The sequence below is a fragment of the Uloborus diversus genome, chromosome 4 (assembly GCF_026930045.1).
Source record: "Uloborus diversus isolate 005 chromosome 4, Udiv.v.3.1, whole genome shotgun sequence".
NCBI classification, from domain to species: Eukaryota; Metazoa; Arthropoda; class Arachnida; order Araneae; family Uloboridae; genus Uloborus; species Uloborus diversus.
This window is the reverse complement of record NC_072734.1, coordinates 191851760-192114400: the sequence shown is the minus strand read 5'-3', so window position 1 is coordinate 192114400 and position 262641 is coordinate 191851760. Positions and strand designations below refer to the sequence as shown.

General features: G+C 35.0%; 3 protein-coding genes across 5 annotated transcripts; 1 reads left to right on the top strand and 2 right to left on the bottom strand.

Moving 5' to 3' along the window:
- Positions 1 to 31896: 31896 nt before the first annotated feature.
- LOC129221318 (biogenesis of lysosome-related organelles complex 1 subunit 2-like) lies at positions 31897 to 56909 on the top strand. Its single transcript, XM_054855785.1, has 5 exons — positions 31897 to 32046; positions 32157 to 32262; positions 35171 to 35290; positions 46404 to 46508; positions 56582 to 56909. The coding sequence occupies exons 2-5, from the start codon at positions 32160 to 32162 to the stop codon at positions 56611 to 56613; spliced, it is 360 nt and encodes a 119-aa protein (XP_054711760.1). The 5' UTR covers positions 31897 to 32046; positions 32157 to 32159; the 3' UTR covers positions 56614 to 56909.
- Positions 56910 to 66133: 9224 nt separating this feature from the next.
- Positions 66134 to 191427, bottom strand: LOC129220468 (pro-neuregulin-2, membrane-bound isoform-like). Of its 3 annotated transcripts, none has more exons than XM_054854888.1 (8): positions 190192 to 191427; positions 97838 to 98000; positions 91635 to 91792; positions 87973 to 88072; positions 83322 to 83386; positions 74832 to 74934; positions 68807 to 68907; positions 66134 to 66706 (listed from the first exon to the last, which is right to left on the bottom strand). In XM_054854888.1, the coding sequence occupies exons 1-8, from the start codon at positions 190697 to 190699 to the stop codon at positions 66591 to 66593; spliced, it is 1314 nt and encodes a 437-aa protein (XP_054710863.1). In that variant the 5' UTR covers positions 190700 to 191427; the 3' UTR covers positions 66134 to 66590. The 3 variants fall into 3 exon arrangements, 2 of the variants coding, with proteins under 2 accessions (XP_054710863.1, XP_054710862.1); XM_054854887.1 differs by having other exon boundaries at positions 66136 to 66706; positions 68811 to 68907; XR_008580471.1 differs by lacking the exon at positions 66134 to 66706 and adding an exon at positions 78036 to 78083 and having other exon boundaries at positions 68877 to 68907; positions 190192 to 191425.
- Positions 191428 to 226689: 35262 nt separating this feature from the next.
- LOC129221072 (transmembrane anterior posterior transformation protein 1 homolog) lies at positions 226690 to 258801 on the bottom strand. Its single transcript, XM_054855510.1, has 13 exons — positions 258591 to 258801; positions 257414 to 257554; positions 252463 to 252593; positions 248876 to 248997; positions 248531 to 248714; positions 244352 to 244487; positions 242329 to 242426; positions 240443 to 240593; positions 237513 to 237622; positions 237313 to 237372; positions 231499 to 231644; positions 230958 to 231098; positions 226690 to 227035 (listed from the first exon to the last, which is right to left on the bottom strand). Exons 1-13 carry the CDS (start codon positions 258799 to 258801, stop codon positions 226690 to 226692), a joined length of 1977 nt encoding a protein of 658 aa, XP_054711485.1.
- Between the last annotated feature and the right edge of the window lie 3840 nt (positions 258802 to 262641).

Here is a 262641-nt window from a genome sequence, read left to right as displayed (position 1 = left end):
AATGTATCTATTGTAACAAAGAGCACGCTTGCTGGTTGTTCGTTAGGTGTATCCTTTGTTTCGCCAACACGAAATACCCCTCCCCTGTTTTTCAATATTAATCATACTTTTTGATGTATTAAACGGGGGGGGGAGGATGTTTGAAATGTCGGCGAGACAGGGGACGAACTGTTTATTTTATTTCATTTTTAAAGAATTTCGGTTAATTTATTGATTGATTGATGTCGTGTTCGCGAATCAAAAGGTTGAGGTTGAATTGCGCCATGGGAAGTAGTGACCGTCTTTTGCCAACTGCAGGATGTTGTTGCTGGTATAGATCCGCTCTCGGGGCCGATGGGGACTCCAGGGCTGCGAAGCGAAACAAATATGTCCAGGACAATCAAAATGCGGGGATTGGTCAGCACGCTGTCAGTACAGCTGCTGCAGTTTCAATAAGTCCTAGTGTCATCAGGGTTTATTGCCATTCCTTAATGAGGTCCTGTGTTGTTGCAGACCAAATCGATGAAGCCGTTGACCCTTATGAAATCTGACACTAGCAGTGCACTGTCGAATATGTCGTTCCAGTCCAATCCCAGGCAGCTCAAGATATGCTGTGGTGATGCCTGGTCTTGTTGGCATTTAGGACAGATGGGGAACCTCTTGGCGCTTCCAGAGAAAGTGAGACTTTTCAGATGTCCACTGGCGAGGTGAGACAGAAGGGTGTTTGTCTGCCTGTCACAGGGAAGGGCAAGAGATTGTCCTGGCCTTTTGCCTTTGTACCAAGTGTGAGATGGAGGTATTAACCATTTTTCTTTATTATTGGGTTTTTGCTTGGAGAACAGTTCTAGATAGGTGAGCTCCGAGGTGAAAGGTGTTGGATGGACAAGACTCTCTGTGGCAAGAGTATCCTGTGTTCTTAATATAACTACTTCCTTATGACACCACAAACGAAGAAAAGTGCGGCTCAAGTCATGAAGAGAATTTCTCATCATTATCTATAGCTTTCAATCATAACTTTGAGTGTTGAAGCATGCATTTTTTTCTTATTGGGAAAGTTTGGTACGAAATGAATAGAATCGCACTTTTCTTCGTTTGTGGTGTCATTTTCTTGGAATTTTCGAAAACTACAGGCATTCTTTAATTGTCCTTTCTGACCCAGAAAAGTTATTTTGTCCTTTTGAGTGCATTATGAAAAGTTGTTGATACTTTTTAAAAAATTCTGTTATTTTATTCTTTTTAGTGTTAATGTATTTCAGAAATAGAATAATTTCACCATCACGAAACTTCCCCTTATTTTTTCATATAAACGCTCGGTACTAAAAGGGAAAAAAACCTATATTGGGCATTTCACAGTATTTGGTTGTTACGGACTCTACACTCCATAAGGATATTTTAGCCTCCTACTTGCAAATAGGGCAAATACCTCCTTAGTGAAAATCGTAAAATTAAACTTCTTGTAAATGATTAGTCCTACATGTACTTATGTCATAGCATTGAAAAACGTTTAAATTTATGTTGAATTTCTAAAGATATAGGAAAATACGTAGCATGTTACGGACTCTACACTCAAAAGACATGGAATTTTTTGCTGAAACTATCTTCAAATTAACTGTGAAAGTAATAACTATTCTTACCTAATGAAGGTTTTCTACTGTCTCAGTTTATCTATAATACATTTAAGCACCAAAATAATTTTTAAAAAGGTAAAAAATATTTTTAACGGAATTATTTACTAAAGAGCTGCACGTTTATGAACATGTTACGGACTCTACATATTTGTCACGTTTGAATATTGTTTGAATTATTGTTTATAGAGTCTAAACAGCAACAATACTGTCTCATTGTTCAATAGTTTCAATGATAGAATCAACTGTTATGGCTATTTCTTCATCATATATGAGACGGGTGCACGCCTGGGGGGGGGGGGGGTCATACTGCAGGACTGTATCATATAAGTTTTTTCAGGGGGTGTTTTGAGAGGCTTTTTTTTTCATTTTTGGGAAGAGGTTCTTGATATTGCGGGGGACAAAGGGGGGGGTGATCTGTGGGATATTTAGGGGAGGTGCATCCAAGCTCTAGGGGGTGGGGGGTACCAGATTGAAGGTGGCCTCCTGTTGGAATAGACTAAGTGATATGTTGAATTCTTCAGTCTTAAATTTGTTATTTGAAATAATAGATTTTGATTCAAATTTTACTAGCAATTTAACTTTTACAGTAGAACCTTGATTATCTGAAGCGATCAATGCCGGACCGTCTTTGGTAAATCGAAATTTCTAGATAAACTTTAAGGGGGACGGGATATGTTAGGGAAAAGATGTTTTTAAGCCAAAACTTTGAAAATTGCATTTTTATAACTTAAATTTTCTGTTAATTTAATTAAAAAATGCAACATTTTTTGCTTAAAAAATCAGATATTTTCGTAAGCAACAAAATTTTGTTAATTTCCTGTTTAAATAATTTCGTTTAATTAATTAGATGTATGATCAGTCATGTATGGCACAAAAGATCTGTTTTTTTTTATTGGCCTTAATATTAATGTGATAAATAACATACCTTCTTTTGTTCCTTTATGTTGTCGTAAAAGTCTTTTTTTTTTTTTTTTTTTTTTTTGTACGATATAATACTGGGAATTTTTCAAATGTCACACTGAAAATATATTGAAATTCGAGACCACCAAATCAATCAACACCCCATAAGCTAATAGGGGAAATTATGGCTTGTTAGACTGGCCTTGATAATTTTAATATCTTTTTTTTTTTTTAATTTACGACCAATGAAAAGTAGCTCCTATAGTTCTGTAATTCCTATAATGAAATCATAAGATACAGTTATTTTGAATAAATTTCAGAAACTGTCATTTTGGCAGAGCTATTTTTGATTGATTAACTTTCATAACTACCAACTTTATTTTTGAAAGTGGTTTTCATGAAGAATAAAGCAATAAATTGAATTCTTGTCCTAAAAAAAATTCTTTTAGTTCTTAAGAATTAGCAGTTTATTTTTTGTTGAAAAGAAAAAAATCAGGACAACTCTTTTTAGGCCAAGAACCTGGGGTATGTTGGTTCACTTTTAGAAAACCCAGAAAAACTTTTAGGACATTCAAAAAAGCAATACTCCAGTATTAGCAATAGTGAAGTTGCTAAAAACACAAATTGTGACTGATTCTTGATAAAATGTCACAGTAGCTGTTAGTCAATTTTAATTATATTGATGTTTAAGGGGGTCCGGGACACATTTTGAAATTTTTTTTATTATATACTTTAGAGTTTTGAAATTTTTTGCACTGATTCACCATTTATTTAATAAGCAAAATCATAATATAAATATGAAAAAAAGAAAAAAATTTATTTAAATTTAATTAGTTTTTTTTATAAAAATGGGGTTGCTTTAAATTGCTATAACTCAAAACATTCTTAAACAATTTTCAATTTTTTTTCAATGAATCACGCACAAATATCTAAGCTTTAATTTTTATTCTGCGATTTTAAAAATATTGATTCAATAAAAAATAAAAAATATTTGAAGAAAAATTTCGAAAAATTCGAAGATACATTTTTTTTAAAAAATCGTAATTTTTGCAGTAAACGTTTTTTTCAAATTCGATGAATAAAATTTAAAGTAAACTGTTTGAAAAAGATATGCTCCAAGTTTCATTACTTTATCTTTATCGGTTCCTGACTTATAAGAGTTTGAATGCAAGAAATCGGGAAAAATTGCATCATGGAGAAAAATGCGTTTAAAGTTAAGTACACATTAGTTAGGTGCATGCAACAAAAATAATTATATCTTTCGTTCTATTTAAGATAGAAACAAGATTCAAACTCCTCTTAAGCAGAAAAACACGGAGTAATTTTTTACATGATAAAAAAAAATTGCAAAATTTGACGATTTTTGTGTCCCGGACCCCCTTAAACTTTGGTTTTTGATTCTAATCACAAAACAACGTTTGGTACAAATGTTGGATAAAATTTATCATTAAAATTGTAACAGAAGTTGTTTTTGTAATGTGAGGACCCCGGGACTGTGGCAGGTTGGTTCATTTGACAAAGTTCCGTTAAAATATTAACGTGAAAAAAGTTAATGGATTGAAAATTCTGTAGTATGATGAGAAATATTTAATGTAACTCATGGTAAAAAATAAAACTACTAATTGAATTTTATGATGAGATAAAAAACAAAAAAAAAGAAGAAAAGTAAAGAGCCAGACCAATGTGCCCTGACTCCCCCTATCATTTGTGCAGTCAAAATTCTTCTGAAAGTCAAAGTTTTTTTTTAAGTATAAGATGTAATTCCCTTTAAAGGACTACTTTTATTCTTCTTTTTTTTTTTTTTTTGTGCAGGCTGTTCAAGCTTTTTGGGAAAGAAAGAGCTGTGCTGAAACAGTTGCCAAATGTAGAGTCCGTAACGTTTTGTAGAATCCGTAATAAAATTTAGAAAATTAATAAAAAATACCGAATTTAAATAATCATGAAACTTATTTTAGAATATTGTAACACCATAGTTGAAATTAGAAAATATTCGATTTAGTGATATAAAATACATAAATGAAAATTTTAACAAAACTTTTCGTCTAATTATTGTTACGGACCTCTACAATCACCATTTTCACAACTTATAATTTTTTAACGAATGCACTTTTTGATTAAAATTATTATATTTATTAGAGATAATTTGTTACTTTATTTGTCCTAAGCATCAGTTTTGGCTTGAAATTCAGTTCAAGTCACTATTGAAGAAAAATTCAATGTAGAGTCCGTAATGATAAAAGTTGTATTTTTGATGTTTTGATTGCAATTACATGGAAAATATGAAGTAAATAAAGAAAACAATATGACATTCATGTCCTTTGGAATGTGCTTTTTCAATATATATATATAAATTTTAACCTTTTAACAAGTTTTGTTACGGACACCCCTATACCGTGAAATGCCCCATATACGTGTCTAAAACTTTAAGCAGTTGGCACTAAAATTTAATTCTTGTTCCTCTCTAGGATTTATGCTTGCTAATTTTATGCCTGCTCCAGAAAAGCCTTGATTCAATATTTTCATTATGATTGCATTTAACATTGCTGTTGCGAGGCAAAAAAATTTGTAACAATAGGTTTTATATTTAAACATTTAATATGGAAATTAAATGAAATTTGCTGTGTTCCATCCTAACCGAAATACTGTTTGACCGCGGATTGTATGTAATTTGGCAATCTGCCAAGTAAAGACAATTCCATCTGAATGAATCTAGCAGGGGAAAAGGGAAAATAAAGATGGGATTTTGATGTGCGCGTTTTATAAAGTCATTAGTGCCTTTTTCATTTATTGCATTCTCTAAAATAAAACAAAAAGAAAAAATTTTCATTTCGTTCAGGAACGTAAAAGCAAAATGGTAAGCTCAAAAACTTGGTTGTGAATAAATAAATGAATTACTTTTTGCCGTGAAAATATAAGTCAAATATACTTTTGATTAAAAAAATGTTGATGAGAGCAAATTTTCATTTTTACAAAACTAAGGCTAAATAATAGAGAGGCAAAAGTGCAAATCTGTAACAAACCAGCTAACAGCCCTATAAACTAATAGATAGGTCCATTTCCGCCTATAAACTGGATATTAGTCTTTCCATGTAATCAATGGTCAAACAGTAATAATTTTATTGTAGAATTTGAATTTTTCAGCGCTAAGCTGTACCTTAAGATTAAGCAAATCATTTAGTGAAATCCCAAAGTCTCTAAGTGATCTAGTTGCAAAGATATAAGCAAAACTAGGCCTCAGAGTTCTCCGTGGCAGTCGGACCAACTACAATAAAAGTGCTTAAAAAAGGCTTACTTATGAAAAATTATTGTAATCAAATATAAAAGGAAAAAATGCTATGAAAAATCAATTACAGCAAAAAACATAATGCATATATTGAATGGTCATTGAGCCTGGTGCAATTGGTATTTTTGTGCACAAATTTCCAGCAGTTTAAGTTTGTGCGCTAAAATGAGTTCCGGGCACCTTTTTCTGTATTCTCGCTGGTCGGTGATACGGTTAATACACTGGCCTCAAAACGTTAAGGTGTAACCGGTCTTTTGCGTCTAATTTGGAAATGAATAAATGTACAAGCAAAAAATTTGGAGGATATGTGCATTAAATAGTTTTTTATTAAATGCGTCATAGAAACTTGTATAAGTGTATTGCAAAAACGATTGATAAAAAAAAAAGAAACAAACTTTGCGGAAAAGTCAATTCTTGAAGAAAACAGATCACAGTGTTATGTAGTAAAATGTCATAGAAGCAGTACAAAAATGGGTTCTAATAAGGAATATGTCCCCCCCCCCTAACTTGAATACATTGGCGGCATTGTTTTTCCATGCTATTTATGAAGTTGTCGGACACCGGAAGAGGAAGCAAAGACCAGACACAAAGAAAGCCTTGTTCCAGCTCATGTAACGACCATTGAGAAGGATTTTAAGCAGTAACCCATCTGCCAAGATAGTCCCAAAGATGTTCTATCGGATTAAGGTCTCGAAATCGAGCTTGGCCATTCCATTCGTTCCAAACCGTGGTTCTCAAGACACTCCTCAACAATCCGAACTCGGTGAGGCCGTTTATTACCATCCATCAGAATGAAGTCATTACCAATAGCACCAGCATATGGGCGGACATATGAATCAAGGATCTCATCCCGATATCTCAGACCAGTCAGAGTTCCTCGATGGAACAGATGCAGGTCACTGTAAACCACCGAGCGAGATCCATGCTCAAACCATGATTCCACCATCTCTATAACCAGGGCCGGTTTTAGGGGAGGGCAGGCGGGGCAACTGCCCCGGGGCCCCCACAATAAAATTTTTACAAAATATCCTAACCTTCAAGGGTCAGCAAATTTTACGTTTTTTCTCCCCTATAAATTATAATAATAATAATGTAAAAAAATAATTAACAGTAACTGCAGGATGTATTTACTATTAAAGTGCTGATCGAAAATATCGGATATATACATATATATCAAAATATTCGGATATATATCAAAGTATCGGATATTTTCGAAAACATGATGATATTTTCGAACCCTGAATAGGGGCCTCCACTCCTTCGTTGACCCGGGGCCTCCACACTTCCAAATCCGGCCCTGTCTATAACTGTGCCGTTCAACAGTAATGGATTGATGGTATCTAGTGCGCTGTTCCCTCAAGATCAGTAGGCGCCCAGAATCACTCTCCAATATAAATCTGGCCTCGTCTGTGAACATCACAGAAGCCCATTGCTGCTGGGTCCAGGAAACATGTTCTCTTGCCCAGCATAAGCGGATCCTTCGCTGTGGACCGTTGAACGGAACACACACAACTGGTCACCTTGCATAGAGATCTGCACTGTGAAGACGATTTCCCACCGTAGTAGCAGAGATTCTTCTTCCTAATGCTACAAAGTTGTCTGCAACGAGCTACAGCACAGTAGTGGTTCTTCTCCTTCGGGCTGAAAAAACTAGAAAACAATCTTCTACACTGGTCGGCCTGTAACAGGTCTTCTGGACACAGAGTCTTCTGAATGGTATTGATCCCAAAGTCGCTGAAACAGCACTACGAGACACATCGAGACTTCTAGCAGCATCAGCCCTGAGACAATCCCCTTCCATTCATCCAACTGCCGGTCGCCTTAACGAATCGGGCAAACGACGTCTCTGAGACATTTTCTAATCTCCATTGACTATTGTCACCGAAACTGCCAACAACAGTTGAAAATCAACACAACTTACACACAAAAGCTTGATATTCGCATATTTTTTTCTCGCTCATAAAGATATGTTCTATTCTAAAAAATAAAAGTGGTAGCAACCTTTTTTTTTACAAATGGTTTTAAAGTTCGTTATGATCGTTCATGCAAACTATGTATTTTATTGTTATTGCCAATTTTTTTAATGGTGAGCTTCGAAAAACATGTTGTACCTTAACGTTTTTAGGCCAGTTTAATACGTGATACACCTTTCCCGTACTTCGAAGCCCTTCAACCTCAAATAATTCCGTTCCTTAGGTGCTGGTTTTTCGTACACACATCATTTTCTGTGTTTCTTTTGCATTATATGTGCAATATTTTTTTTAAATTAATCGCAGGTTTTAATTTTCATTCGCGGGACAATTCTCTTCATCTTCTTCAGCGATTTCTTCTTAATTAGATTTGCGTCTTGATATGGATAATTAAGCATTTTAAAATGAACTGAACGGAGTTTGATCTTTTTTGTTAGTTTATTTTATTTGTTTTCTTTCTCTTTTTAAAACTCCTAGACTTATGTAATTGTCTGAAAATATTTTCCAGTTCACCATGGAATTCCTCTATAAAAAAATTTTAAGCTACTTTTTTTTTCTGCTAAATATTATCCAGCTAAGTACAGACTTAAATAGTGAAACAGGACAGAAGACATATACGGTCACAACAAATTACTATTTATTATGCTAAGAAAAAATGTGTTTCTCAAAATTCGGCGCAGTTTAGACAAATATTTAAAAACATAATACCGCAGCTGCAATTGGTGATCGGAATAAATTAGTCTTAGTACAAATACATTTTCACTATATTTTAAATTAACTTTGACGAAAGAGCAAGTGAGGGATCAAGTGGAACGAACGAAAATGCGATTCATCACAACACCTAGTGATAAAAAAAACTACAATTTTCTATTCTCTCGGTTACTTTTATTTATGGATTTCCTAAATTCGTGTTTTTGAAACCAAATTCTTGCATCAGTAAATTGATTTTTGGTAGCCTCATCGATAAAGAAACTCCCACGAAAAATAACAGCAGGTGTATAATAAGAGTAGTGGAAACTCATTAATTAAAATATATTTATCATCTGCAACTAGTACCGAAAGTATCGGCTATTTACCTATGAAAATACCGGAATTAAGGAATGGGAAAATAGCTACGAATATCTGTATTTGATATGCTGGTATTGCGATCTCTACTCGGTAATGCCAATTATTGCTGTAGCGTATATTAAAGGAAGGCGTATTTAGAAAATATTTTTATAACTTTTATTACATAACTTAAATTTCTTTTAAAATAAAGGAACCCGTAGAAGTTATGTCAAGTAATAGACACTATAGTTCTTATTAGCATGCGTTTCTTTTTTTTTTTTTTTTTTTTTGAGCAATCACGATTGCTTATTTTTCTCACTTGACTGTTTTGATGTGCTATCATTTTATTTTCCCGCCAGCACCCTCCACACCATCACCGTCGACCGGCTCCTCACGATGCTGCTCCTCTAGCGAAAGCCGTCTCCAGGTTGCATCCATGTCCTACACACACGCGCATACATACACAACTACACACATACACAAACACATACACACACAAACACATGCACACACGCATACATACAGACACCTACACATACACACACCAAAACATACACACACATATACACACAACTACCCACACATTCATGCCTGCAACAGACACAAACACATATGCCTACACACACATACACATACCCCCCCCCACACACACACATTCATACACACAACTACCCACACACTTATGCCAGCACACAGACACAAACACACATGCCTACACATACATACAAATACCCCTACACACAAACACACACGCCTACATACACACACTCGTGATTGCGACAAACATAATTGGAATTCAAGATGGCAAAATTCAAATTAACTTTTCTTCTTCTTTTTTTTTTTTTTTTTTTTGAAGTTAGTGGCAAAAGAGAGTCGCCATTGATTCAAATATTACTTGTATAGGTTTGCGCCATGATTTATTCGATAAATGTAATGATTCAAAGCAAAATAATATTGAAACGGGACGCTGATAATAAATTTACTTACGTCATAAAAGAATCTGCCCAAAAATAAGTTATATAGCTCAAAATAGTTGTAAACGGAGTCTTAGTTATTTTGATGATGCTTCAAGTTAAGTGGTTTTGTGTGAAAGGAGGTTCAACAGTGGTTTTGCATTGGTACGTTAACAATGGTTTTTTAATTGTTACTGATAACTGAAATATTTTGCGTTTAAACAATGTATCTATTGTTGCAAAGAACATTCTTGCTGGACGTTTATTTTCACATTTTTATAGAATTTTGGTTTTCAATTGATCCATGTCTTGTCCATGGGAGAAAAGGCGCTAATTGTGCCAGAATACTAATGACTATGTTGGCCAACAAACAAAAAAGAGAGAAACACCGTCTGCTTTATATCTCATCAAAAACAACCCTGTTGTAAAAATTTCCCCGCCAAGAAAACCTTTAACTTTTCCGCACAAAAAAGAAAACCTGCATCCTAAACCCAAAAACCCTCAGCCACAGCAAGTTATGATTCTAGTTTGCCCGCCAAGTATCTGCCAAACTATCATCCTCCCTCTTCTCCTTTTTCATCACAGCTACTTCCATTAGAACCTCCTCCCACCTTCAACCCCTCAGAAATATGGATAGATCTTTTGAATTGTTTATCTAGTTTGGCGGGAAGCTTTTTGCTCACCAAGCAACCACTTCAACTAGAAAAGCTTCCCGCCAAACAAGATAAACAATTTAAAGGATCTATTCATATTTCTGAGGAGTTGAAGGTGGGAGGAGTATCTAACTGAAGTAGGTGTGATGAAAGTGGAGAACAGGGAGGATGATAGTTTGGCAGATACTTGGCGGGCAAACTAGATATCATGACTTTTTAAGCTGAGGTTTTTTTTTTTTTTTTTTTTTGGTTTAGGATGAAGGCTTTCTTTTTTATGGGGAAGAGTTAAAGGTTTTCTTGGCGGGGAAATTTTTACAACAGGGTTGTTTTTGCTGAGTTAGTATATCCGAAGCCGCAACCTCGCTAAGAACCCTCTCGATCAACTCTCCTTTCGAACAAAAAAAAAAAAAGTTTTTCAAAATCGATCCATTCGTTTAAGCGCTGAAGTACCACAGACAGATACAGACGCACACAGACATGTCAAACTTAAAGTCCCCTTCCTTTGTGTGTCGGGGGTTAAAATAGAAATATTCGAATGTAGGTAAGATTTTACGTTTCTGCCTTTGGTTTCTGTCAATTTTCTGCTAAATGGGGAACCTGACCCTAAGTGTCCAATCAGCAAAAATAAATTTAAAACACACACACAAAATTAATTTGAATTCATTTTTTTGTTTTCGCAATCACGAGCTGCAACAGGGCCCTACTCGTTGGAGTTATTATTTCTAGGTGTGTGAGTGTGTATGTGAATGAACGGTTTGGGGTCAAAATGTCGCCACCGAAATGTCGCGGGACAAAATGTCGCGGCCAAAATGTCGCCGTTCCAAAATGTCGCCGGACCAAAATGTCGCCGGACCAAAATGTCGCCTGTCCAAAATGTCGCCGGGCCAAAATGTTGCCGGACCAAAATGTCGCCTGTCCAAAATGTCGCCGGTCCAAAATGTCGCCGGTCCAAAATGTCGCCGGGCCAAAATATTGCCGATCCAAAATGTCGCCGGGACAAAATGTCGCCTGTCCAAAATGTCGTCGGTCCAAAATGTCGTCGGTCCAAAATGTCGCCGGCCCAAAATGTCGCCGGTCCGAAATGTCGCCGGGACAAAATATTGCCGATCCAAAATGTCGCCGGGCTAAAACGTCGCCTGTCCAAAATGTCGTTGGGCCAAAATGTCGCCGGGCCAAAATGTCGCCTGTCCGAAATGTCGTAGATCCAAAATTCGTTTATTCAGTTGGTAAGAAAAATTTAAATGTACAAAAATGATGTTTAACACCAAATTTGCAGAATAAATGGTTACTGCCTTTAATTAATGTCTCCGTTAAAAATGGGACTAGACTAACTGAGTTTCATGATAAATTCTAAAAAGATTATTCCGTTTTGATTCGCAACTCTCGGCGGTTTTTCAGCAAACAAATAGAATACAAGCGTTACGTTATCTTATTTCTTGTGACTCGCTATCTACCAACTGTAAAACGTTCTGACGGCGTTCAGTTCTGACGTTCGCTAAATTATTTTAAACTTTTCTTCAAGAATAGTGTGCGTTTGTATGTGACCGATTTTTTGGGGACATTCTACGTCAAAACCTGTAGCAAGAATTCGAACGATACCCGCAAGTACCCATATAATATTTAGGGCTGCGTGGTTTTTTGCGTCAATTCAGCGATAGTGAAGTAACTGAACGTTTTCATCGATATGCGCGACTGTCATTGCTCAAAAAATGATGAACGGAATCAAATAAAATGTTAGGAAGCAGCAGGGGGACAGATTTTGGGCTCAATAACACCAGAGGGTGGAGCAATCGAATGTTTTTTCCTTTCTTTTTTATTATCTGTGATTGATATATCTCAAAAAGTAATACAGTAGACCCTCGTTTTCAGCGGGTTTATTTTACGCGGTTTCGATTATACGCGGTTGAAGATTTGACACCTTTATTTTATTTACGCAGATGAGTTTCGGTTTTACGCAGATGCGGCAATGCAAACAGGTAACATTTTCCTCTCTTTCAAAACCCAAGCTCCTAAAGATTGCAGATTACACGTAACTAACTGCATTTTGGCGTGCTAATAATCGAACTTGGGTCCTTGGAGACATTTTATGCGATTGGTTCCAGAGCTTTTTCCATCAGAAGTAAAGTGATTAAACTCACACAGTTCAGAACTCACTGGAAGAAGAGCTTTTAGGAGTGACAAAGGAGGTCAAAACCAACGCGGATACCGACTCCGGTGACACACAACCAAAAACGCTCACATTGAAAATTTTCGAACCATCCGTAGACAATAGGAATGATCTTTCTGATTTGTTAGTGAAAGAAGATTCCATCATGGAAATGACGCAAGTGATCATGGATGAGTTAATGCTAAGCAAAGAATTGGAGGAAAAATTCTTAATGACTACCAAACAACTATCATAGTCAGCTCTTCTTCATAAACAGAACACGAAATTAGTTTGTTTTCTTTATGCATATTGTGCATAAAAATTGATATAAGTACACATTAAACTTATTATACAATTAGTCATCTCTAGAATGAAGTATTTTTTTAATCTACGGAACCTAATTCCTATTTTGACACTAATATTAGGTCTCAATTTTCGCGGTTTCGATTTACGCAGCATTTCCGTGGTACATAACCCCCGCGTAAAGCGAGGGTCTACTGTACAAGGGTTAAGACAAAATTTGGTCTACAAGTATATCTTAAAGGGCGAGTTGCTCATTTATTTTTGGCTTCAGTCATCCCAAAAGGATGGATCACAGAATAATTTTTATCGTTTTATGTGACTGCTATATCTCAAGAAGTAATGCGAGGATTCATACAAAAATGTAGTATACAAGTGAAATTAAACGAAAACAAGCCTTATTTTCGTTCTAAGTTGAGTTTCGTAATCGTTTACGTGAGTCAGTGTGATTAAATAAATAATGAAAAATATACTGAATTTATGTATGAGAGGTTGAGCATGATATCAATAAAATCTAAATTAGCCGTGTATTCCTCTCATTTTTGTAGCACTTTAACTAGCGTGAGTGTTAAATAAAAACTGAGTTTGCATTCTTATATAATTTGAGTAGTAAAAATTCACTAATTAAAACAGCAATTTTTTCTGAGAGAGAAAAACTTATTTGTTTATTATTATTATTATCAATATTCTTTTCTTTCTGAATTACCAAGCTATATTGAGCTGGAACTATTACTTTTTGAAACTCATTTTAAAAATAAGTCTAGGTCAAAATTGATCTGAATAATCTCATTGATATCAGTTATTTCACCCTACATTATGAAATTTTTTTCTTTTCTATTTAAAATTGGAAAATGTGATTAGCTGACAAGCACTACTTCGCATGCATGAAAGTATCCTCTTGAAAACCTTCAATAAAATAGCTGTTCTGAAATTGTCCCTTGATGTTCTATCGAATATATAAATTTCATGAATGTTGAGAATTGAAAATATTTGTCATCGCGTAGAGTCGTTTTTCAAATATCTGAGTGAAAGACACCTGTTTTAGCAGTTACGGGTTTCATTGATTTCAAAAGATTTGACGTTGAACATTTCGACGTAATTTCAGAATTTTACTCATAAGAGATGGGAGTTCCCACGGCAGTTTTGATCTTACTTTAACCAACGTATATCTCACTGAAAACGTAGTTTTTTTTTTTTTTTTTTTTTTTACAGTTCTTAGGGTAATGTTAATAAATCTATGAGAAAATTAAATTTCATTAAGATACTTTTCTACTTTATTTCCACCCTGGCCCGTGATTTCGAATTTTTCCAGTGAAAGGGGAGAGGGAGGATAACGGGCGTATGTATAACCAATGCAATTTTCATAGGATTGCTATAAAAACCACTCCCACTTGTATATAAAAAAAAATTCAAAGTCGAGGGCCATTCCGCCTGATCCCCTAAATGGCTGACCTGTCGCTACCGTAATAATATGCTAGAGTGAAGGAGTTATTTGTTTTTACTTCATTACGCCAAAAAGGACAAACCGCCTATTCTCTTGCCATATTCAAATTGCGCCTCACTATTCTTTCATTCGCGCTTAGAACAATTTAGTTTTACTTCCATACCAATTTTTTGTCTGAATCCTTGCGTTACATCTTGATCCTTTGTGTTACATCTTGAGTATTATTATTAATCAGATTAAACGAGAAAGAGAATTCCGTTGCAGCAGCCTTTCACATGTTTACGTTTGTAATAGTATACAGAAAAACGTATGTTTTTCTGAAAACTATTAATTTTCTGGAATTAATCTGATGTTTACGAATTAAGACAAGAGAAAACGTTTGGAATTTTTGAAGGAACTTACTTTGAAAGGCAATTAATATTCTTTCGCAACTTTTATGCTGGAAAGCATCGACGTACATTTAAATTTTTCGTACAAATTGAACTAGCGAATTTTAGGCCGGCGACATTTTGGACCGGCGACATTTTGGGCCGGCGACATTTTGGGCCGGCGACATTTTTGACCGGCGACATTTTGGGACGGCGACATTGTGGGCCGGCGACATTGTGGACCGGCGACATTTTGGACCGGCGACATTTTGGACCGGCGACATTTTGGGACGGCGACATTTTGGGCCGGCGACATTTTGGACTGGCGACATTTTGGACTGGCGACATTTCGGGCCGGCGACATTTTGGGCCGGCGACATTTTGGCCGCGACATTTTGGGCGTATACCGAATGAACGTGCGTGTGTGTAGGATGTGGAAGCCTCCAATCAGGAGAAGCGGATTCCGAGGGACATTGCTCAGGATCGGAAGAGCCGCACCTGCAGAGGACGATGGGGTTGAAAAAGGAACCGGAACGTCAAGGACGGTCAAGTGAAAACAATTAGCGATTGTTATTGCTCAAAAAACATTTAATTTCATTAAAGTTACATTAAAATGGAAAATAATCAGCCAAATTTTTTTTTTTTGCCAATCTTGTGGAAAAACATTACTTGAAGATTTAACTTGAGAAAAGCCTTGAACAGTCAGACGAAAAGCAAAAATAGTCAACAATACAACAATTGTAGCTGTCGCAAGGGAGTTGAGATGATACACTAAATACTGAATTGAGTTGAGGAAAGCCTTCGAACATGGAACTAAAAAGCTTATAACTCGTTTTTTATGTTAGAAATTTCGAACGGGTGCAATCTTCAGCAGAAAAATTAGCTTTCCATGGACATATAATGTTAATATGTGCAAGTATTTTTTCACCCCTATATTAGAGAATTTATATGAAAATTGCTCCCTATGGGGGGATTCTCCCCCCCCCCCCCTTACTGGGCGAAAAGCACCTTATGTGTTATTCTGATGCATAAGCTATCTTATTAGAAAGTTTCATTGAAATCCATTCAGTAGTTTTTGCGTGAAAGACTAACAAACATCCTCACAAACTTTCACATATATAATAGTATTAAGATCAAGGTTGTGTTTTATTGCCCCCTAAGGGGGGTTTTGCCCCCCATAACTACCCTGTGTGCCATTCTGATGCATGACCTGTATTATTGCAAAGTTTCATCAAAATCCATTTAGTAGTTTTTGCGTCAAAGAGTAACAAACATCCATACATCCATCCATCCTCACAAACTTTCGCATATACAATAGTAGTAAGATTAACCCTCCCCTCACCCCCCCCCCCTTTTATGACATAAAAAATTGGAAGTTTTTCATGAGTACATTAAGCAAATGAAAACATGAAATATTTTAAATAGTTATGCTTGATTTAATTGGTCGGAATGAAAATGCTTAAACAGCTTCATCCAAGCTCACTCAGAAATTAGAAACATACGATACAGAAAAATTTAAAATTAACCGATTCGGCAATTTGAGAAAAATAACTCAGCTACAAATGCAAAACAATTAGCGCTAGCCAAGCAAGGCACAGAAGTATCATCTTCTTTTGGTAATAATTCGTAATGTCATGTAATTAAATTATCTAGCATTAATTGTTATTCTTGTCAGACCACAATTATTATTTAGTTTTATCAAGAAATGATAAATATCGAATTCAACATCGTGGAAATGGCTGCTTAGAACTACGAGCTACGTAATTTGCGTTAATTTTTGACGTTTAGTAATGCTTCTTGAATTCTCATTTCTTTCTACGTGGGCCAGAATATCCACAAGAATTTGAAAATTAATTTAAAAAGAATAAAACAAAAAAAAATCATGCATACGAACAAAATTTGCTAGGCTTATGAGCATTTTCTACGCTACGGCATGCGTTTGTTTTACCTTTTTCATCCGCCATTAGACAGTGGTTGCAGTGAGACTCCCCCCCCCCCCCCCCCATAGTTTGTTGGAGTCGCGAATTAGGAAAACAAATCATGGTACTCACTACACTAACCACTGACGTCATCAAATCACCCGGTTGAACGGTTGTTCTATTGGAACCTATCCATAAATCAAATGTTGCAAATATCGACTAGTAGAAAATGTCGCAGTAGTATTATACATAATTATCTCAAGTGTCAGATGAATTCTTTTTCAATCATGAGATTTCCCAAAAAAATGCTTAACTTCTTTTCTTAGCTCAGACGAGATTTTAAAACATTGTTTTTGTTTGATTATAATGAAATATTCAGTAAACAAATTTAAACAGTTTGACCATTAAAACATATAATTTTTAAAGATAATTAAATGTTGATAACATCAAGAATTTTTTTAAAAAAAAAGTATTCGCAACTCCAGAGATCGAATACGCTACCTTGCGGTGATTAACAAAATTAAAGAAAAAGTTAAAACATTCCGTTCCACGTGTTTTCTTTGGAGAAACTTACAGGCTTCTGAGAGTTTGTGGTGTAATGTAATTTCAGAGGAATAGAAAAGAAAATTTCTCACGATCACGATGAAATATTACTGTCATTCACTAAGCTTCAAAGCAAGTTATAAGTTACGGCATCTGTTTTACCTTTTTCATCCGCCATTAGAAAGTGGCTGCAGCGCCCCCTATAGTTTATTGGAGTTGCGAATAAAAAGAAAGAAATTTCTTTTTCTGTTTAACAACACATCGGTCTGAATCGCCTTTAGTTGCCGATCGTCTGCTACTCTAGGATATAAAAACAACTTTTTTTCCGAATTCCCGCCATTCTGAGCTGTGTGCGGGTGAGTACAGACTGCTCAACTGAGCCTGAAGTTTTATTCTTTTACAGTTTAGAATTCTTTCAAATATTTTTGATATTCCATTGCCTTTATAGTTAGTTAATTTACTTTAGTATTTTTTATTGAATTATACGTTTTGTGGAATTTCATTCAGAAAATTTTAAGCAATTTTTTCATCGACTTTTCAAATGGGAAAAAATGTTTTCACTTTCTAGTCTTTTACTGTTCATTCGAACATGGGAAAAATAGAAACATAGTAGCTGGATCATGTTTACTTTATTCACAATAAATTGAATTAAAAATATTTTAAACTAATAACTATTTGATATCTTTTAAAACTTAAGCGCATACTTTAAATGAATGGAATGAAATGTCTAGAATATTTTAGAAATTGAATGAAAATTTGTTATTTTGCTTTTTAATAGTACTAGAAAGTTATGCATCTATTTTAAGTATGCATTAAATATAGTTCTTTTGTTTTTGCAGTTTAAAAATAAATGAATAGCTTTAAGTTTTTTATAGAAAATTTTGAAACAATTTTAATCCACTTTTTCTAAATTCGAACAGGGTTTTTCATTGACAATAACAGATATATGTGTCGGAAGGGATTACTTAATTTTATTAAAAATAAATTTAAAAAACTTAAAGGAAATTACTTTTGAAACATTTTAAAGTGTATTTACGCACAAGCATTGACTACAATTTTTAAAACTCATGTGGGTGGAGGGGGGGGGGGGACAAATAGTGTTGTCAGAAAGTTTTGAAAAGCTGAATTTTTGCCTATTTTTTCCTATTCACAGTTTTGTAAAATTGTGCAGTCAGTGAAATAAAGCATTAATTTCAAAAAAAAAAAAAAAAAAAATAGTGCTGTTACGTGTTTTTGACAGGGCAGCGGAGTCTAAGGAAAAATTGCGCCGACTCTACCCCAAAATCAGTTAGATTCCGACTCCGCAGCTCTGGTTTTGGGTTTGCATGTAATACGTAACACATTTTTATAGTGTAAAAAATGTGCAATTTCTTGCAATTCAAGACTGCTTTAAATAAATAAGAAATCATAGCTAAACTTAACCTATTATAGACAGGGGCGTGCACAGACATTTTGGTGCCATCTTTTTTGATGCCGCCCATCAGAAATAACTTTTCTGAGCCCCCCCCCCCCCCTCCATATTGTTTACCCTTACGTTTCACCCCTAGTTTTAAAAATATTGGGCCCCCTTCAGGCTCGAGCCAGAGTCAACAGGCGCCCCCCCCCCCCCCCGCGGCGCACGCCCCTGATTATAGATGGAGATTACTTTTTTGATAAAGTTTAATACTTGATAATTTTGCCACAAAAAGGACAAATTCAAGATTTCTTTCCCTTACTCAGTTTTTGAAGCTTTTGGAGCCTCCCCGTCGCAAATAACTTTTAAACTTTAATCTTAAATTTTGATCTTTAAATCGCGCTTATAGGAAAAAAATACTAACGATCAACTTATGGTTTTTAAAGCGTTCTATTTTTATGAAACAGTAAAGCATTGAAACTTTCTTTCAATGTAAAAATAAGTTGTTATTTTCATAAGCTTATTCGTCAAAAACTCATACCGATATGATACTATTTTTAGAATCAAGTTTGAATTTTTTTTACGTTCATGCGAAAATAGAATAAAATAATTTTTCAGCATGGAAAAGAATTGCATTATAATTTTTGACTCTGATACGGTCTAATGATAAAAAAATATCTCACTTTGCAAAAGCCACTGTAACAGATGTCGTAGAAATCACATCAACATAAACATACCCATCTGGCCCGCTTAAAAAAAAAAACATTTAGTCTCCGATCAAGTAAAATAAAAACTGCTATTTGAAAATGTGAACATCCGTTGTTGCTTTACACGCTGTCGAAGAAGTTTCACCAATAAAAAGAATGAAAGATAATTTTTAATGTGCTTTGATCATTTACTTTCTGCTACATTTTGGTATTCAAATCGGCGCAGTAAAGAATGACAGCTTTTTTGAAAAAATGGCGTTTAAAAAATATTCTTGTTATTTCATGATGAAGCAGTTCATTTTATTACTAAATGGTGGATTATAGGAACATGCTGGTTTGAAATTCTAATGGTTGTAGCTTAGTGCTTAATTATTTATTTTTTAATCGTTGGATAAAATGTTCGGTTGCTTGAAAAGTAGGAGACTCGTAAAAGTGCATTTAGAGAATGGGGTCGTTTCCAAAATTTTAAAAGTATTTTTTTCTGAAAAAGCATGCTTAAAAATATAGGATCTGACCATTTTTTAAATAATTTGTTCAAGTTTAATATTTTAAAAAAATTACTTAAATCGGTGCGCTTCCATTGTTTACGTTTCTGTCGTGTGACATCATAAATAACGAAATGCCATTCAGTGTTGCCATTAACGGAGAAAAATATTTAATTCGCAACTTTACTCGCGTGTATTGGCCACGATAGGGTTGATAGCAAGCGTAGAGCGCACTATTTGATTCGCTTCTTGATTATCATAAAGTGGAAACGTGGCAGAAAAATGCACCAAATTGCATCATTTGTGACGTCATCAAGACCACGCCTTGTTTGAAAAATCGGACAGTTAAAAAAATTAATTAAAAAATAACTGTTGGGAAAATGAAAGTATTTTCTGGGTCCATGCAATTTTTTTTACTCATTCTATCAACTTCAGTGACTAAAAGTAGTACTTTTGACTGAAGGAAACAACCCCATTCTCGTATTTTTATGGGAAAACTTTTCCTCCAAAAAACGAATTTTTAGCCAAACACATTTCAGCCATTTGAGAGGACCTCTGCCTGAGCCTAGTTGGCCTATTCTTTAATTCGACCCTGCTCATACCACTTACAAGACATTAATTTTCTGAAAAAATGATTTAAAACTAATTAATATTAAAGCATTTACAGTTCAAGAAAGGTACTTATAATAACTTCAAAATTAGCCTTTCAGACAGAAACTTCAGAGCTGTTCAATGATGTGGTTAGCTGTGTGCCCTGCTCCCAAGCACTGAGTCCCCCCCCCCCATTAAATATAATGAAGCATTTGAAATTGCGCAAAGTAAACCGGAATGGCTTTAAGTTGCCTTGAAATACTCACTTTGAAAAGTCCACGCCTAGAGATAGCCATTTCGTTAATTAGTTTCCAAGAACAGTCAACTCCCGAATATCCGCGGGATTGGGTGACACAGTGCCGCGGATAATAAAAAAAATCGCGGATAAACCGCAAAAAGGCTAAAATGAGGGACAATAAAGGTAAAAATTATTCTTTCTTAAAAGCATGACTGTAATTGTACTTTGTACAGTGAAAATACATGCAGTGCATTAAAAATGTTTTGTGCAACAGAACTTAACATAAATAAAGAACAAGGCATTTACGATGAAGAAAGCGCAAAAAAATAAACAAAACCATAAATAAATTAATAAAACAAAAATAGCTAAGTTTAAATTTACAATTTTTTTCTTTAAAAAAACAGCCAGGGTTTTTGCTGCTTGCTGTGAAAATGCATGTCCCTGATTGTTGAATGAGTCGCGCATAATCCGCTAGCGGATAATCGAGAGTTTACTGTAGAAAAGAAGTTTCACGAAAATGTTTCACTTTTTTGCACTAAACTTTATTGATTATTTTACAGGAATCCCACAAGATGCCGTCAGAAACATATTGTGTAGTGAAACGTTTTCTACAAACGGAATCTATAATTTAGTTGTGTGCCTCGTCATCCGGACTCATGGGCCTCGTCATCCGGACTTGTGTGCCTCGTCACCCGAACTAGTGTGCTTCGTCTTCCGGACTTGAGTGCCTCGTCTTACGGACTGGTGTGCCTCGTCTTCCGGACTAGTGTGCCTCGTCACCCGGACTAGTGTGCTTCGTCTTCCGGACTTGAATGCCTCGTCTTACGGACTGGTGTGCCTCGTCTTACGGACTAGTGTGCCTCGTCATCCGGACTGGAGTGCCTCGTCTTCCGGACTAGTGTGCCTCGTCACCCGGACTAGTGTGCTTCGTCTTCCGGACTTGAATGCCTCGTCTTACGGACTGGTGTGCCTCGTCTTCCGGACTAGTGTGCCTCGTCATCCAGACTGGAGTGCCTCGTCATCCGGACTGGCGTGCCTCGTCATCCGGACTTGTGTGCCTCGTCATCCGGACTTGTGTGCCTCGTCATCCGGACTTGTGTGCCTCGTCATCCGGACTTGTGTGCCTCGTCATCCGGATTTGTGTGCCTCGTCTTCCGGACTAGTGTGTCTCGTTATCCGGACTTGTGTGCCTCGTCTTCTGGACTTGTGTGCTTCCTCATCCGGACTTGTATGCCTCGTTATCCAGACGAGTGTGCATCGTCTTCCGGACTACTTCCAACTACGTATTACAAGTGTTTCGTCAGAACTGTAAATTAGATTCCAGATTCATGGGAACCATCATCGTTCAAGGGGTGTCGTGAGTAGTTTTCATTTTATTTAAAGGTCATGGTCTGAAATAATGAGGCAAATGTCGAAAATCTTTGGTTTCGAGTTTTCGAACTGAGTCTCGAAACGGTTCCCAACTTTTAAGGTTTCAGTGTTCTGGGGGGTAACAACCTCCCTGTTCCCTATCACTCTCAAACCCCACGGAATTGCAAACAGTTCCATTCGGAATGAGATTTTTTTCGGTCTTGCGAGATTAAAACGGTTACTTTACAGAATTTGGGGCTATTATGCCTACATTTCAAGTATTGAAAGTTTCCCACGTTAGCTGCCTACTTGAATTTTAAGTTACTTCGCTGGACAGATGCAAAAATATGCCACAAATTTGTATAACAGTGCTGCTTCAGCAATTAAATTTATTGCAAATTATAGCATTCAATCCTATTTTAGCTTTGTTTAAAATTTTACATCGAACAGGAAATTCAACCCCACTCAACGTCATAACGCTTCAATGATTGCGTCGGCAGTTGCAGCAGCGTTATTAGATTTTTATAGCATTGTAAGATTTAGAGGCAATCCCCATTACAAAGGAAAGATACCAACCATTCTCATTTAAGATAAATAAATACCTTTCTGCTGAACAGTAAAGTAAGACAAAAACAACGTTAGAAGAAGCACAAATTTGTAAATTACAGCAGACACGTGTTTCGGCGTTACAGGGAACGCCTTTTTCAATGCAAAAAATAATGAGCTTATGGATGAAAAGCCATCCGACAAAAGCCAAGAGCAGATAAGCATGCAGCTTAAAAGATAAAAACAACGGATTAGCCAAACACCAATGACAAAGTTATAGACCGATCAGGAACCAATAGGAATGCAAGCAAAGGCCAAGAGCTTTCTCTTAGGTACGAACCCAGAAAGAAAGAATTCAATTGGATAAAGATTAAGCCGAAGCTTAAACAAAAAGAAAAGAAATTGTCAGTAACCGTGAACCGCAAGAAAGGAAAAGCTGAATGGAAAACCATGAAATAAAATAAACAGAAACAAAAAATATTCGAAAAAAGGAAAATTAAAGATAAATAGAAGAAAATTGGAGGGGGGGGGGGGGTTCAATCAAGACAAAAAGGTAAAAATAAACAAAGGAAGATTTTAACTCTTATCAGATTATCCAAAAATGCCCCAATTCATCAGATCTTGACTTTTGGGAATTCTTTCATATTTTGAGGAACAGTTCTAACTTAGTTAACGATCTTAGAGCAGTAAAAATAAACAAAGGAAGATTTTAACTCTTATCAGATTATCCAAAAATGCCCCAATTCATCAGATCTTGACTTTTGGGAATTCTTTCATATTTTGAGGAACAGTTCTAACTTGGTTAACGATCTTAGAGCAGTTCCATATTTTTCTAACATTTGGCTCCCATATCTTTAATACTGTCCTCCCCCCCCCCCTTTTTCCCATTCATTTTTATCTATCTTCCTTTGTTTATTTTTACCTTTTTGTCTTGATTGACCCCCCCCCCCCCTCCAATTTTCTTCTATTTATCTTTAATTTTCCTTTTTTCGAATATTTTTTGTTTCTGTTTATTTTATTTCATGGTTTTCCATTCAGCTTTTCCTTTCTTGCGGTTCACGGTTACTGACAATTTCTTTTCTTTTTGTTTAAGCTTCGGCTTAATCTTTATCCAATTGAATTCTTTCTTTCTGGGTTCGTACCTAAGAGAAAGCTCTTGGCCTTTGCTTGCATTCCTATTGGTTCCTGATCGGTCTATAACTTTGTCATTGGTGTTTGGCTAATCCGTGGTTTTTATCTTTTAAGCTGCATGCTTATCTGCTCTTGGCTTTTGTCGGATGGCTTTTCATCCATAAGCTCATTATTTTTTGCATTGAAAAAGGCGTTCCCTGTAACGCCGAAACAGTGTCTGCTGTAATTTACAAATTTGTGCTTCTTCTAACGTTGTTTTTGTCTTACTTTACATTCTCATTTACTTCTCCAAAACTAATATCCTTCAAAAATTAACGCTTTCGCCGAAACAGGATTTTTTTTTTTTTTTTTTTTGAATTGGTTGAATTTTTAAAATACGTAATCCCAATATAATATTTAAAATTTTAACGAAATTTTCCTCTGAGTTGTCTATTTTCACCAACTGGCATTGCATGTGTTTATATTATTTATTTTAAAGATGTAACTTGCCTCACAGTTTTCCACCAAGACCTTTAGCCCACCTCTCGGGCATAAGGCTGTTACCGATAAATTGCATTATTGCTTGTTAATCTTTACTGATGAGTTTAAATTCGCTTTGAACTGAAAAAAAAGGTATTAAATGTCGGCTTGTAACAGTTTTAGTGAAATCTTTTAGACATTGCTATTCATAGGACGCATGATTGGATGTAGTTTAAGAGCGTGAAGTTTTGCAAAGTTTGGTGCAGTTCTATGCTAGCAAAAGTTTAAAAGATTTCACTTTTTGAGATTTGTTTTCTTTGCGTAAATGCTTTGAAATTAATATGTTACTGTGTGTTTCCTTTTCATGTGTTTTGTTACATATTATGCTTTAATTTAATGTTGTGTATTATATATGTGTTTATTTTATGCTCTGTATTTATGCTTGGGCTGTGGTGAAGGTTTACAATCCCTGGTTTTTTACTAAATTTTATTGCTTTGTAAATGTTTCTTCAGAAATTATAATTAGGTAAATTGAATGGTGTACACATTTTTACTTCCTTTTACAAAAAAGGAAGTATTGTATTCGCAGGAAAAAATTTCACTCAAAAAACGATCTTAATTTCCATTTTCCTCACCCCCGAATGAATGTTGAAATTTTTTTTTTTCTCAACTAGACCAGACGTGGATAAGTGCCTAAGAATGTACAGACACGCGAAATATCCATTTTGACGATTCCCGAGTTAGTTACAACGAGTTTTCTCGTGGCGTCTGTATGTATGTGCGTATGTATGTCGCATAACTCAAGAACGGTATGCCCTAGAAAGTTGAAATTTGGTACGTAGACTCCTAGTGAGGTCTAGCTGTGCATCTCCCCTTTTGGTTGCATTCGGGTGTTTCTAAGGGGGTATTTTGCCCCTTTTTGGGTTGGGAATCATTGTTAGTTTCGATGTAAACTGAAGGGGTTTTATAATTTGGCGATATATCACCAGTCTTTTGGTCGCCAAGTTTTGTCACCAAGTTGGCGACAAATTTGACGATTTTTTTTAAAAATCTGGTTTCAATTTGGCCACTGTTGGTGATATTTCGAGAGTAAACTATTGAATCCCATTAAAATTGCCAATAATGGGGAAATGACATTAAATTGGAGTAAAAGGAAGTCATGTGATGCACACATCAGCTCGTTTCATTGTGATTTTTAAAAGTAAAATTGAGAGACTATTTTAATGTGTATTTGGCAGCTGATCTCAATTTTGGAAAAATGTTTCAGTTTTGATATCACGCATGTCATACATGCAACATTAAGTCCAAAGATTATAAATTAAGATGAAAAAAAGATTAAAAATTGATTAATTTGAAGTTATCAATATTAGTTCTTCGACGATATTGTTACAAATTCTGAAAATAGTAATTATTGTAGTAACGTAACCTGTAAATAGTTTCCCGTAATGAATATACAACCCCTATACATATGGCTAAAGTATACGATCCCCCTATTTCTTTTTTGTTCATTGATAAAATTTGATAACGGTCTACTATTTTCCAGAAGCGTTTGGAATCTTGTGGAATATTTGAGAGATTTCTTTCGATGTTTATAAAAGCGTCCCGCGTGATAAAAAGTTTAGTTTCGATTGAGAATTTGTACTGAGAGTATATTAGCTCTGTTTATTGCGAGGCATTTCGCTGTGTTGTTTTTGTATTTGGAAGTAAATACGTGTGTAACCGTTGAGGTTACGGTGTTGAGTGATACTTGTTTAATTGCTGATGATTAATTTAGCAGTTGTTGACGATTTCTCCTGTACATAGTGTAAATAAAGCTCCTGTGTTTTTTTATCAAGAACTGTGTCGTCCTTTCAAGAAAGTTGGAAGCCGCACCCGAATCCGTTACAATATTAATTGTTACTTGTATCATTAGAAGGATGTTAACGTGAAGTTATCAGAAAGTTATATGGGCAGTTAGAATAGAGAAAGTATATTATACGATAGTCAATAATGTTATGTTGCGCATCGAAAAAGTTCTAAGTATCATAGTTTTAGAGTATGTGACGTATTTTATATCTTGAAGCTTGTAGCAAAGTTATGGTAGGAGATAAATTTTTTGTTGTTGTATTTTGTGCATAACGTGTTTTCAGGATTGAAGAGGAGAAGCCATGTGAGCAGTCAAGACTGGAGCTCAGCATCAGGTATGAAAAGGTTTAAATCCACAACACTAGGCAACACACACGATCTCACTCACGCACATATACATGCACAGATGTATGCTATAGGTTTGTTTTACAGGTTGTATGGACTAGCGGTTGTGTCCCGTGGCTTCAATGGTGTGGTAAGATCATTTGTATATCGTGTTTGCTAGATGCGTTTGAAAAAGAAGGAAGTACTTCAAAATTCATAAAAATTTTATATTACAACAAACATTTCGCGTTTTATTTCCTACATTATTTGGGCCTTACGCTAAAATCTAGCAAACACCTCCTTCTGTTATGCAAAGCAATGAAATGTTGGATTCATTTTTAAAAAATGGTTGATTTGAAGGGATTTTAAACCGTCTCATGTCCCGCAAGTTAATGGACTGGCGCGAGATGTCGCGAAGGAAAATTAAGATAATCTTATTTCAAAATTAAAATGCTAAACTATTTCTGTTTTGAACTTTCAGTTTTTCAGAATTTTGAAGGGGCATTCATTTTTGTGTGCAATTATGGTAGATTTGGCCTGTCCACTAACTTGATCTATGTTTTTATCTTTCAGGAAATTTTAAAGTTAGGACCACACACACTTAGGTACACACACTAAACACCCATGCACAAAAAACATGCACAGTTTGTAGTAATTCTAGTTTGTAGCACGTATTTTTATTGCCGTAGACGCTAGTTTGAGTGCCAGCTCACTTCGTCTTGACGCTATTGGGACTTTGTGAGTCTTGGTGGGGGTCACCAAGCACTGTATTGGTTCGTTAAGAGAACTTGCTCTTTCTTGTGGTCGAGTTTAGTTGATTAACGCGTTGTCCTTTTAAAAGTGATGTTCCGTCCGTAGTAGTGATTGAGGTATTGCGGAATGTTGGGTTGTTGAACAAACTATTTTTGGTTCAGTACAATTTAAAACTAAATCCTTCTCGGTCTGATATTTCGATTTGGTTCGGGTTTTCGAAATTTTTATAAGTGCTAATTTGGTTCTTTGCTACCAAAAGGTGAAATATAGGGAATGTTGCTTTATTTATAAAGGTTGTCCCAAAACGACCGCATAAACTCCGCACAGCTACATTCCTCGTTGGGAGTACATAAAAACTGCCCAAAGAAGCGTTTCTATACGATCCATAGTTTACGGAAAAAATACAAAAAACAAAGTATGACGTCACTGCCAGTGCAAGAAAAAACACGTTATTGACCGCATCAACAGCAGTATACGTACATTACGTATAACAACAATTTTTAACGTTATCGTCTGGAAAGGTATGAAAATACTGTTGTTGGTGTGTCTAATAAAGCCCTGGTTTCCTAGAAGCGAGATCTCCGAGCTTTGGCGTCGCTACTCGGCGTGACGCTGATATCAAAGTCAAGTGATTCCAACGTGGCCACTCACGACGTCGATTTAACTCGGGCGCGCATGCGCAGAAGAATCAACTTTTCCTCTCGGCGATAAGCGACGCCGAAGGTCGGCGATTCCCTCCTAGGAAAACAATGCTTTAAGCATTGATAAAGTTGATTCTTCTGCGCATGCGCGCCCGATAAAGCATTGGTTTCCTAGGAGGGAATCGCCGACCTTCGGCGTCGCTTCTCGCCGAGAGGAAAAGTTGATTCTTCTGCGCATGCGCGCCCGAGTTAAATCGACGTCGTGAGTGGCCACGTTGGAATCACTTGACTTTGATATCAGCGTCACGCCGAGTAGCGACGCCAAAGCTCGGAGATCTCGCTTCTAGGAAACCAGGGCTTAAAGTGTTTTTTTCTTGCACCGGCAGTGACGTCATGCTTTGTTTTTCATATTTTTCTCGGTAAACTATGAATCGTACAGGAATGCTTCTTTGGGCAGTTTTTATGTACTCCGAACGAGGAATCTAGCTGCGCAGAGTTTATGCGGTCGTTTTTGGACACCCTGTATATTTTAACGCGTTGGCATTTGTGCTGTGAACTGATTTCGTGCCTGGGTAATGTTTTTCCGATTAAATTTCGCGTTTTTATAAGCTAATCGTCTCAAAGTCTTCTGTTCCAGTTTTCCCTGGCGTACTCTGCCAAACGTTATTTTATGTATCCAGCTTCTGAATAAGTAAGTATGTTTGTTCTCTTTCCATAGCAGACTCCTTGAAAAATAACAAATAAAGCAGAACTTCTTTTTGCAGGTTACTAATGCTTCAGTCGACGGAGATAGAGCAGAATGGCACATTGGATAAAAATCACTGTAGAAGACCCGTAAATAGTATTGATTTGTTCATTTAAAGTTCACTGTTCCATTTTCAGCTTCAGGTTTTTCCCTGATCAACATATTGAGCTAGATGTTAACAAGAACTGCTCTCACGTGGACCCCTGATGGTAAGAGGGAGCGCGAGCGTCCAAAACTAACCTGGCGTCAGATGACCATACACGAAAGAAATACCTTATTCATTTTGTGCTGCAATTTTCGAAACAAATTTCTAACTTGTTCATTTTGAAAAAGCTCAGTCATCTTAACTATTTCACTTTGTCCCACATTCCCCTACCGTGGTGCAAAACGTATATTCATATGACAGTTGGTTGCTTTTCTGTAAATTTCTAGAAATGTGAATGGTGACACTTTTCAGATGCTTGCCCGTCTACTAGAAGCGTACGTTCGCCCATGGAACCGCTTTCTCTTTGTGTATCTAGTTAACTTTACATCAATGTTCTGAAGTCGCACATCAATTGGGCATTATGATGTTGTTATCACTAAAACAAAAGGTTATCACCTCTGATTGCGAAAAAAATGTATAAATGTAAAAATTGCAGAGCTTGAACATATATTCTCAAATATTTTGGAGAAGAATTTATAACGCGAAAAAAGGTGTTGTAGCAAAAGGTTCTTTTTTTTTTCTTTATGGCAGATGTTGCTATTAAATTCTTTATCAAGTAAAATCTGTTGAAAGAAGCTTCATAGATGAATGAAAAGAGAAAGAAAACAAACTTTACTAATTGAGCCAAAATTTTTAATTCTAAAGTTAATCTTGCAGTTTTTTAAATGAGGTAAGAATATAGCATTAGACCTTACAAGAATTATTGATAAGAAAAACCATTGATTTTGATAATGTAAAAACTATTGCTTGCGATGTTTGCAGTGATAATACAAGTTATAATGACGAAAGATAAAAATGTTAAGAAAATCATCTCAGTCATCTTCTGTAGTTCTAGGATAATCTGTCCCTACGAAGACAGTTCCATTTCACAGTCACAATTTTTAATAACGTCAACAGTTGAGTCTCTATCAGAGCGTCCATATCCTACACACACACGCATACACATACATGACTACACACACTGATGCCTGCACACAGACACAAACACATATGCCTACACACACACAGCACCGCATACATAACACGCACACACATGCGCCTACACAAACACACAATCATACACAAACACGCTCGTGATTGCGAAAAACATAATTTGAATTCAAGATGCCAAAAATTCAAATTAATATATATATATATATATATATATATATATATATATATATATATATATATATATATATATATACACATATTTTTGAGCAATCACGATTGCTTATTGTTCTCACTTGACAGTTTTGAATTCCTAAGATTTTATTTTCCCCCCGCCAGTGGCGTAGCTAGACCCGACTTTCGGGGGGGGGGGTTACTTCTTTTATATATATATATATATATATATATATATATATATATATAATCGCTTGGAATTTTTTCCTTTTCTTCTTTTTTTTTCTTTCTTTTTCTTCTCTCTTCTTTTTCTCTTTTTTTTGAGACTAACTTTTCGGGGGGGGGGTTTTGTCCCCAAAACCCCCCCCTTAGCTACGCCCCTGCCCCCCGCCTCCCTCTGCAGCATTACCGTCGACCGGCCGCCTCACGATGTTGCTCCTCTAGTGAAAGCCGTCTCCAGGTTGCGTCACTTACTTGCCTACACTTACACCTATACCTACACATACATACATACAGACACCTACACATACATACATACAGACACCTACACATACACACACACAACCTCCCCACACACAAACAAACATACCCACCCCCACACACATTCGTGATTGCGAAAAACATAATTTGCACTCAAACAGCCCATAATTAAAATTAATTTATTTTTTTATTTCATTTCTCTCTTCTTTTTTCACGAATCGCTAATTGTTTTCACTTAACCGCTGAATGACGTCCTTTGATTTTTGCACCCGGGTCCTCTGCGTGCACCAACCTAGACCGGCTTCTGCAGGTGCTGCTCCTCTATGGCCCCTTGGCCTTCACCAGCAGCACTGTCCACAGGAATCCTATGCTGGCGGTGGCATTCATATCCTATACACACAAGCACGCCTACGAACATGCACACTAACACACACACTCCTTTTGACATCTACACCCCCGCGCACCTACCATCAATAGGGAAGTTGCAACCTATTAAATGTTCATATTTTGGCTATTGGATATTGTTAATTGACCCTCAAAACTAAAAAATTCACCATCGCCGAATTTTAAAACACCGTGGTTGATTTTTAATGATTTTTTTTAAAAATCCACGCGCAAAAGTGCGCTCTTCTGAAACGTCACAGGGCACTAATGGGCAGCCTTCCACCAAAGATCCCTTGTTTTCGCTAGGGACATTTTGAGCGCGCTGATATTTTTATTTTTTAGAAATTCAATAATCCTTTTGAACACACTATGGAGGCCGGATTCGTTAAAGCACAATCTAAATAATCTTTCTCATGTAACATCAATGATGATATTCGAATATTTCCCAGAGGATGAGAGGTTTAATGTTCCAGAAACGCGAGGAGATAAGCCTTTTACGTTTCGTCTTCGAAGTCGAATGCGTGACCTTCGGCTTCTCCCCTATCGGAAGAGGGGATGACGTCACTTCCTATGCCATTTGACGTCACAAGAGCTTGAACTTTAAAAATTAATTTAAAAAAAACTACTTATCGTATCGCAAAAATTTTTCACCTTTGATGTTCATACATGTTACTCTATCATATAAAAATAAAATTGAAAAATCGAAAACTTCCCTATTGCTTTTTGGTTTATCGGATTTAAGTGCGGAGAAAAATCTGAGCAAGCTCCTACACGCACAACGTACACACCTACACCACATGCCTACACAGCACACACACACACGTCCTTGCATACTAAATACACCTATGAGGTCTACACATAGGGACTCTAACATGCACAAGACTTCACGCACACACGCCAGGAGGAAGGGCTGACTTGGGGGAAAGGGGAACATTAGCCGTTTCTAGAACCAATAACCCCAATGAGTAGGGTTCTGTCACATTCTTTATTTTTATTATTATTTTTTTTTGGGGGGTCTCTGTTAAAAGGGCCAGTTATAAATGACAGTTATTAAATGACTGGAATGCCACTCGCGGAGCAAAGAAAAAAATAAACGAAGCTTAATTGATCAGTAAAAGGGCGAAAGAATGAGCAAACTGAACTTTAAAAGGATCTAAGAAAACTTATCCTTCCGACAGACAGGAAAAACAGTCATAAAAACTAGGCGGTAGTTTGCGGAAAAATGAAAAAAAAAAAAAAAAAAAAGAAATCATAGGACTTTACAAGGAATTCGGTGAGCTCATTCGCCAGCTTCCAGTAATCGAAGAGGAGAAGCATACAGCATAGATCTCTCATCTTACAATGCACTGTGGTGTCAAATATAGTGTAGTGTAATGCTGACTTTCTCTGGAAAAGTTGTTCTTTCTTGTTAAATTTGTGAATTCTATTCTATATTCTACTTGCTTTCGAGGAGTATTGGCAAGATTTTGCACGAAAATTGGAAAGAAATTTAATATCTGAAGGGTTTCTTTATTTAATTTCACTGTAAAAAGGTTGAATTTTTTTTTTAATGCTTTTACTTTTACAACAGTATGATGTTTGTACTCAGCTCCATTAAATGCTTTAAATAAAACATTGTAATAAATTGGTGTTATTCTTTCAGAAAATGGAGAATGCAGAGTCTCCTGTGCTCCCTCAGCCAAATTTAAATGAGTTGGCTGTAGACATGTTCCAAAAAAGTGCCGAATATATTGAAGCTGAATTGGCAGGTGAGAATTTGTATTTCGATAACTTCCGTTTTGTACGAGTTGTTTCTTACATTTTATGCTTGTTTTTCTCTGGAAAAAATTATGACTCTTCCATAGTGAAATTTTTACATTAAGTCCATAATGTTCTTAGCAACTAAAGTACATCTAATTGAGAAAACTGGGGGAGGGGGAGAGAAAAATTCGCAAAAGTGCTGAAGAGAGTCAACCATCAAACTACTCCTACCTACTGAAGAGAATTGTTACTTAAGAGAATGTTAAGAAATAATTATTAATGTTTAGTTGTCTTTGGTTGGAACACAGTTAAAATATTATTTTTGTAAATGAATTCATGCATTCGTAAGTGGCGTTCAACTTATTCAAGGTGGTTACACAACCTGGAAATCGGGGGGAATTCTCAGGAAACTTTTAATTTCTGAAAAAATCAGGGAATTATGTCGGGTTTTAAAATTTTTCACCTAATATCAGGGAAAGTAAGCATTTTCAGTTATCAAATCAGCTAATCTTGGTACTTTTCTTCTCTGGAATTTCCTTCCATTGAGCAAAATGAAAGAAGCATTGTTTTTTTCCAAACAAAAGACCTTTGAGGGAAAATACAATTGAGAGAAACAGCGTTGTATTTTTGCATAGTCTGCTTTGCATTGTATAGTACTGATCAGAAAATAGCAGGTTGTATGAGAAACCATTAGCAAGGGTGTCCATATGCAAAATTTTAAGGGGGGCTCAAATATTTTCCCCATGGTTTAGTGATAGGGCCGGATTCAGAAGTGTGGAGTCCCCGGGGCTATGAAGGAGTGGAGGCCCCCAATCAGGGTTCCAAAAGATCATCATATTTTCGAAAATATCCGATGCTTTGATATATATCCGAATATTTTGATATATATGCATATATCTGATATTTTCTACCCGTGAAAGTTAGGATATTTTGTAAAAATGTTATTGTGAGGGCCTCTTTGTTGTGGAGGCCCCGGGGCAGTAGCCCTGCCTGCCCCCCCTTAAATCCGGCCCTGTTTAGCGAGATATTTCCCCCTTAGAAACTGATTTCAATACAGATTAGTGTGATTAAAATTTGACATTTTTAATAACTTATTCATTAATTGCTGGAGAAAAAATGTTTTTACATTTTTGCAAAGAAAAAAGTTCTAAAAGTAAGGAAGTTCTAATTTCAAATGGAAGGGGGGCTTGAGTCCCCACTTGCCCCCCCACACCAACATATGGGTGCCCTTGACCATTAGCAAATGTTGAAAGATTGCCTTCAAATAAAGCATATTTTCTCATAGCTTTGCAAAAATATTGGGTAATGCTAGTGTAAGGGTAACTACAGGGTATTAATTCATATCTAGATGAATTTCATGTTTATTTAAACAGGTTGTAAACAAGTTTTCTATGCAGTTCCACAGCCAGATACTGCCTTCTGAGTTTTGAATTTGTTCATAACTGCCCCTACATGTACACTATATGACCAAAAGTATTGGGACACTTTAAAAAATTTCACAGTTTTACGGATTTCTCGAGAAATAAAAGACCAATTGCTCTGTAATTTTTTTATATAAAAGGTATACTCCAGCCGCCATTTTCCAACAAAAATGAAGTCTACTATTCATTTAGGGGCAGAACAACAAATTGAGGAAACAAAAAAAGGTTTTTGATCATTTTTCATTGTTGACAGCTGGGAAATTAGCTATAAATATCAGAAATAAGTTAAAAACCCATCTATTATTTATATTTATATTTTCATGAAAGTATCTCTTATACCCACAGAGATATAAGCATTTCTTTCAAAATTGCAAAATTGTTTTGAAGGTTTTCGGCTCATATCAGGCAGAGTCTTCCGTCAAACGTTACTAAATTTTCAGAATATTTGACAGCATACTAAAGAAACATAAATAAAAAATTTGAAATTAAAATATTGCAAATGCAATGAGATATAAACGTTTAAAGCAATTAATTTTTCACTGTGCATGCGTGAAAGATAGCAATTTGTAACCTTCATAATTGGAAGCCCAGATATGTCCTACATCTCATAAAAAAATCCACCTTGATATCTTTAAAATCTAAAAAGTTATCAGCAATCTAATGAGCCGAATTTTAATAATTCTTGGCTAGACGACGAATCGTTAGAGATCATTCGCAAATAATCCATTCTTATCAAGAATCACTTTGCAACGATAGCAGGAAAGTGTTGCCAGTTTGCGAACGACCCCTTACCATTTGCCACTTATCCAAGAATTATAGAAATTCAGCTTATTAGAATGCTGATAACTTTTTAAATCACAATCCAAATTTTTACATGCTCCAGACATGTATATCAATATAATTTTCGAGCCCTGAGTATAGAGAGAAATAAGAGTCTGAAAATTTTGTCTTTAATGTTTGTCTTTACTAATAATAAAGCTGAAAGTCTCTCTGTCCAGAGGATGTCTGTAGGATGTCTGGATCTCTGTGACGCGCATAGCGCCTAGACCGTTTGGCCGATTTTCATGAAATTTTGCACAAAGTTAGTTTGTAGCATGGGGGTGTGCACCTCGAAGCGATTTTTCGAAAATTCGATGTGGTTCTTTTTCTATTCCAATTTTAAGAACAAAAATATCATATGATGGACGAGTAAATTACGAAATTATCATAACGTGGAAGGGTAACATGGATACAAGCCAATTGGCGGGAAAATTCACCACACATTATTTGTAAATATACAGGCAAACCAAAAGACCTTTTAATTTTTCTATTACGGGCAAAGCCGTGCGGGGACCACTAGTTATATAAGAAAGTGGAGAAGATGCCATTGTTATCCACTATCTGCGGATAGACATTTTGTACTGTGTGTTTTGAATATTTTTTAGCAACATTCTTCATTGCCATTATAAAACTAATTCTGCACAAAATATCTTCTAATATTTGTATATTCTTACAGTTGCCCAAGATGATTACAAACTTTTAACCGATCTAAACAACGAGTGTAACATGACGTATGCTGGTTTGAGGAAAATTGGTAGCAATCTTAATAAGCAGCTGAAAGAGATGACTGAGAAACGTAAGTTGTATGGTTTCAATCTACTACCCATTTTGTTGTGAAATTTTTCAGTAAACATATTTTTGAAGAGGGGAGGAATATTGTGACGGATGATATATCCCTCCTCTTAAAGACTTTGCTTTTGGCAAACAAGGTTTGCCAATGCATATCAGCTGATATACTGCCGTATGCAGGTAAACGGCAGTAACTGCAGATTTTTCGATTTTCATTTTTTTGCATTTTTGAAATCTTTATTACTATAGTTTTATGGTACAGACAATTTTATTTGGCTGCCGCAGAAAAAAAAGCATTTTTTGTCAGTGGTAATTAGCAGTAACTGCTTTTTTAGCAACATTTTGCGGGAAGTTGGCAGGATGCACTTACTGCTCTTTACCTGCACACGGAAGAACGAAAACTTTCTCCCGTGTTCTGGTAAACGGCAGTAACTGCTTTTGTCGCTACATTTTGCAGGTAATTGGCAGGATGCACTTACTGCTCTTTACCTGCAGACGGAAGTACGAAAACTTTCTCCCGTGGGCAGGCAAACGGCAGTAACTGCAAATGTTTTGATTTTTATGAAATTTTTTGCCCATGATCTTTCTGCCATGGGAGGGTAAATGGCAGAAACTGCAATTTTTTCCATTTTCTTTTCTTTTCTTTTGGAATTTTTCAAATCTATGCTTCTTTAGTTTTATGGTGCAAACATGTTTATTTGGTTAGCGCTAAATAAAAGCATTTTTTTTTATCAGTGGTGATTAGCAGTAACTGATATTATCGCTACATTATGCAGGAAATCAGCAGTATGTACTTACTGCTCTATACCTGCCCATAACCATTGTCTGGAGAATGGAACATAAATGAATCGCCGTCAAAACTTGAACCGAGATGCATAAACGGTTTTCGCGATTTCTTTTTAGCTCAACTAAGGGCAAGCAATAACGCCCCGATGGGAGGTCATTGTGTGACCTCTCAAAAATTTCCTTGATTAGGCAAATTTAGAGAAAATATTGCATTTTTTAAAATGATTCCTAGTCGCATCTCATTAGATGTAGGTATGCGTGCCAGGTCGTATTTTATCTTACGGCAAAATTTGGGAATTACCGTCTCTCGTCCTTGAGCGAAAGAGATACTTAAAAGGGGGAGATACTTGGGGGGAAAATAATCATACTTTATTTCAAATAAAGTCGAAGAAAACGTTTTGTAATTTCACAGCCCTCAAACATTAAAAAAAATCTTTGATTCTTCATATCCATGTTCTAAAAACAATAAAACAAAATTATTTTTTGCTATGTACAGTTATAGAAGATAACATACGAGTAAACACAAGTAATGCTTGGCAGACGATAAATAAACGTGTACCAACAGAATGATTCTGTTCCATTTGTTTTGTTCTGTCGCAGATGATATTTTTCACAATTTATTATATATACTAAGCTGCTGCACTTTTAGTAGTTCGATGAGAGCCATTATTAACACTCGAAGCATTTCTTTTGCCTAAATTTTCATGGATATTTATTGCTTTATTGCAAAGTGCGGAACATTAGGCAATTTGTTATAGTTTTAAAAATGCCTACATAATCTTCCAGTTGCCAAGTGACAACTTATGAACATTAAAGAGTTTTCGACAATGCCGTAAGCAATCAAAACATATGCCTTTTTATTTTATTTTCAAATTACATTTCATTTATTGATATTAAATTTATGTCAAGTGTATACACGGTATTATTTATTTTTTAAAGTAAAATATATTATTCACATTGCAATAAATATACTTCGTAATGACATATCTACTCCGTATTATGTTGAATTTGTAATTATTTGTCATTCAATAGTACATTTTGCAGTTACTGCTGATTACCAGTAAAAGTGCATGAAAATTACTTCTGTGAAGTGCAGGTAAACGGCAGTATCTGCTTTAATAAAAATTTTGATTGTAAAATCGAATTGAAACAAATTGCCCAAAAAATACTTCGATATAAACATATAGAATAGCCTAAAATCAAATTTCAATATTTAATTGATATTTGTGGGAAATCAAAAACGCGTTTCTTCAAATATCTCAGAAACTCATTTTTGTAGATACTGCCGTTTACCTGCACACGGCAGTATATATCTTGATATGCATCTGCTATTTATTTTTAAAGTTTCATGATATCTGATGTTTTTAATATTTGTTTCTGGAACTACAATATTTACGATCTAAAAGATATAGTTATCCAACTTATTAATAATATTCATTTATTATAAAAAGTAAAATTGTTGAAAATAAAATTAATGTATCTACTAAAAATTATTTATAATATATATTTAAATTATCATTTATAATTTCGTTATACATAATACATTTTTATTAATATTTATGAAATTGGTAACGCATGTATATATAATCTCTTTTATACAGCTCATGAATGTAATAGTCAAAAAAGCCATTAGCAAAATTAAATCATATCTTATTTTTAAAGCACCAAATTGTCACATTTCATGCATGATTTAAAATATCATTCATGCATAAATATCATTTCAAAATGTAATTTTTATTTAAATATGTCTTTTTTATTCAAAGATACACATTCTTTTTGTTGAGTCTATAATTATGATAACTATTAAATGAATAAGTAACAGTGGGATTGGAGCATGCAGTTACTATTTAAAGAATATAGTTTGTGTTGGTTGAAAATATGATATATACATCAAAATGTCAAATATTTTCAAATATATGAGGTTTTCAAATACTGTTGGCTATGAAAACAAAAAACAAATTGGGGCACAAAAAATGTGGTTTCCTTAGGCATTCTTAGGAGGTCACTGTGCCCTGCAGGGCTAGAAAAATCTTAAAAATTTGACATGCCCTGCCAAGCATGTTTGTCTAAGAAATACGTGCCCGAATAAAAATTTTACATACTTGATTTTTTTTGTTGTATGATAACAAAAATATTTGAATTTGTCATACAGCATTAATCAGACAAAACATTTAACGGCTTTATTTCTGAATCAATTATTTCAATATAAAACAGAAATAGAAGTTCAAATAAATAGTACTTAACAAGTTGCCATTAAAATTACAAATACTCAATTAAAAAATTATAATAACTACATGCCCAGCCGGGCATGTAAGAGTAAAAAATTCACGCCCAATCGGAATTCTTACATACCACGGGCATGTTGGGCAATATAATTTTCGAGCCCTGGTGCCCTGCCCCTTTAAAGAAACCTTTGATGCATCTTGCCCTCTCCTTTGTATCTTTCAATGGGCCCTTTTTGCCCCTTTGGACTTTCTACAACACTTGATTACAAAATCAAATTTTCTTTACTGGAAGATAGAAATTTTAGCTAGCCTGACATTGAAACGCAACTCTTTCGCTTCCCATGTCCACTAAAATGGAATCATAATAAATTAATTTGAAATTTAATTTCTGATTGGAAATTTTGTTTTAATCATCCCCCTAAAAATTCTAAATTTTGCAGATTCATTATTCTAACATGTTGTTAATGAGTATGAGATACTTAAAGATCAATTGAAAAGAAATTTTGCCACTACAAGATATAGGTTTCCCAGTAGGTAGATTCGAGTGTGATTTGAATATTAATCGAAATTTACTCTATTTCCAGCATAATTTATCAAGTTATGCTGGAAATATATTTATATCTCAGTATTCAGTAAAACCTGTAAAGTTGATCACCTGTCTAAGTTGACCGCCTTTTTCAGGCACAGAATTACCCTTTATCGTATAAATCAACCTCTGTAAGTTGACCACCTGTTTAAGTTGACCACTGAAGTTGTGCACAGGTTTCACTGTAACATTAAAGCATTCAGCTTAGCATTTGGGAAATATTTATCAAGTTTCTAAAATAATTGAAAAGCTTTTGATTATTTTAGAAAATTTTGACTGTTGACAAATACTTAGTGTTTGTTTGCAGTTAGTATACAAAAGAAAATAATAAATAAATATAAATAAATAAATAAATAAATAAAAAAGAATAAAAAATTAGTTAATAAATGTTCATAAATAGTTTTAAAAAATCAGAGCACATTTTCTACAGTGAAATTCTTTTGAGAAAGGGCCTTTTTAATTGAATTGAAGTTTCCGGTTCCCAGGATGTGCCCTGCCTCCCCCACCCTTTTTTTTAATCTGTTGGAACCACTACAACATTTTGACATTGTTATTTCTTACTTCACTACAACTGTATTTGATGTTCGATTATCTATAGATATATTGTACATTGTCTTGAATATTTTGTTTTGTTCTGGGATAAAGTTATCAGAAAACGATAAGATGATAAGATTGCAGAAAAATGACATTTCTCAAAATTTATTAATTTTTTTTTACTAAAATTTTTTGTTGAAATAATCCTATACATTCTTACACTCATTTCATTGTATAATGACTGAAATATTTTTATTTGTTTATTTCATTTTAACATTATCATTTTGCAATAAATGGACAAAAACCTCTTATCATTATGTTAAAACGCATGAAACTTCCGCTATTTTAATCCAGTGAGTGACAAATTAAAATTTGACATTCAAAATGCAAATTTTTAACTCATCACAATTGGACGGTCTAAACAAATTCAGGCAGAATAATAAACTATTGGATTGTTTCCTTCACTTCAGTTACATGTATCAACACTGCTAGTTTGTGAAATTATTTGCAGTTTGAATTAAAAATGTAAGGAATAATAATCAATAAATTTCAAAGATGCTATTGTGGTGTAATTTAATAAAGTTTTCCTGTCTGAACAATATTTGGCTTCTACTTTTTAAGATTTTTTATTGTGTAGTGTATTGTGTACTATATATTTTTAATTCAGTTACATGTATCAACATTACTAGTTTGTGAAATTATTTGCAATCTGAAATAAAAACAAAATGAATAATAATAAATTTCAAAGATACTATTGTGATGTAAATTAATAAATTACGTTTTCCTGTCTAAACAATATTATGTTTCTAGTTTTTAATATTTTTTACTTTGTATTGTATATTATATTTTTTGTTTCACTGAAATTATTGGAAAACACAAAAACTTAATTTTCAATACCCTTGCCCCTTTGAGATAAAAGTTCTACTAGCTGAAACTTTAAAGTATTGTAAGCTATGGATATGAGTTACCAGAAAGCAAATTAAAAAGAAAAAAAGTATAAAATTTAACTTTTTAATACATTCATCTTTTCGTGAAGTGGATTGGTGCCGCATTAAGAAAAAATCGCTTAAAACTTCTTGAGTAGCTCTAAAATATAGTTTTTGCAACATAATTTAAAATATTTTTGATGCAGTGAATAGGGACTGCATAAAAAAAAGTCTCACATAAAAAATAACTGAAAACTAATGACTGGGAATTGCTTTGTTAAACCAGATCTAGACACATCAGCTATTTGGAATCTCGCCAAACCTTTTACAATCTGATTTAGAAAACAAACATGCAAGCATTTTTAAACATTTTGTTTCCATAATTACGTGCTTTTTTTTACATTTGTTTGTGTAACACTTTTCCTAAAACTGTAACCATTTTTCTTTGTAGTCTGTCAAAATGCAAGCTTTTTGTGGTAAGCTGATCAAAAATCGCTTCCGTCAATTGAAAATATCACCTCCCACTCGTTTTATAGATAACTTCAATATAGATTATGTTCCAATTTGATTGAAATTTTCATGTATCAAACAAAACAACCCCCCCCCCAAACATGTTTTGAGTCTATTGTCAGGCATCGCAGCGTTCCTATATTCCTATATTTTCCTATATTTCTGAAAAAGGTTCCTATTTTCCTATAATTCCTATATTTTCCTATATTTTCAGTTTCCGCTTCCTTTTTTTTTACTTTTCCCCCGACTTTTTGCTACTGCATTTCCGCGAGCGACGCGCAGACGCCATTTTATCTAAGCAGGGCTCCCAAATGGTCCGCTTTTCCCGCCAAAGTTCGTTTTTTATGGTAAAGTCCGCTTTAGACCGCTTTTTAACATTTCAGTCTAATTAGTCCGCTTTTACATAGTTTTTACTTAAATATCACATTTTAAAAGTTTTTTCATTTCGTTAAAAGTTACTGTACACCCAAACACGCCGCCGCAGCGCGTGTTAAACCAAGTTCGTACGCCCATTAAAAAAACCTTAAAAGGTTATTGGAAAAAAAAAGGTCTTTTTTTTTTTTTTCAAGTGCTTGAAAACCTTGAAAATGTATGAAAAGTTTCTTTATTACTTGAATTCTTTCAAAAATCATTGGATTGTGTTTCAATAGTGCAATTTTCTGAACATATATATATTCGGTTTGATTTATCGCGAAAAATTGCTTTCGTGTTTAAGGTTTCAATCCCTTTGCATCTTGTTAATATTTTGATGTTTTTACAATCCAAAGTGATTTTGACATTAGCTTAGCTTATTTTTCGTTTAATTTCAATAATTAACGAAGGAATGATTTTGGAAACTATGGCAACATTGAACTTACTCGGATTTCGCGGAAAAATGCTTCTCGCGTTTGAAATTTCAATCCTTTTGCATCTTGTAAATATTTTGATGTGTTCCACAATTGGAAGTTATTTTAACATATGCTACCTTAGTTTAGTTTATTTTTCGTTTAATTTTGGTAATTAAAGAAGGGAAAAATTTTGAAACCATGACAACATTCAACTTATTTGTACTTCGCGGAAAATTGCATCTCGCGTTTGAAATTTCAATCCTTTTGCATCTTGTGAACATTTTGATGTTTTTGACAATTGGAACTTATTTTGACATATGCTGATATAGATTAGCTTATTTTTCATTTAATTTCAATAATTAACGGGGGAATTATTTTGGAAGCCATGGCAACATTGTACTTACTCGGATTTCGCGGAAAAATGCTTCTCGCATTTGAAATTTCAATCCTTTTGCATCCTGTAAATATTTTAATGTGTTCCACAATTGGAAGTTATTTTGACATATGCTACGTTAGTTTAGCGTATTTTTCGTTTAATTTCAATAATTAACGAAGGAATTATTTTAGAAACCACGGTAACATTGAGCTTATTCGGACTTCGCGGAAAATTGCTTCTCGCGTTTGAAATTTCAATCCTTTTGCATCTTGTAAACATTTTGATGTATTTGACAATTGGACGTTATTTTGATATATGCTGCTATAGATTAGCTTATTTTCCATTTAATTCAATAATTAACGAAGGAAATATTTTTAACCCATGGCAACATTGAACTTACTCGGATTTCGCGGAAAAATGCTTCTCGCGTTTGAAATTTCAATCCTTTTGCATCTTGTAAATATTTTGATGTGTTTCACAATTGGAAGTTATTTTGACATATGCTACGATAGTTTAGCGAATTTTTCGTTTAATTTCAATAATTGACGACGGAATTACTTCGGAAACCATGGTAACATTGAGCTTATTCGGACTTCGCAGAAAATTGCTTCTCGCGTTTGAAATTTCTATCCTTTTGCATCTTGTAAATATTTTGATGTGTTTCACAATTGGAAGTTATTTTGACATATGCTACGTTAGTTTAGCGAATTTTTCGTTTAATTTCAATAATTGACGACGGAATTACTTCGGAAACCATGGTAACATTGAGCTTATTCGGACTTCGCAGAAAATTGCTTCTCGCGTTTGAAATTTCAATCCTTTTGCATCTTGTTAATATTTTGATGCTTTTTACAATCCAAAGTGATTTTGACATGACCTTAGCTTAGCTTATTTTTCGTTTAATTTCAATAATTAATGAAGGAATTATTTTTGAAACCATGGCAACATTGAACTTACTCGAATTTCGCGGAAAAATGCTTCTCGCGTTTGAAATTTCAATCCTTTTGCATCTTGTAAATATTTTGATGTGTTCCACAATTGGAAGTTATTTTAACATATGCTACCTTAGTTTAGTTTATTTTTCGTTTAATTTTAATAATTAACGAAGGAATTATTTTGTAAACCACGGTAACATTGAACTTACTCGGACTTCGTGGAAAATTGCTTTTTGTGTTTGAAATTTCAATGTTTTTGAATCATGTAAATGTTGAAATATTTTTCCCAATCGAATGTTATTTTCCCATATGCCACCTTAGATTAGCATGTTTTATGTTTAATTTAGTAGAAAATAAATGTTTTATGGGAAACATGCCAACATTGAACTTGGTTCGTGAAAATATGCTTCTGTGAGCTTTCAATAGTTTTGCATCTTATAAATATTTTTATATTTATGACAATTAGAAGTTATTTTGACATGATACGTTTTAATTTTTATTTAAATAACTAAAAAATTAATAATTTTTGTGTTTAATTCGAGTTTATTTAGTTTTTCAAACTTAATTTTGATTATTCTTTGCTTATTTTCGTTTATTACTTTTTTTTGTGTGTGGGGGGGGGATATTAAATTTAAATAATTTAGTACATAGCATTTTAAAGTAGTATTTGTATATGAAACAAAGTTGAAGTATGTAATTTCATCAAGTTGAATTTGTGTACATCATTTCATTGTCATGATGCCTGCTGTTGTTCTCATGTGCCAGCTAGGCTGGCAATTTGGGGTGCACTGCTTCATTTTTCCAACCGCACTGTCATTTTGTGTGAAGTCCGACTTCCACAGTACACACATGTCATAAGGACCAGTTTATAGGGTAGGCAATTATTCACAGCATAACATTAGATTCACACAAAGAAAGGACAAAAGAAAGTACGTCCATGCCCGAGCCGGGATTCGAACCCGGATCTTCCTGTCGCAGTCAGACTTCTCTGACCACTAGACAAGGCAGGCGGCATGATGCCTGCTAAGGGGGGATTTGTTCCCCCCCATAAAAGTTCAAAGCACTCATGGCTCTGCAATCATGGAGTAATTTTTTAATGTAAGCTTTATGATTCTTGAAAATATACTTTGAATATGAAAATTGCAAAACTAAGCCTCATGTGATCTGCTTCCCTTTGTGATTGAGCATTTCAGACATTTTTAGGAAAACTTTGAATACAGTAGATCTGTTTGGTGTGTGATAGATTCCTATCGGTTTTGAAGGGTATAATGCTATTAAGAAGCATTACAAGACAGAAAAACACAAAAATAATTTTAAACTAAGGAAAGATGAAGCACAACTTCATCTATCCTTCTGTGAGACTACCAGCAACCCCCCCACCTCCCATCCAAATGTTTGTGTAAATAATATTATTATTCAATGGATAAAAAGAACAGTTGTGCAGAAGATAAAGGAATTGTATCATTAAAAATCTCAGTATTATGGTTAATTAACAAATTATCTTCATGGATTTAGCAGCAGGCAGCTAATTTGCCTTTTGGTGCTTCCTTGAAATTAAATGAATGTTCCTCCCAAGGTCATCTTTTTAATCCTAACTGGTCCTCTTTAGTCCTCTTTTTAATTGAAAATGGTCTCCTTCCTTTTCTAAAGCTAAAATGTGTTGAGTGCCCTGTACCATGTTTCTTCCTGAGTGGAGCAGCGTTTGACTTTAGCTCGTCTCTGCCGCTCAATTCTGAGCCCATGAAGCTCCTGCGCAAGTCCTCAAAACTTCACTTTCGAACTCGGCGTCGATGAACTTGGGCGATCGTGATGGGCGCATGGGCTGTGTAGGTTTTGATGATGTCATTCTAGGAAGGGCTCTCCGGCCACTTACCGTTTCAGGTCTCCACACGTACGATTTTTTTTCTTTTTTCGGAACTTTGCGTTTGGCTATGGTTGCAATTATTGCTACTTGCGGGATAGCTCATCTCAACTTCGATTGTTTTGGTTTTAATTGTGTGGAATGTAGGTGCTGCAGTTCGCGTATCAACTAAACGTTCATTTTAATAATAATGCTTCCGAAGAGGCCGCACAGCCAAGTTTTCAAAAAAGAATACGCAAAGCTGTTCGCGATTTTAAAAGAATTGAGGAAGTCGGAAAGACATGCACACTTTGGGGTCGTTCCAGACACAAATTGGGTCCACTTTGCGGCCCCTTCACAAATTTACGCATCGTAAAAGCGGCCCCATTCACAAAATTCCACATTCAAAAGCAGCTCATTCACAAAATAAATATACAAACAACATAATAGGGTAAATCTGGAGCTATCATTTTTTTTCCAACCGGAAAGCTACCGGACCAGCAGCTACGTGTGAAACATAGTCGCCATATTTGGTCATTCACGGGATGGAATCAGACAAGATGCTTAAGTGCTTAAAATTCTAAGTACAAAGCAGAATTGTATTTTTAGACTTATTTATGCGTATGTATTGCACTTATGTCAGGTAGTGTTATTACATGTTTGTAATCAAATAGTAGTGCAGTCGAACCTGTTTATCTCGAACCTGCCTATCTCGAAAACCTCTCTGGGTCGAAGTTTTTCATTTTCCCTGCACATAAAGTATTAATTCAATGTTTTCCCCCATGTTTGTCTTGAATGAAATTTTCTGAAAACCTGCATAACTCGAATTTCGACTTAAGTGTCTTTCTTGAATTCCATCCACAACAATCTTTATTGACTGGAATTTGGAGACAGAAAGCACTTTTCTTAATATTAGCAGTCCCATAATCCTCCAGAATTAAAACTTTATGTACAAAAAGCTAGTTTTCCAGCAATTAAATCCATTCTGAAACTGAAAGGAAGGGGACATTGTTGATTAGTAAAATTGCTCCCAAAGTTTTACTTTCGAGTCATTGCTCCAATCACATATTTTTAGAACTTTTTTCAAAACTTCTGTATCTCGAAGTCTTCATATCTCGAATTTTTCTTATGTGCCGTAAAATTCGAGATAGACAGGTTCGACTGTATTGCATTTTGAAAAAAAAAATGTCCTACTGGCCTGCCTTGTTATAAGAATTCCAGTATGTCCTCTTTTTATTTTCAAAATGTTCCTATATTATTTCGAAAAAATCCTATATTGTTTGCAAAAAGTTCCTATATTTTCCATCAAATTCCTATATTTTTTTCAGAAAATTCCTATATTTTCCTATATTTTTGTTGGCAAATGTCACTTCTATCCCTGTCTATTGTATATTTTGATGTTTCGTTTCTCTTTTTGAGTTTTTAAATTTAAATCCCATTCTTCTCCTCATCTTTATGCATCTTTTTAACAGCAGTTTTTTCCCTTCTTAATCCCTAGTTATTTTTCCCATTAAGAAATAATTTACCTAACATTTCTTTACAAACATAGTCTTTTGATTTTCTGTCTCATTACAGATTCTGCACTGAAACCTTATTTAGAAATGATTGATTCCATAAGTGAAAGTACAAGTAAACTAGAAGCTGTTGCGTATATGATGGATGCTTATTCAAAGCGCTTGGGTGAGTACTACAGCATATATCTGACATTCCATTTTGTGCTATTTTCCTCTAAGCGTTTCAATATCACTCCCCAAAACAATTTTCCAATTGATCACCATATTTGATCTTCGGTAAAATAATTTCACCTATCAACATAAATCAATCTAAAACAAGCATAATGCATTACTACTGCCCAAGGCTGGTAAAATGAAACTTTTAATTTTTTTTTTGTCATTTACCTCACTTTAGTTTTGCTGTACAAACATGCTCATTTGGTTTCCTCTTAAAGTAAAGCTTGAAAACAACTTCAAATTTCAAAATTTTGTTGGTGTTTGTGTGAAAATCAGAAGACTCGGGAAAACTGACACTTCTCTGTAATGACCACCCTTTTTCCATGAAAAATCAGTCTTTGATTGAAGTGGTTGTCGTGTAGTTTCCCCCGAGGCAGGAGACAAATTAGAGGATTGACTACTGAAATGTATAGTGGGTAACCCAATGTTGTGCGAAAACCCAAGTCAGAGTCTTGTAACCACGACAATCACAAGATCTCTTATTTAATGATTGAAAAAAACTCTAGGTGTGAAAATCAAGTGCCTGGGAAATTCAGACTCAAACCACAACATTTCACGAATTATGCACTTTTTAAATAACTGAAATAAGTCGGCACAAGTTAAATTATATGTTTCATGAAACTAAAGAATCTCACCCATCATTGATTTCACATCACACAAGCAAGGATAAGTCTACATGACCACAAAAGAATCTGCACAAGAGTTTAGATGAGTAAATAATGAAGTTTATTTCCCCAAAGCTCATGAATGTCACACTTTTGGCTCATTTGCCGTGCATTGCCTTGGTGGCGATCACAGTGGCGAAACATCACCCGCATTGTATAATTGTACACTTATAAAATTGCCATCAGTTCATAAATACCGAACACACAGCCATCACGCACTTTCACTTTTACGCAGGCATAACCACAGCGTTCAAAGATCACGGCCAAATTCAAAAAGCCCGGCCAGACATTGCTTCGCCGGCAGTGAGAACCAAATCTCTGCTGAAGAAATTTCAACAAGCCCAGCTCGCATCTTTTCAGCATGGAGAAAATGCATCGAATCCTCTCAAAAGTCGAGAAAAATACGTGGCATACAAGAGATCAGTTATGGTTGAAAAATAAACGTTAACCGAATGCACAAATCATAGTTCTTAGACAAGATTGTTCCATATTCGACAGCCAATGATACTGGAGGAAAAAAACAAGGCTCCACGCACATGGTACCGTCTTTTCTGACGTCACTACAATCGCCTTCGCCTCAGACAGAGGTGGTATGAGAAAATAGCTCCAAAGAGAAACGAAACAAAAACACTTGCGCGAGTTCTAAAATGAATGCAAAGAAAGGATTCTAATGTGAATTACACCACAGTGGTCTCTCATAGAAATGTCAGCATTGATAGCTTAAACAACAGAAGAAAAATGTTACTATTATTACCAAACAATTCTTAAAACTGGAGATGTACTGAATATTCAGTTGATTTTCAATATACAGTCAACTCCTGCTAGAACGCGATTTGACTTATGCCAAACGACCATAACGCGAGTTTTTCACCAGAAAAGAATTTTAGAGCTAACGAGAATTCCTCCCCCGCTTTATGAAAATTTTTGGGAAAAAGTATCAGCTTCGTTATTGGCTACTAAGTATTGCTTTTGTGAATGGACACATCCATTTAGCATCCTGACAGCTGAAGTTGCCACGCCATGCTGGTCTACATAGCGCTTTATTAGTGTATCATATAAATACTTAGTATTTTTCATTTATTTCTTTCATCCCAAATATTTAAATTTATAAAATCTAATAATACCTTGTGCCGCTGTTTCATCTAAAGTTTGTGAAGATGGAAAGAAGAAAAAAAAGTTTCTAACAAATAAAGAGAAGCTGAAGTTTTCGATGTGAACAACTAAAAAATGCGTCGGAGGCTGCACGACAATAAATTATAGTGAAACTACGTACAATTTAAAATCAAGAAAAAAGATATCCATGAAAATTCAGAAATTAGTTTCAGTGTTGAAACTCGCAAAGTATCATCATCTTCATTTTAAATTCATAAATATTGTTACTATATCTACTGTACAGTGCCATAAAATGCAGCGTTTTATTATTACTACATACTGTATCTTCCGTGCTGTTTTATTTTATACTAGTGGTACCCGCATGGCTTTGCCCGTAATAGAAAAATTAAAAGGTCTTTTGGTTCGCCTGCATATTTACAAATAATGTATGGTGAATTTTCTCGCCAATTGGCTTGTGCCTATGTTACCGTTCCATGTTATAATAATTTCGTAATTTACTCGTTCATCTTATGATAACTTTGTTCTTAAAATTGGAGTGGAAAAAGAACCACATCGAATTTTCGAAAAATCCGTTCGAGGTGCACACCCCCATGCTACAAACTAACTTTGTGCCAAATTTCATCAAAATCGGCCGAACAGTTTAGGTGCTATGCGCGTCACAGAGATCCTGACAGACAGAGAGACTTTCAGATTTATTATTAGTAAAGATGTTTCTCCCTCCTATTAATCATTCATTTTGTGCATCTTCACAGTATTTTATGTTAAATAAAGTCAGATTTTTTTATTTTTAAATGCAGTAAAACTTCGGTTCTTTATGTAATAAACTATAGTGTATAGTTGAGGAATGGTTTGAAGCAGTTTGAGGGATGATAATAAGTGTCTAAAAGAATTTGGTATGTTTCTAGAAAAAATCGTATTCATACCTTTTTCTATAACGCAAAATTTTGTCTTACACGAGGAATCTTGAACGCATCCGTCTCGTAAGTCGGGACTTGACTGTATACTGCTTCTTTGCCAGACAAACCGAATATTTAGTTCTGCCTCATACTTTAACATTCAACAACCGAACAGTAAACAAAGATATTTAAACTTTTGTTTTTTTGGTAAACAAAAGCATATTTTTTTACTTAATGAATGACTGTCGTAACATAGTACCATAGTTAAAAATTAATTCAAATTACAGTCAGACCTCAATATAAGGTCACCTCTCGGGACTTCGAGAATGTGACCTTATAACCGGTTTATAAACTTTTATAAAAAAAAAAAAACATTCTAAAATATGTTTTCAAAACTATATCACTTGATGAAGTTCTGATGTTTTCATCAAGTTGAGTCAATAAAAATTGATGCAATTAGTTATGTATTAGGAAATTATTTGTTAAAATTTTAATTCAGAAATTAATACAAGTGAAAAAACGGCTGGAATGAGATAATTTCCAGTGTTTGCTGGTCACACACAAAAATGGACATGTACTTACGACGGACATGTGGCACTATGGGAGACTTGCCTTCCAAATTTGTATGAATTGCTAAAATAAAAGCCATTTTTATTGACCTTGACCCTTATCTAGAAGCTGTCACCCTCAATGCACAAAGCATGAATTGGCACCAACAATAAGCAACCAGGGGAAACAAAGCTCTCTCTCTCTTCACCTGCTTTAAGGGGGGTGAATGATCACGCCTTTTTCCTAGAATTTGAGGGGATAAAGGGTTTCTTGAAAAACTTTTCCTTATATTCGTTGGGTAGATGCCATTTTGTCGATAAAAGATCATGTACTAGGGATAATTTGTGGAACTGAATCAGCGAGGCACTGAAAACACTTAAAGAAAGTCAGACAAAAATTACCTTATTAGCAATAGTGGTATTTAAGACCTGACCATATATCCGATGATCCATAACACAGAATCCCTATTCAATGAGTCGGGACTTTAAAGGAAAGTGACCTTATATGCGGGTGACCTTATATCAAGGTCTGACTGTAGTACTTATTAACATTATATGGGCAGTCATTTCAATGTTGAAAACAAAACAGTTTGATTTAACTGAATAGTAAATGAATTTAACTATTTGACTGCTGGTAAGTAAGCACATATTTTTTATACAATGAATGATAGTTGTACCGTAGTACAAAATAATTCAAATTGTTGCTTACAAATATTATCAGATTCAGATTAACTTTAATGTGAGAGAAACCACTTAAATTTAATTTTTATACCTCATTATGAGTAATACATTTAAATATAAAACAGTAGCCAGAAAAGTAAAAACACCCCTCATAAAATAAATTTCATCAATATGTAAAATCAATTAACTTTTTTTTATTTTGTTTACTAAATATGCAGCTAATAAAAAAAAATCATTTTACAATTCAAACTTTTCCAGTATTCCCCAATTTCAATTTTGATAACATTATTTATCAGTTACTGAAAAGGGTAAGAAAGCAGGAAATCACTTGAATAAATTATAATGTGTAATGACATTTTAAGCAACTTGGGTTTGTATTTGTAACATGTTACCGTGATCATCAGAATTATATATGAGGAAAGAAATTAACTATCAATTTTTGCAGAGCTACAGATAAACATAAAACAAATTGGCTATTTAACTATACTAATTGCTTTTAAAATGTTTTAATTTTTTTACTTATTTTAAATCAATTTTTTAGTGTAGATTAATTTAGGTTGTTAAATAGAAATGTATTTTCATTTCATAAAAGCAGTGCTAACCAGCTAAGTTTTTTCAAAAATTACATAAAGAAAAAATCCAATTAGTTGGCTTAATGTTTTTTTTTTTTTTTTTTAATATTTTACTTTTCAAAATTGAGCATATTTCAACCCAAACATAAATTTAACTACTTATTTTGATTGACTACTTAAGATTTATAGATATCCTTCATGTAACATTGAGGTAATCTATAGGCTAGATAAGTCTTACCTATCATGTGATTTAAATATCTTGGAGAGTATTTAAATGACAATCGAAAAAATAATTAAAGAAGTCCAAGAATACTTGGAGCATAGACATAAAATGGCGCTAACATACACTTCTTGGCGTATATGTTTTATCATGAGTACTGTTACGGCAAAACAAAAAAGGTGCATCCAATTTTAAAAATCGAAAATACCCGTGTAACTTATAGTAAGATTCTATACCAAATTTTCACCTTTCAAAGAACTTTTTTTTTATATGATCCTAATGTAACAAAAGAAGTCCCCTTCTATGGTAGAAGAACCATACAAGAAATATGTCAATTTTTAAGTCTTTATTTTAATGTGTTAAAGGAATATTTTTATTCTTTGGATTGGTACTGTCAAAATTTAAAAAAATTAAAAATAAACTTTTATTTAGGATTTTTAATTGAAATTATTTCTTTTTACGTAAAGAAATTTTTTTTCCTAAACGTATTGAACCATCAGAAATAATGTGCAATGAGAAAATATAATGATTTTCTTGAAGCCTATTCATCCCATGTGTATAAGTATTCTTAATGACACATTAGGCACATTTTTACATGATTACGTTTTTCTCTCTTTGAGCTTTAAACAAAATATGTGCTGATCGTTAAGTATTTAATGTGTATCAGACTTGTGATTCATTTGCAGACACTGCAAAATAATTTCTATGTGCACAAATAGGAATACATGATTTTAATTTTACCGTTATTTACTTGTTTATTTATTTATAGTAGAAAGTGATAATTATAAGGAAATTAATTTACATAAGTACAAATGGGAATGTTGAACATTCATTAAAAATTAATTCATAAAATCTTCTTTACTTCAGGAAAATCAAAGTTTTTCTTACGAGTAGTGTTAAAAAAAATTAACTTGGCTAGCTACTTTTACAAAGTGTTATGATTCAGATATAAAAAATATGCATTAGTCGATGCACAGTCATAAGACTTTTTTTTTCCTGACTAACGTTTAATATATTTTTAACTAGGCACTTTTAATATGAATTAAAATTATTGCATAACTAATAATTTTATGAATATAAAATGAAAAGGAATATCATACTACAGTAGAACCTCGATTAATCGAGCTTCGATTAACCGAGGTTTCTCTTAACCGAGCCGATTACTAAGTCTATATTTAAAAAAACTTTTATATTAAATGAAGAGTTTAAAATTAAAAAGTAAGTTTCCAGAAGTTTGTTTCTTTAAACGCATCTTTCAAAATTTAACTTGGCATTGTAAAAAAATTAATATTTTTTAAAAAACTTACTACATTCTGTTTTAGTTTTTTATTTGTAAAACATTGCTTTTTACATGGTCCATTTTTATCTTTTAAAAATATTCTATTGTATTTTAATCAATACTTTTTAGAAGTAAGAGATCCTAACAGGTTTTTATGCAAAGTTTCTATTAACCGAGATTTCAGACATCCGAGGCACTAGCGATCCCAATTAGCTTGGATAATCGAGGTTCTACTGTACTTTGTTATATTAATGATGCATCATAAAAATATAGAGAGGAAGATGGGGCAAATTGAAATATTGGGGCAAAGTGGTGAAATATTTACTCTGCTTTTTGCTCCACTTATCTGGTATTATTTTAACTATGAAGTACTATACATAATCTATTCCAGACAGGAAAAAAATACTGCCGAAGATTAAAATATTTGGTAATGCAGGCAATTTTTAAAAAAATTGATACTCACAGACCCCAAAGAGTTCCTGTTTTTCCTACTTTTTACAGCTTTCTCCTTATTTTCCTACTTTTTCCTTTTTTTTTCCCCTACTTTTTCTTTCTTTAGTATAGCACTTCTAATTGTGCACTGATTCTTATTTTTACAACCGATAATTTTCTGCATGTTTCGATTTTGAAAAGCAAAAGAAACAAGCAGATCCTGAGCTTTCCATTGACTGACTACAGTAATTTCTTTAAGGAGCGCCGCGGCATCTGCGTGTTTAAAAGTTAAATTTTTGTAAGTAATGTTTTTGCCGTTGTGGCGTTTATGATCGACTTTTCTTTTTATTGCTCCGACTTCAGTCCTACTGTTTTAATGAAACTTTAAAAAAAATAGATACTTTCATATTCTGATGCAATTATGTATTATTTACTCGTCTATTAGAAGCTTTAATTAAAGTAAATGGCCGACTGTTCAAAAAGTGCGGGAAAAGCCAAATTTCCTATGCGAAAATTTTTTGTATGATTACAAGTGAAATGGATGGAGCTCTATTTAAGCAAAAAGGCAATGTAAAACCTTAAAAGGAACATGAGGAAGCAAAAAATGAAAAACTTGTACACTGTACATATTTTATTGATGTTAGTACAGTTATAAAATTTCATTTTCTTTCCTTGCAAAGAGTGTATTTGCAAAAAAAAAAAAAAAAAAAAAGCGGCAAAACCTGGGTGGGCAAAACGTTCCCGATTTTTGGGGAAAAATCGGAAATCAATTTAAATGCGAGATTCCGTTTTTATTTCTTTACATTTTTTAAAGTTGGGGGATAGAGTCACAAGCAAATATGTATTTTTTTTTCTTTTTAATGGGTATTTTCTAATTTGATATAGCATCAATATCGAGGAGTTGCTCATCATTTTTATGTGCTGTGTTTATGGAAATGCGGCATTTCTGAACATTTAAAATTTTTTTGACAGCCTCTTACTCTTTTCGGGGTGCGGCGTATCTACTGTAAGTTGTTGTACTTAGTGCGCCTGATCAAAAGAGGGGGGGGAGAGAAAGAGATATATGCAATTCGTGAACAATTTCCAAATGAAAATTTTTGTTTTATGGTGAGGATTGAGAGAAACTACGTGCCTTCCCTTTTATGCACAGAGAAACATTAGCAACTGATCTTTGTCTTTGATAGAAATATTTTGTTTACTATGCATTTACGCTTCCTTTTTTTTTCGTGACAAAAATTTTGCAACAAGGAGGTAAAAATCATTAAACCATCAAAACAATACATGAAATACATCGCCAGCTCAGTCATTCCAGCCAAGGACTGCAGTTTCGTGCTTATTAGCACTCATCTGCCCGGCATAGGAAAGTGACTGAGCTGGAGATGGAAAAACTCTTAAGGAAGTCAAGAGTGTGAAACAAACTGGTAGCTAATATAGAATTAGCACAGACCACCGTTGAATTGAACCGAACCATTGTTTTGGTCACTCGTCTGGTCTGCTAATTCTTATATCAGCTACCAGTTTGTTTGGCACTTTTGGCTTCCTTAAGAGTTTTTCCATCTCCAGCTCAGTCACTTTCCTATGCCGGGCTGATGAGTGCTAATAAGCACGAAACTGCAGTCCTCGGCTGGAATGACTGAGCTGGCGGTGTATTTCATGTATTTCTGCCTTATCCCTTGCTAATGGGTGGTAACTTACTGAACATTAAAACAATATTCGTTTTCATTGCTTGATTAAAATTAAAACTGGCCCGTCACTTTGACCCCCCCCCCCCCCCCCCCCCCCCGGCAGGTGGCTAGCCAAGGATGTATACTGAAAGCAAATTTTATCTGAAAACAAAAACACCGCAAAAACTTGTATAGTTAATCATTAATTTTCCAAAGTCAGGGAGGGGAGAAATTCACCAAACTAAACCCCATAAATGATGTGCCTGAAACAAAATTGTATGTTGAATGTTAAAAATACATAACAGAGTACAAAACCTTTAGTTTACTTATTTGGTTATTTATTTAGTTTAATTATTTTATTATAAATTTTATGTCCCATATTTAAGAACAAATTTATTTTAGTTCTGCATTTTCAGTCTGTTTCCTTTTTATTCAAATTCACACATCTGCCTCTTTTAATGCAAGAATGCATGTCAGCTGCTGATTAATTTTAACTAAATCTAATTTAATGTTTGCTTTGCTTCTGTATCATAGTTTATGATTACAGGAGCTGAAAGTGTTAGTATTTTCAAATGATAAATGGATGCTCTCGAAGGAATATTTTTGCTTTTGACAAAACAAATCTTTAACAAAAATGGTGTTATTACACCAATATAGGAGTTTTATTATTATACCTATTATTGTCTTTTTTTTTTTTTTTTGCGATCGCTATATTGTATTTTATTATTTCACACTTAAAAATTTTACTACTGTATTGTTGAAAGGTGTTTCTTTGTTTGGATTTTATTTTCATATTTTTGTAATTGATATATTTGTTTCCACCAGTTTATTTTTCATACTAAAGATTGTCAGTCGTCTTGACGTGTGTGTAGTCCTATCTCTTCCTATTTTTTCCTACTTTTTTAAGTGATTTTTTTCCTACTTTTCCTACTTTTTAAATTTTTGATTCCTTATTTCCTAATTTTTCCCCTCAAAAAACTACTTCGGGATCAATACTCATATTGTAATATTTTGTTGCAAATCAAAAATTATTTTCATTATTATAAAATGATAAAGTTCTAGTTATTAACATTTTAAATATTAATGAGACCTTCTAATATTCAATGCAGTATTGATTTAGTTAATGTTAAGCTTTTTTGTATTTTAAATAAATTGTATAATTAGTCAAGTACATACGGGGCAAAGTGGATGGGGCAAAGCGAAATAGTTTGTTTAACTTACTCACTCAATCATTTAATACAAATCACTTTCTTTTTCATTTATTAATTAATTCATCTGCATTCCTTCATTTAGTAATTCACTTATATTTATTCATTCATTCACTTATTTTCTTATTCATTCATTCTTTTACTCGCCCTCTTTTTTTCATATATTAATTGGTTTATTCATTTAAGTATTCGTTTATAGTTTCATAATATTTTTATTTATTCATTCAACCTTTTATTTACTAATTCTTTTGATCAAAATATGTTTAATAATCGAATAGAAAATATTTCATTTAGAAAAATATTTTATTTTTCTCTTTGCCTCATAAAAAAATAAGTGAAAATGTTCCACTTTTTTTTGAAGACTCAAATTTACTGCCAAAATATAAAAAATACTGTTTCTACGCCAGTTTTATTACAAAATACAATGTTCCTTCTTTATGTACCGCAATTTTCAAAACAAATTTCCGATTTGTTCATTTTGAAAAAACTCGGTCATCTTAACCATTTCACTTTGTCTCACATTCCCCTACATCACTTTTTGGTTATTTTAAAATATAAGTGAACAATATTACAATGATTAAATAATACTTTTATTGAAAATACCGTTGTTGATAAATATCAAAAATATCAAAATATCATGCTGTTTTAAAAATACATGGGATATCATGATATATATCGGCGAACCCTCTGTACAAACATATTATGTTTGCTAATTGTACTAATATATTATATTTGCTATTTTCAGAAGCAAAATTCAAAAGCTTGGAAAAAAGATGAAATGATTTCTGATGAATTACATCTCATGGTATCTGTTTCACTCTCTTTAAGAAGCACATTTTAATGTAGATGAGCATCTGAAATCAATTTGCATTGCTAAACACTTTGAACATTGTTGATTGTCTTAGAAGAGAAATGAGTTGTGTATGGGATGTACTGTTTATGTGATACACTTCTTTCTAAAATTCTGTAAATTACTTTTCCGTGTCTCAGTGCTCTCTGATTTTAAATGCTACCATGTTTTAAGATGGAAATACAATTTATAATGTTTTTATTAAAATTTTTATTTACTTGCATCATTTTCTTTTCATTTACATAGTCCATAGGCCTTTAAAGAACATTGAAATAGCAAGTTTTATTTTCAAGCGCTAAAGTCTTTGAAAAGCAAAAAAAAAAAAAAAAACTTTAATCCTTAAGTTTTGGAAAAAACTTTTAAAAAGATGCATTAAAACAAATTTGCAGATTTTTTTTTTTTTTTTGCACACTCCGAAAATTGGATTTTTTTTTAAATAGAAAAACCCAAATTGAAATTATGACTGAAAAAGTTTAAATACGATGAAGCATTGTTTATAGGTTTCTGAAGGGACCGAAAAAAGCGTACAAATGAAGCAAACATATATATCAGGATACATTAATATGTATTAAACTCTGCAGGGACCAAATTAAAAAAACGTATAAATGATAAAAACGCATAAAAGAGAAACGTATAAAGGGTGCTTCACTGTATCAGTATTATATAAGATTTGTTTGTTATTTTAGGTCAATGGTAGTCAATCTGATCACCATTATCGATCGATTTTGAAGCTTTTATCATGTGGTGTAGTAAATTTTGTACATTGCTAAAACCTTTGTATGAACTGGAATTGTCTCAAAACTTATTATTTCATTATTACTAAAGGTTTACATTTTCAAATAGTCCTAACTACTCCTTGAAAAATCCTGTTTTATCCCTGAAAAGTCCTTGAATGCTCTATATAAACAATATCCGTTTTATAGTATGAACCATGAGTTATAATTAAAGGTAACAAACCTTATTGAATGCTGCAAAGACTATTCATTATTACCAATGGCACCTACACCTTTTGTGGAATGTTTTTCGCTTTCTCTTATGTTCTAATAACATGATTAGAATGTATTATACTAATAACATAAACTGAAAAAAGAAATAGCAAAAGTTTTAAAATATCAGTGCATATATTTAATTATCAATTTATCAGGGGTCGAAGTGGTCCTATATATCCTATATTTTTGAAAAATGTCCTATATTTCTGTTTATTATTCAATTTTTTTCTTTAAAACAACAATAAGTAAACTATCTGACTTCGAATTTTTTGTGGAAAGTACGTGTGCAAACGAATTTTAAATTAACAAACACAACTGACTAAATCCTGCAACAAGCATCCTCTCTCATTGGCTACAGCATGACGTCACTGTAGTGAGTGTAGTTTTGAGAACAAAGTCTGAGGTCGGTTTTAGAATTTTGTGTTTGGCAACAGCCGTTTGTTTTGTTTTCCAGCGAGTTTTCTTTTTCGTTTTTGCTGGTATGTTTTTGTGTTCAGTGCACTTTCTGATCAGAATGTTCTAATATTCTTTTTGCGATCTTTTCTTTTTGTGGAATTTTATAGCACTTTTTTTTTTTTGCTACAAAGCATTGGTTATTTCCTGTTAGTTCTAACACAAAGACGGTTTTTATTTATTTATTAATATAAACAATGTTTGTGACACTTCTATCCCTGCAAAACTTGTGAATTGCTGTATTAATTATCAATGGATTTCACTTTGTTCAATTTTGTTTGTCTATAAAGTACACTGTGTTTTCAAAAATTATTCTTTCAACTACAGGAAAGTCATTTCAGGTGTAAATTATAATTTTGTTTGAGAGGTTTTTTTTAAAACAAAATCATTGATAAGAATAACTAAATAATATATATGTATTATTTCTTTTTTCATAGCGAAACTATTCATATAATGTGTCCTATATTTGTCCTATATTTCTTGTGGAAAATGTCCTATATGTGACAAGTCGATCACTTCTACCCCTGATTTATTGTTCTTCAATCTATGATTTAAAAAATAATTTTTGTTAAAACATCATGTAAAACTTATTTTCAAAAACTATTAAAAAAATTAAGCTTTTGCACCTGCATATTGCGCATTTAATAACATTCCTTTGAGTTATAAATGGAACTGAAAATAGTTGTCTTGGTAGTGTTGTGAATTTAGGACATAGATATTTTTACATAAGGAAGTTTTTATGTAATAGAGTTATTTGCATTTTTTAAGCAAAATATTTTAAAATAAACATTATGGTGAAAAATATTATCAAATACTCATTATATATACATAATAAATTAAACTTCATTAATATTTCTATTTATGCATTATGAATATTGCTGTAAATACAAATTGATTAGATTACACCTTTTTAGCTTTAGCATTTGGACAGTTTAAGCCACTTTCGGACAGTTTTGGACGGTAAAAACCACCTGTCCTAAACCAGTTTTGGACAGTCCAAAACCCAACCCTGCATGATTTGTTTCTTTACGCTAAATTTGTGCTTATATAACTTTTTCCTGACACAGACCATTACCTGTTCATACTCTGTACATTACTGCACTTCTGTACACTGCATTCTTACTATGAATAGTGTACAAAGTGCTTGTGAACGTGAACCACACAAAATGCTTTTAACGTTTTTTCTATATTTTCTGTGTTACTTTTAATACTATCTGTAAATTTATCATCTGCAATGCTTTAAATTTATTTGCCATTATTCAATTTAATTATTGTCTAAAATTTAAGAAAAGAAAATAATTTTTAATTCGTCTTGCTACTGGGGGACAAAGAAAAAATATCGTTGTAGGCAGTTATCCGTTGTAGACAGCTTGAATAAAAAAATTTCAAATTCAAAAAATATAGTTTTACAGCCTTAGATAGAATTTAAAATGAAAGTTTTGCAAAGTAAAAGGTATAAAACTGTGTATCAAAGATATTATGAACATCATTTTATTTTGTAAGAAATTTAATTTTTTTTTTTTGGAAAAAACATGTTGATTAATCTTTTATGCAAATAACATCAAGCAACGAATTTCGCTTAAAACATAGTCTTTCCAAATTGCATAGAATACATCCTTTACAAATGAAATGGTTTGACACTGGCATAAAAAGAAAACTCCCTCCTTCTTACAGTGGCGTAGCTAGACCCAACTTTCGGGGGGGGGGGGGTTACTTCTTTTATATATATATATATTTATATGTATAATCGCTTGGAATTTTTTCCTTTTCTTTCTTTCTCTTCTCTCTTCTTTTTCTCTTTTTTTTTGAGACTAACTTTTCGGGGGGGGTTTTGTCCCCAACCCCCCCCCCCCTAGCTACGCCCCTGCCTTCTTAGTTAGGCGTCATTTCCAAAAAAAATAAACAGCTGTACACATTTCGTTCTTTCCCGCTCCTTTGCCCTTTCAGCTACAAAATTGTAAACTAGCACAAGAAATAATCTGTTCTCAGAGCCCGATCATTCTGATATTGGACATGGGGCTCATTTGTATTTCAGGGCCCGACTAACATTTTTGAAGACACTGGCCATGAAATCCATTTTGTCCCCCCCCCCCTCCTATATTTCCGCTTATTCCTGAAGCTATAAAATATTTCAATGCTTGCGTATTAACTCAATTATGTTAAAATTTAGTGGTAACCCCATATAACAACGTTTAAAAAGTAAAAGAGATATAGTGTACCATAATTATATAGGATGGGGTTAAACTTTGCCAGTTTGCCATAAATATCAAAGGTATTTATGATATAACTTTTAATAGTAAATACAGACTAAACTTGGAGTGGTTTTGAGATTCCCAAAGAGATCATTTTCAAGGGGAATTTTTATCAACAAATAGATTTTTTCCTTCTCTTTGCTGTTGCAAAAACATCAATGACATCATTGTACTCTAGATTCTGAGTGAAATCATTATTAATTTTTAATTAGCATGATAAATTAAGGAGATTTGGGCCCCCTGAAATCTAAGAGGAGAGGCCTGTGCCCCACATGCCCCTATGGTAATCAGGCTCTGCGTTCTTTTCTTATCTCACATTCCAGACATTATGGAGTCGTTTTTTGAGACAGGTGAAAAAAAATCAGGTTCTTCAACGAGCTTACTAGAGAGAAAAAATATATCGTTGTAGACAGGTTTTGTGTGAAAATGATTATTGTTGTACGCAGGTTTAAAATGCATTGGGTAAATAGGAAATTCGCACGGACCAAACGTATATAACATTGTATGCAGGTTTATCATTATGGACAATATCGTTTCAGGGTTTGAAAATATCATGATATTTTTGCAAAGAAAAAAGTACTAAAAGTAAGGAAGTTCTAATTTCAAGGAGGGGGGGGGGCTTTAGCCCCCACTTGCCCTCCCCCTCCCATATAGGCACCCTTGCGCGGGGGTTACATTCCACGGAAATTCCGGGTAAATAAAAACTGCGTAAAGTAAGACCTGATAGTAGTGTTAAAATATAGTGGTTAGGTTCCGAAGATAATCAAAAAAAAAACTTCATTCTAGTGATGACTAATTGTACAATAAGCTTAATGTATACTTACAGTTAACCCTCGTTTATCGCGGTTAATTCGTTCCAGACTTCGCCGCGATAACTGAATTTCCACAAAGTAGGATTCTGTATTTATAAACCGAATATTTTCCTAATTAGAGTGCATGACACTTACATTACGACAACTTAAATAGGTTCCTAACATAGATTCCCCTAGACATGAAACAGCATCCTTTGCCACCATTACATTTATTTGTATTACTTAATATATTGCACAAAATTAGATGAAATATATATCACATTGTTAATCATTGAGAAATCAACTACACTGTTACATGAAGTTCTTACAATCTATTCATTAATCTAAGAAAATAGCGCATCTTGTTTGATGATGAATTAATTGTCAGTTAGTGACCGTATGAGCCCCCGTTCTTCCTCTCTACATTTATCCTCATTAAAGGTATTAAGTATACACCGTATACAACTTACAAAGCTAGTATATTGTTGAACACTATTTATAGATGCATTTACATCCCCTAGTAATAATATAGTGATTTATACTTTCCATTTAGTGTTTAACGGTTAAAATGAAACAGCGATTCCCTTCACTTTCTTCGGTGATTTTATACCTCCACTCCCTCAACTAGTACAATTACACCCCTCAGAAGAGCTCAGCTTACTTAAAAAGACATGCATTGTTATTCTTTTGTAGGAAAAAGTTTACACGAGCGCATGCAAAAGGCTAGTTACTGAATTAAAAAGAAAAAAACTGTGAAGTAGTGAAGCCGCGAAAGTTGAAGCGTGAAGTAGCGAGGGATGACTGTATATCTATTTCTATGCACAACACGCATAAAGAAAACATAAATAAATTTCGAGTTCTGTTTATAAAAAAGAGCTGGCTGTGATAGTTTTGTGGCAGTCATTAAGAAATTTTCTCTGTAATTTTTTGCATAGCCATCCATGATCACTTAGGTCACTTCCGTGATAGAATCTTTCTTCACTAACAAATCAGAAAAATCACTTCTGCTGTCTTGGAATTTTCAGTGTGAACGTTTTTGGTTGTGTGTCATTGATGACAGTATCTTAGTTGGTTTTGTCCACCTTTGTCACTCCTAAAAGCTCTTCTTCCAGTTAGTTCTGAACTGTGCGAGTTTAATGACTTTGGTTCTAGAGCTGTTTTTCAAGAAGTAATCCCGTATAGTGTCTCCAGTGGCCTAAGCTCGATGATTAGCACGCCAAAGTGCAGTCTATTACGTGCAATCTGCATTCCTTACGAGATTGGATTTTTGAAAGAGGGGGAAATTTTATCTGTTTGCATTGCTGCATCCATGTAAAACCGAAACTCATCTGCGTAAAATAAAATAAAGGCGTCAAACCGTGCATAATCGAAACCGCGTAAAATAAACCCGCGCAAAACGAGGGTCTACTGTACTTGTGGTTGATTTTAGTAAGCTAGGCTTTTAAAGACATTTTAAATTTTTCTTTTTGATTCCACTTTTACCATTAGCCGAACTGAGTAACTGGTTATTCCTTCCCTTTCTGTGTTTTCCCATGTTATCTACAAAAAACTTTAAATGTATTCAAATTTTGTATCTGTTTTGACCTGGGAAATTCATCTGAATATGAAGTTGGCAATCAGGTCGAGTTTTTGAAAATCTTTAATATAATATTAAATCTTGAGCATATTTTGTTTTCTTTCTGTAAGTCGTGAAAACCAGAACGTGAAGTCTAGTTTTCAATGTATGATGTATTTCACACACAAACACAGATTTTTCCAAATAACCTTTTTTAATTATTTCTGTTGAATCAGTTAACGAAAGACATTCTTTCCAAAAATAATGTTTCCAAATACAGTATTACATTTTATATACAAAACATTTTACAAAATTGTACAGAAGAGGCATGACACATTATATCCCATCCATTTCACATCTACTGTACATAGGAAATATAAACACTATAATCTTGCTACAATGATGGCTATGCGTTTATCTTCTGAGGAAAATCCCGAATTGTTCTTGCTGTTTAAGCACGTACACAAAAAATACACGATTAAGTCAATACGAAATGAGACTTCAAGTTCATCAAGCTTCTTGAAACTAACCCCACCCAAGTGTCACTCGCCAATTGGAATAAAAGTTTGCCCCTCAATAGAATTCAATTTTCAACTTTCGGTTATAGGCATATGAGAGGATGCAATATATTCTTTTAGTTTTAATTACAAATATTCAAATAATGTTTTAAAATGCAAAGAAAAAAAAATCAATAAGAAAACAAATTAAAGTTTATGTGTTTAAGATTATTTCTTTTACTTTTTTTTCTTTTTCTTTTTGAAAAATTCTTTTCCATTCACTCAGAGGGATTGATTGCATAAGATGTTATTCCACTGGAAATAGTATTTTCAAAAAAATACTTAATCTTGTCAACTTTTTTTTTCTTATTGTAAAATGCATTTTTTTATTTTCGAATTTTTTATCATTACTTAAAATTTTGTAATTGAAATTCAAAATGAAAGAATATATTACACCCTCTAATCTAACTATAACCCAATATTTAGGGAAGTACTTTGTTTTGTTAAAAAGGTTTATTGCTGATTTATAAAAAAAAAAAGGAGAAAACAAAAAAAGTACATTTTTAATTTAAGTGTTTTTTCAATTCACCAAGTTTTATTCCAATCGGTGGGGAACATTTGGAAAGGATTACTTATTGGCTGAAAGAAAAGCAAAACTTGTGTGCATACTCAGGTGAAATTAGAATGTCAATGTTTGAAACAGTCATTTAAGGGATTATTCTTTTTTAGTAAATTTATTTGGTTTATAGAAGTTTAAAATGGATTACCATGTCCATTTTAAACGACCTGGAATGCGGTGCAATGGAAAAGTGTAAAGTTATCTGTTCACCAGCATTTGATTTGAACTACTATAAATAAATGTATACTATAGTTCAGGTCATTTAAATTGCATTTTATAGTATGATCTAAAACCATTTAAATATTCCTGAAACACACATGAATAAGCTCAGTCAGTCTCGCCGAGTTCTGCAGTTTCGTGCTTATTTGCACTCATCAGCCCGGCATGGGAAGTGACTGAGCTGGAGGTGGAAAACCAAGGAAGCCAAGAGTGCCAAACAAACTGGTAGCTAATATAAAATTAGCTCTGACCAGATGAGTGATCGAAGCAATGGTTTGGTTCAACTCGAAGAGTGTAAGGCATAGCCCTAGCTATAGGGTGGTAACTTGCTGAAAATAATATACCTTGCCTTACAATCTTCGAGTTGAACCGAACCATTGCTTTGGTCACTTGTCTGGTCAAAGCTAATTCTACATTCAGGGCCGGATTTAGGGGAGGGCAGGGAATCTACTGCCCTGGGGCCTCCACAACAAAGGGGCCCCCACAATAAAATTTTTCCAAAATATCCTAACTTTCACGGGTCGAAAATATCGGATATATACATATATATCAAAATATTCGGATATATATCAAAGTATTGGATATTTTCGAAAATATGATGATCTTTTCGAACCCTAATTAGGGGCTTCTACTTCTTTGTTGCCCCGGGGCCTCCACACTTCCAAATTCGGCCCTGTCTACATTAGCTACCAATTTGTTTGGCACTCTTGACTTCCTTAAGAGGTTTTCCACCTCCAGCTCAGTCACTCCTATGCGGGGTGATGAGTGCTAATAAGCACGAAACTGCAGTCCTCGGCTGGAATTGACTGAGCTGGTGGTGTATTTCTGCCTTAGCCTTGGCTATAGGGCGGTAACTTACTGAAAATACATTTAGGTATGCTTCTAAAGTTTAACTATAAGAAGCACATTTTTCCCAATGGGAATGATACTTTGACTAGACATTTTTATCTATAATTCATTTGCTTCAATATTAAAGCCAAAATGATTATTCAGAATGAATACAGGTTGGCCCAATAGAAACTTCGCTTTATATATGTAGCCCTATCCAGACTACCTGCTAATAAACCGATTGTTGCAAAATTGCACACATAATTGTTTGAAATATTTGTTTCAGTTAAAAAACATATATTGTTAAACTTAAATACAAATTTTTATGGCATTGTTTTGCAAACAGTAATCTCTGGTCATTTTTTAAAATAATTTTAAAAATATGCAAATTTTTTTGGCATTGTGAAATTTTTTAGCAATTTTTGAAAATAATAGTAATAAAAACAAGTTATTGCCGCAAAATTTATTTAAAGGGACAAATGTAGAAGAAAGAAATGATGATCAGCACTTCTTAGTCTTTGTGTCAAGTTTAAAAATTAGGGGTGAGAGGGTAAAGGCTCTATGTCTGTACATCCTTGTTAGGAGTACCAACATTAGAGCTACTGATTAAGTTATTTGAATATTTGACTTAGAATCTTTAATATTATTCATTATAATTGTATTCAAGAATACAATTTTTAAGAAAGTACTAGTTGTGTCACCCGGCTTTGCATGGTCTACCTCGAAAATAAAAGTTATGCCAAGTGACGCGTGTTCAACAATCAGGCTTGAATTTAAAAAAAAATCAGTAAAATTTTGCGGCAGAGTGTGGAAAAATATCCGAAAAGGAAACATTTTAAATCCCCCGATTACAGGAAAAGCCTTTAAAACAAAGCATGAATTTTACTTGTTCATATTTTTAAAAAAAAGGCAACAGATCTTTCTCCTAAAAGATTTTCTTCACGCTACAAATTTTAATAAAAGCATTGTTGCGGAAAGTTGAGATGAAGCACTGATTAATAATTTGAATAGAGGAAAGCCTTCGAAAAATAGGGATTTGTTGTCGAAATCTAAGTGTCATAATGAATAGTTTTTAATTGATATCTCCGCTAACTATTATCGGAGGATTATGTGAAATAGCCAAGCATAAAGATGGGAAAATGACGAATCTATTGATATCTGATTTGATGGTCAGTTGACTGGCTCTTGGGAGAAGTAACTTAGACATAGATACATACGTAGATACATATGCTCGGTTTTTAAAAATATAAGATTGCAGAAAAAGTGAAGGCACATTTTATAGAACATGTATTTAAACACTAACAGCGAAAGCAATATGCTGTAGAATAGGATCATGTCTATAGCAGAACTGAGGCAGAGGCAAATATGTGGATCGTGTATGACTGAGCTGTAAATACTATAAAAGTTCAAATATATTTTTCTTTATCTCAAACCAGCACCTCCACCCCCCTCAACATTTCCCCTCAGTTTTGACAGTCCTGTTTGATGTTCCTTTTATATTACTAAAATACATTACTTCATAATTTTTTCAATGAATTTGCTTAAGAAATTTTTATTAAAAATCCACAAAGACAAAATTTTGATTTTCATCAAGCATCAGTTATGTCAATATGTTCTTTGTAAATAAATATGCAGTAGTTTCAACGTGTTTTGGTATTATGAGTACTATTTGGATTCTTTCAAGGTTTATGATTTCTGCCTTCACTCTGTTTTCTTTTGAAGTCCAGTTTGATTTTGCCAGCATTCTCCACGTTCTTTCTCCACTTCGCAGTTTTTTGGTCTGCAGTGTTTTGATCCACTGTTTGCTTCAAGGAATCCTGTGGGGAAAATAGTTCCATTTGTTATTGTCAATTGTTGATTGGGTCAATTTAAAGAACTGTTATAATGGGGTTGTTTCCTTCAGTCAAAAGTTAACTTTTAGTCACTGAAATTGATAGAATAAGCGAAAAAGAAAATACCATGGAGCGAGAAAAAACTTTCAAATTCTCAACAATTCATTTTTAATTAATTCTTTAAAATATCCGATTTTGAAAATAAGGCGTGGTCTTAATGAGGTAACAAATGAGGTAATTTGGCGCAACGGTCAACCGAGTTTCTACGTTATGATAATCAAGAAACCTATCGTTGCCAACACAAGTGAGTAAAGAAGCGAATTAAATATTTTGCTCTGTGAATGGCAACAGTGAATGGCATTTCTTCATTTGTGATGTCATCGGCAGAAGCGTTAAACATGAAAGAGCACCAATTAAAGTAGATTTTTAATAAAAATAAAGGGCCTGCAAATACCTACTTATGCGCGAATATATTAAACAGCTCAATCGACAAACAAACCCATAACTATCTTGAAATTTTATTTACAAATACAATTTTCTATTTCATTATTGTTCGAAACAAAAACTGGTAAAAAGAGATGCCGTCTTGGTACTGTAACGTTTCTTTTATAAGGAGAAAGTACAATTGAGAGCCTAAATGGCTACTGAAATTATCTCATGAGTCCTCAAACGAATAAAAAGTTGAGGGGTCGAATTTGGATAATGGATCCAAAGTGCTAATAGAAATACAGTAAAACCTGTAAAGTTGACCACCTGTCTATGTTGACCGCTTTTGTCGGGAACGGAATTGGACCTATCTTATATAATGAAGGAAAACCTCTGTAACTTGACCACCTCTCTATCTTGACCACCTGTCTATCTTGACCACTAATGTACACCAAATTTGGTTCGGAGTATTGTAAAAAACCCTTTGTAAGTTGACCACCAATTTTTTTTTTTTTTTTTTTAACTTAATCAAGCAAATTATTTTCTTTTATTATTATTATTTTTTATAGCTTTCCAAGAATAATTTTGATGCTTTAGACCAGCATTTTACCAACTAAATAAAACAACAGCATCAAGTTTATGCTGCTCCTAATTCTCCGAAACTTGTTTTTCTTCTGTTGTTCTATTTGAGATTGCTTTTTGTATTCTCTGTTCAATGAAAATAAAAAACGGGTGTCGGTAGAAAAAGTACAAAGTCTTTTCTTCCAGTAGCAATATTTTGAGGCAACACTGGAATTGTGCTAAAGAGAAAAGTTACTTTTTTCTGGTGCAAGGGATTAAGAGATAGGATATTTTCATTTTCAACTGCCTTTATGAACTAGGAGAGTCCAGCTTGTTGCTCTTTGTGTAAAAGTTTTACATAAAATGGTTTCAAAAAGAAAGTTAGTTGAACTTGAGATTGATAAAAAGTATGAAATATTAAAATTATATGAAAAGGAAGAAAGTTGGCAAAAATTAGCTGACACATACGGGATTTCTAAAACTACAATGTCTAATTTAGTAAAAAACGAGGAAAAAAAGCAAAAATATTTGAATAACTTTTTAAATTATTGTTTCAAAGTAATGTTAAACAATAAAGGTGACTTAAACAGAAAGAGTAAGTGGCAATGATTCCAGAAATGAATACATGGTCCATGGTGCAAGGAAATGACAAAAAAAAAAAAAAAAAAAACCACTACCCCCTTTATAAGTTGACCACCTGTCTAAGTTGACCACCAAAGTACTGCACCGCAAGTGGTCAACTTACACAGGTTTCACTGTACTTCCTTTTTTTTTCAATTTTCGATTTTTTATTCTTCGTACTCGAAACATTTTTAACTACCATTCAAACTCTTTGAATCAATCACATACATAATTCGGAAAAAAAAATGTGTTTCAGTTTTTAATTTTTTTAAAATTCAATTTTTATTCGTCCCCCCCCCCCTTTACACGTAATGAATTAGTCATTCGCCCCTCCCAACAGGATCGTCTGGATCCGCCACTGACTCAACAGGATACCTGAAAACCATAGCCATGCAACACAACATATTTTTCAGAATCAATATTGTTTTAAGATTAGTGCTTAAAAAACTTGATTTTCATCGTTCGCATTTACTTTACTTACGTCAGTAGACATTTTATTCTGCACGCTGTTCGACTTCGGAGAAAATGCTCGTCGTGCTGCCATCTCTCGGAATTTTCCCCACTTACAGTTCTGTCCCCTGAAAACAAGGAAAACCCATTAAAAGTTGCGAACAATAAGGGGATTATATGGGTACAGGAGAAAACCCAATCAATAAAAAAAAGCTAATTTGAAAAAAACACATTTGAATGTTTTCATTTCATGTAGGCTTGAGAGCATTTGAGAATTTTGCCATGTTATTGACACCTGGGGGTTCATCAGGGGTGCCCACAGGGGGGGGGGGGATTATGGAGCACGTTGAGCCATCAAAATTTGGGGGGAGGGTTTAATTTTTTTATTTGTCTATTCAAATTTATTTTTATTTTTGATTTCAGTTATTTATTTTATTTTATTCTGTTTATATTTCATTTCATTTATTTATTCGGTTTGTATGCGTGTGTGTATGTTTGTTATTGGCGTAGCATAGAACTTTTCTAATAAAATAATGATAATAATGATTAAAAATAATTAAATAAGCAAATAAATAAAAAAATTGTTAAAATAATAAATTAATTAACATAGTTTTAAAAAATAAAAATATATAAAAGAGAGCTAGATAATAAAAAAGGGGGGGGGGGGAATAGAGGGTTGAGAAAACTTTGGGGGGGGATTTGCGCCATTGAACTTGGGGGGCATGGGCACGCCTGGGGTTCATCTTCCATGTTAATCTACTGAACAAAAGTATTGCAAGTTTGAAAAGCCTAACTTTTTTTTTCAAGCTTAAGCCCCCCCCCCCCCCAAAAAATAATAATATTGATAAATAAATTTTTAAAATCCTATTCAACTGACACCTTTTTGGTTATTTTTTATAATCATCGATTTGATACTGTTCGCGCAACACACGGGATTGACGCTGCCAAATACAGTCGAACCGAGATTCAACGAATTCATCAGGACCGAAACTTTTATACGTTAAATCTGAGTTATTCGTAATATCGGGGTATGAAAATGTTTTTTTAAAAAAACAGCACTTACCTTACCTAAAACCCCTAATAAGCAACTGCGCAAAAATATCCGTAATTAGAAAGTGTATATTTTTTTATTCAGCATTCCACGACTTATTACACGCTAGTTAATTTGAAAATGGGGTTGTTTCTTTCAGTCAAAAGTACTACTTTTAGTCACTGAAATTGATAGAATAGGCAAGAAAAATAACATGGACCCAGAAAATACTTTCATTTTCCCAACAGTTATTATTTAATTATTTTTTTAAATGTCCGATTTTTCAAACAAGGCGTGGTTTTGATGACGTCACAAATGATGCATTTTGGCACATTTTTCTGCCGTGTTTCCACGTTATGATAGTCAAGAAGCGAATTACAATTGCGCTCAACGCTTGCTATCAACCCTATCGTTGCCAATACACGTGAGTAAAGATGCGAATTAAATATTTTGCTCTGTGAATGGCAACACTGAATGGCATTTCATCATTTGTGATGTCATCGGCCGAAGCGTAAACAATGGAAGGGCACCGATTTAAGTATTTTTTTTTAAATCTTACACTTAAACAAATTATTTAAAAAATGGTCAAATCCTATGTTTTTAAACATGCTCTTTCAGAAAAAAAAATATTTATATATTTTTAAAATTTTGGAAACGACCCCATTCAAACTACTGAGTAATATATGTATGTTTGACAATTTCCTTGATACTTGACTCGAAACAGTTATCTTTCGAATTTATGGAGAGAAAAAAATACTGTGTCTTTTGCAGCCTACTTCATGAGATATGTTTTGACAGTTTCCAGGCCATTAGAAAAAGTTTTGATGGGAGTTCCACTATCGCTTTCAGCATCAAAATCACTATTCGTTGGTTGCCCCCTCTTCCGTGAAAAATTTGCTGATTCCAAGAAAAGTCTTTTTCTGCTTTGGACAATATGGGTAACATTTGGAAAACAATATGATATTCACTAACTCAAATGAACAAAAAAAAAAGAAGAAATAATTTGAATTCTGTCATTTTGAATTCAAATTATGTTTTTCGCAATCACGAGTTGCGACAGGACCCTACTCATTGGTTACTACTCTACTCACTTGTTTCTAGACACGGCTCCTGGCCCTCTAAGTCTACCTACCCTCCTGTTGAACGGAGACGTGTGTATTAGTTGTGTATGTGTAGGCTTTTGTGTGTGCGTAGACCTGTGTGTATGCACGTTGGCGTGTGTGTATGTGTGTGAGTGCGTATGTGTATGAGCGTGCGTGTGTCTAGGACATGGACGCCACCGACCAGGAGCGGCTACCGGAGGACGGAGCCGCGCCTGCAGGTGGCGGCGGTGGTTGAAAAAGGCACGGAACATCAAAAACGGTCAAATGAGAACAATAAGCAATCGTGATTGCTCAAAAAAAGAATTTTGACCTCTTGAATTCAAATTATGTTTTTCGCAATCACGATTGTTTGTGTTTATGTGTGTGTGGGGGGGGTATGTGTGTTTGTGTGTAGGGGGTATGTGTATGTGTGTGTAGGCATGTGTGTTTATGTCTGTGTGCAGGTATGAGTGTGTGGGTACTTGTGTGTATGAGTGTTTGTGTGGGAGGGGGATGTGTATGTGTGTGTGTGTGCAGGCATGAGTGTGTGGGTAGTTGTGTGTGTGTATGTGTAGGTAGGCATGTGTGTTTATGTTTGTGTGCAGGTATGAGTGTGTGGGTACTTGTGTGTATGAGTTTGTGTGGGGGGGGGGAATGTGTATGTGTGTGCGTGTGTGTGCGGGCATGAGTGTGTGGGTAGTTGTGTGTAGGTGTGTGTGTATGTGTAGGTGTTTGTATGTGTTTGTGTGTGTATGTGTATGTGTGTGTAGGCGTATGCGTGTATGTATGCATGTAAGTGTAGGATATTGATGTAACCTGGAGATGGTTTTCGCTGTAGGAGCAGCATCGTGAGGCGGCCGGTCGACGGTGATGCTGCAGAGGGTGCTGGCGGGAAAATAAAATCATAAGACCTCAAAACAGTGAAATAAAAGCAATAAGCAATCGTGATTGCTCAAAAAAAAAAAAAAAAAAAAAAAAGCTTTTTTTCGGCTATTGAAATAATTCGTTATTTCGGGGTTTATTATTCGGTAAATAGAGGCTCTTCCCTTCATATTAGTCCGGGAAAAAGAAAAAATCGCTAAATCGCGAAATTCGTTAAATAGAGGTTTGTAAAATCGGGGTCCGACTGTATGTACATCTCGTTTATCTTTCCCGTGAACGCAGTATAGTTGTCGATCGCACCAAAGTATTGTTGCAAACGCAAGCTCTTGTGCATGACCTTGTCAAAGTCGATAAAAGCAGAAAATTTCACACATCCATCCAACTTTATTTTCGCGTCAGCACAACCTCCAACAAGCACTTTTTTTTACTTGTTGCAGGGAATCGCAAATTCGAATTGCCCCAAATATTGTTTATTAGACAGATTCAGCGACTATGCCAAAGAACGATTTGTTTATCACGAACATGACTCTTGATCAATTTTGATGAAGCTGTCAGTGGGAAATAATTGTCTTAAGTACGGCCTGATGAGAAAAAATGGCTACGTCTTTTTATTTATTATGTCGTGGTGATATCTTCGGTTGCTTAGCGATTGAAGCTCGAAGGCCGCGCAGTGATTAAGAAAAAATTACAGCGCAGCTATAAAATTTACAGTAATACAGAATGGCCCCAAAATATTGAGAAAAATCTTTTAAAAAGAACAAATTAAGGCGCGTGCATGTATTTCTTTTTGAGCAATCACGATTGCTTATTGTCCTCACTTGACCGTTCTTTACGTTGTGGTTCCTTTTTCAGTTTGGATCAGGGGCCTCTGCAGCACCACCGCCCACCGTCCTCTGCAGGCGACGCGGCTGCTCCGGTCCGGAGCTATCCGCTTCTCCCGGTCGGAGGCGTCCATGTCCTACACACATGCATGTTCAAACACATACGCACACACGACTTCACAAATGTGTACGTGCATACACACAGGTCTACGCACACACCCAAGCCACTTACACACACAACTATGCTGCTGTGCTAAGCGCAAAAGTGGTATCTGCAGCTGAGTTCAAAATGAGAAATTCCCGTTTAAAGTTGTGTGGCCCCATGTATTTAATTCAGATGAATTTTTTTTAGAATTTTTAAAAAAATACTTCCCATCGACAAATGACCATAAAACATTGTATTTGGATAAAATATGTGACAAAGAACCATTTGGTGACAATAACTCAATTTTGACAAAAAGTGCAGATACCACTTTTGTGCTTAGCACGGCAGTATGCACTGCACATGTAACTGCCCAGGAGGAGAGGCAGGCTTGGGGGGACAGGACCCTACTCATTGGAGGAATAACTCCAATGAGTAGGGTCCTGTCGCAGTTCGTGATTGCGAAAAACATAATTTGAATTCAAAATTTCGGAATTCAAACTAATTTTTTTTTTTTTTTTGGAAAGAGGACATAAAACAGTTTTATTCACCACAATCTTAAACATTATTAAGTTTCAGATGATTTCCGTTAGTGGGGGGGGGGGGGGAGGCACGGCAGCATTTCGGCATGTGTTCCTCCAATGACTTGAATGATTCATTGTTTTAGCTCAGCGAAGTGCTCCGATAGGAGGTCACTGTGACCTCTCAACAATATCCTTATTTGGCGAATTTTGGTGGCGATTCGGCAAAATTTGGAGTTTCATTCGGCAAACTCAGAATTTCGGCCCTCCCAAAAATGTAAGTTCAGGGCGCCCCTGCCATAGCCGGCTGGTGCACCAAAAAAGTGGCCGGGGGGGGGGGGTTCAAAAGAAGCGTGGGGGTTAGGGGGAGGTGTGCTGAAGCTGATTTTTACTTCCTTTTACCAAAAGGAAGTATTGTATTCGCGAAAAAAAAAATTTCACTCAAAAATCGACCTTAATTTCCATTTTGCTCACCCTCGAATTGAATGTTGAGTTTTTTTTTTCGACTCGACCACACTTGGATATATGCCTAAGAAGGTATAGACATGCGAAATATCCATTTTGACGATTACCGAGTTAGTTACAACGAGTTTTCTCGTGACGTCTGTATGTACGTATGTATGCATGTGCGGATGTGCGTATGTATGTCGCATAACTCAAGAACGTTATGTCCTAGAAAGTTGAAATTTGGTACGTAGACTCCTAGTAGGGTCTAGTTGTGCACCTCCCCTTTTGGTTGCATTTGGGTGTTTCTAAAGGGGTCTTTTGCACTTTTTTGAGGGGAAATCATTGTTAATTTCGATGTAAACTCAAGTGGTATTACAATTTGGCGGACACTTGGCGATATATCGCCAGTCTTTTGGTCGCCTTGTCGCCAACTTGGCGACAAATTTGGCGATTTGTTTTTTAAAATCTGGTTTCAATTTGGCCACTGTTGGTGATGTTTAGAGAGTAAACTATTGAATCACATTGAAATTGCCAGTGATGGGGAAATGACATTAAATTGGAGTAAAAGGAAGTCATGTGATGCACACATCAGCTCGTTTCTTTGTAAAACTGGGCTATATTAATGACTTTGACATCATTAAATGACCGCTAAAAATTAAAAATGTCATTAAAAATCGAGACGGATAGCCCTTTTGGTCTTCCCCTTTCCAATTCAAAGTTCCATTCTTTTGAAATAACGTAAGAAAAGTCCATGTATTTGGAATTTTTAGATTTCATATTCGTAAAAATGCTACCAGTACTTTTGGCCTACCCATTATATAATCCAGGTGCATTTTTCACCGCTCACTGAATCCACAGAGCTACTGCGTTTCGGATCACATGAGTGCAGGGGCGGACTGGCCCGCGGGCCGATGCATCCTCAAACCTACACCTTTTTATTTTTTTTAAATATTTTTTATTTTATTTATTTTTTTTAGTTGTTAAATTTTCCCTAGTTTTTAATTTCCCCTTTCGTTTTTTCCTCTTCTTTTCTTTTCTTTTTTTTTTGCACCTTTTTTTTCTCCCAAGGTTGGCGCCCTCTAGAGGGACCTAGTCCGCCCCTGCATGAGTGAAAACTAAAATCTTACCAACATAACCAGCAGACTGCAAAGGTCATCCAATTTAAACAAAAGAAAATCACAAAGAGAATCACAATGCTGATGAAGAGACGATTCTGGCTGAGACGTGAATCTGGAAGAGAAAAGAAGCATTATTAACATTTAAGTGGGGGCAACAAATATCCTTTGTCGGGAGAGACGCTCATAGTTCCGTGATTCGTTTATTTAAGGTTACATGTATTTAGAATCGGCGTGTCAAGGCCAAAAATTTTTCCCAATCTCCTCCCTTTCCCATTTCTAGTTGTCACGGTTTCGGCCGTTTCGGCACTGTGAACCTTTTCTCCCATTGTCCCTTCGTTGTACCGTAACCATGACAATCAGAAGGGGGAAAAGGAGGAGAGGGGAGAAATTATTTGGCCTTGACACGTCGATTCTAAATACATGGACTACAATTTCGTTGAATAGTATGAGAAATGGGAAATTATCAACTCTGCATGTGTGATACTGTTGTGCGTAAATGTATCGCCTGTTGTTCTTCATTTCATATTCTATTAATTTTACAGGGTGATCCGAAAGTCGGTAGACTTTTAAAACCTAGTAATTATTGAACTATATTTACAATTAAACGTTACGATTTGCACATGATTGCATTTAAATAGCAACACAACCAGAAGTCACACGGTGTAAAATCCGTGACCATGAGGAGGTCATTTATACAGAAAAGACTGATTATGGATACGGCAATGTCGACCTCATAAGTGTAGTAACAGGAATACATATGTGCAGAGGTGTTGATAAAATTCATCCAACGTTTATTTTTTACGTTGAATGAAGTGCTTTCCTCTTTTGAAGATCTGAAGAAACTTTTCTTCAGTAGCTCTGCAAAACGCTCGCCTGCGAGGAAAACGGTTTGAAATGGGTCGCCATTCAACTCTTCTAAGCAAAAAGAGCCATTCATTTAACTCCAGTGCTAACTTTGGGTCAAAAAAGAAAAAAGAAGAACTTATATAAAACAATTTTTAGTTTTCTATTATGAACAAAAATCTCCCCTATTTCTGAGCACAAATGTGCAACCGCATCGTTTTATGGTAAAAAAATCAATAATGACGAGGTTTTGAGAAGTCTTCCAACTTTTGGATCACTCTGTACTATCGTCTGCAGTGCTTTACATTTCTTTGTCGTCATTTAATAATCGTCTGCGCTATTTATTTGTTTTTCAGAATGGCAGCTCTAAAAAAAAAAAGGACATGGAAGAGTTAGAATTGTTTTGGTGGAATAAAAATGTTATTTCTCTCGCCTGTTGATGGTGAAAACTGTAATTAAATGTCTTCCTTTTTTTAAATATAAAATTTAAAAAGGAAAGGAATAGTTTTATTATACAATTTCGAAGAAACAATGCGTTTTGAAATATTTTTAACAGCGGTCCATTATAGAGCTCGTATGTTTCTAAATAGGAAATAGTCCAAGTAAGTGTATATTTCTGTTCTGTTTATGATACTTGTTCTGCGTTTTGTAATTAGACAAATATTACCGTTATCAGCAGGTGTTGAAAATTTCTGAAAAATTTGTTCTCTTCTCTATGAATTTCTCTCCCGGATGAAAGCCGTTATCGCTTGCTGAATTATGACCATTGAGATAAGTAAGTGTTATGTAGAAAGCGTTAGATAAGCGGTGCTTAGTCGTAAGTACGCTTCAGATTTTATTGCTTGGAGTTCGAAATACAAAAAAGTTGTTAACATACATAGCAGGTTATTAAGATGTTTGAGAAATGACACACTTTAAAAAGATTACGATGCAAAAGGTAGAACGAGTTTTTTTTTTTTTTTTTTTTTTTTTTAAGTAATATTGCTTCGCGCATTCTTAAGAGAGCAGTAGCTTTAAAAAATATTGATAGAATGTGAATGTTTCGGATTTCAAGCAATTTGTAATATTTCACTTGAAAATATTTCAAAGCTATCCTCAAGGATGGCCCCGCTAGATGGCGCTGGCGCGAAATGGACCTTGACAATTTTGGACTTTTTTGTGTTAAACCGATGCAGCTCATGCATCCACCAATGATTGTCAATGTTTTAGTGCAGCTCATGCATCCACTAATCAATGTCAATGTTTCAAAGTTCGTTTATTTTTGATTGGACGTCGTCCATTTTGACCGCAAGAGGCGCCACCGGGTACCCCTGCATCCACCAATCAATGGCAAAGTAATGGGAAAATGGGTGCCCTGTAGCGCCATCTTTGTTTCTATGAGTTTCAGCGATTGCCACGGCCCGTATGTAATAAATGGGGCCATGTTTCAAGTTTTGTATTGAAGACATGCTTTCAAAGAAATTCTAAACACCAAAAAAAAAAAAGAAATCCATATATCGGGGGACCGGAAAGTAAAATCGATTTTTTTACAAAAAAAAAAAAAAGAAATTTTTAAAACTTTTAATTTGTAATCAAAGATGTAGTTATCCTTATTATCAACAGCTTTTTGCCGTGTAATGCACAAATGTTCAATCCTGGGTAGATAGAAATTAATCATTGCAAATTGTGGACCTCATCGGACCGTTACGAACTTGGTACTGGAGCATTCATGGTCATCACACCAAAGTTAGTTAACTGCATCTATGTTGAATAACGTTTCGACCCCAAGAGAAATCTTTATTTTTATTAAAAATAAAGTGAAAGTCTCTCTGTCTGGATATCTGTGACGCGCATATAGCGCCTATAGTCTTAATCTTCTTTACTAATAATAAAGCTGAAAGTCTTTCTGTCTGGATATCTGGATCTCTGTCTGGATGTCTGTGACACGTATGGCGCCTAGACCGTTCGGCCGATTTTCATGAAATGTGGCACGAAATTAGTTTGTAGCATGGGGGTGTACATCTCGAAGCGATATTTCGAAAATTCAATTTTGTTCTTTTTCTATTCCAATTTTAAGAAATTTTTACCGAGAAAATTATCACAAAGTTGGCCAAGTGTATTACCAAATTATCATAACGTTGAACCCTAGCATGGGCAAGCAAATGAACGTAGCCAATCGGCGAGAAATTTATCATCCATTATTTGTAAATATACAGGCGAACCAATGGACCTTTTAATTTTCTACCACGGGCAAAGCCGTGCGGGTACTACTAGTTTAAAATAATTTTCAAGCTGTATGACTCTCCGACAGGGAAGCCATTCCGTAGGCAGCAGCACATGCAATAAGCTCCATGCTTGGCATGCAACGGAATGAAAATAAAGAACACGTACCACTTTCCTTCGTGATGCGTCATGGAATTGCTCCCCTAGAGCTGTAATCTGTGGGGACAACGCACATTAGTGTCACTGATACTTAAAACTAGGAAAAACAGTACAGTAGAACCCCGTTATATCACGCCCCGGTACATCGCGGAACCGGCTATACCGCAGATGCCATCATGTCCCTTAGGGTGGTTCAAAAAAACTTTTTTTCAGCTAGAGCTCAGGACAATTCCTTTTTTTTTTTTTTTTTTTTAACACTTACTAATAGTATTATGCTGTAAAAGTTTTAGCTTCTTACTCAAATTTTAAGACGGTGCTCAATGGCCCCTTAATTTAACATTAGCCGTATCATATTAGAAAATGCCACAAATTGAGAAATATTTAATTTCCCCCAGCTGTTTTTTTTTTTTTTTTTTTTTTTTGTAAATGATTGTTCTATTGCGATGTGCAGTCTGCAAAACCTGTCTACAACGATTCTGTTGGGACCTAAAAAAATATTGTTGTAGGCAGGTTATCGCTATAGACAGCTGTATTATTTATGCTGACATTTTTGTCAGGACCAAGGAAAACATCGTTATAGACAGGCTAATTGTTATAGACAGTATTGTTGTAGACAGATTTCACTATACTTGCATATTTCTAGTGTATATTATAATATGTAGCATTGTTTTTTCAGTTCGAAGTATTTTTTAGCCCACCTCCCCATACTATTGAAGTTTAGGGGAGAGTGTTGAGCACCCTCTTTCAGTTGAAATAGGAAGCTAAATTCTTCCAGTATATGTCTATCCACAAGTCTAAAAATATGGAGGGGTGTCCTGGTATGTAGGAGAAACTTTTTTTACATGTATTTTTGAACCACCCTATGTCTCTACACTGAGAAAAATGAAGTTTTCAAAAATGAGTACTTCATGCTTTCAAATTTTCTTGAAACCTTTTGTTTCAATTATGAGTACCCATGTTTTCAAGTACTGTGCTGAATTATTTTATACTCAAAAATGAGTATATAATGCTCAGATTTAAAATTATTACACATTTAAAAATGAGGACAACAGCGGCGTAGCTAGGAGGGGGCGATCCGCCCCGGGCGGCACTTGTTTTTTTTTGGGGGGGGGGGGGGCGGCAATTTCACACTTTTGATGCGAAAAAACATAACGCGTTTTCCCAACAAGTAAATCATGCTATTCGTCTTTTTCTGGAGCCAAAAAAATGTCTTTGAATTCTAAGGTTGTGGTACGACTATGATAATAAAATTACTCAAATACAAAACATGGTTTGCTCTTGTGGACATCTCAGCATTATATTATCTGTTTTTCTCTTCTTTCGTCTGAAGCTACAGACTGAAGGTGGTGTCACATTTTTTGGGAAGAGCAACCGAACCTTCTTATCCCTTAACGTCACCAAACAGCCAAAAAGTGCAGTTATGAACTTGAGTCTCGAAACATTTCCTAGGGATAACGCTCACCCCAACCCTTTACATCTCATCTTTTAGCCTTATATTGAATTTTTAAAATTTCAATACCAGCAAATTCCTGAGGGCGGTCAAGCCCTGATCCTTCCTGTAAGGTGATTAAAGATAGTCTAATATGTGTCTGAAGGGCATCAACTTCAAATTTTAAAATCCCCAGCGCATCCAATTTCTCCAAATATAGCTTAAAATTGGGTTTTTGAAACTTAAATTTCAGAAAAGTTCTAAGGTAATTACCCCAAATGTGAACGAAATCACCTAACTTCATCACAGTTGACTCCAAATTTCGTTTTAAGGAATTTCGGAGAGAAGACTGCAAAATTTTCTTTTCTGAGTGATCAAGAGCTTAAAATGAGCAACAGTTTCGAAAAAGATTTCGAGTGGGAAACCCCCCTCCGAACTCTCTCTCTCATGACGTTGTTCGTCAAACAACGGCTACAGTCGCGTTTTTACTTTAAAAAGTGTCATAGGGAGACGGGAAAACCATTTGACTTCCCAACATTTTTGGAAATGGTTGGAAACTTATGCCGTCAAAGATAGCTTACAATTGCGTTTTTGAAACTTTGGCGTCGGAAAATTTCTAGAGAGCTCCCAAACGTTCCTATTTTCTTTAACGTCATCAAAGATAGACTAAAATTGATTTCAAGTTTGAAAATATTTCGGGAGGAAAATCCAGTTTTTGTTGGAGTAAGTGGAGGACTTTACACCACTAGATACAGCCTACATTTACTGGTTTTTCAATTCAGTTGAAAATCTTTCCGGTCAGCGCCGCTGAACCTTCCCCTACCTTCACGTTTCCAAAGATAGCCTAAAATTACTTTTTTAAGACTTCAATTTCGAAAATTTCCTTGAGAAGTCCTAACCATCTAACGTCACCAAAGAAAGCATAAAACTGATTTTAATTTTGAAAAAATAAATAATGAAAAAATATAGAGGGAGTTCAAAGCTTCTATTCTATAAGCGTTACCAAAAATTGCTTAAAATTCCGCATTTTGACTTAAATTTTGCAATTTTTCGGTGGGCTCTAACTTTCTTTTTTTTTCCCCTTCTGCAAAAAAAAAAAAAAGGGGAAATTTTTAAAAAATATTTTCTTCTTTATTAAAGTCTTATTAAAACACTTTTGATTCTTTAATGTATTACCTACTTTCCATCAAAAGGGCGGCATGTTGAGGAATCGCCCCGGGCGGCAGAAAGCGTATGGCCGCTGGAGGACAAATACCTCATTTTATTTCCCTCTTGATTCTACAATTGTGACTCAGTCGGTAGTTTTTAAATTTTTTAATTTTATTAAATTTGAATTTCCCGTAAAATTCAGTTTCGTCTTCCCATTTTTTCTCTGAATTTCTAAATATTTACCTGCTGGAAAAAAAATGTTCATTATCACTAATCAGAGGAAGCAAACTAGCGCCTCTTTAAAAATATTGTTTTAAGCTAACAATTACGGTTTTTTTAACTTCAAAAAAGTAATATTTTAGTGGACTTAATTAGGTATTAATTCTAGTTCTTCTTAATTCGAACACCCTTCCGGTTGTCCAAACGCCGAATTTCGGATCTTGTAGAGGCCTACATTTAGCAATCCCGACAGATAGCTAAAAAAATCCCTGTTAGCCTAGATTTTTGTAAATTTATGCATGCAATGTCTCCCGAATTTTACGAATAAATCTTCCTAAGTTTCAGCTTTCCATGTTGCAGCTGTGATACTTAGTTTGAAGTTCGTTAGGAACTGTATATAATTGTCGTTAATTTACATCGAGTAACAGGGTTCGTACGCTCCTTTAAAACTCCTCCAATTCTCCTTCATTTATGAAATTTTTTTGAAGGACCCTTCAAACTCCTTCACTTTGGTTTTAACTCCTTCAAAACTCCTTCTTTTTTAGTTCAAGACTACATAATCTTCCTCTATAACAGAAACTTAAAATACTTCGATTGACAACTAACTTCGTCACAAAGGCGATTTTAATGTAGTCATTTCGTGCATTTATTTTTTTCGATTTACAAATTGATCATAGTTAATACATAAAAGTTGAAGGTGAGAATTTTATTAGAAGACTAAGACATTTCATAGGTGAAGTAAAACGTGATTAAATGGTGCTTGGCTATTTTTTCAAGTTTTATGATTATTGTTTTTCCCTCCACCACACTCTCAGCAGCAAAAGTCAGGTTGTCTAATTATTATTTAAATATTTAAAAATACATAAGCAGTTGTACTATAATAAGTGATTGCGTTAAAAAAAAACAATTGTTTAGTTAATGGTTGTTATGATATTGTAAAAAGAGTCATCCACAAGTGATGTCATGCTTTGAGGAGGAGACGGGCCAATGAAATTGTGACAAGGGGAAGAAAGAGGGTGACAAAAAGTGACATCACACAGTTATTGTAACAATATGTTCGTAAAAAATATGACGTGATAAGAGGAGGAGTTTGGGGTGAAGTGTGACACTTTGTAATAAAGGGTGCAGATGGTCAAATATATTGAAAAAAAGTGACATCACTTAATGACACTCCATTAGTACTCCTTCAAAATCTCATTTTATTCCTTTCAAAACTCCTTCATTTTATTTCTGAAATTGAGTACGAACCCTGGAGTAAGAAAGGTAAGTTTCATCGTACCGCGGTGATGTTAAAACCGGTGGCAAAACATATCCCCCAACCTCTGTTGTATAATGGGGTTCTACAGTACTCTCAACCTGAATACCAAAAAAATATAGAGATAGTATATGTTCCAAAGCACCCAATGACAGGTTCCTGTGGAAAAAAAGATTTTGCATAAATGTGGAATATGCATATAGTGCCGATGCATAGATGACTTCAACCAAGCTTCAGTCATTCAAGTTAGACTCGAAATGCAGATCATTTTTTTTCTTTTAATTTTGTTTTTATTTCTGGCCGTACTCAGAAATGAAGATAAATGTATATTTGTTTAGACTTCTGAGAATCAGTACTGGTTATTAGAGCAACAATAAACAAGGACACTCGAAGTATAGGTAGAATAAAGATAAAACAAAGCTAAACTTGAAAGGCAAATTTAGTTTCGAAATTGATTGGAACGTATCTTTTATATTGGATGAAAATCTGTCATCGATTTTTATGATCAATCTTTATCTTTACCTTTATCTTTATCTTTACTAATAACAAAGCTGAAAGTTTCTCTCTCTGGATGTCCGGAGGATGCCTGGATGTCTGAATCTCTGTGACGCGCATGGCGCCTAGCCCGTTCGGCCGATTTTCATGAAATTTGGTACAAAGTTAGTTTGTAGCATGGGTTTGTGCACCTCGTAGCGATTTTTCGAAAATTCAATGTGGTTCTTTTTCCAATCCAATTTTAAGAACAAAACTATCATAAGATGGACGAGTAAATTACGAAATTATCATAACGTGGAACCGTAACATGGGTACAAGCCAATTGGCGAGAAAATTCACCATACATTATTTGTAAATATACAGGCGAACCAAAAGACCTTTTAATTTTCTATTACGGGCAAAGCCGTGCGGATACCACTAGTTTATAATAAAAGAATTGTGATAAGCTGTATAAATGTACTAGATATCAGTACATATACCAAATTGTTTGAATTTTTAATGTGCTATTCATTTCCTATTTTGAACGGTAAGATTTCAAGTCGGTACATTTATCAAAGAAACCTAATTACACATCATGTTGCGACTCGTTGAAAAGATAAATGTGCAGGTGGGGAAATAGGTCTTAATGAGTTTCGGAAGCAAAATGTATAAAAATCAGCTCATGTACGTAACTGTAAAGTAACAGATAGTGCAGACAAATGTTTCCATTTCTTTTACTGTAGATAAGCTAAAAATATAATGTACTTACTTTTGATTTCTGCTATCGTGACGTATTTCGACTCGCAACGTAAGCCAACGTACCCTTCAGCACAACTGAAAAATAAAGGACAGGGATCAAATGATAGAAATAATACTTGTGAAAAGGGGAAAAAGGGGAGGCTTCAACAGACCGCTGTTTAAACATCGTTTAGTCACAAAAGCGTTTTCACCAAGTGATTGCTCTACCAATCAATTATTTTAAAAATGGAATGAATAGAACAAAAATTAACATGTGTCGGAGCACGTTCTCCAGTTTTTAAGAGGAAAAATAAACGCTTGCAGTGCGCGCGTAATTAAAGCTTGACCACGGAAAGATATCTGATGACCTTGAAGTAAAAATATCATTTGAACCATTTGTATAGCTTGACCACGAAAAGAAGGCGGATGACCTTGAAGCAAAAACATCATTTGTATTATTTGTAGTAGGTCGTTTGTAGTTATTTTGGTATAGATAGGATTAGCGAGACCACGCCTCTTACTATTCGGTGCTTTCTGGCAGATTCTACCTATTACCTATGATACAAACGACGTTTCGCTTCAAGGTCATCCGCCTTCTTTTCGTGGTCAAACTTTAATAGGTTGCTTGTTGCTATTTTATAATAGATAGGATCAACGAGAGCGCGCCTCCTGCTGCTCGGCACTTTCCGGCTGATTCTACTAATTGCGAATGATGGTAAAGACTTTCTACTTCAAGGTCATCCGCCATCTCTCCGTGGTCAAGCTTAATTGAATGTGAGAGTTCATTAAAATAGTATCGTCGCAACAAAGAAATAAAATCCTTGCTAATAAAAATGCTGAAAATCTGGACCTCTGTCTATTACGCGCATAGCGCCTAGACAGTTCGGCCAATTTTTATGAAATTTGGAGCAAAATTAGTTCGTAGCATAGGAGGGCGAGCACTTCGAAGCGATTTTACGAAAATTCGATTTCGTTCTTTTTCTATTCCAATTTTAAGAACTTTTTACCGAGCAAGTTATCATAACGTGGACGAACGAACTACCATAACGTGGACGAGTAAATTACCGTAACGTGGGCGAGCAAATGAACATAGCAAAATGGCGAGAAATTCACCATCTATTATTTGCAAATATACAAATAAACCAAATGACCTTTTCATTTTCTACTACGGGCAAAGCCGTGCGGGGACCGCTAGTAAATAAATAAAAGGATAGGACAATCGACCATGGGCACCCATATGGGGGGGGGAGGGCAAGAGAAATGAGAATTTCCTTGTTTTTAGTCCTTTTTTCTTTACAAAAATGTAAAAACGTTTCTTTCCCAGCCATTAATGAATAAGTTATTAAAAATCAAAATTTAATAGCTCTCTAAATTGCATCGAAATCGGTTTCTATGGGGAAGGTATCCTGCTAAAGTATGGAGAAACTATCTGAGCCCCCCCCCCCCCACCCCTTTAAAATTTTGCATATGGGCGCCCTTGCAATCGACTATGGTCAAGTGAGAACAATAAGCAATTCGAGATTGCTCAAAAAGAGAGAGAGAGAGAGAAGAAAAGAACGGTATCTTTGTCAAAATATGCACGTGACCAAAGTGTGAACGTCGTGAGCGTTTTCCTAAATACCTCCGAAAAGGATCGGAAAAGGGTTTCTAACCGTAGCAGCGGGAAAACACCACCTTCGACACATCGGCATGAAAATTTATAATTCGAAACACCCGTTTACCACCGCGGAATGCAAGTGGGGGAAACCTTGTTGCGACGCGTTGTTGAAATTCAAAACCGACTTCCGCGTTTGAGCACGTTCTAATTTTAACTCCCCGGGGAACGACATTAGTCATAAACTCTTTTGCACGACAAGGGAAAGTTTTCCTCTTTGTACCGCCCCCCATTCACTATCGAGTGTTGCAGTGAAACCAGGCAACTCTGATTAAATTTCAAACTTTCTTCTTTTAATTATTTCGTTGAAAGAATTATTTGAACCAAAAATTTAAAGTATATAGAGTAGTAAAATAGGGCTTAATGAAAAAGACCCCCCCTCTTCCACCCCTCTTTTTTTTGAGGGGAAAAGAGATACCTATGCTTTGTATTTTCTGGTGGTTGTAGAATCCTCCCAATAATCAACTTATACCTCCAACGTAGAAAGATTTTCTATTTAGTTATAAAATAGATTCACTGTTTCATAATGGTTTAGGACAGAGGTTCCCAAACTTCGGACCTCCGCGGACCCCCTCTGAAAAAAAATTACGAACTTCGCCCCCCCCCCCCGGCCCGGAACGCAAAAAAAAAAAAAAAAAAAAAAAGACACAGTTAAACTTTTTTTTTTTTTTTTTTCTAATGTATTTTTACGCTTTTTTCCCTTCAAATATATTTATTCATTGTTCTGTATATTTTTCAGAGCTCTTGTCTGGTTTTCATTCCTACGTTATTATTTTGAGATATGGAAGTAAAATTCTATTTGAAATTCAGTTAGGAATAAAAATGTTTTTTTGAAGTATAATATCCCAGCTGTAAAAATGAACCTCAATGTTTGCATTTTACTTAATAATAGTTTTGTAACAATACGAACTTTGTCACGTACACAAAATTAGTTAATGTGTAGTGTGTTTTCTTCCGAGAGTTCCGGAGGGGGGGGGGGGGCTGCAGCGTCCTGCATGTACTTAAGCGAGAACTTTTTTATTCCTCATAAATGTGCTTTCTTTTTTACTTAAAATATCGTTCTTCTTTCTTCAATCTCAATTATATTTAACGTTTCAGCTGGATAGCAACGCAGACCCGGATTATTTAAGGCGTGATTTGGAGGGGTCAAATGTACGAAACAGTAAAGACCTATTAGGGATTAATTCCATAAAGCAACTAATTTTTAAGAATGAAATGTCAAACGACAGGAAAAAAGATGTGCAGTATTTATAGTACTTGACACATTGTGTGTCAAAAGACACACTCTGATTTTTTTTATAAGAATAATAATAAACACTCGAATGTTTAATATCATAATAATTACCCCAATTTCGCCCCCATGCACTGCACAGCATAAAAATACACTTGACCAAACTTTTTAATCTTGTTACTGATTCGTGACTGAATCGTGAAATATGCTTGTGCGGCTGACAAAAATTTCTCTGATTAAAGGTTTTAACAAAATGTATTCTGACTATACGATCCCGTGTCACTGATTAAAACCACTGCCACTCTCAATCAGGCCCATAACCAGACTTTTGTTTCGAAGGGGGTTCTACCAAACACATTCTTTGAAGCGTTTATATGGTCTCTCAAATTTGGTTTCATGTGTATTCTATTGATTTTTGTTACAATAAATTATCTAAATGGAAGGAGGGGATGTTCTTACAAGACGCCCTATTGTTACATAATAAATGAATTTCTCAATAACTATCAAAAACTACCATAAACACACAATGAATTTGTACAATTTTTCAGTCATACTCTAAATTTATTACACAAAAAAAATTAAAATAATAGTAATAACAACAATATTATTTTTGTCACAAAAAATAAATAAATACAGTAGACCCTCGTTTTACGCGGGGGTTACGTCCCACGGAAATGCCGCGTAAATTGAGACCTAATACTAGTGTTAAAATAGGGGTTTGGTTCCATAGATAACAAGATATTTCATTCTAGTGATGACTAATTGTATAGTAAGTTTAATGTGTACTTATATCGACTTTTATGCACAACATGCATAAAGAAAACATAAATTGATTTCGTGTTCTGTTTATAAAGAGGAGCTGACTATGATAGTCTTTTGGCGGTCATTAAGAATTTTTCTCTGTCATTCTTTGCAGAGCATTAACGCATCCATGATCACTTGCGTCACATTTCCATGATAGAATCTCCCTTCACTAACAAATCAGAAAGATCATTTCTATGGTCTAGGACTGGCTCAAAATTTTCAATGTGAACGTTTTTGGTTGGGTGTCGCCGATATCGGTATCCTCGTTGGTTTTGACCTCTTTTGTCACTCATAAAAGCTCTTCTTCCAGTGAGTTCTTTAGTGTGTGAGTTTAATAACTTTACTTCTGGAAAGAGCTCTGGAATCAATCGCATAAAATGTCTCCAGAGGTCCAAGTTCGGTTATTAGCACGCCAAAATGCAGTTGATTACGCGTAATCTGCAACCTTTAGGATTTTAGATTTTGAAAGAAGGGGAAAATTTTACCTGCTTGCATTGCCGCATCCGAGTAAAATACAATAAAGGTGCCAAATCTTAAACCGCGTATAATCGCAACCGTGTAAAATAAACCCGCGTAAAACGAGAGTCAAATGTAATGGAACGCATTTCCTTGGATGAAAAATTTCGGAGGGGGATTTGAACCCTATTAACCACCCCCTTGCATACGGCCCTGCTCTCAATTATGAATGCAGTATATAAAACTGTTTACACTGGTTTAGTTTTTGGCAAAGGTTTGGCATTGTGACAGTTATCTCATTTTGATTTGGTTTACTTTTTGTACTAATCAAAATGGCGGTCATTTGCATGATTCGTTCGTTGCAGAGTTTTTATTACAGTGGCCGCCGCTTATATGAATCACGTTTGTTCTGAACAGTTTTGATTCAATCAAGCTGGATTTTATTCTGTTTTTGAGAATCTGATTCATTAAAACGTTTGATTCAACAATTAACCGGCGTCCACTGCACTATATTCAGGAAGGAGCGGGTGAACTCACTGGCAGACGTATTCCATAACATCCTTGTACAAGATGCAGGTTCCGCCATTCAGGCAAAACTCTGAGGTAGAACAGGGCTCCGTTGTCCAAGGACTGGATTCTGTAAGGACAAAGCACAAAATCAGAACACTGCATTATACATACAGGGTGATCCAAAAGTCAGCAAACTTTTTGAAGCCTTCCAATTTTCGGACTATTAGCAATAAAACGATGCAGTTTACACAGAAAGTCGAGACATTTTTGTTCGTAATGTGAGACATTATTTTGTATCGGTCACGTTTTTGACCAAAAAGTGGCACCAGAGCATGGTTGTGTTGCAACCACTAGATGGCACCATCACACAGAGAGTTTACTTTGGCACGGTACTAAGCTGGTGAAGTTTGTTTAACAGCAAAATTACGTTACAATATTTTAAATATCATATTAATAATTTTGAATATTTTGTATAAGAATCATTCTTCGCGACATTGTTTTCAAGAACAACTTTACTAATTTATAAATGTGCTGATATAATTATTTGTATTTATTTTATGTATTTACTGTCCTCAATAATAACTGTAACATTAACTGAGGAGTGGAGGATAAGAAAACGGTTGTAAACAATGTGGGGTCGAAATGCTTAGCTGCTAGTAACTGAAATTAAAAGATTGAGATTCAAAGATTCTAATGTGTTGATTTTTATCTTATATACACGCAACCTACACTTGAAACTTGCCAAATGGTAAGTCAATAATAGTGGCACGGGCACTAATAGAATAGCATGCAATTCAGCTCATTTTATTTATTTAACGTATTTCAATATCACAGTTATTTAATATGTGTTTTCAATCATTGAGAATTATAGCCGTCAGACAATGGATTTAAGAAGGTATGAATGACTTATGGTTTTGCTTCTTTTAACCGAGGCAAAGAAGTACACTGTTAAAAATTCAGGAAGATTTTCTGGTAATTGTTACTGCAAAATGGCAGACTTAACGCATCGCTGATTTTTACGGTAATTTATACCGGAAAAATAAGCGATCCCAGCTCCAATTGATTGCTGCGGCCTACCGAGGAAACCGTAAAATTTTACAGTAACATTTGATTTTTACGATAATAGTTACTGGCAACATATGGATGCCAGTAACAATTACCGTAAATTTTCCGGAAACATTTTAACAGTGTAGGCCGATTTCTATACACACGCGACTTTAGATAACATCACAGCCAGAAAGCATAAGGTGTAAGATCTGGAGACCAGGGGGGGGGGGTGCATTCTTGATGATTCTTCATTTTTTTTGAATCTTTACTTTTAAGATCAATCACTAAAAAAAAAGGATTTCTAAACACAGAAGCTAAAGATAAAGTTTTTCTCGAACTTCGTTTTAAACTGAAATTCTTAAATCTTAGAAAATCGATTGTGCAAAAATGCTTCTTAAAGCAACAGCAAAACAACATCCTGAGAATCTACATAATAAATAAATTTGTTTGCTTCTTCCACGCGTGTTGCACGCTACTTACAACCAGTGGTTGTGATTCATGGGAGGGCCTACTCTTTGTTTACATATGCAAAGGATATAGAGTAAGAGCCCATGAGTGCCAGACCTACATCATAGTGTAAAGGCCTAAAAAATTTTTTTGCGTAAGGACATCACTGCATATAAGAAAGATTCGCTATTATTTAAGTTGAGTCACGCTGGCTTTGGCAGGAAACAGGTATCAAAGGTGCGTCAAAAACGGAGTCATACCATGTCAAGTGACCTCGTCGTCTCCACCCGACCATCTTCGATTTGAACGAAATTTTATGGAGGTGCAGACCAGGGGCGGATCCAGAAATTTTTGTAAGGGGGGGGGGGGTCAAGTTTCAATGGGACTTCCATTGTGAAAAAGTATCAGTTAAGCAGGTGCACCCATCCCTCCAAGGGTTATGGAGCACCCCTTATAATACTACGGAGCACCCCCGCCCCTCCTCAAATGAGACAAAAGCCCTTTCAAATTGCCCCCCCCCCTTTCTCCTAAAAAATCCAATGGCGCAACCTGCACCATGTGGAACATTTTCCCTCATATTTTCATCAAAAGTCACATTTGTTCAGGCAGACAGGTTAGTCATGCGTATTAGAGATAATTATATTTTAGAAAATGAACAAAAAACTCAAAATAGCAATAGCAGAGAAAACGAACCCAGTCAATCCTCTTAATTATGATGCGCTGTGGAAAAAATACTTTGCAGAATCATGTAAAAAAGGTTAACATTGTTTCCACGTAATATTTTTTCGAATCTAAAAGAATTAACTTCAAAAATGATCATAGTAAAATTCTTGTCATAGGGGGGGTCAGCTGACCCTTTGACCCTCCCCTGAATCCGCCCCTGGTGCAGACATGCCTTTGAAACTCACCTGTACAAATTTTCAGCATCCAAGAGCACAATCCTGAGGATCTAGAATCGAAAAAAAAGGGGGCTCCAAAATGGCGGATAAACTTTTGTGAAACGAATTGCCATGTTTGGCACGATTTCCCATTGGAGGCCATTTTGGAACCCACTTCTTTTCTTTTCGAGGTATCCCCGATCCTCATGATTTGCGTCTAGGAAGCTAAAAATTAGCATCGGTTCGTTTCAAAGGCATTTCTGCACCTTTGTAGAACGTCTCCCAAATCGGAGATGACTGGATAGGGACCACTAGGTCACGTGACATGGAATGAATCTATGATGTTTAGCTGTTAGCAGCAATTTTACGCACATTTGCTACCTAATTTCTGCCGAAGCCAGCGCAACTCAGCTTAACTAATATCGAACCTTTCTTACCTGCTGTGATGTAATTACGCAGAAAAATGTTGGACCTTTATACTACGGCGTAGGTTTGGAACTCATGGGCTCTCTTGGACTAATAAAAATCCTCAATGGTGTCAAATTTCTACGTCAGAGGATCAAGATTACCGATATCCCAATGGGGTTGTTTCTTTCAGTCAAAAGTACTACTTTTAGTCATTGAAAGTGATAGAATAATAGAATAAGCAAAAAAAAAAAAAAACCTTGGAGTCAGGCAATACTTCTATTTTTCCCAACAGTTATTTTTTAATTAATTTTTTTAAATGTCCGATTTTTTAAGCAAGGCGTGGTCTTTATGACGTCACAAATGATGCACTTTGCGCACCTTTCTACCACGTTTCCACGTTATGATAATCAAGAAGCGAATGGAAATTGAGCTCTATGCTTGCTATCAACCCTATCGTTGCCAATACACGTGAATAAAGATGCGAATTAAATATTTTGCTCTGTGAAAGGCAACAGTGAATGGCATTTCATCATTTGTGAGATCATCGGCAGAAGCGTAAACAATGAAAGCGCACACATATAATATAAATACATAAATATATATATATATATATATATATATATATATATATATATATATATATATATATATTAAACTTAGTCAAATTGTTTAAAAAATGGTCAGATCCTATGTTTTCAAGCATGCTCTTTCAGAAAAAAATACTTTTAAAATTTTGGAAACAACTCCATTATGTTCTGAAAATTTTGACATTTCTGCTTTTTTTTTTTGTAATTACTAGTTTTGGTTCTTTAATTGGAAAATAAAATAAATTTCCCACAAAAAGTGGGAAGGGGGGGGGGGTTGCGACCACTGGTTTGAAACGGAAGAAGAGAACTGTGTTCTACTCACGCGTCGACGAGGCGGTGGGGAGGGGCTTCTTCTTCCTCGTTACCAGGAGCGTGACTCGGGTGGAGGCGGTGGCTTCTTGGACGGCATTCCCGGCCCGGCACTCGTAACCGCCCCGGTCCGAAGGGTGGACGCGCCGGATCACCAGCCGCGAAATCCTCCTGTGGGGAAAGATAAATGGATCAATCTGTTTGTGCACGATTTGTGTCATAATGAAAAAATAATAATAATCGGCAGCAATCAAAATAGCACATTCAGAAAAAAAAAATAATTTGAATTTTGACATCTTGAATTCAAATTATGTTTTTCACAATCACGAGTGTGTATGTGTATGTAGGCGTGTGTGTGGGGGGGGGGTATGTGTGTTTTTGTGTAGGAGGTATGTGTATGTGTGTGTAGGCATGTGTGTTTGTGTCTGTGTGCAGGCATGAATGTGTGGGTAGTTATGTGTGTGTGTTTATGTGTGTGTAAGTGTCTGTATGTATGCGTGCGTGTATGTGTTTGTGTGTGTAGGTGTATGTGTGTGTGTGTGTGTAGTTGTGTATGTATGCGCGTGTGTGTAGGACATGGATGCAACCTGGAGACGGCTTCCGCTATAGGAGCAGCATCATGAGGCGGCCGGTCGACGGTGATGCTGCAGAGGGTGCTGGTGGGAAAATAAAACCATAGGACATCAAAACAGTCAAATGAAAGCAATAAGCAATCGTGATTGCTCAAAAAAAAAAAAAAAAAAATGACAATAAAATTATCTGCCCTCGTTACCGAGATATATTGTCATAGTTTTGCTTTGATAGTATATCTAAGCAAAACTGAGCGTTAAAAACATTCTAATACATTAATTATTTTCAAAGCTTTCATTCGAGGACTAATTTATCAAAAGGGAACATATCCTTTTTCTAAAAATGTTCAGGTGGTGAGAAAAGAGGTAAGATCAAAATAGTTTTATCAACTTCTCTGGGTACAGAATTGAGCACGAAAGCACAACAAATCATGACCCAGAGTAAGAAGTGCTTGTGTAAAAAAAACAAGGGGCTATCGCCATCTTAATTTTGTATATGAGTCCTTTCGAACGAAAACCTGAACGTTGAGAATTCATATTTCACCGAAACCTTAATATTTCACCTTCTCAAATTCTCTCATCGAAGTACGTGAACCTAAAAGTAGGGGATTAAAATTTGAGGATTTTGGACATGTGTCATGTGCTCCTTTGACTTTAAAAGTCTTCGTACTACAGATTCTGTCAGGTCCGCTTCTGTTCAAAACAAAACGTGCAGAGGATGGATTTGTTACCTTTTATTCAAAAAACCACACTTTACCCTTAAAAATGGCCCAGAGTAAGAAAAGTTTGTGCAAAAAAAAAAAGGAAGGAGATATTGCTATCTTAATTTTGGATATGTCCCCTTTTGAACGAAAACTTGATTGTTGAGAATTCCAATTTCACCAAAACTCTAATATTTCAACTTCTCATATTCTCTTATCGAAGTACGTGAACCTAAAAGTAGCGGATTAAAGTATGAGGGTTTTGGATATGTGTTCCTTTGGATCTAAAAGACTTCGTACTGCAGATTCGATTCTTTCAGGATATGTCACTTTTTGTTCAAAATGAACCTTGCAGAGGATGAATTTGTTCCCTTTTGATCCAAAAGCCACACTTTACCCTTAAATAAAATAGGATTTTCTACGTTTGGACTTCTTGAACGTAAGTGATTTGATAAATGTCCTCTGAATGGTTTTAAAAATGTCATAAAAAATTTTTTTTATTAAAAAGTGGATACGCTCCCTTTTGATAAATGACTCCTCGTTTATGTTCGTTTCTGTAAGCGCACGGCGCACTGTTAATTAATAATAAAAAAAAAAAAAAACAGGGGTGCCCTGATGGGAGGTCCCAAAAAATTTTCTTATGCGACTAATTTTCTCTGACAAATCGGCAAACTACCATAATTCGGCAAAATTTGGGGTTTAATCCGTCAAAATTATCATTATTTGACGAAACTCGGAATTTCATTTGGCAACTTGAGAATTTCCGCCCTCCCAAAAATTTGCGTTTAGGGCGCCCCTATAAAAAAAAAAAGCGCGACTTTTTAAAAAACGCATGCAGTTGCCCAAAAACGTCTCGTTTTGAGAGGGGGGGGGGACCTTAAGTTATGCATCACATTTCAACATTAATCATCGCGTGCACGCCTTACACTACTGCTTGTGAATTTTGATCTAAGATTACGGACTTTCAATGACATCTCCTTTTAAATGTCGACCGAACAGCCGGCGAGGGGAGGAGAGAAAAAAAACAAAAAAAACTTGGCAACACGTTTTTTAATGTTTGCTTCTTTTTTTTGTCCGCCGCACTGTTACTTCTCCAGGTTCGTGCACGCTCTGTTTAATGACATATTTCCGAAAGCTTGACGTCTGGCAACACCAGAGGATTTTTTCTGGCTACATTGTAACCCGTTGAAATATCATCGAGTAAACATTACGGTTTTTTTTTTTTTTTTTTTTGAGAAAAGGTACAACTCATGTTTAATCATTTTTTAAAGAGTTCGTTTGCTTGCGAATATTTTTGCCTTGAATCCCTTTTTTTTTGCCTCGTAAAATCTTGACTTAAGATCTTTGAGTCATCTGAAGCTCTTGGCTGTCAACCTTTTTAGTCTCTGAGGAAATATTAGATGTTTAAGTCACATCTTTTTTTTTTTTTTTTTTTTGATTCATCCTACCACTTAGCTCTAGTTCTAAACAGTCTCTTGTTTCGAATTTGTTTTCTAAGATCACATTTTTTAAAAGTTGATATAACGAGTCCATCTAAATATTTGTCACTTAGGGTAAATGAGCAGTTATGAGATATGTTGAGGGGTGCTGTTGCAGCTCTAGTTCATGGAAAGAACTAGTTCTTACGATGTTAGAACTTAGAAGTTGCACTTTTATGGCTTTGAAATTTTCTTTAACATTCAATAATAATTTATTTAAAAAAATGAAAGAAATTGGATTGCACTGGTTTGAGCAGTTGTGGTCACATCGGCTTGGTAGACCGCTAAAGCACACATAATAAATAATATCGGCACACTAAAGGGAACGAGTTATGGCATACGAAAATCTAGCAATGCTCATGCTAGCTGAATTATGCAAAAAAAAAAAAAAAAAAAGTAATCAACAATATTAAGCCACTTATTTTTCTGACAGTACAATCAAATTTTAACTTACTAATTCGAACAATATTGAAACTAAAAGCTGGATAACTGACAAATTGCTTTCGAAAGGGAAAGGTTCGTCTGGGGGACAACAACAAAAATAAATCTATATAAATAAAACAGAGAATATATTTATGTGTGTGTTTGCATTGTGTATATCATTATTATTTTTAAAAATATTTATAGCTAGTTGTAATTTCTTTCCGATAGTCGATACTTTTCCAATATCATCATTTTTATTTTTTGAGCTGAGGAGGTTTGTGTTTGCTTTTTATTAGCGCTTTGATTTGAAATTTTTGATAGACGGGACTAAATTGATTTATTCGTTTTCGCTTGATTTCCAAAATTCTTTACAATTATAATTATATAAATATCTGAAAATATGTTTCAATTTATTATGCTTTACGTCTGTGCAAACATTCAGGTCTCTATATAATTTCTAAATATTATTTTGCCATGTAAAGTCAAATAGCGAGACAACAAACCAATACTGGTGACTACAAATTGCAATTTGTTATGCAAACAAGAAAAAGTTTTTGTCAAAATTTAGTACAGTTGAAATAAATAATTAAAAAATAAATCTTAAAGCATTACATGGCATTCATGGTTGGAATAAATTATTCATAGGACAAATGCATTCAAAACTACACTCGAAATTAATTTTCACAAAGAGGAAAGTAATCAGGGAAATGAAATATATATATATTGTAACGGATCCGGTGCGACTTCCAACTTTCTTGAAAGGACGACACAGTTCTTGATTAAAAACACAGGAAATTTATTTACACTATGTACAGGAAAGAGCGTCAACAACTGCTAAATTAATCATCAGCAATGAGGCAAATATCACACAACACCGTAAACTCAACGGTTACGCACGTATTTACTTCCAAATACGAAAAACAACACAGCGAAATGCTTCGCAATAAACAGAGCTAATACACTCTCAGTACAAATTCTCAATCGAAACTAAACATTTTATCATGCATAACGGCTTTTTAACCGACTTCAAAAAGGAGGCGGTTATCAGTTCATACCGTATGTATGTTTTTTTTTTTTTTTTGTTTGTCCACTCATAGCGTCTCACCTAGTGAACCGATTTTGATGATTCTTTTTTTAATGGATAGGGGATGGCTCAACTTAGGTCCCATTACTTTGTTTGACCATATTTGTTCTTTAGAAAAAAAGTTATGGGCAAAAAACAGTACATTTTATGCAAATTTCCTATTAAATGATATTGTAGCGAAGTTCGCACTTGTCAACCGTGGATAACGGTGGCTCAGTGGTAGAATTCTCGCCTCCCACACGAGTGACCCGGGTTCAAATCCCGACTAGGACAAAGTGAATTTTACTAAAATTTCGTTTCTACTGTTTCCCGTATTTTCTCGAATGTTCTATTAATTTCTGTATCTTTCCAAGTCTGGAAAGTTCCAGCACTTTCTCAAGTTGTATATAAGGAGATGTAACGTTCATTCGTGGTTCTGAATAAAGATCTCGAGTTGAGACTAACGAGTATTCGCTTCATTAGGCTTTCACATTGTCTTCGCTATCTTCATCTACGCGACAATATGAAACTCATTGTTATAAAAGTTTGGTGCCATATAACATTAATAGTAATTGTAATGATAATTTTGAATAAAGGCTTTTCTAAAGCAATACAGTGATATAGAGCCGAACTTCTTACTAGGTAACTTCTTACTTTTACTGAAATATCTACATTTACACTAAAAATAATGAAATAAAAAAATTTTGAAAAAAAAAAAATAGAACCGACTTCAAAATTGCTCTAAAAAGTGAAAAATAATTTTATTCTTTAAACACCATCGATAATGCTTTTAAACATAATTTTTGAAGTTGGCGCAAAAACGATAGATAAAATCATTCACAGTCATAATTCAGCTACAACTATAAATTCAATCAGGCCCAGTTTCTTCACTATCATATAAATTATGCATTGATGACAACATATTTGAATAACGATATAAATGTTTTGTTCGTAACTTTGGATGCTTTTCTGAAAAAAATATGAACGAAGCATGGTTACACTGGATTTTACGTTTTGTTTTTGCGCCAACTTCAAAAATTATGTTTAAAAGCATTATCGATGGTGTTTAAAGAATAAAATTATTTTTCACTTTTTAGAGCAATTTTGAAGTCGGTTCTTTTTTTTTTTTTTTTTTTCAAAATTTTTTTATACACACCGAAAGAGATCTCTCAACTATTCCAGAAAATGCTACACCGTTCCACACTTTCTTATTTCTTTTCATTCACAAATCTTATCAATGAAAAAAATAAGGGACCATATACTTCAGCCGAATGTATAGGGGCTGTATATTCATTACGGGAAACTATTTACCGGTTACGTTACTACAATAATTACTATTTACAGAATTTAACAATATATATAACATGATGTACAAAAGTGCACGAAAATGCGATTCATCTCACCATATAGTAATGACAATATCATTTTGCAATCCTTCCGCCACTTTTGTTTCACGATATTCTATTAGTTCGTGCCTTTGAAGCCAAATTTTTACATCAATAGATTGATTTTGGTTCTGTACCAATGAAAAAGAAATGTACATTTAAAATACATAAAAATATTTTAAAGTTAAAATAAAGATTCTTTAATTGAACAATTTATTATTTTTAGCTAATACCGAAAATACCGATATTTTACCTCAGCAAATACCGGTATTACGAAATTGCTCGAAATACCGGTGCTCGATATTCCGGTATTGCAATCGCTAAATGCAAGGGAAAATAAGGGTTTTGATAACACTGTCGATGAAAACTGACGTTTGGAAAAAAAGTGGTGGGAGTGTTCTTGAAAGATGCTATTTTGAGAATTCACTGATGGCGTACCCGGTGTATCAATGACAAATTTGATGTTGGCAATACCACACAAATTTTCCCATTACTAGTTGAGTGGCCATTGCTAGTCATTTACTCTATGAACGATCTGAAAATTGGTAGTCTATATATATTCTTCAAGAGTTTTTGCATCAGCAAAGGAATTCTCACCTTTTGGTCTTGACTCGCGTGCGTCCTCTACTGGTGATCCTCTTGCCGTCCTTGTACCACTCCACCCATGGAATGGGATTGCCCGCCAGGTGGCAGCTGAGTCGGGCACGGGCCCCCTCCTCTGCTATCACTTTCTTGAGGCCGGCTACGCGGGCAGGCCTCGCTGAAATGAAAACGGGATTTTGCTATCATGAACGAAGTTGAAATTCTAAAACAAAGCTGCATAATTGCTCACAAAAAGTCAAAAGTATTACTTTTAGTCACTGAAATTGATAGAATGAGCAAAAATAATAACATGGGCTCAGAAACTATTTTGATTTTACCAATAGTTATTTCTTAATTCATTTTTTTAAATGTCCGATTTTTTAAACAAGGCATGGTCTTTATGACGTCACAAATGATGTACTTTTGGCGCATCTGTCTGCCGCGATTCCACATTATGATAATCAAGAAGCGAATTAAATCTTGCTCTCAACGCTGATATCAAACCATATCGTTGCCAGTACAAACAAAGTAAAGAAGCTAATTAAATATTACGCTCTGCGAATGGCAACAATGAATGGCATTTTCATCATTTGTGATGTCATCGGCAGAAGCGTAAACAACGAAAGCCCACCGATTAATGTAATTTTTTAAATATTAAACTTAGTCAAATTATTTATGGTGGTCAGAAAATATTATTATAAAAATGGTCAGATCCTATGTTTTTATGCATGCTCTTTCAGAAAAAAATATTTTTAAAATTTTGGAAACCACCCCATTGTTAAGTGTCCTATTTTGGGAGAAACAATAACTAGCCACCTTTCACTAGCTTAGATTATATTGTTAAAACAGATTTCTTAAAATTGAGACAAAATCGCTTTTTTTTTTGAGAACATCACTTACTCAAAAAGGCTTCGAGACAATTTGGCTAAGAATGGAAAAGCAAGAGTCCTTGCTTTTGAAAGATACCCTCTTTTCAAAAACGTTTCACCATGTTCTCATTTTTGAAATACCGCAATACTCTGTTTCAAAAATAAGAACATTTCGAATTGGCTTGAAAATACTCATATCTCAAAAATAAGCACATGTTGTACCATTTGTGAGTGTGGTATTTTGTTCGCCAGTAACTCTTGCAAAGCTAAGTAGTAGTCCATAGATTAATTTAAGGCTCCTATATATGGGGAGCTGACTTATCCGACATTTTGGTTCCAAAATCGTCGGGCGAAAAAAATAATATTTGTACAAAAGCCTCATTACAGAAAACTGGAGTCCAAGCTTTGGATGTTGTTGCCTGATTGATGTTTGATTATTTTATTCTGTAGATGAAGAAGATTTAATTAATACAAATTAAAAAACTAATAAGGTGTGAAAATGAGATTTATTACAGTAAACATTTCCCGATACATTTTTGTTGAATTTGTGAACTAAGTTATCATTCTAGATTCACCTTTAGTGACATTTTACTCAACTTATCATCCATTATTTTACGACAGAGCAACCAGCGAATATTATGACGCATTTATAAGTACTAGAAACGAAGTTGGATCCAATTCTGTATTGGAAACAAAATGCCGGATAAGTCAGCCTGTCCTTTTCAAGGGGCTCTAGACTAATTTGCTCCCTTTAGGAGCTTAAACAGTCTGGACGGACAGCAATCGAACTGAAGCCGATACACTTCATAAATACGCTCAGTTAATCTTTAAACTGAGAGCTAAAAATATTTTTCACAGCAGTGAGAAGTCTGCAGTGAGAAACATTGAGAAATTCAACTCCCGCTTTCCTTTCTGCGCATGCGTTATTTTTGAGATGGTCTGCTTGCTCGAATTTAAATTTGACAATTACTTATTTCTAAGTCGAAACTGCTTGGAAAAAATGAGAAGATAAATGTTTTCATTTCTAATCAGAAGATTTTTAACAGTGTAGATTAACAAATTTTAAACTTTTGTTTTAACTTCTCAAAAATATTTTCAGTTGAAACATTTTCTCTGGGACAACTCAGCTCAGGGCCGGCTCCAGTAGTTCTGCCGCCCTAGGCAATATTGACAAGCGCCGCCCCCCTCTCATTGAATAATAATGATAATATAAAAATAATTGTAAAGTACTTAAAATTCAAGTGAGTTTCTAGTTAAATTCCGAACTAGGTTTTGCGTATCCATGCAGTGGTACAAATTTGAAATTATCTTTTTAAATATTAAGGTAGTGCAACTTATAGCACTGAAACAAATATTAATATTTTTAAAAAACTTTTAAGTCACCCAATATACCGCCTCTAAAATTAAATTGAATTTCCTGTTAAAATCCGAACTATGTTTTGCATATCCAAGCACTGGTGCACACTTTATATTATTATTTTTCTTTTTTTTAATTTTTTTTTAGCATTGAAACAGTGAATTTTATGACGCTGAAACAGATATTCATATTTTTAAAAAACGTGTTTCAATTTCGAAATTTTCCGCCCCTAAAATCTGACTTCCTAGGCAACCGCCTAGGTCACCTATCCCAAGAGCCGGGCTTGACTCAGCTTTATTTTTAACCCCCGACACACAAAGGAAGGGGGTTATAAGTTTTACGTGCCTGTGTATCTGTGGCATTCTAGCGCCTAAACGAATGAACTGATTTTGAAAAAAAAAAAAAAAAAAAAAAAATTAATTTGAATTTTGACATCTTGAATTCAAATTATGTTTTTCGCAATCACGAGTGTGTGTATGTAGGCGCGTGAGTTTGTGTGTGTAGGCATATGTGTTTGTGTCTGTGTGCAGGCATGAATGTGTGGGTAGTTGTGTGTATGTGTGTGTATGTTTTTGTGTGTGTGTATGTGTAGGTGTCTGTATGTATGCGTGTGTGTATGTGTATGTGTATGTATGTGTTTATGTGTGTGTGCGTGCGTGTGTGTGTAGTTGTGTATGTATGCGCGTGTGTGTAGGACATGGATGCAACCTGGAGACGGCTTTCGCTAGAGGAGCAGCATCGTGAGGAGCCGGTCGACGGTGATGGTGCGGAGGGTGGCGGTGGAAAAATAAAATGATAGTACGCCAAAAACAGTCAAGTGGGAAAATTAAGCAATCGTGTTTGCTCAAAAAAAAAAAAAAAAATCGAAAGGAGAGTTGTTAGAGAGTATTCTTAGCTGAGTTGCATCTTTGGATGACATTAATTAACGAAGATGTTAATTAAAAACCACTAAAAGGTTTTCCGTGATTTTTGCACTGAAAACAGAATCAAAATAAAGATTTTTTTTTTTTTTTCGCGTCTGATGATAGAATGTGTTTGGAACTTCCATATTTCATGTTCAAACTCGGAAGCCGTGGAAACAGGAACACCGCCATAACTCTTCCATTTACTGCTAAAACGAAGATCATTTTGTCTTTCAACCCGCTGCGCAAAAGTGGGCGCCACTTTTCCGCTTCCATGTTTCCGTGTAAATGCCAAACGGTTTTCAACAAGCCAAGTGCCAGAGCTAACAAATAGATGCCAGAACGCCTCAAGTTCATGGTCAAATCGGGGAAAGCCCTGGCGACACCCACTTGGCGGGATCTAAAACACCGACGCAATGGTAGAACAATTGATTTCTTTTCCTACATCCGTTTTGATCATAGAGTAAAGAAATTACATAGAGAATAGAGAGGCTCCGCAATACTAAGAAATTGAAGCCGGAAGTTTCACCGCTGTTTCCCAAGATCCTTAGCTTCTTGCTAAATATCTTGAGATACATTTTAATTACAAAATATTCTATTCGCAACTCCAGAGCTCGAATACGCTACGCTACCTTGCGGTGATTAACAATACTAAAGAAAAAGGTAAAACATTCCATTCCACGTATTTTCTCTGGGGTAAATTACAGGCTTCAGACAGTTTACGGTATAGTGTAATTTCAGAAGAATAGAAAAGAAAGCTTCCCAAAACATGATGAAAAATGACTGTCATTCACTAAGCGTCAAAACAGGTTATAAGTTACGGCGTGTATTTGTTTTACCTTTTTCATCCGCCATTAGGCAGTGGCTGCAGTGCCCCCTATAGTTTATTGGAGTTGCGAATTATTGAAACTCAATTGGTAGCATAGAGTAAAGAAATTTACATAGAGAAGCCCCGTCTGTGGTAAAAAGGAGATTAAATTGAAGCTGAAATTATGGGATACAGCAGTGCAATTATGGGTGGGTTAATGATACCAACCAAATTAATTAGCTGGGTGATTGGTTTACATTTTAATTCATGTTGTAATGCAACTTCAAAAACGTGCCTCATAAACTTGCAACAGTATCTAAGTTTAAATAAAGTACCAATTGAGTTTCAGCAATAGAATGTTTTGTCATCAAAATGAATCTCAAGATATTTCGCAAGAAGCTAAGGATCTTGGGATACAGCGGTGCAACTTCCGGCTTCAATTTCTAGTATAGCGAGGCCTCTCTGTGTAATTTCTTTACTCTATGATTGGTAGTTAATTTAAACGTAGATATTGTTACAAGTTTATGAACCACGTTTTTGAAATTGCAACAAACATGAATTAAAATGTAAACCAATCCGCCAGCTACTTAATTTGATTGTTATCATAGCCCCGCCCATATTTGCACCGCTGTATCCTGTAAGTCCGGCTTCAATTTCATCTCCTTTTTACCATAGAAGGGGCTTCACTGTGTAAATTTCTTTACTCTATGGTTTTGATCCAGGTGCCTGGTTGACCCAAAATCAGGACAGTTAAAGAAAGAACACTTTTCCAGATACAGGCGTCCCTCCTGTTGAATGTTTCCCTGTTTTGATGCAGCACGAAGGTTTATAAAAAAGATGGAATTTCATTTTCTTTAATACATTCTTTTAATGTTTGATTATAACTCTTATAAGGTTTTACTTTGTTTTATGGAACTTGGTTTCGATACAACACGGTACACATCCCTTGATTTACATTATTTCTAAGTCTCGTATAACACGATTTCGATATGACACGGAGCACGGTTTCGATACAACACGAAACATGGTTTCGATACAACACGCTACATATTGACATGATTTTTACGATGTACCTGATTAATTAATGTAAATAAAAAAAATTTGAAAAAAATAAAACCGACTTCAAAATTGCTCTAAATAATTTTATTCTTTAAACACCATCGATAATACTTTTAAACATAATTTTTGAAGTTGGCGAAAAAACAAATAGTAAAATCCAGTGTAACCATGCTTCGTTCATATTTTTTTCAGAAAATCATCCAAAGTTAGGAAAGAAACATTTTTACTCAAATATGCTGTCATCAATGATGTATGTGGTAGTGAAGAAACTAGGCCTGGTTAAATTTATAGTTGTAGTTGAGTTATGGCTGTGAATGATCTTATCTATCGTTTTTGCGCCAACTTCAAAAATTATGTTTAAAAGTATTATCGATGGGGTTTAAAGAATAAAATTATTTTTCACTTTTTAGATCAATTTTGAAGTTGGTTCTATTTTTTTTTTTTTTTTCAAAATTTTTTTATTTCATTCTTTTTAGTGTAAATATAGATATTTCAGTAAAAGTAAGAAGTTACCATCACAAAACTTTACCTTATTTTTTTCATAAAAATGCTCCATACTAAAAAAAAAAACTATAAGCACGCCTTAAACTTTAAGCGACTGGCACTAAAAATGTATCTTTGTTCCTCTCTGGAATTCGTTTGTGTGTTAATTTAGTTATAACCATTTAAATATCCCTAACTAATTTGCAGTTCACAGCATACCAGTTGCTTGCGATGCAAGCCTGTATAGTTGAGGCAAACATAACCTGGTAGTATTGTGAAGGCTAAGCAGATCCTAATCGCTGCATCACCTCGCTTCCATGTTAGCTTTACCACCACTATGGAGCAATGACACTGAAGAAACTTGATGCTTGCTTCAGAGAAGCCTTTATTCAAAATTATCATTACAATTACTATTAATGTTACTGTTGTATGGCTTTATAACAATGGGTTTCATGTCATTTCAATTTAATAGAGAAATTGCATAAAATTTACAGTTTTTTTGCCCATAACTTTTTTCTAAAGAACAAATATGGTCAAACAAAGTAATGGGACCTAAGTTGAGCCATCCCTTATCCATTAAAAAAAGAACCATCAAAATCGGTTCACTAGGTGAGACGCTGTGAGTGGACAAACAAAAAAAAAAAAAAAAATACATACGGTATGAACTGATAACCGCCTCCTTTTTGAAGTCGGTTAAAAATAAGTTTAAAGGTGTTTTTTTTTTTTTTTTTTTTTTTTTTTTTTTGAGCAATCACAAATTGCTTATTGTTCTTACTTGGCGGTTTTGAATTCCTATCATTTTATTTTCCCGCCAGCACCCTCTGCAGCAACACCGTCGACCGGCTCCTCACGATGCTGCTCCTCTTGCGAAAACCGTCTCCAGATTGTGTCCATATCCTACACGCACACGCATACACACACACACATACACACACTCATGCCTGCGCACAGTCACAAACACACACAAATACACACACTCATGTCTGCACATAGACACAAACACATATGCCTACATACACACACACACACACACACGAACGCCTACACACACAGCACTGAATACACACACATGCATACATACACACACACGAGCACCCACACACATGCGCCTACACAAACACAAACGCGCATTCATACACACACACGCTCGTGATTGCGAAAAACATAATTTAAATTCAAGATGCCAAAATTTCAAATTAATAATTTTTTTTTTAAAGTCTCGTATAACACGGTTTCGATACTCACACGGAACGAATTAACCGTGTTATACGAGGGACGCCTGTAAACGTTTAATACTTCAACAAACCTACGAAACATCGATATTTTGAATCGGGCGGTTTCTTATTAAAAAAGCATAGATCAGTTTAACCAAGTATCAACACAACAACAATTTTCAATGTAAAACTGACTTTTTTGCAACACACAAAATATACATTATTAGCTGCGTTGCACGGCTTTGCCCGGTCCACCTTGAAAATTACCATTGTGTCAAGTGAAGTATATTCAATAACCAGGCTTAAATGAACCTTTTAAGAAATTAAAATAAAATGAGAAAGATGGTTTTAAAAAGAGTAAGCATGGAAACACGTAATAAAATAAGTTAAAGGATTAAAAATGAGAAAGATGGAAATAAACAATGGATTAAAAAAGCGTTACCGTGGAAACGCAAAATAAAATGGTTAGAAATTTGAATAGAGAACAGATTTTTGAACTTCATTTAATTCGCTTGTAACCTTTTTTCTAATTGAGATAGAGGGTTAAACTTTCGAGTTAGATCTGGAGTTAAAAAAAGCAGCTCTTTTCAATGGTGTCAAAAAGAAAACTGTGGGACAATTCCTTCACTTTTTATTCATATATTTGATGAAGAAAGTAGTGCCTAAATTTCAGCTAAGTCTAAACAAATTTGAGCTAAAAACGTAAATAACTCCCGTCGTAGTTAAGTTAGAGCATTGAAAGAAATTGCGTAGAAAGCGGGAAATTCTACTCTTTCCAACGATATATAATATTAATATCTGCAAGTAGTTTTTCACCCCATGTTCAGGAATTTATGTGAAAATTGGGCCTGAATTGGAATAAAAATAAAATAATAGTTTAAAAAACTAAAAAAACACGCTTTCGTAGCAAAATGAACTAAAAAGTGAAAAACAATCTTTGGGTGATAGTAGTTGACCAATCACTTAATTTTAATGTAATACAAAAAAGCGTGGGGTGCTGTCTATTTACATTTTTGCTTGGACATTAAATGGAAGAAATTCAAGACAACTGATAAGAAGCCCCCCACGCTTTTTTGTATTCCATTAAAATTAAGTGGTTGGTCAACTACTATCACCCAAAGATTATTTTTCACTTTTTAGTTCATTTTGCTACGAAAGCGTGTTTTTTTAGTTTTTTAAACTATTATTTTATTTTTCTGTTTTTTAGTCTTTTGTTGGAGAATTATCAGGCAAAGTTTTTTTTTTTTTTTTGTGCGGTATATGAAAATTTGAATTAGATTGGGACTTAATTGACGAAATTATTTATGAAACGAGTGCCAGGTAATATCTCAAAGTTAAGACAAGGACACCCCGATGGGAAGCTACTGTGAGTCATTCGATGTATGTTTGCGGAAATCATATTTATATTACTTTGAAAATTTGAGATGCATTTGAATAAAAGTTTTGTTCAACAATGGTCTGATCAGCAATGAATTTCCAATTGAAGGCTCACCTAAATTTTGGCATGAAATTAGTTAAATACAGTTATATTTCATGTTCTAATTACCTTGGAACATTGGAACAAATTTTGTCTGATGCAGAAAAATTAAAGGTTTTTGTAGATATTTTTAAATAATTTTTGCGAGTATTTTTTAATGTATTTTTTTAAATTTTTCTTTTTTCACATTGTTGGATTTATGCCAAAATATTGATTAAAATTGGAGGAAACTCACAATTAAAAGAGTTAATTAATTGATTTGATTATAGAATATTGCATTGTCATCGGGTCTGAGGTCGCGTGCCAAATTTCAAAAGAATCCGATCGCAGGAAGTGGGCGAAATTTGAGCTGCAAGATTCCATTACAAGATACATACATACATACATACACACATACATACATACAGGTGAAGCTAATAAAAGCGTGTTAAAAAGAGTGCGAATTTTGCGAGTTCAAAAACACAGAAGCTTTTTAGAGACTTCATTTTATACTATGTACAGAAGAGATACAAAAACTACCTTTAAAAAGGTGCAATTTATTCTTATTGCAACCGTAGGAGGTGTGGAGATATTTCGTTTCAAAGTGCTTGAATGTTTGAAAAGCGGACTATTTTCCTCCCTTGTTTTGTTTGACAAACAAATCATTCTTCATTTTAACTGGGACTCTGGTTCAAAATTCACGCACTTTGAAAATATATGTCTCTGCACTTCCTACAGCAAGAATTTAAAAAAAAAAAAAACACCTTTATAGGGGTCATTTTATGCGCTTTCGTTTGTCAATGAATGATTTTACTCTTGAGTACAGTGTTTTTGAAGCGAAAACTGAAAAAACGCACCTAAAAAATCCAAGATACTTCCGCCCATGATTTGTAGGGAACGCGGCAAAAACCTAATCCTCCAATCATAATCATGTATAAAAATTTTATTTTAGGGTAGAAATTTGCAGTGGATCTTCGGCTATTTATGCCATCTACATAATTCCACGAAAGAGCACCCAGAGTACCCATGACCCATCTTCGAGGTACAATCCCATATGGCACTGGAGTCCCAATACTAAACTACAGCGCCCACTAATATTTGTTTCATTTTATTTATTTGTGTAACATTATTTATTTATTTATCTGCGCGGAAAGTTGACTTAATAAAATGATTGTGGTATATCTCAACCAGCGATGTTCCCATCTTTCTGATAATTTTTTTGAAGGTATTCTCCTAATAATCCACTACGCACAATGTGTTGTATGCGACCATATACATAATCTTAATATATAAAAATCAATGTCCTGACATAACATATATATATATATATATATATATATATATCAACGCACAGCCAATACCACTGAAGTTTCAGACTTAAAATTTGGCAGGCATGTCCACATGATTACGAAAGTATCCACTACGAAAGGATTTTTCGAAATATCAATTAGTTCAGGAGAAATTAATTAAAACCCCTTAATTTCTGTGAAATTAAAACCTGTCATTGAAATTTAAATCTCTTATTCTCAGAGGCTTTCCTCCATTCAAATCATTATTCAGTACTTCATCTCAACTTTTGGTCGATAGCGAATTTTAAATTCGGAACTCCAGCGCTCGAATACGCTACCTTGCGGTGATTTATAAAACTGCGTCTGCACCTAAAACATTGCCACGTTGCGCATCACGTGTGTCTGTTGACGTAAACACAGGCAGTTTGTTCTGAGTATTTATTAACGCAATCGATGTGTCTTAGTTTGCTTTCAGCTACAGAAATTAATTCGTCCCTTAGTAGTATTCTCGAGCTTCTCAAAATAATGTTAGTTTTTCTTATTTCTTTCAAAAAAGTATTAAATGGTGGAAGCGTAAACAAGAAAAGTCTGGATTAACAAAATTGGATAACGTAATACCAGGTAAAATTTTTTATTGTTTTGTATGAATTTGTAAGAATATGAGTTTTTTTTAAACTTAAATTAATTTAACTAATCATATTTTACAGCAGCATTTAGTTGGAATGGACAGTATGCAAAATATTTTCTTGAATTTATTATCGTAGAACAAAATGAAAAATGTTTAACCGAGAAAGAATTTACTTTATTTCTTTTATTCTCAGCTGAAAGGTTTCGCCAAATTTGTTTAGGGTTATAGTAGTTTTAGTATTGTGCAAGCAAAGTAGCCTTGGCGAGTTTTCGCATTTTTAGTTAAACCATTTTTAATTTTTATCATGAGTGGAATAAAATGATAGTAAGATTACAGAATTCGATAAGCAAAAAGAAATAATGGTCAATCAACTGAAAAGAAAACTACCACCATATATAAACTGTGAGTACACATTTTATTTATTTTGTTCTGAGTGAATTTGAATCAGTTTTTCAATTCGATGGAAAAAAAAACAAACTTAACAACATTGACTGGACACTTTTCCTTAACCTAATTCCACATAAATGATTTAAATAACCTTTGTTACTACAGTATCCTACTGAAATAGACAGTATGCAAATAAATTTTCTTGAAAATATTTATCGCAGAACAGATTGAAAAATCCAGAAAGAACGTTAAGAATTTGAACAATAAAAAATAAAAGTTCGCCAAAAATCTGTTTATAGGCTTATGGTTTTAAAATTATGTGAAAGAATAATGTATCTTGACAAGATTTCGCATATCAGGTAAATCATTTCCATGACGAATGAATTAAATGCATGATTTCTTTGGATATCCAATCATATAATCATAGAAATAAATTATCTAGTTTAAACGTTACTCTTGACAGTCTGCCACGTATGTGCACTATGTGTCAAAAATGTCAACAAATGCCGGAAATGTCACGAAACTGAACTTAATATGTACTAATGTATAGAAAAAACGGTACAAAATGAAAATGCCGTTCGAAGCGAACCAAAAATTTATGAATTCCGAATTCAACATCGTGAAAATGGCTGCTTCAGAACAACTTACTGTGTGTTCTGCATTAATTGTTTACTTTCGTAATACTTTTTGGTTTCTAATCTCTTTCTATATGGGTCAGAATAACCAAAAGACTTTGAAAAATCTTTTCAAATGAATAAAGCGAAAAAATCATACATACGAACAAAAATCACAACACTTTTAGCATTTTCTTCGTTACCACATGCGTTTGTTTTAGTTTTCAATTCCGCCATTAGACAGTGACTGCAGTGCCCCCTATAGTTCGTTGGAGTTGCGAATTTGATACTGTTTTTGTTTCTCACGTGACTCTTCGAGGCTTTTCTCAAGTCAAATAATAATGTTTCTGTCATTTGCTTTCATTTTTTTCAAAACTAGAAACGAAGTTTTTAAGAACATCATCACAGGCGGACTATCCTTTTGAATTTGAAAGAGTGCAGTTTCCTGTTAAAGTTTGCTTTGCAATAACCATTAATAAGTCACAAGGACAGACATTAAAAGTAGCAGGGATCGATTTAAGAGAAGACTTTTTTTCACACAGCCAATGTTATGTAGCTTGCTCCAAAGTCAGTTCATCAAGCAGCTTAATAATTTTAGCACCAGAAAAAAAACTAAAAATGTTGTTATGCAATGAAGTTCTTGCTTAAACATAGGTATAACAGTAAAATGTGGATGGCCTGTGTTTGCAAAGATAATCAATACTTTTAAAGGATCGTTAATAACAGTTAAAGATCGGTTAAGGGCATATATATAAGGAGTCTAGGGGCCCCGGGATCCTCCCCAAATTAGAAAAAGTTATAGGTAATGAGTAATTATAATAGGGGATTTTCGAAACTAGGTGCACCAAGCACTGTTAACCCCTGCTAATTCCATTACCCGAGCAATGCCGGGTACGGGAATGCTAGTATGTTATAATATGAAAATTTTTGAAGCTTGAGGGTATACGCTATGTGTCTAAAAAATGTTTGAGAGTATACGGCGCCCTATGGGAACAGCCTGATCTCAACCACTGGTACCCCGATGGGTAGCAAAAATTTTGTCATTCTGCAAAGTTTGACAATTCGGAAAATTTAGAGGCAGTATTGCAATTTTGAAATGTTTTTTGAATTATTTTTTTTTATGATTAAATATATTTTCCCATAAAATGTAGTTATGTATGCACGCACGTTTTATTTTATTTTGTCTTTATTTATTTATTTATTTTCATTCGGAGTTTCAATCGGTAAATTGTGAACTTTCAACTTCTCTAAAATTTTGGTTCGAGATGCCCTCTGATCTCAATGTGGGTCAACCCTTTTCTATTACAGGAACAGGAGTGCCCACAGAAGGGGATTATGGCGCAAGTTGCGCCATCAAAAACAATTTTTGGGGGGGGGGGATTTTAAAAGTTATTTATTTATTCATTTAAATTTATTTATTGATTTATTTTTTATTTAGATTATTTATTTTATTTTATTTTATTTTATTCTGTTTATATTTTGACTTATTCATTTATTTAGTTTGTGTGCGTACTGTGTATATGTTTTTAGCGTAGCACACAACTTTTCTTTTAAAATAATATGAATAAAAAGTAAATAAACAAATTAAGAAAAAAAATTAATTAACACATTTAAAAAAATAAAAAAAAATTTAAAAAAAAAATAAATTAAGTTGAAAAATAAACTAAAAAATAAAAAAGGGAAAGAGGGTTGAGAAAACTTTTGGGGGGGGGGGATTTGAGCCATTGAATTTTGGGGGGGGGGGGCACTTCTGTACAGGAAGTACCTGGCTAGGGCCGACGAAGGGCGATGCTAGCCTATCAAAAGCTAGGGGCCCTGCTTTTGCTTTATATATTTTATAGGGGGAGGGCATGGGCGTCCATATAGGGGGGCAAGTGGGGGCTGAAGCCCCCCTGAGAAATAAAAACTTCTTTGCTTTTAGTAGTTTTTTTTTTTTTTTCTTTTTTAAAATGTAAGAACATTTCTTCTTCAGCCATTAATGAATGAGTCATTGAAAATGTCAAATTTTAATAAGTCTAATCTGTATTGAAATCGGTTTCTGTTGAGAAAATATCCTGCTAAACCATGGAGAAAATATCTAAGCCCCCAACCCTTAAGATTTTGCATGTGGGCGCCCTTGGGAGGAGGTCCCGACTGCCAAACTCCGGACCTTTGCCCTCGGAAGTCCTATACCTGGCTCCACTTAGGCTGCGGCCGTGATTGTGTGTTGGTAATTTTTTCGTTCGGAACACAGACAATGTTTATTCTCTTTCGAGGTAACTTCTATGCTCTTGGAGGAAAAAAAAAAAGAGATTTTTCTGGAAAGAGCAGTTTTTCCTCACCTGGCGTGTGGCTTGCGTCCTTCACCGAGATGGTTCTTTGGTTGGCTCCTAGATGGCGCCGTCGGAGGGCGCCAGACGGGCTCTGTTTAGAATAGAGAAACTGCTAGAGTTAAATAAAGAATATCGGAGACCCAGTATTTGTTCTAAGGGATGTTCCGGATCCTGATGGACGCGTCTGAACTTCCAACCGAGGTTCTTTCGCACGAATACGCCTCATCATATTTGATGATAAATCGAAAGGAGCATAGCAGAGTAGGCTTCCAGAACAAGGTGGGTGATGCGGAGAAAAGTCAAGTAAAAGAGCACTTGAGGATTTTTTTCAAAAGGGAACATATCCCCTATTGAAAAAAAAACCCTATTTATCAAAAGGGAACATATGCACTTTTTAGAAAAAATCATTTTATGACATTTCCTAAACCTTTCAGATGTCCTTAATCAAATCACGTACTCTCAAGAAGTCCAAGCGTGGAAAATATGGCTTTTCGATCAAAAGGGAACAAATCCGTCCCCTGCAAGTTTTGCTTTGAAATAAAGAAGACATATCCTGAAAGAATCTGTAGTGCGGAGATTTTTAGATCCAAAGGAACACATGTCCAAAATCCTCAAATTTTAATCCACTACTTTTAGGTTCATGTACTCGTACTTCGATTAAGAGAATATGAGAAGGTGAAATATTAGGGTTTTGGTGAAATTGGAATTCTCAACATTCAAGTTTTCGTTCGAAAGGGCACATATCCAAAATTAAGATGGCGATATCAACTTTTTTTTTTTTTAGCACAGACATTGCTTACTCTGGGCCATGATTTTTGTGCTGAATTCTGTACCCAGAGAAGTTGATAAAACTATTTTGCTCTTACCCTAATTCGTTTTTCTCACCTCGTGATCATTTTCGGAAAATGAATATGTTTTCTTTTGATAAATTAGTCCTCACTTATATAAGCACAATTTCAGTTTCAGGAATTAAAATATGGTTTGAACTGTTCACTGTAGCCTTTGCCGCTTTGCTATGAAAAATTGGCATTTGTGCAATTATCAATAAAAAAGTAGAGGAACTTTTATGAATCTATTTCAGCTTTTTTTGGGAGAGGAGGAGATCAAAGAAAAAAAGTGGAGTAACTTGATGTCCTTCTTTTTCAACCGTCCAGTCGTCTAAACGAGGAACAAACATAACATTTTCAGAATTAAAAATACTCTGCTCAAAACAATTAGTGGAGCAAGCAAAAAGTGAAGAAAACCGCGTGAGACAGCCAAGTATTGGCATACAGTGGATAGTACGCGCGTATCAATGCGCAATGCAGAAAAAAGAGAGCAAAGGATTTTGTAAAGTCAAGAAGATTGTTCATAAATAATTCGATGCCGAGTCCCATAGACGCATTATAAGCATCTCTACATAGTATAAAATGAAGTCCCCAAAAAGCGTCTGTGTGTTTGAACTCGCAAAACTCGAGAACTACCCGACCGATTGCGCTGAAATTTTCACAATTTGTTCCTTTAAGTCCTGAAAAGGTTTGCAGACCAGTTCGAATAGAATTCGATGAATAGTTCTTTTTTTATTCCAAGTTACGTACAATTTTCACATAAATTCTCAAATATGGGGGTGAAAAATGACTTGCACATATTAATATTACATATCGTTAGAAAGGGTTGAATTTTCCGCGTTCTACGCAATTTGTTTCAATGTTCTAACTTTCTTACGGCGGGAGTTATTTGCGTTTTTAGTTCGAATTTTTTTTGGGCTTAGCCGAAATTTAGACACTACTTTCTTCATTAAATAAATCAATAAAAAGTGAAGGAATTGTCCCACACTTTTCTTTTTGACGCCATTGGAAAAAGTGACCTTTTTTACTCCAGATCTAACTCGACCTATGGTCGAAAAAATAAGCTTTTATCTCGAAAGGGAAAAAAGTTACATTGTTTGGAAGAGAAATCATGATGTTTTTTTTAATTCATTTTTTACGCCTGATTGTTGAATATACATCACTTGACACAATTTTTATTTTCAAGGTAGACCGGGCAAAGCCGGGCAACGCAGCTAGTCTTATATAATTAAAAACTGAGCGTATCTATGGATGTAACTATGTATGTATTTCCTAGTCACTTCTCCCGAACGCCAATGAACTGAACATCGAACCAGGTATCGATAGATTCCTAATGTTCCCATATTTATGTTTGGCTATTTAACAAAATCCTCCGATAATAATTAGCGGAGATATCAGTTAAAAACTATCAATTATGACACTTAGATTTGGACATAAAATCTTTATTTTTCAAAGGCTATCCTCCATTCAAATTATTATGCAGTGCTTCATCTCCACTTTCCGTAACAATGCTTTTATTGAAATTTGTAGAGTGAAGAAAATCATTGAGATAAAAGATCTGTTGCCATTTTTTTCTCGAATATGAACAAATAAAATTCTCGATTTTGTTTTGAGGCTTTTCCTGTAATCGGGAGATTTAAGAATATTTCCTTTTTGGTTATTTTTCCGGAATCTGCATCAAAATGTTACTGTTTTTTTTTTTTTCTTTTTTTTTTTAAGTTCAAGCTTGATTGTTGAACACGAGTCAGTTGACAAAACTTTTACTTTCGAGATAGACCGTGCAAATCCGGGCAATGCAGCTAGTAGAAATATAAAAATCAAAGGACGCGGTTGTCGCTCAACGGTCAACGGAAAACAATAAGCAATGGAGTTGTTTCCTTCAGTCAAAAGTAGTACTTTCAGTCACTGAAATTGAAAGAATAAGCAAAAAAAAAAAAAAAAAAGAGTAACATGACCCAGAAAATACTTTCATTTTTTCAACAGTTATTTTTTAATTAATGTTTTTAAATGTCCAATTTTGCAAACAAGGCGTGGTCTTGATGACATCATAAATGATGCTATTTGCCGCATCTTTCTTCCGCGTTTCCACGTTATGATAATCAAGAAGCGAATTAAAATTGCGCTCTACGCTTGCTATCAATCCTATCGTTGCCAATACAAGTGAGTAAAGATGCGAATCAAATATTACGTTCAGCGAATGGCATTTCATCATTTGTGATGTCATCGGCAGAAGCGTAAAACAATGAAAGCACACCGATTTAAGTTTTTTTTTTTTTTAAATATTAAACTTAGTCAAATTATTAAAAAATGGTCAGATCCTATGTTTTTAAGTATGCTCTTTCAGGAAAAAATACTTTTAAAATTTTGGAAACGACCCCATTCTTGATTGCTTAGCAACCTGCAACCCGTTGCAGATTGCTTAGCAACCGTTGCAACTGTTTTGTTTTATTGATTTTGAATGTTTAGTATTTATCGAAAATACATTTTACCAATTTAGTTTTTTAACTACGGTTACCTGTAGCCCCGTGGTTACTAAGCGGTCCAAAAAGAAAATGCACTTGTCAACGAACTCTTTAGTTTGGCTTGAAAGCTGACAAGATAATCGTTGAAAAGGAGCCAAATCATTTCATTAGAGTAGAATGTCTGCTTCCTAAAAACACGTCACCGACGAAAGAAAATGAAGAAATGAGTTGAACTCATCTCTAAGGATTAGAAACTCCTCCTTCAAAACTCCTCCAATACTCCTTCTTTTAATCTTCCTCTATGACAGTAACTTAAAATACTTCGATCGACAACTTAACTTCGTCAATCGTCACAAAAGCAAAGGTATAAGGTCGATTTTAATGTAGTAATTTCGTATACAGTGAAACCTGTGTAAGTTGACCACCTGCGGTGCACGACTTTAGTGGTCAACTTTACATGTGGTCAACTTACAGAGGTTGATTTATATGATAAGGGCTAATTCTGTGCCTCAAAAAAGCTGTCAACTTAGACAGGTGGTCAACTTACAAGGGAGGTCAACTTCATGGATTTTACTGTATTTATTTTTTTCATGAAGATGTGATTTACAAATTGATCATAGGAGTCGTAAAAGTTGAATGTGAAAACATTATTACGTATATGATTAAGACATTTCATAAAAGAAGTACACTGTGCTTAAATAAATGGTGCTTGGCTATTTTGTCAAGTTTTAGGATTATTGTGTTTTTCTCCACACACACTCAGCAACAAAAGTCAGGTTGTCTCTAATCATTACTTAAATATTCAAAAATAAAAATACATAAGTAGATGTAAAAATTAAGTGATTGTGCTTAAAAAAAAATTGTTTAGTAAATTGCAGTTATGATATTGTAAAAAGGGTCATCCACAAGTGATGCCATGAGGGGGAGACGGGTTTATGAAATTGACAAGGGGGAGAGAGAGGGTGACGATAAGTGACGTCATACAGTTATTATATTAATATGATTATAAAAAATATGACATGTGACACGAGTAGGAGTAAGGTGGAGTGTGACAAAAGGGGAAGGGGGTCAAATATGTTGAAAAAAAGTGCGACATCATTTAGTAACAGCCCATTAGTACTCCTTCAAAATCTCATTTTGCTCCTTCAAAACTCCTCCAAAACACCTTCATTTTTTTTTTTCTGAAATTGAGTACGAACCCTGAAAACGTTGTCGAAAAGCAAATTATTTTTCTTACAAGAGAAGAAAAAGCTACGATAAAAGTTCATTTTTTACTGTCTTATTAATAGTATAAGATCCCACTGAAAATTTCTTCCCCCGTCGGTTTTTTAAACAAAGCACTATTTTTTTTCATAAAATATGATAAGATGAATATGTTTCGGTCAGGTTGTCTATTAAAATATCCGCGGAGGTATCTTAGATTTGAGATGTGTTTTTTAGTTTTCGGAGTTAGTTTTTTCGAGTAATACTAAAAATTAGTATTACTTGGAATAATATGCTGTAAAGGCGTTCTGCCCCGTAGAAGTAAACCGAACGGCTTGTTGAAATTTAAAACTTTCTCTTCTTACTCTTTCAAATATTTTAAGTATTCAAATATTTGCATTTTATAAATGTTTCAGGTTGCCTAAACGCATTTTGGAAAAAGCATTCTTAACTGATTTGGATTTCTGAAGCGCAAAACCGTGACCAGGGTTCTTGCTAAAAGTTCATCTGTGTGTGACGCATCAACGTCTTCCACATATTGCCTTAACCAGAACTACCGGTGTTGGTTTCGCTGCTTAGCATGTCGCCTCACAACGAAACGCGTTCTACAGTCACGGGAATGGGGGGTGGAAACGCGAAAAGATAAGTATGAAGAGGTGCCTATTGTCCAACCTTTTCCTAACCAAGGGCCGCGCCTCGTATTTAAATGATTCTCGCGGGCCAGAACACATATAAAATGTTAAAATGTATAAAAGAATTCTAAAGAACGTAGAAAAAATACGGTCTTTCGTTAAAATGAATGCTATTAATTCAAATGAAAATGACTTTGAAATAAAATGCACACGCACTCAAACCTGTTTCGTGCAGTCTTTTTTTTTTTTTTTAATGCGATTTTTTTTTTTCTTTTTTGTGCAGTACATCAAAATTTCAACCAAACTATCTGTGACGCCCGGCTTTGCACGATCCAACTCGAAAATAAAAGTTATGTCAAGTGACGCATGTTCAAGAATCACGCTTGAACAAAAAAAAAGTAAAATTTTGCGGCAGATTTCGGAAAAATAACCAAAAAGGAAACATTTTAAATCCCCCGATTACAGGAGAAGCCTTTAAAACGAAACCCAGAATTTTATTTGCTCATATTCGAAAAAAAAAAAAAATAGCAACACATCTTTCGTCTCAATGATTTGCTGCACGCTATAAATTTTAGTAAAAGCATTGTTGCGAAAAAAGGAGATGAAGCACTGAATAATGATTTGAATGGAGGAAAGTCTTCGAAAAATAAGGATTGTATGTCGAAATCTAAGTGTCATAATGAATATAGTTTTTAATTGATATTTCCTCTTATTATTATCGGAGGATCATGTCAAACAGCCAAACATAAAGACGGGAAAATTACAAATCCATCGATACCTGGTTCGATGGTCAGTTCACTGTCGTTTGGAAGAAAGAAACTTGGACATAGATACATAGATGACTACATAGGTACATACATAGATACATACGCTCAGTTTTTAATTATATGATTAAGACTCAAATGACGAAATTATTTATAAAACGAGTGCGAGGTAGTATCTTCAAGTGGTGACAGGGGCACTCCGATGGGAGGTAGGTTACTGTGATTTCCCCAAAATTTCCTTGTTCGGAAAATTTTATCTGACAATTCGGCAAAATTGAATATCACTTGGTTTATTTTGATTTTATTTTTAAAATCCCTAGTTATTTCGTAAGTTTTTGGGAAATTTTCTACGTGAGACTTTTTTTTATGCAGTCCCTATCCACCGTTTAAAAACAGGTTTGGGTGTACTTAAAAACCATTCTGGTCATTTGCCAGTAGCTTATCATCGATTTCGTTAAGTATTTGGGAAGTACAGTTGATGGCATTGCTTCATATGAGGCACTCAGAACTAAAGTGAATCACGTCCAACTCGACTTGATTCACATTAGCTCTGAACGAAGTAGTTTCGACAATGAAATGTTACATTCACAGATGAGGCGTTCAGAGTTAAAGTGACTTAAGTCGAGATGGACTAAATCCGCTTTAGCTCTGAATTCTCATGCATCGGTTATCTGCCACTTCGAAACAGTTTTAGTTCGTTTCGTGATTTGATTTTTGAACACCAACATCAGCTTTAAAAAAAAAAAAACTTATATTAATTTAAAGTTTTTGGCATCTTGAATTCAAATTATGTTTTTCGCAAACACGAGCGTGTGTGTGTATGAATGCGCGTGTGTGTTTGTGTAGGCGCATGTGTGTGAAGTGCGTGTGTATGTATGCAGTGCTGTGTGTGTGTGCGTGTTATGTATGCAGTGCTGTGTGTGTATGCGTTCGTGTGTGTAGGCGTGTGTGTGTGTATGTAGGCATATGTGTTTGTGTCTGTGCAGGCATGAGTGTGTATGTGTGTGTGTGTGTGTAGGAGTGTGTGTTTGTGTCTGTGCGCTAAACATCTTCAAGGACTTTACCTATTCACTTATTGATCAAACTTGAAAAAAAAAAAAGAAAATAGCTGAAATATTTGTATCGCAACCAATGCTTTCGTTTGAAGAAACTAAATGAAATTTTTACGCTGAATCGCGCTTTGTGAAAAGTTTATCAGGATGTTAATTTTATAAATACGTTAAGTTTGGGCTTTAACAGCGAAGATATACTCTATTACGTGAAACATATTTTCTTGATTTGACAACTATGAAAGGGTAGTGGATAGCCTAGTGGTCAGCGCATCGGAATCTCAAATTTCTGTGTTTGAAGCCCATCTTCACTAAATATCCACCGGGAGATCCTGTATATTTGGCCCCTTTAGTTTTAGAGGAGCGAGACAGGGTGAAATGGCTTCTCCTGGATGTCCTGTATCTAACGGTACTCGTACTTAGACAGACGTATAGGTTTTAATAATACAGTGAAACCTGTGTAAGTTGACCACTTGCGGTGCACTATAGTAGTCAACTTAAACAGCTGGTCAACTTACAGAGGTTGATTTATATGATAAGGGCTAATTCTGTGACTGAAAAAAGGGGTTAACTTAGACAGGTGGTCAACTTCACAGGTTTTACTGCATAGATAACGGTCATTCATGAACTTACAGTGGGCATTGGCAAATGTGCATCAGGAAGAGAGGAACAATCATCAAATTAGTTTATCGGCAGTAAAATGAAGTGGTATTGAACTACATGTTACAGTAAAACCTGTGAAGTTGACCACCTGTCTAAGTTGACCGCTTTTTTCAGGCACGTTAATAGCCCTTGTCACATAAATCAACCTCTGTAAGTTGACCACCTGTTTAAGTTGACCGCTAAAGTAGTGCACCGCAGGTGGTCAAGTTACACAGGTTTCACTGTATTTACATAGGCTTGCTCTGACAATAAAAAATAATTAAAAAGAGACCACTTAAGGTATAAGCATAATATGTACTTTAAAAAAAAATTTGATCCTGTTTTCATCAAGCTTTTTTGTGCAGCAAAAGGTCAGTAGGTAACGTCTAGGTAAGACTCCTAGCGGCACTGCTCGAGGAATTTCGTTGGTCAACGCACCAGAATCTTTAGTTTTAACACACATACCTTATCCTACTATGCCAGTTACAGTTTACATCCGTATAAGAGTTGTTAAGGCCAAATCCTCCGCCGCCAGAAAGTAAAATTCGGTCGCCCGAGTGCCTGGTGCGAAGTTGAAAATCGTACAGTAAAACCTGTGAAGTTGACCACCTGTCTAAGTTGACCGCTATTTTCAGGCTCGAAATTAGTTCTTATCTTATAAATCAACCTCTGTAAGTTGACCACCTGTTTAAGTTGATCACTTAAGTAGTGCACCGTAGGTGGTCAACTTACACAGGTTTCACTGTAGTGTTAATCGTCTCAGAACTACGAGAAATTGAACGATGCGAAAAAAAACTTTTTGATGCAAAGATCAAATTAAAAAAGAAATTATGCTCTAATTTTAAAGCATTTCATTTTAATGAATTTTGTTCATCAATTCAAGATTTTATAAACTTTGTAGTGTATTAAATTCTCTTTAATGAAAATTTTAATAGGGGTTTTTAATTAAATTTGCAACTTGTTTACCTTGGCCCTCACATCCTTCTTCTTTATCTTTACTAATAATAAAGCTGAAAGTCTCTCTATCTGGATCTCTGTCTGTCATGATCTCTGTGACGCGCATAGCGCCTAAACAAAGTTAGTTTATAGTAGCATGGGAGTTTCGAAGCGATTTTTCGATAATTCGATTTTGTTCTTTTCCTATTCCAATTTTAAGAACATTATACCGAGCAAATTATCATAACGTGGACGAGTAAATGACCAAGTTATCATAACGTGGAACCGTAACATGGGCGACCAAATGAACATAGTAAATTGACGGGAAATTCACCATCCATTGTTCGTAAATATAGAGGCGAACCAAATGACCTTTTATTTTTCTACTACGGGCAAAGCCACGCGGTTTCCGCTTATACAATAAATCTGATTGTCCTTAAAGGTCGGACCACACTACTATACGGTACTGAGATTCCCGTGGCTCAATGTTAATGAGCCACATCCGTTATTATTTTAAGGTCTAAAGAATTCACTCTGGCGATAAGTAATTAGACCTCCGAAAGTGGTACCCTTCGCGTGTTTTAAATCGTCTGCAGGACGAGGATGATCAGCGAACAAAGCCGCGCGTTCGAAAGAACAAGGAGAGTGGTGTTCGCCATCCTGCCCCGCTATTCGAATGGAATTTCTGATTCACCTGATGTATATTTTGTTCTCGAGGGGCGACTGTCGGCTGGAAATATGGATCGTTTCGTGGAGTGCGTTGACCTCCCTTTATTAATGTGGTTCCATACTTTTATGCCCCTCCGACCACGGCGATATTTCGAATGCCTCTGCTGGAATCTGTTTAAATATAGAAATGTCAGACTTAATGACTCATCGAAGTCTCATGAATGGAGATGGAACTTGGGATGGCTGAATTCGGAGGACAACTCGTCTGTAGATTCGCACGGAATGAATGGTAACAAAAGATCTCTCTCAGCAACGTTGAGTCTGACGGATTCTTACTATTACTTAAACAAAAACTTTTCTTTTTTTTTTTTGAAAAAAGCTTGAATTTATTATTGATCTCACTTGGACCACAGCTGACGTCCAATCTTTTTACTTTTTTCGCTGATTATACATTTCTCTCGAATTTCGGTTGATAGAAATATGAAACCCAAAGGTTCAATCACACTGCAAAAAATTCTTAATGAATGCTGAATCGTCAATTTGGCACATTTCAGCTATGATAATTTCCCCAAAAGTTCCTTTAAAGTGTAACACAATCGCCAAAAAGTGAAATAGTTCGCGTTCAATTTTATTCAACTTGCATTGAGAATACTATTTGTTATCAATCATTTTTGCATACGTCAATCCTTCTTAGAATAGACTAAACCAATAAATTTTAACAACTAACGCTGATAAACAAAACCAAAGGTTGCCTCGAAACTGAAATAATGCCACAATTGAAATAAAAATAGAAATTAAATTTAAATATTCTTTGCTGCTGACGATAAACATTAGTTGCTTACTACAAAGTATTTAAAACATTAAAAAATGTTTATTATGATTCTTAAAATGAATAAAAATATGAATGGTTAACTGAAACTTTTGTAACATTACAACTTTTAGAAACAGATTGAAAAAACACCCGTCTGCAATTCTTGATTGCAAAATGTTTTTACTTGTCAAAAGTTTTTTTTTTACTGGACAATAAATTCAAAGCAAAGTTGGGTCAGTTGAGGTAAGGAAAATATCTGGTAAATGGGAAATAAACTCTCCATTACCACAGTTGTGGTCAATTTTGAAACTAAACTGTTGGCAAGTAAAGATTAGATAATTTGCTTTTTAATTTACAAAATAATTTTCCTTGCGAATTATTTTAAACGTGATTTCAAGTACAATTTTAAAGTAAAACATGCATTTATTTGCTTAAAAATGGGAGGGGTATTGGAGCACCTCTTTGCATTTCGAAACATAGATTTTAAAGGCAGCATTTATTTTTATGCAAAATAAAATTTTTTGGAACCAAGAAAGCTATTGTCCGCTACTTTCAATTAAAGATTTTATTTGCAAATGGTAATTGGTATTTAGAAGAAGCCTAACTAGAAATATACTACGAAAGACGGCAAAAAATATCACAGTGACATCCCAACATTGGGTGACATTTCAAACAGCCAATCAGAGGTCAAGAATATCCCTTGTTTCGAACAAGAATAAAGGTAGCTTGTATGCGCTCAGGTCAAGACGTTTTACTCATATTCACAACAAAATTTTATATTTTAATATGAAAAAATGGATTATACTCAACGAGAACACTAAATTATTTTCGAAATGTATTTGTTATGCACATATGTGTTTTAACGGTTGCTCTGTTGATAACCAATAACTGTGCTTACTCAGTACGCGCAACCACGGACAATGAAAAAGAAGAAAGCGAAAAAAGCGCATGTGCGACTTTTCGTGACACAATAATATAACGACATCACTTTGGTCACACAAAAGTTTGTCGTTCAGAATTTCAAAGCTCTCACATAAAAAGTTTCACTTCAAAATTTCTACTTAAACTCAATATATTTTTTGTAATGGAGATGGAACTTGGGATGGCTGAATTCGGAGGACAACTCGTCTGCAGATTCGCACGGAATGAATGGTAACAAAAGATCTCTCTCAGCAACGTTGAGTCTGACGGATTCTTATTATTACTTAAACAAGAACTTTTCTTTTCTTGTTTCTTATTTTTGAAAAGCTTGAATTTATTATTGATCTTACTTGGACCAAAGCTGACGTCCAATCTTTTTACTTTTTTCATTGATTATACATTTCTTCTCGAATTTCGGTTGATAGAAATAGGAAACCCAAAGGTTCAATCACACTGCAAAAAATTCTTAATGAATAATTCTACTTAAACTCAATATATTTTTTGTAATGACAGGTAAGCTATAAAAAAAATCAGTAGCTGCGTGGTTAAAACATGTCATATACGGTTACTAGTAAAAAAAGAATAGCCTTTTTTTGCGAGGAGAAGGGCATGAAATCTGCATCAAAATTTACAGTGCCGTAAGAAAGAAAGAAGACATTTTAATTTAACCATTTTGTATTTATTATCTTCACAACAGAAAATCGTCCGTCAAGGTACAGCGGGAAAATTGTTTCTGCATTTGAACGAAGCCATTGTATGTTTGGTGATATTTTGATAGTTGAAATTTTAACCCTCACTCCAGCGAATGAACTAGAAGTGGAAAAATATTATCAAACTAGAAAGTCGCCCGTCAAAGGTATGACGGGTGAAAATTGTTTCTACATTTGAACGAAACCATTGCCTGTTTGATGGTATTTTGAAATTTTAACCCTAACACCAGTGATGAACCCTAAACTCCAGCAAATAACGTCAATTCGCAACTCCAGAGCTCGAATACGCAACCTTGCGGTGATTAACAATACTACCGAAAAAAATAAAATAGTCCATTCCACGTGTTTTCTTTGGGGTAAATTACAGGCTTCAGACAGTTTGTGGTGTAATGTAATTTCAGAAGAATTAGAAAAGAAAGCTTCTCACAAACACGATAAAAAAAAAATACCGTCATTCACTAAGCGTGAAAGCAAGTTATAAGTTACGGCATTTGTTTGTTTTGCCTTTTTCATTAGACAGTGACTGCAGCGCCCCCTATAGTTTATTGGAGTTGCGAAATGTTTTGGTTCCTTCGTTTTCCTAAAATGACGGTCTTACCAGTAAAACTGTTAAGTTGTCGGATCGAGTTCGACCTTGTCACAATAAAGATTTTCCATGCATGTTAAATATAACAAAACATATTATCAAAGTATCATGCTGTGGGGCGAGTTTCATTGTTGAAACACGTGGGTTGCTATATCATCGACTATTATTTATATGAGGATTATCATGTCGTGAAGCGAGTTTCATTGTTGATGACGCCAGATCATAATGAGCGTTACTCCATCATTCGCTATTATATGAGGATTAGAAATAATTAAAGTATTTTAATTAAAAGCATGATGAGAAAATAAGCATATACTTAACCAAGCTTAATGTACAATTATTCAGAAGAGGAATTATAATTTAAAGGTTATATAGGTTATGAAGTCCTATTTTCATTTGAGTAACTCTACTGAATTCATATTCCTCCTATTTCATTACCTTGATTTTTATCATCGAAAACGTTTTTTGTCAAACAGTATAGACTATGTTGTCAATTGATAACGAGTTCAGGGACCCCTGATTCGACATTGACTTTTTCCAATGCTTTTCAGTTTTGCTTTTATTTAGTTTATTCACATTTTTGTTACCCATACTATTGTTACAAAATGAAATGGAGCATGATTTTTCGAAATCGGTGATAGATTTTATTAAAATTTTGTCTGTGCATAACTACACCCAACTGCGCGAAAAAAAGTTTTGACATCTTTTGGATGCACTCGATAAATTAAATCAGTAAAGGAAACCGCTTTGATCTCAAAATTGATTACAGATATTTCTTGCATTTGAAAAGAAGCATTGAAAGTATACAGTTTACCTGAAAGTGTCTTCATAGGAAGCGAAAAGCAAAAGTATTTTATTTTATAACTAAAGACACCCACACGGCTTTGCCCGTAGTAGAAAATTAAAAGGTCTTTTGGTACGCCTGTATATTTACAAATAATGTATGACGAATTTCTCGCCAATTGACTTGCTCATGTTACGGTTCCACGTTATGATAACTTGGTCATTTACTCGTCCATGGTATGATAATTTTGCTCGGGAAAATGTTCTTAAAATTGGAATAGCAAAGGAACAAAATCGAATTTTCGAAAAATCGCTTCGAGCTGCACATCCCCACGCTACAAACTAGTTTTGTGCTAAATTTTATGAAAATCGGCTGAACGGTCTAAGCGCTATGTGCGTCTGAGTTCCAGACATCCAAACAGAGAGACTTTCAGCGTTATTATTAGTAAAGAAAAGATGTCATCAGCTGCCTAGCCAGTGCCGGATCTGGGGGGGGGGGGGGGGGGGGGACAGCGAATCCACCCCATCTCAGTGTTTTTTTTTTAAGCTAGAAAAAAAAAAAAAAAACGCACTTGGAGCAAGATCGGTATAAGGGCGGCAGATTCAAGTTTTTGCATCGGATCGATCCGCCACTGTGCCCAGCCTATCTCGAAAATAAACATTATGTCAAGTGGCGCATTTTGAACAGTCAGGCTTAAATATAAGAAAAAAAAATAGTGTAAAATGTCCTGTCAACTAGAAGGGTAATTTTATGACTCAAAATTTAAATTGAGACCTCATTGGATTTTTTTTTTTAATTACAAAATTCAATCATCGTTATTAATTAATATAAACATTCCGTTTCACAAATTTTCCGGCAAAAACATCCCTACGTGAATTCCTGAGCATCAAAGGGCCTCTGTGCCGAATTTGGAGAAAAGCTGACATAAACTGAATTTATATAAGGATAAATATACACACACAAATATACGTTCAGTTTTACAGATTGTGAAATTTAAGGGAGGGTAATTTTTCCCTGACAAACGCAGCCTCAGATTGTATATATGTACACATCAGTGCATCAGGTAGATGTCTTTCCGTATTATCTCGAATCGTGCAGTGTAGGGGGTAGGGTGGTCACAAAAAATCGATTTTCGAATTTCTTCCGCGGCACCCCCCTAAAATGTGCCAATGAACTAGAAAACATGATTTGCAAAGTTTCAGCTCAATCCGATAATATTAACACGTGCCGCAAAGAGACTAAAGTTACGAAAAACAGTGATTTTTAGCAAAAAATCGTAGTTTTCCCTCTTTAAAACAAAAACCTTTCATCCTAGAAACTTTGTTCTGGTCTCATTTTATAGCAAATTTTATTCTCGTCATAAGTTATCTTATCCATTTTTTAAACAAAATTTATAGAATGGTACTGGACATTTTTCAGGTCAGGTCATGGAAAATACCATCAATGAGGAATTTTCATGCAAAGATTTAAAAGCATTACAATATTCAATTACACATTTATTTGCTCTTTGTTGATTTTAATTTATCCATTATAAGGGATAAACATACACACACAAACATACGTTCATTTTTACAGATTGAAAAATTTAAGGGGACACTGGACCTTGAAAACAGACTTTTTTAATTATTGATGGATTTACATGAAATTTTAACCATATACTTTAAACACTGGTACAAGCTTAATTATAAAATTTCATTAAAAAATTTTAATTAGAAGACCAATTATTTAAAAAAATGTAAATAACCTTAACGATAATTAACAAAACTTTGAAAAGTCCCTTGCGTAATTATTTTGATTTCACAACACTGAAACTTATTTTAAGTCATTCTCTATACTATAATAAATAAAACAAAACTCACAAAATTGTCCTCATATTCAAATAAATTCAAAAAATAAAAATTTCAAAAATTTGACAAAAATTTCTTCCTTTTGAACGTCCAGAGTCCCCTTAAGACAGAGTAATTTTTCCCTGACAAACGCAGCCACAGACTGTACATATGTACACATCAGTGCATCAGGTAGGTGTCTCTCCGTATTATCTCGAATCGTGCGGAGTGTAGGGGGTGTACAGAGTTCTGCTCCGCTGCCTCCACTCGCAGACGTTCTTGGATGGCCTCTTTGGCGCCTTTCCCACAACTTCGAGACAACAGAGCAACTTTTTTTTTCTTTGCTTCGCTCTCACTTCATTTTCCTTCTTTCTTCTCTTTTCCCACCGATTCATTCCTGTTAATTTTGAATTAACAACAGAAACTGCTATTTTTACCTTCTGCAGTTTTTACGATACGAGACGAAAAGTTTCTCAGAAGTCTGAGACGTTTCTACTTCTTGCATGGCGATTGGAGTGGATGTTTTCTCAAACTAGTGGTACCCGCACAGCTTTGCCCGTAATAGAAAAATTAAAAGGTCTTTTGGTTCGCCTGTATGTTTACAAATAATGTATGATGGAATTTCTCGCCAATTGGCTTGTACTCATATTATGGTTCCACGTTATGATAATTTCGTATCTCGCCAATTGACTTGTACCCATGTTACGCTTCCACGTTATGATAATTTCGTAATTTACTCGTCCATCTTATGACATTTTTGTTCTTAAAATTGGAATAGAAAAAGAACCACATCGAATTTTCAAAAAATTGCTTCGAGGTGCACACCCCCATGTTACGGACTAACTTTGTGCCAAATTTCATGAAAATCGGCCGAACGGTCTAGGCGCTATGCGCGTCAGAGATCCAGACATCCTCCGGACAGAGAGACTTTTAGCTTTATTATTAGTAAAGAAGACTAGCAACATTACCCAGCGTGTTCTGGGTCAATAATAATTGTGAGAAACAATAGCTACTTTCATTCGTTTTCTGTTTTAACGGAAAGAAAACAAAACCACCGCTTTGACGTGATTAAAAATCGAGCTTCTTCCTTACCCATAAAAGTAAAATAGCGGTAGGGTAGGGCGGGGCTAGTTGAGCATAGGGGTAAGTTGGGCAATCGAAATATCTCCGAAACTATACACCGGACGCTAACACGTCAAATGAAGGAAAGGCGAGGGCGCGGGAGGGGAACACATTACGCGACCGCTAGTGGCGAATTTACGATCGAGTAAGGCACGCGTGCGCTTTGTTTATTTTGCGAACGAAAAGTAAAAAAATCTTGTCTGTCTATATTTCTTCTGTACAGGTTAAATGTTATTCATTTTTAATCAAGTAAGTGTTAAAATTTCATTAATTTTATGTATTTTCTATATCTATTATGGATTTTGTTTAAACTAATACAGTTTTTTCATAACCTCATTTTAAATTCAAATACTCGGGTCGGGGTATGTTGAGCAACTGTTGCTCAACTTACACCGTGATTTAAAATGATAGTGACTTTTATTTTTCTCTCGAGAAAAGCTGCAATTCTCACAGATACACCCGAGAAGAACGCGCTGCAAGAAGAACAGAGTAAATCTAGTAAAAAAGTTAAGAAGCAAAAGAAGAAAATTGAAAACAAAAAAAAGAAGAGTGTTAGTAAAAAAATACTTCAGTCTAGTGATGAAAGTGACAAAGATGAATGTATCTGCCTGGTTTGTAGCGAATTCTGGTCTGACAGCAAACCAGGAGAGAAGTGGATCCAATGCAAAGATTGTAAAGAGTGGGCACATAAAAAATGTGTCCAAGTTACTGGCCTTCATTTCATTTGCATCAATTGCAATTCCGATGACGATGATGATTAGTTTTAGTCATTATGGATATTTTTTCTTAATTTAAACTTTATTGAAATTGAAAAAATCTGATTTTAAGTGGAAAGGCTGAATTTATTCCAAAAAAATAATCTTTAAATATGTTGCGTTTTTGTTGATTCTATTTTTATGTTTAATATCTAGAAGAATATTATGTTTTGTTTTATTTTTTAACTTAGAATTAATAAAGTAACGGTTGATTATCAAATACAATTTTTATTTCATGTCTAGAAACCTTAGTTAGACTAGAATCTCTAACTGCTCAATTTGCCCCATACCCTTGCTCAACTTACCTCACCTATGGGGTAAGTTGAGCCTACTTGACTTTCTTCGTTTATACAGCTGTAACTTTTGAACTTGATCAGTCAGAAATAAATTACTATGGGCTTTTTTGTAGAAGAATAAATAAGGAATCCATCGGTATGCCACACAAGCTGTTGAGACTTATTGTGGAGGAGCTATTATCACTTGAAGAAAAAATTGCTCAACTAGCCCCGCCCTACTCTAAGTATAAAGAACGAACGAGTATTCATTTAGAAACAAAAGCACGAATTGAAGCATATAAAAATTTGAAGAATTTACAAAATACGAACTAACAAAAACAAAGATCACTAAAAAAACCGTGCGCTTTAATTAAATAGTACACACAAAAAGAAAAAAAAAAGCTCTCTATGTTTCCCTAAGTGTGAAAAAAGTAGAGTTTTCAAATGTTTAAATGACTTTAAACTCATGTTTGCTCCAGAGAAGCCTTGATTCAAAATTTTCATCATGATTACTTTTAATATTGCTGTTGTTAGGCAACGAATTTTTGTGACAATAGGTTTTATATTTAATCATTTAATGGGATAATTACATGAAATTTACTGTTTTCCATCATAACGTTTTTAAACTTAAGTTTTTTAGGAATAAATTATAGCCTAAGTTGCTACCTGATAATGTAGGTATCTATGGTGAAAAGATGGTTGAAATCTGTCCACACACACACACAGTAGTTTTGAAGATTACCCCGGACATACATACATAGATACATACAGAAATAGCTATTTGTGTATAAAGATAAAAGGTTCCAAAGAAATTCTGGAAGGAAGTCTGCGGCGGACCTGCGTCCAGGAGACCCCATAGCACCTTGTACAAAATTACTTCGAGCTCCGGGGCTGTGCACCTGGGGTTTTATTTTTTTTAATTCGAATTAGTTTTTTTGTAATTAATTTTTTAAGCTCAAATTTCGCGAAATTGCCTATTAATGCCTATTAAAGGGGTGAAAATTACTTGCATATATTAATAGTATATATCGTTGGAAAGGGTAGAATTTTCTGCTCTCTATGCAATTTGTTTCAATGCTCTAACTTAAATACGGTGGGAGTAGCTCGAATTGTTTTAAGCTTAGCTTATCATTAGTCTATTATTAGTCTTATTATCTTAATATATAAAAATCTTTTGTGCGGACGTTTGTCACCATAAGGCTTTTAAACGGCTGGACCGATTTTGATCAAATTTTTTGGGTGTAATTAAGTTGTGGCAAGCATGGTTTCGAAGCGCGATGGATCGAATCGGAAACGTCTATGTTGATTAAATAAATTCATTTAAACATTGGATGGTTACATCTCCCAAATGATTAATATTTATTTTAACCTATTGTTGAGCGAGAACTGAAATAAATATTTAACCCGTTGCCTAAGGACAATAAGAAAGCCAGCTCTGCTTTTTGTAATGAAATTTCCTACAGTGATATGTCAATTGAGAATAGATAAAACGTAGAGTGAGAGAGTGAAGCCTTCAGTTCTTGAAAGCAACGATTTTAGATCCAGTGATATATTTTAAAGGAAAATACTGGAAGAAATCGGGTTTCTTTCACTAGGTTCACGCAAAACGCGTATTTTTCGTCGTAGTTAAACCATGTGACCGGATCGGTGCTTTAGGTTTTCCTAATCAAATGATCGGATAGTACTGTACATAACAACATTTGTTTCTCGGTTCAAATCCATCCGAGTTTTGGCACCAATGGCAAGAATACTTTAAGGATTATCAAACTATTCAGTACATTAATAAAGGAAAAGATGGTGGAATTAGAAGACGAAACAAATTTTTTTTTCGTTCAGATAAATTACAACAGGGTAGTTCTGTACACACAAGATCAGTGCAGTGGAAGATTTTTAGCTTTGGTTTAAAGAACAAACGATGACAACAAAAGATGAGATCGCTAATCAGTCGGAGTTTGCTTCGCTCACTGATCGGCTAGATTACAGGAACGTGATGGCTTGGCGACATTGGCCATAACAATACAGTTGCGTTATTATTTGTTTACTACTCTTAATGTCATTTATTGTATTTTTTGTTCATCTGGTGAAATATTTTAAATTGCAAACAATTGTTTTTGGTTTTTAAAGAGTGTTTAGTCATTTTAGTTGAATTTTACATCGGGAGGGTAGGGGAGGGGGATGAGTGATTTCTGTTTATTCAGAGAACTGTTTTGACCTTTTTAATTTTTTAAAAATATATCCTTTCGATTGTTGTATTCTTTTCGATTGTTTTATTTTAGTTGACGAATGTTTTTATTTTACATCGGGAGGGGGGGGGTGATTTTCGCTTATTCAGGGTACTGTTTTTATCTTTATCGTTTTTTTAAATATATATCGATATCCATTCGATTGTTTTATTCTTTTTCATATGAGGGACGTTGCAGCGGGATTTCCCGTTTTTTCTACATGGGTAGTTATTTATACTTAACATCAAAGGATGATTTTTATCCTTTGGGTATGGCTGAAGGAACAAACCATACAATCTATGAAGATCTTTCAAGTACGCGAGAAAATATAGTTGATGAAACAACTGCTCAGTGGGTACTCGATAAATCAAGTTGTAATAAATATACGCATTCTGACACCAAACAGCTTAAAACATTTTCTATTTACTTATTTTTTTCAACAGAACGGTTCAAACACTTGGTAGTTTATTAAAATTTTTCAACTTTTCAATTTACGAAGTTCGAACAAAACAACGTCTGTCGGGTCCTCTAGTTAGTCTTATATATTATTAGTCTTAGCTTATTATTAGTCTATGAATCATTGAGACGAAAGATCTCTGTTGCCATTTTTTGTCTCGAATATGAGCAAATAAAATTCTGGGCTTTGTTTTAAAATCTTCTCCTATAATCGGGGGATTTAAAATTTTTACTTTTTGGTCATTTTTCCGAAATCTGCCGCAAAATTTTACTGATATTTTTTTTTTTTTTTGTTCAAGAATAACTGCTGAACACGAGTCACTTGACACAACTTTTATTTTCGAGGTGGACCGTGCAAAGCCGGGCGACGCAGCTAGTTTTGCAATAAAACTTGCGTCGGAACAGTATTTTCTATTTTTGGCAGTAAATTTGCGCCTTTCTGTTTTCTGACCCGAGTAGTTTATCTCAATATGAGGTCGGCAATCAGAGAGTCGGGGTTAATTTGATTGTTTTTAACTTAATATTTTAGCACTTGTCCTTAATGAGCTTAAATCAAAATGGAGGATGCTCTGTGGTTTCTTCCAGGAAATTAGCGAACTCGAGTGTGTGTCATTACTGCTGAGAGAAGGGGTCATTGCATTCGCCACTAGATTCGCTAGACGTCAGCCAGACTCCATTGGAACTTCTTTTTTTTTTTTTTTTTTTTTTTGTTTTTTGTTTTCTGTTCGCAAAATGCTTCACATTTCATCATCTTGATTGATAAGAACTTAATTCAGCGAAAACCGACTTTGTTCAAACACCGATTTTGGTTTCTCTTGATGAATCGTTACGCTTTTCGATAGCTGATCGTTCGTAATTTACCACATTATCGATTTATCTATATCTTATATCTTTAACGAGCAATTCTTATGACTAAATATATATATATATATATATATATATATATATATACTACTCGAACTAATGGGGTTGTTTCCTTCAGTCAAAAGTAGTATAGTTCAGTCAAAAAAGTATATATATATATATATATATATATATATATATATATATATATATATATATATATATATATATATATATACTACTCGAACTAATGGGGTTGTTTCCTTCAGTCAAAAGTAGTACTTTTAGTCACTGAAATTGATAGAATAAGCAAAAAAAAAAAAAGACCCAGAAAATACTTTCATTTTCCCAACAGTTTTTTTAAATTAATTTTTTTGAATGTCTGATTTTTCAAACAAGGCGTGGTCTTGATGACGTCACAAATGATGCTCTTTGGCGCATCTTTCTACCGCATTTCCACGCTATCATAATCAAGAAGCGAATTAAAATTGCGCTCTGCGCTTGCTATCAACCCTATTGTTGCCAATACACGAGAGTAAAGATGCGAATTAAATATTTTGCTTTGCGAATGGCAACAGAGAATGGCATTTCATCATTTGTGATGTCATCGGCAAGAAATGTAAACAATGAAAGCGCACCGATTTAAGTATTTTTTTAAAAATATTAAACTTAAACAAATTATGTAAAAAATAGTTAGATCCTATATTTTTAAGCATGCTCTTTCAGAAAAAAATACTTTTAAAATTTTGGAAACGACCGCATTGTTAGAGAATCGATTCCTACAGATTTTTGCTCAAAGCACGAAAGAGATACAGTGAAGCACCGTTTATACGTTTCTCTTTTACACGTTTTTAACAATTATCCGTTTTTAAATTGGTCCCTACAGAGTCTAATACATATTAAAGTATACCTATTATACGTTTTTCATTTATACGCTTTTTCATACAATCCCTTCAAAAACGTATAAACGGTGCTTCACTGTATTTACAATAAAACATCCAATTTTATTTGATTCTGTGATGAAAAAATGACTCCTTATCCCGTGCTCTGTGTTGGAAAAGATGAGGATACATTTGATTGGTCGCGACGTTCTTCAAATCTGTCATTTCTTTCGTGATAGCCACTTGATGGAATAATCAATTGGCTGAGATTGTTTCCTTTTAAACCTATCATGTCCGCGCGATTCGCATTCGAGGCGCCAGTCGGGAGATTATTGTCTGACATTTGTTAAAAAATTTCTAATCCGTTACGCAGGCCCGGCTCTTAGGGTAGGCGACCTAGGCAGCCGCCTAGGGCGTCAGATTTTGGGGGCGGCTAATTTCGAAATTGAAAAGTATGAATATCTGTTTCTGCGTCATAAATTCACTACTTCAATGCTAAAAAAAAATAATAATAATAAATAAAGTGTGTACCAGTGCTTGGATATGCAAAACATAGTTCGGAATTCAACAAGAAGTTCAATTTTTAATTTTAGAAGTGGCAGATTGCGTGATTTTGAAAGTCTTTTAAAAATATTAATTACCAGCGGTACCCGCACGGCTTTGCCTGTAATAGAAAAATTAAAAGGTCTTTTGGTTCGCCTGTATATTTACAAATAATGTATGGTGAATTTTCTCGCCAATTGGCTTGTACCCTTGTGACGGTTCCACGTTATGATAATTTCGTACCTCGCCAATTTTTTCATGCCCATGTTACAGTTCCACGTTATGACAATTTCGTAATTTACTCGTCCATCTTATGATATTTTTGTTCTTAAAATTGGAATAGAAAAAGGAACCACATAGAATTTTCGAAAAATCACTTCGAGGTGCACACCTCCATGCTACAAACTAACTTTGTGCAAAATTTCATGAAAATCGGCCGAACGGTCTAGGCGCTATGCGCGTCACATACATCCAGACATCCTCCGGACAGAGGGACTTTCAGCTTTATTATTAGTAAAGATAAGGATAAAGATATGTTTCAGCGCCATAAGTTGTACTACTTTAATGTTAAAGAAAACAATTTAAAGTGTGTACCAGTGCTTGGATATACAAAACCCAGTTTGGAATTTAACTAGAACTCACTTTCTTTTAAGCACTTTACTTTTTTTTTAAATTTTATAAATATATTATTATTTTATATTATATATTATTATTATCAATGGGAGGTGGGCGGCAGTTGTCAATATCGCCTAGGGCGGCAGAACTGCTAAAGCCGCCCTGCCATTACGTTATGCAATTTCGAAGAGTAGGATGCATGACAAATTTAAAAACTGCGCTCAGTAGTGTATCGACTGAAAATATCATTTTAACGCGTCTACTTCAAAATCTCAGGGGCAAAAAATATGAGTCCCCCCCCCCCCTCTCCGAAACTCACGCGCTGACTTCCTTTGCCGCCACTTTATGCTCGCGCTCTTTTCTACGTTCTTTTTGCTCTGATCGTTCCATGCGTAAAAGTTGTAGTAAGAGTTTGTCTAATTATTCCACAGGGGACGTTGTAATCACCGAAATGATTTTTGGTGACGATATTTTTTTTTAACTAGATCGAATACAAATTTACCCAAACAATTTAATTTTGCATCTTTACTTTTTGTAACCTCCACTTGACAAGTTTTTTTTTTTGCTATTAGGAGCTATTCGTAACTGTTTTTGCACATTTTTTCAACATTTTGACCCCCTCCCCTTTGCCACAAAATATCCCACTTCACCTTCCTCCTTAAGAAAACGTGTGATGGCCCCACTCCTTGTTGAGCAATCACGATTGCTTATTGCTTTCATTTGACTGTTTTGATGTGCTATCATTTTATTTTTCCGCCAGCACCCTCTGCAGCACCACCGTCGACCGGCCGCCTCACGATGCTGCTTCTCTAGCGAAAGCCGTCTCCAGGTTGCATCCATATCCTACACTTACACGCATACATACACGCACGTACACGCACACACATACAGAAACACATACACACACGCATACATACAGTCACCTACACACACAAAAATATACACACAACTACCCACACATTCATGCCTGCACACAGACACATATGCCTACACACATACACATACCTGCTACACACAAACACACATACCCCCCCCCCACACACACAAGCACACACGCCTACATACACACACACTCGTGATTGCGAAAAACATACACCTACACACACATACAAAAACACACCCTCAAACACATACACACACACGCATACATACAGACTCCTACACATACACACACGCCTACACACAACTACCCACACACTCATGCCTGCACACAGACACAAACACATATGGCTAATCACACATACACTTTCCCCCCTACCACAAACACTCATACCCCCCTACACACAAACACACATACCCCACACACACATAAACACACTGTGTAAGTTGACCACCTGCGGTGCACTACTTTAGTGGTCAACTTAAACAGGTGGTCAGCTTACAGAGGTTGATTTATATGACAAGAGCTATTAACGTGCCTGAAAAAAGCGGTCAACTTAGACAGGTGGTCAACTTACAACACCTTTACAGGTTTTACTGTATCAAATTATCATGCCGTCGAGCAAATTTCATTGTTGGTGACGTCAGGAGCGTTACTCGATCATTCGCTATTATATATATATGAGGATTATTTATTTATTTATTAAAAAATTTTCAGTAACCAGTTTTTATTTTTTTCTTAAATCGAAAATAGAACCACTGAACTCTTAATCTGCCGGCCACTTCCAGCATGATAGTACAATTCGGCTCGAAGGCGCCAGAAAATATTCCCAATAATTCCTATCTCCTCTACTTTCCTCTAACAAAACAAATCCAACGCCAAAAGAAGCAGAGGAGCTTCGATCCTCGCTTACTCCGAGATGCGACGACGCGTTATCAACAGATAATTGATCCCATAAAAAATCTCGAACTGTGCCGTGGAGACGGTCAGACGCCCGTCCCAGACGTCGTAAACCTCGTCTCTCCACTAGAACCCCTCGAAAAGGACAGGCCGACCTATCCGACATTTTGGTTCGAGACAGCTTTGGGTCTAATCTTGTGTCTAGTATTTATTTATTAATGCGTTTTAATATTAGCTGGTTGCTATGTCGTCAAACAATGGATGATAAGTTGGGTAAAATGTCGCTTAAGGTGAATCTAGAAAGATAATTTAGTACACAAATTCAAGAAAAATGTATCCAGAAATGTTCCCCGTAATGGAACTCATTTTCACACCATTTATGAATTCTTCTTAATGTTTACTTATAATAAGGCTGAAAGTCTGAATCTCTGGATGTCTGTTACGAGCATAGCGCCTAGACCGTTCGGCCGATTTTCATGAAATTTGGCTCACAATTAGTTCGCGCCTCGAAGCGATTTTTCGACAATTCTTTGATCTTTTTCTATTCAAATTTTAAGAACATTTTACCGAGCAAGTTATCATAACGTGGACGAGCAAATTATCACAACGTGGACGAGCAAATTATCATAACGTGGACGAGCAAATTACCATAACGTGGACGAGCAAGTTATCGTAACGTGGACGAGTAAATTATCATAACGTGGACGAGCAAATTATCATAACATGGGCAAGCAAATTACCATATACGACCATGGGCGAGCAAATGAACATGGCAAATTGACGAGAAATTCATCATCCGTTATTTGTAAATATGCAGGCGAACCAAATGACCTTTCAATTTTCTACTACGGGCAAAGCCGTGCAGGTACCGCTAGTCTTTATCTTTACTAATAATAAAGCTGAAAGTCTCTCTGTCTGTCCGGATCTCTGTCTGTCTGTCAGGATCTCTGTGACTCACATAGCTCCTAGATCGTTCAGCCGAGTTTCATGGAATTTGGCACAGAATTAGTTTGTAGCATGAAGGTGTACACCTCGAAGCGATTTTTCGAAAATTCGATTTGGTTCTTTTTCTATTCCAATTTTAAGAACAAAATTATCATAAGATGGACGAGTAAATTACGAAATTATCATAACGTGGAACCGTAACATGGGCACAAGCCAATTGGCGAGATACGAAATTATCATAACGTGGAACCGTAACATGGGTACAAGCCAATTGGCGAGAAAATTCACCATACTTTATTTGTAAATATACAGGCGAACCATCAGACCTTTTAATTTTTCTATTACGGGCAAAGCCGTGCGGGTATCACTAGTATAGAATAAAATAATCAAACATCAATCAGGCAACACATCTAAAGCTTGGGCACCATTTTTCTGCAACGAGGCTTTAGAGTACAAATATTAATTTTGTCCGTCGACAGTTTTGGAACCAAAATGTCGGATAAGTCCTTATATAGTGGCCTTACTCTCCACCGAATGGGCACTCCACGGGAAGAGGGCTACTCTCCGATAAAAAAGATCCGCTGGGGGTCATTGAGAGTAAGTGATGGGGACATTTCGAACTTTTTTTCTATGGCTTGAAGGAGTTCTATCGAACGAGAAGAGGTAAATTTAGACTTGGAGAGCTTCATTTATGCTTGCGAAATTTATTTTAGAACAGAGGTGATACCGGTTTATCATTCTAAAAGAGAGTGTCTTCGTCTTTTGCGCGAAGTTTTATTGAAGTTTCTTAACTCAAAGAAGTGCAAATGTCAAAGAAATGTTGCGTTTGAAGTTTATGGGGGAGAAGATCCTTTTAAGTAGATTCGGACGTAGAGATAAATATCACTTATAGGAAAGGTGTATTCTTTAAGTATATCCTTCCTTGTACGATGCGAAGAACGCTAGGGTAGTCATCAGATATTTCCCACACAAATTTTAAATTGTTTCCCTTTCTTTAAGAGATTGATTTTTCCATGTTTTATTTAGTCTTTGACTGAAAATGTCATTTCTAACGATATGTTAATAAAATTCCCCGGTGCTGAATAAATGACAGATTTTAATTTTCTATACAATAATAATAATAATAATAATAATAATAATAATAATAATAATTTGAACTTTGACATCTTGAATTCAAATTATGTTTTTTGCAATTACGAGTGTGTGTGTGTGTGTATGTAAGCGTGCGTGTTTGTGTGTGGGGGGGAAGGGTATGTTTGTTTGTGTGGGGGTATGTGTATGTGTGTAGGCATGTATGTTTGTGTGTGTGTGGGTAATTGTGTGTTTGTCTGTGTGGGGGATATGTTTATGTGTAGTTATGTATGTGTTTTTGTATATGTGTTTGTTAGTGTGCGTGTAAGTGTGTGTGTGCGTATGTGTGTGTGCGTGTATGTGTGTGCGTGTATGTGTGTGCGTATGTCTGTGTGTACGTGTGTGTATGTATGCGTGTGTGTGTAGGATATGGACGCAACCCAGAGATGACTTTCGCTATAGGAGCAGCATCGTGAGGCGGCCGGTCGACGGTGGTGCTGCGGAGGGAGGCGGGGGGAAAATAAAATCATAGGACATCAAAACAGTCAAGTGGGAACAATAAGCAATCGTGATTGCTCAAAAAATAATAATAAAATAAATATACACGTGGAATTTAATAGTGGTGCATTTATAGTATTTCTTTCAACACACTACAGGGCTCCGCCTCCTGCTCGTTGACGCTCACCAACCCTCCGAAGACTGCTTCGTAATTTTATTTGATTCGCCAAGATTTAAATCGTCTATTAGACAAAATCAGATTTAAAAAAAACGTGTTATGAGTTCCGTTTTGAGTAAAATGGAAACGCTCCTCTTCCTACCATTGAAAACAAAATTTAAGTAAAGAGCTCATAATTAGAACGCAATCTCGCTCCCACCCGAAAACAAACGAGGTGATGCATCACATGACTTCCTTTTCCGCCAATTTAATGATAATAGTACCTTGGAGTAAGCAAAGAAACACTTTAAATATTTTCACCCCAAGTTTGTTGCGAACTGAAGCAAAAAAAAAAAAAAGTTTTATACAGATTAATATTCCCAATATTGGACATTTCAATGTAATTCAATGGTTTTCTCTCTATATATCGCCAATAGTGGCCAAAATGAAACCAGATTTTAAAAAAAATATGCCAAATTTGTCGCCAAGTTAGCGACAAAACTTGGTGACCCAGAAGCTTGGCGATATATCGTCAAGTGTTTGCCAAATTATAAAATCACTTGAGTTTGCATTGAAATTAACAATGATTCCCCCCCCCCCAAAAGGGGGTAAAAGACCCCCTTTGGAACATCCGAATGCCACCAAAAAAAGAGGTGCACAACTAGATCCCACTAAGAGTCTACGTACCAAATTTCAATTTTCTAGGACATACCGTTTTGAGTTAAGCGAGATACATACGCACATACACACATACATATGTACATACGAACGTCACGAGAAAAGTCGTTGTAATTAACTCGGGAATCGTCAAAATGGGTATTTCGGGCGTCTATACGTTCTTAGGTATATATGCACTTGTAATCGAGTCGGAAAAAAAAAACTCAACATTCATTCGGAGACGAGCAAAATGGAAATTAAGGCCGATTTTTGGGTCAAAATTTTTTCGCGAATACAATACTTCCTTTTTTGTAAAAGGAAGTAAAAAGAACTTGATAGAACTATGCATAACGGAGCTATCAAAAAAGCGCTTTCAAAAGCACCCCTTTTTCCCGGGTTCAATATATTTTGCACCATCTTGCAATAGGTGCAAAGGGTTTTCTGAACATAGCAAAACGCAGTTTTTTACGTTTAGAAAGTCGCTTTTAAGTTTGATCTCTAGTAATATAGTATTTTCCTCTTTAACTCCGGACTTGAATTGAGTATAGCATAGGGCTTTTCACTAAAATAGAAACCCTTATATCTGATGTTCTAAACAATTAAGAAAATTGGAACAAGATTTATTTGATGCAGAAAAAAAATTATCTTTCGAACGACATAGAATTTTATGGGGTGCGGGAAATTTAATTGCCTTTAAGTTGCCTTTAAGTGGTACTTTCTTTGAAATTTTAGCGTAAAAAATTAACTACAGAAAAGCTAATTCGAAATTTGAAATATAAAACCCTAGGGGCAAACCGCCGGGGATTGAAGTAATTTTATACAATATTTTAAAGCTGTAAGTGCTGAAGGGTTTCCTTGACGCTGACTCGCCACGGGCTTCTTGTTACAATTTTTTTGACGTTACTTTTTTTTAAATGTACAGGGTGAATCTGAACTTTTGGGCAAAACTTTAAGGGGTGTTAGAGGGGACGACAAGAAGCAAGCATCATGTGGAACAAATGGTCGCAAACGCAATGCTGACGCGTTACATGCACGCGAAGCAAGAAACTGATGGATGCAAAACAAGTCCCGAATTTATTACACAAAGATGAATTTACGTAACAATTTAGTCTCTAAGAAAATTTTAGAGCCATTGTTGAAAGATACGTCTTGTAGTAGCTCTTATACACACGTCCTAACTCACAACAAAGGCGCTGAGATCGATCGAAATTTGCTAAAATGGATCGTTATTGCGACAGTGAGTTCTTTGCCACTGTGATGCATGTATTACAGGTGCAGGCCACAAATTCTAGCAACCGCTTTAAACCTCTCTTAAAAACTAAAATGTGGTGTAAAATTGTGTTTGTGAAAATAAATTTGTGAGCTGTTTTGCATCCATCAGTTTCTGACTTTGCGTGCATGTAACGCGTCAGCATTGCGTTTGCGACCCTTTTTATTTCTTTTAGCAAAAAAGGAAGTATTGTATTCGCTAAAAAAATTTCACTCAAAAATCGACCTTCATTTCCATTTTACTCACCCCCGAATGAATATTGAGTTTCTTTCTCGCCCCGGCAACACGTAGATCGTGGATAAGCGCCTAAGAACGTATAGATACGCGAAATATCCATAATGATGATTCCCGAGTTGATTAAAACGAGTTTTCTCGTGACGTCTGTATGTACGTATGTATGTATGTGCGTATGTATGTCGCATAATTCAAGAACGGTAAGTCCTAGAGAGTTGAAATTTGATACGTAGACTCCTAGTGGGGTCTAGTTGTGCAACTCCCCTTTTGGTTGCATTCGGATGTTCCTAAGGGGGTCTTTTGCCCCTTTTTGGGGGGAAATCATTGTTAATTTTGATGTAAACTCAAGTGGTGTTATAATTTGGCGGACACTTGGCGCTATATCGCCAGTATTTTAGTCGCCAACTTGGCGACAAATTTGGCGATTTTCTTTTTTTTTTTTTTTTTACTTGGCCGCTGTTGGTGAAATTTAGAGAGCAAACTATTGAATCACATTAAATTTGCCAGTAATGGGGAAATGACATTAAATTGGAGTAAAAGGAAGTCATGTGATGCACACACGTTTCTACATGATTCTTACTTCTTATCGTCCCCTCTAACACCTTAACTCCTTCAAGTTTTGTCCAAGAGTTTAGATTCACCCTGCACAGAGATAAAAAATCAATTGCGGTAGAAATGAACTTTTTTTTTTTTTTTTTTGCCAGCAGTTAACATACCATACATCACGTACAGCTGAAAACTGCGACAATTTTCTCAGCTCTCGGAAGCATTTTTTTCCCCTTCATATGCCTTTTTTTTTTTTTTTTTTTGTGACAGAAACCGCAGATTGTTTGGGCTGTATTTAATTTACTGGCGGAAAATGTCGCGCAGAATGAAAATTCCTATAAAATATTTTCCTCTGAAGTTCTCGGAATTCTCGCTTTCTTCGTCAACTCTCAAGGCCAAACATTTTGCATAATCGCAGTTCGAGACGCGGAAACTGTTTTTGGAGACAGAAGAGGGGGGAGACGCCTCACCGCTAAAAATACGGATCGCACAGTCCAGGGACACGACACACAAAACAGAGATCGTTTCTCCGCGCTTAAATCGAATATCAGCAGAAAGGGGAAGCCTCGTCTAGAATGGGGTCGTTTCCTAAACTTTAAAATATTTTTTTTCTGATTCAGCATGCTTAAAAACATAGGATCTGACAATTTTTCAAATAATTGGACTAAGTTTAAATATTTTAGAAAAATATTTTAATCGGTTGGCTTTCATTGTTTATGTCTTCTGCCGATGACATCACAAATGATGAAATGCCATTCAGTGTTGCCATTCACAGAGCAAACTATTTAATTCGCATCTTTGCTCACGTGTACTGGCAACGATAGGGTTGATAGCAAGCGTAGAGCGTAATTCTGATTCGCTTCTTGATTATCATAACGTGGGAACGCGATAAAAAGATGCGCCAAAGAGCATCATTTGTGACGTCATCAAGACCACGCCTTGTTTGAAAAATCGGACATTTTAAAAAATGAATTTAAAAAAACTGTTGGGAAAATGAAAGTATTTTCTGGGCCCATGATATTTTCTTTTGCTTATTCTATCAATTTCAGTGACTAAAAGTAGCATTTTTGAATGAAGGAAACAACCCCATGGGTGCAATTCATTTTGTAGTCGAAGAAAATGAAGCACATCGAGCCATCATTCCACCTTTTCTCTCTTCAAGTGTTTCCAACTCAATAGTCTTACCACCATCCTTAACTCTCCAGAACTAGCACTGCAAATAATTATTATCTCTTAATCTTATGTATTCAGGAACATTCTTGAAAAATAATGAGCATATAGTACGCCAAATTTCTACCAGTAACATATTTGGCGAAAAACAGGAAAGTTTCCCGCTGAACGTTCCTTCTTGAAGTTAATTTGGAATTTTCCTGAGCAATTCAGAAACCTTCCCAATAAAAACCAGTCGTGTATCTGGAATGAATCAGGAACTTTCCAAGCAAACTTAGGTAAGTTTATAGAACTAGCTTGAGACTATCCTGATTTGGCTGGAAAGCTCTTAAAGCAAATATATTGCAGAAGCCAAGGCCGCGCGAATGGGGTGGTTTCCTTCAGTCAAAAGTACTACTTTTAGTCATTGAAATGGATAGAATGAGCAAAAAAAAAAAAAAATACATGGACCCAGAAAATACTTTCATTTTCCCAACAGTTTTTTTAAATTAATTTTTTTAAATGTCCAATTTTTCAAACAAGGCGTGGTCTTTATGACGTCACAAATGATGCAATTTGACGCATCTTTCTACTACGTTTCCACGTTACGATAATCAAGAAGCGAATTACAATTACGCTCTGCGCTTGCTATCAACCCTATCGTTGCCAATACACGTGAGTAAAGATGCGAATTAAATAGTTTGCTCTGAGAATGGCAACACTGAATGGCATTTCATCATTTGTGATGTCACACGACAGAAGTGTAAACAATGAAAGCGCACCAATTTAAATAATTGTTTAAAAATAGTAAACTTAAATAAATTATTTAAAAAATGGTCATATCCTATGTTTTTAAGCATGCTCTTTCAAAAAAAAAAAAAAAAGAAAAACTTTTAAAATTTTGGAAACGACCCCATTGTAAGTAAGTACCGAACAACTTATTTGCCGGCGATTCATGCGAAGCTGCAACATCCAGCGACTACATTTCATCCTCGTTTGGGACGAGGTCAGAAGGCGAAATACCAGGTAAAGAAGCTGAGTATATCTTGAAATTTGTAGGTAAAATATAAATATATATATATTTTTTTTACAAAAGTGCACTCATGAAATTTGTAGCGACTCGTTAAACTTTTTTTTTTTTTTTAAATAGACTGGTTTTTTACAAGAAATAGGTAGAAGCTCGTGAAATCCCATTGTGTTGCCCGGAAATAATCGGTGACGCTTCGACATTTTCTTACAGTGTGCGTCGAAAAGACTTATCTTAGAGCTCGAGAGTGAGAATTTTTCTCACACCACCTATTAGAAAATGGAGCTAAATTTATCATGAGATTAAAGTGCAAGAGACGCAAAAAAACCTTGAAAAGCTAAAACCGGAACATTTTTATTTTTTGAGCAATCACATTGCTTATTGTTCTCACTTGACTGTTTTCGGCGTTCCTATGATTTTATTTTCCCCCCACCTCCTTCTGCAGCACCACCGTCGACCGGCCTCACGATGCTGCTCCTCTTGCGAAAACTGTTTCCAGGTTGCGTCTATATCCTGAATGCACACGCATACATACAAACGCCTACACACACTCGCATATATACATACACTTTCACACACACAAATACACATACCAACACACTCATGACTGCAGACAGACACAAACACACACGCTTACACACACATGCCTACACATACGCCTACACACACAAATATGCACACACACATACCCACACAAACACACAAATACACATACCAACACACTCATGACTGCAGACAGACACAAACACACACGCTTACACACACATACATACACATACGCCTACACACACATACATTCACACACACGCTTACACATACATACATACATACACATACCCACACAAACACACACATACATACACATACGCCTACACAGACATATGCACACACACATACCCACACAAACACACATACACACATACCGACACAAACACACACATACCAACAAACTCATGCCTGCACACGGACACAAACACACACGCCTACACACACATACATACACACATATGCACACACTCGTGATTGCGAGAAACATAGTTTGAATTCAAGATGTCAAAAATTCAAATTAATTTTGTTGTGCTTTTTTTACGTCTTGATCTTGATTAGAAACCCATAAGCGATTGCCTCGTTGGCGTGATTCTAGTTATTTCACCCTTTTCGCAGCCCGCTTGTTCACAGCCCATTAAGTCCATTAACAGAAACCCCAAGGAATCTAAAGGGAGAGACAAGCAGAATCAGTTGTCGCGTTTCCGGGCGTGACATGCCTAATTATAGGACTCCTGCAGGATTTTGTCACCAGACCTAAAAAACGCAAAGGATGCGTCTGACACCTCTGCTGAAGATTTCTTCGTTAACCCGATGAAACTCGAGCGAAATCTTAGTTTCTGTCTGCTTTGATCAAGGAAAGTTAAATAAGGTTTGGCGCTCACGAACAAGGCGTTTCTTTCACAGTTGTTCAAGTTATGGGTGGGCTGGGTAAGAATTTTCTCTCCGATATACAGTTATCAACAGAGATCAAATTAAATTATCAAGTTTTTTTAACTGCTCTTACCCGGGGAAAATCGGAAAAGAGTAACTTGACACAATTGTCTTTTCAAGATATGCGTAAAGGTTTTTTAAACAGCGGAAAAAATAGTAACTTGACATAATTATCTTTTTATGACATGCATAAAGTTTTTTTTAACAGCTCTTACCAGGGGAAAAATTGGAAAATAGTAACTTGACGCAATGGGGTTGTTTCCTTCAGTCAAAAGTACTACTTTTGGTCCCTGAAATTGATAGAATAAGTAAAAAAAAATAACATGGACCCAGAAAATACTTTCATTTTCCCAACAGATATATTTTAATTCATATTTTTAAATGTTCGATTTTGAAACGACCCCATTAACTCGCCCAAGGTCTGATGCATTTTTATCAGAGTCACATTGTATTGAATTTTTGTTATTGAATTCGCTTAATAACTAAAGCTTCTAAGCAACGCAAAACAAATGCGTTAGTTTTAACATGAAAACTAATTATTTAAAAGATTAAACAATATTTGGAAATCGAAAACAGAGGAGGGTACGTAATCCCTCAGTTTCTCGAACTGCCCTTTGATTATTTTAAAGATAGAGTCGTGTCTTCCATTTAATTTGCATTCATTTGATTCAATTCTTTTAAACTTTTTTTTAAAGCTGTTCATATATTAATGAGCCTATAGTACTGAAAACATAGTTCGAAAAAGGGAGCAAAAAAAAAAAAAAAAAACACACACTGGAATTCTTTCTGGAATTTTGTATATCTGTGCAAATGTTCGTATTTTACCCTTCGGTAAAACTCAAATCTCACTCGGAAAGTTGAGAATTTTCCCTTTCCCAAAAGTTCAAGTTCGGGACACCTCCATGCTCTGTAATAATGACTCGATTTGAACGCATACTTCTTAAGAAAGACCTTTTTTTAAGCGTTAGCCTTCCAAGAATAATTTCAAAGACTTTGAAATTCCTCCAAAAAAACCGAACCCTTGATCCATCAGCAACAACACAAAAATATTGCTCTACTCTCTGAAATCCAATCACCGGCAGAAAGCTTATTTATCCTATCTGGAGAAGGCGGAGGTGTATCACTGAGAGAGTTTCATTTGGAGCCGAGGATTGACGGGTACGAGTTGTTGCCATAAGTCCGCCAACTAAAGACTTTGTTGTTGTCTCAGAAAGGAGTGCTATTTCAGTGTGCTATGAATGGAATGCCTTCCAGCAGCCAATGACACTGAAAAGTCACCGATCAGTTTTGACTTATGACGAGTTCATTTCTATATTTGTTTTTGTTCATCTCGGTAGAAAGAGCTCCAGTAACTCAAGAAGTAACCGCCGTATATAATTTACCCCATAAGGAGAACCAGGGTCCGATTTTGAAATTTTTAGGACAGTAAGGCCCGACACATCTCTCTTGAACAGTAACTAAAAGAAGCCGCCATATGCTCTTTACCCCTTAACGAGAACCAGGACCCGATTTTGAAATTTTTAGGACAGTAAGACCAGACACATATGCCTTGAACAGTAACTAAAGGAGCAGCCGACACATTCTCTTTACCCCATAACGAGAACCAGGGCCCGATTTTGAAATTTTTAGGACAGTAAGACCCGACAGAGCTGCCTTGAACAGAGAACTAAAGGAGCAGCCGCCACATTCTTTTTACCCCATAACGAGAATCAGCGCCCGATTTTGAAATTTTTAGGACAGTAAGACCCGACAGAGCTGCCTTGAACAGAGAACTAAAAGAAGCCGCCACATTCTTTTTACCCCATAACGAGAATCAGCGCCCGATTTTGAAATTTTTAGGACAGTAAGGCCCGACACATCTGACTTGAACAGTAACTAAAGGAGCAGCCGCCATACACTCTTTACCCCATAAGGAGAACCAGGGCCCGATTTTGAAATTTCTGGACAGTAAGGCCCGACACATCTGCCTTGAACAGTAACTAAAGGAGCAGCCGCCATATTCTCTTTACCCCATAACGAGAACCAGGGCTCGATTTTGAAATTTTAGGACAGTAGGGGCCGACACATCTGCTTTAAACAGTATATTCGACGAAAGTGCTGCAGTGTTGAAACCACACACCTTATTTATTATTGCTTACGTTACAAGCTAGGGCACATTAAAGATTGTATAAAATTGTCAATTGTCCCAGAAAGCCTAATTTATCTAGTTGACGTATTCAAAAAGAAAAACCGTCATTTTTTCCTAGGATTTGATAATTCTAGAAACGTAGCCCGATAAGGGCATGATTGGCTTTGAAAGGACTTCGAGGGGGGGATATGATTCTGTGCTACATATGATGTACATGTGTGCAAAAACTGTGAGCAAGATTGACCATGTAAAGAATGAGACGATTGATCTTTCTCCTTGGATTATTTATTTATTTATTTATTTATTTATTTTAAGTTATCCAATGTGGTTTAATAACTTTTTATATTCGCAATAAAGAATTTTAATTTTCTTTTTAGATTCATTGACATTTTTAGAATTGGCTTTATTGAGGACATGTGGTCCTAGTTCCTAGTAAGGCCAAAAAAATATTTGTCAAAGCATAATTGAACATAAGTTTTCACCAAGCATTTTTTTTCTTATTCTTATGAGTCAAAGTTTGCCAGTATGCCGAATATGCCAAATTTGGAGCGAATTGAATTATAAATGATCGAGATGCTAGGCCATGAGTTTGCGGTTGGCCTTATTTGGCGCACTTACCTTGTGACTCATGTGCATTACGGAGAGATCGCAAAAAGTTTCGCGCCTAAACTGAACAAAATTTTAGGATGTATTTGACCCGAAGCATTCCTCCACCCAGAAATCGGAACAATTTATTATTCAAAGTTCATATCTCGGAAAGAAATTTAGAACAAACTGAGTTATTCTTTCCCTACAGACATTTTTGGGAATGAGAAAATATTTATTCAAATCGGCGCTCGATGTCTGAGAATTCTTGAGGAAAAACGGTTCCTTTGTTCGCAAAATGGCAATTCCAGTTTGTTTATCCGAGCAGAAGCACCGAGTCAAAACGAGGAGTTCTTCAGTGACAACGAGTCCCGTTATTTTTGCAAAACAACCTCCTTGTCTGTTCAGCAGGGAGGTGTTGGTTCCTGTTCCAAATGTACCTTTGCAATAATGAATTCGAATAGTTATCCGTTGCATCGCTTCTCGAGTTAATATGTTAATGTATTGACAACACCCCGTTGCGTCAGGTTCTGAAAGCGATCAGCGTTTTTTTTATCGTTTCGAACATAATTTAACAAACAGGCTTTTTAAAGTCATCCATAATGTCTTGAAAATAACACCGTGTACATTGTAAAGAAATCACTTAATAATGAAAGTTTAAAATTCAAGACATATTTTATGACACTTTTGAGCATGCTTTTCCCCTGCGCTTTAGTGTTTTTCACAATCCTCAAGACAGAGCTGTGATACATTCCAGCAGTATTTTGTTGGCGAAAGATCTTTGAGCTTTGAGACGCAATTCCTTTTTCAGTACACAGTTCATAACGGTACACGTGGATACAAAACTCAATGATGGCCATTTTTTTAAGCACTTTTATTATACTTGGCCTAATTGTCACGGAGAAATCTGAATCCTGGTTTTGCTTATATCTCTTCTACGAGACCACTTCGAGACTTGCTGAAAAATTAAAATTCTGAAATAAAATTATTATTTTGGTTAGGATGGAAAACAGCAAATTTCATGTAATTTCTCTATTAAATGTTTAAATACAAAACCCAGTGTTACAAATTTTGTTGCCTTGCAAAAATTATGATCTTTTTAACACGCTTTTATTAGCTTCACCTGTATGTATGTATGTATGTATCTTGTAACGGAATCTTGCAGCTCAAATTTCGCCCACTTCCTGTGATCGGATTCTTTTGAAATTTGGCACGTGACCTCAGATCCGATGACAATGCAATATTCTATAATCAAATTAATTAATTAACTCTTTTAATTGTTAGTTTCCTCTGATTTTAATCAATATTTTGGCATAAATTCAACAATGTGAAAAAGGAAAAATTTTAAAAAATACATTGAAAAATGCTCGCAAAAATTATTTAAAAATATCTACAAAAAACCTTTAATTTTTCTGCATCAGACAAAATTTGTTCCAATGTTCCAAGGCAATTAGAACATGAAATATAATTGTTTTTAACTCATTTCATGCCAAAATTTAGGTGAGCCTTCCATTGGAAATTCATTGCTGATCAGACCATTGTTGAACAAAACTTTTATTCAAATGCATTTCAAATTTTCAAAGTAATATAAATATGATTTCCACAAACATGCATCGATGACTCACAGTAGCTTCCCATCGGGTGCCCTTGTCTTAACTTTAAGATATTCCCTCGCACTCGTTTTATAAATAATTTCGTCGCCTGATAATTCTCCAACATAAGACTAAAAAACAGAAAAATAAAATAATAGTTTAAAAAACTAAAAAAACACGCTTTCGTATTAAAATGAACTAAAAAATGAAAAATAATGTTTGGATGATAGTAGTTGACCAATCACTTAATTTTAATGTAATACGAAAAAGCGTGGGGGGGGGGGGGGGCTTCTTATCAGTTGTCTTGAATTTCTTCCAATTGTTGTCCAAACAAAAATGTAAATAGACAGCATCCCACGCTTTTTTGTATTACATTAAAATTAAGTGATTGGTCAACTACTATCATCCAAACATTATTATGATTGCTTTTAGTAACGTTAAAAGCAATCAAAATGAAAATTTTGAATCAAGGCTTCTCTGAAGCAGGCATGAAATTAGCAAGCATAAATCCTAGAGAGGAACAAGGGTTAAATTTTAGTGCAAGCTGCTTAAAGTTTTAAACACGTATATAGGTTTTTTCCCTTTTAGTACCGAGCATTTATATGAAAAAATAAGGTGAAGTTTCGTGAGAGTAACATTATTCTATTTCTGAAATACATTTGCACTAAAAAGAATAAAAGACCAGATTTTTTCAAAAAATACCAAGCACTTTTCATAATGCACTCAAAAGGACAAAATATCTTTCCTGGGTCAATAAGGACAATTTTACAATTCCTGTAGTTTTCGAAAATTCCAAGAAAATGACACCATAAACGAAGAAAAGTGCGGTTCTTGACATTTCAAACCAAGCTTTCCCAAGAAAAATATACATGCTTCAACACGTGGCTATGATTGAAAGATAGATAATGATGAGAGAGAGAGAGAAATTCTCTTTCTCAATGAGAAATATATGCATGTTTCTACCCTCAAAGTTATGATAAAAATGCTAGATAATGATAAGAAATTCTCTTCATGACTTGAGCCGCACTTTTCTTCGTTTGTGGTGTCATTTTCTGAGAATTTTCGAAAACTACAGGAATTGTTAAATTGTCCTTTCTGACCCAGGAAAGATATTTTGTCCGTTTGAGTGCATTATGAAAAGTGCTTGGTATTTTTTTGAAAAAAATGTGTTATTAATCTTTATATCTTTAGTAGTCTTCATTTTGTTGATGGAAAATCTTTGAACTTTGAGATGTGGTCCTTTTATCGGTACGCAGAACAAAAATTTTATTGCTTTAAAATTTTACATCTTTAAGATAGAGGTGTGAAATATTCCAGAAGCATTTTTGTCGCTGGACAATTTTTGACATTAAAGCAGCTTTTTTTTTTAAACCCGTATATCAGGGGTTCTCAAACTGGGTACTGTAGGAAGAGACGAAGGGTGTCTCGAGTTGTCCATGGTATCGATGTATAGTCAAGGTGGATGAGCAAAATAAACTCTTATATTATACACCAATAAGGTCATCCCTTCATTGATGCAGCAAAGTAAAAATTTAAATTTGCTAAATCGTGGCTATCATCGTCATCCGAAACATTAACTGATGATAAATGGTTATCAACAAGCAGTTTCTAATTACCAGGCAGCAGAAACAAACAGAAACCAGCTAGCAAAAGTTAGAAGAGTGATGTCGAAACTACCTGACCTTATTTTACAGTATGTTTCGTTTCTACATGGATAGAATACTAGTATGGAAAAGTTTTTTTTTTTCTTGAAATATAATTTATGCTCCTAACAAGGCTAAACAATTTTTCTTTGTTGAAACTGCTGAAAAACATAGTTAAAACTTAAATTTGCACTTTTTACTTCCTTTTACAAAAAAGGAAGTATTGTATTCGCGTAAAAAAATTTCACTCAAAAATTGACCTTAATTTCCATTTTGCTAGCCCCCAAATGAATATTGAGTTTTTTTTTTTTTTTCGACCAACCACACGTGGATTCGCCTAAGAACGTATAGACACCCGAAGTATCCATTTTCACGATCCACGAGTTAATTACAACGAGTTTTCTCATGACGTTCGTATTTACGTATGTACGTATGTATCTCGCATAACTCAAAAACGGTATGTCCTAGAAAAATGAAAATCGGTACGTAGACTCCTAGTGGGGTCTAGTTGTTCACCTTCCCTTTTGGTTGCATTCAGATGTTCCAAAGGGGGTCTTTTACACCTTTTTGGGGTAAAATCATTGCTAATTTCAATACAAACTCAAGTGCAATGTATCGCCAAGCTTTTGGTCGCCAAGTTTTGTCACCAACTTGGTGACAAATTTGGCGGTTTTTTTTAATAATTTGGTTTCAATTTGACTTTTTTTTTTTTTTTTTTTTGAGAGTTAACCGTTGAATCACATTAAAACTGCCAATATTGGGAAAATTTATGTGTATAAAACGTTTTCTTTGCTTCAATTCGCAACAAACTTGGGGTGAAAACATTTAAAGTGTTTCTTTGCTTACTCCAAGGCACTACTATTATCCTTAAATTGGCGTAAAAGGAAGTCATGTGATGCACACACCAGCTCGATTAATTTTTTCCTTAGTTTTTATGAATCATGTGGTGACCATGCAAAAGATGGAGCCAATTCAATCATAAATGAGCGAGATACTAGTAGGTTATGAAATTCACGGTGGTCTTATTTGGTGCACTTACCTTGTATAATCGAGATAGACTGGGATGCCGTGATAAAGATCTTGTTCTTTAAAAGGGTACCGCGAGTCAAAAAGGTTTGAGAACCCCCCTGTCGTATATAGTTTCAGAACTATCTTTGTGAAATGCAAAACTTCCTATTCCGAATCTTTAACTCTTTGAAACAGAGCTGTGGTACATTCCAGAAGCATTTTGTTGGGGGATCTTGGAACTTTGAGAAGTGATACTTTTGTCAGTCAGTACACAATTCAAAGCTATGCACGGGGATGAAATATTCTACACGTTGACTTGATGGCTTGTTCCACTTTTCACTAGTAAGGGGCCCGGGGGGAGGGGGGTGGAAAAATCTCTACATACTCTTACTTTGAGGGGGGGGGGGGCAAACTTATTCTTACGTAAGATTTTCCAAGTCGATATTTTACATTTGAAATCGCGTGGTCAAGTGGTTTGACAGGGATTATATTTCATTTGCGTTTGGAAGGTAAAAAACCTAGTAAGATGAGCAGTCTTTTATTTATTTTACAAAGAATGAATAGTGTAAAATGTAATAAAAGAATCGCACTATGTATGGCATGTTTTTTTTTTTTTAATTAGTTTTGCATCATATACAAAAAAAAAAAAAAAAAAAAATCTCGAAAAAACATTCAGTCTAGATTCCAACTTTTTAGTAAATATTTCTTTACACAAAAGGTTTATAATTTAATAATAGTGAATTTAATTTCGATTCCAGTGATGTAAGATTCCTTATTTTATTATTTTTAAAAACGAAATGGAATCTTACGTAAGATTAGGGGGGAATGAAAAATCTTACGTACCCTTACATGAGGAGAGGGGGGGGGGGTCAAAAATTGCCAAAAGCATCCTTACGTAATTAATGAATGACCCCTATAGATCAAAAGCCAAAGTTGAAATGTTGAGGCACTGAAATCCAGCTCTAGGTAAATAGCCGATAAATAATAACCGTGGGGGATCAATTCCCTTCGAAGTACCTTGACTTAAAATACTCCACCCATACGTTTTCATTACGTCGGATAATCTTGTGCATAGTTGTGAGTGTTATGGCTCATTTTGAGAAATGTTCCGAAGAAATAATTGGATGTCTCACTTGCCAAATCGATTCACTCCGTAAAACAAAAAGTCAAGAAAAGTGATGAAGAAGGTAGTGTCATCCATAGGAGATAATGGGCCCTCGTGTTACATTTTCTGCCATCGCAGGATCAGAAATGTACTGAACCACAAGTTTAATATAAATTCACATACTAAGCATTGATAAAGCACTATTAAAGCAGAAATGAGGTTTTTTTTTTTTTTTTTGGAGTTAATCGATTTGGCAACTGAGGCATTCCATTATTGCAAAATCAACTACAGGATTCACATCATAATTTTTCCGTCATTCCGTCGATCAATTTTAAGATGCTACTGTTGTATTTGGTCAATTATTCAATTGCAAAAAAGGGAGGGGGAATAATAACCCAAATTTAGATGATCTTAAGTTTTCTTCTTCCGTCTTGAGAATTCTATCAACTCATTCTTGAGTTTGCAAAAAAAAAAAAAAAACAATGGCAGCCCTAACAGCAACTCTCGTCGTTCCGAGCAGGGGTGTCCGTCCCCCCCCCAAATTCAATGGCGCAATCCCCCCCCCCAAAAAAAAAGTTTTCTCAACCCTCTTCCCCTTTTTATTTTTTAGTTTTTATTTTACTTTTTTAATTTTATTTAATTTTTTACTATTTTTTATGATTTTTTAAAAAATGTGTTAATTTATTTTGTTTTGAATTTTTTTTATTTACTTTTATTTATATTATTTCAAAAGAAAAGTTGTGTACTACGTCAAAAACATATACACAGTACACACACAAACTAAATAAATTAATGAATTAAAATATAAACAGAATAAAATAAAATAAATAATTTAAGTAAAAAATAAATCAATACATAAATTTAAATATATCAATAAATAAATTTAAGTAAATAAATCAAACACTTTTAAAATCCCCTCCCTCAAATTTTGATTTCGCAACTTGCGCCATAATCCCCCTCCCCCGTAGGCACCCCTGGTTCCGAGCGCAATGGGGCTGTTTCCTTCAGTCAAAAGTACTACTTTTAGTCACCAAAATTTATTGAATAAGCAAAAAACTAATAACATGGACCCAGAAAATAGCATCACCGCGATATGATGAAACTTACCTTTCTTACCCGATGTAAATTAACGACAATGGGGTTGTTTTCTTCAGTCAAAAGTAGTACTTTTTGCCACTTAAATTGATAGAATAAGGGGAAAAAAATAACAAGGACCCAGAAAATACTTTCATTTTCCCAACAGTTATTATTTAATTAATCTTTTAAAATGTCCGATTTTTCAAACAAGGCGCGGTTTTGATGACGTCACAAATGATGCATTTTGGCGCACCTTTCTGCCGCGTTTCCACGTTATGATAATCAAGAAGCGAATTAAAATTGCGCTCTACGCTTGCTATCAACCCTATCGTTGCCAATGCACGTGAGTACAGATGCGAATTAAATATTGGGCAATGTGAATGGCAACAGTGAATGGCATTTCGTCATTTGTGATGTCATCGGCAGAAGCGTAAACAATGAAAGCGCACCGATTAAATTATTTTTTTTTTTTAAATTTAAACTTAGTCAAATTATTTAAAAAATGGTCAGATCCTATATTTTTAAGCATGCTCTTTCAGAAAAAAAAATACGTTTAAAATTTTGGAAACGACCCCATTGCGTTCGTACGTTACGCGATTCTGATAAGCCACCGCGAGCAATCCATTCACATCGATTCGAGCCAAAATGGGTGCTCTGCCCGTGTTTTGCACCCTTACGGAAAAGACCTCCAATGTCAACCGCAGACTCGGGGCTTCCGACCTCTCCCCGAAGAAAAGGCACAGCAGAAGAAGAAAGAAAAGAAAAAAGCCCAGAAGAAAAGAACTCGTAAAAACAAGAGCCGCTGACAGGGCCTATATTTAGACTTTACATAATGTCGCTGGCTGGGCGCTAAAGGTTTTTCACTCCACTCCCGCTCCTAGTTATCTCGAGTTGCGATGCCCTCATAACGACCTCCCGATCCGAGAGACTCAGGCTTTGTTCCTTCTTCACCTTCCCATCAAAGTCTGGAAGGTATGTCACTTGCTGCGCAGGGGTGCCTACCCCCCCCCTCAAGTTCAATGGCGCTAATCCCCCCCCCCCATTTTTTCCATCCCGCATTCCCTTTTTTATTTTTTAGTCTTTTTTTTATTTTATTAATTTTTTTAAATGTTTTTATTTATTTATTTATTTTTTAAATATTTTTTATTTAATTTTTTAAAAATATTTATTATTATTATTTTATTTGAAAAATTCTGTGCAATGACACGTACACACAAACTAAATGAATAAAGGAAATAAAATAGAAACAGAATAAAATAAATTAAAATTCATAATGTAAATTCAAAATAAATCAATAAATAAATTAAAAACTAAAGTAAAAAATTTAAAAAAACTCCCCTCCCCCCCAAAAAAATGATGGCGCACCTTGCGCCGTAATCCCCCTTCCCCCCTGTGAGCACCCCTGTACTACACTAAGTCCGTCATAACAACGGCTGCAGAGTCAGAGACGGACTGATTTTGGGGTAAAGGAGTCGGAGTCGATCATTTTCCTTCAAAGTCCACAACTCTACCAGTGCTTGCAAAGTCGTGGAGTCCGACTGGTTGCGGGGTAAAGGAGACGGAGTCTGAAATCGAAGGTTTTAAATTCCGAGAGTCGGGATCGGTCCTTTTTCTTCAGAGTCGACAGCTCTGCCAGTGCTTGTGGAGTCGGAGTCGGACTGGTTTTGAAGTCCACGGTCTGCCCATGAATTATATAGAATCGGTAAACGTTCAATCAGGACGAGTTTATCCATGGCCTCGCTTAATTCTTAGGCAGTGACAATTGCTGAAAATCATGGCAACATAGAGGGCGCTAAAAGGAACCCCTGTTTTCATTGCGTTGCGATTGATTGGTGGATGCAGGGGTTCCGCTAAGTGCCTCTCGCGGTCAAAATGGGCGACGTCCAATCAAAAATAAACAAACTTTGAAACGTTGACATTGATTGGTGGATGCATGAGTTGATCATAGTTGCATCGGTTAAACACAAAAAAGTCATAAATTGCCAAGGCCATGGTCTATCTGAATGAGGAATAAGTATGTATTTGATGCGCGTGTTCCACTTACTTGAATGTGACTAACTCAGAGGCTATCACATATCTGCAAAAGCAGGCATCCCTGAAAACTAACAGATGCGTCCATTTCTGCCGCTAAACCGGAAGTTTGCCTTTCCATCTAATCGGTGATCAGACTGTAAAGGAGTCGGGAGTCGAAGGTTTAAAATTCAAAGGGTCGGAATCGCTCATTTACCCTCCGACTGCGCAGTCCGTATTGACTGCAGTACAACCTCGCTTATCCAGACTAACTCAGATCATTTACTCTCCAAAGGCACAGTCCGCATTGACTACAGTACAACCTCACTTACCCGAATGAACTGGGACCATTTACGCTCCGACTGCACAGTCCGCATTGACTACAGTACAACCTCACTTATCCGGACTAACTCGGACCAAAAGCCAACCGGATAATCACAAAAACAAAATTAGCGGGGAGATGAGTTTGAAGTTTTTCTTTTACAATGATTAGTATTACTGGATTGCCATTTATGGGTTTTTAAAACGAAGGTTTACTCATCAAAATCTCAGAATCAAATCTCTTTTTGAATAGAGTATAAAAAGATGAGCACATACCATGGTGCTTAATTCTCGATTTTGTAAAAATGGACTTGGTTCTCTTCCGGGTACAAATATATATTATTCATAGGAAATAGTTTTTACCAATTTAGTTCTAAACTGTGGTAACATATACCACCGTGGTTTTTGAGCCATCCAAAATAAAATATACTTGTTGGCGAAATCTTTAGTTTGGCTCGGAAGCTGTCAAGTTAATCGTTGAGATGGAGACAAATCATTTCATTGGAGTGGAGCAGTGGTGTCCAACCTAGAGCCGCTAGATAGGCCGGCGCATCAGCTCAAGTTTAGCCATTTTGGATCCGATTTTTCATAGTTGCGGAGTTAGGGACACAAGAGGGCGCCAACCTTGGCCTCCAATGTGTGCAAAAAAGAAAAAAGTGCAGAAAATTTAAAAAAAAAATTAATTTGAATTTTGTCATCTTGATTTCAAATTATGTTTTTCGCAATCACGAGTGTGTGTGTATATGTAAGCGTGTGTGTTTGTGTGTGGAGGGTATGTGTGTGTGTAGGCATGTGTGTTTGTGTCTGTGTGCAGGCATGAGTGTGTGGGTAGTTGTGTGTATGTGTGTGGGGGTATGTGTATGTGTGTGTAGGCATATGTGTTTGTGTGTGTATGTGTTTGTGTATGTGTGTAGGTGTATATATGTATGTGTGTGTAGGTGCGTGTATGTATGCGTGTAAGTGTAGGATATTGACGAAACCTGGAGACGGCTTTCGCTATAGGAGCAGCATCGTGAGGACCCGGTCGACGGTGATGCTGTGGAGGGTGGCGGTGGGAAAAATGATAGGACATCAAAAACAGTCAAATGAAAGCAATAAGCAATCGTGATTGCTCAAAAAAAAAAAAAAAAAAAAAGGCTGCAAAAAAGGGCAGAAAATAATTTTTAAAAAAAATGGAAAGGAAAAAAATGGTACACACGTTTACGAGTTTAAAGAAGAGGGGAAAAAAGCGAAGTAAAATCTCATAGATTTGTAGCCGCAAAAAAATAAATAAATAAATAAGGATGTTGCACCAAAAAATTAAAAATAAAAAACATTTTTTAAAAAATAAGGAAGTTTGCACCCAAAAATGAAACAATAAAATAAATTAAAAAAAAATCTAAACATAAATATAAAACGAGCTTATGTGTGCATCACATGACTTCCTTTTACACCAATTTAATATAATTTCTCCATTACTGGCAATTTTATTGCGATTCAAAAGTTTACTCTCTAAATAGCACCAACAGTGACCACATTGAAATCAGATTTTTAAAAAAAAATCGCCAAATTTGTCGCCAAGTTGGTGACAAAAGACTGACGATATATCTCCAAGTGTCCGCCAAATTATAACACCACTTGAGTTTACATCGAAATTAGCAATGATTTCCGCCCTCGAAAAGGGCAAAAGACCCCTTTAGAAACACCCGAATGCAACCAAAAGGGGAGGTGCACAACTAAACCTCACTAGGAGTCTACGTACCGAATTTCAACTTTCTAGGACATACCGTTCTTCAGTTATGCGAGAGACATACGCACATACATACGGACGTCACAAGAAAACTCGTAATAAATTCTAGGATCGTCAAAATGGATATTTCGGGTGTTTATACGTTCCTAGGTATATAAAACGCGTGGTCGAGTCGAAAATAAAAAATCAACGTTTTTTCGCGGGTGAGTAACATGGAAATTAAGGTCGATTTTTGAGGGAAAATTTTTTCGCGAATACAATACTTCCTTTTTTGTAAAAGAAAGTAAAAAAAGGTGTTCAGGCTTGAGGGCGCGTCGGCCCGCGGGTTAGTGGCTAATCCGCCCCTGCATATTCGCAAACTTTTACATCTGACGGGAGACGTTCAACATGCTAACTCCCAGTCCCGAAATCCGGGTCAGTCCCGCCAAACGGATGAGGAGTTTCGGGAAACGAGGCCACTTCACCCACCGACAGAAGAAACCGAAAGTAGGGAAAGTGCGCGGCTTCCTTCTCCCCCGCGTATAGGCAGAGTGGGGTAAAAATAAAATCCCCCGCCGCGGAAATTGGACGCGACGCGCGAAAAATCCTCCAAGCGAGGGTACCGGGTCATTGAAGTTTAAAACAACACCGCTGGCTTCCGGATTTGAAGAACAAAAAGTGGAGCTTTCCGCGGAATTGGGAGCGAAAAAAGATGTGCTACTTTTCCCTCTTTTTTTTTTTTCACTTTAAAAAATGTCTCGGAAGGTCAGTTTTGTTTTCGAATGTTACGCAGTAGTCATAAGGGGCCATTCATTAATTAAGTGAGGATGGTTTTGGCAATTTTTGACACCCCCTCCCCCCCATGTAAGGGTACGTAAGATTTTTTAAACCTCTCCCCCCTCTTTCTTATGTAAGATTGCATTTCGTTTTTAAAAATAGTAAAGTAACGAATCTTACGTCACTGGAATCGTTATTAAATTCACTATTAAATTAAACCTTTTTCTGTAAAGAAATATTTACGAAAAGGTTGGAATTCAGACTGAATGGTTTTTCGACTTTTTTTTTTTTTTTTGTATATAATGCGATACTAATTAAAAGTAAAGCATGTCATACATAGTGCGATTCTTGTATTATGTTTTGCACTAATCATTCTTGGTAAAAAAAATAAGTTTTCTAAAGTAAAATATCGACTTGGAAAATATTACGTAAGAATGGGTTTCTCTCCCCCCCCCAGTAAGGGTATGTAGAAATTTTCCCAATCCCCCCCCCCCTTACCCCTCGGGATCATTACGAAGTTAATGAATGGCCCCTAATAACTTGGAAGTTCGTTGGGGATTCGTTGTTTAAGCTCCTAAAATTGAAGTCAGGTGAGAAGTGGACGTCTGTAAAAAGTACTTAGCATCATGAGCGGATTTATGGGGGGGCAGAGGAGGGCAATGCCCCCCCCCCCAGTTTTGGGAGGACTTTACACAGTAACAACACATCTTCCAAAAAATTTTTAAAAAATCATTATTTTTTTTTCTTTTTTGACTAGTTTAGAAGGGAGAATTATTATATTTGGATTATTATTTGGATTTATTGGGGGGGGGGGCATAGGGGGAAATGTCCCCAGTTTTGGGAGGACTTAAAATAGTAAGAACACATCTTCCAAAATCTTAAAACAAAAAAAATCATTATTATTTTTCTTTTTTGAATAGTTCAATGAAAATGAAGAGAATAGCGAATGTCCTTTTCTGATGGGAGAAAAAAAAAGAACATTAATTACAAATAGTACAGCTGTCACTGGGGTGCTAAATACATGCCTATATTTACTATTTTGGACTGAAAACCATTTGGGCAAGTATATAAATGAAAATATAGGCTTGACGAGCTATGCATTCAGCTGCAACACTTATAATAATTGACAAGTATTAAATTAGAACCTAAAACAAAGGGAACCCCCTTCCCCCATTTGCGCTAACAGAATGATCTACTCGTTACGATTTGTTTTCTTTCTCAAAATGTTTATTTTCAATTTGCGAGACTTCAAAAACGAGATATTTTGTGTTCTTACAGACAAAAGATTTTGAAGAACTTTCTGGAATTCACACGTTCATATTGGTAAAATTGTAAAAATCCTTTAACCGTGAAAACTGACAAGTTTTCGTAAAAATTACAAAAATCTGCAGGTAAGAGTGAATTACATATAGGGCCAGATTTGCCTATAAGATAAATAAGCTATAGCTTCGGGCGACTGCTTTGAAGTGGGTCCGTAACTCGCAAAAAAATTGCATGATTTGTTCCTTAAAAAATGAAAAGTGCTTGAAAAAACTAATTTAATTTTCAAGTGCTTGAAAACCTTGAATATTTGGGAACGTGTGGCTACAAACCTGAAATTTTAAAATTTCTAACAAATGGTAGGGGGAGGAATGCCAAAATATGTCAAATTCAGCTCCTTGCTACATCCTGCATCAAAAGTAAAAATCATGGTGCTTACTTTTTAACATATTACTTGAAATAAATTTTTGTGACTCACATGTTTCATATCTTGCTATTTATTTAATCCCTAATGCAGTATTTTGGAAATTCTTTTGTATTGATTGCTTTTATCTTGCTTCTACTGCATATTGTTAATCTGTTTAGCCAGGAAAAAATGATACAATACCTCTATTCCTTTTCGTTTTCTGCACTGTTTATAATTAAAAACAAGGTTGTTGTAATGAGAGAATTCTATAGTTTATTTTTTCTTTTAAACTTAAAGTAGCTGTGTGTGATTTTTTTTTTTTTACAAAGTTTGAATAATACTGTACAATTGTATAATCTAGAACTCAATTTCAGAGACTGGAAAGAATGCAAATGACGTGCCTTAAATTATTAAATGTTCTAAAATCCTTGAAAACAATTGGCGCAGTATAACCTACTAGGGCTCTTGTGCCAAAACAAACAATCTAACCAACCAAACGTTGAAAATAATTAGACAAGTTTTTGAAACTTCTAAGCAAAGTGTGCTTCAATTTTATTTCTTATCAAGTGTAGAAATTATGAATTGTTCTAATAAGTAGTATGCTATTCTCATGTTAAATATTTTCTAAATCTGTATAGCGTTTCTTTTAAAGTGTTAACTTACATCACAAAGCACATTTAAATCATAAAACTTAAAAAAAAAAAAAATATTTGTCTTTTTTTCCCGAGATTTTTGTCCATCCAATTAACTCTTATAAGGCTTCGAAATGCAGAATTTTATATCCATTTTACAAAATTTCCTCCGGGGGACAAACCTCTGGAACCCCTACATTAGGGAATATTCTATGTCCTACTTAAAAGGGAGCTCTGCGTCACTCTCTTGATAGCAGTCACCTCTCTTAAGGTCAATTCAAATAGGACAGCATGAAAACACATTAATGAAAACGACACACAAAAAAGGTAAAGCATGGCCTTATGCATCACAGGAAAACAGACCAAAACATCGGGGGGGGGGGGGGGGCAATTTAAAATGTTGCTCAAAAAAAAAAAAAAAAAAATCCTGCCTCCCCAGGAACTCAGTCTTAAATCCGCCTGTGCTTAGCATTACGAGGAAGAACTGCTCTAAGCCAAAAACAAATTAGCTTTGCCATTTGTTGCATTTGTATTTAAAACGTGCTTAGTTTATTGAAAACTAGCAGTACCCTCACAGCGATACCCGTGCTAAAAATTTAATGGAAGTCCGTTGAATAAAACAAATTGACGCCCCCTCCCCCTCTGATGTGAAATGATCACTTTTCTTTGTATGAAATGCGTACACACCTTTTCAAAAAAAAAAAAGTTTCTTTGGAATTTAAAACTTTTCGTCAAATGATTAAATTAGATTTATAGTTGCTTTAAAACTCTATTTAGCGAGTGAAGCGGTTTTTACTGCAATTTAAAATATTTCGCCAAATAAACAACTAGTATGTTGTAGCCATCACGAAACTTTCTTCTATATAATTTTTTTCTGATCCCTCACCATGCTTGATGAGGAAGCAATATCCCAAAAAAAAAAAAAAAATTACACATGCAAAAACTTGACGACCATTCCAATGTATGAATTATTGCAAAAGCAAAACAAAGAGCGAAAATTGAAAGTTATTTTAAAAGCCTTGCTTGAATTAATTACAAATATTTTATTTGTTAACAAACATAAGATGGCAACAATTAAAAATTTTAAATCATTGAGATAATATTTCCGATCATTTCCATACAATTAAAATCACGAGAAATACGCAGACGACAATCTATTGCGATTTATCTTTCTTATTGTTGCATTAATAAAGCTATTTTTATTCGCAAAAAAAAAAAAAAAAATCAACACCTCTTGGAGCGATTGGCGTCAAAATTGAACCAAAGCCTGTTTACATATGGATTCACATATATTCCAAATTTCAACCAGAACGTAGCATTACTTCTTGAGATAGGGAACTCACAATGGAAAAAAAGAACGGGCCATTGCGCTACCCCCTTTTTAGCTGTTGACACAAAAATAAAATCAGTTCTTATACCCACTAAGGGCTACTTGCCGATAAATTTTTCTTTCATTCCGTTCATTATTTCTTGAGATACAGCAGTCACAATTGACGACAAAAAACGTTCTATAGCTCAACCCCCGTTTGCGTTATTGACACCAAAATTGAATCAGCACCTGTTCCTGTTAATACCAACATATGGACCAAATTTTGTTTGATTCCGCCAGTTACTTCCTGAGTAATAGCAAGCACGCGTAACTCGAAAAACGTCCCATTGCTCCACCCCCCTTGGAGGAATTCGCGCCAAAAACTAATGGGCACAAGTTCACATAGGGGCACATATGTGTACCAAATTTCGTTCGATTTCATGCGGTAGTTTTTGTTGTAGAGCGGCCACAAAAAACTGGTCACACACAGACGTGACACACATACACACACATATACACACACACATACACACACACATACAGACAGACAGACATTTTCCAAAAATGGTCGAAATGGACTCAGCACACCTCAAAACGTTCGAATCCGTCAAAATTCGAAATTCGAAAATTTGCACGAATCCAATACTTTCTTCTATATATTAGATATAGAAGAAAGTAAAAAAGACATAAAATAATATCTTTCAAATGTAAAAATAGTTCGCAACTCTATTGTTTGCGGAGTTTATTGTTGAGATATTCCAGCTTTCAGTTTTAAGGGACCATACAGAAAATGAGATTGGAACTTATCGCCCTTTCAGAAGAATGACAGGTTGTCAAAATAAGAAAAACTAGGTATTTATATTTTTCATTGTTATTCAAAAACTAGTATGTTGTGGCCATCACGAAACTTTCTTCTATATTTTTCCTTTTTCTGATCCCTCCCCATGCTTGACGAGGAAGCAATATTCCTAACAAAAACAAAATTACACATGCAAAAACTTGACGACCATCCCAATGTCTGAATTATTGTAAAAACAAAACAAAGAGCGAAAATTGAAAGTTACTTTAAAAGCTTAACTTGAATTAATTACAAATATTTTATTTATTAACAAACATAAGATGGCAACAGTTAAAAATTTTAAATCATTGAGATAATATTTCCTATCATTTCCATACAATTAAAATCACGAGAAATACGCAGACGACAATCTATTACGCTTTATCTTTCTTATTGTTGCATTAATAAAAATATTTTTATTCGCAAAAAAAAAAAAAAAAAAAAAAATCAACACCTCTTGGAGCGATCGGCGTCAAAATCGAACCAAAGCCTGTTTACATATGGATTCACATATATTCCAAATTTCAACCAGAACGTAGCATTACTTCTTTAGATAGGGTACTCAAAATGGAAAAAAAGAACGGGTGATTGCGCTACCCCCTTTTTAGCTGTTGACACAAAAATAAAATCAGTTCTTATACCCACTAAGGGTTACTTGCCGATAAATTTTTCTTTCATTCCGTTCATTATTTCTTGAGATACAGCAGTCACAATTGACGACAAAAAACGTTCTATAGTTCAACCCCCGTTTGAGTTATTGACACCAAAATTGAATCAGCACCTGTTCCTGTTAATACCAACATATGGACCAAATTTTGTTTGATTCCGCCAGTTACTTCCTGAGGAATAGCAAGCACGCGTAACTCGAAAAACGTCCCATTGCTCCACCCCCCTTGGAGGAATTCGCGCCAAAAACTAATGGGCACAAGTTCACATAGGGGCACATATGTGTACTAAATTTCGTTCGATTTCATGCGGTAGTTTTTGTTGTAGAGCGGCCACAAAAAACTCGTCACACACAGACGTGACACACATACATACACACACACATACATACATACACACACACATACACACACACACACACACAGACAGACAGACATTTTCCAAAAATGGTCGAAATGGACTCAGCACACCTCAAAACGTTCGAATCCGTCAAAATTCGAAATTCGAAAATTTGCACGAATCCAATACTTTCTTCTATATATTAGATATAGAAGAAAGTAATAAATGTAATGCCGTGATACGCAAAAACACAGTACAAAGCCTTGAACAATTTGAAAAACCACGCTCCGTGCGCACATGTTATTTTAAACACTTGTTAACAGCTATATTTTCCCCAAAAGGTGTTACTGACGGCGAATGAAAAGTGGTGTAAGTCACAAAACGCTGCGCTTCATATCTGACGGAATACTGGTGGGTTTAATTTCAAACTTTTTGTGTTGGAATGATTTTTCAATGAAGATTATTTCCCTAAATATAGGTTAGGGGACCTGGGGCCCGTATAAAAAGTTACATTTTGTATTTTTTGACTTATTTTTATTTTTAATTCAAACTTTCACTATCAGAACTCTGCATCTGATTTTGAACATTTTTTCAAGTGGAAGTATGCATCTAAGACTAACGGTTGCGAAAATAAAGGTCTTGCAGGTTAAAACGGAACACCTTGTATAGCTCTGAGAACTCCTAAAAACGATACACACTGTACCTTATTTTCTTCAATGAGGTCCGCATCTCCACGAAACGGAAGTGACACCGAGATTATTCCTTTTTTTCTCTTCCCCCCACTCTTGCTCTTTCTCTCATGCGGTGACATACTAAGACCCCCACGCGAAGAGAGAGGACAATAAAAAATAGCAACCAGAACAGTAGTTTGGAAGAAGACACTGGTAAGAGAACAATGGACAGAGAGAGAGAGAGGTTACAATTTTATAATTTTCAGGAGCACTAAAATTCGAGAGTACTTTCTGGTTTAGTAGTTTCAATTTTAAAGTTGAATTTGGAGTTTATCAGTAAATCAAACTGTAGTGGGGCAAACCTAACATGGCAGCATTGGGAAAACTGTGCAGAGCCTAACCACAGCATCACGACGCTACCAGTTTAAATTTACTTCAACTGTAGACGTTCAGAGTTTGACGTTATTTTTGAGCTGATTTGGAGAGACGTTAATTTGCCTTGACGAGTTGCCTTTAATTTGGAATCAGTTGGTAAAACAAACTTCTGAATCTCAGTTATTGATTTATAGTACTAGTTAAATAACTTCGGGCAAGCTTGAGGTTAGTATAAACAAAGCACACTGTTCTAGTTTTTATCACAGAGATCCAAATCTCCAAGAAACGGAAGTGACACTAAGATGATTCTTTCTCTCTCCCCCCCCCCCCATATCTTGTTTTATCAGGCAGCGACATACTAAGACCCCCACGCAACAATAAATAGCAGTACGAAAAACAGTTTGGAAGACGGGGTTAGAGAACACTCGAGTTTGAGGTATTTTTACGTTTAGCACTTTGAGGAGTACTAAACCTCAGGAGTAATTTCAGGTTTAGTGCTCTCAATTTCAAAGTTTCATTTGAAGTTAGACTGCAAAACAAATTATAGTTGAAGAAAACCTTACCTGGCAGCGTCGTAGTGCTGCAATGCTGTGCTGCAATGCTGTCAGATTTGGCTTGCCGCTACTATAGACGTTAGTTGGGAGTTGGACGTTATTCTGGAGTTCATTTGGAGATTACGTTAATTTAGTGTTGACTTTTGATTTGGAGTTGTTTGAGCAATCACGATTGCTAATTGTTTTTATTTGACCGTCCTTGACGGTCCCTCTGCAGTCGCGGCTCCTCCGTTCCCGAGCACAGTCCACCGAAATCCGCTTCTCCTGGTCGGTGGCGTCCATGTCCTACACACACGCACGCTCATGCATAATACACACATACACACACGCCAACGTGCATACACGCAGGTCTACGCACACACACAATTATGCACACATAACCGCCCAGTAGGAGTGGCCGGCTTGGGGGTACAGGAGCCGTTTCTAGAAACAATAACTCCAACGAGTAGGGTCCTGTCATCGTGATTGCGAAAAATATAACTTGAATTCGAAATTTCAGAATTCAAATTAATTTTTTGAGCAATCACGATTGCTTATTGTTCTCACTTGACCGTTCTTGACGTTGTGGTTCCTTTTTCAGCCTGGACCAGCTGCATCTGCAGCACCACCGCCCACCTTCCTCTGCAGGCGCGGCTGTTCCCCGGTCCTGAGCTATCCGCTTCCCCTGGTCGGAGGCGTCCATGTCCTACACACACGCCCGCTCACACACATACAAGCACAACTTCACACACATACACTCACACACGCCTACGCACACACGCCTACGCACACACACACAAATGTCTACGCACACACACACACACACATACACCTACATACATACACAAATACATACACAAACACATACACACAGGCATACATACAGACACCTACACATACACACACAAAAACACACACACACATACACACAACTACCCACACATTCATGCCTGCACACAGACACACACACATACCCCCCCCCCCCCCACACACACACACTCGTGATTGCGTAAAAACAAAATTTGAATTCCAGATGACAAAATTCAAAAATTTTTTTTTTTTTGTTAACGAACTTGTAAACCTCAGTATATCCTGACCACGGATGGATGGTGGACGAACTGGATGGGGGAATACATAACACTTCATTTTATAAAATGTAGGATCAGTGAGTATCCTAGCAGGTCTAGCGTGTAGACGTAGTTTTGTCGCTTCAATCAAATTTGACGCCATTAAAACGATACACACCTCATTTTCTGCGCGATCATTTCAGAGACCCGCATCTCCAAGAAACGTAAGTGACAATCAGTTGACTTCTTCATTTTTCTCCCTCCTCCACTCTCTTTCACCGTCAGCCGGTGACACACTTAGATCCCCACGCGAACAGAGACGACAACAATAAATAGCAACCAGAAAAACAAACTGCTAAGCGAGTGAGAGAAAGCTTATAAAAATGCGTTCGGATAGAGAGCGGAGGTTGACTGTGAATCTCAGCACATCCTGACCACGGACAGTAGGCGGATGAACTAAATGGGGAAATATAACGCTTTATTTTGTAAAAGCTAGATCAGTGAGTAGCCTAGTTGGGCTAGCGGGTAGGTCTAGTTCAGTAGCTTCTAACAAATTCGAGACCATTAAAATGATCCCTAGCGCAACCAAAAATATCTTCTGAAGGGGTTTTTTAATCGAAAATACCTTCTGAAGGGGGTGTTATGATCAAAAATACTTTCTGGAGGCAAGGACGCCTATATAGGGGGCAAGGGGGATTCAAGTCCCCCTCCCTAGAAATGAGAACGTCCTTGTTTTTAGTGCTTCTTTCTTTGCAAAAAGGTATAAAAATTTCTTTTAAAGCCATTAATGAACAAGTTATTAAAAATGTCAAATTTTAATATCTCTAATCTGTACTGAAATCGGTTTCCATGGGGAAAAGTTTCGAGCCCCCTTAAAATTTTGCGTATGGGCGCCCTTGTCTGGAGGGGTTTTGTGATTAAAAGTATTGATGGGGTTTTTTTTTTTTTTTGATCAAAAATACCTTCTGGAGGGGGTTTTTTGATCAAAAACACCCAAAAATACCTTCTGGAGGGGGTTTTTGATCAAAAATACCTTTGGAAGGGGTTTTTTGATCAAAAGTACCTTCTGAAGGGGATATTTTGATCAAACAACCCTTTCATAAGCATAAACTACTGTATTAGGATTTGCATTTAAGTTAAAACCAATGCCTCTGGGGGAGTTTACACCCCCAAAATCCTCCCTTCGTTGCGCTACTGAAAACGATACACACCTCATTTTCTGCGCTATCATTTCGGAGATCCGCATCTTCAAGAAACGGAAGTGACACCTAGATGATTTCTTCTTTTCTTCCCTCCATTTTCTCTGTCAGCCGGCGACACACTAAGATTCCCCCACGAACAGAGAGGACAACAATAAATAGCAACCAGAAAAACAAACTGCTAAGCGAGTGAGAGAGAGCTTATAAAAATGCGCTCGGATTGAGAGAGGAGGTTGACTGCTGAATCTCAGTACATTCTGACCACGGACAGTTGGCGGATGAACTAGATGGGGAAACATAACGCTTCATTTTGTAAAAGCTAGATCAGTGAGTAGCCTAGTTGGGCTAGCGGGTAGGTCTAGTTCAGTAGCTTCTAACAAATTTGAGGCCATTAAAACGATCGCTAGCACAACCAGAAATACCTTCTGAAAGGGTTTATTAATCAAAATACCTTCTGAAGGGGGTGTTATGATCAAAAATACCTTCTGGAGGGGGGTTTTGATAAAAAATATTTTCTGGAGGGTTTTTTTTTTTTGAGCAATGACGATTGCTTATTGTTCTCACTTGACAGTCCTTGATGTTCCGGTTCCTTTTTCAGCTTGGACCAGGGCTGCAGCACCACCGTCCACCGGCGGCGGCGCGGCTGCTCCTGACCACTGCCCCCCGAAATCCACTTTTGCTGGGTGGTGGCGTCCATGTCCCACACACACGAACGCCTACACACACACACACACGAACACCTACACGCACACGCACGTACACAACGCTCACTCACACACATGCATACTTACACTTACGCACCCACACAAATGCGCCTACACAAACACACACGCTCGTGGTTGCGAAAAACATAATTTGAATTCAAGATGCCAAAAATTCAAATTATTTTTTTTTTTTTAAAGCAATCACGATTGCTAATTGTTTTCATTTGACCCTCCTTGATGTCCGGTTCCTTTTTCAACCCTACCGTCCTCTGCAGGCGCGACTCCTCCCGGTAGCCGCTGCTCCTGGGCGGTGGCGTCCATGTCCTCCTACACACACGCACGCTCATACACACACACACGCGCCTTTACACATATACACACACACCAGCGTGCATACACACAATCCTACACATACACAACTATACACACGTAACCGCCCAAGAGCAGGGACAGGAACCGTTTCTAGAAACAAGCGAATGGGGTAGTAACCAAATGAGTAGGGTCCTGTCGCAACTCGTGATCGCGAAAAACATAATTTGAATTCAAAATTTCAGAATTAAAATTAATTTTGCAAATTCGAAAGTTTTTTTTTTTAATCAAAAGTATCTTCTGAAGGGGATGTTTTGATCAAAACAGCCTTTTCACAGGCATAAACTACTGTATTATAATTTGCATTTAAGTTAAAACCAATGCCTCTGGGCGGTGTTTTCACCCCCCCCCCTTTCGCTGCACCACTAAAAACGATACACACCTCATTTTCTGCGCTATCATTTCGGAGAACCACATCTTCAAGAAACGGAAGTGACACTTAGATAATTTCTTCTTTTTCTCCCTCCTTTTTCTCTGTCAGCCGGCGACACACTAAGATCCCCACGCGAATAGAGAGGACAACAATAAATAGCAACCAGAAAAACAAACGGCAAAGAGAGCTAGAGAGAGCTTATAAAAATGCGCTCGGATTGAGAGAGGAGTTTGTTTTTCCAGCAGGGTTCATCTGCGGCTGGCTGAGGGGCATCTTTCACACAAGATGGATGAGGGAAGAGGGACAGAGGTTCCGAAAGACGGGCTCCGAATTGGCAGCAGGTTGTTTACCGAAGACCCTGAAAATGCTCGGTCCTTGTTTACGGGAATCGGATCGTACAGGCCGTAAAAGGCGACACGAAGAATTACAAATATGGGATGAATCATACGCGAACGAATCATCTTCCACTTGTTCGTGGTATTGCTATAAGCTTGGTTCACACTAATATATATTGCATCAACCAATCAACGAATGAATGAATATTTTTTTTTTATTAATAACGAGAGAAAATAAATGAGTGAATGAAATAGTGAATGAATAAGACAACGATAAAATTAAAAATTTTAAAAAACCCTGACTGAGTCGCAACTGTAGTATCAAGAGGGAAAATTGAAAATCTTTTTAATAGCCTTGTATTATTAATAATCAATGTCAAGTATTTTATTTGCTATTCAATAGAAACTGGCAACAGATAAACATTTTAAATCATTGCGTGGAATTTCCTTGTCGGTCAACCATGAATTCGGTGATCCATCGCGTGAATAAAGGCTTAGCCGTTATTAAAATCTGCTTTAAAAAAACGTAATAATTCGAGTTCTATGAAACATTGAAGTTACAAACATATTCTATCAAACGCGAGAAAAAAATTCTCTTTATTTTGGTACTAAATTTAGAAATTTTTAACGATGTTTTTACTGATAAAATCGCGAAAAACCTTTTGGAGGTTTTTAATTAATATCTTCGTTAATTAATGTCATCCATGGATGCAACCTAGCTAAGAACACTCTCGATCAACTCTTCTTTCGAAGAAAAAAAATTTTTTTTTCCCAAAACGGTCCATCCGTTTAGGTGCTAGAGTGCCACAGACAGACACATAAATACACTCACACGTCAAACTTATAACCTCCTTCCTTTGTGTGTCGGGGGTTAAAAATAAGTGAATGAATGAATAAAAAGGTGTGCTTATGTTTCGAGACTAATGTCAGGTAGCACACATATTTTTTCATCAATATCGCAACTCTATACTCTGGGCAACCCCAACCTTGCAGCGTCGTAATGCAGTGATTGGGATAAGCGTAACTGCCAGGTTAGATTTGCCCCAACTATAGTTCGCAAAGATTTTCGCCTTTCTCCATCTCATCTGCATCAGTGGATATCTCAGAAATCTCTCCCCATTACACGAGAATCAATGTTACAATGATAAGTGGGAGCCAGACACATGAAACTCGCCAAGCACGTGGGCTGTTTCTTCTTTCCGTTATCTCTCGATGATGGGGGCTCTGATGGAGATGCGGCACTCACTTCGCACCTCATTACACCTTATCTGGTCCATATTTAGGCGCGCATATTTGCGGAATGGCAATGCCGAGGGAGATATCTGGCTTCACTCGGACCCGTTCATTTTTCACTCTAGTGGTGGGCATAACCGAGAACTTTTGATAATCGAGATCTCGGGAATAGAATGATTAACAATAGAGATCTTTCGAAACCGAGAACTCGAGCGATTGGTAATCGAAATGTTTTGATATCGAGAACTCGAGCGATTGCAATCGAGATCGAGTGGTTGCAGTCGATATCTCGAGTGATTTACTATAATTTGATTCGAGATCTCGGGATGTGATAATCGAGAACTCGAGATACGATAATCGAGAACTCCAGTTGTATTAATTGAGAACTCGAGATCTGATGATCGAGAACTCGTGACAATCAAGTTCTCGAATGATCAAGAATAATCGAGTGATTCGACGATGAGAACTCGATTATGTCCTTCACTACTTCACTCCCCGTGAATCAGGGAATTTTGGTTCACTTAGGAAGGGGCGCCCTGAATCCAGATTTTTGGAAGGGCAAAAATTCTGAATTTACCGAAAGCAACTCCAAATTTCGTCGAATGACGAATGATGATAATTTTGCCGGATATAACTGCGAAACTTGATGAATGATGATAATTTTGCCGAATGCAACTCCAAATTTCGCCGAAAGTTGATAATTTTGTCGCATTGAATTCCAAAATTTGCCGAGTGATGATAATTTTACCGAATCGTCAGACAAAATGTTTGCCGAATAAGAATATTTTTGGAAGGTCACAGTGACCTCCCGTGACCTGCCACCCTTGCACTTAGGACAAGGGGACGAGGGTGCCGCGAAATGTCCATGGTATTACTACATTCGTAGGGTGAGAAAATAATAACTCTTCAAAGAGTGCTGCAAGTCGGATAAGTTTCCGACCAGTAGCGTAACCATGGGGTCTAGCGCCCCTGGTGAACAAAAGAAATTGCGCCCCCCCCCCCCAGGTTTGCCCACATGGAAAGTCACCGGAAGTCATTGTGACCTCCATTTTTTTTTTTTAAACATTTTGATTGATTGATTCGACAAATAGGAGGCAGCATTGTAATTTTTTTTCTATTTTTTTTTCAGAATTGTTTTCAATGATGCCCAATGTTCTTTGTCAGTTGATGTTATTTCTATATGTACCCCTTCTAACTCTTTTTCTTGCGACTTTTTTTTTTTTTTCAACATTTTTCAAATTTTATGGTAAAAAAAAAAGTTTTTTTTTTTTTTAATCAGTCAAAATGCCGCCCTCCTGGCTGCTGCGCCCCTGGCGAGAGCCACTCCTGCCAACCCGTAGTTACGCTGCTGTTCCCGACTATGGATTGTGAAAAAGGTTTCAGAACGGCACAGAGCTTTCAAGGGAACTGAGAAGGGATATCCGAGAAAAGCAACATGAGGGCTCAGAGAAAGTAAAAAAATGATGTATCTAACTTCAGGGGTTTTTCAAAATATGCTAGGATAGAGATTCAAGTAAGCCAAACACAACTGTTTGGATTTTGACTCTGGAAAAGAAAAAGGGCCCATAAATTTACTCATTTGTAAACGGGTTTAAAGTCCCTCGTGAACACGTTTCTGAAAAAAAAAAAGGTTTTTGCTTTGCTCACTTATGCCCTTAACAACTTTTTTTTAATTCCGACAACGTGCAGGCTCAGTATTTTGTGAAGGAACTGCCATTCCGATTTTGTCCCGTAAATGTTCAGTGGGACTGGTCTTTGGTAATATAGATGACCAAATAATTTCCTTTAATGGTCCAGAATATTTTTCAAACCAATTACAAAAAGTCGTGACCTGGTCACATGGCGAATCGTTGTTTGAATACGTGAAGTCCATGAATGGCTACAAGTGGTCTACAAATAGCTGAACATAAACGATTTACAGTGAATGATTCGTGCTTTCGCCCATAATCCACTAAACGCTTCGTCCGTATGCATAGCCCTGATGTTTGGGCTATGCCCTGGAGGGTTGAAACATGTCTCAAATCCTTTGTACTCATGTTGACGAATGACTTTCTTTCAAATCCCATTATATTCTTTGACTTTCATACACACTTCGATAGAAACAGTGCGACACTGCGATGTAAGTCGCAGATTCTTAAGGCTGCAGACTATTTCTTATGTTTCGAAAAAACTTGTTGTTTTTTAAGTCTCGCATCGTATTTGTGTATTTTACTATAATTATACTATTGGTTTATCTCGCAGACTGTTTTAGAGTTTTGAATCTGCATCGCAGAATGCTAAAACAAATTCTGCTCCCGGCCATCTAGTAGCCAATACAGCCTACTATGTTCCACCAAATCTTGGAAGTTTTCAGAAATCGGTGAGCTGCTTTCCCTGTTTTTTGCACTTAATTAAATTGATAAAAGAGAACTCGTTAATGTAGATCTGTCCATGGAAGGTCGGAAGACAAAGTTATTGTCCAAATCAAAAGGTTTTGTTTTGACTGAGAAAAAGAAAACAAAGGTTCATTTTTTATTTTTTGTCATCACCACTTCTTTCCTTGGGATCGTTGTTTTAATCCTGGTGACTTTTATTGTTCTGTTCTTCCTTCATTAATCCCCAAGTGGCAAAGAAAAACAAGACCCGCAAAAACTACTCGGTAACTGTAAAATAGACATAAGCGAGTGCTAAAGGTAGACATACTTTCAAACGAAGAGAATACTTTTTTTTTTTGGCCACAAATCTTCCGTTGCATCCTATTGTGAGCACTCGCCTGTTGGTAGGTGACAGATAGAGATCTGCGGCAAACAATGTGGCGGAACGAAAAGTGTGTGAGGAGGAAGGAAAAAAAAAGCTTTTTATTTGTACAGGAGCTACAGTTAGCTTCCAAAAAAATAAATAAATGAGTAAACAGATGAAATAAACTGACTGCTGCCACTTGGAATACGCATTCGAGAAAGAAACTCAAGAAATAAAGTTGGCAAATAACAGTGGGAAAGTGACTCGAGAACTGATCGAAGAGAGCTCAACAAATGTCAATGGGTAATCACAAACAGTGTCTAAACCAGAGCTGCGTAAGAGACATGACTTGACTCCTGCTCCAACTCAGACTCCTGCAATTTTAGAGCCTTCGACTCGGACTCCTTTACCCGAAAAGCAGTCTGACGCGGCTCTGTCTTCGTAGCTTTAGCAGAGTTGCAGACTGAGAGAGAAAATGACCGACTCCAACTCTTAGGACTTTAAAGCCTTCGACTCCCGACTCGGATTCATACACCCCACAACCAGTCCGACTCCCACTCCACGACTTTCCTGCTGTGATCTAAACCAGTGTGGTGTTATCCAAGTCCACAAGTCCATCATTTAAGGGGTTAGGAGGAGACAAATGACCCTTCCCCTCAGGCTTTCAGAAATCAAAGAATTTTTATGTATGTGGGAGTAGTTTTTTTAGTTTTATACGGGAAGGGATAGTTTCATATGAATCTATATATATAAAAATGGAGTTTGGTAAATTTGTTCCCTAAGATCTCAGAAACTACCCGGCAGATTTGGCTGAAACTTTCACGGTTTGTTCAGTTTGGTACTGGGAAGGTTTATAGACCAGTTCGTAAAAAATCCGATTGATAGTTCCCTTTTTATTCCAATTTTAGACCCAATTTTCGCATAAATGCCCCAATATGGGGGTGGGAAAAAACGTGCACATATTAACATTATATGTCCATCGAAAGCGCCAATTTTTCTGCTGAAGATAGCATCTGTTCGAAGTTTCTAAGTTGTATAAAAAACGAGTTATGAGCTTTTTTGTTCCCTGTTCGAAGGCTTTCATCAACCCAAGTCATTATTTAGTGTGTCATCTCAACTCCCAAGAATTGTTGTATCTTACTAATATTATATATGCGAAAGTTTGTCTGTATGGATATATGGATGTAACTAATATTATATATGCGAAAGTTTGTCTGTATGGATGTATGGATGTATGGATGGATGTTTGTTACTCTTTCACGCAAAAACTACTGAACGGATTTTGATGAAACTTTACAATAATATAGCTTATGCATCAGAATAACACATAGGGTAGTTTTCGTCCCGTTATGGGGGGCAAAACCCCCTTAGGGGGGCAATAAAACACAATTTTTGTATAAATTCTCTAATATTGGGATGAAAAAATACTTGCACATATTTACATTATATGTCCATCGAAAGCTCTGATTTTTCTGCTGAAGATGGCACCTGTTTGAAATTTCTAAGTAGAATAAAAAACGAGTTATGAGCTTTTTAGATCCATGTTCGAAGGCTTTCCTCAACTCAATACAGTATTTAGTGTATCATCTCAACTCCCTGTCGATAGCGACAATTGTTGTATTGTTGACTTTCTTTGCTTTTCGTGATTGTTCAAGGCTTTTCTCAAGTCAAATCTTGAAGTAAGATTTTTGCACAAAATTGGCAAATAATACATGATTTGGCTGATGATTTTCCATTTAAACGGAACTTTAATGAAATTAATGGTTTTTATTATTATTTACGCTGATTGAACACTTACTCATTATCCAAACAACCAGCAGATCGCCAAAATTTTTGCAGAAAGATTTCCGTAGCTGATGCATTTGGCAGTTTTTTCAACGTTGCTGTTTTTGAAGCCGAAGACTACGTCATAATATTTCTCAGCTTTCACCATGTAAACAAAATATCGCCAATCAAAGAATTTTCAAAAGACTTTTTTTACCGTGTTAAATAATCCAGCAACTAAATTAGGCAAATCCATAAACAGCACAAAAACTTCCATTAATTTTCCTTTTTGCACAATTTCAAACGATCACCAAATTTTATTACTTATTTTGGTAACATTTCGGATGAAACTGTTTAGCGCCATTTTATGGTGACCAAAAATATCTCAGCATCTGGCGGCGATATCTCTGTAACGAAAATTAATATCATATCGTTTTACAAAGTATGGAAAGAATGGGGGAGCATCATCGAAGGCACCCCGAAACGACTTTCGCAAATTCGGTAAAATCGCACCAAGAGCCACAATGATTGAAATTTCCCGAAATAACTAAAGCAAGTATAAGGGGATTACGAGCGCAGCTACTTTTTTTTAATCACTTCGTACTTCATTAGCCATACAGAGAAGGTTTTAGACTCCATGTTAAAAAAAAAGTATCAACAGATTAATCTTTTTAAACATGAGAAGATTAATTTCATGTTTTTTAAATTTGTATATGCTTAAATATAGTGCTTTCGTTTCTAAATCAATACTACTTTGTTCTTTATACTTATTGCTATTTTAGTTTTATGGGTAAGGAAGAAACTCGATTTTTAATCACGCCAAAAAGATGTGTTTTAAATTCTTTCACTTAAAGCAGAAAACAAAAGCAAGTAACGATTTTTTCTAATAATTATTAATGACCCAGGCAACGCCGGGTATTTTTGCTAGTTAAGTATATAGCTTGTGACTACCCAGTCCCCCCCCCCACCTCTCTTGGGAAATTTTGAAATGACGGGCCTAATGCAATCTTTCCAGAGTTACCCGAAGGTCAATTAAACTTAGTATAGCACTGGAGACAATCCAGAAAAAAATAATTAAACAGTATATTGATATTTAAAGAATTAAAAGAAGTTTAAATATACGAAAGTCCTATACAACTTTTTTTGAGCAATCACGATTGCTTATTGTTCTCACTTGACAGTCCTTGATGTTCCGGTTCCTTTTTCAGCTTGGACCAGGGCTGCAGCACCAGCGTCCACCGGCGGCGCACAGTGGGGCGAAAGCGCCAAAAAGCGCTTAAAAGTGTTTTTAAACCTCTCTCGCTTGTTTGTTTACTCAGGCATGTTATAATGGATTTTTCTCGATTTGTTTGGGCTCAAAGTCCAAAGTTCGCAGGTTTACGCAGCTAATTCCTTTTCAGGGTATTTCTACAGACCATTGGTGACTAATTAATATTAATTTCTAAGAGGACATAAGAGGACATTTTTTTTGTAGAGCGTTTTGAAAAAAATAACTTTGAATTCCCCAGTTTTCGGTACTGATCAAAACCAATTAACTGTTTGAATATTCGATTATTCTTTCTTTTTGTTCTTTTACTATCGTCGGACACGAGAGAAATTAAATATACCCGCCATTAATAAGAAAAAAAATACATAGATTGCTTCAAAGCAATTTGTTTAAATCCCCTTCGTTCATGGTTCTTCACCTTCTAAAGGCTATCTTTAGCTTTGTAGTGGACGAAGGGCTCTAAAATTCCAGTTCTGATTGCCTAAGATATAGGCCTGTGCAAATATATTTATCCGCAATTGGTTGAGTATAGAAAAAAAATTACCCTTTTAAGCGGTTTTTGTCGTTTTCGCCCCACTGTGCGGCGGCGCGGCTGCTCCTGATCACTGTCCCCCGGAATCCACTTTTGCTGTCCATGTCCTACACACGCATGCTCATACACACTCCCCTACGTGCGCACGCCTTCACACACATACACGCGCCTACGTGCACACAAGTAAGCCTACACACACAACTATACACACGTAACCACCCAGGAGGAGGGACATGCTTGGGGGGGTGGAGCCATTTCCAGAAACAATAACTCTAATCAGTAGGGTCTTGTCGCAACTCGTGATTGCGAAAAACATAATTTGAATTCAAAGTTTCGGAATTCAAATTAGAGTTAATTGAGGGAAGTGGGTCACAGTTTTTTTTTTTTTTTTTTTTTTTTTTTTTACAGCAGAGAAATCAATGTGACGATTGTCACTGATTTCCTGATGCAAGTTTTTTAATGTCCTAAGCTCACCGGCCGCTGTTATAAGAGAAATGAAGATCGTAAGATGCTGATGACGCAAATTATTATTTTTTTTAAATTAAAAAAAAACACATTGTAACATTAAAACTTAAAGCAGTTCGAAACGTAAAGGTTTTTTTCCCCCAAATTTAAATTAAAATATTTTTCAGTTTGAAGGACTAAGTGCGAACGAAATTGAATAGGTGATTTACGCGCGGTTCACAGACCGCTGGTTGGACCGCACTGATTTAAGTACAGTCGAACTCGCTTATAACGAAGCCCGGATGTAACGAGAAAACTACACGAATTTGGTTGGTGTCAGTCTGTAGGATGCAAAACCCGCTTTTAACAAGATAAACTTTTGCAAAGTTTTTATCATTCATTACGTTTTCAGTGACTTCCTCCTTCAACGAAACAAATATTCAGTCCCGATTTAGTTTCCCGTTCATAGCTTGAATTCCATTACCAGGAAATTTCCGTTACTACGAACAAAATTTGCGGTCCCTCGGCGTTCGTCGTGGCGGAATTTCATTGTAGTTTCTTCCTACTTCCCTTTGGCGAGCTTTCAAGACACAGATAAAATTGCTTTGTGATATGCAAGAGATTCTTTCAGTAACAAGATTTTCGACTTTAAGAGGGCTTGGAAATAGAACGTCTCCCGAGAAAGCCACAAATATAAATAAACTGGAACATCTCTGTGGCTTTTCGATTGCACCCCCGATCGGCGAGAGATCGACTCCGTTTGCAACCACCCAAACACATTTCCGCACGCGTGGAACATACTTCTCTGGGGTGGGTGGCAATTCGGAAATCGCGTGTTTAGTCTGCGAGTCGGTTTGAAACATCTTTTCTCATCTCGTGGAAACACACCGTTTCGGTCGCAGTGACTCACTGCGAATTCCCTTCGTTTAAATTTAGAAGTGCCAGAGTCCGGCCTCCGTTTCTGCCTTTCGCACGACAATAGGCGACTGACTCACCTCCAGGACTGACAGTCTGAGACGGTCTTTCGTCATCGCAACACACTGACTGATGCGTCTATCAACTCGCCCACCGATCTGGTTACTCCTTTTTTTTTCCCTTTCATTAACGGGTCGTCGTCCTTTTTTCTTTATCTCTTTTTGTTTCTGAACTTGAAATTGTCAACGCGAAGTTATTTATGCCTTCTAATTGGGGGTCGGGAAACAGTCTAGTGCCAGCATTTTCATGAGAGACTAGTGTGAAACGTAATCTGACCGTTTTTTTGCCAACTGAGAAAATGTTTCAAAATGAGATCTCGTATAGAATATATGTAAGTATCTAGTTTGTGAATAGGAAAAATTATCTGCTTTAAATCTGTTTTCGTTGCGCTGGCTGGTTGACTTTCGAATCTTCTATAAAAGTGAAACTATTATTGTATTATTTTACAATTCAAAGAACACCTCACTATTCTGTCTAGGAGGATGACAAATGACTTTTCTGGGTCCCCTTCATATTGTTTGCCCCTATATTTGACCCCTAGTTCTAAAAGTCTCAGGCCCCATCCAAGCTCGGGCGCGGGCCAACAGGTGTCCCTTCTCCCCCCCCCCTGTGCACTCCCCTGGGCGAAAGACGACACAACAGGACTCCCACGCAAGACACAGATGCGCTACTGGGTAGACAGTGGGAAACCACGCTCGGCGACGGCAACGCAAAATCATATTGCAACTCTTAGTTTGGAAGCGCTTACACCATCCGCCATACAGTCCTGATCTCGCACCAAATGACTTCCATCTGTTCCCGGCTTTGAAGAAGAATTTTGGGGGAAGGCGCTTTGGATGTCGAGCAAGCCGTTTACGCTTCTTCCGTTAGTAAACACCCAAGTTTTCCTGTAGGATTTTTTTTTTTTTTTTTTGAGCGTAGCAAGCGGCATGCCAAGCGGCGGACAAATGTGTTTGTGTCCTCGGTACTTATGTGGAAATACGAAGTAATATCTCTTTCCATTTCTTGACTTTCATCCACAGTCAACAGGGGAACTTATTTTCCGATTATTCCTCGTGGTATGGATAAAATCGATGTCTTGTTTAATCAACAGTTGTTGGCAGAATTTCACAGTGCGATCTAAGACTATTGCTCCATGCTTGGATCAACTGGAAACGAACCAATTTCTGGCCTTCAAGGGCGAATATCGGTCTGTCGAATCTTTTAGGACTGCGATTCTCCTCCACCCTCGATCCAAATCAGATGGATATGGATGGCTGCTAGAAGGGTTTGGCAAGGAGCCACAGAACTTGGAACAATGTAGCTCTGCTGTGCCTTCGACCTTCCTCGAGACACTCATTCGAATCACTTTTAGTTCCATCTGCGCTGCTTCGAAAGCAGCGAGCGATGATCGGTAGAAAGTCTCGGAAGATATTTCACTTTGTAAACTGGGTCAGGGGAAAAAGGGAATTTGTCTCCAAATACGAGGTAGGCCACACGATTTATCCGATCCGATTCACGGTGAAAAGAAATTTATTAATAAATATATATATTAGAAATTCAGAAACATCCACACATTGGCAAAAGATATCTTTGTGGTCAACTGGCATTAAGTCGTTGAGGTTCTTTAAACTTAAAAACAGTAAGTATTTACTGCACATTAACGCAAACTTAATTAAAATAAATAGTCCAACAGGCCATGAGTGGCAGAGTAGTATAAAGGAGTATAAAGTATAGTATAAAGGAGAGTGATGTAGTATAAAGGCCCAACATTTTTCTGCGTAAGGACATCACAGTAGGTCAGAAAGCTTCGCTATCATTTAAGCTGAATCGCGCTGGCTTTGGCAGGAAACAGGTGGCGAAGATGCGTAAAATTGCTGCAAAAACTAAACATCATAGATTTATTCCTTTCACGTGACCTGGTGCCCCCCCCCCATTCTGAAATCTAAGATTTAGAGGACGTTTTAGAAGGTGCAGACATACCTTTGAAGCTAACTTATGCAAAGCTTCAGCTTCCAAGACACAAATCATGAGGATCAAGGATACCTCAAAAAACAAATAAAAAGTGGGCTTCAAAATGACCTCCAATGGGGGAACCGTGCTAAACATGGCAATTCGTATCACAAAGCTGATCCGCCATTTTGGAGCCCTGCTTTTATTGATCCTAGATCCTCAGGATTCAAGTCATGGAAGCTGAAAATTTATATAGGTTAGGGTTAGTCTCAAAGGCACGTCTTTGCACCTCTATAAAAAATCGTTCAAATCGGAGATGGTCGGGTGGAGATGACGAGGTCACTTGACATGGGAGAATACTCAGTTTTTTACGCAACTTTTGCTACGTTTCCTGCCAAAGACAGCGCATCTCAGTTTAAATATTAGTGAACCTTTCTTAGATGCTGTGATGTCCTTACGCAGAAAAATTTTGGGCCTTTATAATATGATGTAGGTCTGGCGTTCATGGGCTCTTGCTCCAAAACCTTTGCCAGACTTAGTCACATAAACGTAAATAAATCCACATTTAGCCCTTCGGTGAAATTCAGCGTCAAGAGTTCTACTACTCCACGGGGTTCCCCATCTTTCTGACTCGCAGTACCTTTGAAGAAGTAGAAGTTTCTCACTTCTAGCCTATATCTATTATGTTATGCACATTGATACCGTGAATACTTCGTAACACCCCTCGCCTCTCCCTGAGGTAACCCAGGGTGCCAAAGCACCCATTATGGGAACCTCTGTACTAGTCTTTTTATAGCCCAAGTTTTTAAGGCAGACAAACTTGTGATACAGAGTTGATCAAAAAGATTGGTTGGGTTTCGCAAAGCTACCAATTTGGGAATGGTGGATCTGTAGCTCCCTGGTGAGATTTCAATGAAAGAGCGAGTTGTAAAGTTTCAACTAGCTACCGCTAGATGTCTCTGCATGTTAACGTATGTGTCCCACTTGTTATTTATAAAATAAGTAAGTCAAAGTGGCGATTAAGGGAGAGTTGATTTTAGCACTTTATGATTGTCCCGAGTCACCAAACCTAACATCACGTGGTTTTTTCCTCTGGTGATATGTAAAGGATACTGTGATTATGTCCCTTGTACTGATGATTTTGACAAAATGAAAAATTGGTTCACTGTAGTAGTGGCTTCTGTAACTGTGACTGCGTGCAAGCTACAATGCGTATGGTAGAAGTTTGAAGTACTGGTGTGATATCGTCAGGAGGAGGACGTATAAAACATCCTTAGAATTATTCAAGTATGTTTTTAAAAAAATCGATTTTGTACAATTTTTACTATCGTAAATAAGCGGGTTTGGAACCCTAACATTCTTTTTAAATCACCCTGTAATGTTTTTTTTTCTGTTCTTTTGACCGTTTCTGAGAACTCTCGGCATTCAGCGATTCATTAAAGACAGTGAATGATAATACACAATCGCAAGTAACGGCATCGTCTTCAGCGTCGACCTTTCATCCCCAAGATGGGCTCCGTTAATTAATGACAACAGATTCCACGAAACGATCGCGCGGACGATTACTGAAAAAGAACAAGAAAAAAAAAAAAAGAACGTTATCGAAGCACCCGGCATCAGAAGCGAAATGGATTTCATTCCGTCTTTATCGTCCCAAGTTGTTTCCTTTGCGTTTGATTAGGGCGACTATTTTGAGTCTGTTGACCTCCAAACGGACTGCGACGGATGGCGTAAGGAATGGTGAGAACCAGTGATGGACATAATCGAGAGCTTTTTATAATCGAGATCTCGGGAATCGAGCACTTCTGATAATCGAGATCTTTCCAAGTCGAGAACTCGAGCTGTGTCAATCGAGGACTCGAAATACTATAATCGAGAACTCGAGATGTGATAATCGAGAACTCGAAATACGATAATCGAGAACTCGAGCTGTGCCAATCGAGCACTCGAAATGCGATAATTGAGAACTCGAGCTGTGTCAATCGAGAACTCAAAATACGATAATCGAGAACTCGAGATGTGATAATCGAGCACTCGAAATACGATAATCGAGAACTCGAAATACGATAACCGAGAACTTGAAATACGATAATCGAGAGCTCGAGCTGTGCCAATCGAGCACTCGAAATACGATAATCGAGAACTCGAGCTGTGCCAATCGAGAACTCGAGCTGTGTCAATCGAGCACTCGAAATACGGTAATCGAGAACTCGAGCTGTGTCAATCGAGAACTCGAATTGTGATAATCGAGAACTTGAAATACGATAATCGAAAAATCGTGCTAATCGAGTTCTCGAACGATCTTGAATAATCGAGTGATTTGATTATGAGAACTCGATTATGCCCATCACTAGGGAGAACCATATTCTGTGGATAGTCAAGACCAGAGCTATGGAGTTGGAGTCAGACTGATTTTGGTCCAAAGGAGTCGGAGTCAGATGTCGAAGGTTTAAAATTCCAAGAGTCGGAGTTTGCCATTTTTTCAGTCCGCAACTCTGCCAGTGTTTGTGGTGTCAGAGTCGGACAGATTTTGCGGTAAAGGAGCCGGAGTCGAAGGTTAAAAAATTTCCGGAGTCGATAATTCTCCACAGGGGTGCCCCCCTCCCACCCCAAGTTCAATGGCGTAAATCCCACCCCCTTTTTAATCAACCCTCTTTCCCTTTTTTATTTGTTAGCTCTTTTTTTTAATCTTATTTATTTTTTGAAAAATATTTTTTTTTAATTTACTTATTTTAATTAATATAATTATTATTATAATATCAGAAAAAAAATTTCTACGCCAATGACATACACACACATCTATATATATAAAAATGGACTTTGGTAAATTTGTTCCCTAAGATCTCAGAAACTACCCGGCAGATTTGACTGAAACTTTCACCGTTTGTTCTTTTCGGTACTGGGAAGGTTTGTAGACCAGTTCGATAAAAATCCGATTGACAGTTCCTTTTTTATTCTAATTTGTCCAAATTTTCGCATAAATGCCCCAATATGACGGTTAAAAAATACGTGCACATATTAAAACTATGTGTCCATCGAAAGCGCTTATTTTTCTGCTGAGGATGGCATCTGTTAGAAAGTTCTAAGTTGTATGAAAAACGAGTTATGTGGACTTTTTTTTGTTCCATGTTCGAAGGTTTTCCTCAACCCAATTCATTATTTAGTGTATCATCTCAACTCCCAGTTCATAGTTAGAATTGTTGAATGTTTTTGTGTTTCGTCTGACTGTTGGAGGCTTTTCTCAAGTCAAATCTTAAAGTAACGTTTTTTCCCCAAGATTGGCTAATAATTACTATAGATTTGGTTAAATATTTTCCATTTAAACGGAACTTTAGTGTAATTAATGGGTTTTTTTTATTATTTGTGCTGATTGGATTTTTTAATCATTATCCAATCTAACAGCAGAAACCTCGCCAAAATTTATGCAGAAAGATTTCAGTAGCGGATGCATTTGGCAGTTTTTTCAACTGTCACGGTTTTTGAAGTCAAAGACTACGTAATAATGTTTGTCAGCTTTCACCATGTAAACAAAATATCGTCAATCAAAGAATCTTTAAAAACTTTTTTTACTGTAAAATAATCCAGCAACTAAATTAGGCAAATCCATAAACAGCACAAAAACTTCCATTAATGTGACTTTGTGCACAAATTCAAACCATCGCCAAATTTTACTATTTATTTTGGAAACATTACGGATGAAATTGTTTAGCGCCATTTTATGGTGACCAAAAGTATCTTAGCATATGGCGACAATATCTCTTTAACAAAAATTAGTAACATACCGTTTTACAAAGTAAGGAGGGGGAGCATTATCCAAGGTATCCCTAAACGATTCCCGCAAATTCGGTAATATTTTAAATCGCACCTAGAACCCACAATAATTCAGAATTTCCAAAATAACTAAAGCAAGTTTAAGGGGATCACGGGCGCGTGGCTACATTTTTTTAAACAGTTCGTTCTTCAATAGACATACAGAGAAGGTAAAAATAAGTATTAACTGATAAATCTTTTTAAACATGTGAAGTTTAATTTCATATTTCGGAAATTCTTCAAATTTGTATACGCTTAAATTTAGTGTTTTCGTTTCTAAATGAATACTATTTTGCTCTTTTTACTTACTGCTACTTTGGTTTTATGAGTAAGGAAGAAGCTAGATTTTAAGTCACGTCAAAAAGGTGTGTTTTTAATTCTTTCACTTAAAACAGAAAACAAATGCAAGTAACGATTGTTTCTGATCATTATTGCTAACCCAGGCAACGCCGGGTATTTTTGCTAGTACCAACTAAATATGTAAAAGAAATAAAATATAAACAGAATAAAATAAACTAAACAATTTTCACAAAAATAAATCAATAAATAAGTTTAAATAAATAAATCTTAGAAAAGTTAAAAAATCTCCCCAAAAAATTTTGATGTCCATAATTCCCCCCCCCCCTCTGTGAGGTGGGCACCCCTGATTTTCCCCCTTGACTTCGCAGCCAGGGGCGACCCGATAGGAGGTACTGCTTGTGACCTCCCAAAAATTTCCGTTCTCGGAAATTTTTGCCAGACGATTCGGTAAAATTTGGAGTTCTATTCAGCAAAATTATCAACATTCGGTGATATTTGGAGCAGTTCCATTCGGCAAAATTATGATCTTTCGGCGAAATTTGGAGTTCTATTCGGCAAATTGAGGATTTCCGCCTCCCCAAAAATTTGAGTTCGGGGCGCTTCTGTCCGCTTAGGGGCCATTCATTAATTACGTAAGGATGATTTTGGCAATTTTCGATCCCCCCTTTCCCCATGTAAGGGTACGTAAGATTCCCCCTCCCCTATTCTTAAGTAAGATTCCATTTCCTTTTTTAAAATAATAAGGTGTTGTTAGAAAAGGATCAGTTATACTAAAACTCCCAGTTTGACGTAAATCAAAGATTTTTATTTTTCGATATATTACGTGATGCGATACTAATTAAAAATAAAACATGCCATGAATAGTGCTATTATTTAACTATATTTTACACTATTCATGCTTTGTATAACAAGTAAAAAATATTTCATCCTAATACGTTTTTTACCAGAAGCAAATGAAATATGATCTCTTCCAAACCACTTAACTGCGCGATTTCTTATATAAAATATCGAAATTCTAAAAATTCTAAAACGAGAACCGCTTGCTTTGTTATAGAGTTGGATATAGATGAAGGTAGCTTTTTGTTCTATTTTTTAACTAATGGCACACGCACGGCTTTGCCCGTAGTAGAAAATTAAAAGGTCTTTTGGTTCGCCTGTATATTTACAAATAATGTATCATAAATTTCGCACCAATTGGCTTGCCATGTTACGGTTCCACGTTATGATAACTTCGTCATTTACTCGTCCATCTTATGATAATTTTGCTCGGTAAAATGTTCTTAAAATTGGAATAGAAAAAGAACAAAATCGAATTTTCGAAAAATCGCTTCGAGGTGCACACCCCCATGCTGCAAACTAATTCTGTGCCAAATTTCATGAAAATCTGGCGGACGGTCTAGGCGCTATGTGCGTCACAGAAATCCTCACAGACAGAGAGAGATCTGGACAGAGCGATATCCAGACAGAGAGACTATCAGCTCTATTATTAGTAAAGAAGTTTTGAAACTAAATTGAGTCGAAGGGGCAGATGAAATTGTATAATATGGAGTTTAAAATATGCTGTATTTCGATCCCACTACAGTAATACTTAATGAACAGCAAGCAGTCAAGAAAGAACATTTTTTGTTAAGTTTAACTCACAAAACCGTTTGAAAAACCAGCGAAACATTCTACTATTAAACATAAGTTAAAATTATTGTAAACTAGTGGTACCCGCACGGATTTGCCCGTAATAGAAAATTAAAAGGTCTTTTGGTTCGCCTGTATATTTACAAATAATGTATGGTGATTTTTCTCGCCAATTGACTCGTGCCCATGTTACGGTTCCACGTTATGATAATTTCGTAATTTACTCGTCCATCTTATGATATTTTTGTTCTTAAAATTGGATTGGAAAAAGAACCACGTCGAATTTTCGAAAAATCGCTTCGAGGTGCACACCCCCATGCTACAAACTAACTTTGTGCCAAATTTCATGAAAATTGGCCGAATGGTCTAGGCGCTATGCGCGTCACAGAGATCCGGACAGAAAGAAGGACATTCAGCTTTATTATTAGTAAAGAAAAGAAGAATAAGCAGTGCATATTTTATTTATGCTCTTAATAGTTGAGTAACGAGGGGAGTATTTTGGGAATGAGGTTTCTTCTCTCGAATTTTGAGCTTAGAGTGGGGGGAAGAGGACACGTTACCTCCAGCATAGACAGTTGGCTGTTTTGTCCATGATGGATGTTTCTACTAGCGGAAGAAAATTGAGAGAAAAAGATTGATCTAGAAAGATCTAGAAAAAGAGATGTAACCTTTACTTCAGCAGGGATTATTAGAAACTGATACAGTGAAACCTGTGCATAACGATACTGTCTATAACAATAAACCTGCCTATAACGATATTTACCTTGGTCCCAAGAAAAATGTTAGCATGAATAATCGAACAATAACTTGTCTGCAACAATAGTTTTTTATGTTCCCATTGTATCGTTGTAGACAGGTTTTATTGTATAACTATACTGTCTATAACAATAAACCCGTCTGTAACGATATTTTTCTTGGTCCCAAGAAAAATGTTAACATGAATAATCAAACTGTCTATAACAATAACTTTTCTACAACAATAGTTTTTTAGGTTCCCATTGTATCGTTGTAGTTAGATTTTACTGTATAACGACACTGTCTATAATAATAAACTGTCTATAACGATATTTTCCTTGGTCCCAAGAAAAATGTTAGCATGAATAATCAAACTGTCTATAACAATAATTTGTCCATAACAATAGTTTTTTAGGTTCCTATTGTATCGTTGTAGACAGGTTTTACTGTACCTTTATTCTAATGGGGAATTTTAAAGAATGCTTTTTGTTTGCGTATGGTGAGTACTGGGGACTATTCTCTTCCTTCTGATGAGAATACTTTGGCACTATTGTCCGAACTCTGATGAGGGTTTTTAAGGACACTTGTCCTCACTCAAGCCAGGATTTTTTTGGTGATTAATGTTGAGACTGTACTGGGGATATTTGGAGAGTGTTATCCTAACTCTTATGAGGATTTAAAGAACGCTATTTTGGGACTGTTGCCTACATTCTAATGACACTTTTAATTAACACCGGACGACGCAGCTAGTATTTGTAACATCAAGGAAAAAAAATCTGCTACTTTTGCGTTTTTAAAATGAACAAGCAACATGTCAAAAAAAGTGGTCTTTTTGATTTTTGCTTGAACGAGGATTGCCACTTTAATAGTAGCAATTGTTACAGAAGTAATGAATTTTAAAAAGCGAATGAATTTTTAGCCATTTTTTTTTGCTTGTAAATATGACAATTTGGTTTAATTTGATTTTAATACTTTGAAATTTAATATAAACATGTAATCAAATCGTTTACACTTGTATACCATGTTGCGTTCCCTATTCACCTTCCTCCCCATACAACTGAAAATTTAAAAAAAAAAAAAAAAAAAATAGCAAACACTATACCTATACTATACGTTTTAACCTGAAAAACCTTTATTTTCACAACCGTTAGTTTTAGACTAGCTGCGTCGCCCGGCTTTGCACGGTCCACCTCAAAAATAAAAGTTATGTCAAGTGACGCGAGTTCAACACTCAGGCTTGAACCAAAAAAAAAAAAAAAAAAAGTCAGTGTAGTTTTGCGGCAGATTGCGGAAAACCCCCCAAAAAAGTAAACAATTTAAATCCCCTGATTACAGGAAAAGCCTCAAAACAAAAACAAGAATTTTACCTGTTCATATTCGAGAAAAAGAAATGGCAACAGATCTTTCATCTCAATGATTTTCTTCACGCTGTAAATTTTAATAAAAGCGTTCATCCGGAAAGTTGAGTTGAAGCACGGAATAATAATTTGAATGGAGGAAAGCCTTCGAAAAATATGGATTTTATTTTGAAATCTAAGAGTCATAATTAATAATTTTTAATGGATATCTCCGCTAATTATTATCGGAGGATTATGTTAAATAGCCAAACATGAAGACGGGAAGATGACGAATCCATCGATACCTGGTTCGATGGTCAGTTCACTGTCGTTCGGGAGAAGAAGCTTGGACATAGATAGATAGATAGATACTCAGATTTTATATGTATAAGATGTATACTTCCAGTTGTAAAAATGTTCAAAATCAGATGCAGAGTTGAAGATTGAAGTGAAAATAAAAAGAAGTCAAAAAATACAAAATTTAACTTTTTATACGGGCCCCATGTCTCCTAACTTATACTTAGGGAAATAATCTCCATTGAAAAACAATTCCAACACAAAAAGTTTGAATTTAGTACGATTAATATTCACCGAGCTATGAAACGCAGCGTTTCGTGACTTACACCACTATTCACTCGCCGTCAATAACGCCTTTTGGGGAAAAATATAGCAGTTAACATGTGTTTAAAATTATACTTGTGCATAGAGTGTGGTTTTTTAAATTGTTCGAGGTTATGTAGTGTGTTTTTGCGTATCACGGCATAACATTTGCATTTATATTTATGTATAGTTTTTAATTGATATCTCCGCTAATTATTATCGGAGGATTATGTTAAATAGCCAAACATAAAGACGGGAAGAATATGAATCCATCGATACCTGGTTCGATGGTCAGTTCACTGTTGTTCGGGAGAAGAAACTTGGACATAGATGACTACATAGATACATACATAGGTACATACGCTCAGTTTTTAATAATATAAGATAGGGTTAAGTGAACCAATATGACGGTATCTCCTAATATGGGCCACCACATCCGTCCGATATCTAAAGAGAATGTCAGAATTAGTTGACCAAGAGCCGACACTCCGTGTTATGACCAGAACAGTGGTTTAAGAAGCGATTTTGGACGTCACAGGTGCCTGCCTGTTTCACAGTTCTGAAAACATTTCACAGTGCAACAGGAAACAAAATACACCGTTCTTCCGCGTTGAAAATTTATTATTTCTTCTATATTAACGTCGCGTTATTCAGTATCTACTCGATTTGAAGCGTAATTAATGTTGGTGATTAGGGGCGAAAATTAGATTGGAGCATCGCCGAATATGAGGTAAGGCGCAATGTCGAGTAAATTACGCAATATGGAACGAAGTTCCTCTTCAGAAAGGAAGAATGCGAAACGTATTTTTTTCAATGTTGTTTCAGAATTTATTCCAAATTTACTTGCAAAATATAAAAGTAGATGGTGTTTTACGCACCAAATTGATTCATCTGTTACCGTTGTTAAATACATTGATTAATTTATTTTTTCAAACTAATGACTATACAATATTACCACCTTGCAATAAGGCATGGGTAAGAATGGACTGCTGTACCGTGTTATTAGTGAAATTCACTCAACTATACAATATTACCATCTTGCAATAAGGCATGGGTAAGAATAGACTGCTGTATCGTGTCTTCAATGAAATTCACTTAACTACACAATACAATATTGCCAACTTGCAATAAGGCATGGGTAAGAATGGACTGTTGTATCGTGTCATCAGTGAAATTCACTCAACTACACAATACAATATGACCACCTTGAAATAAGGCATGGGTAAAAATGGACTGCTGTATCGTGTCATCAGTGAAATTCACGCAAGCATACAGTATGACCACTTTGAACTGAGGAATGGGTAAAAAAGACGAGGCAGCAGAAAAAGTGTCACTTACCGCAACCGGGACAAAGAATCTTCTTGACCGCTCGCAAAGTTCGTTTGTCTTTCGGAATGGGTAGAGCAGCGGCCGTCAGGGACGGCCAAGCGATCCTCCGCGAAGGACCCCCGAACACCAGGTACTGGCGCCCCAGTCTCAAGCTGTCCTGGTCCAGGCAGTGACCTCCGGCCCTGGTGTGGTAGACCACCTCCGTGTCCTCCAGGCGCCTCGAGGACTCCATCCAGGTGGCATTCTCCGGCTTCAGGCGGAGGTCCACCGTGAACCAGGCGCGCACTGTGCCATCCCTCTGCACCAGGACGCTGCGCAGTGTCCCCACGAAAACCACCTGCGACCGGAGGGCGCGGGACTGGACGGAGGTCACCGCCGCCCACGTGGGCAGCCCCTTGTCCGACTCTGTGGCACCCTTGCCCTTGCCGAGGCACACCACATCGCTAGAGCCCAGGCACAGAGAACAGAAGCAGAGGACAAGCAACAGGAGGCGGCACAGGATTCGGAACACATTCATGACCTGAGGAACGAGCACTGCACCAAAGTGTGTGGAGAAGTGTCCTTTTCTAAGCACTAACTCCTGTTTTGTATGTTTTAATATTCACAGGGAAAATAACAGGATTCGGAACACAATCATGACCTGAGGAACGAGCACTAAACTAAAGTGTTTGAAGAGTACCCTTTTCTGCACACTCTAACTCCGATTTCTATATTTCAATATTCACAGGAAAAGTGGCACTGGAGGCGGCACAGGATTCGGAACACAATCATGACTTGAGGAACGAACACTACACCAAAGCGTCTGAAGAAGTGTCCTTTTCTGCGCACCAACTCCTGTTTTCTATATATTAATACTCACAGGGAAAAAACAACAGGATTCGGAACACAATCATGACCTGAGGAACGAGCACGGAACTTAAATGTCTGGAGAGTGTCCTATTCTACACACCAACTCCTGTTTTGTATATTTTAATATTCACAGGAAAAGCAACAGGAGGTGGCACAGGATTCGGAACACAATCATGACCTGAGGAACGAGCACTACACCAAAGCGTCTGGAGAAGTGTCCTTTTCTGCGCACCAACTCCTGTTTTCTATATATTAATACTCACAGGGAAAAAACAACAGGATTCGGAACACAATCATGACCTGAGGAACGAGCACGGAACTTAAATGTCTGGAGAGTGTCCTATTCTACACACCAACTCCTGTTTTGTATATTTTAATATTCACAGGAAAAGCAACAGAAGGTATCACTGGATTTGGAACACAATCATGACCTAAGGAACTCTGCCGAGTGTTCTCTTCTACGCACACTAGTTTTTTTTTTTTTCGTATATTTTAATATTTACCTTTTTTTTTTCCCGGGAATCACAGACGAAAAGAAATAATAACTTCACTTCACTCGGAGAGAAGTTTCATCACTGTGTGTGCGTCAGTTACTTACATAAAACCAATCTCAGAGGGTAAGAATATCCGATATTGCAAATGAAATGGCTTCCTACGAGGGGTCTTCGTGGTAGGGGCCGGGCCCCGGGTCGCCCACCGCTCGCCGGGCCCTTCTGACTCGCATGACACCTGAGATGGGAGAGAGAGAGAGAGGACTGGATAGGGAGAGGCTCTTGTCTGGAAGCAGACGATCGCACGCGCCTTCTTCCGCTCGCATCCACCGCGCACGCGCAGTCGGGGACGTCACGCAACACGAGCCGCGCTTATCTTCGAAGTGATAAAACTTTGCTCGAAGGGGGGGGGGGGGCGCTCAGGTACGGCCCTTTCTCCTCCCCAAATACAGAGCAAGCAGGAGAATCAGCTTTTATTCGAACTTGAAGAATTTTTCTTCCTTTCTTTTATTTAACTTCAGAGCCTTTGGACCAATTTTTCGTATTTAGGCATTTCGACGGGTTACTGATAGACATTTTACAAGCAAAATAATTACTACAGTGAGATCTCGTTGCAAATAATACCAATAGAACGAAACATCCGTTTCAACATAATGAATTTTCAGTCCTGATTACACTGAAAAACAAATGTTAACGAACTTTCTGTTCCTCAATGTAATTTGGGTGTTTCTTATAGATTTCAAGGTGCTGAAAAAGAATATGTTTGCAAAAACTTTCTATCACCCTCCAATTTAAAGGGGTCGAAGGACAATTAACCTCAAAATGTTCGACTTTCTGGATTTCATTTAAGAATATCAACGAAGAGGTGCATACTGAAGTTTACTACTCTTTTTTTTTTTTTAACAAAACAATTTTTGTCACACAGTTATAACAGGAAGGAACAGTTTCTGTCCATTAAAATATGGCTAGAAAGCATCTTAGATTTTAGGTGTGTCCTTTCAGTTTCCCGTTTCATATCCCAAAACTGTAAATAATATCAATTATCAATAAATTCAAGAGCATAAGCTGTGGCTATTTTTATTGCAACTGTAAATGGTGCGGAGATATTTAACTTGTAAATTTTGTGAATTAATCGTCAACAGCTTTGTCATTTAATAATAACACAAATAATTTTTGACCTACAGGTACAACAAAATATTACAATATGCATATCGATCTTTGAAAATTACTCGTATTATTGTATGCTTTGATCTTCAGAGGTAAGTTTTTGATGACTGGGACAGATTACAAGTATTACTACATAGTTAAAATATTACAAGATAGGTGGCGCTAAAAACAAAGTAAATATTTCATCCATTCACTTCCTCCCGCTATTTCACTTTGCTCCTATATATATTTCCTGTATTGTGGGATTAAAATTCCCACACCTTCCCCCACCCACCCCTCCATTTAAGCTTTTAATTCTCATATGAGAAACCATTATATATCATAATATTACGTAACCACTTTCTTATAAAAAAAAATTTACTAAAAAATGGAAAAGATTTTGTAAAATACTAATCACTAATAATAAATACTAGTTTTTGGGGGCAAATTTTGTACGAAACATATTGATTTGTACGTGTTGTAATTCGTTGTAATGGGTGAACGCAATAACATTCGCAACACGTAAAAAGCATGTTTTTAAGTACATTTTGTTTTGAAAGAAAGCTGCTACTTTATGTTAGTATACATGGTGGTATTCAAATATATTAAAATTAAAAGGCTAAGTTAAAAATTCCCCAAACAAAATGCAAATATATATTTAAACAAGTCACACCTGCGTAAATGGATTAAGCGAAAAATAATTTCGTAAATTTCAGTAGGATACAGCTTTGATATTCTTTTTTTCTGCTCTTTGACCAAGAGTGTTTTTTAAAAAACGGCAATCTGAAAGGAGTCCCCAAAATTTTCAAGGTTGAACACCCAGTGGCGGATCTAACATGTCGCAATTGCGAGGGGTCCCCCCAAAGGGAATTCAAAAATTTTAATTTTTTTTACACAGGTCTGTGACAGGAAGGGGCCCCAAAAAATGCACTGCGACGGGTCCCCAGACTTGTTCATCCGCCAATGTAAACACCCCTGCTCTAGAACAGTGGTGACCAACCTTTTGCTACCCCATACCTCATACTCAGGGCCCGATTAATGTATCCAGGGGCCCTAGGCCAAATACTTTTTTGGGGCTCCTTGTATTTAAACTTCATAACATTAGCCATTGGCTGAAACAATTTTAGCCACAGACTAAAGTAATTTCAGCCGTTGGGGGGGGGGGGGGCGTAGGCCACGGCCTAGTTGACCTATTCAGTAATCAGACCCTGCTCATACTAAGATTAATCTCTCGTTGTTGTTTTCACCTTACTTGATGCTTATTTTATTGATACGAGTTTTATGTCTGTTTTTACAAAAGCCAATTAATGTCTGTTTGACTTCGAATTTGCAACAATCCATCGTAAAATGATCGGTTGCGTTCGAGGGCTCCAAAATACTTTTTTTGATGCGTAACATTGAACATTACGACGAGATGCATGGTTTAGTTTCGTCAGCCGCATATAGCATGCTGGCTTTAGGTTGGGCTAAGGCTCCTATATAAGGAGAGCTGTCTTATCCGACATTTTGGCTCCAAAATTGCCGGGCGAAAAAAATAGTATTTGTATAAAAGTCTCATTGCAGAAAACTGGTGTCCAAGCTTCAGATGCGTTGCCTGATTGATGTTTGATGGTTTTATTCTGTAGATGAAGACAATTTCAGTAATACAAATTAAAAATAAATAAGGTGTGGTAAGAAGTTTATTACAGTAAACTTCTCCCGATACATTTTTGTTGAATTTGTGAACTAAGTTGTCTTTCTAGATTTTCTAGTGACATTTTACTCAACTTATCATCCATTGTTTTACGACATGGCAACCAGCGAATTTTATAACCTTTTTATAAATACTAGAAACGAGGTTGGATACAATTCTGTCTTCGAACCAAAATGTCGGATAAGTCAGCCTGTCCTTCTCAAGGGGCTCTAGGTTGGGCACCATTAGTCTAGGCACATTATGTATCTCTCTCAATCAGAGCCGAATTTAGCTCAACGCAGAACCTAGGCAGATTTGAAATCTGCCCCCCCCCCCCCCCTAAAGAAACTAGTATGTTGTGGCCATCAAGAAACTTTCTTCTATATTTTTCTTTTTTTTTTTCTGATCCCTCCCCATGCTGGACGAGGAAGCAATATTCCCAATAAAAACAAAATGACACATGCAAAAACTTGACGACCATCCCAATGTCTGAATTATTGCAAAAGCAAAGCAAAGAGCGAAAATTGAAAGTTATTTTAAAAGCCTTGCTTGAATTAATTACAAATATTTTATTTGTTAACAAACATAAGATGGCAACAGTTAAAAATTTTAAATCATTGAGATAATATTTCCGATCGTTTCCATACAATTAAAATCACGAGAAATACGCAGACGATAATCTATTACGAATTATCTTTCTTATTGTTGCATTAATAAAGCTATTTTTATTAAAAAAAAAAAAAAAATCAACACCTCTTGGAGCGATTGGCGTCAAAATTGAACCAAAGCCTGTTTACATATGGATTCACATATATTCCAAATTTCAACCAGAACGTAGCTTTACTTCTTGAGATAGGGCACTCACAATGGAAAAAAAGAACGGGCGATTGCGCTACCCCCTTTTTAGCTGTTGACACCAAAATAAAATCAGCTCTTATACCCACTAAGGACTACTTGCCGATAAATTTTTCTTTCATTCCGTTAATTATTTCTTGAGATACAGCAGTCACAATTGACGACAAAAAACGTTCTATAGCTCAACCCCCGTTTGAGTTATTGACACCAAAATTGAATCAGCACCTGTTCCTGTTACTGGCAACATATGGACCAAATTTTGTTTGATTCCGCCAGTTACTTCCTGAGGAATAGCAAGCACGCGTAACTCAAAAAACGTCCCATTGCTCCACCCCCCTTGGAGGAATTCGCGCCAAAAACCAATGGGCACAAGTTCACATAGGGGCACATATGTGTACCGAATTTCGTTCGATTTCATGCGGTAGTTTTTGCTGTAGAGCGGCCACAAAAAACTGGTCACACACATACACACACACACACACACACACACACACATACACACACACAGACAGACAGACATTTTCCAAAAATAGTCGAAATGGACTCAACACACCTCAAAACGTTCGAATCCGTCAAAATTCGAAATTCGAAAATTTGCACGAATCCAATACTTTCTTCTATATATTAGATATAGAAGAAAGTAAAAATGAAGCAAAATATCTTGGACTCAAAAAACGCAAAATACTGTACCCTAAATTTAAACTGTCAAGCTTATGATGATGTTTTACATTCAGGGGTTGCCCTGATAGGAGGTCCATGTGAGCTCCCAAAAATTCCTTACACGGCAAATTTGCAAAATTTTTTGGCGATTCGGAAGACGTGGAGAAAACATTGCAATATTGAGATTTATTTATTTATTTTTACTTTCTTCTATATCTAATATATAGAAGAAAGTATTGGATTCGTGCAAATTTTCGAATTTCGAATTTTGACGGATTCGAACGTTTTGAGGTGTGTTGAGTCCATTTCGACTATTTTTGGAAAATGTCTGTCTGTCTGTGTGTGTGTATGTGTGTGTGTGTGTGTGTGTGTATGTGTGTGACCAGTTTTTTGTGGCCGCTCTACAGCAAAAACTACCGCATGAAATCGAACGAAATTTGGTACACATATGTGCCCCTATGTGAACTTGTGCCCATTGGTTTTTGGCGCGAATTCCTCCAAGGGGGGTGGAGCAATGGGACGTTTTTTGAGTTACGCGTGCTTGCTATTCCTCAGGAAGTAACTGGCAGAATCAAACAAAATTTGGTCCATATGTTGCCAGTAACAGGAACAGGTGCTGATTCAATTTTGGTGTCAATCACTCAAACGGGGGTTGAGCTATTGAACGTTTTTTGTCGTCAATTGTGACTGCTGTATCTCAAGAAATAATGAATGGAATCAAACAAAAATTTTTTGACAAGTAGCCCTTAGTGGGTATAAAAGCTGATTTTATTTTGGTGTCACCAGCTAAAAAGGGGGGTAGCGCAATCACCCGTTCTTTTTTTCCATTGTGAGTGCCCTGTCTCAAGAAGTAATGCTACGTTCTGGTTGAAATTTGGAATATATGTGAATCCATACGTAAACAGACTTTGGTTCAATTTTGACTCCAATCGCTCCAAGAGGTGTTGATTTTTTTTTCTTTTTTTTTGCGAATAAAAATATTTTTATTAATGCAACAATAAGAAAGATAAATGGTAATAGATTGTCGTCTGCGTATTTCTCGTGATTTTAATTGTATGGAAATGATCGGAAATATTATCTCAATGATTTAAAATTTTTCACTGTTGCCATCTTATGTTTGTTAACAACTAAAATATTTGTAATTCAAGCAAGGCTTTTAAAATAACCTTCAATTTTCGCTCTTTGCTTTACTTTTGCAATAATTCAGACATTGGGATGGTCGTCAAGTTTTTGCATGTGTCATTTTGTTTTTGTTGGGAATATTGCTTCCTCGTCAAGCATAGGGAGGAATCAGATAAAAAAAGAAAAATATAGAAGAAAGTTTCGTGATGGCCGCAACATACTAGTTTCAATTTTGAAAATTGTTTTTAATGATGCCTATCGTTCCTAACGTTCCTTCCTTTAGATGCTATGTTGTATGTATGTATGATATGCGTGCATGATCGTATTTTAATATTCGGGGAAAATTAGAACTTCATTCGGCAAATTGACAATTTCAAAAATTTTAGTTCGAGGCGCCCCTGTTAATATTTAATTTTGTACGTCGTTTGTGGTTCAAATGCTGTTCGATTATAGGTTATTAAACGGTTCACATAAGACCTTATTTACAATTTGTATATTTGTTTATATACATCTTCTTTCTTTACTAATAATAAAGCAGAAAGTCTCTCCGTCCGGAGGATGTCTGGATGTCTGGATATCTGTAGGATGTCTGTAGGATGTCTGTGACGCGCATAGCGCCTAAACCGTTCGGCCGATTTTCATGAAATTTGGCACAAAGTTAGTATGTAGCATGGGGGTGTGCACCTCGATGTTTCGAAAATTCGATGTGGTTCTTTTTTTATTCCAATTTTAAGAAAAAAACTATCATAAATTACGAAATCATCATAACGTGGAACCGTAACATGGGCACAAGCCAATTGGCGAGATACGAAATTATCATAGCGTGGAACCGTAAGATGGGTACAAGCCAATTAGAGAGAAGGTTCACCATACATTATTTGTAAATATACAGGCGAACCAAAAGACCTTTTAATTTGCTATTACGGGCAAAGCCGTGCGGGTACCATTTGTATATAATAAAAAAACTGAGCGTATGTATCTATTTATGTCAGAGTTACTTCTCCCGAACCCCAATGAACTGACCATCGAATCAGGAATCGATGGATTCGTCATCTTCCCGTCTTTATGTTTGGCTATTTTACGCAATCCTTTGATTTTAATTAGCGGAGGCATCCATTAAAAACTATTAATTATGATACTTGGATTTCGACATAAAATCCCTATTTTTCGAAGACTTTCCTCCATTCAAATGACTATTCAGCGCTTCATCTCCACTTTCCGCAACAATAATTTTATTAAAATTTATAGTGGTGAAGAAAATCATTGAGACGAAATATCTGTTGCCATTTTTGTCTCGAATATGAATAAATAAAATTCTGGTTTTTGTTTTAATGTCTTTTCCTGTAATCGGGAGGTTTAAAATGTTTCCTTTTTTGTTGTTTTTCCGAAATCTGCAGCAGAGTTTTACTGATTTTTTTTTCTTTTGTCCAAGCGTGATTGTTGAACACGTGTCACTTGACATTACTTTTATTTTCGAGGTGAACCCTGCAAAGCCGGGCGACGTAGCTAGTCAATTAATAAATGATGATTATTATTTTCCCACAACTCAATTGTTTTATAAACATGGTTTCTTTCATTCTTTGAAGTTTTAAAACCTTATGTTTCCGTATAATGTCAAGCAGATAAATTATTGTAAACTGATACAAACATAAGTAAGACCGAAAAGGGCAAATATAATAATAGAAAATGGGGAAATAAAAATTTGTCTTGAATGCTAAGCATACTTCACTAAAGACAGAATCTTAACTTTCAGAATTAAAAGGAAAAAAAAACATTGCATTCCGAATAAAATCTGTTACATTTTTTCAAAATTAAGAATTAGTGATATTTTGATCAAAACCGTGTTTTGAAATCGAATCTCTAGATTAGTTATAAAGTATATCTAGAAAGCTGAATCTTTGCTGAGCACTGAACTTTAATGTCTTGAGCGATAACCATTTTATCAGCAGTCATATTTATAACTAGTGGTACCCGCACGGCTTTGCCCGTAGTAGAAAATTAAAAGGTCATTTGGTTCGCCTGTATATTCACAAATAATGGATGACGAATTTCTCGCCAATTTGCTATGTTCATTTGCTTGCCCATGTTACGGTTCCACGTCATGATAACTTGCTCGGTAAAATTTTCTTAAAATTGGAATAAAAAAAGAACAAAATCAAATGTTCGAAAAATCGCTTCGAGGTGCACGCACCCATGCTATAAACTAATTCTGTGCCAAATTTCATGAAAATCGGCCGAACGGTCTAGCCGCTATGCGCGTCACAGAGATCCTGCCAGACAGAGAGAGAGCCTGACAGACAGAGAGAGATCCAGACAGAGACTTTCATCTTTATTATTAACTAGTGGTACCCGCACGGCTTTGCCCGTAATAGAAAAATTAAAAGGTCTTTTGGTTCACCTGTATATTTACACATAATATTTGGTGAATTTTCTCGCCAGTTGGTTTGTACCCATCTTACGGTTCCACGTTATGATAATTTCGTATCTCGCCAATTGGCTTGTGCCCATGTTACGGTTCCACGTTATGATAATTTCGCTATTTACTCGTCCATCTTATGATATTTTGTTCTTAAAAAATTGGAATAGAAAAAGAACCACATCGAATTTTCGAAAAATCGCTTCGAGGTGCACACCCCCATGCTACAAACAAACTTTGTGCCAAATTTCATGAAAATCGGCCGAATGGTTTAGGCGCTATGCGCGTCACAGACATCCAGACATCCTCCGGACAGAGAGACTTTCAGCTTTATTATTAGTAAAGAAGATAAAGATAAAGATTCTTTCCCATTTTATTAAATTTCTGTGAAAAATGGGCTTAAAATTGGAATAGAAAAAGAAGAAAATCGAATTTTCGAAAAATCGCTTCGAGGTGCACACCTTCATGCTACATACTAACTTTGTGCCAAATTTCCTGAAAATCGGCCGAACGGTCTAGGCGCTATGCGCGTCACAGACATCCTACAGACATCCAGACATCTAGACATCCTCCGGACAGAGAGACTTTCAGCTTTATTATTAGTAAAGAAGATAAAGAAGATAATAATAATAAAGAAGATAAAGAAGATAGCATCTCTGTCCTGTTAATTTGTTTTTATCTGCAAATCAACGATTCGAATAATTTTCTCTGTATTATTACGTTGACGCACTTGAGTTTCTTACCGCCACTCCTCACTGTCCAATGGTATTCCACTCGTAAATTGTAACTGGATTTACATTCCAAAGAGTCCAAAGTTTTCTCTTTTAAAAACTGCCCCATTTTAAAAACATGTATCAAGCTTTAGAAACATTTTTAGACTCTTTTTGCTATTCGGTTTTCAATTTAGCATTTTTCCTTTTTAAAAAAAAAAAATCATTAAGCTTTTTTTAGGGGCGGCAAATTTTGAAATTGAAAATATTTTTTCAGCGTATGAATATCTCGTATCTGATTCAGCGCCATAAGAATCACTGCTTCAATGCTAAAAAACAAATATTAATAACCATAATTTAAAGTGTGTACCAGTGCTTGGATATGCAAAACCCAGTTTGGAATTCAACCAGAAACTTCCTTTAATTGTAAACACTTTACTATTATTTTTATGTTATAAAAAGATCATTATTTCGAATTATTATTATTCGGGAGGGGGCGGCACTTGTCAATATCGCCTAGGGCGGCCGAGCTACTAGAGCCGGCTTTGTCCGATACTTAATATTAACAGAAAACAGTTTTTAAAAAAAACTAATGTAAAAGACAAAATGAACATCAAACACACACACACACACACACACACACAAAAAAAAAAAAAAAAACGCACACAATTGAATAAACTTGAGAGTGGCACTAAAAATTGCAGTCAAACTCCGATTCTGTTGCGACCTTCTGGCCAAAATGTAATGAGACCTACTTTTCTTCAACAGACATCCTCTTTTCGTCTTCACACATATTGCTTCACGCTAATCTATTCCATGCTTGAAAAGTATTTCATTCTCTTTTCATTCTGCGTGTGAAAGTAAACATTATTAAATTACGAAAAATAAAAGATATCGCTATGAAAATAAAAGAATGCTAATATATTTCACTTTCAAGAATATATAATAATTTTTTAAAATGTGTGGTTAAAGCAAATTTTGCCGCCCTTGAAAAATTTGCCGCCCTAGGCTGCTGCCCACTCTACCTATTGGAAAATTGGGTCCTGCTCTCATTGAATCGCATCATTTTTTGAGCCCATCACTAAAGTTTTACGAAATGCAGTTTATTGATTGTCAAATGAATTAACTAATTTACAAAAAGTTCCAAATGTGACAAAAATTACAGCTGTCGCACGTAATCCATACGTTTATCAGCCCTTTCCTCTTCAATTGTCATTTACGAACAAAACCTAAAGTTATTGAGAATTAAAAATGCAGTACCCACACAATTTAACCGTCAATCTACACAGGCGAAATTTCAGACATTGATCATGCTCCTTGAAACACTGGAACAAATACAAGGCGATCAATTAACCAACGGTTTTTCAATCTTGTGCGTTCTCTTGCTGATGAGTGACACGAGCTGTCAGAAGCTTGCTACTCTCAAAGAACCGCTTATTTATTATTCAGTTCTTAAACATTTTCCGGTAATGGCTTTCATTATCGAGAAGGTAATTATCGATACTTATTCACCTAAATAATTTTAATGGATGGCTGACAGTCAAAATTTCTTTTCGATTGTGGTGTTCGACAGAATGTAGTTTGTTAGGAAGCGCCCGTTAGAATGCGTCTTTTCATAAAGTAAACTTGTTGATCGTTTTCAGCTAAAAGTTTTCGAACCGTTAATAAGAGAGAACAGTTGCTTTCTACTTCAAATTTTTAAACTCACAATTCTAACTATTGACTAAGTCATTTTCTTCTAAATGTGCACTAAAGCCTACAACAGGCCAAGGTTGTCTCAACGAGTCTCTTTCACCGGACCCTATCCAGCCTCACAGTTCTCCAACGATTGATTAAGTATTGGTGGACTATCTATTATTTTGACAGCAAAGGCGAGAACGGGGATAAACCAAGAAAAATTTAGTGTTACACGAAATCAAAACTTTAGTAGCGAATTGAAAACTTATCAGCATTCATTGATCTGAAATCATATTAGTACCCCCCGCTGCCGCGCACGGACATGAAGAGCGGAAAAATGATAAACAAAATCATACCTCAAAGTTCGTTATTCTATCCTGCCAAGCCAATCAGCGAGAATTATCTACCCTCAGCGGAAAAGAGAAAGGCAACGACAGAAGCGCAAGTGTCTTTCCTGTCGGCCCTCAAACCCATATTCTTCTGCCTGATGATCGTAGGAATTCATCCCACCACGGACACCAAGCATTTTAAGAGCAGCCAGAAGAAAACTTTCGTCAGGTGGTGGAACATCTTAGCCCTGATATACCTGCACGCCTTCACCATTAAGGCTCTGGTCGCAGTGGCCAGGACGAGCGGTGGTATCACCTTCTGGATGCAGCTCACGACATTCCTCAGGGCAGTCGCTGCCACCATATCAGCCGATGTCTATGTACTGCATCAGGCCAAGCTGTACGACCTCCTCCACAAGATGGACTACGTGTATGCCAAGCTGAAGGAAAGCGAGAGGAAAGCATTCGAAAGGGGCGTCGTGACGGGCACGGCCATCGTCTGGTTCTTCTTGGTGATGAACTTCGTGCTGTCGATAGTGAAGATCTACGCCATGGGCATAGACGAATTCCTGGACGTGCATTTTTTCTCGGTCCGCATACAGTTCATATCGCCCGTTGCACAGTACGCGGTGGGTAGCGTGATGATCCTCATCCGCCAAGGGATGATGTGGGGTACCGTGGTGTTCCTGATCCTGTTGTACATCGCGCTTTGCGACAACGTCAGGCGGTGCTTCGCGGCCTTCAAGCGCAACATGGCGAAGACGTTCCGCAAGGTGGACATCGAAGACGTCGCAAAACTGAGCCAGCAGTTCGATTATGCCTCCGAACTGGTGGTTCGAATGGACGACATCTTCTCTCCTGCTGTCTTCTTCTGGAGCGCGTCTTTCATCTTGAGTGTGTGCATCGAGATGACCTTCGACCTGACCATGCACCATAGCGTAGACACGCTGTCCCTGCTGGTCAGCGTCCAGAAGCTCTCCCTACTGTTTCTGCTCTACCTCGTCATTGTCCTGTCGGCCTCCTTCGCCATCGAGGAAAGCCGATGCTTGCCGCTCTTCTACCGTTCCATCGCGTCCTGCACCGCATGGTGGGACACGAACTTGACTCTGAGGATTCAGTTGCTCGGCCTGCAACTCGGATCTTCGAGTCTGGCATTGACGGGGTGGAAATTTTTCGCCCTGCATCGATCATACATGCTGACAGTCATCGGCATCTTTGTTTCTTACCTCATCATCATTATTCAAATTAACCCCCGAGCAATTGCAAATATTATTACTGGATAGGAGACCTAGGCGTGGTCCAAAAAAACTCTTTTTCAGCTGCAGTCCAGGATCCCCTCCCCTTTTTTCTTTAGACTTACTAATAGCATTATGCTTTAAAAGTTTTAGCTTCTTACTCAAATTTTAAGAAGGTGCTCAATGACCCCTTCATTTAACATTAGCCGTAGCGTAGAAAATATCAAAAATTTAGAAACATTAAATTTCCTCAGTTTTTTTTTTTTTTTTGGAAACGATTATTTTATTGCAATGTATATGCATATTACTCGTGTATATTATAATATGCAGCATTTTTTTTCCGTTCAATGTGTTTTTTTTTTTTAACGCTCCTCCCCATACTGATTTTGGGGAGGGGGTTGAGCACCCTCTTTCTTTAAAATCGGAAGCTAAAATTATTCCAGCATATTGCTATCCACAAGTCTAAAAATATTGAAGGGTGTCCTGTTATCTAGGAGAATTTTTTTTTTTTTTACATGTATTTTTGAACCACCGTAAGGAGGCTGTCCATAAATCTGACGAGCTAAGCATAAAAACCACACCTGCAGTCGAATTCAAAATAAGATCTATTACTTTTTTTACGTTTTAACGTCCTCATATACTTGATTCAGGCGCCAGTTTTTAAGAAGTTTTAATAACCTTACTTACTTAATAGCCTTAATTAATAGCCTTACGAGATGACTCCTGCATTTAGATAAATTGCATTTCAAAGAACCCCCTGGTGACCAACCATAATCCAATTTTGACAAAATGTGCACGTACGACATCTGTGTTTAGCTTGGCAGAAATAATGTCACGCTTTTAGGAAGAAAATATTTCAAACTGATATTATTTTTAAAAGATAGAAAATAAAATGTAATGAACAATCTTTGAGAGCGAAAATGTCCGGTTTGCGAAGTCTTGTATGGAAAGGTTTCGTTTTTGCGATCGCGATTTTTGTAGTTTTCGCGATTACGATTTTGGTAATTGTTACTTTTGTTTTGAATCAGTGTCTGCAGATTTTTGCTTTTTTTTTTTTTTTTTTTCTGGCGAACATTTTATTTTAAAGGACAGGCATGATCAACTGAAAGGAAAATTCGCGAAATAAATTCTCGAATTTTTCAAACTTTGAACCTTGTTTTCATAAGTATTTATAATGTATTATTTCTACTTCATTGTTCGATAGGCCATAGTAAAATAAAAATATAAAGTATCTGCGCACATAGCTCAAAACTATCTGCAGGAATGGAAATCAACATGTAAAATTTTTTGTAATAAGAAAATGTCTTTTAATTTCGATCATGTATTCGTGAAAGCATCAATGAACATTTTTTATTAATTTATCTTCAAGTTTTGAAGATAATTGGGTATTAATGTCGATATTACTAACAATTTTCAGCCAATGCACGTATCTACAGCAGCGGTTCCCAACCTTTTTCTCTTTGCGAACCCCTTGGAACAGGCAAAAAAGTTCGCTGTTGAAATTAGTAACATGTAAGAAACAATAAAAAAACAGCATGTTTGCTTTCCATTTTTTGCAGCATTTGATTGCAATAAACAAAAATATAATTGTAAAATATCATTAAGTGCAAACATTAATAAAAAGTTAAAACTACATCTACAAGAAAAATTATAAACAAGAAGTTTTATAAACCAACTATTTTTTTTAAGCATACTTTAAATAGGGGAAAAAATCCTTAATGCGATATTTGTGGCTGTTTGACGGAACAAAGAAACTGAAAGTTTGGTTCAATGTCTGACAGTTTGAGTCTTAAATCAGGCTCTGCATTCAATCTGCTTCGGTATTTATCTTTGAGATAAGTATAGGAGGAAAATCCTTTCTCGCACAGATATGTTGTACAAAATGGTAATAAAATTCGAATTGCTTTTTTGGACAAAACGGTATAGTCATTTCTTACACTGAGCCAGAAGTCGATTAACGAGAGCTCTTTAAAGGTAGTTTTCAACGAATTATCACAGGATAACTCGATGAGCATTTCCTTTTCAGGTAATGTCAGGGTGTTCTCTAAGCATGGATTTCCTTCAAAAGGATTGCGTATCCAGTTGTTTGAGAGAGGGACGTTACGCCTATTAGGAAAATACTCGTCAAAAGTTAGTTCAAGATGTTGCAGATGTTCACATACATTTCTTTTAACGCTTTCATCAAGTTTCATTGAGTTTTCTGATAAAAAACTACTAAGAGAAGTGAAACAAGAAAACTCACCCATTTCCAGGCATTGGATCCAGAAATTCAATTTTTTTACCATAGCTTCAATTTTATCATATACAACGAAAATATTAACAACTGCACCTTGCAAGAATAGATTTAATTCATTTAATTTTGAAAAGATGTCAGCTAAATATGCAAGCCTTTGCATCCAAAGAGGATCGAATATGCAAGTGGACAAGTGAAATGGATGATCAACAAAAAATGCTTGGACTTCTGACTTCAATTCAAATAAGCGTGTCAAAATTTTGCCACGGGAAAGCCATCTAACTTCTGTGTGAAGAAGTAAAGTAACATGAAGGCTTCTCAATTCCTCACAAAGCGCGTGAAATAGACGGCAGTTTGTGGCACGTGATTTTATGAAATTTACAATTTTTACCGCATCATTCAAAGTAGCGGATAATTCTGCGGGAATACGCTTACATGCTAATGCTTGTTTATGAATGCAGCAATGAGTCCATTCAATTTTCTCGTTGATCTTCTTTACTCGCACCACAAAGCCAACAAATTTTCCTGTCATTGATTTTGCACCATCCGTGCACACACCCCACACACAAAGACCAATCTATTCCATTTTCTTTAAAGTAACTGTTGACCAGTTCGAAAATTGCTTCTCCTGTTGTGTTGGTTTTCAAAGGTTTTGCAAACAGTACATCTTCTTTAATTGTATCGTTAAAAATATACCTAACATAGACAAGTAATATTGCAGCGTTTGCTACATCAGTCGACTCATCAAGCTGGATCGCAAAATTATTCTCTTTTATTCTATTCACAAGTTCTTTCTTCACATTACTTGCCAAATCAGTAATTCTGCGTGATACTGTGTTGTTTGATAGCGGAACCAGGTCAATTTTTTTTGCTGACTTTTCTCCCAGCATACACTTAGCAATATCTTTAGCACACGGTCCAATTAAATTTTCTGCAATTGTATGTGGCTGTCCAGATCTTGCAATTCTATAACTGACTCGATATGAAGCTTCAAGGGGCATTTTACTATCTTCGTTGGATTCTAACAGGAACGTAGAGACGCTACACTTTTTATTATATTCCAATTTTCTTTTAAAATATTCGATAGGTTTGTCCTTGTGTGTCGGATGCTTTGTTTCGAGGTGTCTTCTCAGAAGTGACGGTTTCAAACTGCTGTTCGCTAGAACTTCGTTGCAGAGAAGACAAAGCGGTCTAGGTTCAGACTCTTCTCCAGTACAATAAAAGCCCATTTGTAAATAGTCACTGTCATATTTTCGCTTTTTTCCTTTTTTCTCCCCTAGTTCACTTTTCTGTTTAGTCGGGGGAGGCGGCAGTTCATTACAGCTATCTATTTCAATATCCTGTGTTGATTCGAAAGTTACTGCTGATGTTGAGGGTTGATCGATTGACTGCTTGTCCATTTGTCGCTCAACCAAACTACCAGTTTTCAACCATCGATCCATAACAGCAGAAAGTTATTGAATCATAAAAACTACCAACACGATTATAACTTCACAAACAGAGTAGCAAGTTCACGTAGCAAAACCAATTGCAAACAAAATCACTTGTTTTCAAGCATCTCTAAAGTATCTCTAAATACGTCTGTTAACAACTATTTCCCCAGAACTATGAGCATACTGATGTTATATATTTTTGAAAACGAACAGATGGGTAAAATCCAGTAATAAATTTTAAGTTTGGAGCCTTTTGCTGTCATGTCTGCTATTCGATGACTGAATTCGACGGAAATTCCCGAGTTATATTTCAACCAGATTAGAAATAATACCCCTATGATGCATTGTTTGAGAATTCTTTATTTTTTTCGACATATGTATATTATGTATATTGTTTGATTGACTCCACGCGATGGCGCCTTTTTAAGGTCATCGTGATCCCCGCCACAGCTTAATACAACGTTTCTGCATGGCGCCTCGCAATAAAGAAGGAAGGATATCTCTTTTTGTTGTCTATCGAAAAAAAAATTAGAAAATTTCTTTTTCACCAAGATTATAAAACCGCTGAAAGATTTTTTTTTTTTTTTTTTTTGAGCTTAATACAAGAGTCTGGCGCGTTTTCAAATTAAAAAAAAATAAAATTTAGTAACTATGTGTGCAAATTGAATATTTTATAATTTTTTACCAAACTAGGAAAAATCCGGCATTGCACCGAAATTTTCGCGAACCCCCTTCCTGCACCTCGCGAACCCCTGGGGGTTCGCGAACCACCGGTTGGGAACCTCTGATCTACAGCAAATGCATCTGCACAGCATTAAATGTATCCGCGCACGGCGTGCGTCTGTATTATCGAGTTATGCAATAGGCCTGTCCCCAATCGGACCCGAAATTCGGCAGGATCCGGAATGGGGTTGTTTCCGAAATTTTAAAAGTATTTTTTTCCGAAAGAGCATGCTTAAGAACATGGGATGTAACCATTTTTTAAATAATTTGACAAAGTTTAATATTTTTTAATAACTATTTTTATTAGTGTGCAGATTAAATTTAATTTTTTACGTTTCTCCACATAACATCACAAGTGATGAAATGTCATTCACTGATGCCATTAGCGTAGAGCGCAATTTTTAATTTTCTTCTTTACTTGAATGTACAGTCGTGTCCCGCTCCAAGATCCCTCGCGTAAGTCGAAATTTCGCGATATGAAAAATGGTATGTCAGACACAACTTTTTGATAAACATAAACAATTGTTTTAGACACTTGTAAACACCCTTCAAACTTTTTTAATCCATTCCTTAAGTATATGTCAACGTTTTCCATACAAAGAACTGAATTTTTACAGCATTTTAAGAAAACCTACGTTATTCAATATAAAATACTGTTATGATGCAAAAATCAATGGGAGAGTAAGACTAAGTGCAGTACTGTGTGTACGACACGCATTGATAATAATAACGAAGTTCAACACTATTACACTATTTACAGTACTGTGACTAAAAAACTGAATACTACTATATGTTAAATCAACTTGCACATTTAGAGTGGACAATACGGAGGGGTTATTTCTATAGATTAACGAAGCGATTATTTGACTAGTACAGTGTGAGAGCTTCTGCACATCAGTGATGCTAAAGGGATGATGCCCATTCAAGGAACCAATATTTAGTAGCCACAATTGAAGGCGATACTTATGCCCAGTGATTCCTCAACGAAAATTTTCGAGTTGCGGCGAGGAATTCGCGTTAGCTCTAAAATTCTTTACTTGTGAAAAACTCGCATTACCGCCGTTTCGTGTAAGTTGAATCACGTGGTAGCGGGACTCGATTGTATTTTTCTCCGCACACACCCCACCAGTTAGCTGTAAGCCTTAGGTTCCACCGTCCGGGGGGGGGGGGGTCCGCGTAGCGGGCCCCCCGCACGGCTGGGTGCGACGGTCGATTCGTCTGGGCAACAGACGGTTTTGATGCTTATTGCGCCGGGGAAGGTCCTCTTGCTGGGCGTCAGCCCAGCTGGGAGTTTACCCCTTAATGTGTGAACCTTGCTCGCCATGAGATACGGGATATATCCTCGTACCTCTTTGGTGTTCCGTGGTTCCCTGGACTCGACTGTACTGGCAACGATATGGTTGATAGCAAGCGTAGAGCGCAATACAATTCCATACTGAATTATCATAAGCTGAAACGCGGAAGACAGCAAGCGTGAGCAGGCAGGGTGCCAGCGAGGATGCAGCAAATTACATCACCCTTGTGGCATCATTAAAACGACGCCTTATTTTCAAAATAGGACATTAAAAAAATAATTAAAAATTAAGGGTTTGGAAAATGAAAGTCTTTTTTCGATCCATGTTATTTTTTTTTTTTTTTGCTCATTCTATCAATTTCAGTGACTAAAAGTAGTACTTTTGACTGAAGTAAACAACCCCATTGCGATTAGTGTCATTACAATAATTACTTTTCCATAACTTAAAAAAACTACAACTTTTAAGTAGAGAAAAATCTTTTAAAAGAAGCATAAGGGTGATTCTCCAAAATCCTAACAATATTATGTCCCCTTAGCCTAACACAAAAATTGTTTAACCCAAAAAGTGTTTTCATTTTTTTTAAAGTTAGAAATAACTTATCTGGTCGGTGTTATTCTACTCTTATTAAAGCAATAACTCATTTACTTTTTTCTACAAAATTTTTTGAATAACCAGAAAGTCACTTTTGGCATGCCTCCATCCGTTTTTCAAATGAACTTAAATTTGAAAATTTTATATCAACATTCCACAAATTCAATTTATAGTACAAAATTAAGCATACTTAAAGGTGTAAAACAGCATTCTTTAAATAAATTTAATTAAATCATCAAGATACATCGTTTTAAACTTAGTCCCCAGGTTTTCATGTCATTCTCCTGTAATATGAATGAGTTCAATTTTTATTGATATAAAAAAGGAATTTTTAATCTATTGTTCTATAAAACTGTTTATTATCACCATTTTGTTGGATTCCTCGAGTATTTTGTTGATATGATTTGTTTGCTGTTCTCATTAAAATTTTGAAGTTCAAGAATAGCGTATGAAACATTTTCGCTGTCATTCTACTGACCGATATATTTCTCTTTTAAATAAACGAAACATTTTAACTCTACTCATTGTACGTGGGTAAATTAAGAGGTCAGAATAGAAAAATAACATTATTTTCCTTAAAGATAATCCTGCGCCTACATAACAGGCAAATTGTATGGAACTTATCATACTCCTATCCTAAAAAAAGTGTCATACTCCTGTCCTGAAACAATCACTCTCCTAGCATTATATCTCAAGTATTGGTAATGCATCCTGTATAGAACTATTTATTTCCATTACATAAGTTTGAAAATAAGATTCGCAACTCCAATAAATTATAGGGGGCGCTGCAGCCACTGTATAATGGCGGATGAAAAAAGGTAAACCAAACAAATGGCCGTAACTTATAACTTGCATTGACAAATAGTGAATGACAGAAATTTTTCATCGTGTTTGTGGGAAGCTTTCTTTTCTATTCTTCTGAAATTACATTACACCATAAACTGCCTGAAGCCAGTAATTTACCCTAAAGAAAACATGTGGAATGGAATGTTTTACCTTTTTCTTTAGTATTGTTAATCTCCGCAAGGTAGCGTATTCGAGCTCTGGAATGCGAATTAACTGAAAAAAAAAAAGTTAAATTTGGCAAAGGATAAATAAAAAAATGTATCAGTGGAATAATTCTATTTATTTAATTTTTTTTAAATTGTTGTTTAGATGAAGCGTTCCAAAAGAGATTTATTGGTTAGACATTTTTTTTCTCTAAATGTTGCTCGAGTAGGTAAGTGAAGCTGCTACAAATTTCGCAGTTGCCTTAAATTAAAATATATGTTATTAATATTGCTGATTCCTTTTTTGTTTTATGTTTGTATTTCCTGAACCATAAAACGATTCGCAGGTAATGAGAAGGTAACTTTTCTTTTTGTAAATTCAGGGTTCATACCCTTTAGGCAGAAAAAAATTCAAGCACTTTTCAAGTACTTTTCAAGGTAAAAAATTTTGTTTTCAAGGCAATATCATAAATTTGTACTAAAAATATTGTATGCAGATTTCATTTACTACAAACACATAGAAATAAGGCAATAATACAAAAAAGTATAGAAAAACAAAATTGTTTTTTCTACAATTAGAGAAGCTTTGATTAAAGATCTACTGCGTTGAAAGTCTTTCTGAAAATGTTTGAAAAGTTCGGTCATAAAGAGAAGTAGATACCAAGAGGTTTAATTTTGAGGTTTTTCAAAGGTTGTAGCAGTCAGAGGTTTGTATATTTTCTAGAATCAGCAAATTAATACTTTAAAAAAAACCCTTTCATAAGTGCTTTTAACTTTTATGGGAAGAAACTAAAATACCCAAGTTCAATGGCATTGCCAGAGAGGAGTTTTTGAAGTCACTCCCCCCCCCCCCCCACCCCGGTTTCAACATTTATTTCCAATAGCTATACAGTGTTTTATTACAATATAAGGGCGGTTAGGACAAAAACACTACCCAGAAAGTTATTTCAGTTTGCACTATTAAGTTCTAAAAATATTAGGTTTGCAAATCATTTATAAGTATGCAAATCAATTATTCGTATGTATTTATTAGCTGTTCAGCCAATTAAGGCATTTCAACTGTCCTCGAGTAAATTTAAAAATTAGGAAGTAAGAAAAGTTTATGAAAGTCCACAGTCCAGTCGCTACACCTCAAAATATACAAAAGCAGCTTAAGCAGTGATAAATACTCTGAATGCAAACTTGAGCCTATTCAGCTTTCATTGATTAACTTGCAATAGACAATTAATGTGCAAGTTCAGATTTATAGAGCCATATTTCGAAATTGAAAAGATTCAAAAGAAGTTCACATGTATTATGACAAAAGTAGTTTTATTTTGGGAAAAAATGGGTTATTGTTGAAATTAGAATTTAAATTTAGAAAGGCAATAATATTCAGGTGTAATTGTGATTTGTGAGTTCATAAAAAATTACCTGAAAGTTTCAAAGAGCAAAATGTTGCGGGGGGGGGGGATAATTTTTAAAACTAAGACCCCTATTACTTGAATATACAAATGTACAACAATAACTTTTGCTATGCATACAATTCATAAAATAGTTTATTAAGTCAAAATATTCTGCAGAGAAATACCATGCCCAGTGCCTGTTGATAACCAGCAACAGGCACTGGGCCTAGCTAGGCTGGTACTGGTCAATTTATTAGATCCAAATGAAGATGAAAGACCCTCCTTAAGCTATCTACCCCTTTGCTGATTAAAGCCTCTTTCAGTAAGCTCCAAGTACCCACAATCTTAATAAAGTAGTAATTTTGAACATTTGAGGAAAAGGGGAAAATTGGAGATATAAGGAGGTAAAAGCATAAAAACGAACACTACTGGATTTCAAGTGAATAATCATAACACAACCACCCCTGTTATACACCTTATTTATTTTAGCAGACATAAAGAAATGATGTACTTATAAATAAAATTATATAAATCAACTTTATATTTAAAATACAAACTTTAAGTCAATTTGTTAGGTGCTCAACTGCTGAAATTTAAATTAAAAAAAAAAAATCTGTTATGACCAAAAATTAGGTAAAGATAATCATTCAAAATTGCAAAAATAAATAAGCACATAATTAAGGTAATAAATTCTTTAACTCTTTAGTTGTTAAAATAAAAAAATAAAATAAGCTAATCTGATGTAGCAGTGTCAAAATAACTACTAATTGCCAAAAATATAAAAATATTTACAAAATGCAAAAGGATTGAAATCTCAAACAAGGGAAGCAAATTTTCGCGAATTAAGTTTAATGTTGTCATGTTTCCCATAAATTAAACTTATATTTTACTGAAATTAAACATAAAATATGCTAATCTACGGTAGCAAATATGAAAATAACATCCGATTAGTGAATATATTTAAATATTTGCAAGATGCAAAAAGATTGAAATTACAAACACGAGAAGCAATTTTTCGCAAAGTTTGAGTTCGTTCGACGTGGCATGTTTCCCATGAAATAAATTTATTTGTTTTTCATTAAAATTAAACAAAAAATATACTAATCTAAGGTAGCATATGCGAAACTAACACTTGATTAGCCAAAATATTTAAATATTTGCAGGATGCAAAAAGATTGAAATTTCAAACACAAGAGCAATTTTCCGCGAAACCCGAGTAAGTTCAATGTTGTCATGGTTTCGAAATTAATTTCTTTGTTAATTAATGAAATTAAACAAAAAATAAACTAATCTAAGGTACCATATGTCAAAATATCTTTCGGTTGTAAAAAACATCAAAATATTTACAAGATGCAAAAGGATTGAAATCCCAAACACGGAAGCAATTTTTCGCGATGTTGCATACTGAACACATGTTCAGAAAATTGCATTGGTGAAATACTTTTTTAAATCTTCTAAGCACAATTCGTTGATTTTTGAGAGAATTTAAGCACTAAGAAACTTTTTCAAGGTTTTCAAGCACTTGAAAATGAACTTTCTTTTTTCAAGCACTTTTCAAGGTTTTTCAAGGGCGTACGAACCCTGAAATTTTATCATACTGTTGTATGGCTAACTTAAAAAAAATTTTAATGTAGCAATCGATTTTTTTTCGTTGAAATGAATGTCCGTTATTCGAAGTGTAAGCTATTCAGAATGAATAATATGGAAAAACCTATATGGGACTTGTGATCGAAGAAATTGGGGGTGTCCGTTAAGGGAGGTTTTACATAAATTTTGTTTTGTCATTTTATAACCTTATTTTTTGATTTAAGCTTGTTATTTCTTTAGTACTATAGTTACATTTTAAATAACCCATGAAGAAATTCATTTTGTAACTCTCCTGGCGCTGCTTGTCAGTCTCTTGCTGTATGAAAATTTGACCCCCTGTTTTGAGGGTGTAGTATAGTTAAAGTGAGTTCCCTCTATCTTCCCCTTAATAAGTTCCTAACAAAAAGTAAGTATAATTTTTTTCGGATTTTTTATTTAAAAAAATTGTGACTGGAAAATGTCAGGTTTTTGGAAAATCACCCCATAAGTTTGTTTCCCCTATGTATAGTAATGACACTAATCATAGTTTCGGATCTTGAAAAGTTCAAAATAATGAGAGCCGGAGCCGGGAGTCGAAGGTTTCAAATACCAAGAGTTGGAGTCTGTCATTTACCCTCAAAGTCAGCAACTCTGTCAGTACTTGCCTAGTTGAAATCAGACTGATTTTCGGATAAAGGAGTCGGAGTTGGAGGCTCTAAAATTTCCCGAGTTGGTCATTTCCCTTCCAACTTTGCAGTAGGGTGGTGCGAAAAAAATCGATTTTTTTTATTTCGGAATCGCGTTACCTCTCAAAAGTGTTAAGTTTGGTATCCTCAGTTGGGAGAAAATAATAAAAAAAAAATCTAAGCTGACACCTTAAGTTCGCGCATGAGGCTGAAAGTTTGAAAAATTATGCTAAAAATTGATTTTTTCAAAAAATAATAAAATTAGTTTTTTGTATTTTTTTATGATGCAACAGCCATAAATTGGCAGTGTATGGCTTAGTTTGAGCCTAAAAAATATTTTATATATTAAATATATATTTATATACATAATATAGCTTTTACATGTGATCTTTAGTTTGCTCATACAGTGTCTCCCAAAAGTGTTCGTACACCTACGACATTCAATGAAATAGGCTCCATGTATTGGTTAGAATTAATAGATCTATGGTCTATTTTTAACAAAACTAAGCGAACATTTTTAATAAAACATTAAAACTTAATTTTTTAAAAATCAAAAACCAAAAAGTGCCGAAAAGTCTTCGTACACTTTGTAAAAATGTGAAAAAATTAGTAAATAATCTTTTTACAAAATTATTATTTAGTAGAATATCATACAGTATCAACAACAGCTTTTAAACGTCTGGGAATAGATTTCATTGTTTTTTCTTTCTTTTTTTACGCAATTTCTGAGTAAGTGTTCAGCCGCTCTTCGAGTCTTACTGTTTCTACTTCGCTTTTCGTTTCAATGGTGTATTTTCGTAATCTAGCACCAGATATATCCAAATATGTTCCATTAAGTTTAAATCTGGCGATTGAGGAGATATTTCTAAGTTTAAGGACAATTTTTGAGGCACCAAACGCAAACGTGTACTTCTTATCGTTATATTGATAAAAAACAAAGTTGTTTCCGATTACCAAATTTTGGGCTAATAGTTTAAAATTGTTTTTTAAAATATTTAAATGAACAGCATGATTCATTATTTCTTCTAAAAATTCAAAATTTCCAAGTCCTTATACAGTTATGCACCCTCACACAAGAACACCTCACCATCCTGATTAAGTGATCAAACTAAGTTCTTAAGATTAAATTCCTCATTCTTTCTTCTATTGACACATATACAACAATTTAACCCAAAATATTGAATTTATTTTCATCTATAAGTGAGACGTTGTTCCAAAATATTTTGAGCTTATTTATCATTGATTTTACGACGGAAAGCGTAAGCTTACTGTTTTTCGCACGAACAAGAAAATTTCTGCGTGAGGAGATCCCCTTTAATCCAGCTAATCAGAGAATGACGAACAATTTTAGGTGAAAATTAAACATAAAATGTTGCATTCAATTCTGCTGAAACTTTTTTAGCACTCAAATGTGTATTTTTCATAATTTTTTTAACTGTAAACCTCCGATCACGCTTTGTTAACTTTGCCAGTTGACCTTTTCTTACCTTGTTTTCGATCCGATTCTTGTCTTTACAGCATTTTATCAAGCACTTCACTATGGAATAGTATAAATTAACTAATTTAGAGACATTTCAAACTAATTTATGGCTACTGTGAGGGAAAAAATCAAATTTCGAATCATGTTTGTTGTTTTCTACGTATACCTGCCATTTTTAAAATAATAAGCAGAATATTAGGGAATAAAAAAACAAAAAATTAAAGGCAAATAACTTTACAGTCATTACAATCCAAAAACAATAAAAAAAACCACATATGATAATTTTAATCATGAATTTATTCGAAAATATTTCAGTGTACGATGACTTTTGTGGCGTATTTTTTCTCTGTCTCTTTGTTTTTTGACAAATTTCAAAAATGAAATTTGGCAATATTTTGAAAAAACTACTGAGTTTTATTCAGAATGGCATAGGTATGGTGTAAAAAAAAATTGGACTTCATATTCGAACTCAGTTTTGCCTTATTTTGGTTTTACGACAAAATTTCAATTTGTACGAACACTTTTGGGAGCCACTGTATGCTTTAGATTAATTGGGCAGGAGATTTCAGCTCAATTTAAGGTGCATGCGCAAACGAAAGATCTTACGTAAAAGCTATAAATATTTTTTTTCGGTTCAAACTACGCTATATATTGACAATTTATGGCTGTTGCATTAGAAAAAAAATTCAAGATAAAAACAAATTTTGTTATTTTTGAAAAATTCAATTTTTTGCATATTTTTTCAAATTTACAGCCTCATATGCGCAAACTGAAGATGTCAACTTAGAATTTTTCAATCATTTTCCCCCAACTGAGGATACCAAACTGACACTTTTGAGAGTTAACACGATTCCAAAATAAAAAAAAAAATCGATTTTTTCGAACCATCCTACTTTGCATCCCTGTGAATGGTGTCCAAAGCAGCGACCGAGCTGGTCACTGCAGGCAGCCAACATTTAATAAAGAAACAAACTAAAATTTTGAGAAAATTTATTGAATAAAACTTTGAGTACTTGATGTCAAATAATTATCAAACAGAAATTGATGCTTCGATAATCAAACCAAAACAGCAATGCCATAATAAATCTTTACATATTTACAATAACAAATCACAAGAATAACATTCCAAAAGACTCGTACAGAATCAACTAAGGACAGTCATGGAAAGAAAAAAGGGTCCTTTGCTTACTTTGATTTACAAGTAATTTCATCTTAAATCACATGAAAATACACTTTCTGAACGACAATCAGATTGTAAAAATATTTCTGTATCAAGATAACTTACAAATTACAGCCATCTTGGAAGCTCGGGAAGCAATCACCTAGCTTGTGAGACAGCTTTAAAAACTCAGAATGAAAATTATTTAAGTAGAAGGAATTTCTAAGTCTGAAATAAAGCACATTGAGAATGATTCAGCTAATAATTTCTGGAGTTAAACTTTAAAAATTACTAATCTCACAGATGAAAATATATGAGTTGATTGTTATTTCTTAAACAGAAATAGAAGTTCTCATGGAAACTGTGTCCGCACTTTTATGCTTCTACAACTGATGAATCATTTTGACACACGACCAAAATTAACTGTATATCATGATTGGAAAGAGAGGGAAAAAAAAAGCTTCTTGCAATTTGGAAAGCAAACGAAACACAAGAGTTGCAAATTAAGTTCATTCAAACATCACGCTTAGGAATTTGACAATCTTCATAGCTACCAAAACTGAAAGCTGAAAATTGGCGAGAATTATGAGTAAGATTAAGGAGACGCTGTATGAATGCATTTAACGAAAAAAAATTGAGTTTAAAAGAAATTTAAAAAATATACAGGGTGTTCCGTTTTAACCTGTAAGACCTTTATTTTTACAACCGTTATTCCCAGGTGTATACTTCCAATTGCGAAAATGCTCAGAATCAGATGCAGGGGATATTGAAAGTTTGAAGTAAAAATAAAAATGAGTCAAAAATACAAAATTTAATTTTTATACGAGTCCAAGATCCCCTAACTTATATTTAGGTAAATAATCTCCATTGAAAAATGGTCACTGAGATATAAAACGCTGCGTTTTGTAACTTACACCACTTTACACTCGCCGTCAATAACACCTTTGGGGGGGGGGGGGGGGGATATAGCAGCTAATAAATGTTTAAAATTACATGTGTGCATAGAGTGGTTTTTCAAATTGTTCGATGCTTTGTAGTGTGTTTTTACATATCATGGCATAACATTTGCAGTTATTTCTGAAGAGCAATGAAAAATATAAATACCTTGTTTTTCTTACTTTGACGATTGGTCATTCTTCTAAAAGAATAATAAGTTCCAATCTCATCTTCTGTATGGTCCCTTAAAACTTTACACTGGAATATCTCCTTAAGTTTTGGTCGAGCAATTGCAATTTTTTTTGTGTTAGAAATAGTTTTCAATGGAGATTATTTCTCTAAATATTAGTTAGGGGACCTGGGACCTGTATAAAAAGCTACATTTTGTATTTTTTGACTTATTTTTATTTTTACTTCAAACTTTCAATATCTTAACCCTGCATCTAATTTTGAACATTTCTGCAAATGGATGTATACATCTAGGACTAATGGTTGCGAAAATAAACGTCTCACCACTTAAAACGGAACAACCTGTATATTACAATTAAAGCTGTGACATTAGAATTCAATACGTTTAAAAATATGTTTTGGTGGTTAACCTTAAAAAACCCCCTACTGTACCCCAGAGAGTTTTCCCTTACATAAACACCATTTCCAGTTTTTGGTGTTCAGTCTACCGAAATGCCTTTAGTTAAGAGCATACGAAAGAGTCAAAAAACTGGATAAGATATGGATTAAATTAGAAAAGGAATTACAGTTTGCTCTCTATTTAAAAATGCTCTATTTAATGACTTTCTCTGTTTAAAGACAACTCTTCACAGTCCCGGATGTTCCACTGTAGTTTAAAATGCATTCTACTTAAGGGAAGAATTTTTGTGGTCCCTTGAAAGTCGTTAAATAGAAACCCAACTGTACTTATAAACCCTTAAATCCTTTTTTTAAACTATTTTTTTTTCATTGGGGAAGACTTTATAAACATTCTTTAATTCTTTGCTCTGATTTTTTCATGAAAATTCTTGTATTAAGGTAAACTATTTTCCAACCTCAATATCACAGACAATTACTGACATCAGAGTTAATACTAAGCATACATTGGCAGAACAATCCTGGCAAAACTGTACAAAAGAAAATTAAAAATCTAAAATACAAAAAAGTCTTTATTAGCATTTTGGTATTCCAGGGTAAAACTTTGTGAAACATAAAAGTTGTTAAAAATATCGCCAATTATTTAATAACTGGTACTCCAGCTTGAACAGAAACAATAATGATAAAAAAAAATGGTATAGACTTTGAAACAAGTGAGCAACAAAACAAAAACATAACAATAATAAAAGACAGCAAAATGATTTAAAGCTAAATTTAAGATTTAAACAAATAATCTCATTCGTATCATTTGTTGTTTTTGACTAGAAATAAGATTTCAAATAGCTCTTCTCCAGATAAAATAAAATGACAGAAAGAAAATACCATCAGCTCTTTATAACTCAAAGTCCTATGGAACTATCTAAAACTTCTAATTATTGGTAGTTTGATGCATAGGAAGTTCCCACAGCCTTGTAAACAGCTTGGGACCCAAGGACGACTCAAAGGTAGATTCAAGTTATGGGGCTTCGAGTTATTACGAGTCGAATGCAACAACGTAAATATGTTTGACAATATAATCAACAATTGCAGCTGGGTAATAACTCCATATTTCAAAATTTTCTAATTTCCCATTAATTTTAGTGTAAATTTTTCATTCAATCTCAGATTAATTACATTCATGTCCAAAATTAAGGTCAGAAACATAAAATCTGCAAAAACAGAAAAACTATTCACTGTGTTGCTGCGAAATTTGGCACAGAGGTAATTAACAATGGAAGAAAGAACATAGAAACATAGGGTATATTAAAAAGTAATAAAATTATGAATCTCTACATAGTATAAAATGAAGTCTCCAAAAAGCGTCTGTGTGTTTGAACTCGCAAAACTCGAGAACTACCCGGCCGATTGCGCTGAAATTTTCACAGTTTGTTCCTTTAAGTCCTGAGAAGGTTTGCAGACCAGTTCGAAAACAATTCGATGAATAGTTCTTCTTCTTATTCTAATTTAGGCCCAATTTTCACATAAATTCCCGAATATGGGGGTGAAAAATTGCTCGCAAATAGTAATATTATACATCGTTGGAAAGGGAAGAATTTTCCGCGTTCTATGCAATTTGTTCCAGTGCTCTAACTTTTTGCGGCGGGAGTTATTTACGTTTTTAGCTCAAATTTGTTTAGGCTTAGCTGAAATTTAGGCACTACTTTCTTCATTAAATCCATCAATAAACAGTGCAGGAATTGTCCCACAGTTTTCTTTTCGACAGCATTTGAAAGAGCTGCTTTTTTTTACTCTAGATCTAACTCAACCTAAGGTAGAAAGTTTAACCCTCTATCTTCATTAGAAAAAAAGTTACAAGCGAATTAAATGAAGTTCAAAAATCTGTTCTCTATTCAAGTTTTTAACCATTTTATTTTGCGTTTCCACGGTAACGCTTTTTGAATCTATTGTTTATTTCCATCTTTCATGTTCAATTCTTAAACTTATTTTATTTGTGTTTCCATGGTTACGCCTTTTAAATCCATCTTTCTCATTTCATTTTAATTTCTTAAAAGTATTTTAGTGTCTGTCGTCATTGTTTGGCGAGAAAATTTTGCATGATGATTTTATTTCTTTCATTTAATCCTGGTTATTGAAGATGCTTCACTTGACGCAATGGTTTTTTCAAGGTAGACCGGGCGAAGTTGGGCAACGTAGCTAGTAAGAGATAAAGCATTAATCATGTGTAAAACCCTGATTACTGAATAGGCGAACTAGGCCCTGGCCAATAAGGGGCCCCCAAATGGCTGAAGTTACTTTATGGATAAAATTGTTTTAGCCAACGGCTAAAGTTATAAAGTTTGAATACAGGGGCCCCAAAAAAATATTTTTCCTAGAGCCCTGGAAAACCTGTCTAATATGGAGTGTGATCACTGTGCACTGCTATACAATAGGATGGCTCAAAAAAACTTTTTTTTTCAGCTAGAGTCCAGGACACACCCAAATTTTTTTTTTAGACTTACTAATAGTATTATGCTGCAAAAGTTTTAGCTTCTTACTCAAATTTTAAGACAGTGTTCAATGACCTCTCCATTCAACATGAGCCATAGCATAAACAATGTCACAAATTTAGAAACATTAAATTTCCCCATTTTTTTTCTCATAAATAATTATTTTATTACAATGCATATGCAAATTACTAGTGTATATTATAATATGTAGCATTGGTTTTTCAGTTCAATGTATTTTTTAACCCCCCTCCCCATACTGATGAAGTTTGGGGGAGGGGGTTGAGCACCCTCTTTCAGGTGAAATAGGAAGCTAAAATTCTTTCAGTATATTGCTATCCACAAGTCTAAAAACAGTGAGAGGTATCCTGTTATGTAGGAGAAACTCTTTTTTTTAACATCTATTTTTGAACCACCCTATGGTCCATATGTCAAATATTATCCTCCTCAACATGTTTGCCACCTTACTTTTGGACATGAGTGTGGTAACCGATTCATGGATTGATATAGGCCTTTATACATTTTTCCAAAGAAGTTTATCACATGAATATAACGCAAGCTTTCTCTTCACCTGATTCCTATTTTTGGAAAAAGAAAGCGAGGACTTTATATTAGTTTCGGTTAAAACGACTTGCTTTAATTATTTAATTTTGTTGTAAAAACCTGCAGAACAAATGGACAGTTTTCTTAGGACTTGAATACTTTGATAAATTAAAATGTTGTAAATCTTTTCAGTCATCATTGTCACAAACAGTAGCCTCTTAAAAATCAGAGTCTCGAAAGTTTGGGGTTCTGCTTAATCCAGGGGAGCTTTATTTGTATTTTAAACTAGTTTTAGTAGCTAAAGCGTGAGTTAATCTCAAAACAGACACCTTTTGTTATTGTAAAACTTATTAACTACCTACAGTAAATTATAAAAAGAGGTTGGTGTCAACAACTCTCCCAAAGTGGTGCGAAAAATCCATCAACATGAATTAAGAGATGCTTTGAGACAAAAACTCCACATGTAAAATTGACATTGATTTGTCATAAAGAACATGTAAACATCTTCTTGGAATATCTGATCACAAACAAAAAAGGCAGTGCCCAATAAGGCCCCTATAGTGGGGGAGCCGACACATCCTCCATTTTGGAGCACACTTGATCCAGTGTTTCATAGCGATAGCATTGCTGCTGATGTTTGCATTTCTTCAGCATGTGTTAAATTGAGTCAAAGGGGTGGCTGTTATCGGCTGTTAATTGTGTAAACAGCTCCAAAAAAGGGTTTCAGCTCTTCAGATTTCCAGCACATGCAGAAAGAAAAAAAGAAATGGAGAATTAATAGCCGACGAAGTGACTGGCAGCCTGGAAAGGACGCCAACTGTTTCCAAAATTTCGCCAATCTTCACCTTCGCTCTCCGACTTTCTCATTCCCTGTTTCGCGTAAGATTGCCAATAAAGGTAGCTTTCCCTGTTGTGCGCTTGCTCCAAAATGGTGGATGCGTCGGCCTCTCCAGTTATAGGTGCTCTAGTGCCCAACAGGTTGCCATATGAGTTGCCATTAAACTTTCAGCAACTAACCCCTTTTGCTGCTATGCAAGTACATACATACACAAGCACAGATACACATGTCATGACAAAACTCGCTAATATAATTTGAGTACACTCAAAATACATGCTTTCGGGTGCCTACAAATACTACATAAATATCTTTGGACATCATGAAAAACGATTTCAAAATTCAATGAGACAAAATTAAAAGGGAAATTTATGTTGACATTTGAGTCATAAATTCTTCGTGAACACAATGTTTCCTAACAGTTATGAAATGGTGTAAATTTTTAGTATGGAAGAATTTTCCAAATAATCTGAGTTTTCAGTAATCCAAGGGGACATGAGCTGCAATTATCTCAGATTTTCACAATTCCACTGTATTCTATAATTTAAATGACGCAAGTTTATCCTTTTGCTATTTTTTGACAAAGCAGTTTCACATCTCGCTTTGGAATATTTCCCTCCCGTAGCTTTTAATGATATTTTAGCATTTTTTTTTGCACTTCTGAAAATCTGAAAATAAGGGATTGCTTGGTCAAAGTAGCAGTCTTTTCAAATTTATTTAGAGAAAAATATTAATTCAGAAAACCTGAAAATATACCAAACAAACATCCAACTGCTATTTCTTTGGCAGAAAAATACACTAAAGATTTGCTAACATGCATTCAATTCTTCATTTTCTTGACATTTAATGCATGCGTTTAAAATAATGAATTTTAAAGCAACCTCCATTAAGCTATCACCTCCTATAACGCCCGATTTTCGCAGGAGTTTTAAGGAGGTCACTTTACACAGGTTTTACTTTATATTTATACAGATACAGATATTAGCAAACCCTATAGGCACTTAATGTTTTCACTGACTTCATTCCTCAATAATTATGCTATAGTTTGTTCACAAATGCTAATTTTTTTTAATAAATTTAAATTGTCATTTGAGTTACTGAAGGTTTTAAAACACAAAGTTATTCTCACTAATAAATACACATTTGTTTAAGAAATAAAATGAAATAATCGTAAAATTTTTTAAAAAAGAATTGAAGCTAAAAATAAAATTTCATTTTACCAGAATGTATTTAAATTACAGTTTTTGGCATAATCAACAAGATAAAAATTTAAAATTTTAAGCTTAAAACTCAGAAAACCTGTAAGTTAAAAAAATATTTCAGTTTCATTATGTTATATACAAGAACAGGGACTTTTCCGTCACATGTATGCCACTAGAGCCATTTTAAATTTTGGCTACAGTAACAGATTTATCTTTATTGCAATTTGCAATATTATATTTGCAGCAAATATAATTTATCGTGTAATTATCTCCAGGTATTAAAAACGCAATATTAAAAGCTCCAACAAAATGTAAGATTAAAGAAAGAGGAGCAAAAAATATGATGTGGCGACATAAATGTTATTGTTCTTACCAAGGCAGAGTAGCCAACATCACTAGCAGAGACTTCATGGGACTTGCCCCCCCCCCCCCCCAATAATTTGTGTGTTTGTGTCTTTTTTTTTTACTTGAGGTAGAGTTTATTTTTGTTTTTTAAATAATCTTTTTTATGTTTAAAAACATATTTCAGAAGAGGCATGAGTTTGCTTTTTCTTATAAGAAATTTAAAAAAAAAATCCTTACCATTTAGAAAAATCAGAGATCAACTTGTTTTTATCAGAATTTTCAGGAAACGCAATTAAAAAGAAACAGAAAAATAAAATAAATATGCATCAAAAGTTATTTTCAAAATCATGTACGAATAGGCATTGATTTTGTGGCTATGAGTGCTTTACCGTAGGGATTTTTTAAAAATTCTAATCACAGAAAATACCCTTTGTAGGGAAGTTCTTTGTTTTGTTAAAAATCTGAGCGATATTTACCTCATCAGGTAGTTCGGGAGAAGGTTATCAAATTTCAGGAGTCTCTCAAATGAATCGGGAATCGCCAACTATAGTGACCTACCTATAACGGAAAAGTACCCCACAATCAGGGTTCGAAAGTATCATGATAGTTTCGAAAATATGATATTTTGATATATATCCGATATTTTGTTAAAATCCGATATTTTCAATCAGCACAAACTAAAGTCTTCCAAATAGTGAATGCATCCTCAATTCACTTTTTTTTTTGTTATACGTAGACTTAAAACTAAGGTTTTTTTTCATTATTTATATCTAATTTTTCATTTCATATTTCTATCAATTTTAATGGAATTAATTTAGAATTAGCTGTTTTACTCATTTTTCTTCTGTTAGCTACTTTTACAGTTATATGATTCATCAGAACGAAATAATGTACATTAGTTGGTGCACAGTCGTGAGACATTTTCTTTTTTTCTGAGCAATATTTAATGCTCAGAAACCAATCAGGCACTTATAGTATGAAATAAAATTGGTACATTACTAATAATTTTATGAATATAAAATACAGTCAAACCTCCATATATCGAACATTCACATATCGAAATTTTCTGTGTATCGAAATTCCAGCAAATTTCTATGTTCATTACATAGTAAAATTGTTTCTATATATTGAAACAATCTCTATACATCAAAATTTTTTTTGAGACATTTGTAGATTTTTTTTCTACTTTAGACTGTTTGTTTCATGAAAAATGAAGTTTAGGGGAGAAAATTATGTTCACTAAAGGTTGCTACGGAGCTCATAAGGAATCTGGGGTTGAAGGGTGTGTAGTTAAGTCGTTGTTCCATTCTGGAGTTCTTAAATTCCGTCAAGTTTATTTCAAATCTTTGTCATAACCAGCAACACTGTAAAATCAGTTTCAGGTTATCTCTTTTGTCTGTCGATTATCATTCCTAGTCTTCTTAGCTTCAGTAAAAACCATTCAAGTTAAGTAGATTGATTTTTTACTTTTCTCTCGATTACATCGTCAAAACGAAAATACCCTAATGTTGCGATCAAGTTGAATTGCCGAAGAATATGAAGATGTATGTAGGAGCAAAAATGTAATTTCTGTTAATTTTTTAATCATTAACTTTCATTTAATGCTCGTATAAATTATAAATTAGGTTTCATACACGAAAATTAGCTTTAATTTTAATGTTTCAGGAGACTTTTTATGATAAAATAAGATCGTTTCCACATATTGAATTTTTTTCTGTCAATTTGCTACTTCGATATATGGAGGTTCGACTGTACAAGTAAAAATGGAATATCATACTACTTTGTTACATTAATAATGTATTAATACATCACAAAAATATAGCACATGATTTTTTTGTTGTTTTTAATAATAAATGAACAATATTGCTATGATTAATACTTTTACATTGAATACTTATTGGCCCCAAAGCAGAATACTTAACGATGTTCTGCAACGAAAAATCATTTGACTAAAATTTTTCTGCAAATACTTCAAGCATTGTATACACAAGTAACCTATGTGACCTTTTCCACAAATCCCCGAAATCAAAATCGATCCATACAGGAGATTTTTTTTTATTTATTTACAATTTTTTTATATATATAAAATTCCGAACCTAGGTGTCAAATCACGTGTTTTTCAGGATGCAAAAGGATTGAAGTATCAAACAAGGCACGCAATTTTCGGCGATGGATGTGTTTAAATTTTTGTATGTTTCCAAAACATACGTTTATGGAAGAAATTGCAGTGGGTGAAGATCAATTGGGAAAAATTTCTTAAAAGGGGAACCAAAAACGCCAAAAAAATTCAAAATCTTTTCAGATGTGACATTTCTACAGAAAATCTGCAGAAACTGCAGATTTTCTACAAATATGTTCCAACTCAAGATAGAATTTTGCACAAATTCTGCAGATTTCTTCAAGTTCCTGGCAGGTGACTTATCGAATTCAACATTTCCCCCCGAGCTTTCCACCAAATTATCGTAATTTGCGAGAATTTTAGAATTTTTTTTTTTTTTCAATTTGAAGAAATCTGCAGAATTTGTGCAAAATTCTGTCTTGAGTCGGAAAATACTTGTAGAAAATCTGCAGAAATTTAACAGAAATCTGTAGAATTTCTGCAGAAAATTTGTCTGAGTTTTTTTCTCAAATTTAAACAGAATTGTTCTGCAGCTCAGGCATCTGTTCTGCGACATACGTCGGAAAATTTAGTAGCATTCTGCTTTAGGGCTTATTGGATACTTTTATACTGAAAATACCGCAGTTGAAAAAATAAATATCGAAAATATCATGATATTTTCAAAATAAATATCGGACATATATCACGATATATATCGGCGAACCCTGCGGAGAATAGATCAATTTTGTTAAAAACCACTTTAGCGCCGAAATAAACATCAAGACTTGGGCTCTTCCACTTTCTCCTGGAGGGAGGTCCGCCTCTTGGGCTCTACGTCCCCGCCGGGACGGGTGACCGCGCCGAAGGTGGCCGAGGACTTCCACCGAGTTGAGACGTTCTCCGCCTGCTGGTCGGCGAAGCGCTCGTTCACGAACACGTTCTCGTTCATCCCCAGGCTGTTCAGGCTGACCGTGCTGTTGGAGAACATGGGGTTGGGTTGTTCCAGGTTCTCTTGCAGGATTTCGGCACGAGCGGTGATGTCAGCGATGCTGGAAGATGCACTGGCGCATTGGCTCTGCGGCATGCTTTTCGTTTGGGACACCAGGTTGGGCAGATCTTCAGTGCTGGAGCAAAAGAACAAAGAATTTTGTTAATGCCATAGACTAATAATAAGAGTAGACCGAGCTATGGCAACCCTTTTGCTGCTCATAAACCAAACCATGTGACTGGTGGATATCCTAGCAACAGCGGGCGTTGATCGTAGCAGACGATCAACGCCCGCGAGAAATAAAATAAATAGAATTGATGGAACACGGAAGAATGATCTTTTATGGAGTCCGATTTGTAAATTTGTTATTCTAAGTTGTAAATATTTTGTTAATATAGTGAGTTTTTCGTTTAGATAGTATTGTGCATTTTCTTTAGTCAATTTCAATAACTCTCTAAGCAATAAAAGATGCAAGCGACCAAGAAGAATCGGCAAACGGTAAGATTTTTACCTACAGTTTCAATTTAAGATACCGATTAGTACATTTTTGCGTTAACGCAAAACGTTTACGCCATTTCGTTCACGCCAACGCTGACAGCTCCAAATGAAATAAAAGTTACCGAAAACTGATCAAAAACTATTACTAATGTCAAAATAATGCATAACTAAAAGAAAAACAGTTCAATCTCTGCACCTGGAAGTTTTATTTAATGAAAACACATTGTCTTAAATACATGTCGAATGCCAAACTATAGATAATGCTGCCATCTAGCAACCATGCTGCCAAAGTCTTCGCCAAGCCCTTCCACTAGTCACATGATACATCAATGAACCAATTTTCTTTATCAGCAAGAATGAGAAAGCTCGGTCTACTCTTATTATTAGTCTATGGTTAATGCTTCTGATAAATACAGTCGACGCTCAGTATAACGACCACACATTATATGATAGACATCGGTAAACGATATTTATCCGCGTTCTCATTCCTAATGTAATGTAATATAAAATTAACTTTATTCAAATTAGATTAACTTCTCAACTCTTTCGGCACGTGTAAAGTTTCAGTTTTAGGTTGGCATCCTTTGATGCCCAAGCAAATGAGGCAAGTATAAATAGTGAGCGATTCCAATCGTTCTCTCTCTCTTCTTTTGTGTTCGTCAGCCTCTCGTGAGTTAGGTCCGATAGGTGTTGGGGAGTTTCGAACTCCGCCTCCGCTTATGGCCGGGTTTTATTCTTAAGAACTTATTTTTGTTAGTTTATTTATTTTAGTTACTATGGACCAATAAATTTTTGGTAACATTTTAAACAAGTTTCCAATGTTCATTTCTTCACATTAACATTTGATTCTGCACCTTCCACTGTGTGATATTATCTCTGCTTGTATAAGCATGTAACATTGTTGACTGACTTACGAAATTTAGCCCTTCGGCTTTTCGTTTAAACATCGTAAGTTATCATTATAAAGACCGTCCCATTATAACGACCAGTGGTAAAAGTCCCAACTTTGTTCCTATGAACTCTACGTTAATTCGCCTTCGTTATGACGACCGTTCTGTATCGTCTAATCCAATACAAAGACCGAATTCAGCGGACGCTATTTCTGGTGTTCTTTCCAATAAAACAAATTTGCAGCTTGAAATGACCTTGTTTATTGTTTACGGACATCTGCCTGAAGTTTTCAATGTACGTCAAATCCAACTTAGAGAGGGGGGGGGGGAATTACCATTCACCACAACTAGCACAGAAAAATAATGGGAGGAAAAATCGAGAAATTTCCAGATTCCTAAATGTTTCTTTGAAAAGCAAAAAAAGAAAACACAATTTATCACCTATATCTGAAACGGAAAATAATGTTTTGCAAAAATCACGTCTGCTAAAAAGGCAAACGTCTGTTTCTGGTTTTATCTTCATAAAGTGTAGTGGTAGCAGATTTGTAAGTGTGTAACATTTTCCTTTCAATATTTTCTACTTTAAAAGTTCTTTAATATCCTGTCATAGTATTTTGCACACGATTTTTCTAAAAATTCCTATGATAAAAATAATTTGGGCATTTAACTGGAATGTTTGAAAAGTACCATTTCTTTACGGAACAACGGGGCATGCATGATGACTGTGTATATTTTTTAAAATTATACATCTTATAACGACCACTCGTTATAAAGACCTTTTTCTCTGGGACGGAGATGGTCGTTATATCGAGCGTCGACTGTATATGATTCAGAGGTCTTAATTTCAATTGCAACTTAAAAGCATAAAATACGAAAAACCATTGAGAGCAGATATGTATTTTTGCATCACAAAATAAAAACGAACTGTCTGCATCACCTGCCTTTGCACGGTCAACCTCGGAAATAAAAGTTATGTCAAGTGACGCGTGTTCAACCTCGGAAATAAAAGTTATGTCAAGTGACGCGTGTTCAACAATCAGGCTTGAACAAAAAAAAAAAAAATCAGTAAAATTTTGCGGCAGATTTCGGAAAAATAATTAAAAAAAAGTAAACATTTTGAATCCCGCAATTGCAGAAAATGCATTTAAAAAAAAGCCAAATTTTATTTGTTCATATTCGAGAAAAAAATGAAACAGTTCTTTCTTATCAATGATTTTCTTCACGCTACAAATTTTAATATAAAAGCATTGTTGTGGAATGAGCACTGTTTTATATTAAAACTTGTAGCGTGAAGCACTGAAGAAGATGAATAATAATTTAAATGGAGGAAAGCCTTCGAAAAATAGGGATTTTATATTGAAATCTAAGTGTCATAATTAATCGTTTCTAATGGATATCTCCGCTAATTATTATCGGAGGATTATGTTGAATAGCCAAACATAAATATGGGAAGATTACGAATAAAATTAAAATGACTCTTGTTTTGGACAAGAAATTACGCTGAATGATTTTCTTACACGTAACCAACTTCATTCCGATGCAGCAGGCTGGTGTCAATGATGGTAGAGCGAGTGGCTGTTTTGATCAGTCTCAATTAGGAAAAACCTTAAAGGTTAAATAATATAGTACGCTAGGCCTAATAAATTAGGATATGCCTACCACATTTTACTTGAAGATCGCAGGTTAGGCCCGCGTCTGTAAAGAAAGAAAGAGTTGATTCAATAATTAAAGTTATTGAGCAAGCAAATAAGAGAAAAGTGACAATAATTATTCATACGGAAAAACTTCATTATTTGAAATGGAACTTCAGCTGAAACAAGCAATTTCCACCTCCAGAGTTATGAAATGTTAAGCAGCATGATCATTGGACGGCCAATCCGCCTCAATAAGCCACTCCTACTCAACGAACGAAAATGGCGGGAAAACCAAAATAGGTAGCATCAGATGTGGAATGAAAATAAACTGGTAGTAAGAAGAAACGCAAAAGTGGATCAACTAATTACGCTGTTCAAACAGCAGATTTTGGAGGGTGATTGTTTACCTATCGATAACAGTATTTTTTGTTTTAGCTGAAGCAGGAGGAGGGGGGGGGGCTGTTGAATGTCATTAACAGCACTAGAGATTTGAGGTGAAGGACCCGAATTAGTGCAAGTTTTAATTTTATTTTTCTGGTTCAGGGAGTCGATGAGATTTTGTCGTTTTGGACAACTTCTAAAGTTAGCAAGATGTTCACCCCTGCAGTGAAAACATGATGGTGGTACTTTTGGGGGTTTTCGGCAGTCTTTGGTTTTGAGCTGTCTCACACACACAAGGCAGACGGGAAACAACATATTCGAACGGTAGCTGTTGCATTTCCATTTGATTCGAAATTTAAATTATCATGGTACGGCTCTGGACAACACAATTAATTGTTGGTTTAAAAAAAAAAATATGCAATAGATAAGAGAGGTTACACGGAAAATTCAAAATGAAAATTTAAAGGAAAAGGGGGACCAGATTTTGGAAAACAGATTTTTAGGGACTTGGAACTAAAAAGAGACTTTTAGGGCTAAAAGGGATCAGTTGGGAAATCTGACACACAAAGTCAATCTTGATGACAGAGGAGTTGGTCACCCTTGCTCCTGCATATGGAGGTAAAAACAAAAACTGGAAACATAAGCTGTAACATACCTATGATGACGACTAGAGGGTAAGCTGTTGCACTGTCTGGGTTTGGTCATTTTCTCCTTTTGTGCATTCCTGTGCATTTCGATGGCATCACAAGCTTGTCCGAGCAAAGTAATACTAATGGCTATCTTGGCACTGATCAGGCTGAAAATGTAAAAGGAAAAAATAATTACCGTATTACCCCGCATTATCCGGCACGCCGGAAAAAAGCGAGGTTGACCGGCATGCGAGATAACGAGAAGAAAAAAAAATATTTAAAGAAAAAAAAACTTTGTAAGTCTGTAATTGCAATATTTTGAGCAAGAAATTTTAAAGTTTTTCACTTTTGCGCAGTGAAAATTAAACTTGTGGAAACTCGTTTGGAAATAACTTGAAAAAAAAAAAAAAGATTTTTCTCCAAGTTTCCTACTTTCTCCCCTAACTATGTGAATCACTAGCCGAAAGCCAGGTTGGAAACTAAGTGAATAAATTTATTCACTTAGATTTCAGTGAATTTTCTAAAATTCCCCAGACAACATTTCACACGAGAAGCACTGATACTCACCACAAATAGACAAGGAAAAACAGAGTGAAGCCCCAGAATCCTACTATGGGGATGGATCCACTGACCACTCTCAGGACCAGGGCTCCCAGAGGCAAAGGTATGAACCCCATTCTGCGAGAGATCAGGTCGGAATGGTCGGCAAAGGCCTGGAAAAGAAGATTGTTTCTTTTGAAAAAGACAAACTGATGTGTGCATCACATGACTTCCTTTTAAGCCAATTTAATGATAATAGTAGTGCCTTGGAGTAAGCAAAGAAACACTTTAAATATTTTTGCCCCAAGTTTGTAATGAAGACGCAAAAAGATATATTATACAGATTAATTTTCCCAATATTGGACATTTTAATGTGATTAATTGGTTAACTCTCTAAATATCGCCAATAGTGGCCAAAGTAAAAACAAATATTTAAAAAAAAAGGTCAAATTTTTTGTAGTCAAGTTGGCGACCAAAAGCTTGGTGATCTGTCGCCAATTATTAACAATGACTTCCCCCAAAAAGTTTTAAAAGACCCCCTTAGGAACATCCAAATGCAATGAAGGGGAGGTGCACAACTAGACTAGACCCCACTAGGAGTCTATGTACCAAATTTCAACTTTCTAGGACATACCGTTCTTCAGTTATGCGACACACATATGTACATACATACATACATGAATACAGATGTCACGAGAAAACTAGTTGTAATTAATTCGATAATCGTCAAAATAGATATTTCGGGCGTCTATACATTCTTAGGTATATATGCACGTGTGGTCAGACAGAAAAAAAACTCAGCATTCATTCGAGGGTGAGCGAAATGGAAATTAAGGCTTATTTTCGGTTCACAATTTTTTCATGATTACAATACTTCGTTTACTTTATTTGGATGAAAAAATTCCATGACTTTTCCATGACTTTTTCATGACTTCAATGAAAATTTCCATGACCTCGTTACAAGAAGAGAATAGCACTATTTAATCTCAAACTTGGTAATATTTGGAAATGAGCATTAGCAAAATGTCTATATGAATGCCACAGCCTCATTGAAGCACTTACTCGTAATGGAAAAAATATAAGTGCACACTTAAAAAAACTATTCTTATTTGTCTTCAACGTATAAATTTTCGTAAAGTAAAAATGCAGTGAAACAAATATGATGATGCTTAAATGTTTTTTTTTTTTAAAACAGGCAGAATGATATTGAATGGGACAAAGGTTGAATGAGTCATCACTAAGTTTCAATAAATTTGCTTCTAAAGTTGCCTTTTAGTGTCAACAGTGCCTTTAATCATCCACATAACTTGACAGTATTTTGGTTCTTTAAAATAAAGCCACATAGTTTAGTTCTTTATGTTTCTAAACCACATCTTTATTGAAAAAAACATTCAGTAATGAATCAATCTTCTGCTTCAAAAGTATATTTATTTTGTTTGCAAATTTGCATATTTTCAAATGCATATAAATTAATAGGTTCAGAAATTCCAGAACACTAGTAATTCCCAACATTGAACGTAGCAGTGGGTCGCATGGATTAGTTTTGCGTGCCGTATGTTGGCCACTACTGTTTTAGAGCATTAGAATTCCTCTTTTTCTGTATTTTATCGCCTGACTTATAGATCCTTATTTTCTAAAATATTCAACAAATTAAGATAAACTCTGATAAATTTAATAATAAAGTCCTTACGAGTGATGGAATCGAACTTGCATGCAATTGAATTGCTTCTTTTTTTTTTTTTTTGAGTGGGCGTGGCGAAATTAAGAACGTGAAATTTTGCTACTACAGAATATGAAACATAAGAAGTGTTGAAAATAACAAAAAATTCAAAATAAGTGATGTCCAGGCAGTAAAATCTCATCGCAAAAAAAGGCAAGTGGCTGCGACAGAAGTGGATGCAATGAGACTTAAAAATTCAGATTTGATTTTTGAAACGTTCAGTTTTCCATTTTTAATAGCTTTTACGTGCTGTACTGTTAAATCACTCAAGATTTCAAATGCTCCTTTAGCTACTGTTCCTTTCTCTTTGTCCAGGACATTTTTCCATGACTTGAAAAAAAAAATTCCATGACTTTCAATGAAAATTTCAATTTTCCATGACTTTTCCAGGTCTGAAATTCTGTTAATTTTTTTTCCATGACTTTCCAGGATTTCCATGACCCGTACGAACCCTGTTTGTAAAAGTAAGTAAAAAAAGACTTAAAAAATAAAATGCTAAAATTTCTTATGACAGGGTTCCCGATAGAGTGTGACACCCAGGCCTGTTTCAGAGATTTCCGGGGGGTTGTCAGAAATGAATGCTTTTTGGAAACAGCACCAAAGTACAAGCAAAATGCACAATTACATTATGTTTTTCAAAATCCAGGGAGGGTAATTTGAAACCCCCCCCCCCCCTGCGGTTGCTGAAATGACCGGCCTGGCAAGACACTCACTTTTAAAAGTAATGTCACTCGAAAAATCTTACGATGTGGGACTTTCTCGTGATCTTGTCATGTCTGTTGAATTGAATAATGAGATTTTTAAAAAACTCTTCCTCCAATTTTTACAAATCTCAACTGTAATTTTTGACAGGGAGGGCAAGATTTTCTCACGCACATTTTCCTCTCGGGTGGGAACCCAGCTTTTACAATAGATATTTGATCAATAACAAAATTATTGGTGCTCAAAGAAATAGGTAATGTATGCCTTTAGTACTTGCTGTAGCTTCTAATGAGATCAAAGAACGCAAGGAGTTTTGGTAAATATCAGGAGCACCCACGCAGTCTACATGCAATATAGCGACAGCCAAATTATGGTATCCAGAGACTGCAGTTCAGGGTTTTTGCTACGATCGCATTTTTCGCAAAATGCGAAAACACTATCTCACTTGCGAAAGTAAAGCAAAGCACTTTCGCTTTTTTGCTCAACTAAAAAATAAGTTAATTTTAAAAAAAGGAAACTTATAATCCAAGACAGGAAGCACGCATGGCGATAGTCAACTTAATCTTATAAATCTCAGCAAAGATGCTTAAATTACAATCAAGTTCGATACTTTGTCTTATCCGGCATTATGTCCCCTCAAAAACTGCATTATTAGGAGGAGGAGAGTGCAATTTTCTAAAAACCAAACATATGTTTTCTTAATGATAAGCATAATCCAAGACTTTTATTTTATGTTTAAAAAAATGCTGCTGTACTTATTGCTTTAAAGATATCATAGAAGAAATTTTCAATTATTTTCAACTGGAGATGAAACACAGAGGCATTTAGAAAGATATGAGAATGTAAACATATTTTAGCATTTTGCTAAAACTTTTCCCTTAATTTTAGCTTTTATGCTAAAGAACTTTTGAACTCAGCTTAAACCCTGCTGCAGTTTTCTCCTTGTTATCGACTCATCAGTCTGGAATAGTCAATAACCGAGCTGGCTGCAGATGTTCTCTCGTTAAAGCCAAGATTAATCAACAAACTGGTAGCTAAAATGAAATTAGCCCACTAGCATAAGTCCGCAAGTAATGGTGCAGCTCAACTCTTATATTAAAACAGAGTTGCCACTCAATTTTGGAAAAAAAATTCCCTGTGTTTTCCCTGTAAGAAAATGACACATTACAAACGAGCGAACACTGATGTTTGAAAACAAAATTAATTTCTTGATAATTTCACCAGAGGAAATAAAATCGATAATATTAAATATTTTAATAAATAAATAAGGGGAAATAAATAAGAATTCGTAATAACTGGAACAATAGCATGGTGACTGAATATATTTAACTTTTTATGCAAGGTTAAAAAAAAAAAAAAGCCTTCTCTTAACCATTCATTACTTGGACCTAAAAGTGTAAAAGTTAAGCAGAACAATGAATATTGACAACTAATTTCATACACTTTAAATGAAATTATCACGAAATTCAAGCTACACGTTAAATAAAACAATAAAAAGATTGTTTTTAATATCAACATTTTAATATTTACTTTTAAAAAAAAGAGAAACAAAATGACTATTTTTTATTTTACTTTATTTCTGAACTTCATTAATATTGTCAATACTATATTATTACTATTTATTTATTTATGTTTTGGTAGTTTATATATTTGGACATTGATTTTTGCAACTTTAAATTTAAAAAAAAAAAAAATCCCCTGTACTTTTCAGGTTTTTGAAGTAAATTTCAAATGTCCCTGGACTTTCTATGTTTTTTTTTTTTTTTTTTTAATTTTTAATTTTCTGTGTTTTCCCTGTTGCTTCAGATTGTGAATTGAATCAGATTGTGTGTGCAATTGAAGTGTGTTCCAATTTTCTCAAAGCTCTCCCAAATCTCTCCTCAAGTCTGGTCATAGTGGCGAAATTTGGTTCAAGTTAGTTTGGAACCCAGGGTGCTCACTTTAAAGTTACATCTTATTTAAAAAAATTTTTTTTTTCTTTTTCGGAGGGTGGAAGACGGATTTTAATATTGTTCTAATTATAATGAGATCTTCACTCACATTCAATATTTTATGGTAGAAGGAGCAGGATTTTCATATTGTTATGTAAAGTACAGTGGTAGTACAGCCATAGGGTATACTCCATACACGCCATATGTGATAGACATCGGTAAACGATTTTACCGCGTTCTCATTCCTAATGTAATGTAATATAAAATTTACTTTATTCAAATGAGATTAAATTCTCAACTCCTTCGACACGTGTAAAGTTTCAGTTTTAAATTCGCATCCTTTGATGCCCAATCATATGCAAATGAGGCAAGTATAAATAGTGAACGATTCCAATCGTTCTCTCTCTCTTAGCCTCTTAAATGTTAGGTCCGGTAGGTGTTGGGGAGTTGTGAACTCCACCTCCGCTTATGGCCAGGGTTTATTCTTACAAACTTATTTTGTTAGTTTATTTATTTTAGTTTCTATGGACCAATAAATTTTTGGTAAGATTTCAAAAAAGTTTCCAATGTTCATTTCTTCACATTAACATTTGATTCTGCATCTTCCACTGTGTGGTATTATCTCTGCTTGTGTAAGCAATTAATATTGTTGATTGACTTACGGAATTTAGCCTTTCGGCTTTTCGTTTAAACATCGTAAGTTATCAATATGTTCTCAAACATTTTTAGACATGTAGCGTATACCCTCAAGCTTCAAAAATTTTCATATAATGACATATTATGTATATGATCGTATACACATGTTGTGCGTAGTGGATTACCGGGAGCATACCCTCCGAAAAATAGATGGGAACATCACTGGTGAAATATGTTTTAATCTGATTCACCCTAAAAAATGATTTAAATTCTGGCGCACATCAAATAAGATAATGAATCAACCTTGGGTTGGTGAGCATTAGCGAGCAGGGGGGCAGAGCCCCAATGTACAAAATAGCAGGCTTTTCTTTTTGATTTTTAAAGAAAACCTCTTATTTCACCTTTAAAATAAATGCTGATTACTGAAAAGCCAGCAATAATTGCTGGCTGGAAATTTCAGATTGTGTGCTGTTTATTACATGTATGCTAATAATTCATACAAAGCACATGGATGAAATTATCTGCAATCAATCGTTTAATCTCCCAAATTGAGGATTATTTTTAGTTTTAAAACATTTGAACTTTTACTAATAGCAGGTCGTAAACTTTATTCCAATTGACTTCTGCCAAAGACAACTTAAAATTTGACATACAGTAAAACAATAGAGAATTATATTTAATGAACTATTAATTAACACAGCATGCTAGAATAATTTTTTCGAGCAGGCCTGCCATTTTGAAATTTTCCAGGGGGAACACACACAATGCAAATTTTATCAAAAAATAACAAAAATCATGACCACCCAAGGTAACGGGCCTGCCTTAGAGACAGTTAAGAGGAAAACTACTTACATTTTTCAACTTGCAGCTAGCTAAATCATAAGATAAGCTAACAGTATAATCACGATATACCTATAAGAAAAAAGAAATAAATTAGTAGGTACATAAAAGACAAAAACAAACAAACAAAAAAAAAAAAAAAAACACTCCACAGGGTAAGGATAAAGACAGTGGAACACTGAACTTCAGAAATCAATTTTGTTTTTACATACTTCAAAAGTAATTTCGTTGAATCTCGTGATGAATGCATGTTTTGTCCAATCAACAAGAATTTCAGCTATGATCACCCCGATGCAGTATGGAAGTAAAACCATAAATTGTTCTGTAGAAATAAAGAAAGATAAATGACATGTATGAGTGTAACATATGATAATGTTTACAAACACAACAAAGCATAGATGTTTTTAATTGTAGAGTTCATTGTGAACCAGGGTTCATGATTTTTTTTAAAAATTTAAATCAGATTTTTTTTTTTTTTTTTTGACTTTTTTAAAAATCTTCTAAAATTAGTAGGTATTAATTACTTTACATTTATAAAAAAATTATATTTTATGCAATAGATGAATCCATTCAGCTTACTTTTAAAATTAAGACAAGTTCTCTAACTACTCAATACATTTTTAAAAATTTATAAATGCGTTATAATGCTTAGATAAGATGTGATTTTGTTTTATGCTTTGCTTAAAGATGAGATTTCCATCATCAAGTAAGTTTTTAGTGTAAAAATATGTTGAACAATTACTTTTCTAAACTATACGTTAGTCGTGGTGTATAAGAAAAACTGCAAATTTTTATTTTGTTCTGAAGTGTAATTTTGGATTAAAAGCTATATTGCAAGAGTGAAAATCTGTAACATACATTCAAAAGATGCAGAATTAATTTATAAAAATAAAATCAACTGATTTTAATTAATGATTTTCTTGAAGAAATCACTTGATTTAAATCTATGATTAAAAAAAAAAAAAATGCTTGATTTAAATCATGATTTTATTCATGATTTAAATCAGGCTGATTTAAATCAATGAACCCTACTGTAAACCTGCATAAAATTAAAGACCAGGGGCACAGAATATCTCAATGTATTCTTCTCTGTTTTTATCTTCAAGAATTAATATTTATTTATTATATAAAAAAGAAAAATATCCAGATTTAGATTTAATGTGCTACATTTTGAGGTTAAGCGGAAGAAATAGGAGGCAGCTGGCATTAAAGAATTTTATTGCGGTTTTATTTTTTATTTTGATGGGGAAAAAAAAATCTTTTAGCAGTGGCAGATTTACCTAGTCATAAATGTTGCAATTGCATCCCCCACAACCATAAGCGCCCCAAAGGGTATTCAAAAGTGCACATGATCAGTTTAAGTAGTTATGTGGCAAGCCTCAAAAATTATTGTGATGGGTCCCCAAATCTGTAAATCTCCAACCTTCTTTTAGAAATATATATGCATCAGTAAAGGCATTTAAAATAAGTCAAAAGTAAGAATATTTGAAGTAAAATATAAATGCTTGGGGCAACCCAAATGCAAAAAAAAAAAAAAAACTTTTGACAATAAATATTAATACCGAGCCTAGATCATAAATTTCACTAAAAACATGTAACATATTTACATGTTCAAACTTCTAATAAGTTTTATTGTACCATTTGTTTATTTATTATCATACTTATATTTTACATTTGCCGGAAAATCATCCTTCTTAGCTATCACCCCCCCCCCCCCCGCCCCACATTTTTTTTTTTTTTTTTTGATAAAAATAATGTGAGCTAATATTTTAATATAAAGTGAGACCATATTTGATGGTTAGGAAAAATTAATGACATAATTGTCAAAGTCTAAAAATAAACCTTGCATTTTGAGAAACTAATTTTTCAGGATTCAACCTTTTTTTTTTTAAACAAAAGGAAGTCCTGACCATCCTTAACATTTTAAATAATTAGATAAAATTAATTTTATTAAAATATTGATTGACTATGCCTTTTGTAAGCCTGGAAATTTCGTGAATGATGAAGACTTAAATAATAAACTTAGATCAAACTGAATTTTTTTTGAATGGATGGCAAAACGATGAGCATGAAAGTTTTCAGCAAAAAATAATACACTTAAACCTGTTTTTGTATAGTGGACACGGAGCGCATAAAAAAATCATTAGAAACTTCCTGAGTAACTATAAAAAAGTTTTCGCATCACAGTTTTAAAAAAAATTTAATGCGACCGATAGGGACTGCAGAAAAAAAGTTTGATGTAAAAAATAACCCAAAAACTTACTAAATAACTAGGAATTGCTTCTTTGAACAAAATCCTTGATGACCTTGAAGCAAAAACATTATTTGTATCATTTGTAATAGGCTTTTGTTATTATTTTGGAATAGATAGGATTAGCGAGACCATGCCTCTTACTATTTGGTGCTTTCTCTGGCAGATTCTACCTACTACAAATGACAACCAATCATGTTTTGCTTCAAGGTCATCTGCCTTCTTTTCATGGTCAAGCTTTAGGATGAGCTGTTTTTTATTTGTTTTACAAAAAAATGAATAGTGTGAAATGTAATAAAAGAATCGTACTATGCATGGTATGTCTTATTTTTAATTAGTCTCGCATCATATACAAAAAAAAAAGTTGAAAAAACAATCACTCTAAATTCCAACTTTTTAGTAAATATTTCTTTACACAAAAAGGTTTAGTTTAATAATAGTGAGGATTCCAGTGATGTAAGATTTGTTATTTTATTATTTTTAAAAACGAAACTGAATCTTACATAAGAATAGGAAAGAGGGGTTTGAAAAATCTTATATACCCTTATATGGGGGTTGGGGGTGGGGTTAAAAATTGCCAAAATCATCCTTACATAATTAATGAATGGCGCCTAAGTAGAATGCCTTATTGACTGAAATTTGCAAAGTGGTTTTCGAAATGCGTACGAAATCTGAACCAATGAATAAAAGTAATAACAGCTGAAATACATTCACTTCAAGCCTACAGTGTTAAAGTTGGAAAGGTATGAAATTGTACTTTACAAATAAATTTTGCCTTATAAAAATTTTATTTTACTGTATCTCCTATAAGTTTATAGATGGATTTTATCACTTCTCAAAAATGCTGAAATGTGTAGGTTGAAAACATAAACAAAACAGAACGAGACTTACCATAGCTCCAATTGTACTCCTTCATTGTTTGAATGATGACGATAAACAATAGTATTAAATAATGAAATCTTTCTCTCACGTCACTGCAAGACATTTGAAACAGATTATTCTTCTCGAACTTCTTGAAAACCATGCTTTTAAGTTCCACAAACTGAAAACACAATTAAAAATAAATCACTCAGCAAAAGGACAATTGTACATTTTTAAAGATTTTAACAGCCAAACATTGCAAAATGAAAAAGCAGAAAATTTTTTTGTACTTAGCAACCACACGACGCTAATACATAATCAGTGTTGCCAACCTCAGAGAAACAATTTGAGGAGCATCTGTGGTGATTTTGAGGAGCAATTTAAAATTTTGGGGGGCAGTTCGGTATTTTGTATAAAAATCAATAAAAATTGCAAAAACCAATTATCTAACATTGTTTTAGAGCTTTATTAATCATTTTAATCACTAGTACAAAAAAATGTATTTATAATTTAATAAAATAGCTTTAAATACTATTTCAGTCTTTGAGTGTAAGGATCTTTACTTTTTCATATTTACATGTTTTTCGTGATAAAATGGCAAAAATAAGCTTGAAAACGTTTGGAAATGCGGAGCAAACCGACTTCTTTGCAGGGTTGCAGTTTCCCCTATTTTCTGATTTTGTGGTGCAGTTGGAAACCCTGCATATTGACATTTTTTCGTGTTCATGGGCATAAGTTACAGGAAAATTAAAACATAAATAAATTTCAGAAATGTATACCATTTAATATTTTTAAGTCAACATTATCTTCAAAATTTTAAAATAAAATAAACACTAAATTATCCTATTTTTATTTTTTTAAAGATTATTTTCTACATTATTTGATTTTTTCAGTTTAACAATTGATTATTGATGAAATCTGTATATATGTTAAAAAAAAAAAAAAAAAAAAAAAAAAAAAAAAAAAGCAAAAAAGCATGGTCATGAGAATTGTAAATAAATAAAAAGAAAAAGTTTGTCAGAAAATAGCAGCTAGCAAAAATCTTTTGAAAACAAAAATTAATAAAAATGTCAGTGTCCATTTAAAGCTGCTAGAAAAACTGCCTCAGCCTTTTTCAAAAACAGTGTCCAAGTTTTCGGTGCAACAAACATCTGATTACTTTAACACTTATTAGGTTTAAAATTTCACTAGTAAGATTAATGTGAAACTAAAGACATTTATGCTGTACTCTTGACAGTCAAAGTTGGGCAACTTTCCAATTGTTTAAAATGCAGAAAAAATTCCTCTGTTGGCAAGAGGCCAGAGATTGAACACAAAAGCAGGAAAGTTGGCATAATGGGGTTGTTTCCTTCAGTCAATAGTACTACTTTTAATCACTGAAATTGATAGAATAAGCAAAAATAATAATAATAATAACAACATGGATAGTAATAACAACAATAATAATAACAACCAGAAAATACTTTCATTTTCCCGGCAGTTATTTTTAATTATCCTTTTTAAATGTCTGATTTTGAAAACAAAGCGTGGTCTTGATGACGCCACAAATGATGCACTTTGGCGCATTTTTCTACTGCATTTCCACGTTATGATAATTGAGAAGCGAATTAAAATTGCGCTCTACGCTTGCTATCAACCCTATCATTGCCAATACACAGGTACACAGGAGTAAAGATGCGAATTAAATATTTTGCTCTGTGAATGGCATTTCATCATTTGTGATGTCATCGGCAGAAGCGTAAACAATAAAAGCGCACTGATTTATGTAATTTTTAAAAAATATTAAACTTAAATTATTTAAAAAATGGTCAGATCCTATGTTTTTAAACATGCTCTTTCAGAAAAAAAAAAAACTTTTAAAATTTTGGAAATGACCCCATTGTTTTAATGAGAAAAATATTGTAACACATACTTACATTGTTAGATAGCATTATGGTGAGCAGTGCTTTATTTTGAGAGTTTATAGCTACATTCAGAGTGGTAGCTTGAATAAGGACGATGATTGAATGGATGACTACAAAGTTAAGGAAAATAAATAGATCCAACCCCTTCAGTCGGAATTATGAAATGCTTGACCAAAAATGTTTATGTTGGGTACACAGTGCACTATGGTAAAGGGTATCTTACAGACAGAATTTCAAGTTTTTAGAAAAAAAATTGAAAGGGTTATGGCACATCCAATATTCTGGACTTATAATTTTGAAATTAATCTTACATAATTAAAAACTGAGCGTATGTACCTATGTACGGGCAAAGCCATGCAAATGCCATTAGTTTCATATAAAATAGGCTCACTTCTGGTGCATTTAATGGACTCTGGAAAATTTTTGCTGCTCTGTCTCAACTTAAATAATTTTAAGACAATGCAAGGACAATTATTTAAATTAACTTTCTTACTAAGCAATCATGAACTGCTTATTGTTCTCACTTGACTGTAGTCAAATGTCCTATCCTTTTATTTGTGTTTGTTAATTTCTCAGAAACAAATTAAGTTTTTCCTTTTTTTGTTATTATTCTATTTAAAAGTACTTCTCAGTCGAAACAATGAAGTTCTACACAATCCACAGAAATTTTGTTTCATACTGAAAAGTCTTAAGGCTTGGTTGACAAAAGGGAGTTTCCGTCACAAAGTATAAAAACTGGAAAATAATACAATAAAAGTTATGTTTTCTGAATTATTTTTCAAATTTACTGTTATTTTTTTTTAATTTTCAAATTTTAACTGTTAAGGGTGAAATGAAAAGGTTAAAAAATGTCCTTTTTAATGAAAATAATATCTCAGGAACCACTTTTGCTTATCATTAAAAAATGTCATTCTGTCCCACAGGGAATTGCCCTTTGTGCAAAATATAACCCCCAAATTCAGATTTTCTGCTGGTATTTTTGTTGGAGATAACCAGGGTTTGAAAATGTTATATTATCAAAAATATTGAAAATATTCGATATTTTGATAGATATCGGATATTTTGATATATATTTGATATTTTCAATGAGCACAAACTAAAGTCTTCAAAATAGTAAATGCATCCTCAAATCAATCTTTATTTTCTTATATTCTTATTGTAATATGTAGACTTGCAATTAAAGTTTCTTTCATTATTTATATCTAATATTTCATTTCTCATTTCTATCAATTTTAATGGAGTTCATTTAGCATTAGCTGTTTTGCTCTCCTTTCTTCTGTTAAGTACTTTTACACAATCATATGATTCAGAAAAAATATATATAAATACTAGTCGGTGCACAGTCATTAGACATTTTCTTTTTTTCTGACCAATGTTTAGTATTTAGTTAAGTCCCTTTTAACATGGATTAAACAATTGCAAATAATTTTGTGCAATATAAATAAAGATGAATATTATATTAAAATAAATAAAATAAAGATGAATATTATATTACTTTGTTATATTAATGATGTATTAATACATCATAAAAATACAGTACATAACGTTTTGGTTATTTTTAATAACAAATGAACAGTATTACTATGATTAATATAATTTTTATATTGAAAATAAGTAGTTGAAAAAATAAATATCGAAAATATCATGATATTTTCAAGATAAATATCGGATATATATATCGTAGTATATGGATGCCTCACTTGCCAAATTGATTAACTACATAAAACGAAAAGTCAAGAAAAGTGAGGAAGAAAATAGTGTTATCCATAGGAGTATATAGGCCCTCGTGTTAATTTTCTGCCATCACATGGTCAGATATGTACTGAACCAGAACTTTAATATCAATTCACATGCTAAGCATTGATTAAGCGCTATTAAAGCAGAAGTGTTGATTTTTTTTTAAAAAGTGGAGTTGATCGATTTGGCAACTGAGGCATCCATATATCATGATATATATTGGCAAACCCTGGAGATAACAAAGGAAGTTTCAGATAAATAAAAGACGCCACGCATTCTGTTTGTGCACAAAGGATACACACATAGACCAAGCTCATGACGAGGTGCGGGATGAGACCCAAGTGCTCCCTCTTTCGGCCTCTGGGTTCGGTGGCCGTCCAGTAGAGGGCGTCTAGGATGTCTTGCCCAAAAGAGGAGAACAGCTTGTCGGCCACCTATGGAAAGAGAGCAGCATTAGTGCAATCTTTACTAACAATAAAGCTGAAAGTCTGTCTGGATATCTGGATCTGTCTAGATCATAGACTAATAATAAGAGTAGACCTAGCTATGGCAACCCTTTTGCTGCTCATAAACCAAACCATGTGACTGGTGGATATCCTAGCAACAGCGGGCGTTGATCGAGCAGACGATCAACGCCGGCGCGAGAAATAAAATAAATAGAATTGATGGAACACGGAAGAATGATCTTTTATGGAGTCCGATATGTAAATTTGTTATTCTAAATTGCAAATATTTTGTTAATATAGTGAGTTTTTCGTTTAGATAGTATTGTGCATTTTCTTTAGTCAATTTCAATAACTCTCTAAGCAATTAAAGATGCAAGCGCCCAAAAAGAATCGGCAAACGGTAAGATTTTTACCTACAGTTTCAATTCAAGATACGGATTGGTAAATTTTTGCGTTAACGCAAAACGTTTTCGCCATTTCGTTCACGCCGACGCTGACGGCTCCAAATGAAATAAAAGTTACCGAAAACTGATCAAAAACTATTACTAATGTCAAAATAATGCATAAGTAAAAGAAAAACAGTTCAATCTCTGCACCTGGAAGTTTTTTTTAATGAAAACACATTGTCTTAAAATACATGTCGAGTGCCAAACTACAGATAATGCTGCCATCTAGCAACCATGCTGCCAAAGTCTTCGCCAAGCCCTTCCACTAGTCACATGATACATCTATGAACCAATTTTCTTCATCAGCAAGAATGAGAAAGCTCGGTCTACTCTTATTAGTCTATGGTCTAGATCTCTGTGACGCGCATAGCGCCTAGACCCTTCAGCGGATTTTCTTGAAATGCATAACAAAATTAGTTTGTAGCATGGGGGTGTGCACTTCAAAGGGATTTTTAAATTCTCACAACGTGGAAGAGTAAATTACGAAGTTATCACAACGTGGAATAGTAAATTACAAAATCATCATAACGTGGAACCGTAACATCAGCGAGCAAATGAACATAGCAAATTGGCGAGAAATTCATCATCCATTTTTTGTATATATACAGGCGAACCAAATGACCTTTTAATTTTCAACTACTGGCAAAGCTGTGCAGGTACCACAAGTATTAACTAAAACCAGAAAATAATTTTTATTGGTCATAATACTACAGTCAAACCTTGATATCTCGAAATGCCTTATCACAAAACCCTTGATGTCTCGAAAAAACAATTCTCCACAGCATTTTCTATAAAAAAACCCTATATATTTTCCATAGTTATCTCGAAATTTATTTTTCGAACCCCTTGATGTGTCGAAATTTTTGCACAGAAGCAAGTTTCCATTGTCATTTTTCTTTGGCAATATTTGTAGTAAAACCAGTTCCAGGGACAATTGCTTAACCTTTTCATCCCTTTTCTTAGAAATAGGGGAATTTTGTGAAAAGGGAACTGGTGCAAGATAATAGGGGAGTATTGGTATGAGAGGGGTGCTGTGTTTTCCCCAGAGTAGAGAATCTTTTCGCCTTCCTCTTGAACATGTTGTCCACTTTGAGGAAAAGAGGTCGAGTTTTCGTCCATCAGTTTTCAAGCAAAAACAGAAAATGCGTTCATTTTCATCATTCCGTTTTTTTAAACTCTTACGAAATGGCTGCTGAGAACTTTTTGGATGTGGGGTTACTGGCTGAAGATAAAATTAGAATTTTTAAATTTTTAGGTGAAAAAAACAAGTTGAAACTGTTGTTCGATTCAAAATCTCATCCTGTGCACTTTCGACAATTATAAAATTTCAAATCTAGTAAAATATTGAAGAACACTTTATTGATCGTAATTCGAAGTGATCCCATAGTACATATATAAATGCATATTGGTTGTGTGTGTAATTGTGAGAGTTACTAGTGATTTTTTTCAAACCATGGTAATTCGAAAACTCGATATCTCGAATTTTTTCCCCGTCCCAAGAGATTGGGGATATTGAGGTTGTACTGTATTTCAAACTAAACTGTAATCTTGTTGTATTGTTAGCCCACCTGGCCTCCAAATATCTACGGCGTTAGAGAAGGATCATAAAGAATTATCTGTAGAGCCTGAATTATATGAGGGCAATGCCATGGGTAACTGACTGATATTTTTAAAGCAAAACATTACGTTTTTTTTCCCTTTTTTTTTTAAATTCAATGTAAAATACATTCTAAAAATTTTTTCCCACCGAATATTGTATTTTTTTAGGCTGAGTTCAATGGTGCAATTAAAATCTCAAAATACATTTTGGATAGTTAAAAAAAGTTGTTAAAAGCATGGTAACTGTGACATACTTGCTTTTAAAATGTCAGTCTCAGTGGTACCATGTTTTTAATAAATATTCAAAAGTCATCCATCGTCCCATTTCGGGAACTCAATCATACCATTAAATTCAGCTTTAAAAATGCATTAAAACAAAGGGGAAAAGATTGTTTTCACAACATATCTTGCGTTGAATGTTACAAAATATGTATAGTTTTGCTTCAAAAATGTCAATCACACGTGGAATTGCTCATGAACAATAAAATCATAAAAACAATGCAAGCAAATATCCACTAAAAATTCCAAAATTATAACCACAAACAATAAAAGCATGAATGGCCCTATTCTTTACACACATTTTTTATAATTTTAGTAATATTTTAATTTTTGGCAATAATATGCACAAATAATCTCAGATAAACACACCAGTCGCCTAATGTTTTGTTTCTGTAAGAAGAACAAAATAGCATTTTAAAACCTTTCTTTTATTTAAAAACACTCCCACACACATAAATGCAGCAGCAATGTGCAGTTATTTCAAAAAATTGCTGTTTTTCTGCAACTATACCCGGTGTCAAAAGAAGCAAAAAAGTGCAATTGCATATGCACATTGGCATTTACGTATAATGCAGGCTTTAACTATCTAAAATGCAACTGTTTAAGAATGAGTACATTACTTAGAATCAGGGTTTGAAAATATCATGATATTTTAGAAAATATCGAAAATATCGGACATTTTGAATATATATTGGATATATTGATGTATATCTGATATTTTCTATTAGCACAAACTAAAATTTCCAAAATAGTAAATGCACCCTCAAATCACTCTTTAGTTTGTTACATTATAATTACAATATGTAGACATACAATTAAGGTTTCTTTTATTATTTATATCTAATAGTTCATTTTAAATTTCTATCAATTTTAATGGAGTTAATTTAGCAGTAGCTGTTCTACACATTTCCTTCTGTTAACTACATTTACAATGATGCACTTTTAATATAAATTAAAATTGTTACATTATTAATAATTTTATGAATATAAAATACAAGTTAAAAACAAATATTATGTTACTTTTTTATATTATTTAATGATGCATCAATGCATCATAAAAATATAGCATGTACCTTTTTGGTTATGTTTAATAATAAATGAACAATATTACTATAATTAATGTACTTTTTACGTTGAAAATACTAGAGTTGAAAAAATAAATATCGAAAATATCAAAATATCATGATATTTTCAAAATAAATATAGGATATATATATATATCATGATATATATCGGCGAACCCTGCTTAGAATATACGGGGGATATTAAAATCAGCAGAGTTAGACTTTTGATATAAATACAGATCCATTTTCATACATCCATTGCATTAACATTAATTTTTTAGTTATGATCTGTTTTGACTAACTTGATAAAACACATTGAGATATAGGAGGTTCTAGTGTTCCATATTTTATTGAAGAAATTCATTTCAATTCATTTTATTTAAATCATGAATTTAGGTAAGGTTAGGAATTTTTAAGGTATATAAATCATCCCTGATTTATATACCTTAAATCAGGGTATTTTTTTTACAAATATGCATTTTACATATGTAATAAAAGAAAAAGAAATTACAAACAGAAATATATTTCACCCTGTCCATTTGAAAATCCCCGATTAAGTAGGTGGGAGTAAAGGCTATAATGGCTGCATAAATCAAATATTTGCCTAGATACTTTAATCACTCTCTTAAAACATTGCACTTACTTCTAACATATTAAACATAATGTACAACTTGATGACAGATTGGCTTTTCACGATATGGTACAACATGGAGGTATCGACGTAGGTCATGCCGAAACTCACGCAACCTAAAATGAAGACTTTCAGCAAATCACATATTTCGGCCGGCTGCAGAATGCGATGATTGCAGCTTCCGCCAAACAGGACACTGGAAACACAATGCAAAAAGTTGTTTTAGAGAGAGAGCACGGAATTGTTTTTCAAACTTTCTCACATTTTCAGACAGGTAAAAGAAATTGCAATGAGGTGTTTTTTTTTTTTTTTTAAATTCTTTTCAAAAAGCAAAAGAAAATTTTCTCAATTTCTTACCTTACAATTACTTTTAAGGTACGTGTAACCAAGAACCAAACAGAGACTGCTGATCGCAAAGGCAGAAAGGTAAAGAGGAACAAAAATGCGTCCACACATTGAAAAAATCCATATAAAATAAACTGAAAAACAAAAACTCCAATTAGTGTATCTTTTTTTCCTTTTTTTAAAGAAACTATTCATTATGGAAAATAGACAATTTCTTAGTTATAAAAATAAACATAGACACTCACAATTAGTGAGAAATTTTAGAAAAATACTGATTAGCTTTGTTTTTCGCTCTCTTAATTTTTTCACATGTTTCTCTATTTATAGTACAGCTGAAAGGATCATAAGTTTCATCGCAAGAAATGGAAAAAATTCCATTTGAGCATCACAATAGGCTAGATAACCAAAAAGCACTTATTCCAACAGTTTAAATTCCATTTTAGCTCAGAATATGCATAGTTGCAAACTTGGAGAAATCTCAATGTGTAAAAAACTTAGGCTTTCTTGAGAATAAATACATAGATCATGTCTGTTATAAACTCTACTAACTGCATGCAAGATTAGAGGTATGCTCATTGTTCAATTTTGAAGAACTTTTCATTTTGAAAGTTTTATTGCAGTTTGTTAATCATTGTAACTTTGTTTTACAATTACCTGAAAAGATTTTTTGGGCAAAACATTTTTAGAGATACTGTCAACCCCGCCTAAAAGAATACCGTAGGTTCCAAGCAATATTATCCAATTAGGCAGGGAAATTTCTTTTGCATTTCAAAGTTGACAACATTTCTCTTAAAATGTAAATGTAAGAATAATGAATCAATAGAAAGGAAGTAATTAATGCTTAAAAAGTGTTTGCAATAATCTAAGTAAACAATAAATTAGTATAACAATTAATTACATAAAAGTTCATAATGAAAATTATAAAAAGGTAACTTGAGTTATAACTTTGTTTTGGCACCTTTTTTTTTTTTTTCAGATTTTTGTTTCATAGAGTATTTTTTATAGAGATAATTTACGCTTAATCTCTTCAAATGGTTCTCTGCAAAAATATTTGCAGAGACCAAGTTGACCAATATTTATTCAATTATCCGGGGAAACTATTTGATTTGATCTTTAACATTGCTTCTGTATAAGCAGGGTATTTGTTTATCCGTTGCCCAATTAAGCGGGGCTGACAGTACTATTATTAATAAGTGACCATATTTCATAGTTATAAATGCTGACATGATTTTCAGTCAGAAGCTTAAGAAAAGCTGAAAATAAACCTCGCATTTAATTAACCCTCAAATTATCTAGAATTACTTTTTTTTTTTTTTTACAGAAGGGAATACTTTGACTTCAGACATCTATCGCCATCAAATAACTAGATAAAATTAATTTTGTTAAAATCTTCATTAGCTTTAGTAAGTACTAGCTGTGTCGCTCGGTCCACCTTGAAAATAAAAATTGTGTCAAGTTCAATATTTCATATTCAACAATCAGGCTAAAAAAAAACATCATGCAAAATTTCCCGTCCAAACAATAATGACAGAAAATAAAATACTTTCAAAAAATTAAATCGAGAAAGATGGATTTAAAAAGCGTAACCATGGAGAAACAAAATAAAATAAGTGTAAGAAATGAAAATGAGAAAGAAAATTATTTACAATTTAAATGGATGTAAGATTTTTTGAAACTGATTTAAAAAGGCTTGTAACTTTTTTTCCTTTCGAGGTAGAAGCTTAATTTTTTGAACATAGGTCGAGATAGATTTGGAGTAAAAAATGTTGCTTTTTCCAATGGTGTTGAAAAGAAAACTGTGGGACAATTCCTTCACTTTTTATTGATAGATTTAATGAAGAAAGTAGTGCCAAAATTTCAACTAAGCCTAAAAAAATGCAAGCTATAAAAGCAAATAACTCCTGTGGTAATTACGTTAGAGCATTGAAACAAATTGTGTAGAACGCGGAAAATTCTACCCCATCCAATGATATGTAATATTAATATGGGCAAGTCATTTTTCACCCCCATATTCGGAATTTATATGAAAATTGGGCCTAAATTTGAATAAAAAAAGAACTACTCAACGAACTTTTTTCGAACCAGTCTATAAACCTTTCCGGTGCTAAAAGAGAGATACTGTGAGAATTTCAGCGAAATCGGCCGGGTAATTCTTGAGTTTTGCGCGTTCAAACAAACAGACGCTTTTTGGAGACTTCATTTTATACTATGTAGAGATTAAGGGTACATTTCTTGAACGGTGTTGACTCAAATTAACTTGGATGCAGCTAGATAGAGAGGGTACGGCAAAAGGATGAAGTTACAACTCCTCAGCAAAAACTAAAATAAATTGAAGGCTGAAAATAATAGTCAACACAAGGTTTTCAATGTCTAACAGGCAGAACCATATAGTAGACAAAAATGAGCCAAAGTTGCAAAAACGGATGAAAGCAGATTGCAAAATTCATAAAAATGTGGGACTGGTAAAGCATAGTGACAGAAATCCAAATAAGTTGGCAGGTATGTGAACATACATTTAGTGTCATTAAAGCGTATCGTTGTTATTCTTTACTAAACAGTTGTAAATATAAACTCTATTTTACTTTTAACAATAATTTTATCATAAGAATTCAGTTCAAGCTAGAAATCAATATGCAATGCCTCTGTACATATCTAAAACAGGTACACATTTAAAAAACAAGATGTTTGTGTGAGTGACAGGGTTTGAAAATATCATGATACTTTCAAAAATATCGAAAATATCCGATATTTTGATATATATAGGATATTTTGATACATATTCGATATTTTCAATCAGCCCAAACTCAAGTCTTTAAAACAGTAAATGCATCTTCATAATACTTTATTTTCTTATATTGTTGTTACAATATGAAATATATGTTGTTACAATAATGACAAAATGTAGACTTAAAATTAAGGTTTCTTTTATTATTTATATCTAACATTTCACTTGACATTTTAATCAATTTTAATGGAATACATTTAGCATTAGCTGTTTTACTCATTTTTCTTCTGTTAGCTAGTTTTACACAATTATATGATTGAGAAACAAAAAATATACATTAGTTCCTGCACAGCCATAGGACATTTTCTTTTTTTCTGACCAACATTTAAAATTAAATTAAGCAATTTTAATCGGAATTAAAATTGCTACATTACTAATAATTTTACAAATGTAAAATAAAAAAGGAATACTACATTACTTTGTTATATTACTGATGTATTAATACATCTTTAAAATAACTTTTGGTCTTACCTTTTTGGTTATTTTCAAAAATAAATGAACAATATTATTATGATTAATGTAATTTTTGTATTGAAAATACCGTGGTTGAAAAATAAATATCGAACAAAATAAATAGTAGATATATATCGTGATATATATCATGATATATATATATATCAGCAAACCCTGGTGAGTGAATTTATGTAGATAAAAATAATTTTTATACTATCACCAAATTTATCTAAGCAGTCAACAAAGACTTTTTAGCAAAGATGTGATCGCCCTAGTAAGTGAATTGTGCAAAAAGGCGGACAATTTAGTTGCTTTCAGCAACTTGTTAAACAATAAAATAAATACTAGATGCATTCGTTACCTTTTCAATTTCTCTGGGGATTTTCAAAAATATGTAAAACTTTTCTCTGCGTTCGGTGAATCGCTGCTCATCATTTTCCAGCAAGTAACCTCTTCGAAGTTCACCATGTAAATAGTCGAACACAGATGAAGCTAAAATGAAGATAGACAAAAAAAAAAAAAAAATGATTTCATTTTTATGAACCTTGAAACAGCACAAAAGAATAAACATTAAAACATGAATTTTGAAACAGAAAAGATATTTAATTGATACTTTTGAAAATGTACGAGTTAAAAAATTGATTCATATGTAATTCATGGAAATCTCATTCTTTTTTCCCAAATTCTTATGCAGTTACTTTCAACTCATATAGGGTTTGTTGTTGTGACTAAAATTGAAAGGATAAAATAGATCGAATTAGCTCCATTGCCTGGTCTACCTTGAAAATTAACATTGTGTGAAGTGCCGTATTCAACAATCAGGCTTTAATGAAAGAAAAAAAAATCATGCAAAATTTCCCCTCCAAACAATGACTACAGATATTAAAATACTTAAATGAGAAAGATGGATTCAAAAAGCGTAACCATGGGAAAAAAAGTAAAATAAGTTTAAATACTTAAAATAAGAATGAGGGAAATAAAGAAACGAAGCTAAAAGATGTAACTATGGCAACACCAAATAAATCATCAAATAATTTGAATGAAGATGAGATTTTGAACTTCAACTCAAAACGTCTGTAACTTTTTTTCTAGATGAAATAGAAGCATAATTCTTCGACCTAAGGTCGAGTCAGATCTGTAGTAAAAAATGTCGTTCTATCCAGTGCAGTCAAAGAGAAAACTGTGGGAGGATTCATTCACTTTTTATTGATACATTTAATGAAGGAAATAGTGCCAAAATTTGAGTTAAACCTTAAACAATTCGAGCTAAAAACGCAAATAACTTCCGCCGTAATTAAGTTAGAGCATTGAAACAGATTGCCTATAACACGGAAAATTCTGCCCTTTCTGACGATTACTACGTGCAAGTAATTTTTCTCCCTTATATTCAGGAATTTATATGAAAACTGGGCTTAAATTGGAATAAAAAAAGAACAACTCGTCGAATTTTTTTCCAACTGGTCTGCAAACTTATCCGGTGCTAAAAGAAAGATGTTGTGAAAATTTCAGAGAAATTGGTCGGGTAGTTCTTGAGTTTTGCGTGTTCAAACAAACAGACACTTTTTGCAGACTTTATTTTATACTATGTAGAGATTATGGTCCCAATAGAAGGCACTGTTGCTTAAAGTGCCTTGACAATTTATGACTTTTTTGTGTTAACCCGATGCAATTATGATCTGCTCATGCATCCACCAATGTCAATGTTCCAAAGTTTGTTTAATTTTGATTGGACGTCACCCATTTTGACCGCAAGAGGCGCTGAACGGAACCCCTGCATCCACCAATCAATGGCAACATAATGAAAACAGGGGTTCCCTGTAGCCCCCTCTTTGTTGTAATGAGTTTCAGCGATTGTCACAGTCTCTAAGCGTAAGCAAAATTTATTGAGGCCATGATCTAATAAATATTAAAAAGTAGGGTTGGGAAAAGAGTTTAAAATCAAAATACAACAGAGAGAAAGAATTGTGGCTAAAACAGATCTGACAGTCACAAAGACCTTTGGGCACACACAAAGTTGATATACTTAATGGTTTAGTTCATTTGCTTAATGGTTTTTCTTTTTTTTTTTTAATTTCATGTAACTGTTGGTCTTATTTAATGGACTGCTTTATGTAAAAACTAAACATTAATTTTTACATTTCAACAATATTCATAGCTGCCAACACGCCAACTTAAAAAAAAAAATCTTACAATGTACAGTGGATATATTTCTACGCTTTTTTGACCATTATAAAGCAAAGTATAAAAAATTTAAAGTATTATAATATTTTCAAATCCTTACCTTTACTTGATCTGTAATTTTATAAGCAAACAATAAATAAATTTTAAAAATAAGTAAATAAATAAACTTTTATTTCTTTGAACTTAAACTTTGAAAAGTTGCTGACTTTGCAGTTTTCAAAACTTGTCTATCAAAAACTTGTTCAAAACAATAGTTTTTCTGTAAGTTCATACAGATTAAAATGTTCTCCATGCTGTTATCCGATCAAGAAGTGTGCAGTTCTCATACAAAATTGTACAAATCTGCCATAAGAGCTTACAATCGTACAAAACGTCCAAAAATCTTACGATGTACGGCTAAATCGTACAAGTTGGCAGCCATGAATATTGATTCTGGCAACGTTTAACAAGCAAATAAATGGTTTGTTATTTTGACCAGTTTGGCGGAAATTTGAAAAATGAGCGGTTACCATCTACAATGGAAAAAATGTTACACTTATCACTCTTGTATTCGGGCTATTGTTAGCTTTCCTGATTTTCCCGCTGAAATATATCCAGGGGTCTGTCCAGGATTTTTCACGGGATTCGTCTTTTTTGTGAAAAATCAAATAATTTTGAGAAAAAAAGAATTAATTTTGTAAAAAGTCAAATAATTTCGCAAAAAAAAAAAAAAAAAAAAAAAATTGTTACAAAAAAATTTTGGAATTTAGAGATGGCACAAACTGCATCATTTAAACTTAAAGTTGAGTGTTTTCCTCTTCTATGTTGAGAATATGATTCTGGGGTGTTTTTTAGTATTTGGCGGGAGGGGGGGGGGAGCGATGGCATTGCTCTTTCAAGTATCAATATTTATCTACAATTCTACATTATGTTAAATTATACTAGAAATATTTCTGTACAGTATTTAAAATAATTGTAACAAAAAAAAACATAAAATTCAGACACGGGTTCAGCATTTTACTTTTTGACCCAAGACACGCTTAAAAATCACAGAATTTCGTTTTAAAACTTATAAATTCCATGATTTTAACAAAAATACAAAGAGATTTTACTTGTTTACCTCTTAACAAAGTGTACTAAACATCAAAAATTTGAAAAATCGGATTCCCATAGCGGATGCAAAGAGATTGCAATTCTCAAAGCCAAGGCATCAAAAGTAAAAAAATGGCTTGTAAAAGAAATATTTTTGATAAAATTATTTAAAAATTGCATTTTAGAGTCCGATCATTATTCTATTTGCCATATCATTCATACCTGTGGACACAGTTAAAGCAAAAAAAAATTTAAACCACTGATTCAGCATTTTAACTTTTGACTCATAAAAAAAAAGGAATTTTGCTTCCAAAATTTGAAATGAGCGTTCTAAGAAAAATAACGAGACTTTTCATTTATTTGCATCAAAATCAAAGCAACGTGAGCTTGAAAAAAGAACAAAATAGGATTCTCACATTGGATGTTAAAAGATTGCATTTTTCAAAATGTAGACATCTAAAGAAAAAAAACGGTAACTGACAACACTTAACTGACAACACCGCTGCTAACTAGCTGTGATAAAACAAAAAAAAAAAAACAAAAAAAAAATTTATTTAAATCCAAACTTATTTTTAGCTGTTAATTTCTTCCCAAGAAACAAACAACAAGCATTATATTTATTTGGAAGTAGCAATTACTTATCTCTTGCAGGAGCATCACAAGAGTGCCATTTTTTTTCTTTGCAAAATTAGCAGATTTTGTATAAGCTGATCCCTTTAATTTGACTTTTAAAAAAGTTCCAAAAATTATCGGTTTTATATACGGAAATATGCGTTATTTTGCTTTCAGATTAGCTCTTTCAATAAACATTTTGTGAAAGATCCGTTCTTTTTTATCAGAATTTTGTTAAGGGTCCATTTTGGTTGATCGGGATTTTGTGAAAGGTCCGTTTTGGTTGATCGGATTTTGGTGAAGAGTCCGTTAACGGACCCAAATATCCTATGGCCATACCCCTGATATCCGTTCACTTTAATATCATAAAATTTGTGAAATCATTACTCCAAAAAGATTTATGTGTTATGAAGAATTTGGGGGTTTGAAACGTTTATTTTTAAATAGCTTATTTTACATATTATAGATGTTAAGATCCTATCTTATAAGCAAAATGTGCCACATATTGCCACAAGACGGCCTAAAGAACATACATAGAGTGCAGCTTTAGCATTTAAAAAAGTGTAGGCTCAGGTGAGATGAAATGAAGGGACACGCTTAATTTTGCTAGCATGCAGATTTTTTTTTTTTTTTTTCAAATTTTAGGTTGTATTATGTATTAGAAATACAGGATGTTTCAAAATGAATAGCGGGGTTTTAACATGTTATAATATTTATTACACCAAACTTACAGCCACAAGTGATATATATCAAATGAAAGAGAAACTCAAACAGTTTTATATAATAGCCTACAAGTGTTCAATGTGAGCACCATTCGTCACTCGTCAAGACGATATGCGAGCTCTTCCCAAACTTTGATGAGTGTCTCATTAGTAATTGCTGTTTCAATCCTGTTCCTTAATTCGGGAAGGTCGGCTGGCAGTGGAGGCACATACACACGGTCCTTAATAAACCCCCAAAGATAGAAATCACACGGCGTTAGGTCGGGTGACCGTGGAGGCCTTGGGAAACAAGCCCTGTCATTGGGCCCCTTACGGCCAATCCAGCGGTCGGGTACAGTTAGGTTAAGCCAATCGCGTACCTCATTATGCCAGTGAGGCAGCGCACCATCTTGCTGAAAGATAAAACACAAATGCTTTCTGTTCTTTAGTCGCCATCTTTGCTACAAGTGTTTTCTAGCGGATTGAAGCAGAAACATTCCACGTGCATGCGCACTGATGCCAGCAAACAAAAAACTGTTTGAGTTTCTCTTTCATTTGATATATCACTTGTGGCTGTAAGTTTGGTGTAATAAATATTATAACATGTTAAAACCCTGCAATTCATTTTGAAACACCCTGTACTTTTAATATTTCCTTTGAGCAAATTTGAAAACAGTAATATTTATGATCATTTCACTCCACCTGATCCTAAATACTAAAAGGAGAGATATACAAACTGAAAATTACAGGTTCCTGGTTTTTCACTTTTCTTCTCTGTCGATGAATTGTCTTCCTCTAGTGAGCTGGTTTTAGAAGCAAGAGAATGAAAGTCCTTCCTTTTGCCAACGCTTTCGCGGGCTGGTTTCTGAGTAAGGATGGTAGATGGGTCTGTTTAAATTTGAAAGTAAAATAAGAAATCATAAGAGGGCTGTTCAATAAGTAATAAGACTAAATTTATAAAAAATACAGAATAACTTTAATCGTCATAATTTACATGCTTCTCTTAAGAATATTTTCTTCAGGACTAAATGCATTTATTCCAATGTTCTACCCACTTCTTAAAAACTTGTGAACACTAAGTTGGTAAGAGCTTTTTCAAAACCGCCTCCACATCCTTTTTCGCTTTCAAAATGTTTTCTTAAGTTGAGAAAAGTCAGAAATCACCGATGTAAAAAAAATTCTGCAATTCCCCTTCATGATAATAGTATCCTAATTCTAACCAACCACACAATGAATTTCAGGGGGATATTTTGATAATTGGGAATCTGGCGATCTTTCTTCATTGGCGTCAATTTTTGGCTCCAGCGCCTGAGCGTGAGGTATTTTTCTTTGCAAATATAAACAAAAAGACCAGAAAAATCTATTAACATAGGGTTACTATAAATCAGCAGGGTTACCAAAATCAAAGTATTTCCGCCAAAAATTAGACGACCGCGCCAGATTCCCAATTATTGAACTGTCCCCAATTTCAATACCATGCATATATATAAGCAAATACGTAATTCCTGCTCATGTAAACAGCATGACACATTAATTCAGTGATAAACAGCAAAATGAAATATGCGCAACGCAACAGGGAAAAAAAATTTAAAGGTTATTTAAGGAATTAAAAATTATCTGTTCACTTAAAAATCAACAAAACATTTATTCAAAAATTTAGTATACTGCTAAAAATAAGGCAAACAATATAATATGGAAAAATTACAAGTTGCTGCAATTTACATTGCAAATCAGCAATCAATGCAAATAAAATTCATTTATTATATGATTACGATTACTTTAAAAATACAGAGTAAAATTAAAGGTGTTTATATTTGCCCAAATCTACGCAGATCATTATGCAAACTACACTCGAGACCAATTACTTCATTCAAACAAAAAATCACTACTTTGTTTACTCATGTGCAAACATGTAAACACTCACTATCATGCTCTACAGCTGAATTTTCTGGAAATAAAAAAGTGACTCTCTCAGTTTCAGAAGTCTTCACGGGTGGTGAATTGAGTTCTTGAAATTCCTTAGCAGACAATACTTCAACAACACGAGCTAATCTTTCTCCATAATTCATGATTTTCGCATCTTCTTCTAATATTGAATTCACTTGTTCCACTCTCTCTTCTTCCGTATCCTCCATGTTGTTATGATCTACCTGGAAAAACTAATCGTCTTCTGAAGCTGTCGCGGATTCAGTTAAGAAACTTTCCGGCTGAAGAAAAATAAAATTAGAACTTAATTTTTGCCGCAATTTTAAAATAATTGCTCTGAAAAATCAATTTATTTTTTGACTTTATTAAGAGCAATCTATTTCTATTTTTTGATCACAGAAAGCAAAAATATTCTTGTTGTTCAAAAAAAATCTGTATAAACATATTGTTTCCCGAAACCAAAAAAATATTCAAATTTTATTAGGTGCCGAAAATAATTTAATGAACTTAAAAATCGTTTCTGAAATTATTAGAGGGAAACTTTTCTTAGGTTGCGTTCGACGAACCTCACCGGTCTACCGGTAAGTAACCGAATAACTGGTTAGAAACCGCAGCGTTCTATGATAACCGGTTACCTCACCGGTTACCATTCTGAGCAGTTAATTGGTTGATTGGAGCACGTGATCATTAGTTGTCACGTGATTAACTGACCGGTCGTGCTCGTCGAACGCAACCTTAATATTATTTCTGATCGATTACATTTTCCATGTTTGTTTTTCCGGAAGTAATTCTACATGTGGAGGAAGTATACGTAATGGACACTCCCATGTTGTCAATCAAGATAAAGTTTCGAAATCTTGTTTGTTTTCTCGTTGTTTTAATAGCTTAGAAATCATTACATTTTGTTAACGATTTACCAACTGTTATGCGTCGCTCATTTCATGCTGTTTCTTCCATTTTCCCTTGACGCGCAATAGCATGATGGAAAACTTATATTCGAATTAAATAAAGTTCGAAATTTTGCCGGGTAACATATGTCAAAAGTTGATGTTGGTTATTTATTCAGTCGAAATTTTTTAAATTCGAATAATGGCTGGGAAAATATCTCTTCCACATCAGTCAGTCGTCGTTGGTTGGAAAGAGGAAAAAGTTATAAAATGGTTGAAGCGAGTAAGTACTTTTTTTTAAAAATTATTATTATTGAGTATTAGTATTGATTTGAATCGTTTTTACTGTCATTTTTGAATATGGGGATGTTCAAAAATGATGTAACGCTTTGAGGGGAGAGGTGGGGATCATGTAATTGTGACAAGGTGGTAAATGAATATATTAAGGAAAAATAGCGTGACATGTAGAGTGAAGTCTGGCGCTTTGTGACAACAGGGGAGGGGGGAGTCAAAAGTGGTGGAAATAAAGGGTGACATTTATTTATGGACACACCATGTAAGCCCTGTTTAATGTTTTCTTTAATTCTAGTTTTTCCTTATTATGTTTCGTGCCACTCAAATTGTTTTTTGTGGGTTCATCATCTAAAAATGTAGACATTACAAAAAAAATCTGTTAAAAATCAAATGTACTTAACAATGATATTATTAATGTGTTTGTGTTTTTTATTTTTATTTATGATTTTTTTACTTGAACGGTACTACATACTCTAAATTATCTGATTTGTTTGATTGTAGTAGAGTTGTTACTGTTTAATTTTTGAAACATGACTATTAGCTAAACTGTTAATTGTTGTTTTTCAACAGATTATTTGATCATCAGCAGTCTCGCTGTTCATATTTTCCTATGTTTGTTCTTTGAAAAAATAGCCATTCATTTATTAAGGGATCTAAGGACCTCTACCCTTCAAAATTTTAAACTTTCTGGAAAAAATACATGTTATGCCTAATTTAATTCAGAATAATTTGATACCCTATTTATTACTATAGGCAAAAAAATTTTCAAGTTATCCTACAAATGCGTAAAATTTCCTCATAAAGATTTATATTAACAGCAGCTGTTTAAGCCTCTTTTTCTCATGTGCCGGTTTTGCGTACATCATATATCAGAAAGTTTCTTATATTTCCGTAAAATTTTTAATGCATGTTTATCTGGTTTATTTTTATGATCTGAACTAAATTTATTAATTGTAGGAAAATTATTCATTTATTTTTTTGAAATTTTATAAGTTAATATCAAAATTTATAGTAGGTTCAGCTCATAAAAATAAACCAGAGAAACGTGCATGAGAGAGAGAGAGAGAGAAAGTTTTACCGAAATATATTAAAAAAACTTTCTGAAATATGCATGCAAAACAAGAAACCGGCACCTGAGAACAAGAGGCTTAAACAGCTGTTGTTAACATAAATCTCTATAGGGAAAGGTTACACATTTTTACAATAAATTGAAAAGTTTTTTGCGTACCGTAATAAATAAGATATCAAAATGTTCAGAATTAAATTAGGCGTACCATATATTTTTTCCAGAAAGTCGAAAATTTGTAAAGGTTAAAGATCCTTAGACCCCTTAAGACTGAAGAGAAATCAAAGGTACACAATGGAAATTTTGATAGAATTATTCATTCTAAAATTTTATACAGAGATAGCATTTGGTAATAAAAGTAAAAACCCAAGTTCTTAGTTTTTTAATACAAATATTCTTTGATTGGGTCATTGCAAAAAAGCGAATTTTGGTAGATAGAGTAGCTTTCGTACACGTGTAAGATGTAACTTCTTTTCAAATTGAACTAGTGAAGCATTGTTTATACGGTTCTCTTTTATACGTTTTTATCAATTATAAGTTTTTTAATTAGCTCCCTCACAGTTTAATACATATTAACGTTTACTTATTATAGGTTTTTTCATTTATACGTTTTTTAAATCCTTTTACAAACTAGTATGTTGTGGCCATCACGAAACTTTCTTCTATATTTTTCCTTTTTCTGATCCCTCCCCGTGCTTGACGAGGAAGCAATATTCCCAACAAAAACAAAATTACACATGCAAAAACTTGACGACTATCCCAATGTCTGAATTATTGCAAAAGCAAAGCAAAGAGCGAAAATTGAAAGTTATTTTAAAAGCCTTGCTTGAATTAATTACAAATATTTTATTTGTTAACAAACATAAGATGGCAACAGTTAAAAATTTTAAATCATTGAGATAATATTTCGGATCATTTCCATACAATTAAAATCACGAGAAATACGCAGACGACAATCTATTACGATTTATCTTTCTTATTGTTGCATTAATAAAGCTACTTTTATTCGCAAAAAAAAAAAAAAAAAATCAACACCTCTTGGAGCGATCGGCGTCAAAATTGAACCAAAGCCTGTTTACACATGGATTCACATATATTCCAAATTTCAACCAGAACGTAGCATTACTTCTTGAGATAGGACACTCAAAATGGAAAAAAAGAACGGGTGATTGCGCTACCCCCCTTTTTAGCTGTTGACACAAAAATAAAATCAGTTCTTATACCCACTAAGGGCTACTTGCCGATAAATTTTTCTTTCATTCCGTTCATTATTTCTTGAGATACAGCAGTCACAATTGACGACAAAAAACGTTCTATAGCTCAACCCCCGTTTGCGTTATTGACACCAAAATTGAATCAGCACCTGTTCCTGTTAATACCAACATATGGACCAAATTTTGTTTGATTCCGCCAGTTACTTCCTGAGTAATAGCAAGCACGCGTAACTCGAAAAACGTCCCATTGCTCCACCCCCCTTGGAGGAATTCGCGCCAAAAACCAATGGGCACAAGTTCACATAGGGGCACATATGTGTACCAAATTTCGTTCGATTTCATGCGGTAGTTTTTGTTGTAGAGCGGCCACAAAAAACTGGTCACACACAGACGTGACACACATACACACACACATACAGACAGACAGACATTTTCCAAAAATGGTCGAAATGGACTCAGCACACCTCAAAACGTTCGAATCCGTCAAAATTCGAAATTCGAAAATTTGCATGAATCCAATACTTTCTTCTATATATTAGATATAGAAGAAAGTAAAAAGGAAGTATTGTATTCGCGAAAAAATTTTCA

Bases quoted from the DNA above. Each gene is read 5' to 3' on its own strand.
- LOC129221318 (XM_054855785.1), top strand. From the start codon at position 32,160: ATGGAGAATGCAGAGTCTCCTGTGCTCCCTCAGCCAAATTTAAATGAG. The intron at 32,263-35,170 runs GTGAGAATTTGT...ATATTCTTACAG, and splicing joins TATTGAAGCTGAATTGGCAG to TTGCCCAAGATGATTACAAA. The intron at 46,509-56,581 runs GTGAGTACTACA...TGCTATTTTCAG, and splicing joins TGCTTATTCAAAGCGCTTGG to AAGCAAAATTCAAAAGCTTG.
- LOC129221072 (XM_054855510.1), bottom strand. From the start codon at position 258,801: ATGGAGGATACGGAAGAAGAGAGAGTGGAACAAGTGAATTCAATATTA. The intron at 244,488-248,530 runs GTAAGTGCAATG...CTCTTTCCATAG, and splicing joins TTATGTTTAATATGTTAGAA to GTGGCCGACAAGCTGTTCTC. The intron at 237,623-240,442 runs GTAAGTCTCGTT...TTATTTCTACAG, and splicing joins GGAGTACAATTGGAGCTATG to AACAATTTATGGTTTTACTT.
- LOC129220468 (XM_054854887.1), bottom strand. From the start codon at position 190,699: ATGAATGTGTTCCGAATCCTGTGCCGCCTCCTGTTGCTTGTCCTCTGC. The intron at 74,935-83,321 runs GTAAGTACATTA...TTTCTCTTCCAG, and splicing joins CACGATAGCAGAAATCAAAA to ATTCACGTCTCAGCCAGAAT. The intron at 66,707-68,810 runs GTAAGTAAAGTA...TTTTCCCCACAG, and splicing joins AGAATAAAATGTCTACTGAC to GATTCCTTGAAGCAAACAGT.